Source organism: Equus asinus, chromosome 9 (genome assembly GCF_041296235.1).
Source record: "Equus asinus isolate D_3611 breed Donkey chromosome 9, EquAss-T2T_v2, whole genome shotgun sequence".
Taxonomy (NCBI): Eukaryota; Metazoa; Chordata; class Mammalia; order Perissodactyla; family Equidae; genus Equus; species Equus asinus.
The window spans coordinates 91,620,938-91,909,295 of NC_091798.1; the positions used below are offsets into that span (position 1 = coordinate 91,620,938).

A 288,358-nucleotide genomic window follows, 5' to 3' on the forward strand; every position below is an offset into this window, starting at 1 on the left:
TTCGCTGTTCCTGCTCTAGGACAAAAGAACTCGAGCATCTGCTTTGCCACAAACACCCTCACAAACGTTTTCTTCCCAATGGTCCTGGCTAACAATTGGAAAGTGTTCCTGCAATATCAACGATACCTCAATGCCCATGACACGCCAGCCCACAGAAACAATTCACATAAGTCTGAGTCAAGGGAAACAGGTTTTCTTTATGTCCGAGGACATAAAGAAAGGACTTATTTTTTAAGGATCCATTCGTGCTTGGAAGGGAAGTCAGTCACACGGCAGTCTTTATTTGAATATAATGGAGCAAAAAATGCTCTTTTATTAATCTGATGTACATTAAATATCTTTGCAGCTGTTACATGAATATTAGGTATCTGGCGTATAAATGTGTACACACTTCCACATTTGATAGCTTTCCACTGCACACAGGGCGTCCTGCACGGTGCATGCCCTTTCACAAGGAGACGCATGGCTGTCTCGCGACATTTGTTAAAACACGCTTGGTCAAACATTTTGGCAATCGGGAATCAGACACAGAGGAGCATACCAGAAAGATGAGTTCACAACAGGACCAGTTGTACTTAGGATGAAAACTCCAGAAACCTGAAACAGAACTTATTGGAGTTCACACATGCAGCACACAGATACGGTACAATCGGGGTAACTGGAACATTCACAGCAGGAGGTCTTACAGAGCAGTAAAAACAGAAAAGAAACAAGACAAAATAAAGCAAAACGCCCAAACGTCAAAACTAAGGACAGGCCCACTGCCAAGCTCTCAGTGCAAAGAAGAGGATTGCGGGTTAGCGTGGGTCCAAATGGAGCTTCACCGGAAACAAAAGCTCTTCTAGGACCTTGTCCACAATATCTAGACATTGGTGAAGGACACAGGATCTGTTCAACACGGTCCTGATCAGGGCGAGGCTGCATTACAGCATTCTGGACGCTATGAGAGACAGATCAAGAAAGAACACTTCTTCTTTCTTCTGTTTGATTTAGGACACAGACTCAGTACAATAAACCCATCACAATAGTGGTGGAAACGAGATGAAGCCAATCTGTCCGGTTCCATCCAGGCAGGCCTGGGGACTGTCAAAGGCAAGGAAGGAGTTTCCCTCCTGGACGCCTACTTGGGGTGAGAGGGGAGACACTTCGTGACTTCAAACGAGTTTATTTTTGTTTACATAGCCTAACGGGCAATTTACTGCACATTCTCCCTGAAGGTGGGTCCTATGCTGAGTGGATACAAAGGGAGAAAGAAAGCCTTTGTGTTCTGATGTGAGGTTGAGCTTGCTAAGTCTTTCCTTTCCTCGGGCTTATGGGCAACGCTGACTGCAAACCCACCGGACTTAACTGGGTTTGGCCTAGGTCTTTGCAGTGGGAGCCAAGTACTGGTCAGGGTTTTAGGCGGCCGTGTGCAGGCAAACGATGAACAGCCGTCTGGGGGGAGGAGCCTGATTTGTAGAGCTTGTGGATTGCCATGGTACAAATACTCCCATCATGGCCGATTTCAAGCTACAGATGTGATGTCACCGAACCCAAAGTTTGGAAGATGTGCACACCAGCACACCATTGTACAGCATTTCTACCATACAGACCCAGCAGGCATACATTAACTCCAAGGCATCGATAATACTAAAAGGGAGTAAGTAATCAGAAAGGGATGAGTTTTGAATATTTATTATCTTTGTTTTTAAATGTATTTAATTCTAAGTTTACACAATTTAATTTTTATAGCGGCTGTGTTTCTCAACTGGCTCACAAAATTCCTGAAACAGTTGGCCCTGATGAACTGGTGTGAGCTTGCTCCAGCACATCGCTGGCGTTCGATGGCTTTGGCCCCTGTGAGCAGCCTCGGCCAGTCACTCTCCAAGCTGCTTAGGACCCCACATCCCTGCTTCTAGGGTAGGCCACTGGCTTGCTGTGAAACCCTGTCTGAGTCCGAACAGAGGGCTGAGAGCTGCTTTCTCCTCCTCATTCTGGGCACTCTGGGCTCTAAGGGGACATGGAATGTGGTAAGGTAGGCGGAGAGGGGACAACCTCTGCAATTACAGCATTTAAATCTGAATGGACAGCACCCAGCCTTCAGCACCAAGGAGGACCCTCTGTAGGCCTGGGGGAGTGGGTCCACCTCCCACAGTCGATGACTTCCAAGAACCTCGCTGCAGCTTCCTCATGTTTCAGGAGTCAAATGCTCTCAGACTTCTGCCCCAGAAAGGAGCCTCTCTGATTTCACGCCAGTGGTGCCCATCCCATCCCCCACCAGAGTTGAGAAGCAGCTGGAAACCTAGCCCAGCACAGGGAGCTGTGTCAAAGCCACCAGTCTAGAGCTCACAGCCCTGCACCCCCTCCCGTCCAACGTGTCCTCCGCCCTCTGGGCCTCCACTGCAGGCAGGGGCGGCACATTCTTGACTCCCAAATGCCCCAGCAAAGTTCGGCCTTGCTTTTGCACACTGCTAGAGTCAAGAGGTGATGAGAGGAGGAGAGGAGGAAGAAGAATAGAGGGGAGAGGATGGGAGTGTGTACCGCCCGGAGGAGGTAAGGAGGAGAGCGCCGTGGGCTCTCAGAGGGGACCGTGGAGGGTCAGTGCCAAGCGCCCTCTCTCTGTTCTGCCTCCCCTCAGGCCCCAGAACCCCGAAGGTCTTTTGCAGCTTCCAGACACCTTGTGACAACCATGCACTGGTTTTAAACTGAAATCTGAAAATCTCCTGCTACTGACTGTCAGAACCTGTTTTCCGGGTGGCTTATCTGCTGAGGGTCGAGGGGACAAGCTGCCTGAGGAGATCGGCAGAGACAGTGGACTCGGTCACACGTCTCTGCAATCAGAGAGGGAACCCCAGCAAGCTGGGGCCGGGGGAAAGGGCAGCAGCAGAGGGACCAGGGAAGTGCTGACTCCACTCAGGAGGGAGGGAGGGGAAGTGCCAGGGCTGCCGGCTTGGGAACAGACCCGCCAGCCACCCACCTTGAGTTTCAGGCCATAAAAAGAACATCTCGGAAGAAACGGGGACTTTAAAAATGAAAATCTGTATAAAACTGGGGCTGTCTTTATAGGGCTGCTGATTCTCCTCCTTGAATCGTACCTTCGTGGGATTTCCTGTTGAGACTTTTACAGAAATTGCACACGTGTGGCTCCATTTTTCTCAGTTTCCAAGGACTGGCTAGCTGTCCCTCCAACAGAGGCCAAGCAGTTTGGGGGCTTTCTCCTCCTGTCAAAGATTTCCCAATTTCTGAGTAGCTCCTGCACTGCCCATCACAGGCTATTACTTCTCTTAAATTTGGAAAAATAACACTTTGTGTTTGTGGGGAGGGGGTTTCAATATGTAATGGGGTCAGCATGAGGCCCCCATCATGGAGGGTTTCTCTTTCACTTCCTGTTTCTCCTGCCCCCATTTAAGGGTGGAGGACCTGCTGACAGCACAGAGCCTCAGCCCAGCGCAGGGAGGCGCTCCTCAAATGCTTCTGGAAGAATTCCACAAGCCGACAGGAGATGGGGGAAGCCTCTGCCCAGCTGCCTCCCTGGCCCCGCCCTGACAGCCGTAAACAACGGCCTAAACAGACCATGAACGGCATCCTCATAACTCCAAATCCCGGATGACTGAACTGGCTCTAGGTAATGTTCGAGAAAGACTGAGGAAACCCCGGCCGTGGTGAGACTGTCGATGCAGGAATGGTCAGGAGTTGGAGGAAGAGAACGTGCCATGGAGAGCTGTCCTCCTTGCCTGGAATGATGAGGGACACACAACACATCCAGGAGACACCGACAGTTTTCTTTGACTACATTACACAGAATACGGGAGAAGCTTTACTCAAAATACACTTCGCTTGGCAGACACAAAAACTGTAAGAAATGTACAGTCCACTTCAGAGTGCCCTCCTGTGCCAAGTGCTTTTTGTTGTTGCAAGGTGATAGGTGTTTTTGTAGGTCTGGTAAGTGGACTAAGGTCAGCATGTCATGGGGTTAAAGGAAACCCAAATACAGCCAATATACACCTTAACCACTAACCAGTTGTCTTTCTGTGATACCAGGTGAAGGCCGAATTCAGACATTCTGGCTTCAGAGCCTGTAATGCATATACAGGTGAGTTGTTTTATTGAAAAAATAGGTAAAGGCCATTTCGATATTAAACAAAAAAAAATGGAGAATATCATATTCTATTTTTGTTGGCAGAGGCAATCAGAAGGTGTTCCCGTGGAATGCTTTTAAAATGATCCCAGGGCTTAGAAAGTCTCGCTGTGCCTGAATCTCTTCTCTGGAACCTTCTCAATGATGTCTTAGACCCTCTCTTCTGTCACTACCTTTCCCATCTCTCCCTTGATATCTCAAGACACTCAGAGAAGTGGCTAAGCAGTTTTTGGTGCAAACCTGAACTCTGATTTCGTGAGATTTGTAAATAAAGGTGAATTTGCCAACTTTGGTGAAATCACTTAAAGACTGTTTCTGACGGCCTCAGTGTACTAAAGACCACGTTTCAAGAGCAAAACGGGGTAGAGAGTCCGGGGAGCTCCAAGACACGGCCTTTGCAATAGTACCGTGATCAGAGAGTCTTCTAACCGTGTGTATCTGCTGGCGGGGGGTGGGAGGGGGTCCCTTTCCTGGGCAGGCAATGATAACTGTCAAGCCAGTGTGGAACGGAGATGATGCTCAGGATCCTAAAAAGCTGGCAGCACAAACATCACAGGAACTGTGTTCTCTGGACTACTCCACAGGGGCTTCCCAAACCACTTCCTGAGCTCCTGCATGCTTGCCTATTTCCTAATTTTTCAGTTTCTAAACTAAACCTACTTGGCCCTTGTAAAGATGAGGTTAGCATCAGAAGAAGGTAGTTAATAAGATGAAGCCATTTTCATGAAGATCCTCTGGAATCTTGCACTAGCTGCAAGTCTATGCTCAACAGACGGGGAAACTGAGGACCAGAGATGTTCAGTGCCCTCCATTCTCCCCAGCAAGATCTGGGTCTCTGTTGGCTGGTGGTGGAGCTTGGCCTAGGACCCTTCCATCTTCTCTCTGGGTGTGACATGATCCCTGGCTGCTGGGTTTGGCTTCCAAGGCAGCAGGGTTGAAGGCGAGCTGGGTGCTGTAAGACCCATTACTTGGGGTGTAACGTGGTACAGGATTTACAGTTTAGAGCAGCTGAGTTTTTTTTCCTACTGAGAGGACCCAGCGATAATAAAAGGATTCAGGAGCATTCTGGATGGATTCCAAAGAGCTGTGAGGAAATTTTAGACAGAAAGGGAGTTAGAGATATCGGAGCAAGTGGGACTGTCCCCTAGGCTCTCTCTTTGCACGTACTCGCGTTTTCCTTCCACTGTGGATGAAACGGGAGGCTGGTTGCATGTCCTGTGCCAGTTGCCATTCGGATAGAACTGAGAGTTTCTGTTTACTCGCACGGCTGTGTCTTACTCCAGCCAACCCAGGACAAGCCAGACAGGCCACACCACATATCTGAGCTCTCTCGTAGGGAATCAGGGTGATGGGAGCAACATGGGGGAGGCAGAGAAAACTGCACGGAAGGTGGAAGAGGTGGTGACCAAGAAGGTTTGTGACCACAGACTGTCCAGGAAATTAGAATAGACCCCTCTTGGGCCACCTGGGGGGCTCGGATTAGGTGACAAGAAGGCCAAGAAAAGCCCTTCTGGAGAGGCACGCTGGCAGGTCTCAGGAGGTGGGGTTCTGCTGGTTCCTCCTATTCTGACCCAACTCAGCGTGCGAGCAAAATTCCGTGTACACTGCGCTCTGCAGCTTGGGAGATATTTTATGCATTTAGAGCCACAACAGACATTTCTCAAAGTAAGGTGGCCCAGGGAGCAAAGTTAACCATCATGGAAGGCTCAAGAGCGGCCTCCGTGCCCATTTCTATCTTCTTTTGAATGGCTTGATGGGGACACACATCCCACATCTGCGGTTATCACTGCGCGTGCTACGTTCAACTAGAAAAACCTGCTCAGGTCCCCAGATAGGTCTTTTTTAACAAGATAAATCAAGGGGTAGGTAGGTGGGGAACAAATACCTATGGAAGAGGAGTAACAGAAGGGTACCTTCTTGGGTTGTCTGACTGCCATCTTTGTCCTCCAATAAATCACAGGAGGGGGCAGGCGGGGCAGGGCAGGGGAGGAGGGCAGGTTCTGTTTCTTCCCTGCTTTGCTGATATCAGTCTCATAGATCTCATCTAGTTTTTATTGAGTTTCCTTCTTCCTGCCACCTTTGTAGCTTTTGGCTTGAACTTTCCTGATGTTCTGGCTCTGAGCCTGTGTCCCCAGGGAAGCACCTTCTTCCTGCCAGCCCCCCACCCCAGGCTGCCCCCTCTACAGACTCTAGAACTACTTTAAGGGGGAGGTGATTAATGGCTTATGTTAATGAAAGCAGCTTTTCAGGGAATCTGAACCCTGCAGTCTGGAGCTCCAGGAGGATCACTGCGGGGTGGGGTGGGGGGAGCAGGGAGGCCGAGTGGCCTCTGGGGTTAAGACATCTTTGGATGTAATGACTACTGCAAACAAAGTCAGTCCCCTCCCCGAGGCCCCAGGGCTGTGGCCTGCTGGAAATGCCTATAATAAGTAATGAAGATAACCCTCTAACAGGACAGAGAGTAAAAAAGGAATGTTTTGATATGGGATTTATTCCTGGCTGCTGGTCATCACTGCAAGTCTACAAGGAGGCTGCCAATTTCAAAGAAGATGAGTAAAAAGGACAAGCTTGGAGGAGGGGCAGGCCCGAGGGGTGAGAAGGTCACGGAGCTGCCAGCCCGTGGGAATGTCCTGCTGACCTCTCTCTTCCAGGCCCGGCAGATTCAGAGGTAAAATGAGCAGCCAAAACCCACCAGGAGATGCTGACGTTGTCTGCTAGAGGGGCCCTTGGAGAATGGCAGGCTGTGATTTCACACAGAGCCAGCAGCCAGGAACACAGTGCCCAGTGCCCCAGCCCAGCAGAAACTGGAGGAACGGGACCCACTTCAGTGATGCCAGCCAGAAAGTCCAATATCAACTACCCGGGGGCACTGTTCCTCAGGAAAGTGGTACCCTCGAGGTATCATTTTGCATTTCCAAATGGCTTTAGGTGTGAATTTCTTCCTAACTTGCAATGTATAACTCAGATGACTGACAGTCTCTGGACTGGAGAGAGTCTGGATGGCCGGCGGGACCAGGTAGGCAGACCCAGGTTTTAGAAGGTGGCTTTCTTTCCTTGCACCTGCTCTCTGGCAAGACGAGTGGCAGCTGGGGGAGAGGTGGGGAGACGCGGGGTAAATGGAGGCAGAAGCTCTCTTTCTCTGATCTGATTTTCTGACATTCTGATCCACATGCCACAATCACAGACACTGACGGTCCCTTTTCCTCCTATTTTTTAGAAGTTTAATTGGGCTTTCCGGCAGAAATCTTGCTTATGCAGCTCACTCAGATCTTTGCAGCGAAGTGCACAGCCTTTATTTTTCTTGTCAGCGGAGTCACCTCAATTGTCATGCCTGAAAGAGCCCCACCCAGCTCTGTTTGGTACCACATGGTTTTCTTTGAAAGGCCCTGCTGTCACAGCAAGAATTGCTGGGTATCCTTTTCTAAGTAAACAGGAAATATCACTCTGTTTGAAAAAAAAAAAAAGGAATCCCTCTCCTCAGCACAAATACAATTATATGCCAACTTAGATTTCCTGTGGATGTTGAAACAGGAGCAGGATCTATTTCTTACGGCAGCACAGTCCTCTTCTGAGCTTCTGAAACTTCACTGAGCAGAAGCTTAGGGAGGCCCGGCTGACTAGAACATTTGAAAAAATGCTTCCATTGATTCCTGGGAGGCAGTAGCATCGCAGTTAGGAAAAATATCAATGCGTTAAAAAAAATGTGCAAAATCACATTGAAGGGGCAAGACATGCATGCATCTGAATTTTAGTCACAGCAAGAGTTAGCGTTCTGATATTTGACCACCTTTTTATAGTTGAAACATCTGAAGCCTTGAGTCAGTCGGGAGGGTTGACACAGGGCAGGAGAAAGAAACACAGGACGGATGGCTTTTTTCCCGTTACATCAAGACCTGGGTTCGTGTGTCCGGCAGGCGCAACCCCACCAGTCCTCCGCACACAAGCACGGTGGAGGCCAGCAGGATGGGGATGGCTTTGGTGATGCTGACCAGGGAGCCGAAGATTAGGTTTCCAAGGACGGTTGCTGCTTTGCATAGGGCATTCAAGAAGCCAAAGCCTGTTGCCCTGCAAAGGAGAGAGAGACAGACAAGGTTGAGAAAGTGACTTCCAAGATTCCACCTTCAGACACAAGCATCCTACATGGTGATTTTCAGTGATCTGCAAGTAGATTGTTGTGTGCATCATTAGAGTAAATAAACAAATGGTCGTGGGCACCTCTGGAGGTTGAGAACCCCAGCTTTTGGTACTTCAAAAAGCTGAAGGAAGGGTTCCTTCAGCCCTCTGTTGACTTTCTCACCACCTCAACTGATTCTTATTATGCCCATGTGTTCTGATTTATCACGAACAGAAAAGGAAAGGAAATTGCAGAGCAAAAAAAGTCTCTCTTCTCTTGCAGAGTTAAATTAAAATGTATGACAATATATTTCTTTAGATTTTTTTTATACGCCCTTATTTCCTCTTAGCTTAATTAATGTGCAAGGTTTTAAATAGCAAAAGCCCATGGGATTTTCAGAGAAAATCAAGGGTGCCTGGGCTGCATTCCGCATCTCTCTGGTACCGTGGAGGTGAACCATCTATGTCTTCCCAAACTTTTTGGCAGCAGGAAGGACCGGACACCAGCCTGGGCAGCTCACCAACGAGCTGGTGCAACATTTCTTCTCTGCTCCTCAGAGTTCTATGTGAGAAATTAAGTCCAAGAAAATCTTATGGAGAAGAATCCGACTGTAGGCCTAGAGAGATCTTGCGTACTCTGCTAGCAGTTAAGATGTGCAGGTAGGACATAAATGAGACACATCCCATTTCTGACGACAGTCTTTGGAAAAGAAATATTTTGCTATCTTCACGTGTGTTGAATGTGCCTTTCCTGTGGTCTTCTTGGTAGGGAACTTCGTCTTGTTCAGGGAGTACCTATACCACTGACATCATGAGACGATGATGTGAATTTCCTCTGCCTTTATGCCGGTTCACCGTTTTTGTCTGTCACTGGGTACACGTGTGTATTAAAGGCACACTCAATGCCAGGTAATTGCTGGATACATTCTCCCCCCTCCAGAGGGAAATGCATTTCACACATTGTAAAATGCGGCATTTCGTGCACATCTTTCTTTGATTTGTAAACTTGTAAGTGTGGTTTCTCTTGGATTGTCATAACAACGATTCACCAATACTTGTGTTGTTCCTAGTGATATCTGCTACAATTGTAGACGTTTATCGTGGTTATTATCCAGCCATGCCCCTGCCTGCACCATAGGAAAGGAATACGCATTCCTCCTGCGCTGCAGGAACTGGCCTGTGATTAGCGCAGGGCCAATGATTTCTCTGGTAAGATCAGGCCCGAAAGGGGGCAGCAAGCGCTGACTTTCTTTCTGGCCAAGACACCTAGAAGGTGGAGCCAGCAGGTTCTGCGGTGCCGCAAAGTTGCCGGCTCTTTGATTCTGGAAGGGGTGTAAGGGAACCTCTGACTGAGAAACAGGAACTTCTTGAGAAGAGGGGAAGCTAATTCTGTATTCTTCTTCTTTTTGGTTTGTTTTTAAACATGGAAACTAGTAATAACAAGGACCACCAGAAACATAAGGAGATTTCATACACCGATAACCACGCAATTGCTTGAGGCCACATGTTGGGTACCACAGAAGGACGTCACCATCCCCTCCTCCCCCGCCTCCATGGAGATGATGCCAGGAGGATGACCTGCCTTTTTTTTTTAATTAATAGACTTTGTGGAGCAGTTTTAGGTTTCCAAAAAGAATCGAGTGAAAAGTAAAGAGGGTTCCCTATACCCCCTCATCCCCACCCGTATTATTAACATCTCAGTGTGGCACATTTGTTACAATTGATGAGCCAATATTAACCAATTATCATCAACTGAAGTCCTTAGCTTACACTAGGGTTCACTCTCTGTGTTGCATATTCTATGGGCTGAGAAATGCAGTGTCTCCACCGTCACAGGATCCTACAGAAGGCCAGTTTCCCTGCCCCGCAGTCCGCAGTCCGCAGTCATCCTCCTTCTCTCCACCCTAACCTCTGGCAACCACTCATCTTTTACTGTCTCCATAGTTTTGCCTTTTCCAGAATGTCACACAATTGGAATCATACCGTTGTAGCCTTTTCAGATTGGCTTCTTTCAATTTTTTTAAACTACATTTTAGTTTCTAGATTCTAGAGTCATAAATTACCAAATACATCTTATGGTAGCAAGATAAGCTGTCTTGTTCCGGGAGAAATGGCTTGTGTGCCTGTTGCTGATAAGAGAAAGGAAAACATTCTTCTGTGTGAAGACGTCTCTCAAGGCTGAAACCGCAGAATGACCCGCACAGAATTTATACCTGGGTTAAGATAACTGTATTTTCCCGAACCATAAACCTCTGGGATAACAGAACGGTATAAAATGCCGGCGGCTATCTCTTATTACGGAAACTGTAACGGAGGAACGGACGACTGCCTGAGCTTCTGCGCAGCACTAAGACCCATCAGCAGCATCTGGGATCTGAAGCTTCTAAAAAGACCATGAAGTCCTTATTTCCTAAATCTCCGTTTTCATTTACCAAGCAGAGGCAGTTTTTCAGATGAAAATCTAGTGTGGCTGCAAAGCACATAGGCTCCTTAAATTGGTGTCGGCATTCGAGAAATTGTGACTGTCCTTTCCTTGGATAACTAAATTATTTCTTCAAATACTTGCAGCTGGAAGTTTTAGTTTTCTATGCGTTGGAGGCACAGCTGTATTAGAAAAATCATTCTCAAAGTGGCTCTCCCTTGGGGGTTATCTGTTTATAAAACAAACAAGCTTTTAGCTCCTTTATTCCCTTGCTCTTAAAGGAAGGCCATTACTTCTGCAGACACAAGAAAGCACAAGTCACCTTGTGCTCCTAAAGTCCCTGGAGGGTGGGGAGCTCAGAGCACGCAGAGGCCCCGCCTGCTGACTTCTCAGCAGCGGGACAGGGTACTGCATTCTTGTTTGGACCAAAGATGTTCCATGCCTTCTCTGAACCAACAAGCACTGAAGAGAGAGAATGACACGATCTATTGTCTTTCTATAAACTCCATCCCCGTTCCTCCGCCTCTCCAGCCAGAATCCTTTGTTTTCAGTTCTTGCTAACCCTATCTATTTAAATCTTTTCAATGCAAATTCTTTTCCCAGACAGTGCCCTGTGGCTGCAGCAGCCCTGTTCCCTTCCACCGGCCCTTCTCCCTGCACGGTTAACTCCCGTCTGAGAAGCCGATACTGGTGCAGGGAGCTGGTTTGCTCAGCGCTGTGGCTCTTTTTCCAGGGCCCTCACAATTCAGCGAGTTCTAGTTCATTTATTTAATTTTATGTTAATTGGTGGCCAGGAAAAGGAAACCGCTGGCTCCTCTCTGGATAGAGTGAAGATAGTTTTGCCCTCATGTCCAGCCTCTTATTTGCTTTTTCTGACTTTAGTACAGGATCAGCTGTGGGTTTTTTGAGGCTCCTGGGAAGAAGAGAGGGACACTGAATAATAGCAGCACTCAGCAATGCCTGGCACACGCTGGCACCACGCCAGGACTAGCCGTTGTTTTAAACATTGGCCGAAATATCTGCCTCGGTGACCGATGAAACTGTTAGGAGAAAAAAATTAAATTCTATATTTTGAAACGGACTGAAATGTGTACATCGAGACTCAGCTCATGGAATTTACCTAGTAAAGGGTAAAATGTGAGCCTTCTCTGTGTCTAGGCCCAATTTTTGGAAAGGAACTTTTTCTGGCCAACTCAGTCAAATCATGGGTAGAAACTACTCAGCATGGGGCATTTTGGAAAGTGCAGGCCGTCCTTAAATCAGGAATACACTGTGACCTAAAGATTCATCTGGAAGATGGCTATTTAAAAACAGAATGACTTTTATTTTTCTCACAGAAACAGTATTACCAATGATGGCCAGGTTCCCAGGTTAACTGAAAAAAGCTATTTTAACATAGACTCCATCTGAGCTATCGGACTGCAATGCCAAGAGCACTAAAAACCCCTTGAATATTTGTCTAATAAGCAAATTGGTCCTTAACATTGTCCTAATTAACACATTCTCCTAGGCGTGTACTCATTTAACAGTCACTCTTTAAGCATCTGTTATGTAAAGCACTGTGCTAGGCACAGGGACCCCAAAATGAGTAAGATGAAGTCCCCTTTTGCACTAAGACAGATGTGAAGAGAGCAAGATAACATGACCTGTTGGGTGCAGCGATAAAGACACCCACCTGGACTATGGCTGATGGGGGGATTGCACACAGAGGATGGGAAGTGACCTCAGGCCAGGGTTGGGGGCAGTTGAGGGATGGCTTCTCAGAGCCAGTTGAAACAGGTAAACAGTTAGCCACTGATGATTACATACTAGTAACTAAAGGTTTTTCTTTTTTGCTGTTACTGATTATCGTTTTTATTTATTTCCTCGCCCATAGTTAACTGTGCTGCTAAGGCAATATGCTATCTGACTCCTTGTAGGCTCCTATAGATAACATCTCCCTAGAGCCTGGTCACCATGGCAATGGGTGTGGGAGCTGCTTTTCAGGAATTAGGACCCCTTGTCCACTTCAGGCGGGTTGAGACCACCAACCCATCAACTGGGCCCACACCCATGCCCCGTTAGGGACCTTTTGACGTCAGGAGGCTAAAAACTCCACCCTCAGATCATGCTAATGCCGCCATTTTGTGAACATGCATCCTATGAAGAGGCATGGGGTCTGACTACGCTTGTGCAGCTCACCAATTACCTCACCTCTCCTCACCTCCAATCATCTATCTCCACACTTGAGACCACCTTGCCCCAAACCCCATAAATATGCCTGAGTCCTCATTTTCGGAGGGGTGGATTTGAGACTCGCTCTCCCGTTTCCTCACTCGGCTGCCTTGTGATTAAACCCTCTCTCTGCTGCAACCTTGTCGTCTTGGTTCTTGGCTTTCTGGGTGAGGGGCAAAAGTGAACCTTGTTCAGCAACACCATGTTATTTACGTTTTGTTTAAAATGAAACGGTTGAGCATATAACTGTTATTTCTGTAACCATACCGTTGGATAATTAGGAGCTTTCCAAATCTGGGGGAACATAAACGGTATTGCAATGAGCACCATCCTGTAGAAGACCTCCTTGGTTTGGACGTGCTCATTAGGGAGCACCAGGCAGTGCAACACAGCCACGGAGAATGGTTACGATGTGGTGGGTGAGACCGAGGGCATGAAGACGAGAGGAATCCTGTCCAAAGGCCTCACCCAGCCTCCTCCTCTCCCTGCTCCAGCTCTTAAGCACTCCTGTTAACTCTGCTTTTCCCAGCTCATTCTCACCAGAGGCAATCATTTTCTCACCTAAGCTGAATCATTTCCTTCTCTTCCAACTCTTGTTATCCAACTCTGGGCAGCCGTGGAGGCTCTCCTGCTGGAAGAGCCCCTCCCTCCTGCTCCCCTCTAAGGGATGGCTGTACCAATCTCAGGGATCTCCTGTCTGGATTTAGCCTGACTTAGGTCCCGCCACATCTCTGGATGGGCTGTGTGGCTTTTACACTCACTCACACAACCCCTTTCAGGACTGCATACGAAACTTGTGAAATGAACTAAGGAATTTCCCAATGTTTTCAAAATGTGTTAGAGGGAGACTTCTGTCATGAGCCTTTTAATGGGCATTAGTTGGGCCATGTTTGTTTATTGATGCCAGACTATCACCTTGTTTTTTCAGAGGAAAAAACCCAAATTTCACATTCTTAAGTCAGAAAAGACTGAATTCAATTGCTTTCGGATCTTCAAAGAAAGAGAAAGTTTGTCTTGTCCAAGTAGGTGGTGAGTGTATGCGTGTGGGCTGTTTATCCTCCTTAACCTGGGCAACCTACACTCCTGCAAGCAGGGCTGTCGTTACTCACACACGTGGAGAAGGACTTACCTGGGGCTGGTGGGCCAAGAGGAATCCTTGGCCAGAGCAGCCCCTCATCTCCCTCCCGCCCCCACCGCCAACAAGGGTCTTCCTGTTGCTTGTTCCTGTTGAAATGCAAATATCCACAGGCAGGTAATAATGGAAGGCTTTGTGTCTTATCATTTATCTGATAAAGCGAGCTGGGAAGTGAGCACCTGGGCCAGGGTGAGTAATCACAGAGTGAACGTGAGCACTGGGAGGCAGCCTGGAGGTCACCTGAGGCCGTGGCTCATGAACGTGGCTGCAGGTCCCAATTGCCAGGTGAGCTTTTGTAGGGAGTGGCCCGTGCAGTCACACATCTGGGTTTGAGGTTAAGCGATCGGGGCAAGTTACTGCCCCTCTCTGAGCCTCGCTATCCTCCCCTGAAAATGGAGTAAAGTTCCCTACTCTTGTAGGACTGGCAGTGAGGATTAAATAGGGTTAAGTGAGGTCACCTAAACACTCAGCACAGAGCCGGCTCACCCTTCATTTCTCAGAGGAGGAAGCCATGCCCCAGAAAGGTTATAAAGTTATACCCCCAGGGCCAGCACACGTTCCGCTTCTCGGCGGCCCGTTGTTAAGGTTCGGATCCGGGAGCAGACATGGCACCGCTTGGCAAAAGCCATGCTGTGGTAGGCATCCCACGTATAAAGTAGAGGAAGATAGGCATGGATGTTAGCTCAGGGCCATTCTTCCTCAGCAAAAAGAGGATAGGCAGTAGTTAGCTCAGGGCTAATCTTCCTCAAAAAAAAAGAAAGAAGTTACACCCCGCCCTTTTCTGGCAGAGCCAGCAGCTGAGTTCAGGTCTCCACGCTATTGATGGAGAATGGGAGGGCAGAGGAAGAGGGCTTCCAAGAGGCAGTGCTTTATGGGGAAGGGGGCGCTGACACAGGAAGGATCGCATGTCACAGGCTGGATGGCAGGAGTGGAAGAGGGACACGGAGGGCAGCGAGAGGGAGCTGAAGAGCAAGGCCTGCTCACTCATACTGGTCCCCATAGCTCACCCTGGAGAGTGGGGCTGGGCCCCACACAGAATGCAAAACTATAGCCCACAACCAGCTGAATTTTGAAAAGCATCTTTCTTTCTTTCTTTCTCATTTATTCATTCACCCATTCACCTGGACTCATGGTAGTAAATAAGGAAAACAAAGTCCTGCCCTCAAGAGCTCCCGTTCTGGTGGAGGGCAAGAGAGGAAACAAATAAATGTGCACCCTTACCTCCTACCATCACGTGGTCTGGTGGTAAATTTGCTTTAAAAGTATAAAAAGTATGAAAAGAAGTTGTCTCTATACCCATAGAATTTAAAACATGTTAATCATGAATCAACAGGCCAGAGATGGCTATGTAGGGCTTTAAATACAGTTCTAGAAGTCTGCACGAGAGGGTTTGTGAATGAACACAGAGACGATTTGTCATCAGTGACATGAGTGGTTGCTATGCAGTTGATTGGAGAGAATGTTCTGCCCTAAGCACGATGGATGGACAAGCATCCTCCAAGCCCAGCAACCTCAAACGGTACCCTTAGCATAGACTCCAGATTCTAGAGGCCACTGGTCCTGCACCCTGATACTTAAAGGTGCACTCTGCTGTCTGGCCAGCCCCAAGTCTGGTGGTCCTGCTATCAGCACTTCCATGATGTCCACGGCCCTCATGCGAGGGCTTGTTCGGTATCCAAAGGCAGGGAGCTGGAGTCTCTGGAGTCAAGAACAGGCTGGATGACTGTTTTTGTGCCCATGTGCATGTCTGGTAGGATTGGCTGCCACTGGGGTGGGGTGGTGGGCGAAGGGGACACAGGCTCCCATCCCACACTCTCCACTTCTGACGGCCAGAGACAAGAAGGATCTGACCTTTGCTGAACAGCCAGAGGGGCTCAGGTCACATGAAATACAAACATATAAAATGAAGCAGGTGAAGGGACATGGAAGGCATACAGGGTGGTTAGATAAGATAGTTAAGGAAAGATTCCTTCATCTCAAAATCTTCAAAAAATAAAATAAGTGAGGTCTTTATTTTCATGACCACAGATGTAGCATCTCCTCATTTTATATCTCAAACAACAGAGGCACAGTTATGCTGAGTGGCTCCCCCAAGGTCACACAGCTGGTCAGTGAGAGATCCAGGATTAAAGACCTTCAGGATGGAGTGTGGGGAGGGAATAGGCAACTTCTCTGTGTAAACAAAACAGTCCTGAGAGGAGGGGCTTAGCTTAGCTAATTCTGGACAGATGTTTTGACTTCAGTTCATCAAGGAAGAGGACCATCCCTCAGCGCTGGGTGACAGCAGCAGCTGCCCAGGACCAGCAGAGAATAGCAGGTGGGAACAATCAGGGCTTTACTTTCAAATCCTTTCTGAGGTCATGTCTGAAACTATGCATGTGTAAGGGGGAAGGGAAGAGGCAGCCAGTGGCCCGAGAAAGGCAGGAGCATGGTGCTGAGAGAATTCCTGAGTCAGGCCTGCCTGGCTGAGGGGTTCTGCACAGGGCAGCAGGCCAGCTTACAAGGTAGGAGCTCCTTGCCCTGAGCTCCATGGAGGAGGGGAAAATGGCTACTGGGCCCAAGGACACAGGAAGTGTGAGCAGTGGAGCTCCGCCAAGCCCACAGTGTGGCAGCAGGAAGTCACTGCCTGGATGCAGAAGGACACACAGTGTGGCAGCAGGAAGTCACTGCCTGGATGCAGAAGGACACGCAGGCCAGAACTGACAACCAAAATGAGCCAGAGCACGTGTCCTGGTACATGAGGTGGGTGATGTTTACGACTTTCAGGGGGTTTAAAATCTTGACCAAGAAGGGGAGAAAAAGAAGGGAGGTGAAGGATGGGGTCAATAAATGGTGGATAAATCCAGGTCAACCTATCATTTCACATTCTTTACTCTTTGAAGATTCCAAGAGATGAAGGAAAAATTATTATTTTTCTCCTAGTTATAATTAGGGAGTGGGACGCCAACCAGCACTGACTGAACGCAATAAACAGAACGAATCTTCTGTTGGCATCTCCGAGTTCTATTCCTAAAGGAGGCTGAAAGCAATTCACGTGGTGGCAGGGCCTGACCTGGAGAAATGATGGACAAAGGAAGCTTCCCCTGGACCAGTGGGTTAGATGGGTGGGGCTCCCTTCCAGATTTCTGGCAAGCTGGGGAATCTGTTCTATCTCTGGCACAGCGGCACATTCATACTCCCATCTAGTAGGAGAATCTCACACTTTTATCAGTTGCGCATTATCTACATTATGTATAACAGGCTCCCTGCTTATTTTATTATTTTTTTTGAGGAGGATTAGCCCTGAGCTAACATCTGCTGCCACTCCTCCTCTTTTTGCTGAGGAAGACTGGCCCTGAGCTAACATCCATGCCCATCTTCCTCTACTTTATATGTGGGATGCCTGCCACAGCATGGCTTGATGAGTGGTGTGTAGGTCCACGCCTGGGATCCGAACTGGCAAACCCCGGGCTGCCAAAGTGGAACATGTGAATTTAACCACTGTACCACCAGGCCGGCCCCGCTCCCTGCTTATTTTTGACACAGAAGAGAGGCTGCTGTGTGTAGGGCTGATGTAGAAATGATCAAAATACTATACAATGACTTGCATATTCAATAATGCCCAAACTTCAAAGATCTATCATTTTGCTCTGCTCTTCATCTCTTCCCTTATAATGCTTCTCGAAGCAATCCTGTCTTCTTAGTCTTGGTACCCGTCCCAGCCTCAAGGACAAATACCCGACTGTAACTATGTGACTTTCCTTTTTTTTTACTGAGTTAATGATAGGTTACAGTCTTGTGAAATTTCAGTTGTACATTAATGTTTGTCATTCATGTTGTAGGTGCACCACTTCACCCTTTGTGCCCACCCCCCACCCCACCTTTCCCCTGGTATCCACTAAACCATTCTTAGTCCACATTTTTAAATTCTTCATATGTGTGGAGTCATACAGAGATTATCCTTCTCTAACTGGCTTATTTCACTTAACATAATTCCCTCAAGGTCCATCTATGTTGTTGCAAATGGAATGAGTTTGTTCTGTTTTGCAGCTGAGTAGTATTCCATTGTATATATATACCACATCTTCTTTATCCATTCGTCTGTTGATGGGCACTTAGGTTGCTTCCATGTCTTGGCTATTGTAAATAACGCTGCAATGAACATTGGGGTGCATAGGACTTTTGGGATTGCTGACTTCAGGCTCTTTGGATAAATACCCAGTAGTGGGACAGCTGGATCGTATGGTAGTTCTATTTGTAATTTTTTGAGGAATCTCCATACTGTTTTCCATAGTGGGTGCACCAGTTTGCATTCCCACCAGCAGTGTATAAGGGTTCCTTTTTCTCCACAACCTCTCCAACATTTGTTACTATTAGTTTTAGATATTTTTGTCATTCTAATGGGTGTAAAGTGATATCTTAGTGTAGTTTTGATTTGCATTTCCCTGATGATCAGTGATGATGAGCATCTTTTCATGTGCCTATTGGCCATCCATATATCTTCTTTGGAGAAATGTCTGTTCATGTCTCCAGCCCATTTTGTGATTGGGTTGTTTGATTTTTTGTTGTTGAGTTGTGAGAGTTCTTTATATATTATGGATATTAACCCTTTGTCAGATATGTGACTTGCAAATATTTTTTCCCAGTTAGTAGGTTGTTTTTTTGTTTCAATCCTGTTCTCATTTGCCTTGAAGAAGCTCTTTAGTCTGATGAAGTCTCATTTGTTTATTCTTTCTATTGTTTCCCTTCTCTGAGAAGACATGGAGTCCGAAAAGATCCTTTTAATACGATGTCAAAGAGTGTACTGCCTACGTTTTCTTCTAGAAGCCTTATGGTTTTAGGTCTTACCTTTAGGTCTTTGATCCATTTTGAGTTTATTTTGGTGAATGGTGAAAAAGAATGGTCAATTTTCATTCTTTTACATGTGGCTTTCCAGTTTTCCCAGCACCATTTGTTGAAAAGATTTTCTTTTCTCCATTGTATGCCCTCAGCTCCTTTGTCGAAGATAAGCTGTCCATAGATGTGTGGTTTTATTTCTGGGCTTTCAATTTTGTTCCATTGATCTGTGCACCTGTTTTTGTACCAGTACCATGCTGTTGTGATTACTGTAGCTTCATAGTATGTTTTGAAGTCAGGGATTGTGATGCCTCCCGTTTTGTTCTTTTTTCTCAGGATTGCTTTAGAAATTCGGGGTCTTTTGTTGCCCCATATGAATTTTAGGATTCTTTGTAGTAATTCTGTAAAGAATGTCATTGGGATTCTGATTGGGATGGCGTTGAATCTGTAGATTGCTTAAGGTAGAATGGACATTTTAACTATGTTTATTCTTCCAATCCATGTACATGGAATGTCTTTCCATCTCCTTATGTCATCATCCAATTCTCTCAGAAAGGCCTTGTAACTATGTGACTTTCTGTCTTCCCACTTCACTCCACTGATCCCTGCAGAATTGCAAGTCTTTCTCACTCCTTCAAGGTCGTGTGTCAGAATTCCGAGTCCAGGGAGAAGAGCACTGCATGGACCACTCAGCTGCAATCACTGTGGTGGGCCCTTCCCATTGGGAAACTGGCCTTGGCAGGAAGCCCCAGCAGTTTCCACAGAGTTGGGAGGAAGGCAGAGGATCAAGATGGAGACGGTGGGCCAGGGTGAGTGCATGAACAGAGTCACCTTCCTCTCCCACAGTTCCCACCGTAGTTAGTTCTGCCACCTTGGCTCTGCCCCTGGGCAGAAGTCAGTCCAGTGAACACTGTTGAGGACCAACTGCAAGCTATTATCATCCTAATGTCCTAACTGTAGAGTTTACAGAGAATTCTAACTTGCAAAGCCCTTCCTCAGCATCAAGCCCCATTTTTGCAGGTCATGACACCTCCTTGTTATCCTGACCACTTGTTTATGGGCTGGCTTTTTGGTCTCTACTCTCTTGGCCTGAGTTTCCAGCCCATTGAACCCTTGTCTCCTGGCCTGGTATCCTAACCCTGCAGCCTATGCCTTCTTAGTCCAGGTCTGTGGTAACTCTGGACCTTCTTCCCTTGACGGATTCACCCCAGACTCGACTCTCGCCTTCTCAGACACATTATTCCTCTGTGGACCTCTGTTCCTATTTCCTTTGAGTTGAACTACCCCCAGGTCTCTCTAACCTACTGCCTGATCTCTGCATACTGGTACTAGCCCAGTTTCCAGGAGAGTCACGGCACAAGAGTACGAAATAACAAAGGGATGGCTGGTTGTCTTCAAACATGAAGATGCACACACTTCCTAAGGGTCCCTATGGGCCTCCTATCTTTACAGTGTGGCCATTTATCTCCTGCTTGCACATTCAGCCCTGCCTGGGGCTCAGAAGTCAATTGAACCCCAAGGGAGTCTCAAGCCCAGGCCTGCCTCAGGATCAGCTGCTGCCTTGATTGCGGGTCTGGCCACTGGGCTTTTGCCTTGATGCCCGTGAGCAGGCCCCCATCTTTACCCAGGGCCAGCAATGTAGTTGCTGTGTAACCTCCAATACTAGTAGTAAATTCCCCTCATCTTTCTGATCCATCAGCAGCATCTATCACAGCTGATCACTCCATCCTCCTTGAACTCCTTTCTCCCCTTGGCTTCTAGGACCTAACGCCTGATCTTCTTTAGCTCACTGGATGCTCCTTCCCAATCTGCTCTCCTGGGTTCTCCTCATCAACTTGACCTCTGAATTTTCTAGTATCTCAGGACTGAGTCCTCAGAACTCCCCTCTTATCTACACTTTGTCTTTTGGTGGTCTCATCCACCATCATGACTTTAAATTACATCTATATACGGTCATGAGCCACATAATGCAGTTTTGATCAATGATGGACCACATATACGACAGTGGTCCCATAAGATTAGTACCGTTCAGTATAGGTGTGTATTAGCTATACCATCTAGGTTTGTGTAAGTACACTCTTTGATGTTCGCACAATGAAAGCGCCTAATGACGCATTTCTCAGAATGTATCCCTGTGGTTGAGCGATGCAGGACTGTCCTGAAAGGGCTCAAATTTTTACCCCTGCACCTAAACCTCACCTCTGAGCTCTGGTATCACATAGCCAATTGCCTACTTGGCATCTCCACTTGGAGATTTAATAGCATCTCAAACTTGAACAAAACTAAGCTCTCAATTCCTCCTTAACTTCCTCCTCCCACAATCTTCCCCATTTCAGCAAAGGCAATTCCAGCCATTCAGTGCCTCTGGTCCAAAACCTTAAAGTCATTCTGAATATCCTTTCCCCCCTCACACCTCAGGTCCAATCTTTCAGCAATGCCTGTTGGTCTTCAACATATTTTCAGAATTGAACAAATTCTCACCATGTCCACTGGCACCATTATATCTTGCCACAATTATTTCAGTGGACTCTTAATTGGTCTCCCTGATTCCACCTAAGATCTTCTATAGAAGATTTTAAACACAAAAGCCAGTTCTTCTTTTACACACAAATCAGATCATGTCACTCCTCTGCCCCAAACCCTCCAACAGATTTTCATGTCATTCAGCACGAAGACCAAAGTCCTTTTGGTGTCCACCCTGATCCTATTACGTCTTACGTCTACTTGCTTATGCTGCTCCAGTCTGCCAGGCTTCTTTCCCCTCCTCCAACTGGCCTCCTGCACTCAAACCTCAGGCTCTTTGCAGTTGCTGTTGCCTCTACTATGAATGTTCTCTTCCCAAGTATCTTCCTGGGTCTTTGCTCAAATGTCACCTTTGCAGGTGCACATTCTTAGACAATCCTATTAAAAATGACAACTCCCATGGCCCCAGTACTCTCTATGCCCCCATGTACCTTTATTCTTCTGTAGCACTTAGCACCATCTGATACATTATAGCTACTTTACTTATCTAATTGTTACTGACTGTCTTCTCCAAACTAGAATGCAAGCTGCATCAAGCCAGGGCTTTCTGTTCTGTTCACCGCTGTATCCCAGGGACCAGAACAGTTCTTGCCACATGATACATAGTCCAGAATCACTTGTTTAATGCATTAGATAATGAACGCTCTATTCTCACCTCAGGTGTCTTTCTGCATCCAAACGTAAATATTCAAATGCCTATCAGACTGTGCCAGTTAACATGAAAACCCAACATGTCCAAAATGGAGCTCATTATCTCCCCAACCCCAGCCCAAACCCACTCCTTCTCCCGTGTCCCAGTCTCAAAACTGCCCTCACCATCCACACAATTGCACAAGTAGAAACTGGGATCACCTTTGATGATCTCTTTCCTCGCCCCAACATCTAATCAAGCACCCGGTTTTGCTTATTCTCTAAATATCTGTGAACATGTTGAATGTTCCTGCCTACATTTTCTAGTCCACATCACCATCTTCAGTGTCCTAACTAGTCTCCCTGCCCCCTTTCTGGCCACTGAGTGAGCTGTCTGGCCCATGACCTTGTCACTTCTCCCTAAAACATCTCAAGGGCTCCCCATAGCCATAGGCTAACGCAATTCACAAGATCCTTCGTGATCTGTTCCTTGCTTAATTCCAGCAACTCTTCTGCTTCCAGAGCTTTCCAGGTAGTATTTCCTCTGACTGAAATACTCTTTCTCTGTCTCTCTGCCTGGCTGTCATCTACTATTCTTCAGGTCTCAGCTTAGATGTCACGTCTTCCAAGAAGCCCTCTCTTCTGCTTTCAGAACCACGGACTTCCTTCCCAATAACCCTGACCACACCATGTTGCACTCGATGTTCACTGTCCTTAAGTTCTGTGACAAATGGTTTATTCATGGTTGTATCACAGGCACTCAAAAAAAGTTGAGGAAATAAATGAACAATGTTAAAATTCATATCGAGATGGAGTAGACAGACTTTCTTATTCATCCCACTAAGTAGAGGTAAAAATTCTGAACATTACAAAAGAAACATAAGGAGACTCTGAAAGACAGAGAAAAAAGGCAGAGCAGCTAGGGATCATGGGAATGGTGAGCTCCCTGTGTTTTCTTATAGATCTCAGACTTGGACCTGAAGAAGCTGGCAGCGTGGAAATAGCAACAGGTACGGATTTTTTAAAGCCCCAACAAAAGCTTGCTCTCTGTAGCCAAAGGACCAGGATAGGGGCAGCCTAGCAAGACAGAAAATGTTTAGACAATAATGTCTCTCCTCCAAACACTAGAAAAAACTAGAGTCCAACTGCCAGCCACACCAGTAAAGGCCAAGTGGAGAGCCTAGACTTCCACCCTCATGAAACCGTAAGGAGGGGCCTCAGCATCACCCTTGGGGTGGTGTCAGGGAAGGCTGAGTAGGGAGCTGGGACTTGCATCCTGGCTGGCCAGTAATGAGCTCTCCTGCATGGTATCTGTGATCATGAGGGGAGCCTGGACTCCCACCCCTGCCCAGCAGTAACAAGGATACCCCCTCTCAGGTGTCAATGGAGGCCCAGTGGGGAAGTGGACATCTACCTCCACCTGGCAATAACAAGGCAATGCACCCCCTTCTCCTCCCAGAGAGGAGTCTGGGAAAGCCAACCAAAACTAAAGGCTTAAATGAGATCCAAAACCTCATAACATAAGAAAATGACTGCTTTCAAATAAATATCACTCATCACATGAAGATCTCAAACGGAACGAGAAAAGACAATTAATAGATGCCAACACTGAGAAAACAGAGATGTTAGCATTATCTGACAAAGATTTAAGTAGTAGTCATGATGATAACGTTCCAATGAGCAATTATGAATGCATTTGAAACATATGAAATATAGAAAGCATCATGAAAAAACAGAAGGCCTCAGTAAAGAAATAGAAAACATAAAGAAGAACCAAATGGAAATTTTAGAACTGGAAAATACAACAACCAAATAAAAAGTTCAGTGATTGGGCTCAACAGCAGAAAGGAGGAGTCAGTGGAAGGAATCAGTGAATTGGAAGACAGAAGATAGAAATTTTCCAGTCTGAAAAACATAGAGCAGATAGACTGAGAACAAATTAACAGAGCATCAGGGACCTGTGGGACTGTAACAAAAGATCTAATACTTATGTGACTGGAGTTCACGCAGGAGAAAAGTATTCAAATAAATAATGGCTGAAAACCTCCCCAATTTAGCAAGAGACATAAACCTACAGATTCAAGAAGCCAACGAGTCCAAAATATGATAATCCAAAGAAATCCACACCAAGAAATCCTCTGAAAGCAGCTAGGGAAAAACACTGAGATTGCTAGATTCACTTCTAAAAAATGTTGTACCTGTTTTTAGAATTCCCACAACAGTCTCTGAGCAGTAATTCCATCCTCACCCACTGCACTTAACACTGAATTCTATCAATCTTTAAAATCTTGGCTTTTCTGCATAATAACAGAAAACTACATATTATCATTGCTTTAATTTGAAGGGCTCCTAGAGAGCTTCTGGATGGGGGCTGGTTTCCACAAAAACCAGCCACATCATTACAGGGTTGGGACTTTAAGTGACCACCCCCCCCCCCCCCCACCTCTGCGGAGGGGACAGGAGGAGACTGAGTTCAATCACCAATGGCCAATGATTTAATCAATCACGCCCATGTAATGAAACCTCCATAGATCTAGAGAGCTTCCGGACTGGTGAATCCATCCACATGCTGAGGGTGGTGCACCCTCACTCCATGGGGACAGAGGCTCCTGTACTCAGGACTCTTCCAGACCATGCCCTATGTACTTCTTCATCTGGCCTGTTCATTTATATCTTTTATAAGAAACTTTAATAGTAAGTGTAGCATTTTCCTGCATTCTACGAGTCTTTCTTGTAAATTATCAAACCTGTTGGGGGGCTGTGGGAATTCCTGAATTTGCAGCTGGCTGCCAGAAGTGTGAGTAGCCTGGGCACCCCATTTGCAGTTGGCATCTAAAGCAGGGGAAGTCTTGCAGGACTAGGCCCTCTAACTTGTGGGATCTGATGCTAACTCCAGGTAGATAGCATTAGAATTGGAGAATTGATTGGTGAATTGATTGGAGAATTGAAAAGACACCACATATTTGGTGTCAGAGAGTATCACAGAATACACTACAAATCTTCCCTAAGCTTCCATTCCAAGGAACTGATTCCCCCACCTCTCCATAAACAAGTTGCACCTTACAAGGACCCCACTAAAATAATCCATGGGGATGTACTCCCAGCCCAGAGTTCTCACAACAAGTCTTCGAAGTAGGTAAAGCTGCTTCGTAGGGTCCTTCTACTCCCTTCTGTGCCCCTCAAACGATCATGTGCCAGTCACTAACCATGATCTTTCTAAACTGGAGGAAATGCTGAAATGTCACTGGGCACCTGTTTAAGACTCTACCATTGGGGCTGGCCCCGTGACCGAGTGGTTAAGTTCGCACGCTCCGCTGCAGGCAGTCCAGAGTTTCGTTGGTTCGAGTCCTGGGTGCGGACATGGCACTGCTCATCAAACCACGCTGAGGCAGCATCCCACATACCACAGCTAGAAGGACCCACAACGAAGAATATACAACTATGTACCAGGGGGCTTTGGGGAGAAAAAGGAAAAATTAAATCTTTAAAAAAAAAGACTCTACCTTCGTTATGTTATGCTTAATCTTTGACGCCGAGGGTTTGAGGATAGAAGAATGGTAGTGACATTCACACAATGGAAAAGTGTGGTCTAAGAAACATATTTGGTCTTTGTCCCTGGTTCCCAGCACAGAGCTCCTAAAACCTGAGTGATAGGAATGTGTTGAGGTATTCAGAAGGAGCCCCTTTCGGTCACACCTGAGTTTATGCTATTGAGGCGACTTGAGCAGATCCCCTAGAAAGCCTCAGGCTGAGGCTGGTCACTAGAAACAGCAAGTGATAGAGAATTGGAAGCAGGCAGCGCTGGGTAGGGCTGGAGATTAAGCTCTATAAAAACTCTCAAACAACAAGATTCGATGAGCTCCAGGTTGGTGAACATGCAGAAGTGTTGGGAGGGCACTATACCATACCATACCCAGCCCTGTGCTTCTCTTCTCTTCCATCTGGCTGTTCCTGAGTTGCATCCTTTTATAATAAGTTGGTAAACATAAGTAAATGTTTCCCTGAGTTCTGTGAGCTGTTCTAGCAAATTGTTGAACCCAAGGAGGGAGTCAGGGGAACTCCAGTTCATAGCTCGTTGGTCAGAAGTACAGGTGAGAACTGACTTGCGTTTGGCATCTAAAGTGGGGGCAGTCTTGTGGACTGAGTCCTTCCCCTGCGGGATGTAATGCCATCTCCAGGGAGTCAGTGTCAGAATTGAGCTAAATTGTTGTGTCTGCTATGAATTAGAGAATTCTTTGGCACGGCAAAATCCCGCACATTTGGCAGCCAGAAGTGAAGTGTCGAGAGCAGAGGGAGAAAACAGAGCTTTCCCCTACAAAAAGTGTTTATGGTTGTAGTTTTGTTTCATATTTTAGGCACAGAAAAGTGCTGCTCAATGAGTAAGTACATGTAACTTTAATTTCAAAATTTCCTGCCTCTTTATGAAACGATTTAGGGTAGCTTATAAAAGACACAAAATTAATAAAATAGGAATAACAGGGGGCAGATGATGAGGAGGAGGAGTGGAGCAGTAACCTGGACCGTGCGGGTTTGGCACAGACATAGGCCCTCCGCCTCTGGACTGCACAACAGAGAAGGAACAGGGAAGGGTGATCCGTTCTCATCGGAGAAATGGAGGGACAGAGCAGCTCCTCGGGGGGCCCTGGCACTCCCCGCACACTCGGTGGTGGACTCTGCAGACGGGGAAAGGGGCACCATAATGGGCAGTGTCCCGTCCTCACTGGTGTTTCTACAGTGAATGCAAACGTAACCCCTAGTAAAAGTCAAAGGTGTGACATTAAAGGTAAAATCCATAATGTGGTTGACAAGGGTGGCTTTCCAGTGTCATAACTCTCATGGTGCTTGGACTATACTCAAATGATGTTCCCCAAAGATAATCAGTGGACTGGGATCTTGATAAGAGCCGGCTGCTAAATGGCTCAGGAGGCCACGTTTTAGCTTGAGGCCTGGAATCAGAGTGTCCTCTTCTGATCATTAAGGACAGATTCTAGAAACTGGGCAGGGAGCTGGCAGTGCTGAAGTTCAATCATGAAAAGTCACAGCCTCTAACCAGAATTCTTGTCAACACGTATTCTGGTCTGCCTCCACGGGGAGAAGAGGCGGTGGGGCCCCTGCCCACGAAACAGCTGGGGATTTCCTCCGACAGCTGAGCCAGAGGGCAGCGGAGACTTCCTCAGTGACCCAGAGGAACACGGCAGAGATGGAGGAGAGGGCCTGAGCCTGGAACAGAGTGGGGTACTCGCTAATTCACCAGGGCCCTGGCAACGCTGCTCCGGACGACACGTCCTCTCTCCATGACGGAAGGAAGTGACCTCCTGCACGTTGTCCGAAGACGTCTGCTTATGCACTTGAGAACGTCGCCAGCAACAGCGTGGCTGCAGTGGGAACGCATCTTATGGACCTCCAAGTCATGGCCCCCCGCTGCACCTGAAATTCATTACCGTGTTTTGCTGCCCCGGTAACTGAACGTGGCAGGAATACTACGGCATCCTGGTTCCCGGGACAGGCAGGACTCCTCTGAAGCTGACACTGTCAGCCCCCACCAGCCTTGCCAAACCTCCTTAGACTGCTGGTGGGCTGGGGCCCTTCTGCCCCTTCATGGGGCTCAGGCTCGGCTTGCGCTGGCTCTCCAGACTCCACCTCCCTCTCGTCTTCTCTCATGCAGGCACCTCCTCTGATAAAACCTGGGCGTGTTTAATCCCATCTGGTCCTCTGCCTCTCGGAAGACCTGAACCAACACAAACAGCGGCTCCTGTGTTTCTCTTAGTTGATGTTTAACTTTCCCAACAACAGAAACAGCGGGTCCATGTTTCTCAGAGGACGGACCTGCGCAATCTGTGCTGTGTTTTGTTTTGTGTTGTTTTTAAGCCAGGTTTTTCCATAGGAGAATACTCCTCCTTCCATTCCTTATGGCAGAGGGATAAGTAGCCGATTCATCTAAAATAGCATCAAACTCTCAAATGTCAAACAAAAAGGTAGCAGCCTGTGACATAGCCTTGCTTTAACACGAGAGGTTTATCTTAAATGTAGAGTTTAATCCACATCTGGGCGCTGTTTACAGAAGAGGTTGAGGAAAGGAAGCTCAATGAAAGCTGCAGAGTCTTAGTCTTGTTTTGGGGAGCACCCTCGTCCCAAGGCCCATGGCATCCACCCTAGGAGCTTGCCCACAAAAGAGAACTAATGCTTGTTGAACGAATGAAGGAGATTCTGTACACGGGGTGTCTGGTTCCTTTCAGTGCCTAAGTGTTCAACAGGAGGTTACTGAGGTCTGGATTAGAACGTTCGATAGCAGGCATCCATAAGAGTTTCAGACGTTCTGCAGACAGATGGATACGGGAGAACCGACAGACTCCTGTAAGCTCAGTAAGAGATGTTCGTGAAGAAGAAACAGAAGTTAGAGCGTCTGGATAGGCAGAGAAGGTTCTCCACTGGGGCCAATAAGCAAGAGGAGAGACGCAGGATCAGTCGAAAATGGATGTCCCCAAAGTCGCTGCCCAGTCCTAGAAAAAAACCCTCCTCCATTCAAAGTGCAGAGAACACTGAGCCCATCCTCATCGGAGGGCTTCCATGGAGACAGAGCACACGCAAAACAAAAGAGGGCAAGACCATTCGTCTTCACTCAGGGCTTCTATTCTTTTAATGATTCAGCTGCTGCAGCTCCACCCCAAAACCCTACCTTCCAGCCCTTTCTCTGATATAAGGTGCAAAGTCTCTTGTGTCTCCATTTTGGGACCAGATGCATAATTTTCGTCTAGTAGAAATCTTTTTTAGGTACCTGGAGAAGTTTTGGGCTTTCCTCCAACAGACCAGGAAGGTCAAGAGGTAGGTTCTAGAGACCTCTTTGTGGTTGCTGAATGCAGAGCTCATGCAGACACTTGCAAACATAAGGTAGGGAGCTTCTCAGGGCTGGTGAGTGGCTCAAAGTGAGAGCCAAGGGAGGCTGTTAAACCCACCCCTTACAGCCTCGTTACAGCTTCCTCATGTTGTCACCCAACATATTAAGCCATGGACACAATTAGATTCCTTCATTGGTTCAGTGCCCTATTCACTCCTGCTAGCAAATATATTCCCCTACATTTTCTTTTTAAAATATATGAGTGGAACCTACAACTTCATAAGCCAGATATTTTTTGGATTTTTACTTTCTTGGGGAAATGATAGTTTGGCTTATTTTCTGTGACTTCTCAGTGGTGTTATGGGGCTCAGAGCTCCTATTCCTGGGGGCCCATTTCAACATACCTCCGGTCCGTGGGGTACAGTTCCACTGTGACCACATCGAGAGAGTTCCAGGCTGAGATGGTCAAGCCGTTGTACAGACACAGCATGCCTATCATCATGGATTCGCTGGTGCCGAACCAAAGGAAGAAACAGCTGATCCCAGAAAGTACCATAGAGCCACCTGCCAACGAAGCCGACAAAGGCTGCAATGATTCCCGCCATCTCGGCAGAGCAAGCAGCCTTGCATCTTTGAGATCTCCCAGCAAACCTCAATCTCAAGGGGAAGCTGCAGCCCGGGCTCCATAAAGCTCAGGGACAGGTGTGCTCACCTATTTGAAGGTTGTCTCTCTGACTGCCTTCTGAACACAGCAAGCATGACATGCATATCATTAATTATTCAGCTACTTAAGTGGGAAAATATCCATCAGTTGCACATAATTAGTTTTTCACTCTGCTCACTCATGGAAGCTGCTCAAATGAAATGCAATTAGACATAATTTTCACTAAAGTTTAGTCCTAATGAAAGGTCTTAAGGGATTTCTCCTCATCTCCAGGGGATGCAAATCCCTAAGGAGGCAGGGAGTACAGTGGGAAACAGGCTCCCGCTAGACTGCAGGGGCAGCTCTTTTCTTTTACGTGGAAGCAGGCACATACCTAGCATTGTTAAGCGCCCAATTCTGTCCATCAGGAGAGCAGACACAATGTTCCCTGGCAACACCGCCAGTGTCCCCAGGAAGTTGACAAAATAAATCCAGTAGGCACTATAGTCATCATCAAAGGTAATCTGGCATCCCGTCTTGTTGCGAAAAAATGAGCAGTTGTGAAATTTGCTATCAATGAATTTATATGGCTCAAAATCTGTGGACACAAAGAAGGACAATTCGTCAAGCTCTTCACAGTTGTGCACTAGTGTAAGAAAGCGTGCCCAGAATTCAGAGAAGCATCATGGTATCATAGACTCCTTCAGGGCTTCAGGGCCTGGCCAAAGCATGGGGTCTGGTCCAGGACCTCATGTTACAAAGAAGCTGAATGAAGGCACACCTTTGTCAAATAAAGGAATAAACTAGAGAGCCCAGTTACCTTCTGATTTCTTACAGTTGGCCATTGCTCATCATATTACTTGCTTACTCCTTTACGATGCTACTTTGTTCTAAGTATCATGTTACGTAAGGACCACCATTATAATATTAATGGCTTCCACACTACAATTCCAAAGTGTGCATGAATCAGTCTTATTATTGCCATTTTATGGGACTCTGAGGCACAGAGAAGGAACAGGACTTTCCTTAGGTCCTTGAGACTGAAACTGTAAGTTAAGGTCTAAGTGGAGGAACCTCCAGAGGAACAAGAGTCAGTCTCACTGGAAGGTCACCTGCATTCACTGCTGCTATTTCTCTTGAACTTGGATCTAATTCAAGAAAGGCCCGCAGACGATGACGGGTTCTGCTAAAAGGCAGTGAGAATCAAAACTGTTATTGTCAAGATCCGCCTCAAGAGTTGGTCTTCTGAGGCTGAATGGGTTAGAAGTCAGTGATAGCACCGTTTGAAAAAAGCCAAAGACGCCTGGCTCCATTCTCATCTGAAGCTGGGCTGAGTGGGCTCCTGTCTGAGCACAAACATGGCAGGGCTGGCATCAGGATAGGCTGATACTCCTATGAGTGTCAGGCTGTTATTCTGGACTCACAGGACAGACAGACCAACGTGTGGGGGTGGGGAAGCAGGGGGCTTTGCAATCAGATAAACCTGGTTCAAATATCCGCTGTTACTAGTTCTATGAATGTGGCCAAATTGCTTACTTTTCCAAGCCCCAGCTCTTGTGAAAACTCAACGAGATAATGAATGTCTACTGACCTAGAGTTGGAACCAGCTTACAGAAGGTGTTCAATGTTTGTTTCCCTTCCTTTTTTCCCCTGGTGAGTTTTCCAGACTCCACTAAATGGGCTGGACGGAAAACCTGTATCTGACTGAGCCTGGCCACATGTTGTCCATCTCGGGTAACTGTGGTTCAGGCATGCTCACTTAAGCAAACACCAGATTTTGAAACCAGGATTATCAAAATAAACAAACTATAGGCTAATTCTTTGCTTTAAAAATTATTCACCAAAGGATTTTTTTTTCAACTTTGAACTTCAGCAAGTTCCATTTGCAGTAAACCTGACAAAGATAAATAATACAAGTTTCACTTTGATCCACCCTGATTGAGGACTCCATTCGCGTGCGCTCCATCTGCACTCCCCACAAGCCTCTGCCCACACCATCACATGGGGCCACGGTTCTGCCAAGAACTGGGTCTTTGGGCGAGATCCCTGGCAGGGCTACATGGCACACCTACCTGTGTTGTCAAAGACAGTATCAATAAACGTGCAGTTCTTGAAGTAGGTATTAACTGAAGTCACATCCTCAAAGGTGCAGGACTTAAAAACCGAATCTTTGAAAGTTATAGATTTGAACTTGATTCCTAGGAATCTGTCCAACACACAAAAAAATTCGTATCAATGACTGTGTCCATCAGGGTTCAAAGCTAAGTCAAACAGGTTTAGAGATGTGATGCCCCACTATGGACTCTCTTAGTTATGAAGGACATTGGCTCCTGGGCTTTCTAAGCTCTTAGCTTTTCCTCATTGCTTTTGGCTCTCTCATTGCTCACCAATATTATTTTACACAGAAGGAGAGGTGGCATTCGAGATAACTTCATTCAGCTTTTTGCAATGTCGGTCAAAGCCTTTGTGGGGTGTGCAATTGGAGGGAGAGAGTTTGGAGACACTGTGGCTATTGACTCTTTACTTTCCAATCCTATCCTCTTGTTCCTTCACATACACCTTTATCTGAAAATTCTCTACCTGGGCTTAACGGCTCTAACTTGAGGACGTGCTCCCATGCTCACTTTTCATGAAAGTCTGTTTCCTAAGCTGAAAACCCAAGGCTTCTTCATTCCAGTACAGGGACTTGCAATTACGCTGAAGAGAGGATGTGAGAATTCTGCTTCATTTATGTGGGGAACGATTGACTCAGGGGCCAAGAAAACTCACAGGTCATACTCATTTCCAAGAACGTTTTTCTTCTTACAGCCTACAGGTATTCCTTGAACCAAGCAGAAGGATGAGGGCTCTGCTAATTTTTGGAAACGTGCAGAATGGTGAAACCTGCTCAGACACATTTTTGGGTGCTGCAGGGGGGTTCTAGGTGGTGAAGATGACAACAGTCACAATGATCCCAATGTCTTAGAGGAGTCTGCGATTCAGATCTGTCCGTGTTGATAGGGACTCCCAGGAGACAGGGGTAAATATTCATCAACGTGTCTCGGTAATTTATTAAGAGACTATGAATGTGTGCTTAGCCAGTCACTGAGAGGAAAATGCTTGTTCGACTGAGGAAGAAGTTATTATAGCAAATACCACTCTAATTAGGGGCAGAAAGGGACTGATCTCCCAGGTGAGTGAGCTGGCTGACTTAAAAGCAATGCCCTGTTGAGTACGTGCAAAATCGTTCTTGCCCTAACGCCTGACAGCAGTTCCAAGCGCACTGTGGCCTAACACACCAACCACCTTAAAAAATCATCTTATTTCAACCCCTACTCCTGGCCAAGAGTAGAAGCATCTGTAAATTTACCCACCAAAGGAGGGTAAATAATGGCACATTTTAAGAAGATTATCAATTTTCTGAAATGGACCTGAATTTAGAAAGGGGAAACTATTTTATTTTTTTTTAATGGATAATATATACACAGAATACATATGGTATAAAATTCAAAACGTGGAAAAGGAAAAAACAAGTCTCTTTCCACCATCCTAAAGCCATCCAGCTCTTTTGCCCAGAGATGACCACTGCTGTCAGTTTCTCATGTGCTCTTTCCAGAGCATTCTGGATCTAGGTTCTAGAGACACACTATTCTACACTTCACTATCTCCTGATAATAGCCCGCCTCTGAGGTTATTCCATATCAGCACACAAAGAGTTGCCATTTTATGATGTGGAATAGGAAAGCTATTTGTAAAAAATGAGTTAGCTACTGGTATTGCAAATTTCCCCGGAAGACAAAAAAAAAAAATTCTATCACCTTCTAAACTGAAAGTACATGTTTTACAAGGATTTTAATACTATTAAAATTATTAATCATTATATTGCTAATGTAAAAAATTTCTCGGGGCCGGCCCAGTGGTGCAGCAGCTAAGTGTGTACATTCTGCTTTGGCAGCCTGGGGTTCGCCAGTTCAGATCCTGGGTGCGGACATGGCACGGCTTGGCAAGCCATGCTGTGGTAGGCAGCCCACATAGAAAGTAGAGGAAGATGGGCACAGATGTTAGCTCAGGGCCAGTCTTCCTCAGCAAAAAGAGGAGGATTGGCAGCAAATGTTAGCTCAGGGCTAATCTTCCTCAAAAACAAAAAAATTCCTTAATGATGGCTGGCTGAATATCCAGCTTAGAACTTTAACCAATATTATTAAAAACATGACTGTCAGAGACACAAACATACATTAGAAATTTCTAATGGAGTAACAATACTTTTTTAAATAAATGAGGTAAATTTTTAGCCTAGAGTTACAGAGCACTTGACTTGACCATTTCTGTGGAAAGCAAGCACAGATTCGAGTCAGTATTTTCTGTGGGAGAGCGAAGGGGACCCTGTGTGGCTTGGATAAGGACTGGCGCCCAAGTGAACTGCAATTCAAACAATGATCTCCTGGTTGGTGACCCTCCTTTTCATTACACAAATCATAAGCATCCCACAGAACTCTTTTTCATCTTTCAAACTGGTTTTTTCCCTGGGAAACTTTGTTGAATTATTTTAGATTTTTACTTTTATCACTTCTGAAATTGGGACAGTTTCCTAAGAATGATGTAAGCTTCAGGAACTGATATCAGCAATTACTCACTCAGACAACAAGCAATGGATAGAAACAACCCCTTGTCTATCTGTTTCTCTTTCTAAAAGAATGAACCAGAACCACCTGCCTGAGCCAGTTTTCTCTCCTCGTCAAGAGGCATTCCAGATTCCACACTCAAAAAAGGCCTTTGCTAACTTATTCCATATTTTCAAAGCCCTTAACTTTGGGGGCTCATTCCTGTTCTCTAATTGAAATTCTTCCTGATACGATTTAACTCCAATTCTTGATTCTGCTTCAGGGAGAAGGAAAGAATTCTGAAAAGTAGTCCCCTTTTTCAGGAACAGAAGACAGGCATCAAATTATACCTTAGATTTCTTCTCTGAACCAAAAAACGCTATAACCCATCTTATTCTCACATACTCTTTATTCCTCTGTAACTGACTTTCATAGCAAATTTAAGTTATTTCAAGGTTTCTGGACCTGCCATTGTCGTATTCCATTCCAGTATGAATCTGATTTTGCATGGTAAAGTTAATCGTAAAATTTGCATATCTCTCTCTTGGCACATCTCTCATTGGCAAGGAGACTGCCTGCAGGTGTTTGATGACATCAGGGAACCAAACAGACAATCCATAGTACCTGCAAAGACAAAGAAACGTGAGTCTGTAAAGCTGCGAGCGCACCAGCAGCAACGCGCGGCTCCCTGCCCCTCTCAGAGCTGGCAGTTCTGGAGAAGGACTTCTGGTCCTGACTGGCCCCCTGTAACACGATGAAGCATCAGACAGCCCGGCACTGCCCCCTCACCCCACGGTTAAATTTGTAAAGATCAAGCTAGATGGATGGTCCGGGGTTACCTGCAGAGCCAGGTATGTAATTCCTGACACTTCCTGTGGGAAGGGACATCCCTAAGAATCCCATCCTAGGCCAACACATGGCACCTGGCCCCGACGTTTTTCTTATCGCCCAGGCTGCACGGGGGAACCCCGTCTCCTGGTCTGCTGGTACAAAGCCCGGGGTGGAAAAACCGTGGGGGCCCTTAAAGAACGACCTCTTTACTAATGGAGACTCCTTCTGGATTCCCACACTCCCCCGATACTGCTAGCCTGGGGGTACAGCCTCATTTCTCAAAGTGGCTCAAGGTTGGGAAAAGGGCCCTTAGGTTATTATCTGAAAATCCAGGTCATTTCCACTTTTGCCTCTTGACCTCTAATGAGTTATTGTGACAGGTGTCAGCTCAGTCACTCTCCTGTGCTCTCTAGGACAGCGGCCACCAACCACAGTGGCTCCTGAGCAGCTGAAAGGTGGCTAGTCTGAAGGAGATGTGCAATAAGTATAAAATACCAAATCTGAAGACTTACGAAAAAAAGAATGAAAAATTAAGTCAATAGAAATTAACCATTTTATACTGATTATACGTTGAAATAATATCTTGGACATAATGAGTAAAATAAAATATATTATTAAAATTAATTTCACCTGTTTCCTTTTACTTTTCTTTTTTAGTGTGGCTGCCAGAAAACTTAAAATGACACATGTGAGGGCCAGTCTGGTGGTGCAGTGGTTAAGTCTGTGCACTCCACTTCAGAGGCCTGAGGTTTGCCGGTTCAGATTCCAGGCACAGACCTACATACACACTGCTTATCAAGCCATGTTGTGGCAGGCATCCCACATACAAAGTAGAGGAAGGTAGGCAGGGATGTTAACTCAAGGCCAATCTTCCTTAGCAAAAAAAGAGGAGGAATGGTGATGGATGTTCCTCAGGGCTAATCTTCCTCAAAAAAAAAAAACCCCAGAAAGCAAAAAAAATAACATCCTTCTTTAGTGGCTGGCCCAGTGGCGTAGTGGTTAAGTTTGCATGCTCCACTTCGGCCGCCCGGGGTTTGCAGGTTTGGATCCTGGGGGTGAACCTAGCGCTGCTCATCAAGCCATGCTGTGGTAGTCTCCCACATAAAATAGAGGAATATTGGTACAGATGTTAGCTCAGTGACAATCTTCCTCAAGCAAAAAGAGGAAGAATGGCAACAGATGTTAGCTCAGAGCCAATATTCCTCACAAAAAAATTTTTAAAAAATGACATGTGGCTCACATTATATTTCTATTGACACTGCTGCTCAAAACTGGTGGTTCCCGAAGTGGGGTCCCTGGACCAGCAGCGTCAGCATCCCCTGGGACCTTGTGAGAAATGCAGACCCTCAGGTCCCACGCAGACCTGCTGAATCAGAGCCTCTGGGGGGGGTGGGTCCTGCAGGTGATCCTTCTGATGCCCACGCAAGTTTATCCCCAGTTACGTTGGGTTACACGGGGAAAGCAGTGGTCGTGAGCACAGCCTTTGCAGGTGGACACACCAGGTGCAAATCCTGGCCTGGCCGCTTACCAGCCGGGGGCATCTTGGCCTCAGTGACCACGTCTCAAACATCAGAATGATGATCGTATCCACCTTCCTGGGTGGCTGCTCGGATTAAATGGGCTGCAATGTACCTAGCACATAGTGAGTGCTCAAAAGACTCCGTAGTTTTTATCCCCATCACTGCCATCAGGATTCCTGAAACATCTCTGCCTCAGGAGTCCACAGATTCCAACCCCTTCTCTTCTGAGACCATGAATTAACTACTGCGGGAATGTGCATGGTGGCCACGGAATAAGAAATAACTCAGGGATGCAACATCCATCGCATTGCTCTCGTTACATGCATAGGACAAAATCTTTAAAAATGGCAACAATGAGGGAAGCACGCCACCCTGGAACATCCCTCTCAACGATGCGGAGGAGTGGCAGCTAATTTTCATTTATTCAGCAAACATTTCAGGCACTGTTTGAGGTTTCAGGGATGTTAGAGGGAAATCATAAAGGTTAAAATGTGGTCAATAACAGATAAGTAAACAAAATAACAAACTAGATCATCCTTAGCCTGTAACTCGTCACATCTTAGAGGAGGACTTTCGTCTCGCTCATCTCGGAACCTGGGCCAGTGTTCAGCACGTAGCAGGCACTTACACGTGTTAATTTTCAGCCCTCTCTTCCTTCACGGATTAATGGGTTTTCTAGAACCTAAGTGGGAGTTACTTTACATCTTCTAAATGAGCTGTCTCAGTTTAGAAATAGGAAACGAAAACCTGGTAGTGTCCCCAAGTCACACAGCGGAACCGGCTCTTAGGTCTCCTGCCCCCACCTTCCCATCTCCCCTTTGTCGCCCCTCCCAGCACCAGGAAAGATGGGTCATCTCTGACCACTACCTGCTTTAATTTAGGGATGGTAAGAGACGGAGTTGCTGCATCGATCTTAGGCTCTACGAGGCACCAAGAGCCTAGTGACTTGAAAGTGTGGGGTACTAGCTAACTGCCTTTTTAAATAGAAAATTAGGCAAAAATGGAGTGGTGCTCACATATTCTAAAGTGACTGCGTCAACTATTAGCAAACAAAGTTCTGAAATGTTCTCCCTACCTCCTTTATCCTTAGAGCACATATATGGTGGTTTTCTTCACCAGCTCACTATTTATCGAGCACTTATTATGTGCCAGGGATATACATTGGTGAACAAAGTTTACGATTCTTGTTCTCTCAGAGCTTCCAGACATGAGACAGAGCTCCATTCTTTCCAGAATAAATAAGCTTTTTCCTATTAGAAGATGGAAGGTGCTGAAGAGAATAATAAACTGAGAAGGGGATGGGGAGTGCTAAGAGGCTGTGATTTAAAAAAGGTGCTTCGGGAAGGTGTCACTGAGAAGGTGACATCTGAGGGACGTCTCCAAGGAGGCAAGTCAACAAGCTGGCAGTGTCAGGGGCAGCATGAGGGCCTGACAAGGGAAAGGTTCCTGCACGTTCAGGAACAGCACAGAGGCCCGTGAGGCCGGCCGAGCAGACGGGAGCAGCGGGGGAAGTCATGGAGACAAGCCACCCAGGGTCTCATGGGACTTTCCAAATACTATTGGTTTCACCCCAGCTGTATGACAAGATAAATACAATAATTGGTTTATAAAAACCATAACTATCAGCATATCTAAGCTGAAAAAAATTCTTTCCTAGAAGGTTAACTGCATCAAACCGTATAAGAAAAGAAAGCAGTGTGATTGGGAGTTAGGGTGTGGAAATTTAAAGATTTCGCTCACCAAGAATTTAAACGTCACTTACCCAAAGGACAGGGTGAACCAAACGATTGCAAGCTTTATTGTGTTTTCCCTGACTGGGTAGTTGAAACATCTCATAAACGTCAACCAAATCTGTGAAATATTGGAGAGTTAGTTTTCTTATGCTGTTATCAAGTCAACCCCACTCCCCACCCTCCCTCCAACAAATTATAAAAAAGTTTAATTTTCTTTGGGCTGGATTCATTTGAACTTAAAATGTAAAAGCTAAAGGCTACAGGAAACCAAATACTGGAATTTTCATTTATCGGCTTCCTGGAGGCCAATAGATAGAGTAACTCAAGACTTCAGTGCACCCGTCACTGCCAAGACTCCTTGCCTAACGCCTTCCCTTTCCCAAGACGGAATGTCTTGGCTACTGTGCTGCTCCCAAGGAGCTCCTATTACCTGGTCCTGTTCCAGGAGTCAGGTGTCCTGGGCAGAAGGGGGAAGAACCGCATTCATAGAACTGGTTCAGTCAACCCTGCTTCTGACTAACCATAAACGCAATAAGCGGGCCCGCGAGCCAGGGCGGGTTTGTTACTTACCCCATACAGTTCTGTGCGGATCCGTACAAAACACCTCCTGTACCATGTTCCTGTGTCACTCTCAATTTCAATCAGCTCATCTATTTGCTTTGGAGTTTTGATTCTGTTTACCTGTAAAGAGCAAGACAGAGAAAGTGCCGAGTTCTCTTCTCTGAAGTTGCTGAGTTTAGGCTTACCGTTTGTTTTTAAAGGAGTGGAAACTGACTCCACCAAAAAGCAAGTAGGTATTTGCTAATCACTCCCTACATATATAAGACCATTGCTGTAAATAGACAGACCCCCACAGCACCTAAAAGAACTGAATAAAGAACGGACGGATGGGGAAGCAGAGAAACGAGGAAGAGCAAAGAGTAATGGAACAAGAAGAAGCTGAAATGGCCCTCTCTGAACCATCACTACAAAGGCACACCAGCAGACAGGACATCCAGAGAGATGAGCTTCTGGATCAAGAATTACTTTGCTTGGACTAAAGTAACTGTGCACACTTCTTTGGAGCCTACTTACCTGATGGATCTGGCCCCTGAACACAGTTCTGAAAGCCCTCCCATCGAACTTTCACTCTTAGAGCATCACTCTGACTCTTGCCTCCTCCTGCCTCAGCCTAAGCACAGAGATTGCTCAGCAAACGCCCACCGGGGGCCAAGACGCAAGGCCCAGGGAATAGGCTTGGGTTGAAAGGGTCAACACTGACTCTTCAGCAATCAAAAGGGGAATAAGTGATGGAGGCTCCCCGTGAAAAGCTGCATGCTGACTTCAGCTAGCCTCCCTTGGCTAAGAAAAGAACCAAGGGCCAGGAGAAGCCATGTCTTCAACACAGAGAATGAAGCCTGAAAAGAGGAGCTGTCCCATCTTACCCTGTTAGTCAGCATTTACCTGCTTGTGATAAATCTCAGAGAGGACACAGAAGTGTGCATACGTTACCCCTGCCAGGGATCACTTTTGAACAGATTTTTCTGAAGATTCTGCCAATATGCAAAGCGGTAGTTCTATTGCAAGAATCTAGGTACCAAGGCTGGCTTTTGACAGAGGTGTTTAGGGGACCCTCGGTATCTTTCAGCTCATACCAGGTGAGCAGTAGCCTCTTCCTGGCTATCTTAACAAAGATGTCTGCATTTAATGAAAACAATGTCTGAGTTCAATATGGGATTCCAAATAGAGTGACCTCAAAATAATCCACGCAGCATTATTTTGTGACACTTCAGATATTTTTTTTAATCACAAGGGTGTTCTTATCACTCAACATCTTCCTTCTGGGAGGCTTCCCCTTCTCCACTCACCAGTGTCCGTTTGTTCCTTCATGCAGTGGCCCCTTGGGGTGCCGGACGTGGCACCGGACCCTGGAGATGCAAATGTACAACATCCCACCCTCCAAGAAAGTACCATACAAAGGAAAAGTTCCCCACTGGAAGTCTGTGTCAAGATGGGAGAGACGTGCCATTTGGAACACCCAAGCAGACCTGGGAGTGACAGAGAAGGCTTCACGGACTGCGGAATTTGAGCTGGGGCTTATGGAGAAGTGTGTCATTGGCTGTGTGTGTAAACTACTCGGAGGGCATTCCAAGCGGGAGGAATACCATGTGCCAATGGCCAGAGGTGTTAGTAAAAATAGTGTTTTGGGAAACTATAGAGAGCTTGAGATCCATGAAGAATAGTCCAAGGGCAGAGGGCAGTGAGTAATGAGGGCTGAACCAAATCGGTGGCAGTGAGGGTGGAAAGTAAGGGACAATGATGAGTGATATTCAGGATGGAGAATAATAGACACAGTGATTTCTTGGATACAATGGAGATAAAGGAAAGAAAGAAATAGGATGTTTTCAGGGCTCTGGTTCAGGTAGGGCTGGTGGGGCTTGCTGACAGAATTTAGGACAAGGAAGAGGGTTGGAGACTGTTATGGCGATAAGTTCAGATTTAGAAATTCAGAATTTGAAGGGCTCGTAGTACATAGAAGGATGGCAGCAAAGCCCTTCAACATGCATGTTTGGAGCTCAGGAGACTTGCCCATCGTGAGAGAGAGGTGCAGGAAGTAGCTGAGAGCAGCAAAGGAGAGTGTGTAAGGTTAAAAAGAAGTTAGCTGAAAACAAAGCCCTGAAAAACAAGATTTAAGGTAGGGGCATAGGACGAAGAGCTTAAAAAAAGAGACCTTGAAGGAAAGCCTACGAAATCACTGCACTGGAGATGAAACAAGGGAGAGAATAGATTTGTCCTGGTGGAGTCATGCAATGACCTTGAAAGTCACACTATAAAGGACTTTGAGATTATCCAATTCTTTTGGAGCATTCCCACCTATTCCCGCCTAACCTTTATATAATAACATTAATGTGGATGACCATGAGTGGACTTGATAACTCGAACCTTCTGGGAGAAAAAGCAGGCAAGCAGGACAATGAGGCCCTACAGAAACGCCTTCTCAGCAGTCCTTGGAAGACAGCCTATCCTCACCTGGCTGGGAAGGACAAGTGACACTGAGCATGTAGGTGAGGTCTCAAGATTCCTCCAGCCTCGTGATCCTTTAATTTAAAAACATTCTTCTCTATTGTGCATCCACTCAAAAGAAGGGCCTACTCAAAGGCTTCCAGGTCCTCAATGGAGGACGTTTATTACTGATCGTCATTTCTCCATCATGCTGCATAAAAATTTTGCCAATTAAGAATGTGATAATTTGGATAGATGCCAAAATAAAGTCTATCTTTACATTACTAAAAATTTGTTTCCTAAATAAAAATGAAATGGATAAATAAGATGTCAAGGGGACTGTTCAATCAGGGACTATTTCACATATTTTAAGAACTATAATTGATATCATTTAGAAGATACTGAAGATCTTACTTATGTCCCCATACTGCATATGCCCTTAAACCTATTTTGGACAAAACGCTTTTTGTCTAATTGTATGCTGTATATATTGAAAGATTTAAAAACCATTGTTCCTTCCAAAAAATTCCATGCATCCAATTTTCATAAATTCAGACTGGTTTTCCCATTGAGAATAAACTTTGTAACTAGAGGATGGAAGAACTTTGCACGCAGAGGGAACAGCGCAGACAACAGCAGTGGCAGCTTATGTAAAATGGCAAGTACGAGATGCTGAAAGATGAGTGCAGCGGTGCAGAGAGAGAAGAATTTACAACCTGGCCTTCCCAGAAAAAGTTTCCCCACCCCTGGCATAGAGGACGTGCTGAAGAGTGGTACTCACCGTGAAAACCTTCTCAGACTGGCCCCGTGCTCTCATGTTGGTGTCATGAATTAACTTCAGAATCATCCAAGCTTCATCGTGCTTTCCAATCTGAGAAACATGAGTAGACAGTGAAGGAAAGTGAACTGCTAGGAGGTGAAATACTCATGCCCTGATTTTCTCATAATTATCTTGTATTTTCAGATCAGCTTGGGTGTAATTGTGCAAATGCATTGAGGTAGGTCCCCCTGGAACATACTGACTACTCGAATATCTTAACTACATTAGCAGGTCAACAGATGTTCCTATAACGAGAAATAGCACCCCTGGATAGTAAAATTTCATATATAAGACAATAAGCCCTGTTCTCTTCATTGAGCAAAAAGTTACTTGCTAGAGGCGGAACAGTAGCGCTTTCTGGCCACCAGGCAGCTTTTCCACAGGCTGCTTGTTGGAAACCCGTCTCCGTGAAACCAAATCCTGCATAGTTCCAGAGGACGAAAGAAAAATGCTCCTCCCAAGGGGGTAGACACGCGTTCCTAGAATTAGCAAGGAGCTCTTTCCAATGTGTGTGGCTTCCTCAAGTGTTTGTAAGAACCAGCGTTACCTCCAACAGGAACCTCGGGCTCTCAGGCATGAACGTGAGGGCCACCACCGAGCAGACGCAGGGGAGCGCGCAGACGATCACGAACACACGCCAGCTGTGGAACTGGTAGGCCGACCCCATGCTGAAGCTCCATCCTGGAAAGGAGGACGGGCAGAGTGAGCGAGGGCGCCGCCCAGGCTGCGGCTGTGAAAGCGAGGACTCCACAGTCACCTGGGTGTCTACACTGCGAGTTTATTAGTCAAATCTTACTACCCACAGAAGAATGATCTGATCTGGGCTTAGCCACAGTGACCAGCTCTCCTTCAAGACCAGCGAGAGCAGTGCTGAGAAAGGTGCTTGGGACCAAAGGGGTCAGCGCCTAAGGATGAGGGTGCATGTACGTTTCTATACAACCAAATGCCAAAGGCCAACAGAAATTAATTGGGGAGGATATTTTTCCAGAAGGCCACTGTGCTGAGGATCTTCTGTTTGAGCCTCTGGATCAGTCCCCAGGACTCTCCACCCTGCCGTGTGCCAGGAAACAGATCTCTGTGGACCCATCAAGGGGCTCCCTCGCCCACTGGATTCTGTTGGTCTGAATAGAGGAAGTGCTGGCAGGAGAGCAGAGGGTGGGAGCAGAGCTGGGGACGTTTGTTCTCCTTGTTGTCCTCCTCCCTCCCTCTGGCTGGGTGGAGGTTTGACGGTGGGTGTGCCCATCTCCCGGAAGCTTCTCCTACAGCCACAGCTCCTGGCAGGTCCTGGCAATCCCTCCCTGCTCTTGCCCTTTGAGGCACAGGTGGGCACAGGATGCCTTCGTGGTCCTAGCTCTGAGGCGCTTTATTATTCCTTCTTGGTTTCTCTTAACTTTTCCACATAACTCTTTTGTCTGTGTGTGAGGAAGATTGGCCTTGAGCTGACATCTATCGCAAACATTCCTCTTTTTGCTTGACGAAGATTGTCCCTGAGCTAACATCTGTGCCAATCTTTCTCTATTTTATGTGGGACACCGCCGCAGCATGGCTTGAAGAGTGGTGCTAGGTCCACACCTTGGATCTGAACCTGCGAACCCTGGGCCACTGAAGTGGAGCACACGAACTTAACCACTACGCCACTGGGGCATCCCTCCACTTTTCATGACCTCTTCTGAGGATGTCACAGGTTTCCTGCCAGCATCCTGACCAGTACAATTATTAAGGATTGGCAGTTGCAGTATCTCTCTACATGCACATGTCATACAATAGATGGAGAAAATTTTAAATTTCTAAATAGTATTTCTATCATAATATAAAAAACAAGCCTAAGAGCATGCAAATAGAAATCTCTTCAAGAACTAAAAGAAAGCCAATATTTAAATGAATACAAAATGATTGAAAGCAAAATTCAAACATGATTCTAAATGAGAAATAATGAGGCATATCAAACCTAATTGAAAACAGAGAGGAGATTTACAGAGGCATAGATGAATTACGGGAGGCAAAATTTTAATTTTTGGCAATGCTTGGTATTCATCAGGCTTTTTGTAAACGAAAGTCAGGTAGTCTACACCCCATCCCCAGGAGAGCAGTAGGATTATTCCTTATGTACACAGGAGCCAAGCGAGATTCTGGAGGTGACATAACTTCCTCAAGGCAACAAGCTCAAGTTATATATCTGAATCTTCTCCACCAGGATTCGAGGCAGCATCTTATGCCACGTGTGGCCTCACGTCTATGCACACTCACTCTTGGACACAGACCTTGCTGACAAATGATGTAAACATCAATGACACGCTGTATCAATCTTAGATTAACAAACATTTTTCTGGGAATTTAATACACAAGGATTACGTGGATCACTAAAGTCGCTACATCATAAACTTTAGGAGGGGCCGTCTACTCTCAATATTTTAAGTAGCAGAAAATCAAAAGTCTCAAATATCCACTACGCAGAGAAATTTTGTGATGGAACAGAGAAAACACACCTTGTTCATTTCACATTGGATCTGAGAGCTTCATATATAGAACTTCTGTTTTAAAAGGTCTATAACCTATTATCTTACACAGTGGATGGAAAAGAAAAGCTTGAGACGGCTGAGTTAAGCAAGTGCAATGTTGTAAATTTCAGGCTACTGCACAGCACCGGGGGAAAGAGCAAAGACGAGAGAGGAGACCGGCTCCAGTGCCTCTGCTGAAACAAATTAGTTCAGACGGTGCAGTTTTATAAACAAAAATAGGATGAGTTATTTAACCAAGGAGAAAGTCACACTAGCGGACAGAGCAGGAAGTTTCTTGTGGTCGACAGGATAATGCTCCCTCCCCACCCAAAGACATCCTCATCCTAGTGCCCAGAACCTGTGACTGCGTGACCTCACACAGCAAAGGGACTTTGCAGGCATGATTAAGTTAAGGATCTTGAGATAAAGCGATTATCCCATATTATATGGTTGGGCCCAGCATAAGGATGAGAGTCTATAAAGGAAAGAGAGAGAGTCAGGAGGGTCAGAGTGAGAAAAGGAGATGTGCTGAGCAAAGCAGAGCTCAGACTGGAGAGAGATTCGAAGATGCTACGGTGCTGCCTTTGAAGATGGAGGAAGGGTCCACAAGCCAAGGTCTGTGGGCAGCTTATAGAAGCTGGAAAAGGCGAAGACATGTATTCTCCCCTCGAGCCTCCAGAACAAGCCTCCAGAGGCCCTGCCAACCCACGGAGACTTCTGACCTCCAGAATGGAAAATAATAAATTTGCATTGTTTAAACCAGTCAGTTTGCGGAGACCTGTTACAGCAGCCATAGGAAAGCAACACTCTCCTCTTTATAGTCATAGCTCTAGTGCTAACTTGACTGATAGAAATTAAATCGGAGAATGTTAGCTCTTCTCTATGAAACCGCAGGCGTTTGCTCGGACTTCCCCAGATGCCTCTCCAAGGACTTCAGGCTCCTTCTTGACAGCTGGTCTTACAAATGCTGCCCTTCACTCTTACTTCTCTGGAACATCACATCCATCAGGGAGAGACTGATGGCCATGTGATTCCTGTCTGGCGGTTTTCAGCCTACAGAGGAAACTGGATTACACGTAGAATCTAGCTGGTCCAGAGTCTCGCTCCCCCCAGCCTAGAAGGGCGTTTCTTCAGGCCTAGATTCTTCTGTGCAGCAGCTGAAGTTTAGCCTATTCAATACTGTTCACACCGTCTCTACTTCATTAGCTGTGAAGTCTGTCTTCTGGGCCCTTGCTTGGTGTGTGTGTGTGTGTCATTGTTTCTGAAATATAGCCTTTTTCTTCCCAGAGCTCCAGGAAACCTCTCTCTACCTGCCTGTTCACATCTTCACAGAGATGCCTGAGGGGCTTCTCAAAGTTTCTGTGTGTAAAACAGAACTTTTGATTTCCTGCCTAGCTACCAAAGAAAACTCTTGTTTCTCCCTCAATCGTCCCTATTTTAGCAAACAACACACTGCCAGCCACCCAGATATTCATGTCCAAAATCAAGACCTCATCCTTGATTCCTCTTTTTCCCCTCACTACCCTCAATGTCCCATCTCTCAGCAAGTTCCATTTCTAAAACACGTCTCAAAGCTGCCCACTCCTCCCCATTGCCACAGCACCGCAGAGCCTCCAGCTGGCAAAAAAAACCCTACAGTTTTGCCTTTTCCAGAATGTCAAATAAACGAAATCATACCGTACACAGCTTTTTGAATCTGGCTTCTTACGCTGAGCATAACGCATCCATGCAGATTCTTGCTCGTATTAATAGTCTGCTCCTTTTCATTGCCGAGCAGCATTCCATCGTGCAGAGATGTCACAGCTGGTTTACCAAGTCGCCAGTTGAAGGACAGTTAGATCGTTTCCAGTTTTAGGGGATTATAAATAACGCTGTCATAAACACTTCAGACAGGTTTTTGTGTGTCCCAAAGCCTTCCTTTTCTCTTGGGTAACTACCTAGGCAGTGGGTTATTTGAGTCAAATAATAAGTATAAGTTCAGCTTTATAAGAAACTGCCAAACTATTTTCCACAGTGGCTGTACCGTTTTACATTCCCACCAGTGGTGGCTGACAGTTCTAGCCGCTTCATGTCCTTCCCCCTACTCTTTGGTCAGTTCTACTTTTCAAACTTTTGGCCATTCTAATAGGTTTTCATTGCATTTCCCTAATGCCTAGTGACATCTTGATTTACTTTTCGTCCATTCAATCCTACTTTTACTGAGTGCCTATGTGCGCCAGTCACAGGGGAGTAGCATCGAACTCCCTTTTAGGATGTGCCCCCCTGGGGTGGGGGGGATGTCAAAGCCTGATGGATGATATTCTGTGGCCTGAATGAGGGGCAGACACAGGGAGGGTCTTAAGAAACGACCCTGCAGAAGCTCTGTAAAACTAAAATACCATTATTTGGATTCTAACTGAATAAAAGAATGAAGGAAGGAGACACTGACCACCATAACCACCCAGCCAAGAATTCCTGGGACCCCTCCCCAGCTCCATTTCAAGATGGCTTAAATTTGAACTTGAGAGTGACATAAAACCTTAAGCCACAAACATCAGGAAGTGGAGACATCAACATGGAGTGAAGGACGAGAATGTGAAACAAGCCACATGCAACTGGGGAAGCGGTTGTTGCTTCAGGATGCTCATCTGCACTTAGTAAAATGGATTCTCCTAAATGAGCCCTTTATGTTGGCACCACGCCTTTTGTCTTAAAAAAAAGAAAAGATGTTGTGTAGGCGGTGGTTCTAATTGTTTTTTGGACTTTGTTAAAAATATCCATTAAAAATGTCATACTGAGAGATTTGTCTACACGTAATGCAAATTCCATGCAGGGAAGGCCCTCAATTAGGGAATTACAGAAAGCAGCTCCTGCACAGCGGCCCTCAGCGTGGCACTGATCAGGGCATGCTACGGCTTGCATGACGATCAAGGCCATTGACCAGACTCACGCTGACGTGCTCTGTGCTGCAGAACCCAGCTGCCAGCCCAGGTGCCTGACGGTCTGAAATCTTTCAAGGTGCTAAGGCAGCAGTATGTGGGGCAGGCAGAAGAATGCTGGCCTTCATGGTCTCTTCTTGGCACTGTCCCGGGTGTGCTGGTGGACTAGCACCTCCCTTACTGATCAAAATTTGGTTGGCAGCTTTGTGATATTATGATCCAATGCTCTAAAACATTAATATTAAGAAATCAATATGATAGGTGAGATCAGTTTTCAATAGCTGAGAAGTAAACCACCTATTTTTATTTGTCAGTGGTCTTCACTCACAAGGCACATAGCCAACTAAAATTCTCTTTGGAAAAGTGGTTCAAAATCCATTTTTTCAAGTGGCCCACAAGCTGAGGAAGGGAACAATGATCAGATGAATTTCTGATTTTATTCCTACAGAAATAAAATTGTATCCTGTCAACAAGTCACTGGTTTGAAATACAAATGCTATCTCGTGAGCAGGAGACATTAATCCTTGGCTAGAAACTCAGGTTGTCATGCATCTTGTACCATCTGCAACTCCGTGAGACTGAACCAGGGGCAGCTGCACAGGCCCTGCTGCTGGCAACAGCAGAGAGTTTCACCTCCATCTCATTTGTGAAAAAGAGAAAAAAAGAAAGCAAGGATGAGGGGACTAGTCAAATAAACTATGGTGCAGCCATGCAATAGGAATACCATTTAACTACTGGCAAAGAATGAGGGAGATGTTTCTAAACCGATGTGGAAACTGCACAAGTTACATTGCAGTGAAAAAACCTCTTTTCAAAACAGTGTAAATAGTAGTGATTCCCTTTTTTATATGCACATAAAACATATCATTATATCTAGAAAACAAAAGGGAGGAAACACACTAAATTATTTTAAACGGTTACTCAGGTAGAGGCTGGGCAGTAACAGAGGACTTCCACTTTTTGCATATTTTCTTTAATTTCTGAGTTTTGTATCACCTTGTATTACTTTTTACTCAAAAGGGGTAAAAAAAAACTTTTCAAAGAGTTGCAAGCCTATCATTTTTCTGAAGTCAAAGATCTGATGGAAAAAGAGAGAGGATACGGAAATTGAAGTGATCATGAGACGCTACGCAGCATCCGTACAAATTTCAGAACTAAACTAACGTTAATTCTGATTGGGACGAATCTAAACATCGATGCTACAGTGCTCATTTATGGACAGCAACGAGCAAGTGCCAGAGGCTACCTCGGGTCTCTGGGTGGGAAGGAAAACAATATTCACAGAGCTGTAATCTTTAAATTCATAACTCCAGTCATACTCTGATTTCGGATTCTCGGGGCAGAGGCCAGTTGCATCCTGAGCCACAACTGTGTAAGCCTATTGCCAATAGTGATACACAGAACAATCACCATAAAACAATTGGCAGGGCTCTGCCTGCAGCACATCATCATGCCTTCAAGAAGCGAGAGCCAACTCAACTGCAATGATACATCCCTGGGAGAGGGTCCCAGGGTTACATTCCAAGTACCTGCAGTAGTCAGGCCTCTCTCTCTAAGAGCAGGTCCAAGCAACAAGCTGACCTTTCCTGCTGTTTCTCTACTTCTGTTTCCAAGCTCTGGTCCCACCATTTGGAATGCACAGAGTGAGCGGCCAACAGCAAAAGGAAGTCACATTTGGCCTCTGATTCCTGAGTCTGACTTCTGACTCCAAATATGCTTTCAAAGAAGGAAATTTCCTGGTAGATTTTCAAACTCAGAAATTCATGGGCTCATTTTTCAGGGTCATTTTTTTCTGGAATATCTTTTATGAGTATGTCAAATATAAAAAGAGTGAATGAGAGAAGGTTTCCAGAAAGAGTTCCTGGTGCAAGCATGTAAGACTCATTCAAGCATGGAACTTCTGAAGCTCCACGGAGAGAGATCACAAGTCTGAGGGTCTGAAAAAAGCTTTCAGCATAAAATGTGCATGCATGTGTGTCTGTTTCAAACAAAGGTCCTTTGGGATTTTCTTTTGTAAACAGACAACAATATAGTATTAATATTATGATAATGTAGGTCAATTAAAATTTTATCAAATATTTTTATACAAATACACACTACAATAGCCTATAGGATAGTCACATTTCAACCACACACAAATGAAGCTTATGTCATAAATGATGTAAAGGCAGCTCATTACTCTATACATACACAATGTATATATTCATATTTATTATCTTATAGCATATTTATATAGGTACACATTAACTTTCTTTCTCTTTTACTCACATAAATATTTATTTAAAATGAACTGTATAAAGGTTGGCAGAATCATATTAATATATAAACTCTCACATAAGCTGATGTCCATGGATGAATAACAAAAAACCAATTAGGTTCATTTTGTGAAAAGGTATAGTCTCAGGAAACTGAAAAGCAAACAAAACTAAATATTGGGAATTCTTATATTAGGTAGAAAGTTGGACGAACAGACTCTAAAACCCATTCCAGGGCTAAGGATCTCTCTGATTCTAAGATCTTGTGTCTGGACCAGAGGAGGCCACAAGAAACTCTCTCTTGAGTATAGATCCATGGTAAGAAATGGAATACTTTCAAAATTAAGCAAAACAAACTTGCAAACTGCAGGCAGGTTTGACACAAGTGAGCAAAATAATACTTATTCTGTATATTAGCAACACAGTTCATTGGCTTTCAGAGTAGATGTCCTTAAAATACCTTTTTTCTTAACAGGGCTCCAAACAACCTCATGGTCTCTATTATATTCCAGATCCAGATTTCTTTCTGTTCTTTGTACCTGGCCTCAACAAGTTCTTGCTCAAGATCAACAAAAGCTCTGGGTGCATTCCCAGAAGATTTTTAATGATACAGCACACAAGTGCTAACGGAATCCATTCTTAGGTGAAAGACCTTTTCCTGGGGTGGGGAGAAAGAGGGGCCTGTAATATCCCAGTGTTATGACAACAGAGGTCAGCCCGAGCGCTCTTGTTGCTGATGCCAAAGGTCACGCCCACAGGGCTCCACTAACTACTCTAACTACTCCACTAACTACTGACCTCTCTACCTGCTGTTTTTCTTGCCTTGTAGCCTCTGATCCAGAACAAATCACTTAACACTTGACAAGTGAAACAGCTGCTTAGCTCATGATTCAGGTCCCAAATGACCCTTAGAGTTTTGTCATTTATGTCAAAGAAATTCCTTCTAATGGGCTGGGAAATACACGCCAGCACAATGACCTGGAAGCGCTGGTTTCTGGGCCTTGTGCCTCAAGGGAGGGGACACCACCCCCTCCTTCCTAGTACAGGGATGGAAATACGACTTTGGAGAGGTCGGCTCTACCAGCCCGTAGCCAGATATTGCTCACTCGTATCCAGTGCAACCCCACCCAGAGAAAAGCCTTCAGGTCATCTCAAGTTCCTGATGTTTACTGTCACCAGATGCTTCCAAAAGGCCCCAGCCCAGGGGAGACACTCCACCTTCCTCATAGCCTTCCAGAAAAGTGGAAGTCAGCCTCTACTCTCTTCCTCCCCTACGTCCAGTCCATCACTGAGGAACGCAATTCTATTTTCTGTACTTCTCCCAAACCTGCTCCTTTTTCTCCATCTCTGCTTTAGTCTTGGTGCTTGTCACCCCTCCCTGGCTCGCCCTATATGGCTGATCTGCAGCAGGCATGGGTCTGGATGGAGTCCTGAAGTACGCATGTCACAGTCAGTGTCCTGAGCCCCCAGCCCTGGATCCCTCCGCCGTCCAGTGCCTGGCCCAGCAGGGGCCTCAGGGACAGGGCTCCAGCACTCCGGCCATCCTCTTCCGACTGGCAATGCCCTGTTGTTGAATAATCCTAATATCACTTCTCTTTAGTAGAGCTTCCAGCTTCCAATCCGCCTAGTCTGGTCCTTCCCACACGTACCTTTGAGAGATCTTTCCATAATAAAAACTGGATCACGTCACTCACTAGCTTAAAACCTTTCAGTCGTTCTCCATGGCCCTTCAGGATCGAGTCCAGGATCTTTAGTGTGGCCACAAGGCCCTCCGAGACCTGGCTCCTGCCTCTCTCTCCAGCCTCATTCCTCACAAGTCCCTCCTTCCACCGTTTGCTACCTGCTGTGTAACATCTTGACCACTCCCCACCCTCGTCAATTTGGAGAAGTCCTAACCTTCAGTCCTCTGTTAAGCTAGTAGAAAGGAACATTCTCTGTAGATTCTTCTGGACACATTGAAAGGTATTTCTGTCCCCGACTGAGCTATCTCAGTATCCTGTGAATTCCCACAGCCCTCAGCACAGTGCTGACGCAGAGAAAGGACACTGTAGAGAACGACCTCCAAGTCGGCTCCTGGAGGGCAGGGGCCACGTCTTATTCATCTTTAGTGCAAAACATGGCGAAGAACAGTCACTCAACAAACGCTTATGTAACTGATCAATAAAGAGCCCACTCTTGGATGCTTGTAAAACCAGACAGTTTGCCTAACACATTCAAAACGGATATTCTGGAAACATTATTATATTTCCTAATTTCCAAATTTATGGAGTTAGTCTTTCTTTCTTTTTTTTTTTGTCTTTTTGTGTGTGTGTGAGGAACATTGGCCCTGAGCTAACGTCTGTTACCAGTCTTCCTCTTTTTGCTTGAGCAAGATCAAGGCTGGCCCTGAGCTAACAGTCGTGCCCATCTTCCTCTACTTTATATGTGGGATGCTGCCACAGCGTGGCCTGATGAGTGGTGTGTAGGTCTGCACCCAGGATCTGAATTGGCCAACCCCAGGCCACTGAAGCGGAGTGCGCAAACTTAACCACTGGGCCACTGGGCCGGCCTTTTCTGTTTTTTTGGTAACTAATTTCTAGCCTAATTTCCTTGTGGTAAGAGCACATCCTTGGTAGTTTTTTGAAATATATTGGAACTTGTTTCACAACAAGCATGTGGTCCACTTTTGGGTTTTTTTTCCAGCTTTACTAAGGTATAATTGACAAATAAAACTTGTATATATCTAAGGTGTACAGTGTGATGATCTGATACAGGTACACCTTCTGAAAGATCACCACCATCAAGTTACCCCACACACACATCATCTCACTTATTTTTGGTGTGGAGAGAACACCCAAGATCTATTCTCAGTCAATTTTAAGCATACAGTACAGAATTATTAACGATAGTCACCAGGACACATACAGAACTATAGCCACAGTAGATCCTCAGAACTTATTCACCTTATAACTGAGAGTTTGTACCCTTTGACTAACATGTCCCCATTTTCCCAGCTTCTGATGTTACATCTCGCCGACAGCCAGACAGGAAAGGGCTCCCCCAGAGCAATGCATGTATCTTCTCACGGACAAGCCCCATGCTTCCCCTACACAAACTGAACTTCCTTTTGGAAAAATGAAACTCTCAAGAGTTAATAAGCTGACATGTAACTCAAAGGGGCACTCTCACACTACGTTTGTAGAGCACGTTTCATCCGGATTGTCTGAAGATGAAACGTAGGAGCTCAAGCCAGTCCAGCTGTTGGCGGAGACCCAATTCACTTTTGCCCATCCCAGATTTGTGACCCTGCGGGAGACACACAAATGCTACCCCCCACCCCTTCCCCTTTGTTGCAAAATGTCAGGCGTTTACCCAGAGTTAAATTTCCCCTTTGCTCTCGGAAAGGCTGACGGGTTGGGTCATTAATCTTGGCCTAGAAAGAAGTTCCTAGCTGCTACCGACTGAGGAAGCGATTGGTCCTGGCGCATCCGGGGGAGCGGCCATGGCGCCAGAAAAATCAAACCCAGGGTGACCGAGTCTGGGACGGATGCAGAGGTTTTCATTCACTATCACCTTCTCTCCCTGCCACTTGGGAGAAATGATTTAATAACTCAGGGAGCCCAGAGTAACAATGCCCAAGAGCACAAGCAGACGGGTGTTCCAGCAGAGGCGGCTACAGAACCAGCTTTGACTGGCGCGCTGGTTCCCAGCTCTCACAGATTCACACTGGGCTCCTGTTCTCCTCCCTCTCTGCTCACAGTTTTCGTAAAGGATGTGAAGCTCTGAGTACCAAGTGCAGCCTCCAGCAGGGACACAGGTGGCGTGGATTCAAGGCCTGTGGCAGATTGCTGGAGTATTTATAGCACGCCCACCATGCGCCAGGCACCTCACACGCATCGGCTCGTTTAATGCACCAACAATCCTGTTGCCCACTTCCCACCCCCTGGTGGGGTGGCCAGCTAAAATACAGGCCACCAGCTAAATCTGACCTAAAAAAATTTTAGTGTTAATATGTCCCAGGCAGTATTTGGGACATACTTACACTAAACGATTATTTGTCGTTTATCTGAAATTCATATTTAACGAGGCACCCTGTATTTTTATTTGCTAGATGTGATAACTACCCCCAGAAGACATGTGGCCATGTCTGGAGACATTGTTGAGTGTCATGAGCTTGGGGAAGGAGGGTGACTGCTGACATCTAGTGGGCAGAGGCCAGAGATGCTGCTAAACATCTTAGGATGCACAGCACAGCTCCTCCGCCCCCAGAGAATTAGCCAGCCCTAAATGTCAACAGTGCCAGAAGGAGAGATCCTGCTGTACACTAGTCACCGTGCACGTCTATGTCACCAGTACTCAGAGTTAACAGAGCTAGTGAGGGAACGTGGAAGCTTGTGTTCAAACAGAGGTTTGGAAACACTTTCAGAAGACTTGAGATTTCATTCCTGCATGAATGCATTTTGTTTCTGTGTTAGTTTTTCTTATTGAGTTATAAGCTCTTTTGATCTTTTTTTGCTATAAAATTGATCTATATGGGGTTGCCATTTTTCTCCTTTTTGCTTTTAAATGCATCCTAAAGAACAAGAAAGGTGGCACACAATAAGAAGAACAGGAACATTTTCCCCCGTGCTTTTGGGAGAGTGTAGCGTTCCCCACCAAACGCTTTCTGCTAACCCTCGCAGCTTATAAACAGTTATTACCACAAAAAAGGGGAATAAGCATCTATCTCCTAAAGCATTTGTGTTCTTGTTTCATAAGGACAGGGAGGTGTGCTCTTAAAATTCCCTGCCAATCCTCAGGAATGGGGACCTGGCACCCTCCGTAAAAGCACCTGCCTTCAACCCGTGTCCAATAGAGCCGTGGGAGTCAGCAGGAGGGCCCACTCTGGGCTCCCCGAGACCTGCACCTAGAAGTCTGGGAGGTGCGCATTCTCTTCTGTCCCTCCCAGCTCCTGCCTCCCGGAGGCCACCTCTCCTTTCCCATCTATCGTCGTGCACGGACCCCACGATCACCAAAGTTCACCAACTTCTCTGGGCACTCGTACCCTCCGTCCATGACAACTCACCTCGTCTTCTCTCCTTCAGATCTCTTCTCCGACCCCCTGCGAGTGACCTATCTGGTCTCCTGGAGGACGGCTCAGTGAAACCACACCAACAACGAAATGCTTCACTTCAGCCACAGCATCCCCTCCCCTCCCACCTCTCCGGAACCTGCCCTCCAGCTGCCCCCCTCGGCCTCCCCACTGAAACAGCTGCCTGGAGTACAAGGCCCTTTGCAACTGGGCCCCACACTCATCTCCAACCACATGCTCCCCGTTCTAGCTCAGTCACGCTCTCCACTGCACTTTGTGGGCAATGGAATGACAAGGGGATCCTGTTGAAAAGGCATCTTCCCAGCCCGTTACTAGAAACGCCCCTTTAGGAGGGTTGGGGTGGGGCCCAGGAATCTGCATCTTAACAAGCACCGAGGTGGTCCCCATGCAGCTGTTGTACATCCATACCGTAAGAAACCTTCATCGATTGCTTTCTCCGTGTGCATGGCCCTCGCCATGACACTGTTTATGCCTCAGCTCAGGCCCTTTTCTTCTCATCCCTATTATCCGCTTGGAAAATTCCTATGAACCCTTCAGGGCCCACATGAAAGGGTCACTTCTCTGGATCCATATCTCTCTTTCCAAGACATCTTCTTTAGCTCACTTGCAGTTCTCTCTCACCGGTGCTCTTCCTAAAAAAGGTTGAGCTAAAACCTGAGGGGACAGGAGCAGTACAACCTCCAACAGCCCTTCTCTTCTCTGACTCTCTCCTCCTCAGTGTCCTTCTCCCCCAGGTGGCTCCTCCTCCTCAGGAAGAATCCTTAGGGGCTCACTGAACAGCCTTTCAGACCTGCTCAGAAAATACACTCAGCTGATGCTCCACTGGGACCCTGCTAACCCCATTTTGTAGATTAAAAAAAGGGAAGATTTAAGAAATCAGCCTTAATATTGAGTTACCATTGTTTTACATCATTAGTCTTCAGAGAAATGTAAATTAAAACCACAACGAGGTGCCAGTCCACGCCCACCTAGTGCTGCCGAGGATGTGGGGCAACCGGAACTCTCACGCATTTCTGGTGGGAGTGTAAAATGGTACATGTTTAGAGAACTGGCAGTTTCCTATAAAGTTAAACATACACCTACCCTGTGACCCTCAAATGCTACTCCTGGGCATTTATCCAAGAGGAACGAAAACATAAGCAGAGCCGAGGCTGCTCAAAAGACTCGTGTAAGAATGATCAGAGAGCAGCCTTTCCAAAAGTGAAAAATCAGGGCCGGCCCCTTGGCAGAGTGGTTAAGTTCACACACTCCGTTTCGGCGGCCCAGGGTTTCGCTCGTTCGGATCCTGGGCGCGGACATGGCACTGCTTATCAGGCCACGCTGAGGCAGCGTCCCACATGCCACACTAGAAGAACCCACAACTAAAAATATACAACTATGTACCAGGGGGCTTTAGGGAGAAAAAGAAAAAAGAAAAAAGTGAAAAATTAACCCTTCTCCCCCAAACAAACCCACCCCAGATTGGAAGCAACCCAAATGTCGATCAATAGGAGAATGGAGGAACATATATGGTGTAGCTACATAATGGGACACTATTTTATAATAAAAGGAATGAACTACTGATACTTGCAACAACATGGATAAATTTCTAAAACATTATGCTGACTGGAAGAAGGCAGAAGGTTTTGCAGTATTCATAAATAAATACTTTACTTATACAAAGTTTAAGATTGGGCAGAACTATGGGCCGGCCCCATGGTATAGTGGTTGAGTTCTGCGTGCTCTGCTTTGGCAGCCCAGATTTGGTTCCCAGGCACAGACATACACCATCATCAACCTACATACAAAACAGAGGAAGATTGGCACAGGTGTTAGCTCAGGGCGAATCTTCCTCAGCAAAAAAAAAAAAGCATGGGCAGAACTAATCTTTGGTGATAGAAATGAGAACAGTGGTTGCCTCTGGGGTGGGGAATGGAGAGACTGACCAGTGATAGGTATGAGGGAACTTTCTGGGGAGATGGAAATATTCTATTATCTGATTTGGGTGGTGGTTACATGGGTGTATACAATAGTCAAAATCCATTGAACTGTACACTCAAGATCCTTGCATCTTTTCAGATGTAAATTATAACCCCAATTTAGAAAGAGTGGTCAGCCAACAGTAGCAGATTACATCACCAACACTATCCCAGAACTCCAGGCACAGACTAGATTCTTCACAAACTCGCCTGATTTGTATGCATTCAAGTTATATTGCTTGGGGCTTAGCACTCTTTCAGCTGGCTGCATCCGAACAGATGACATTCTTTTGCTCCTCACAGCAGAGGTGACCCAAGGCCAGGCAGGGCCCAGGTTCCATTCTGGAGCTCCCTCCACCTTCCTGGACAAGCTTTCTGGGACTAAGGTAACTCTGACGGGGGAGTTCCCAGCCCTGGAGAGCAAAGGAAGCTGGGGCCATGCCTCCTTCCAAAGGGAGACTTCCTGAGGCAGCTGCCCCTGTGATAACACGACCACGCAGCCTGGAATGGTCTCGAGCAGCCATCTAGACAACGTAAATACAAATTCCCTCTGGCTTAACCACCTTGCAGCCCACAGAAGGGTTAGGGGCGCAGTCAGTGTTTCTAAAGCTTCAAGCCCCAGAACAGGTCCTCCTGACTTTTGTGATCTCAATGAGTACTTCACCTCCTACCATATCGCTCACAGCCAAACTTCTTACACACAAACACACATGCGTGCACACACACACACGCACACACACGAGACTACTCCACCCCAGAGGCAGCAATAATTGTGAGATTAATGACTAAGATTATATGTTAATTAATAAGATTAATAAGTAAGTAGGAAAAGCAAGGAATTTCTCTGCTTAACCAGCGAAGTGTGGAGCCCACAGAAGGCTTGTGGAGGTCGGTGTGCGGTGCAGCCGGGCACCCGTCTGCAGAAACAAAGTGAGGCTGCTTTGATCCAGAGGAAGACGAGAGAAGGTGTTCAGAAGTCTAGCAGTCATTTTCACTCGGCAGGAGGCCGGTGGAAGGTCGAGAGCAATTTTAGAGACAGAAGTCTGATAACGGGGAGGAACTCGCTGGTCGAGTCTGTTTAGAAATACCTTTGCCCTCCGAGAGCACCGTGAAGAAGTGAACTGGCCGGTGTTTGCTAGTTTCATAAAGGTCTCGAAGAGATAAGTACGATGACACTTTAAAAGGGAGGCAGATTAAAAAAAGATCAGAGAGCAGCCGGGAGTCTGGCCAGGAAATGAATCTCGTGGAAAGGGCTCTCTTTCAATCAGAATCCAGTTTGCACAAAGGCAAACTAAAGTGAGTTTTTAAAAAATACCTCCCATGCCCTCTGACAGACTGAATTTCCAGAGGTGACAAAGGCAGGAGAAGCTTCTGGCAGGAAGCTAACCACCTCGCTCTGGTCCACCCCAGGGCGTTGAAGAAGCCGGGAGCCGCGACTGCCCCTCACCGACACCGGGGGGCGCCCTGGGCTCACGAGACACACGCGGGCGCCCGCGAAGCCTCTCCCCGGTGCCTTTGCCTGGAGCATCCCGGGGAAGCCGTGCCTGTCCTCAAACAGGGGCGACCGGGGCTGCTGCGCCGTCTCCTCCCTCCAGCGCTCTCACCCACTCGTGCTCTAGGTCAGCCTCTGCACCCCTAAATTCGCCCTGGCAAGGCACCCCCAGGGGAAATACCCAGCTGGAGGGCCGGGGACCTGGTCGGGCGCCCAGAGCACAGAGCAGCCTCGGGGAGCGCGACAGTGAGGTCAGGAGGTGGCTTCAGAGATGAGGGGCGGAAGGGAGGCAATCCGTCCTCCCGTGGCCCAGCAGGACTCCAGGGAGGAGCTGGAGGTGGCCTCACATGACCCCCTGATAAAGATCTCACCGGGTGAGGGCACTGGTCCCTCTGGGCATGATGCTGCAGATGGAAGGGTTACTGGAAACCAGCCCCCAATCTGGGATCTGGGTGGGCAAAGTCTGACAGAGCAAGGGAAAGCCTAGCCACATGGACACAGATCTAAGCTAGACTGTGGGCCCAGGGCAACTCCCGTCTCTCAGTAAGGACAGAAGTAGGAATCCTTGCTCTAAAACCAGGAGTGAGGAAAGGGACACCATGGCCGTGCTGGGGCAGAGGAGGCCAGGACCAGTGCAGGGGAGAAATGGATGGCCCGGGAAGATGGGCACAGACCCGCTGATCCTGGATCCAAACCACTTCCTGTAATTATAAGGGGAGTAGAGCAGAATACATTCATGAATCCTTGTCTGGGAAAACAGATTAAACAGGAGAGATGGAGCTGGAAACATATCTTAAGAGGCAAAGCATTATGCTTCTGACAATTCCTGCAGGAAAAAAGCTTTCTCGTATCAGAAAAAAATCTCTGGTCACGTTGACTTATTCAGAATTAGTGGAGAGACCCACAAAGCTTAATAATGGCCTTGAATGATACTGAGTGACAATGAGTATTATATTGAACAGCTGTTCTTTCTCGTCCCGAAGGATAGGGAAAACCTCGAAATCTTTGGTCAGCAGAGAATTTCCTGACAAGTGAGTATTACAAACTGTAGACAAACTAAAATCCACTGGGCGTGGGGAGGGGTGGCCTTACAAAATGAACAAAAATCGACCCCGAGAGTCCCATTTGTGTGGCATCAGCTGGAAAGGGGGCAATGCAAGTCACCTCACCTGCCTAGGATTCCTTTGATCATTTCCCTTTACCTCAAATAGCAGTTTTGCTGTTGTTTCCGGGCTATAAAAGCAATACATGCTTATGTGGCAAATTCAAACACTATAGAATATAATTTTGAAAAAAGCAAATCACCCCAAGCTGCATTACCCAGAGATAAACATAATTAACATTTTGGATTTAGTACCATTATTAGTATTTAATTAAGCCGGGGAAGATTTAGTGAGAGTCCTAGGAAAAGTAGGAGCTTCATTCACTAAGATTTTGGAAAATGACTCTTGCTTCACAGTACCTTCGGGCAAGCCGCATATTTCAAATTGGATATTCGGACATATCTGTGTCAGACCTGACCTTATATACCTGGAAATTTCCATAGAAAACAGCCAGTTCGTAAAGGCTGAAAGAGTGAGATGAAGACAGAGACATCATAAAGCTAAACATGGAGGTTGGAGTAATGCTGGCGTATGTCTCCCTCCAGCTGGGCTTCTCAGAACCCGCTTGCAGGACACTCTGGAGGCATGAAAGAAAGAGCAGGGTGTGCTGGTGCTGCTATGCTGCCCGCTGGCTGGAGTTGGAGCTGGAGCGGCCTCACGTTTCTCCCTCCTGCCAAAGCTGTTGAGCGAAGCAGTTCAGATGTTTTAAAAAATCAATGAGAATATTCTGTAGTAATTGTTCATCTTGAGGGAGGAAGAAAGGCATTCTTTCTTCTTATAATATACGAGAATTGTTTCTAAATTAAATTATGCCTGTAGGTAAAACATAAAGATTTCGACTTGGTGATTAAAGATTCTGACACCAATTCCAAAGAGGGGAGGTGTGTTTCCCCACATATCCAGGCCATTCTCAGCCACCAGCTGGGTGTCCTACAGTTCAACCCCATGCTGACACTATCTACCCAGAGACAGCATCAGATCCCACAGGTCAAGGGCTCAGTCCCACAAGAACGCCCTCCCCCACACACTTCAGATGCCAATCGCAGTGTCACCTGTGCTTCTGACTGACTGGTCAGCTACAGATGAGAGGTTCCGACTCCCTCCTTGGGTTAGAATAATTAATTTGCTAGAGTAGCTCACAGAACTCAGAGAAACATTCTATTTGCCAGATTACTGGTTTATTACAAAGGCTATAACTCAGGAACAGCCAGAGGGAAGAAATGCAGAGGGCAAGGTGTGGGGAAAGGGTTTGGAGCTCCTTTCGGTTTTTATGGCAGCTTCATTACTACGTAGGCAGGACTGATTAAATCATTGACTACTGGTGGTTGTACTCACTCTCTTGCCTCTTTCCCCTTCCCTGGAGAAGGGGAGGTGGAGTCTGGGGTGGAACTGAAAGTTCCAATCATAAGGTTGACCCCACTGGCAACCAGCCCCATCCTAAGGTGTTTTCCAAGTCACTTCATTAGCATAACAAAAGACACCCTTATCACTCTTGTCCCTTAGGAAATTCCAAGGATTTTAGGAGCTCTGTGCGAGGAATGGGATAGAAGACCAAATATATATTTCTAATTACAATCACATCACTGTGATAAAAACTAAGAAACATTCGTTTCACAAAGATAACTCCTCATGGTAAGAATGGTAAGACTTTTGGGGGATGGGAGGAGATGTGGTGGGGAAAGGAAGAGAACAGTCCCAGAGACATTCAACTCTCTGGGGCTGTCTGCAGCTCATTCAGTGTTAGGGGGTCAGGGATGAACGTGGAGCTGAACTTTATGCTCATCTCATTCTAAAGAATTGTGAGAAACCATGCCCCTCCCTTCTAAATTGATATTTACATTTTCCTCTTAGCTCGGGATGTATCTATTGTAAGGGTAAAATTTCTTGCATATTGTAAGTAATGGCAACCTTAAAAAAAACAGTGACGTCACTCTTTAAGATGGAGCCAGTGGAATCTAAATACCACAGCAATTTGGACCATCATTAGCCATTTAACCGCAGGGACAAACTCTTGATTAAAAGGAAATTTTACATGATCCCCTTTTCTCCTTGAACTTGAAATTCCATTCCACTTTCCCAACAGAATTCTAACCTAATGTAAGCATATTTTTATGCGTATTTATGATTTTATTGATCAACCTATTATACTTCTCTGCAAACATAGGTTCTAAATTTAAAATGCAAAACAATATCCTGTGACCACAAGCTTTCTAAGTGATAAAGAACATTACATTGATTGAGCTATTGCTACACAATTGATCAATATAACAAACTGTATTACATACTTTGTAAGTCTGTGACAATTTTTAAACTAAAAAATAAAGTTTTATTATAAAAGTTTATAAATAAACTTTTAATAACATGAAATGGAGGGGTTTTTTTCCCAATTGGTTCACGCATCCATGGGTGAATATTGCTTATTGCTAAAATGAGATAGTTTAGCATAGATAGTTTAATTCTTATTCATCTAATTAAGTGTGAATGGAGGGAGTTTTATTTTTAGCCACATCATTCAATTCTGTGAACTCCGAGTCCTCTTAGTCATCTATTATGGGGAGCAAGGTTTCCCCCCCAAAATATGTCTCTTTGGAGTGAGGAAGTTTGTCTTTTACTTCCTCCTTAACTGCCTAAAAGAATTTAGAGAAAGAGCCTGTTTCAGGAGGAAGAGCCACCACCAGAGAGATCCACAAAGCATGCCAGCTAGTGTGGAATGGTCGCCTGGGGGAACTCAGCAGGGCCTCTTGGATCAAAGCCCTTTCTGGGTCCCAGTGTCTCTGGATGGCCCAGGAAGCATCTGTTTACCAAACATTTACTCTATTCATTCTTCCTGTGAATTGTCTTCCTTCCCTTGGAAATCCCAGACCCCTGCCCCTTTCTCCTTAGCTCAGGGTGCCATAAAAACCCCAACTGCCCGACTGTCGGGGAACCTCATATCCTTGGGGTTCCTGTTCATACAAAATTCAATTTTATTTTCCCTGTTAATCTGTCTCATGTCAGCTTAATACTTAGACCTGCCAGAAGAACTCAGAAGGGTAGAGGAAAAATTCTTCCTCCCCAACACTATCAACCATTGTTAATGATCTACCAGCTTACCTGATTAGATCCTCCTTCAGGTTTGTAAAAGCAAACATTGGAAACCACCTGACTGCAAAAGCATCTATTACTTGCCCATTAGAGTCATTTACTTTTCTACCACCCACACCATCGTTTTGAATTGCCCCCTTACCCAGAGTCTCGAGGGGACCAGCTGAGGATGCTGGGGAGCCTTACACCTCCCTTTTTGAGGAGAAGGGTGTGTGCTCAGGTGGGTCAATTTGAGGAGAGAGTGCTCACGGCAGTGGAGCTTCTTAACGTCGGCTTTCTCAAAACTCTCACGTGCCCTCCTTGGACAATGAGCTGGCATACCCTATCTGAAGGCCAAGCGACTCTGGAGCGGCCTTCTGCCACCTCATGGACTCTGTGCCAGGCACTCATGCTTTCTGAACCGCAGTTTCCTCTAATAATAATAATACCCTCTAATGATAATAACAATAAGACAACGAAGAAGCTTTGGAGTTGTCTGGAGGCTTGAATGAAGTAATGGAGGTAAAAGTGCTTTGTAAACTGTAAAATTCTACGTCAATGGTAGGTACAGTTGTTAAACTTCTTCAAATATATCAAGAAAAGTCCAAACCTAACTAGTTTAGAAATTGAATGCCTAACATGCTATTATTTGATTTTTGGTTCTTACATATGCTGTTAACAAAAACCTCTTTATATTTTGAAGAGACGATGTTAAAGTCGGCCTCGCCAAGGCGCTCTGACTGAAAGCTCGCCTCTCTTCTTGAGGACACTGGTGTCACGCTGTTGCTGCCATTTCACGTCACTCCCTTTGCGCTACACAAGCATCCTGTGGAAACAGCATCCAGCCCGCCGCAGCATCCAGTACTTCTGAAGCGCCCTTCCCCACTTGTCTGGAAGAAAGGAGCGCTATGTCCACTTGGGAGAATGGCTGCATTCTCCGACATGAGTAATGGACGGGCCTCCACTGAAGACAGCCTATCCTGCAAGTGATGGACGTTTGAAGGACAGCTGGAGCCGAAACAAAGCAGCAGCCGAAAGAACACAGAGTGGAGAGTGCGGCAGAGATGGACATCTGTTGACGTCGCTTTACCACGGAGGTAACTTGAAACACGGGACACAAAGAACTAAAGTCATCAATCACTTTATCTGCACACCTGATTTCTACTTTTTGGAGGAAGTGACTTTGAAAGAGAACAGAAGCTCACTCTGCAAACCAAGTGTTTGGAATAAAGTGTTCCAATTGTGGAGCAAATGCCGCAGTCGCCCACGGAGGGTTAACACCGAGCCGACACCATGCAGGACATCTCACTGCGAGGACCGAGGCACAGAATCGAGCTGCTGTATGGTTGAGTGGGTCGAGACCCGAGAGATTCATCCACCTCACGGTTCTGCAGTGTCTTCCATCCGGTCTGGCTCAGAGCTACCTCTGACACCACACACAAACGCAGCCGTGTGCATCCGCGACACCTCTGCCTGCCATTTTCGTAACAGCAGAGTAAGCGACATTCTCACACTGTCTTATCATAGAGAAATCTGTACAAAGGGACTTCTTAATAACCAGATAAATATACTTTCATTAAAGATATAAAACTAGTCATCTTACCAATCAAAAGAAAGCAGCTTCTAGTATTAACGCAATTATTCAAAAGCCTCAGATTATACTAAAATGCTACCCAACCAGCTTTAAATTAAAATGTTACAATATTTTTCAAAGCCAACATTGAATATTTATTAGATAATAGGACTGCGTCATGCATCTTTCCAATTTACTTCCCATGGCATTTTTTTTCAACTTTGTGAATACGAGGGGAATGTAAAGTTGATAAATATTTGTCATCCGGCATAAGACATTTCCTGTGTGCGTGTTAAAAATAAGAATGGACTCTAGAGTAAACAAAATCCATTTCGGGAGCTTCCGACTTAACATTTGCATAAACTCGGAACAGCTGTTAACCGCTCCATGGCCCCCGAGTGAGGAAACATGTGGACGCGATAGTGGAGCTCTGCAGGCGCACTTTCACCTGCGTCCCTCAGAGACGGACTCCCCAGGGCCTCTCCCCTCGGCTCTTTATGGCTGATCTAGGATTTTATTTTTCTCCAGGTTTGATAGTGATATAACTATTTTTAAAAAACAGTTTGCTATTTTCTCAGCCACAGCATTGCCACACTTTTGCTCCTAATACCTGCTCTTTCTTCTTAGCGTAGAACTTCTGGTTAACACATCTTCATTTAGTCATTCAACAATTATTTACCAAACACACAGGGCTGGAAAGATGGCCGCTGTTAGTTCTGAACTGTGTCTCCCAAAAATGCCCTGAGCCCTGTCCCCCAGAATGTGACTACATTTGGAGATGGGGCTTTTAAAGAGGTAACTAAGTTAAAATGGAGACATTAGGGTGAGCCCGAATCCAGTGTGACCCGTGTTCTTAGAAGAAAGGGGAGATGTGAACACAGGCAACGCAGACAGGTTTGACCATGTGAGGACAAGCGTGGCGGTGGTCATCTATGAGACAAGGAGGGGGCCTCAGAGGAAACCAGACCTGCCAACACCTTGAACTCAGACTTCTAGCCTCCAGAATTGTGAGAAACATTTCTGTTACTTAAGCCACACAGTGCATGGTATTCTGTTATGGCAGCGCTAGCAAACCAGACAACTGCGTCACACACACGCCTGCCAGGCACTTGAGTGACTGCTGGCAGTCATCTGACAAAACGAGAGTGTGGCAGGCCGAAGGACACACGGTGTGTTCTTCCCTTAAGAATATGGGCGGTCTGTAGCATTTTTAAGGTGAACAGGACGTGAACAGAACTTTGCCATCGGTAGCTCTGAACCAAGAAATATCGAGTTTGGGTAATTAATTTTCTCCCTTCAATATGGCCTCGCTTCTCTTCTTCCAGGCACTTAATAATCACTGTCCTCGATGCCCCACTGGCGGGGAGGGGCAGGCTGAGTCCTGCTTGAATTTCATGCTTTATTACGTACTTACTTATAAAGTACCAATACACATGCAGGCTCTGATTTTCAAATTTAATCTCAGAAGCTAAGGATAATGGCACTGTGGGGACTTTGGGTGGTTTGACCATTTTCAGTTTTAATATGAAAAGAAAAACTACTTTGGGTCCACAATTTAAAAAAATTCTGACAAAATTCAAAATTCAAGGGCACAGATTGCCAACTTTTCTTCTCAGATTTTTAGAAGCGACCCAGTTCCCAGACGTTGTACCTGTCCCCTTTTTGGAATGGAACAGTGTTTAGGTCAGCTTCTGCGCTGGGGTGCACCAGTGGGAAGGAGGGAGAGGCAGTGCAGCAGCAACAACGCGCCTTTGAAACAAGCACACAGATACTAAGCAATCATCTCACCGGAGAAGATGAGCTGTGCTCAGTGTAATGTTATTGCACTTCTCTTCCACACTTCATAGTATCCACTGCTACCCCCAGACGTAGTTTTACGTGAGTGACAATTACAGATTGATAAGGAGTGAACGTGGTGGGTGAACGAGGGGCGCACAAACGACCACAGCGCACACCCACGGGACAACGTTGCTCCGTTACCGTATTTACCTGCAAAATTTCAGGGTCATATCTGTTGCACACAGCAGGTCATACGACAGATCATTGCTCTGACTGGGTTATTTCCTCTCATCTTTAGCATTTCCCTAGGTCACCCGGCACCCTGATTATTAGGGAATCCCTTTTCAAGGTGTGTCAGCATCACTGGCACCCATCTTACCAATGAGGAAATTGGGACACTGGCATTAAAAGAGTCTGAGTTTCTGATTTTTAGGATCTGGTTCTTCAATTTCCTTTCTGTAAAGGTGATCGATACACCTCTCAGCAAATAATTAATTTCTAACCATTCCTTGCTAGGTAGACTCAAAGGAAAAGTAAACCTGCCTCTTGACTCTCTCTGTAGCCTCCATCCTTCCCATCCATCCACGGGTCCCAGTTCTGCGGGTCTTTCACTAACTCAGCCTCCAATTTTTAAAAGCATTTTGCTGGCACAGGTAGGTGGCATTAGGGTGGAAAATACAAGTGCCTGTGAGTGGTCGTGTTTGTGTGTGTGTGTGTGTGTGTGTCTGTGTTGCTGTTTAGGATTTGTGGAGCACGCACCCGGAAGATACCTGTTTACACAGTCTCAACGATGAGTCAGGCAGATTTTTCTCCTGAAAGGACTGAATTTGACCAGTTGTTTTGACAGTCGGCCGCGAACTGAAAAAATATGTCTAGGTGCCTGTCAGAGGGAGGTATTCCACAATAAATAAGACAGTCACCTGGGCAGGAGAAACACAAGACTCGCTGAACCCTGATGGCACAAATCGACGATTATTCAAGGCAGATCATTGATCGTCATTGTTCTCTGTAGATAAACACCAGGAAATTGTGACTTGCATCCTGGTTTCTCAGTGCCAGTAAGTTTGGCAAAGGGAACCACAGGCCTCATGGTGCAAGGAAAGTGAGGGAATCCTCAGCAAAATAGGAAGTCTGAGACTCACACGGGGGCCTTAAGTATAAATAAAAGGAATTGCTTTTTCTGGTAGCCATTCCCCAAACACCCAGGAGCTCTCGTGATGCAAACGTGGAGTTAGGAGCCTGATATTTGCTGATGGTGGTAGACACAGTGTGAGCAAACCTAAAAGATAAATATGTACCCTTGAAAATCCCCCACCCACAATCTCTGTGTGTTGGAAAATATCCTTTTACACACTGTGTGTACATTTTATCTTGAACACACAAGCACACCCCTCCCTTGCCTCACGGATGGAACCAGAGTCCTTTTTTCAGTTTTTACACTGCAGTGTTTTAGTGGGCCATTTAGTAAATTGTCTTTTTTGATTAATCACATCTCTCTTCCTGGCTCAAATAATTCCATCCTTTAAGTATCTTTAGATCAGATGCCCATAAATCACACAGCACCCTGAGCCAGCTAGGAATTGCTCACAATTTCAATTAGCACACAGACTTTTTTTTTGTTTTTGGTGAGGAAGATTGGCATTGAGCTAAAATCTGTGCCAATCTTCCTCTATTTTGTACGTGGGACGCTGCCACAGCATGGCTTGATGAGCAGTATGTAGGTCCACACCTAGGATGTGAACCCGCAAACCCTGGGCTGCTGAAGCAGAGCTCGCAAACTTAACCACGACACCACGGGGCCAGCCACTGGATCTCTTCTTAATGTGAACTCTTTGTGAACGTGTTCACTCTCCACATTCATATACCTTACCTGTCCCACTAGACCTGTGCTGTCCAACATGGCAGCCGCTAACCACATGTGGCTACTGAGCCCTTAAAATGTGGCTAGTGTGACTGAGAAACTGAATTCGAAGTTTTAATGTTAATGAATTCAAATTAAAAAACTGACACGATCCAGTTATTAGAAAACTATTGAGTATGTTTGGAACAATGTGGGTGTGAATCTTTTTTCAGCTGTAAACTTTATGAACTCTAAATACAGAGCAAGCATCCCCAATGAAAACTTGCATCCAAGTTGAGATGCGCTGTAAACCACACCTCAGATTCGAAGACTTAGTATCAAAAAGAATGCAAAATCTCATTTTTGTATACCAGTTGCATGTTGAAATGATAATATTTTTGGACATTAGGCTAAACAAATTTTAATAAGTTATTAAAATCAATTGTATGTTTTTTACTTTTTAACGTGGCTACTGGGAAAGTGAAGACTACATACGTGGCTCACGTTGTATTTCTATGGGACAGTGCTGTGCTGGACTGGGACTCTTTTTTTTTTTCTTTTTCTTTTCTGCTTTTTCTCCCCAAATCCCCCCAGTACACAGTTGTATATTTTAGTTGTGGGTCCTTCTCATTGTGGCATGTGGGACGCTGCCTCAGCATGGTCTGATGAGCAGTGCCATGTCTGCGCCCAGGATCCGAACCAGTGAAACCCTGGGCCCCTAAAGCGGAGTGCATGAACTTAACCACTCGGCCACAGGGCCGGCCCCCGGACTTGGACTCTTTGAAAGCATGGAATAGGTCTCCCTTATCTTTGACCTTGACACTATGTTTAGTGTATAAACATTTGTCAAATGAGCAAGACATTCTACATGTGGGTAAGTCCCCCATCTACAAATACTTCACGTACATTCATTCCACATACAGTTTTGGACAGCCTACCACGCCAGTCCCATTCCAGGCCCGGGGACGGAGCAGCATGAGACACAGCTCCTGCCCTCACGGGGTTTCATTCTAGCTGGAGACGCCACGATGGAGGCACGATCTAAGTCAGTGTGAGGGGACAGAGACCCAGGCTGCGAATGGTTTTGCTAACTTAGGTCGAGTGGTCACGGAAGGCCGCGCCAAAGAGCAGAGACCTGAATGTGGTGAGAAGTCAGTCCCTACCTGAGGGAAGAACATTCCAGAGAGGGGACGGCACGTAAACACACACCGAGAGGGAAACGGGCTTGGCGTGTACACAGCAGAGCAAGGCCAGTGTGGCTGGAGCACCATGAGCGAGAGAGCGAGTGGTAGGATAGGAGGCAAGGCAGGGACCCGAGAGGAGGGCCGGGGGGGCCAAGACAAGGACGTGGACTTGCACGAGTGATGGAAGACACTGTGGTCGCGAGGAGGAAATGGCAGGATGGACCTCCATCTCTCGGATCTCTCTGGTTGCCTCGCTGAGAACAGACCAGAGGGCACAAAGAGGCATCAGAGAGCAATTAGGAGGCTTCAGCAGCAGTGAACGGCAATTTATTGACCCTCCCAGGGTGTGTGCAGCAGGAAACAAGGACGAGATAAACCTGGAACCTGCTGTGTACCTTACTACAAATTGAAAACCATCATCTTTTTAAAGAGTCTGTCTTCCCAGTCAGAAGCGCCACGGCGAGCCCAAAATGTGCTCAGGCAGGACCATCTCTTTGCTCCTAGTCCTTGTCGTGGACTCAGCCAAGGGAGCCTTAGAGGGGAGTCTTCCAGCTGCATCAGGTAATAAAACCCCTTCAGTGTTTGCTGACTGTGGAATCGACATGAGAGAGCCCTTGTGGAGTCCTTCACTGGAGGTCTGCAGGGGCCCGATGGACCAATTACAGTTTTAGAAATGTGTGTTTTCTCAATCTAGTGCATTTCTATAGTACAAACGTCTCATACCTACACACATACACTGCTCTCATTTACTGAGTGCCTGCCAGCTGCCCCACTCTGCACCAAGCACTTTACACAGGTCCTCTTATTTAATTCTAGTGAGGGCCCAACGAGCGGATGCCGCCATCTTCATTTTTTCGATGAAGAAACAAAATGCTCCAAGGTCACGGAGAGGGTCTGTGCAGAGCGTGGCCGCAAGACAGTCGCACCTGTGTTTGAATTCCAGCTCTGCAGCCGCTCTCTGCATGACCTCAGAGCCTTCTGTTTCTTCACCAAGAAAAGGAAGTGTGTCCAACTTGAAGCCCCAAGGCCAATACTTCTTAAAGTGTGGTCCACGCACCATCCTCCTCGGAATCACCAAGGTCCCTTATTGAAAGTACAAATTGGAGTGGGGTCTGGGCATCTGCATTTTTAATAAGCAGTGGAGATATTTAATATATTTATTTGGCATCTACTGGTAGGGTCATTATGAGGATTAATACAGTTTTTTAAAAATTTGGTCATTTTAGCTTTACGTATTACTTCTTTAAAGTAATTGTAGCATCTCAAAATCCTACATTTAGAAGCAATGTTATAGTTTGGTTTCCCCCAAAAAGGGCCCGAGACAAGGACTTGGGTGCAGGCAGTTTCCGTGTGAGGTGAGCCAGAACACAGGTGTGAAGGAGCAGGCAGAGAGAGGGAGGGAGGGAAAACACACATGAAGAGTGCATTACTGAACTGGCTACCTTGGGGGCAATGGGAGCTCAGTCTCACTGGGGACCCTCTAAGGAACTCTGCAGAATGTGTCACAGAAAGGTCCCTCCATAGGACGTGAGGCTAAGGCAGTTATGCGCCACATTCTGTTACCTATCAGTCGAGGGCTGACCCTGAGGAGTTACCTCCCTTGAATTTTAGGGCTGAATCTGTGCGCGGCTGAGTGGTCTTTGGAGAGAGTTCCAAGGCTAGAAGTCAGAGATCCTCAGCGGTGCCTGAGGTGGAACATGGGCGATGTGTACATCTGTCTACACTGCACTGATATCCGGCGACCGGGGATTTGGACCAGGGAACAAAATGCATCTGCTTCAGGCAGAATTCATCACACAACTGCTGCTTAATCTCACTGCTCAGTTTGGGGTGGGAGGTGCGAAGAGGAACGCTGGCTTTGGCTGGCATGGAAGCACGGCATCCTCTTCCCCACATAGGCCTCACCTTTATGCTGTGGTGGAGCTGCCCAAGCATCTCTGCTGAAAATACAGAGTCTCAGAGGAACAGACAAACGGATTCTGACAGTTAGGGGGCTTCTGATGAAAGAGACTGCCTGTTGCCAGAACATGCTCCTCTGAGCCACTCCCCGCCCACCAACTCCACCCCTGGTCAACAACCTCCTGTTATTCACAGAATTCTCAGTCAGATTTCTAGTGCTTGACTCTTAAGTATGAATAGATAGAGAGCTGAAGATCTCTAGATAGCTCAGGAAAGGGTCCAACACAAAAGACACCAAAAGAGAAAAAAGCAGCTCAGGAACAGACAACGCAGGAAAAAAACCACTGCTCACCCCACTTCCCTACCAAATGCCATAGCCACTACCCTCAGAGATGCAGGAGAACATAATAAAGCCAGGAAACAAGACAAGGTTGCATAAAAAGGGGCAAAACACACACAGATTTCTTAATAATTTAAAAAAATAGTAAGAGAAGAAATGAAAACTCCATAGAATGGTTGAAGATAGAGTTGAAGAGAGCTCCTAGAAAGCAGAACAAAAAGACAAAGAAAGGGACAGCAGGAAAGAGGAGATCAAAATATTAGTGAATCCATCCAGGTGGTTCAACACCCCACAGACTGATGGTCCAGAAAGTGAGAACAGACAGAGGTGGGAAGTAATCATTGAAAAAAACTGATACGAGGAAATTCCCCAGGACTGAGGGACATAAGCCCTCAAATTGAAAAGGCTCAGTAAGTCCCAAGAAGGTGAGAAAAAAGAGGCACATGAAGGCATATTATGATCATGACACCAAGGATAAAGAGAAGAACTCACACCAGAAATACAGGTCATATACAGAGCCAAGGGAATCAGGAGGCATCAGATTTATCAGCAACACTGGATGCTGGCCGTAGTGGAGCGATATCTTTACACATTCTGAGGCAAAATTATTTCCACCCGAGAATTCTAATCCTGGCCATACTATCAATCTACTAAATGGTACAATAAGGACCAAAAAAAAAAAAAAAAAAAACACCAAAGAGAAAAGGGTGCAAATCAAAAGGTCCATGGGTCCTGGAAAAAGGGGCTCAAACTCAGCAGTGAGGAGAGTGCGAGGACGACAAGTGCGCAGCAGACCCAAGAAACAGAAGGACGCAGGACGCCGGGAGGAACATCTTCAGCAAAAAGTAGTGGAAACGACAGGTCATCGAATACATTTCAGAGGGTTGGAAACTATACTGAGAGGCTGTAGATGTGGAAAGAATTTGTGAAACATATATGGAAAACCAGGCAAATGAAAACAATATAATTATCAATTCCAGGAAAGGCCAAAGTTACAGGAAAAATATCATGCTCACAAAACACTACTTGGCTCGGCAGGAATCAGACTGATGTAAATTCTAACTACTGATTTAACCAAACATTGTGAGTTAACTGTACTGAGAACACAGGAGAAGGAGAAATCGGAGGTCGGCTAAGGAGGTAAGAACACGTTCTCAATATCCATGCTGGTCAAGAGACAATGTCTATCATAGTTAAATCAAGGGAAAAATGGTGTATCCACAAAATTTAGGAAAAAGGAGGCAAATACAGAGGGAACAACTCTAAGCGTTGAGAGCAGTTGACCCTGAGAAGGAATGGACGAGGGGGATAACGGAGCGGCGGAGAACTATTTTTTGTTATAATCTCTTAGTGGTGTTTGATTTTTAGGACTATGGACAAATGATACTTTCATTTTAAAAACTTAACTGAAAGAGATAAAGCATTCCGAAGCTCAGAAGTAACGTGTGTGCACTATTCACTGAGCCACAGTGCCTGTTTTATTTGATAATAAGGAATTATAGTGAAAGCCTTTGGTACAAACCATGCTGCTGACGTGGTGAGTGGAGCATCTGCCACCAAGAAGGGACCTCATTTCATCCTAGAGGAAACATGGCTCAGCGGAGGCGAGTGATTTATTTCTCGGTAAGAGAACATGAGTCCCACCACTGCCCCTGAAGCATGCAGTTTCTAGATGGAGGTCATTTTGTCTTCTAAAATATACAAATGCTTTATTTGCATACAAGATGCGGGAGGGGAGGGACAGCTCATATCACCAACTGTTTCTTCCCCACTTTAATCAGTTTAGATGCAAGAGGAGACACGCTCACTGGTAGAAGACACAAAGAAATATACTAAATGTTTCTATGAGCTAAACAGAAAAGAAACAAATGGGGATTTGTAAAATCATGGTGTTTTCTCTGGATCTGAAAACGGGTCAGATGTTCTATTATGTTTATTATTTTTTCATCTTAATTCATCTTCTGCACTAGCAAATGCCATGTAAATTGATAGCTTGAAGTTTTCAAAATGAGCTCTCACAATACACCTCAATGACAAGATTTTGTGTCCTGAGTTTCTGCCACATTGCAAACACTCCCATTATAGTACTGTTTGTATTTAAATTTTTTTTTTTAAAGACTGGCACCTGAGCTAACATCTGTTGCCGATTTTCTTTTTTCTGTTTTCTTTTTTTCCTTCTTCTCCCCAAAGCCCCCCAGTACACAGCTGCATATGCTAGTTGTGAGTGCCTCTGGTTGTACTATGTGGGACGCCGGCTCAGCATGGCCTGACGAGCGGTGCCACGTCCACGCCCAGGATCCAAACCAGGGAGACCCTGGGCTGCCAAAGTGGAGCGTGTGAGCTTGGCCACAGGGCCAGTCCCTGTATTTAAAATTTTATAGTGACTAGATTTTTATTATTTTTCTTTGGAATTTCAATCTTTCCTTTCATAAATATATTTAGCATCATATTACAATTGTCCCAACTTTGAAATATTTTCTCTCAGGCCTAGAATACAGAAAGCTTTGCTGCGTTTCCCTTTATACTCTATAGTAATGTATGTCATGTCTTAGAAAAATCCATTAATATTAACAGGAAGAAAAGCTAACGAAGTCTAGTTTACTTGCCAAGACAATTTATGGCACTCTGCAGTTTCCGAAGGATGTCCATTTATTCCTTGACTTTGTGTCTTTGAAGATATCATTAAATGTCTCATCACCAATTTATTTACTTCCCCTCCCCCCCCCTTTCTCCATGGATAAATCTCCCTTTGTTTGGTCTTCTTTGTGACTCTTTTACAGAAAAATATTACTTACATCACACTTAGGTGATTTGATCCCCAAAGGCCAAATTAATAACCACAGAAAAATCTGAATGTGAGCTGGCTTTAAAAACAAAAGGAAACATGAATGCATTGCCATTTACCTATGTTAGCTCTTCCATGTAAACTGATCAAACGTCCCCATCCCAGGCAATGCGATGGATGGGTCTGCCGCAGCCTGGCCAGCGCGTGCAGCTGCTCTCGCTTTTATCTCTTGATTACAGTCACTGCAGGAGCAGCAGTGTGAAATCACGCACCCCATCACCTTTCACTATAAATCAGGTAAGCAGAGGCCGCCCTTTGGATTGGCTATAATGGCCTGCATAGAGGAAGCTTCAATTTCTCACTAAAGCCTTCACCAGAGGGAGAAGGCGGGGGGAGCAAATCAATACCCTTTTCCCTAAAATAAAACTGTGATTTATGATGCTCTTACCGAGGGCCAGGGTGCTTGTGTCTTAGGCTGGTGGCAGTGATGCTACGGGTGACCAATGAAAACAGAAGCCTGAAATCAGGCTGCTATTTGCTGCTCAAACCACAGCTTTATTGAGGAAGCAGAACAATATATCAGAATAAAACCTGCCGCTTTCGATCCCTCCAGCCTGGAAATCACAGCACCACAGACACAAAGCATTTGATTCTTTTTGAGTTAAAAACCCCAAATAACTCTTCCTCTGAAAATCTGCTGTACCTTTCATGTAAGACCATTGCAGACAAGACTTGAATATGCTGTACTGTTTGATGAAATGAGTGTGCTATTTGGAATTGTGCTTTAGAATCAGAATCATAATTTTCTTCAGAAACATGCATAAATTGGTATAATAGGGACGTTATTACTCAGTGTGAATTTTTGATAAATACGCTTAATTTTGTTGGAGGCCAAAAGAGCAAATACTAAATTACTGTGGCTAGGCAGTTCTAGAAACATATAGCAGGTGCTTCTAAATTACTGGCTCCGTTAAATTTAAATATTTGTTGGATAACACGTTACAGTCACACAATCAGATATGTCCATTTACATCGTGGCTGATAACAATGCACAGCAGCATTTGTTTAGAAGAATTGTACATACAGAAGCCTTCCCGAGAGAGCTTGTCCCTCCAGCTGTTGAATTACTGCAGTTTCATCGTTGTGACATACAAGTTATTTCAATAACAAACTTCCCAAGACCGGAAGACAGAAGACCAGCCCCGAGCTGCAGCGGCACCAGTACACGGACACCTGTGACTTTGAGGCCAGAAGAGAATGGCTGAGCTGAAGACAGGTGCTGGGAACTTGGCGGTAACGCGCCACTATCTTCACAGGTGCTAGTTAACGCCGCAGATTCCTGCATCGGAGAGAAATTTCAAGCAGGGAGCTCCTAATCCATCCCTCAGCCTTTACAAGCTACCTGCCGTAGGACCTCAGCATGTTCTGTTGGAAAGAAGGGGCAGTAAACATTTTCTCGTGCACGAGTGTTGGGGACTGAGGCTTGGAGAGCCCAAGGGCAAGGGGGCAGAAGTAAGAAAGTCAGCCTCTGACTCTTACTCCAGGATTCTTGTGTTACTTCATCTCTGCTCCTCACATATCTTATGCTCAGAAAATGCGTAGTAAATGAGTAATTAAAACAAACTCCAACAAAATCCTTGACATTTTTTTCTTTTCAACAGTAGGTGCAGAGGGCTGAATGAATGACCCTCCCACCACCACACTGTCAACAGCATCGTGCAAATAAAGCGCATCTTGATTGCCCGTTTTACCAACGTTCCCCACTCTCATGCCCTCCACCCCCACCCCCATAGTAAATGTGTTTTAATTGTAAATTTGAATTTGAATAAAACTCTTGTAAGTGGTGTCTTCTCGCTTACATAACGGCAACATAGGAGAGTCTTCACTTTTTTCTCACTCTTTTCACTCGGCGTTGTTTTATGATGGATTGAGTTGCCATTGTGGTTTCTAATTGAGGCAAAGGATCCCACTACCTTCTGCACACCCATTCCTCTAGTGATGGACAGATGGCTCCAACCGCCTCCTTTCACAGGCAACATTGCTGCGACCCCCCTTAGACATGGCCTCTATGGGTCGACACATGAATTTCTCCAGGAATTTACCAGGGATGGAGTCTGCCAGGTCAGTGTGCATATTGATACATTTGACCAGCATCATCTGATGGTTCTCCAGAATGACTGTACCAGTGTACCCTCCGTACATACTTCAGAAGAATCCCAGTTCAATCCCCAAACCTCATCCTTCTCCTCACTTTGTTTTTCTTTTTTTTTTCTTTTTGCTGAGGAAGATCTACCCTGAGCTAACATCTGTGCCAATCCTCCTCTATTTTTTTGTACGTGGGACACTGCCACAACATGTGGTAGTAGGTCCACATCCAGGATTGAACCTGGGCTGCTGAAGCTGAGTGCGTGGGACTTTAACCACTGCACCACAGGGCCGGGGCCCCACTTTCAGTCTTTAGTCATTGAGGCCCCAGCCTCAGCGTGGCTTTGAAGAGGAGGGCAGGCTTGTCTCTTGCCATTTGGCCCCCACGGGATTGTGGGCGCTGTCCACATGCATCACCGCTCAACACACCTCCCGTCTCCTCTGCTGGGCACTGTCTTGCCCTCTCTAAACAGGAAAAGGTAGGGGCTAACCACACATCAGCCTGGATCCTAGAGGCTCAGAAGAGGGGACTCGCAGGCCGGTGAGTGCGATGGGGAGAGAGTCTTAAGGGAGTGAAGGTCATCTGACATGGCTCCTAGTAACGGACCCCCTGGAGGGCTTGCATCCCAAGTCCAAGTGGAAATAAGCCGTCAAGAGCCTGTGCTGAGTGCCTGGAAGGAGCAGTTGGTCTTTGTCTATTTCACTACCCTCCTACTCATTTCTAACGTCCCGCCTGAAGGAAGGAAGGGACTTGAAAGCTGGGAGCAAAGCTTATTCGTCCTAAGAGAGCCTCAGGCTCTGAAGCAATGAATGGCACTGCAAAGTCGGAAGAGGGGCTGAGTGCCAACTGCCTTCTCCCACCAGGATGGTGGTCCTCAGCCTAGCAGACACAGGGGGTGGGGGCAGGCTGGGCAGGTATCAATGGGGTTTCCATTTTCAGCTGCAGTTTATGCAAATATTGGTTCTAGAAATTTCCCTGCTCTCCTGGCTAGGCCATTTGGAAGATCTATCCTGGAAAAGAAGGAGGAGGGAGAGGAGAGGCATTGCCACTGAATTTGGAGAGTTTTTGATGGAAAGCTGGGCATGAGCCAGAGTGGGTCCAAGTGGCTTCTTGGGTGTCAGTCTAGTAGAATGGGAAACAACACAGTGAAGCCACTAAGAGTGTGGGGTCTGAAGGCATGCTGCATGGCTCCGAATCCCTGCTCCTCCACTTTACTAGCTTGGTGACCTTGGGCAAGTCACTTAACTCCTCTGGGTGTCAGTTTCCTCACCTGTAAAATGTAGACAGTCATAGTACCTCTTCATGGGATACTCGTAAAAGTTAATATACGTTCACTTCTCAGAACGGGTATGGCACATAATATTTGCTCATGAAATGTTAGTAAAAAGACTGACACCAAATCTTTTACCGAGGAGGTGAGTGAGGGACTGTTTCCGCCCTGCTCCCACTTCTCAGTTCCTCCCATTCCCCCTGGGAGAATGACCTCAGCCTCAAATGGAAAACCACGGAAGTCTGGAGGCAAACTGATGGTTTTCTTGCCTCTACTTTCCAGCTGCTCAGTTCTGGATTTTCCGATCCTCCGCACTCTGCTGCCCAGTCCTCCGGGAGTGCAGCATGAGGCAGCCGCCTCAGCGTGACAGTCAACTCTCCGATTTCCCGAAGCCTGTCCACTGTGAGGTTCCTCTGCTGTGAGCCACAAACTCTGAGTCACAGAGGCCATCTTCTGCCCTGTCACTCTTCGAACCCTTGCCATGGTGACAGGCTTTCCTTTGAGAAATGCCCATATGGATCTGATTTAGCTGGAATCGATTCCTAATAGCAGGGAAACTCTCCCTGATGGCGCCGTGTCTAACAAACACCTGACACTTTGAATAAATGCAACAGTCTGGACCCCTTGAGCAGCCCACAAAGGCCCCGACACCACACTCTGAAATCGGAATGTGAGTCATGGGCCAGACAATAAAGGGGAGAGAGAGAGAGAAAGAACAACAACCCAAAAGCTTGAGAACCACTTTCAATTACAATAATGTAGCAGAAGCTTAGCCATGACAAAACCTCAGGTCATGTGAGAGCTACTGATAATTCTGCTATTGTAAGCAGCAGCGCCCACAGAGGTCTGATGTAAGTGGAAGGTGATGGAAGAAACGAGTTCCTCCTCTTCAAGCCCCATCAGGCACAACCACCACCAGGATGGGAACCTGTTCCTAAAAATGCTGATTCACAAAGGAAAAAAAATAACCTCACAGCACAAGCTTATTCAATAACACTGATTAGAACTGGGAGCACTTGTCTTGGATCAGATGCGTGCAGGGGTCTACCATCCCTAACCAGGTTATTCGTTACACGGCTCTGGGACTCAATTCAACAAAACGCTCATTCTGGCTAGGCTGGGTCAGGCATTGTGCTCGGCATCATGGAGGTCACAAAGATGACAAAGACTTGGCCTTAAAGAGTCCAGAAGTTGCTTCGAGCACTCAGGAAATTTTTAATTGAAGCTATGAAGAAAATTCTAAAAATCCTGGCCCCCAAATAAGGGCAGAGGCGTGCACTGGGCACAAGAAGGGCATGAGCGGATGCCTCGGCGAGCCCGGGTCAATGGTTCCTCCTAATTGGTTCCACTGGTACCACCTTTGGGTCAGAAAGGAGGAAATGCCCCCTTCCAGTCTTTCTTTCCTTTCTCTCTCTCGTGGTACTCTACCCTCTGTCCCCTACAAGAAAGAAACATCACCACTGGCCTGGGGCATCCTCAAGCACAAACCACACATGGCAGAGGGAAGACGGTCAGGAGAGGAGCTGGCCCGGTGCCTGTTCACCCTGGGTCTTCTGCCTGGCCAGCCCCTGTGCAGAACAAGTTGTCACCTAATTTGACTTTCATCTGTGTCATGAGATGATGCTTCTGAAAGTCTTCATAGCCATCAAGGGTAATTCTCATGTGAGATGATGACACCTGCCAGTTAGACATTTTGCATCCCACCACCCCCTCAGAAGGCCCCTGTGGTCCTTTCTTCCCTTCAGCAGGCCAAGCTCAGGCCCTGCCCCTCGGCTGTCACTAGCTCACTTCCAACTTCTGAGCAAAACTGAGCCCTTGCTCTCTCTAGTCACTGGGACTCTCCCCCGGGCGGCTCAGCTCCATCACCTTTGGTTTAAGGGCACAGCAGCCCTGCAGGTCCCTGATGACCAGGACTCCCACCTGCCTTTCTCCTAATTGTGAACATCTTCCTCTAGCTCGGGCTCCCAGAGAGGCACCATCTCCCTATCAGCACAGGCCAATTACCTGTCTTCTCCCCTCCAGGCCAGCTTAGCTCCTTTTGGCTTAAACTTGGCAGCTTCTGGGCCAAATTTGGCACCTGGCCTACAAGTGTGTTTTGTTTGGTCCATATAGTGTTTTGAAAACTTGTTGAAAAAATTGGGTAATTATGGTAGAACCACTTTGGAAAACAGATGAGCAGTTTCTCATCAAGTTACACACACACTTACACAGAACAATCCAGCAACCCCTCTCCTAGGTGTTTACCCAAGAGAAATGAAAACTTGGTTCACACAATGACTTGTACTCAAGTGTTCACAGAAGTATTATTCATAATAGTGGAAACTATAAACAACCAAAAAAATCCATCAAGTGGTGAATGGATCAACACACTGTGGTCCATTCACAATGTGGAATACTACTCAGCAACAAAAAGGAACAAATCGCTGAAACGCCTAACCACACAGAAGAATCTCAAAGGCTTTATGCCAAACCAGAGTCCGGACTCAAAATTACATACTGTATGATTCCACTCATATGAAATTCTACAAAATACAGAAAGCATAGCTTTGCTTACCAGGGGCCAGGCATGGTGAGAAGGAATGGCCTGTGAAGGAGCACGAATGAACATTTTAGTGATGGAAATGTTCCATATCTTGATTGAGGTGGTAATTAAATTGTATATCTTTGTCAAATCTCATCACTTAAAATTGGTGAATTTTATTGTCTGTTGTATTCATTTCCTATTGCTCTGTAACTAATCACCACATGCTTAGCGGCTTAAGAACCACACAAATTTATTATCTTACAGTTTGGAGGTTAGAAGACCAAAATGAATCTCATTGCACTAAAAGCAACGTGTCCACAGAGCTGTTCCTTATGGAGACTCGAGAGAATCTGCTTCCCTGCCTTTCCTAGCTTCTCGAGGCTGCCCACATTCCTTGGCTCACGGCCCTCTTCTTCTGTCTTTAAAGCTGGCAACACCACGCTGAGTCTCACCCATACTCCCACTTCTCTGGTTCTCTCTTCCCACTCCATCTTCTGCTTTTAAGGACGCTTGTGATTCAATTGAGCCCGCCAGATAACCCATAATATCCCTGTTTTAAGGTCAGCTTATTAGCAGCCTCAATTCTACCTGCAACCTTAATTCCCCCTTGCCATGTAACCTCACATATTCACAGGTTCTGGGGGTTAGGATGTGCACATCTTTGAGGGGGAATCATTATTCTGCCTACCACCCATGTGGATTATATCTCTATAAAGATAAAATTAAAAATTGGTAGGTTAAGAATTGGAGAGACTTCATATAAATATCCAGAATTCTGCCTTCTCTTGGTAGATCAGATCCGGCCACACGGGGCTTCAATAGCTGCATGGCTCCATCTGTGGCAGCTGAGCGGCTGCCAGTCCTCCAGAGAGGGCGCAGACTCTCTCAGCTGCTTCAGTTGTCCTTCTCACCAGCTTCACTTATTTATATCACCTGCCTGGTCACTCAGATATTTAAGTTGGCCATCTCGGTCTTAAAGTGTCAAGTCAAATGAAACCACAACTCGTCTGACTCTTCACAACTCCTCTTTCCTTCTTGCCCAACTCCTGCCAGTCCTCCACCAACCCGCCAGGCTGTGGAGCTCTCTCCATCTGGCTCAAAACACCGTTTATACGTTAAAGAACACGGTGGAATTGAAAGTGGCCCCCGCAAGGCTGCACTCCCAAATCCATCACAGGATCTGAGAAAGGGGTGCTGCCTGTAGGCTGAAACAGGGAGGATGAACAGCAAAGCTTGGATTCAGGGCTCTTCACTGCTAGCCGAGACTGGATGTTTCTCCACACTCCTACCTTAGCCTAGGAGCATCTCCGGCTTCCAGTATGGGGCCAGGCACAGAGCAGATGCCCAAAAAATGTTTGCTACACCCAAATGTTACACCTCATCAAGTAATTTAGATGAGGCTCAATTTCCATTTGCTTAGTGGTGATGTCTTTTGTAGAATTTCATATGAGTGTTAGGACAGCTCATCTCATTAAGATTGCAGTAACCATCCCACAACTAGCACACATTGTGTTCTTTTGTCAGATTTTACCCGCTTTAATTCTGCCAGATTTAGAGCCCAAGCAAGCTATGTCCCCACCACACGGTTCTCAGGCTCACTGTTTCCAATCTCTATGCAAGTGTCCTGCCCACGATCATGGCTGCCTTTTGTCTTGTACATTCCACAGCGTGATGGGCAGCACAGCTAAAGAGCTCACTGAGGGGTGAGTGTGAGGATGGGAATAAGTGGACAATGCAATTTACTCTGTCCTCAAGTGGAGACAGGCTCCAACGTTACATAAAAGATCGGGTACTTCCAAACTTGAGAAGGATGTCTTTAGGAATTACTTACTTGCATAATGAGATTCCCCCACTATGCTTTCAACCTCCAACTGTCCTGTTTAACAGTCTATTCTTCCACGGCTCTATTCTAGGCTTTAACCGTGCATCTGATGGAATTAGTGACATACGGGTCTGCAGGGTGGTCCAGCTGTGCTCAATGGCCACATCTGCTAAGATGCCACACCCTGGGTCTTTAACTGGGATTGCCTTGAGACCCTCTAAAAGCAACTCAGAGCAAATCTAAGCTCCATTTTGATAGAGAGACAGCTGCATAAAATCTAAGCACTAAATCAGCTCACAAGAGAATAGGGACTTCCAGCTCATTCCGCACCAATGCCTCTGCTGGTAGGTTATGTAAAAATTAAAGTTTGGCTTACTCTTTACAAACGAAAGAATTTTGCGACTGTGAAAAATAAATGGGCAGGAGGCTGGCACTGTGGCCTAGTGGTTAAGTTTGCCCGCTCCGCTTTGGTGGCCTGGGTTTGGATCCTGGGCACAGACCTACATACCGCTCATCAAGCCATGCTGTGGCAGTGATCCACATACAAAATAGAGGAAGATTGGCACAGATGTTAGCTCCTGGCAAATCTTCCTCAGTAAAAAAACAAACAAAAAAACAGATGAGCAGCTCTGCAACCTTTCACCTTCACAATCTGGACAAGTGAAGGGAGTATTGCTTTTGGGGCTCCCACTAGGCATATGAAAGAAAAATGACATCCAGGGTCTGTAGCCTGTGCCCTCAGATACCAGGAAGCCTTCTCTACCTTTCCACAAAACTGCCACTATCTCTCGCCCTCTAAGCCAGTTCAATATCACTGATGGAAATCTGTGGAATGGTCATATGCTCAAAAAGGAACATTTTAGAAGATGACGATTTTTATGTCCATCCAGGTGAAAGTTAATTCAGAAGCACGGCAGCTAGTCATCAAGACTTGGTGATGGTGCTAATTGTGAGCCCTGGATGAAGGATCCAATTAGGTTAATGATGAATTCAACCCAGCAGGGGTATTTTCACAACAGTTCTTTTAAAAACACACACACACACATGCATTTTGTCTAGTTCAGAATATAGAAATGGTCAGAGAAATGAGATGGGCAGTCCTTATGGAACCATAAGGACATCATAAGACCATATTTAAGAGAGAAAAAAGATCAGTGTTTCAGGGCTAGGTTTGCAGAAGGTATCTCAAGGAAAACACTAGAAAAAATAACTTCCAATGCCTTCAAAGGGTTGGGGGAGGGGGTGCTTCTGATGACTGAGGACCCTATATTTGCTAAGCCCACAGAGCGTGGTGCTATGGACTGAATTGAGTCTCCCCAAAATTCATGTTTAAGCCCTAACCCCCAGTGTGACTGTATCTGGAGACAGAATTTTTAAAAAGCAATTAAGGTTAAATTAGGTCATAAGGGTGGGTCCCTAATAGGATAGAAGAAGAAGAGAGAGAGAGAGGGAGGGAGGGAGGGAGGGCCAGGAAAAGAGCCCCAACCAGAAACCAAACTGACTGGCACCTTGATCTTGGACTTCCCAGTCTTGAGAACCAGGAGAAAATACATCTCTGTTGTTTGAGCCACCCAATTACAGCAGACTAACACAGGTGGGGTGTGCAAGTCTGGAGTTGGAAGCTGGGCAGAGCTGCACGTCTCTGCATAAGAAAGGGGAGTGGGGCGGGCAATGCAGTCAGATTCCTAGAGGAAGGCGACAGGCCAATGAGGTGGCATGCTGTGTGGGGACGGGAGAGAGACGACAGAATGTAGCCTTTGAAGAAAACACCAATGTCAAACAAGCACTTAGGAAGTTGTGAGTTATAAGGCTCGTGATGTAAAATCTCTACGGTCTCTTAGGACATTTGCAGAAAGAAAATTTTAAAAATGACAGAATTCTGGGTGCAACTGGTTTTTCTTATGGCAAATGATGGAGGCTTAGGGCTTAGACTGCTTGGCGAGGGGCTGCGACAGCATCACCCAGAGAGAGGCGGGATGGCAAGCCGCCACATGGGCCACCTACGCTTACTGTAGAGACCGCTGTGACGGTTACAAACAACCTCTGTGTCACTCTTTGAGAATGTTTCTTAGCTTTGCCATGTCTGGAGGACATTCTGAAGAAATGAGGATCAGAAGGCTGGTTCCAAGTTCTAATCTTCCATCTTCTGTGTCATTTTGGGAAATGACAAACTTTCTATGCAACAGGTTCTCCATTCAAAGAGTGGCAATAACACCTACCGTTGTCGCTTTTGCTCCCAAGATTCTTAGAATAAACAAGATGATATAAGTAAAAATGCCCTTCAAGAAAGGTATTACCAATTTTTTGTACTTTTTATTTCAAAATAATTATAGAGTCACAGAAACTTGCAAAGATAGTCTAGAGAGATCCCATGTACCCTTCACCCTGCTTCCCTCAATGGTTAGAAATGGCTAGATCTGGGACACCTGGAGGACAATACGAGAAGCAGGGAATTCACACTGATACGATGTGTGTGTATAGTTCTAAGTCATTTTATCACACGTGTGGATTTACGTAACCACCTCCACAATCGAGACAGACACGACTCCATCAACACGAAGGCCTCCCAGGGGCCATCCCACCATGGTCACACCTGCTCCCCTTCTCACCACCTCTAACCCCTGCCAACCATTCATTTGTTCCCCATCTCGATATCTGTCATTTCCAGAATGTTATGTAAGCATACCTTTTGAGACTGTTTTTTTCACTCAGCAAAATGCCCTCGAGGACGGTACAAGGTGTTGTATCAATTGTTCATCTCCTTTCATTGCTGAATAGCATTCTATGGTACTGTAGGACATTTTGGTTGTTTCCAGTTTGGGGCTATTACCAAAAAAGGTGTTAAGAATAATTATGTACAAGTTTTTATGTGGACATAAATTCTCATTTCTCTGGGATAAATGCCTAGGAGCGCAATTGTGGGTCAGACGTTAGATGTGTTTAGTTTTTTAAAGAAACTGGCAAACTATTTTCCAGAGTGGCTGCACTATTTTGCATTCCCACCAGCAATGCATGAGACATCCACTTTCTCCGCATCCTCACCAGCATTTGGTATTGTCACTAACTTTTTTAATGAAGTATCTATATTATAAAATGTATTCACAAGTTGTTCTCAAGACAAACCCTAATGTCAGCAGCTCTTGGAATGGGGACCTATATCTGTAGTAAATGAAACCAGCTTGTCTGGTTGTATTTGTTGCAGATACAGGTGCTACTATCTCTACTGGAGATCAAGATCTCTGGGATTCATGGAAGACCTGGTCTGGTAATGAGACTGGGATTCACGTTTGCTTTGGGGAGGACCCAGGGGTCCAGTCAACCGTGATCTGAGGACCAGGGATGTCCAGTTGGCTGAGATGCTGCAGAGGATTCAAATTGGCTAGGACTCTTGAGAGCCCCGTATCCACCTTATCTGAAACCAACATGAGAAGGGCACACTAGTCCACGCTGTCCCCACCTGCATAGGGGCCCAGCTTCTCCCTGTGACTCACATTAGTGTGTGCTCAGCACCTTATCTGAATGAGGGCCTGGGGCACCCTGTCTATAATGTTACCTGTTGGTAATTATGATCTTCTAACAGCAGGTGGCGCCCCAAGAATTGCAGCTTGCGTAGAAAACAACTCTGTGACCTTGGAAGAACAATGGAACCAAGACAAAAAGCTCCTTGGCGCACTGGAAACAGAAGGTGTGTAATTTGAGCTGATTTTTCTTGCACAGTAAGAGTTTTTTGGGTCTGGGTGCTAAAATTTGAGTTTGCTGATGGGCCCTGCCAGCCACCTCGGCTCCTGGCCTTTTCTGAGCATGGTTCCCGACCACTCTGTGAGCTACTCAATATGTTCCCAATAAATTCGTGTTCTGGGTAAGTTAGCCAGAGTTGCTCTCTGTTACTTGCATCCAAAACCTGACTGATACAGACTTAAACCACATGAACATTCCTAGAAGATTTTCCAGAGGAAGAATGAGATGGTGCAGCAGAGACGGCCAGTTGTCTCTCAAGATCCACTTTACCCTGATTTGCATTCTCCTTGCTGCTTGGAATAGAAGACGGCTGAACATTTCCAGGACCCTCTTGTGGCCACGTGTTGAAGTTCTGGCCAAGGAGATTTAAGTGGCTTTGTGTGGGACTTCCAGGAAGATTCTTGGGCGCACAGACATAACCTTACATAACCTTCCTGCTCTGTGCTGTCTAGAACGTGGTTGGAAGGTGCCAGGAATGGTGAGAGAAGGACCTGGGGCCTTTGATGATGACTGTGGCGCTACCATCCCAGCCCTGGACTGTCTTCCTCCAGGCTTCTTTTATGTGACATAAAACCAATTTGTATCTTGTTCATGCCTGCTAATTTGCTTTTTGCTCTTATATCCAGTCAATCCTAATCTTAATTCATACAGTGGGTGAAGATGGAATGTGGGATTCTGGGGAGATTTTTAGGGTCCAGCAGTTTCTTAGGCTTAAAAAAAAAAGTTGACTTCAGCCTCTACGCTCACATCTACTTTGAAATTACAGTAGCTACTACACCTGTCAATAGGTGTTGTTACTTAATATGCTAATACATCTTGATAACAGTATTTTGAAACAATTGGTTTCCTTTATAATCTTATTTATTTCCCTTTCTGCATTTAAAAGCATTATTCGGAATGGAGGTCTGTAGGCTCCACCTGACTACCCAAGGGATGGATTACAGATGCCAGCTCTGCAGTGTCGCCCAGCAGTGTCAGAGCACAGCAGCCTGCAGTCCCACACAGCCACACGTGAGCAGGAAAGCTGCCATATTTCTAAAGCTCATTCCTTGTCTTAAGATCATGTGTGTGAGGGAACTTGCCTGGGACAATGCCTGGGACACAGAAGGCCCCCAACAAATGACTGACACCTCTCCCTTTCTGGGGAGCCAGAAGGGAAGAGTTAAGACCTGAGCCCCAGGGTAGCTGGTTTCATGCACGACAGAAGAGGCAGCTCCTCCGCGTTCACTATTCAAACCTCAAAGGTTGGAGTGAGGATGTTGAAAAGTGCTTCGCAGACCCTGCAGAATGCTTGATCCCTTGAAGAAGGAGACACGTCTTTTGGGAGTGGTCGGGGGAGCTCTCTGCACCTTAGCTGATGAACACGCTTCCCCAGGGGACACAATTAGGATGAGGACAGAGACAGGAGGGCTGGGGGTGGGAGGGCTGGCTTGTGGCTGTGCTTAAGAACAGAGATTTCTGAAACACATGAACAGTGAGACATACTCAAAGAAGCAGCTATACGCATAGACATAATGTCTTCTTCATCTCACGTCCATTTCTTAAGCCCTTAAAGACTTTATCATCATTGCTTGTTGGGTTTTTTGGGCTGATTTATCTTATTACTGAGAGGGCAAAACTGAACCTCAGAGTGAAGGAAGTCTGAGCCAAGGGTCATTCTATTGAAATAAAAGATCAGCTGACCCTAAAATGGACAAATTATGAGATCATGCTGGCGTACATGGATGTACAAAATTGATTCCCCTTGCAGTGCCCTACTCAGACAGTCGAGCATAAAATCTTCAGGGCTGTGACATTCAGTGAAATACAGCAAGGCTGGGAGGCAGGGCTCGGGGGAACCTGGCCCCTGGCCCCTTTCTGTCCTGGCTGGGCTGGTGAGGGGACCCCAGCTCTCCCTTTAGGCCTCCCCTGGCTCCCTGGAGTGGAGGCAGAATACTCTGGCATGCCTCAAAGGTTCCTTCCCCTTTCTATCCTCTCTACAACCTTCAAAGGATAAGCTAACAGCTGAGAAAACATGGTTAGGAAAAGGTGAGTAAAGTCTTTTCATCATTCCAGTTCCTTCTTCCTCGCCTCGCCTCAACTTCAGCCCCATTTGTGGAAAGAAAAAGAGTACACTTAATGAACATTTGGCTCAGGCACTGGGCTGAGTAACCACTTTTTGTACATAGTCCTTTCACACAGCAACCCTATGGGGTATTATGCCCATTTTATAGATGAAGAAACTGAGGACCAGAGAGCCCAAGGAACTGTCCCAAAGGTGACAAAGCCAGAGAATGGCAGAGCCGGCTTGGAACTGGGCCTGTCTTTCTTCTAAGCCCATGCCGTTAAGCATGGGGCCGGCCGCCTGTGTCCAGGTGTAGGCCACCTTGCTGCTGTTGCCATAACTACAGGGTCGGCTGCGAACTCGTGCCAGCAGGCGAGGGTCATCAGGTTCCCTCCACCTGGGGAGAGAGGCAGCTGGCCTTTAGGATGGGTGTTTACACAGTATATGCCCTTCGAATATTAATTCACCCAACAAATAAACAGATGGAAGGTTCTGATTCATTGGTTCCCTGTAATCAAGGTTTTACAGTATTACTTTTTCCTTGATTCTCTCATTATCTTAACTTTTATCCTATTTTTCCTTTCCTCTGACTCCTCTGTCCTCACCCTCCAGGTGACGTTTGCACATTTTATGCACCTTAGTCAGCTACTCCCTCTTTTCCTGCAGCTCCAAGCTCACAGAATTTGGAGGGCTCATGCAGGATACGAACCTCATAGCAATAACAGCTACCATTTCTGAGCAGTAATTATGCACTGGTGCTCTCACTTGATCATTACACTCGTCCCCACCACAGTGCTGACCAGGACAGTGGGTGTGTGTGGGGGGGTGGGGGAGAATGAGAAGCTTGACAAAGCTCACCCACCCGGAAGCAGCTGGGCTGAGACTGGACATCAGCTCACACCGCCTGCCTTCCCTTGGCCACAGCACCTTCCTTCTCACTAACAAACCTACACAGCCTGCCCTGTGTCCTTCAGCCAGCCAGCCACTGGGCTCTCCCCTCCTCCACACCCCGGTTTCACCATTAGGGAGAAGAAATTCATTAGCCTCACAAGTCTCGTAACTAAAGGAAGTAGAGACATCCCAGTAATTCAGACAACCTCGGAATACGAGTATTTTTAAGCGCAGACATCTCACCGTGGCTGCAGGGGAGGGGGGATGGTCTCGGGCTGTATGGGTGCCCCACTTGGCCCGGTGGGGTCTGCAGCACAGGCGGCCCCCAGGGAGGCAGGGCACTCTAGCGCTGAGCGCAGCCCGGGTGCTGGGGGCATTCAGAGCTGAGACGGTCTTCTGAATCGAGAACCTTCCCACTTAGCTAAGTGAATGTCCTTGCTGCACACGGTCACACTCCCAGCAGGGGACAACACCTCCTCTGACGTGCATGCGGATTTAAAAGGGAAAAGGATGGCAGAGGGTTCAAGGGAGCCAACAGCGCTGCAACCTGGCAGCGGCTCCAAAGCCTGGGCCTGAATGAGCACTCTCAGCCACGGAGGGAGAGGGCCCGTGAGGCAGCTCCCTACCCACTGTCCCCTGGAGGCACCTGGGTGCCATTAAATGCTGAGGTGTCCTGATTACTAGGAGTAGGGGAGAGAGGGGGGGAGAGGCACGCCCTCTGTTCTCAGACACAGCACTGGTCCTTTTGTGAACCGGCAGCCAATGCCCACTGGGGGCTTGAGAAAGGGTGTGGGGTCAAGAAGACCCACACTTTGTCAACACCTGCTCTCTGCAGTTGCGGGCACCTGGTTTTTGAGGCCAGGGCTTTCCTTCTTTATGGGGACTGCCCCTTTGCCACAGGGGGAGAAACAGCCCAGAAACTCCTGAGTGGATGGAGCTGGTCACAAGGGAGGTGGCAGGCAGGGAAGGTGCCCGTGTGATGACCTCCCATACTCTGACTCCTCAGGTCCGTCAGAGCCGGCGAGGTGATTTTACACTGGAACCTTCACCTGCTTCCAGGGAAATTTTCAGCCCCAGAGCAGCGAGGTGAAGGTCCAGAACCTCGTTCTCCAATGCTGGTACAGAAACCAGGCCTCGGCAGGCCGGGTGGACCCCACTGTCCATCAGGAGGCGCTGGCACAGCCCATGTCTTGACTCGCCAGCCCCCGCAGCCCCCCAAACACCCCTCCTGGTGTGGCGTCTAACTTCATAAGAATCCTTCCAGGCTTCCCTCCAGCATCCTTAGTGACCAGCTCGAGGGCTGCTGTGCAGCACAAGCTTGTCTGGAGCCAGAACTCAAGTCTCACGGCATCAGGGTCAGGGCTTCAAGCACTGACTGCTCCACACAAATGCAGAAAGGCAACACCCAGGACCACGGAAAGGCACCTTCTCTCACCATGCCTCCGTGCATCATTTATCATTGGAAATACTTGCCAAGTGGAGGCCAACTATTGCTTCCTTCTCTCCAGATCGAATGCTGTTACCGGTGTGAGAAGGGCCAGGACCTGGCTACGAGTCGCTTTATTATGCCCTGAATTCTTTCCTTGCTGGGTGAAAACTCAATGCACAGGTCCGGGTGGCAGCGCTCAGAAGTCTCCTGAATGACAGAGGATGGAGGGGCAAGGACCTGCATGCTGTTGTGGTTTCTACAGGCTGCAGCATCATTTATACACGGCAGAATTTCAGAGGGAAAATAGAAAACTATTTTTTCAGAGGCTGCAGGGAAAGTGGACGGACTTTTAGTCCCTCGTCTATTTTAAGTAAAGTAAAAAGATGTGTCATGGAAAAGAAGAGCTACCCAGACGTCAAAGTTATTTTTTAAGTGTAATTCGAAACCGGATGGCAGGAAGGACTTTAGCCTGGATGAACCCAACAATACCGAAACTCAGACACTGACTGCATACGTCAACCAGGCAGGTCAGGCTCGCTCCTCTCTTGGTCCCACTCACAGCCCTCCCTGGATACACTGAGGAAATCCCAGGGGCTCCAAGATCACCCACTGGCAGAGGTAGAGAGCTGAAGAACGCCAAACCAGGCTGCACGTGAGAACCTCCCGGGGTGCTTTAGAAACTACCGACGCTGAGTCGCCAGCCCAGAGAATCTGATTTGATTGATCTGGGGTAGGACCCAAGCACGGGCGTTTTCAGGGGGTGGAGGGAGCAAAAGCCTTTATGAGAGGGGCCAGCCCTGTGGCCAAGTGGTTAAGTTTGCACACTCCGCGTCGGCAGCCCAGGGTTTTGCCAGTTCGGATCCTGGGCGCAGACATGGCACTGTTCATCAGGCCATGCTGAGGTGGCGTCCCACATAGCACAGCCAGAGGCACTCACAACTAGAATATACAACTATGTACTGGGGGGCTTTGGAGAGAAGAAGGAAGAAAAAGATTGGCAACAGATGTTAGCTCAGGTGCCAATCTTTAAAAAAAAAAATTGTTTATGAGAAAGCGTAACGACCATATAGTGATGTGTACAAATCTTAAGCACCCAGCTTAATGAATTTTTACAAATGCATACCCCTGACCACCCCCTGCCCCCCGGCTCATCAAGACACAGAACATCATCCCCCAGTGCCTCAGCACAGGACTTTTTAAATTAAACTCTTTTATTTTAAAAAAATTAAAATGCTTCGAGTTGCAACCACGAACTCAGCAAGGGTATTTAAAACTTCTTCCCCCTTGGTTTTAATACACAGAATTGATTGTAATAATTTGCTGTTTTTGCCACACCCCTGGTCATGGAAAGCCTTCAGTGAAGCATGGGCATAAGGTTTTAATATGCTGTTACTGATTTCTTAACCAGGTCCCTATTCCTTAAGGTCCCTTCAACACAGAAATTAACGTCAGCCTCAGATACATGTAATTTTGTTGTACTGTGATGGGTTTTGTAACTTGCCATGCATTGTTTATGACCCTCCCCTCTTTCCAGTTCTATATGGTTTAGGCAGCCCTTTTTGCCATAAACAAGAATATCTTATGTGTGCCTGAGAAAAATAAAGGTGGGGATCATGCTAATTTTTTGTGGGTCAGCCACCAACGGATGGGTGGCTAGGCCAGAGACAAAATCTGGAGCCGCCCGCAGCTCAAGGGTAGGGATGTGTGAAAGGCAGGAGTCTGAGGAACTGAATACCCAGTGAGGAAAACCCCCAAACAAAAGCCATCATGCCCATCATGCACGGACTGCAGAAGCCGACTGAGTTTTGAGTTTGGGAAGGCCAGGAGGAGATATTCTGAGATATATGGGAAGGTGGACCAGGAAGGGGACAGCAATACACCCAGGAGCCAAAGAACTGTGCTGTCATCAGAGGCTGAGACACAGAGCGAGGCTGGCCTCAGAAGGAATGCGGCTGCCGAGTAAAGTTGCCGGGTTGTGCCCTGTGAGTACCCGGCAGAGATGGCCAGTGAGACTGTGACTGTGCCACCTGGACAAGGCACCTTAATTTAATTTGCACACAGGATGCATATGGACTAGCGGCAGCCCCGGGAGCGATGCTGGGTAAGGCTGGACCCGGCCCAGGCTCTGCATCTCCTCTCTGTCTCCTTTCACATAGTTCCTAACAAACAATTCCTTACACAGCAGCTAAATGGCTTTTCCCTTCGGAACAGCCAGTGGAGTGGGCCGGGGGTTAGACGCCACCCTGCAGAGGAAGGTGCTGAGGGAGGCCGAGGTCCCACACGAAGGAGGCGCATCTCCTCTAATTCCTCGGATGGTGGCAGAAGACAAGCTTCATGGTGGACTTAGGTCACTGCCTGGATGAGGGCATCTCTGGCCCAGGAGTGACCAAAGAATCTAAACATGAGAAACCCATCACTTGAGCTTGGCACTCAGAACTCAACTTAAATGTCCGGCAACGAAAAGTGCTCTTCAGTCCAAATAACCAATTCCTTGTGGCTTCTTTTTGTTGTTATTGCTATATACAATTTGGTTTCCATGCAAATTTTTAGGTTTATTAAAAGAAAGTGTGACAACAAGAATTTTGTAACTCAGTATGGTAAAACAAATTACAATGCGTCTGAATACCAAAGGTTGTTCCCTAACAGAACAATGCTTTATAGTGAAAAATTGCTCTGTTCTGAAACAAAAGCAGAAAAATAGAAAATAAGCAAAAACTGAATTTTTGAAATCTAATTGTTTAGATCTATTAGATTTTGGATAGAACCAAAGAGTGAGTTTTTGAAGTCGCATGTGGTTTTAATTTATGCAGTATTCCTGTTTTGCAAACTTCAGCCTGTTTGCAGACATACACACACACACACACACACACACACACACACACACACACACACACACGAACGTGACCAGAACACCTCCCCTCCCCTTTCCTTATACAGTGAATTCAATTCCTGGATTCTATCAACCTTTCCCTGCATTTCACTAGTTGCGGGTGAAGCAATTGGGGACGTCTGGCTTTTAAGTAGCTGCTCAGAAACAGGAAACTGTCAAGTGCTCAGAGGTGGCAGGAATAGTGAGCACCTGGGAGAAACTGAGGAGGGGGTGTGGGGAGAAGAACAGCAGAGTCACCTCTTAAGTTTTGCAGATGGACGGTCCAGGACCATCAGGATTCCTCCTGGCCTCCCCCCAGTTCTGCGTTGCTTTGGGCTGATGGGGTGGGGCTGACGAGGTGGGGTGACGTGGGCTGAGCTTTGCACTGGGCCCAGAGGGGGTGAACAAAGGCACTTGTGTGTGCCTGATGCATGACAGCCCCAAGAACAACTGGAAGTCATGTTGCCTTATATGCTGATTATGACCTGTGTGTCCTCTCACCTCCACCTGCACGAGACCCCAGAGTTGATAGCACATCGAAAAACAATGAAAACAACGGCTTTCAAAACAGCAAAATGCAACAGGATTCATAAAGGACCATTGGCACAGTGCTGGCTAATACACATCTCTGTGCTGGGGGAAAAAGTCCCAGGCATTACAAAAGGGAGAAACACAGTGAGGACAGTGCTGTTCTTGCACCAGCATTTACAAAAGAGGAAAGGGATGGAATGGAGGCTGAGGTAAAACAAGGCCCCGTCCGGCTGCTGCATGGCCAGCCTCTTACCGTAGTGCGGGATGATGGCCCAGGCCATGGCAGAGGCGTAGATGCCGCCGATCATCCAGAACATGCAGAGCCAGCTCAGATGCTCGCCCCGCTTCTCTCGGGCCAGCACTTCAGCAAAGTAGGAGAACACGGTAGGAATGGCTCCTCCAATCCTGCCAAGGGGTACAGAGAACACATGAGATCAGGGCCTCTACAGCCCATGTGAGATACAAAGGCAGGAGCCAAAGCAGGCTCGAACATCACACGCTCTCTTTCTATCCCGGCATATGGAGGGACACACATTTTCTAACATCAGAGCCTCTGTGTTTAATGCAGGCTTATTATCCCTGCCAAAACTGGAACCTGCAATTAAGCTATGTCACCAACAGGTGGCAGTGGTGCCCTAGTCATGGGATTTCTAGCGCTTAGCTTAAGATTCCAATGGGCTTTCTGCTCAGGATTAAATCCTCTACATGCTATTTATCAAAATTTACAACATTTGGTATGATCTCGTGAATATTTTAATTTAACATATTTTAAAAAGAAATACTATGCTATGTCCCCCATGATGTGGCGAGTTTGGAAATAGCTTCAAACACTTCTGGGAGGCGGTCTACGACTGCACTGTGCCACTGCTACCCCACAGCAGCCGGTCCCGCAGCCCAACCAGGCTGACGTGTCGACAAAGACAGGACCAGCGGAGCTGCTCCCTAGACTGGCTCTGGCCCCAAGCCAGTAGACGTCATCCTGAATGAGGACCTGTGAAAGGGGCGCTGGGAGACTCCAATAAGGAGCTGCTAGCTTAGATCTCAGCAGAACGGGGCACAGTGCTTCCCTCAGTCAGGGTAATTATGAGAGAGGCTGGCCTAGCTCTGGAGATGACAGAGGGTCGCCTCCACTCAGGGTAAGGTTCCCCAAGGAGGGTCCATGGAATCAAAACTTTGTTCCTTCTAGGAGACGGGCCACAGATTTCATCAGGATCTCAAATAGGTCTTGACTCCCAAATTTTAAGCAGCACTGCCTAAGAAAGTCAGGTAACATGAGGAAAGATTACTTACTATCATTCCAAACAACATATCAATTCTCAAAATAAATACTTTTTGACAAGTTGTGCAACAATATAAGCAAGGTGTAGAGACAATACCCAGTGATATAGTTTTAAAAAGTACTGATTTCTGGTTTGTTTTTTTTTTAAGATTGGCCCTGAACAAACATCTGTTGCCAATCGTTTTCTTTTCTTTTCTTTCGTCTCCCTAAAGCCCCCCAGTACATAGCTGTATATTCTAGTTGTAGGTCAGTCCCTCTGGCTGTGCTCTGTGGGGTGCCACCTCAGCATGGTTTGATGAGTGGTGCCATGTCTGTGCCCGGGATCCGAACCAGCAAAACCCTGAGCCGCCGAAGCAGAGTGTGTGAACCTAACCACTCAGCCACGGGGCCGGCCGCAGTACTGATTTCTTTATGTTCAGATTTCTGTAAGGTAAACTGCTTTTGACATTTTATGTGAACTTGACGTCAAGGAGTAAAACGCGTATTTATCCATTTAGCAATAACTGATTCCCTTAGAGCCTTTGATATGATAAAGAAGCGCTGGCAGTGATCTTAGCAAACGCAATTTAGAGAAAGGACACAGCTATAGCAAACTGGTTGTTCCAAATGAACCGCAGGATTCATGATGTCACTCGGCATCAGCTGGTTGGTCAAAATACAGCTGCATTTCATGTGCTTGCGCTGCTTGAAGTGAGGCGGTCGTTATCTACTGCGGGGTACAGGTGACCACTCAGGCCAGTGTTTTCCAGTCTCTGGGCTACAAAATTAATTTAGTAGCTGTAAACAGCATTTAAAAAATTGAAACAGAGATAAAATATTTGAGTATAACTCAAATAATAAAGATAAGTATCATTTCATGAAAATTTTGTCTCCGTTAGAAACATTTTTTATAATGTATAATTATATACATATGTATGTATGTGCGTATACATATATATTTATATAAATATACTTAAAAAATATTTATATGTATATAAATGTATTATGAGTCGCAGTGTGTTTCTCAGTGAGAGTTGCTGTTCAGAGTCTAAAACCATGAAGTGAAAGCATGCGTATGTGTTCCTCTGGCTATGAAGGCAGCATTCTACCTAAAGTTTCTAGAAGATGACGCCAGACAGCTTCAGCTGCAGCACATGGCCACTTAGCGCCATGACACCAGAGGGAGCCAGCCAGGTCCAAGTCCATCAACCAGACCCCTAAACAAGAAGCAAATGAACATGGCGGGCGGTCAGAGCTGGCTCCACGCCTCACCACGTCAGACTCACACAGGCTTCTTGCGGACCCCACACCATGGACAGCTAGTCAAATAAAAAAATTCAACAAAGTTTTGACAGATTTAAAACAGCTTCATTACAACGCATAATTTTAATGGGAAATAAAATGTCTGTCATAAATCATTTAACGCTACTCTTTTTTTCTTTTGACATGAAAAGTCTGCTTCTCTGCACCATCAAGTCCCTGGGCCCTAATCTGTGCCTTTCCTTCTCAAGTCAGGTTTGACTGACTTTTCACGTCTCATTACTGTCGCATCAGGAGTCTGGCCGTTCCGTGTGTAGGAGCTGTAACTCACACTTCGTGACGGCTCAATTGCACATCAAGATATGTCAGGCCACTCGGAACCGAGATCAATGCACTCCAGGGCGGCTAAGACGGCAGGTGGAAGGCTCTAGACTTGCCTGTTAGTTTTAAACAAATCACAAATTGATCTTGTGCAAATCTCTTGCATAAGAGAATCCCAACTTTTAGGGGATTCTAAGCATCCAGCTGGTTTTTATTCAGTGCTTCTTTTTAAGGGGGTTATTTTTGCATGGATGTCTCTCACTGTTTGTAAAGCAGACTGCAATGTCAAGGGATAAATGAGTCTGAAAAGTCGGGGAGGGAATCTATTTAAATCCTTTGCAAAGTGCTTCAGACTCACAGACCTACGAAACAAGCCAAGTGTTCACATCTTATTGCGGGCTGACCATCTGTTTCCGGGAAAACATTCCTCCTCACCTAACTGTGACGTCCTTCAGGCAGAGAAAAACCACAGCAGTGTGCTGTAATGTCAACCATGACTAGTACTTCCTACCCCACGAGAGGGCTTATCCCTGTTTACGCTGACCGAAGGCTCCTTGAAGGTGAGGGCTACACTGTGTTCATCTTTGAAACCTAGTACTTGGCCCAGTGGACGAGCACTAAGTGTTCACTCAGAAGAACTGAATTTCACAGGGACTCTCCAGGGATGGAGGTGGCACTCGAGCCTCCTGGTTCATCTGTTCTGACGGCCTCAACACTTCAGTGAACAGAAACACGTCTTACGTCCTGGGTCGGTATGACCTCAAGAGAAGTCAGACGTGCTGGAATGGAATTTCTGAGAGCGGGGGAGCCCCCAAAGGGTTCTTGAACCACTCCATGTCTTAGTTGCCATCCCCCTCCCACCAAATTTTCTAAGTAAAAAAGAAAAAAGGAAGTTTCCCATTATTAGTCTACCTCAATATTTTGTATGAGGGGCTAAGACATTTCCTTATTTGTTTTATTATACTGATACAATTTCTGAGAATACAGGAAGAGATACGAAATATTTAAATGGCAGTTCTCAAATGCCCACGTGTCAGTGGTTATTCAATAGGGCTGCTGCTCTCCCCTCTCCCGGCAGACGTTTGGCAATTCTGGAGACATTTTCAGTTGTCACATCTCAGGGGGTCCTATGGGCATAGAGTGGGCAGAAGCCAGGGATGCTGCTAAAAATCCTACAGTATACGAGACAGTCCTTCACGACAAAGAATTCTCCACCCCAAATATTAGTAGTGCTGAGGCTGACGAACTCTTGCAATGGGATTTAATATGGGAAACGTAACTTGTTTCATACGAAAAGTCCATAACATAAGGCATAAAATGGTTATCTTTACATCACTGATGGGTAACAATCTCTAAATCCAGTTCACACGGAGACCTTTCTATCGTTCATTAGACATCGATCAGTTAGCTACTGCTGAGATTTGCTCAAGTTCATTTTTGATGGAATATTTACGTAAACGAAGCAATCAGATCAGGGTGGTTTATAAAGAATTTTTCTCGGGATAAGAGATTAAGCTATTTTATTAGCTGTCAAAAAGGGTCAGATCTTAATTATTCTTAGTAATAGGAGGCACAAAGGGAATCACGATTGAAATCCACTCTATGTAGGTAGAAGATTAGCTGGATTCAAAGTAATGGAGTTGACACAAATGAAAGAGAATGTTGATATGTGGAATTTCAGAGTTGGAGTTATTCCCTAAGTAGTATTAATTTTAGGTTTTTACAGCTTTAATAATAGAAATGTAGAGTAAAGGAACTGCATTCAACCCTGTTCTTGGAATAAGTTGGGACCCCGCCTCCACTCCATGGCACATGCATGTGCACATGTTGGAAAACACACTCACACACACACTCTACCTCAAAAGGTCTGACTCAATTCCAGGCATCCAGTACATATCATGAAACTTATTTATTTTCCTCAATAATCTAGGATGAATTCACAAATGAGATATGGTATAAGGCAAACAGTGTGTCAGATTTACAGACAAAATTTCTCCTCTGTTGGGCACATGAGACACGCAACCTAAATCAGGTTAGCACAGCAGGACCAAGGAGAACACCGAGTGTTAGTCTGCACAAACCTCACGGAGGCGCTGGGAGCCTGCCTGGGGTACGGCCTGCGGATTTCACAGCCCTCCTGGTATCACCCCAGTTCGATGATGACTGGCGGATCACGTGGGTCCCTGCACTCATCACACAGCTTCATGCTGGCTGAGAGGCAAAGACGGGGAGGGGGTCAGGTTTCTGCAGTGACAGAGGGAGGCTGCAGCGAAAAAGGCTAATTGTACTTAAATTCGCTTGAAGTATGACATTTTAGGGGAGAAATTACGGAATGTTTGATGGCTTCTTGTCCTGGGGAGGAATTCCACTGAGTAATTCTGTTCTGCTTTCTAACTTATTTCCCCAGGCGACTGTCAAACAGGCCTCGGCCTCTGTCTCCCACGGGAAGTGGTGCATGAGGCAAGAACAGGACTGAGGAGGAAGGTGTGTAACCATTGTGAAGCCACGTGATCCACATAGAAAACAAGCAGAGGGCAAAGTCCACCAAGAGCTGACTCTGGCAGCTTTTATTAAGACAAGTATTACAGGTTTATAAAAAGAATACTGAATGGTGTAGTCTATGCAGGAATCACAATGACTATGAACTCACACAAAAAAATATCCTTTTAATCCTCACTCAGAATCAACAAAAAAGGAAGGAAGACACTGAACCGCCAGGCAAACTGTACAGTGATTTGGAACCAATTCATTATGTTTTAAACTGGACCCAGAAATAAACAATTAAAGCAGCAGCCCCAAAGATGGATTTTTCAGTGACTTCCTTTTCATGAAACTAAATCGACTGTCACAGACTCCGAGGAGGCTGCTCAGAGGCTTAGAGGAAAGAGCACGGATCTGACGGAGTCTGAATGGGTTGGGCTGGCACAATGAGAGTGCTGTATTGATTAGAAGGCACATGTCTATTATGAGAGATCAGATGGAAACAGGAAAAGAACACTTACTGGCAACCAAATCAATCATCAAATCAAGAATGGGACTCTCCTGTCCCCAGCGACAGCACTAAGTGGGTGTGCAGGTAGCTTTAGTCTTCCAATCTCCAAAGCCAGTTTAAAAAATAACATTCTTTGATACAGGCAGTTGTTATTTTCTCAATATTATATAAACTATGAATAGAATATTTGGTAGAAAACTTGAGTATTTTAAAAATATTGAGATGGAAACATATAATTTGGCTAAAGTTGTGTTTCTAAGAAAACATAGCTTTGACCCAATTCCCATAGTCCTTGTCTGCACTTGAGTTGGTGCCCAAAGTGCCAAACCTATGGAAGTCTTTGTATCCACAGCAGCAGACCTGGCGCCCTGGGGGAAAAGGTATAGTCACAGGTCAGGATTCTAACGCTGTCTGGAAAGAAAATTAATCTAGCTATTGAGAGAGATGGAAGAATGCATTCCCACAGCACATAAGAGGTGTCATGAATAAAGATGGTGATGCTCATTATGGTGATGTGTAAGAAATGATGACAAAAGCATGCAGACTTTTCTAGGCACTTGGTGTATATATCTACTCATCCATTCCTCCACTCACCCTCCCACCAACCTGCCATTTACTCATCCATCCATCATCTCTCCATCCATCCCTTCACCCAGCCAAACTGTGGGCCAGACACATCGCCAGTTGCTGGAGGTACAGGCATGAAGAACACATGTTCCTGCCCTCAGGAGCTCAGAGAGTCAATTCTAGAGCGCCTATGGCTAATTTTCCACAATTATACATTGCAACTCTGGAAGATCTTTTGCTCTCTACCTTTGCCAAAGGGCGCACTGGGAAACAGTGTGTCTAAAAGGTCAACCTTATGTCAGAAATTCTCGTAAAGGGCACTGTCTAAGATAGTGGCTTTCCAATAGAAATAAAACGTGAGTTTCAAATATAATTTTAAATTTTCTACAAGAGCTATTAAAACAAAGCAAAAAAAGTGAAGTTAATTTTAATATATATTCTGTTAATCCAATATATCCAAATATTATCATTTTATCACATAATCAACATAAAAATTATTAATGAGGTATTTTGCCTTCTTTTATATGTGGTAAATCTTTGAAATCCAGTGCTCTGTATTGTGCATTTACAGCACATCTCAATTTGGCCACATTTCAAGTGACATGTGGCCTGTCAGACAACAGAGACCTAAGAAAACACTGACTCACTGTTTACAATTTGGTTTGCGATTATTTTTGGATTAAAGATAATTTAGTCTGTTCTCTCATTTTCCATATTGGGAAAGGTCTTTCCATTCCATTCTCTGTGTCATAAATCTTCCTGAACTGACCCATTCAAAACATTTATTTAGTGCTTATCATGTATCAGGCATTGTGTCGTATGAAATCAGAGACATTTCTCATCGAATCTGAGGCAGCACAGCCTGGTAGTTACGAGCATGGGCTCAGACTGCTTGGGTATGACTACAACATTTACTGTGTGACCTTAGACAGTTACTTAACCTCTCCATGCCTCAATTTCCTCACCTATAAAATGGGTATAATAAATAGTATCTTCCTTATAGGGTCACTACAAGGTTTAAATGAGTCAATATTTATAAAGTGTTTAACAGCATCTCTCACAGGGCAAGCACCATATAGGGGTTTGATAAAACACATTTTAAAACTTTTGAAAATTTCAAAATGAGTTTGCATTTTTCCAATATGATAAGGAAGTAAAACATCTTAAGAGAAAGACTACTTTGAAGGGAGAACCTTATAGTTCAGACTTAGACTAAAAATCAGAAGACCTGGGAGAGTCTGTTGAATACGTGGAAGTCACTTAATCGATCTGTGCCTCAATTTTCTAATTTAAAAAAGGGATAATATTTTTGCATTCCTAATAACAAAAGAGTTGTGGGAATATGAGAGATGCTACATATAAAACACTTTGAAGCATTCCAGTGAATGGTGACCATTTCTACAAAGCCAAGGCAGGCTGGTTATTGTAACAACACAGCTCATGGATGGATGTTGCAAATAGCTACGAAGTATGCATTTGCAAGGCTCCATTTGCAGAGGGACAAATGACTATTTGTTCACTTACGATACCCAGACACAGTGAAATTTCATTTTAATTTCTGCTGCTGGTACATTTTTCTCCTGACCTTCATGCTTAGCAGTGCCAGGCCCTCAGTGAGAAGCTCCCGAAGCTGACATTGCCCAGCATCCGAAGCATCATCATTCCCATAATTAACAGTGACTGGAAACAAATAATTTAATTCTGCGGCAAATGAAAACGAATCAGTGGTGTCAACTCCATTGCCCATCTTTCTAATTTTCTGTAACGAAAGAGGAGAGGGAAGTGTCTGTTCCCTGGTGTGATATCACTTAGGCAAGTGAGAGACAGATGAACAACGGGTGGTACCCTAACCCTCACTCCCACAAAACACAGTTGTCCCCGGCAGGAAAAGCATCCTTTGTAGTGGATAAATATTTAAAGTCACATGGAATATGGCAGCTGGACATATTTATGCTTCTAAGAAGATATACTCATGACTTGGTATGGTGAATTAAGAGGAAAGCACATTTAGAGGCAATGAAACCATAAACCCAGGTAGACCTCAGGCTGACACCAGAGCTCCTTCCCATCTCCCTCATACGCAGAAACAGGAGGCTACCACGGTGCTGCTAGTGGTGCTTCAGCAATGAAACGACACAGAACAACAGAAACCTGTGGCATTTGCAGTAAAATCAACAGAGGCATCTTAACCGCAGATTCCGAATGCAGTTTACAGAGTTGCTAGTTCAAAAGGACTTAATAGCAATTTAACTCCTAGCTGTGACATTCCCGGTTCCATCACTGACCCTTAATCTGCAAAATGAAGGGTTTGGACTGTGACCCAGAAATTCTCTTCCTCCTCTGAAATTCCCAGTGCATGGAACTGGTGGACAGATGCTGCACCAATGTGGGGATTCTGTCATTTGTGACATCTATTCCAATTATGCATTCCAGAACTGGGAAATAACCACAGGATGGACTCACGGACCCATTGGATCCACTGTGAGATGGACCTGAGCTAAAACTCCATTGACGGCCAGACCTCCATAAGCCCCTACTCTGACTGGTGGACGACAGTGACATTGGGGTCTCCTGGAATTCTCGTCAGTCCAGACCTAGTGCCTAGTAAGCCTCGAAAAGTCTGATTATCTCCTTTTCCTTCATGCACAATTACCCTGGTGAAAGGCCATAGGTCCCCTGGGGGAGTCTGGGAGAAAGATGAACGGTATAAATTTTCATTGGTGTACGGGGGTTCCTTCCTCAAGGGGACCTGGCCTCCATTCAGGGAGCTCTGGGTGTGTAAACTGGCTCAAGTCTGGGAATTGACTGAGGGGCCACGGCTCTCTGTTTTCATGCTTCAAGTTAAACTTTGTTCACTTGACCTGGAAGTCTTCCACTTAGATCAAGCGAGACTCCAGCAAACTTTCAATCCATTTCACTTCTAGGAACACCACGATCACATACGGCCAATGCCACAGGTCCGTGCGACTCAGACTCTCCCCACTGCCGCTGTGACGGTGTCCTGTACAGCGACTGCCTTGTCTTGGGCCATTAAGCAGTGAAGAGCAGACAGAACCGTCTGGTCAATCCCCTCTCTCTTGGAATTTACATGCTGGTGGAGGAGAGAAATAACCACATAAAAAGGAGGTATTTTCAGGCATGGATAGGTGCTCCCAAAAAACCAAAACAGGCTTCTGTGATGGGAGCCACTGGGACAGGTTGTGAGTGCTGAGGACTCTGGGAGAAGAACCTCAGAAGTGGAAAGGATGGCGAGAGCGATGCTCCTGGGAGACACGCGGAAACACATGGAGTGTTGACGGGTCTGTGCACCAGAGGCCCACGAAAGAAAAATTCCCAACATTCTGAAACCTTATCTCCTTGGTCATCTAGTTTTCTCCACCTTAAAAAGTGGATCAGACGTGGATGGAGGCAGCTGCTTAGCTAAGTAGCTATAACAAGATCTCTTATTTAAGGTCTCCAGGATGAAAGTCTTAACTCTTTGGCTTAAGTTTTAATAAAGAATGTTTAAGTTAAAAGGGACTATATCAAAACTTCAGTTGCTTGCATACTGAGTTCGTAAGTAATGGGAGTGAAAGGGTTTAAATATTATATGCCTTTAAAAACAAGACGAGCCTTTAAGTGCTCATTCACAATTGTGTCACTGCTTTCTCCTTCTTCCAGGGAGCCTTGCAGTCCCCAGCATTCTCCCTCTTCAGGGAGTGACTAGTTCTCAGCAGGTGGAGAATGGGGGAGCTGCCCGTTCTTCCCTCCATGCCCAGCCGGGAAGCATCTTGGGGCCCGGCCTCACCCACATCTGTGAACCGTCCCTCGTGGTTTCAGGGGTAGAGCAGGTGCTGAAGCGTGTTTTGAGTTGAATTGGAACAGAATTGGAGAAACAGAGTCTTGGCTGAGACTGCCCAGAGATTCAGAGACCAGGTGTGCAGATGAAGTCTAGAGCTGCTGAGAAAGCTCTCTGTCAGGGGGTGCCACCTCACACGTTAGGGGTCAGTAACGTGGCCCATAAACTCAGCCGAGGAAGAAAGATAACTGCTTATTCTCCTTAACAACTTCTTCCCTCAGGTCCCCTCAGCTGCTGGATCCCATAACACTCTGGGTTTTTTGCCACCTGGGCTCAGGTGAGCAAGCCCCCGCCGTCCCCCGGCCCCGCCCCAGCCTCAGGAGGCTCCGTCTGTTCTAGAAGCAGGGATGCTCGACTTTATCACCCTGCTTTCTCCCAGGTCTCTTCCCCATGATGAGTCCTTTCTGTCTCCCTCACGGGCAAGACTTGAAATTTCAAAGCCAGAAAGAGGCCTCCTTCTCCCTATCCCTCTGCTGTTGCCCTGAGGCAATGAGCACAGGACAGCTTAGCTCCATGAACAGGAGGAAGAACAGAGAGCAGGAAATGCCAACCATGGGGAGCATTTCTTGACGTGATCCCACATTTCCTCCACTGCCAGGCACTTTTAATCCATCATCTCACTTGATCCTCTCACTCCAAGGGAGGAATGCAAAGGACTGGACCTCCCTTTTACAAAAGACGAAGCGGGGGGGGGGGGGGGGGGGGCCCCGAGGGACTTCCCAAGGCCCCACCACGAAGGGCAGGGGCAGCTTGACTTAGATTTCTGGAGCCCAGGCCTGTGCCAACTTCCAAAGGTACTGCACGTTAGCATCTGGTATCACAGTTTACAGACTCGGGCTGGGTTAGCAACACGCAGTCTGGCTTTGCCAGGTAAATCACGTTCTTTAGAGGTCAGGGGCCCTGAGCCGCTGGCTAAAGATGATTCGTCTGCCACACGGAAGAGGATGATAGCATGAATATACCCAAGCGTCTCTCCTTCCGTCCTGCCCTTGAATTCGCTTCTGCACAGTCCATTAGTGTAGAGTATTTGGCTGCCACCACAGCAGCCCTTTCCCTGCAGTCACTTGGGTTGACCACGTCACAATCCAGACTGGCAATTAAAAGTGCCATCATAATCGGACCACAGTCAGCACTTCCGAATCTGTGGATATATCATTGAAATTTCCTGGATAAGATTGCAAATGGAAAGGACTGGAAAGTTCAGAACTTAGGCTACTGGCCTTCTCCTGACAGGCTAGGGGTGTAACACAGGTAGCAGAAAGCGGAAAGCAGCCTTGGCCTTTTCTGGTGGCAAGAATCTCTTCTCCTATAGGCACTGAGAAGGTCCTTTAACAAACAGCCCCAAATAACACCTGTTCTTCCTCAGGTATCTCAATTCACACATTAGGGGTCTGCTGCAGTTCCTGAATCCATGATCCAAATTATCCCCCCACGTCGGCAGCATATGGAGCCAATCCACACAGAGCTCTGAGCAGCGAGGTCCCCTCTTCCTCCATCATTACAAGCCAAATGATTGATTCTGAACATGTTTTTCCAAGGAAAGAATATTTTTATGCTTTCCCAAACTTTCCAACCCTCTTGGTCTCCTGGAATGGTGTACTGGAATGTCGTCACTCTGAGGAAAGCTCCTGAAATTTGTGCAACTGAGTCACATACTCGCAAAGTGCCCACTGTGTGCAGAATGTAACATATGAGGAGCTATAAGAAGATAAAAGGAAGATTAGAAAAATCTGTGGATAACCCATCAATCTCAATATGTGCACAAATTTTGTGGCAGAAGATGATATAAAAGTTTTAAAATATTTTGAACTAATTATAAAAGTGATCCATCGGTCTGCAAGGGGAAATCTTTATAGTCTTGAAGTAACCCACTTACACAGTCTTTCTCTCCGATGCCTTATATTCCTGTCCGTCCTGGCTCTGATTTTAAAGCACCACAATATGGAATTAAGAAGGACATGGTGCAGTCCTTTGACCTTCTCTTTTGGTAAAACTGCGTTTTGCTGTTTGGGTACCAATACCATCAACAACCACAACTGATACGGTTCTCAAATTCATAATCCAGCACTGTCTCCTTTCCTTTCTTCATTTATTTTATTTTATTTTATATTATTTCTATAGATTCATCTTAGGCTAGACACCTCATAAACAATGTCTCTAATGAAAATATAGTTCTCACGCATGAATCAGAAATTTTATATTTTTACTATTTTTTTTTTCCTTATCAAAGCAGAGTTTCTTGGGCTCTCCCATGAGCTATTAGGTTTTCCCAAGTTGTGGCTTCACTTGGTATAGTAATAAGTGCTTCAAGCTCTTTTTAAAAAAGTGACTATACCACTGGCTGTACTGTGCCATTGCATTTGCCTAATAGCGCATCTCCTGTTAATTCAACAAAAAGAACCTACTACATCTCAAGAGGCATGCTTCCCACCTAGTTACATATGCTGTTAACACAGATCAACAAAACAACATTTGCTTGGGACACTCTCACCCTGGACTTCAGAGCATGCTGGAATGGGCCGAATCTTTAAGGAGTTCACCATAGGGAGGACCACAGCCATTTCTTGTTTAAATTAAATTTTCAGAAGAAAAATACATTTATGAATGTGCTCTGCCATAGAAACAGCATTCCACTTAAAACAATCCTCATCTCCTAGAAGGAAAACACTGAAAGAATCATCCACGAGAACACAGAGGTGTGTTCCCTTCTGTTCTGGATTTAAAAGCTGATCATAATATCTCTAAGAACCAGAATTGTGGCTCCTAAGGGTGACATGAAGATAGGGAAGGAGACATGGTAAGGGATAATTTCTTGGTAACGAGGTCTTCTAGAGTGGAGAACATATAGAATTACGAAGAATAAACACATTACTATAAAATATGAAGGAGAAACCTTACCCGAATCCAGAAAGCAAGCGACAGAAGAGAAAGAAGCCATAACCTTGGACAAATGAAGAAAGGAAGGCAAAGAATCCGTTGACAGACATGCAAATCAGAAGAGACTGCTTCCTTCCCACTTTGTCCGCCAGGCCTCCCCAGAAGAACGCCCCCACCATCATCCCGAGGTACACTATGCTGCCTGCAACACACAGAAAACAGAGAAACAAGTCAGAGATCGGGAGCAAATGACACACGAACAGCAGATGAACAAGAGACAAAATACATTCCAGCATTTTGCATGGGAAAAACTTCCTTTAAAGACATATCCTTCAGGACACACGCGTCAGCTTCCAAGTTGGAAAGTCAGCCCTGTGGGGACCTTTGGCTGCATGACCAATGGCAAGAGCAAAAGACCAAGCGGTCACGTCCTCCCCAGCCTCGGGGGGATAGGTCCGCAGAGGGCAGGAATCAGAAGTGTCCACACAGAGCAGTCCTGTAGTGCGACTCATGGTCACATCACCTTCGGTCCAAACGCCCAGCTTAGCACTGTGACAAGGCCAAGATGGGAGACTGAGTCAAGGGCTCCCAGGTCAATGCAGATCCCCCCACCTGTTTCTAATCTCTGCCTATAGCAGATGGCCTGGGCCAAGGCCAGACCCTTAGGAACCCTCTAGAGAATTCTATGGGTTCTTTCTCTGTTGTCCCTCCTGAAAGAAAATTTGGTTTAGAGATTATGAGAGTTAATCTTAAAATAGTCTCAAACTCTGCTCCAGAGAAAACTTCTTTTTGAGTCAGGAACTTAAGGAGCCTGCAGAGAAGGGAAATAGCTGTGAGTAGTTTGAGAATTATCAACCTTATCACAGTTGGCTTTGCTTCCATAAGGGAAACAAATGGCAAATCGAGAGTTAGAGAGATGTCGCTCTTGGTGTCACTGTGAGCATGCACTCAAATTTCTTAATTCCCTTGATTCTTCTAAAAAACTAGGCCCCAAAAGCCCCATCCAGAATCTTTCTCAGGATGAAATAATATTAGGTACGGCAAACACTCCTCCAGGGAGGTGTCTGAAGGGTGGGCGATATCTAAGGGAAATGGCATAATTAGTAAATGAAAGTCGCTAGATCTGCATGTGGTGTTAAAAAAGCTGTTACTACATCTCTCATCCATTGCTGCTTTTTCACTCGCTTCACCGAAGCACCATCTGAACGGTCCCTTTCAAAGGCACATTTATGATACTGAGCGGCATCTAAGCAACAAGATAAAAAACACCGGTTCATTTCTTGCTTTTAGATTAGTTTGGGAAATACTCTATTTAAACATTCAGCCCAAATTCATTTGCTTAATATACAGTGAATGGATCAATATGAGACCCAGAAGGAGAACATCTGGCAAAGTCCAGTGACCAACACATCAATGACACACGCACGCTGCCTTGCAGATGGCCCAACACAGACAGCTACGGTGAACGGCGAATGCTGGAGCAACTGTACAGCAAGACAACACAAAGGCTGTTTACTGCAAAGAGGTGGGTGGCCATTCTTTGTCGGGGTGGGGATGGCATGTTCTCCTCTGTACTATCGGGCTGAGCATGCAAAGATTATCCACCCCAATAAAGAGATTCCTCATAGCATGAGGCCCAGTGCACATCCAGAAGAGCACTGAAAGACTGTACGAGCATGAGGCCACGGAATTCCAAAAGCAGAGAGATTCGCCCAGGAAATGCATGTGTAGCATGTCTCATTTCTAGCATGAAAGGCTCAAGTTTGCCATGCAGCTTCTCAGGAGAATAATGAGCAGCTAAGCTTCTTCATAACAATGTCTGTGTCTTTAAAGAGACCTGCAAATCAGAAAGCAAGCCCCTTAGAGCAGGAGCGGCCCGGGGCTGCTGCAATCTAAAGCTTGGGAGTCTTTCTTGTCGCTCCAGCCTAGGAACAAAGAATGGTCACCAGCACTTGCCGAACCACTCCCAGTTCTAAGCATCTGTGGGAATTAACTTATTTAATCCTCACGACAACCCTTTGGGTCAACACCGTGGAGGCCCGCTCATTGGTGAGGAACCTGGGGTACAGACATGTGAACGATCTGACCACAGAAAGGCGAGTGGGGCCTCCCTCTGTGAGCAGATCTTCGTGTGATGTGGTGATGACTCCTCCAGCCATCCCGGCTGCTCTCCCGTGAAAACATCCCAGTTTGTCCGGGCCCCCGTGTGGTGGTGCCACCTAGAATTGGGAGCAGTCCCTCAAACATCTCTGAGGTGCCTTTTCCCCGGGCACACCCTCACGGCATCAGAGCCAAGTCCGAGGTAGCAGAAAATGATAGACGGGAGCCAGGGAGCATGCTGCTTCGTCCTACCCGAGCAGCGACAAGAGTGCGCTAGTCGTTCTCAGACACTCCAAATGGGCACAGTCCCGACTCTTGGTGGGGACAGGGGGGTGAGTGTTGAAAACAGCCAGGTGGCGCCAGAGGAGAAATGAAAATCCGACCTCACTGAAAAGAACAGGCTCCCGCACCATGTTTCACAGGAGGGCGACTCTCCTGCTTTTGGGGGGCAAGAGGGACGATGCTCCTGCTGGGCTGGGCTCTGTGTCACTCCCCTTCTTCTGGGCCGTCACCGGTAGCCTCGTCTAAGCCAGATCGTCGCTGTGTGAAGCCATGTTCCAGCAGTTCCAGGGCTCACGCCCGATGCCAGATTCCCCCCGCCCCGCAGCAGTGTGAGGACGCAGCCCCACCCGGGGGCTTCGCACAGCTCAGAGGCAGTGAACGCCGAGCGAGATGAGCTCGCCCTTGCCTTCTGTGATGGTGGTGATTCGACAAGGGGCAGAAACCCTCATTTATCATCAGCACCTTGTACTTAAGCCACTTGAAAATAAAACTTCAGAATAATGCTTATTAAGGGTTTTAATATGTAAAAGAGTGAAATAAAAATGGCCTATCCTTCAATTCCCCTGGATTTCCTTACTAATATAGACATATTTTAAAAACCCAAGGATGCCTACGTGGCCAAAAATTCAACCACATAGAAACGTATAAAATGAAAAGTCTCCTTGTCTGCTACTTCCCAAAGGTAAGTGTTATCAATTTTTTTCTAATTCTTCCAGAAAGTTTATACATAGAAATATATAAAATGGATACCCTATAGGAATTTTCTGTTAAATACAGGTTTTTTTTTTCCCCCTGTGTAATGTTTATCTTTTCTCCTCCGTGTTTAGGATTTCTAAACTAAGCAAACCAGAAATAAATCTGTCAGAATTTTAATAACTACTTCAAAATACATTTCATATATTTCAGAAGAGCATTCACTATGAGCTTTTAGGGGAAAACCAAACCAGTTATTTGTCCACCTCGGATTATTTCTATGCCTAAAATAAATACACCCCAATCTCCTTAAAAGAGAGGATATGAAGTTCAACTTTAAACAATTTATTGCGCACCCACTAGGCATGACTTTTTCTGAAGTGCCAGAGATATAAAGATTTATAAGTCATGATATCATGACTTCAGAGAAGGAAAAACTTAGCAAACCTTTATCCGAGGCCTACTCGAAGCCAGGAGAGGAGGGAGGCAGCTTCACACCCATTATTTCACGCAACCCTCCCAACAACCCCATCTGATCACCGCCACTACAGAGGAAGGCATCCAGGCTGGAACCTTCCATGGCCTCCTGGGGACATACGACCAGGACAGAACAGTGCTGAATTGTGCACTCAGGAACCTGGGCTCCGAGTCCCTGAACTCTCTTTCTACTCCATCAAGATGGTGTAAGGAGCTCATAATTCAGCGAGGGAGACAAGGCATATAAGTGAATGAGCCCAACCATGAGGTGCGCGCTCTGATGGAGGCATAACTGGCAGCAGAGGGGCGCGGGGGGGCTGCTATTCTGTGGCTTCAGGGCTGGTTTCACTGAGAAGGAAACGTTTGAAAGGATTCTGAAGGACAGGAAAGATTTCAAGGTGGTATGAAAGTCCTCCACAACTGATAGGTTTAGCAAAAAAGAAATGTAGTATCAAGCTCTACCTTCACTTCTACTCTGGTTAAAAATATGTTTCAGATCTAATGGTAATAATCTCTTGTGCCTACCTTGGATTATTATTGCTAATTAGACTGTTCTATTGGGCAAGCTATGGGCAGAACTAAGCCTACCCAATAGCCTATTTGAGACAAGCAGCACAATTACAAGGTTCATTTGTTGATCGTGTGATCTAACTGAAGCCAAACCTTTGAATGTAGGCAAGGCATGATGTGAACAAAACTGGAAACGCTCTGGGATTGTCCGAATACAAACTGTATTTTATGCCTTATTTGTTTTCACATGTCCATTTGTCTTCCCTGTGTTACCGTGAGGAGTCCTGAAAAACTCAGAGCAGGAATACGCTCTTCACACGGACCAGAGTCTTCTGCTCATCTCTCCATGGTTAGAACTAAAAGGTAGTTTAGTCCAAAGTCCCTTATTTCACAGGTGGGAAAACTGAGGCTGTGGGAAGCCAGTACTTGAAATCATGTCTTCTAGATCCTTGCTCCTCAGGGTATGACCCCTAGACCAACAGTCCCGGCACCCTGGGGGAGCTTTCTAGAAATGCAGACCCTAAGGCCCCACTCCAGACCTCCTGACTCAGAATCCGCATTTGAACAAGATCCCTAGGTATCTGTGTGCACCTAGGAAAGCACTGTTAGGCTGGTGTGCTTTTTCATTAAAGCACATAACCTCTCTAATACATCTTTTTTTACTTAACGTTTGTATTTGTCTAATACACATTTGAGGGGACGAGATGCAGGCTACAGAGTATTTTAATCCCAAAGACACAGAACAAGCAAGATCTCCCTCCAGGAGCTGGAGATCTATTTCCACAGGGCAAGCCTGAGCCGTGCACTTGGAAGCTCTGCGCCTCTCCTCCAACCTGCCGTGCTCAGGACTGGAGGCAGCCCTCCAACGTTGAGGGAGGCCAGCCTCTGATTCTCCGACCCTTCCATGAATTTGATGAAGATTTTAGTTCAGCTGGGCCTCAGGAGGTTGAACCCGGCCTGAGAAATAAACACAACCAAGGCTCACTCTACTCCTCCCACCACAGCCTGGGCTCCGGCTTCTCATAAAGACCAACGAGGCCTCAGGCACGACTTTCCCTTGACGGTATTTTCTAACATGGGGCTGATTCTGTTTTATTTAATCACGCCCTCGTTTCCCCTGATAAATATCACATTTCCATTCTGTCTCTTTGCTAAGTTGCTTTTGATTCTTTCTGACAATCCCTAAGGGGCACATCTTTTCCCCCAACGCCATTTTAAATCACATTGAAACTAAACAGAACAATTTTAACAAATGGTATATAGTGTTTTCCTCACAGTAATTTTTAGGCAACAGGTTTTTAAAAATTATTTTAGGCACTATAGTTATCCATGGCTAACACATTACTCTATAATTCATTGCACCATTTATTTACAAATTGATTTTCAATGAAAAACATTCCGTGGTGGTATTCTGCATTCAGTGATAATCTCCATGGGGCGATTGTGCTCCCCTTTTACAAGGGGATTTTCTTAGGTTAAAACAGATTTTTAAGTCAAAGTTAAGTAAAAATAAACTTTTAAGAAAAATAGTAACAGTTCTGGAAATGGTTGTTGAAAGGAATAATATAAGATGATCTAGTGTATTCACAGAACTAAGAAAAAATGCTTTACTGCCTAAATTATGCTCACGATTTTTTAGATATTACTCCTTTCAAAAGAGGCAGGTGAATTTATTTTCCCAAAGGTAGGGTTTTCTCCCACAAACTTGAGTTACACCTACAGTAGAAAACCACTCAGCCAATTTTTACCTAACCAGCTCAGTGGATTAACCAACCTACCCACAAACGCACTGAGGGCTGTTCCTTGAACTCACCATCCATCTTCCTTCTGCTTCCACCAGCAGCGCCTTAGGCTTGCTGTTTGTTCCCAACCTGTTTATGTCAGTTCTGCTTGTTATTAATTATGTATTTATTAAACATCAGCCACATAAATAATGAAATATGAATGTGAAAGGAAGAAGAACTACTTCCATGAAAACTAACTTAAGAAAGACGAGTTGCGAAAGTAAATTTGTGCTATTAAATAAATGTGGGCAATACAACTCTAAAAGACTGAGAAAAATCATAAAGATGCAAGATTCTGTGCTCAGACTGAGGCATATGTGTCTTTAATTGCCCTCACTCCACTTTAAAGAAATTAAAACTGAAAATCAAAGTCACATAATGGCTGGGGTGATGCAAGAAAGATGACGGGGTACTTCAGCCTGAAGAGCTCTACTCAAAGGAAAGTCCTTGCTCCTGCAGCCAAAGATGGCCAAGCGAATGCATCCTTACATGTTAAAACACAGTGTTTCAGTCCCTATGTATATTTTGCATGTTTTCCTGCTTTTACCAACTTTTCCATTAACTGACCAATTACCAGTCTACATTTAACTAGATAATGGGGTTTCTACCTTCCCTCAGGGGACCCTGAAGACATGTTTTATGCTTAAAGAAATCAGGTTGCATGGCCGCTGGAACAGTCAGCAATGCCCACTAGCTGGTCTATCCTATTACCGACAGCAACACCGAGATGAGCACCTCCTGGGGACCAGTTCCAGCACCCACAACCTTCCTCTCCCCCATTTCCCCAAAGATTCCTTTTTCTTCACTGTATACCGGACAAACCCATGAATTGAGGGCCAAACATCCAGTCTGCCTCTAACTGGTTGTAGATGTCGGGCCAGTCTATCAGCTTCCTCCCCGGTCAGATGCTGGGGCTGGGTTAGGTGCTGTCAGCCCTGCAAAGCTGGCCCCACCTTTTCCTTCTGTCTGTCGGGGGAGGGAACCTCTATCCCTTGCTGGCCCCTCATGGAGCCTCCCCACTCACCCAGTGAGGTGGAAGCTTTCACAGCTGCTGCTCTGTGGGCGCTGCTCCAGGACTGCCAAGACAGCTGGCTTTGAGTGTGGCCATCCCTTGGCCAGACCCCCTACAGTCCATAAAGGCTGACTCCAGGGACCACTGTTCCTCCCCAGCTGCCCCTGCACCCACTCGATGCAAAGAAGGTAGCAGCATCTCCCTCTTTATCTACAATTTACTATTTCCCGTCACTACTGGTTTCAAATTCTGTGCCTGAATTAGAAAAATCTCATAAAATCTGAAGTTCAGTTCTTGTTCTGTTGGATTCTTTCATTGAATGTGCTGAGAAGTGGACCCATTATTAAAGCCATGGGGTTGTGGGGGGAGAAAGAGAAATTTTTCTCTTTCTAACGAAATGCAACATTCTTCCTCTTCATTCCCCCAGCCCTTACCACTCTGAACCTTGGGTCAGCACCACAAAGGCAGGAGCCGAGGCTCCTGAAACACATGGAGCCTTGCTCTACCATTCATAAGCTGTTTGATCCTGGGTAAGTGACTTCATTTCTTTGTGCCTCAATTTTCTTCTCTGTATAAAAGGGTTAAATGGGATAAAGCACTTAGCACTATGTGAAACACAGCTGTTCAATAAGAAACAGCAACTAACATCACCCTGGTGTGAGGGAAAGAGAGAAGAGGAGAGGACAAAATGCAATGGAAAAGAGACAACAGGAAGAAAGGGAGTGGGCTCTGGAAGGGTGGAGAAGGTGAAATTACAGCTGTGGCCTCCCTCAGCTCGAGTTCTGGAGAGAAACCACCTGAAACAGAACTGGAAGAGTAATCTAATTTTTTTAAATCTCAAAGAATTATTTTTTTGCAACTTGAAACTGTTTAAATAAATAATTAATAGGCTGCTCCTAAAACCGACCCCTCACTTTTTCCAGTCACTATTTTTAGTAGCCCCAGGGAAGGGCCATTATGTGTTCAAATGCATCCGTGGACTTCCACAAAAGTAAAATAAAGGAAAAGTAAAGGAGGTAATAATATCAAAGGCATATGCACAAATGAAAAAAAAAGCTCCTCTAATTTGCAATGGAGAACATTTGCCACAAAAGTCAGCTCACCTTTGCTAGAAAGAACTGTAAATATCAGATGCAGTCGACAGCACATCTCTGACTTTTACATTTGGAAAGTCTGACATTTAAGTCCCTCGGTCCAGGCAGAGACGGAGGGAGCCAGTCGTATAGGCGGTAATGCCACATCAAGCAACATCACTACTTGTTACCGAAGTCCACCTGGCACTAACCAGCCTCTGAAGGCTCAAAGACACTTCCACTGATCCAGTGAGCCAGATGCCGAAGGAGAGTCGTAAGAAGGAAGCCAGTCTCTTCTCCAATATCTTTCCTCCAATGACTAGTACACAGCATGCCCACTGGATAGGGGGAGAGATACTAAAATATTTTTTGCACATCCAGCTCCGCAGGCTCAAAAAGGGCAGTTGCAGCCCACTTGGTGTTCAAAGCAATAAAGGAAGGAGTCTTAGGAAGCAAGAGCGCCACAGCGAGCCACTCTGTCATGTGCCACTGATACCATGGGTCGGTTCCACACCAGTGGGCTCCCCGTCTCTGCAAACATTCCCCACTCCAAGGCCTGTGCTGAGGGCGAGAAGTGGCACCTGACTGACCCCTTCCTTCAGTAACCCCAATCACTGAGCCAACAAGCGAGGCAGGTGACCAACAACACCACAGCTCCTAGTTGAGCTCCTGCTGTGAGCCAGCATCTTGAAAGGGGTGAGGGGAGGTGGGGGTGATGGGGATTTTGGGATTTTTAGGCTGCTTAATTTTAAAACAGTTTACGATGAGGATTTTTAGGCTGGTTACTTTTCAAACTACAGATAAGAAGCAGGCTCCAAGGAGTGGAATTTGTTTGCCCTTTGATCAGAGGCAATTGCATTTGTAAAGGAAATCTTCATGCCTCCCTCTCTGGAATTTGTTTGCCCCTTGTTGGGAAAACATTTACATTTCTAAGGGAAACCTCTATCTGTGAAGATGCCTCCCTCTCTGAGCCAGGAGGAAGGGGGGATGGCCTTATCTTTGAAGACTGTTTGGCAACCTCATGTAACTGACCCCCACCCCAAAATCCTCCTTTGTCTTTAGCCGAGGATAATATTTGAGCGGTGACTTCTGCCATTTACTCAATCCGGTTTGATTCTTATCTAAAAGTTGTGGGACCGCCAAATGGCCAGACCAAACGGGCACTAATAAAGAGATAACTCACATACCTATGCCTTAAATTTGGCCCTAACCCTCAGTTCGGGGCAGCAGCAGGAGCTCTGACTGCCCGTGGGTCCTGTCCCCACGCACCAGCTCTGCCTGCCCATGGGTCCTGTCCCCATGCCAGCGGGGGCAGCAGCAGCGGCTCTGCCTGCCCATGGGCTCTGTCCCCATGCCAGCGGGGGCAGCAGCAGTGGCAGCAGCAGAAGCTCCGACTGCCCATGGGTCCTGTCCCCATGCTATTCCACACTATTCTCTAAATAAAAGAGCACTACTGCCAGATCTTGAGAGTCTAAGAAATCTTTCTTTCGACTCCTCGGCTCACCGATCCCGCATCATTTCTGGTGGCCCGTACGGGGACTTGCTTCATCGGCTTGTGAGCTCGAGTTCTGGTAAGTGCCCTTTTTCCTTTCCTTGTGCCTTTCTCTTTTTCAAGGATGGATCTAAATTCACTTCTCCATCGGGAACTTTCTTGGATGGCTGTATGAATCCACGTTTGCTGCCCATGGCTACTCTATGGGGCAAATTGTGGCATTCAGCTTGAAGAGATTCAGTACCTTAAGCCTCAGGGTGGTGGAGAATGAGTTAATCCATTCCTTCCTGCTCTTTTTCAAAGATGGATCTAGATTCACTGCTCCATCGGGAACTTTCTTGGATGGCTGTATGAATCCACGTTTGCTGCCCATGGCTACTCTATGGGGCAAATTGTGGCATTCAGCTTGAAGAGATTCAGTACCTTAAGCCTCAGGGTGATGGAAAATGAATTAATCCATTCCTTCCTGACTCTATCTCTAATAGACAAATTTTACGTGGGCGCGGGTCGGCCACTTAAGTCATTAGGACGGCCGCCAATCTCCAAGACTCCCGTGGAAGGTTTCTTTTCCTAAGGCTGGATTGGGATCCCTCCCTCTGGCACCTGAGCACGCTCTGAACTGCGAGGAAAGTCCCACTCGGGACTCCAGTTCAAGGAAAGTACCAAACTCTAACCTTTGGTGGAGTATGGGAACCCCTTCTTGGGAGAATGGCTCCAGGCTGCAGTTGGGTAGAATGTCCCCCAGACTGGCGGAAAATTCCTCACTGTCTTTCTCTTTCTCACTGTCTTTGTCCTTTTCTCTCCTGGGGACCATACGCCAGGCACCTATTACTGTCAGGCAGAATAGGGAAGATGTTCAAGGGATGCCCCATCATCCCTTGCTACAGGAACTCCATTGGGGGGATTTTCAAGGTAATGGCTCCCTTTCTCTGGGACCATACGCCAGGCACCTATTCCTGCCAGGCAGAATAGGGAAGATGTTCAAGGGATGCCCCCATCATCCCTTGCTACAGGAACCCCAATGGGGGGATTTTCAAGGTAATGGCTCCCTTTCTCTGGGACCATACGCCAGGCACCTATTACTGTCAGGCAGAATAGGGAAGATGTTCAAGGGATGCCCCATCATCCCTTGCTACAGGAACTCCATTGGGGGGATTTTCAAGGTAATGGCTCCCTTTCTCTGGGACCATACGCCAGGCACCTATTACTGTCAGGCAGAATAGGGAAGATGTTCAAGGGATGTCCCCATCATCCCTTGCTACAGGAACCCCAATGGGGGGATTTTCAAGGTAATGGCTCCTTTTCTTTCTCCTTTTCTCTCGGGGACCATTCACCAGGCCTATGCTGCAGAATAGGCACCAGGCACCTGTTACTGCCAGGCATAACAGGGAAGGTATACAAGGGATGCAATGCTGGGGGACGCCCCCATCACCCCTTGCTATAGGAACCCCACAGTAGGAACGACGGGTAGGACGCTGCCCTAGGTTCAGGGGGGATTTTTCATGGTAATGGACCCGTTTCTTTCGTCTCTCTTAAGAGTTACAACGGCCATTTTCGTCTCCGTTTGAGCTTTGTGACTGGGAAACAAAGAAATCTTTAAAGAGTAAAAGGCTCCACCCCTGGGAGCCCCAACTTTGGGTTTCTGGGCCTGATCACCCCAGCAGCCCTAAGTGGGGGTGCCCTCTCTTGACAGTTGACTCGTTGAGTATTTTAGTCACCTACTGAGTCAGTTATGAGGGTAGGAGACCTGTGATTTATTCTGTGAACTGTCGTGCTAGGGTAGTGTGTCCCAGCACGGGAACTGTTGTGTGACTCTTATCTTGATAACCCTCTGGAAGAGGCCAGGAGGGCGAGGTCTGATCTCTTCTTTTCCTTTCTTTGTCTGTCTTGTTAATCACCTTTGTTGTCACCAAGTCGAGGTTAAAGTTCAGGCTGGACCTGAGCAGAACCTTGACCTTCTGTAAAATCAAAACTTAAGCCTTTTTGCCAGGGATTTAACTCTCAAACCTGGCTCTAGGAGCCCCAGCCTCCAGCCAGTTCCAGGCCTTTGCCTCCTGCTTCCCTACCTCAACTGTGCTGGCTCGGAGACAAAGTGCCCAGGCTGAGCGGGACTTGACCAAATCTTATAACTATGTCAACACCGCAATCAGCCTCTGCACACCAGCAATCAGCCTCTGCACGCTTTCTCCAGCTGCTGTCAGTCAGACACTGGCTTTACCGCCATGGGGAAGGCTCCTAAGCATCCCCAGAGACCCACCCTGCGGATGCATTCTAACTCCATCTGGGAGAAAATTTGAGGGTTTTCTCTGTGCCTTTGTGATGCAGCTGGACAGGTAGATCTACCTGGAATGTAATTTGAGTTACAATCCAGTTTCTGGGAAATCAAGAGCAACTGTCTTTAGAAAATCCTTGCAAGACTGGAAATACAGCTCTAGAGGCAGTTCGGACTCCACCTAGTTCGTTTATCACGAAAAGGATTATCATCTCCCCTCTCCAGGAACTACTATCTAAGCCCATCACTAATTCCTAAGACTGAAGCAAAAAAAAAAAAGGAAAAAAGAGAGGAGGGGAAAGGCAAAACGGCCATAAGCGTGCCCTTGCCAAAAAATCTAGCATCTTGAGTATCTTCTCCACAAATATTGGTAAAAGAAAACAATAGCTGTGTAGTCTCTGTGTACGTGTGTCTATGTGTACGTTATATGTGTGATATTTTACCTCCGGATGGTATGGCCAAATTAAGAGCTCTGTTTAATTGGCTTAAAGTAAGCGCTTACATAAATTCTAAATGTAGTAGAAATTAATCCAATGCCTTTCAAGTTAACGTGATGTGAATTAACCTTTGGTAAATGAAAGCTTGTTTAAGTTTGTTGGTTTGATTGAAAAGGCATGCCCTCAAGAGTTGTTGGTGTTTGCATATGATGCAGGCATGCAGCCTGGGTTTACTAGTCAAATAAGTTCACATTGTCTGTTAGAAATTTGTCAGCAAAATAATAGGTTTAAATGATGACCAGTTTTGTCTAATGTCTCAAGTGATGTTTTTGTAGGTAATCTGAACATAATTGTTGGAAACAAACGGTTTAAATAGATAAAAGTGGGTATAATAACTGTTTTATGGTCTGTATACTTGGGGAAAAAAAACAGCTTTGAAATTCTTTTTGGTAACAATCTTGAGTTTTGCCAAGTTAAGTTAAATGATAAAAATCTGAGTATCTGGGTCGTTTTTAAATTGGATAGAACACTGAAACATTATTGCTAAAACGTATCTAAGTTATTTACTTTTGGCTTCTTGTTGTAAAGAGGCTAAAAGCGTTTGGGTCTATTAAAAAGCGTGCCTTGTGTTTTATTGTGAAGCGGCGTGTTTCTAGAAATTATGAAGTGTTTAGAATGCTGATATAAAAGATTGCTTACCTTTTCAGTGTTTACTAGGGTCTGTTAAGGGTTAAAAGTTATTAACTTATATAATTAAAGCTACTGGGAATTAATAAGGAAAACAGCTCTGTATTCAAGGAAAGTAAGGTGTAAGTTTTCAGTAAAGAAGGTACAAAGAATGGAAGTATTTTTGTTTGATGGGTTAAGAATGATAAGATTATGACACAAGATTCTAAACTACAGGTTTCTGATAAACTTTCAGATTGTAAAACTGAACCGTTAAGAAATTACAGAATTCTAACAGAAACTAAGCTCATAGACCTGCTAACAGAAGATTAAGCTCAAGAACTGATTATACAGGACTGTGTGAACTGATGAGGATGATTATAAATTTTTATGACTTCTGTTTGAAATATTGTTGAGTTTTAATGTTTTGTTTTGTTTTCTCAGATTTAAGGAAATCTTTTCTCTTATGCTGACTATGACTTACAGCGATTTAGTGAAGTTATACCGTTATGAGCGAAACTGAAACATTTATCTTTTTCTCCCTACCTGATCCCTCTAGAATTTGGAAACTCTTTGTGAATGAGTATGGTTATTTAGTGGCAATATAGTTATTTGCATAAGTTCAATAAGAACCTATTCTCCTTATAGCAGGACACATTGGTTATATTACCAAGGCTTTGACTGGAATGTCATATTTGAAACATACAGGCTCAGATATGACAAGACAGCTTTTCAGGAACAAAGATTGGACTTTCTGGAATACAGCCACTTGGAATCATGGGCCTGGTACCTTGTTTACAGAGATTCTGGCAATCTTACCTGGTAAGTAAGGAAGCTTGCTTATCTGGCAGGTGCAAGGAACCTCAGAATATTTTGGAGGACCTCGAGGAGAGAGGAGTCCACCCAAATCTGGAGGTACTGCAGGCAAAATCTGACAGCATGTCCTTGGCTTGGCTTTTCAGGCCTCGAGAGGCCTTTGCAGTTCAATCTGAGATTCCTCATAAAAAGTTCCAGCAAAGCAGATTTAAAAGAGCCTGTATAATCAATTGCTATTCTTGCTGCACTTATGTAAATAATTGGACCAAGTTTTATTGAAACTACACTTGTTTTGCAAACCGGTTTATCTTAATTTGACCATCTTTTGTGAAAATGAGGGTGATTTTAGAGAGAAAAAAATTATGTTTCATTAGAAACTATAGTACGCATTTATGGATATTAGATTCTAACTCTTCTCCTCTACAAGATTCATCTATTACTAATCATAATGTCTCCTTGTGGCCATCCGTCTCTGACACCTGGGAGAACCCTGGCCACAATCAAACCTTTTCCTTCAATACTACTGCTCAAATACTAACTAGATTTGCCTTGTCACAGGTGGATGATAAACAAAAAGTTCCAAAGATAAAGTCCCCAACTTATCAATACACACAGGATGGACTATATCAAATTTGGGACGAATATATTTGGCTCACTCCTACTAGTGGTCAACTCAGTCAAAAGGCCACTATATGTTGGGAACAAACCAATCACACCTATGACACATTCTTGCTTGTATTTCTTATTATAATTTGTTGTCTATTTCGTTGTTTGTCTTCCACATGTCAACAAAGTTTCACCTCCTGGACCACCTCTCATCAAATGATTCTCTCGTCTCCAGAGGCTCTGGATGCCTTGTCAGCCTTGGACACCACGGGTGCAGCCTTCCGTTCCGCTGAGCCTCCTACCTGTACCCATGGCCCCATTTAGGGACAGCTCTACGACCTTGTACAGCCGGAAGTAGTTACAGAAGACTGACCATCGTCCATATCCCCAAAAGATTTCGGGGCCAAAATGGGTTCAGGGGGGGTTTATGATGGGGATTTTGGGATTTTTAGGCTGCTTAATTTTAAAACAGTTTACGATGAGGATTTTTAGGCTGGTTACTTTTCAAACTACAGATAAGAAGCAGGCTCCAAGGAGTGGAATTTGTTTGCCCTTTGATCAGAGGCAATTGCATTTGTAAAGGAAATCTTCATGCCTCCCTCTCTGGAATTTGTTTGCCCCTTGTTGGGAAAACATTTACATTTCTAAGGGAAACCTCTATCTGTGAAGATGCCTCCCTCTCTGAGCCAGGAGGAAGGGGGGATGGCCTTATCTTTGAAGACTGTTTGGCAACCTCATGTAACTGACCCCCACCCCAAAATCCTCCTTTGTCTTTAGCCGAGGATAATATTTGAGCGGTGACTTCTGCCATTTACTCAATCCGGTTTGATTCTTATCTAAAAGTTGTGGGACCGCCAAATGGCCAGACCAAACGGGCACTAATAAAGAGATAACTCACATACCTATGCCTTAAATTTGGCCCTAACCCTCAGTTCGGGGCAGCAGCAGGAGCTCTGACTGCCCGTGGGTCCTGTCCCCACGCACCAGCTCTGCCTGCCCATGGGTCCTGTCCCCATGCCAGCGGGGGCAGCAGCAGCGGCTCTGCCTGCCCATGGGCTCTGTCCCCATGCCAGCGGGGGCAGCAGCAGTGGCAGCAGCAGAAGCTCCGACTGCCCATGGGTCCTGTCCCCATGCTATTCCACACTATTCTCTAAATAAAAGAGCACTACTGCCAGATCTTGAGAGTCTAAGAAATCTTTCTTTCGACTCCTCGGCTCACCGATCCCGCATCAGGGGGACGGAGAGTGTGGAGCAGGGAGGAGAGGTCCACAAAGGTGAAACGGACGCGGACCTTCCTCTCAAGCAGCTCACAGTCATTCCAGGGCAGTGGCTGTAGACAATGGCTGCACACTAGAAGCATCCGGGGAGCTTTAGGAAAAAGAACGGTGCTGCCAGGTCACCCCCAGAGATTCTGGTTCCGGGGGAGCTCAGGCAACAGTACTTTTAAGCTTCCCAAACGATTCTAATATGAAGCTGGAGGCTTTGAACCTTTGGTTTCCTGGGAGATTAAAAACGTGCAAAACATTAATTACCACAAAATGAAATACATATGCTATAATTAAGGTGAGCACATTATGCTTAAGGGGAAAAAAAGGAAGGAGTGACTTAATTAGTTCCAGGGAATTCTGAAAGCTTCCCACAGAAGGTAATGGTGGGTTGTGCTGAGTTTTGAACAATGAATAAGAATCCTCTAGGTAAGAGGGGAAAATCCCAAGTGAGGGAAGAAAAGATCATGCTCCAGGTTTGGGGGTGTGTCACAGCACAACACATGAAGGGGACTCTAGGTAGCTCAGGGTGGGCGGAATGTGGAGTTTGTGTGTGGGCTGGGAACAGCAAGAGATGAGGCTGGAAGGCAGGGGGGAGTCAACCTTGGACTTCATCCTGTGAGAAACTAGAAAGCAGACTGGACATCACCCACACCTGAAAAGGTCATTTCACCAACCACGCGGAGGATAAACTGCAGGGGAGTAGGACAGAGGGGCGGGCCGGGACCGGGTGAAGCAATCGAGGCCTCAGGTGCCTGGAACACACAATTTAAGGAAACACTCAGTCCCAGGGGCCAACTGTGCACTTGCACGACCCTGAGGGTGAGGGCTTCCTTAAATTCTGTGCTCCAGGCACCTGGCTCTCCTCAACCTGGTCCGCCCTGGAAGGCAGGCCAGCTGGAGGAACATCACCAGGAAGGTAACTCCAGCAGCCCAGGGAAGCGATGATGGCAGCTGACCCAGGACGGGAGCAGCAGGCCTGGAGAAGAGGGACAGGCCGGAGGTGCTCCTAGCACTCAGAGTCCGCAGGTCCTGTAAACCAAGGCGAGGCAAGGAAGTGTGGACGTGGACACTCTGGGTCACGAGGGTCACAAGGGTTCTGCCTTGGGATAGGTCACAATAAAATTAACAAGGATTGTTGAGGAATACAAGTGGAGGAAGTTCTGACAGGGCCAAGGTCTCAAACAAGTGAGGACAATGTTCTCATCAGCAACCCTCGTCCCACTGTCTGTGAACAGGGCAGAAGGGCAGCACAGGCGACGCATCCAGATCAATAAAGCAATGATCGATACAGCTGATGGTCAGGAAATGCTTCATGACGGGAGCGGGGCTTGAGCTGAGCCTCAAACAAATCAGGAGAATATGCATACGAGGACAGGCAGGGTGGCATTTTTGCTCACTCTCAGACACACAGCAGCCCCCGGAAATGTCTGGAGCAGGAATGAACCCGAGGAGGTCGGAATGTGGGAGAGCAAGGAGCCTGCGTAGCGTGGGGGGTGGGGCGTGTGGAGAAGGAGAACTAAGCTGCATAAGTAAGAGAAAATCCTTAAATATGGAGCCAAGAAAGTTTTAAATTAATTACAGAGACAACGGGGAGGCACTTCTGGGTTCCTGAGTGGGGGACTGACGCCATCAAAGCCCTGGTGAGAAAAGACCAGGACACTTGAGAACAAGAAGGGCAAACCTCCTCGGAAGGGCCGGCAATAAACACCCGAGATGCAGGCTGCGCGCTGCACGAACCGCCCGCCGCGGCCGCTGCACCGTGAAAACAGCTGGAGGACACAGAAGCCAGCGGCACGGCTGTCTTCTGTCAACTGTCTACAGGAACAGGCCGAGGGCCGGGTTTGGCCTGTGAGTTGTCGTTTCAGTCCCTGCTTCGAGGAGAAGTTGGCCTGCAGCGGTGCTGAGGGCAGGCGGGTAGTGACTGAACAGGAGAGCGGCTTGTCTGAGAGGCAGGACAGAGCTTAACACCGAGGCCGGTGGGGGGGACAAGAGGAGGACGTGCTGGGGAGGCGGCTGCACAGCAAGGCAGTGGAGAGCCTTGAGACAGAGGGGATTTCTCTGCCAGGATGAATGGAAGACGGGACAGAGACCCGAGGAGCTGCCCTTGAGGAACAGCCACATTCAGAGAAGGAAAAGAAGTCAGAGATGAGAAGTGTGGGCCAGGAGACAGGAAGAGGGTGCGGACACGGGAGAGAACACCTCAGAAGAAACGGAGAGGAGGGAAGGCTGCTCAGGTGGCCCGGAGCCCAGGGACCCGGGGAGACCTTCCCAAGGGGCACTCTGCACACAGCAGTCCTGACCAAGCAGAGACCCGAGACCCCTCAGAGCGGCCGTGGGGATGTGTGGGCCGGGGGGTAGCTATGCACCCCTGCAATTCACAGGGCCAAAGGGGCACAAGGTGCTGGGCCAGAAGAAAAACCAGAACAAACACACCAGCACGGGGGAGCAGTGAAGACAGAAGAAAAGACAGAAGAAAAACATCACGCATATGAACATGGACATGAAACCACAGCCACAAATACAATAGGGCAAAAATAAACAGGGCTCTGCTCCCAAAAGAATGGGCTATTTTGGAAGAACAGTGCTATCATGTGTCTTATTTCCAGAAAGGGCATGAAAAACAGGCTTATGAGAAATCTATTAATCTCCTCAAGTTTAAGCAGAAAAACTTTAAGCAATAAAAGGATTTTTTTCCCCCAGAGAAATCTCTTTTATGTCAGCACAAATAAAGCATAAAAATCTACAAGGGACTGGTATTTCAGAGGAACAGAACAAGAAAATAATCTTTGAACTAAGTCCATGTTACATCTTTTGATATTTTAAGCAGCAGAAGGCCTGGAGAGAAGGGCTCCTACAGCTTAACTCAGGCCGTTTCCAGACACCGGGGATGTGACCAAGCACAACAGGCAAACAGGTCTGAAGATGGACTCGAAGATCACATGGTGCTTGATCGATACTAACTGGAAAGTGACTACACAAATTCTCTCCAAGACCCCTTTCTTGGGAAATTATCTGTAAGTTTTTTTGTCGCTACTGTTTTTTTTTAAGTTTAGGTGGCAGATACCACAATAAAACCAGACTGGATCATAACAGATCCCAGTAAATGTCTGAAGAGAAAAATCAGCAGCCCATTTCGGATGCTCCAGCAATGACCTTTGGTTTCCCCAAACAGGTAGATCCCTAAGCTGGCAGCCCAGAGTACCGAGTGAATAAACATCGGGATGGGCCTCGGACTAATGCATGTTGGTCCTAACCCATCAGTGCTGGCAAAGGCAAGGTGAATTCAGGGCAGCACTTCTTGACACTTGAGATTTATTTTGTCATTAGCGATGAAGCATCAATGCAAGGGCTCCTCAACCCCAAACTGTCAGAAGTACACCGAGGTATTTCAGGGAAGGTCATCCCAATATTCAGGTGCTGACCCACAGCACTGAAGCTGGTATCTAGCGGCTGATCATTCTTATTATGATTATAAATGACTTGTGCCTAGCATGAGCAGTAGCCATCTGCTTCTCAGATTAGGAAGGAAAAAATGTGATCGCTCTGAAAGTAAGGAAAAGCAGAAATTTTAATCAATTATTATATTATGGCTCAAAACAAAACAAGAATGTTGAATCCATTTTGTTTTCACCTCTAAATCCTAAGACAAGGCATGTTAAAAATCACCCACCTCCAGATTCGTCAGTGTTCCCTAAACACAGCACAGGCATCTCTGAATCCCTATTCAATTAACTTGACCTGGAGCACCTTCTCTTGCTTTTCCTCCAAATTCTGTCCTTGAACTTTGCCTCCACACTCTTCGTGAGGACACCCCAGACTACTCTTGTTGTCACGAGTAACTTGTACACATTCTCATCCACATTCTGACTTGTATTCTTTGTTGATATTTCATATGTATCAGTCTTTTCTCTACAACCAGTTTGCAACTTGACCCCCGGTAGGCACCATGTCTTATGGCGTCTTATTCTGAAACTCCATGAGACTATATTGTTATAGGCACATTTTAAATAATCAGCAAAACATAGCTAATTTAATTTGAATTTAACCTACAAGGTTCAACTCAAACCCTAGTACCTCTCACATAAACCTACGTAATTGATGGAAGTAACGTAAATCTGAAATTCTGACCACGAGATCTTGAGTGTCCCCAGAAAGGGTGTTAAATGGCATCCTTGAGACCTCTTGTCTAGAAGAGTGATTCCCAAATGCTAATCTACAGAACAGGCTTCATGAGAAACTGTCCACAAGCCTATAGTGAAATGAGAAAAACAAGGAAAATAAGATGCCTTTTATGTAAAGATAAATTTATTCAATTTATAGGAAGTTTAAGGATACGTCCTCCCTATTATTTTGATGTGAACATGCCTTTTGTTTTGTGAAATGATAGTGAGTATAGAGTAGTGTACGTGTTGTTGCAATTATTGTTATTCTTAAATGACCTTCCTTAGTAAAATAAAAAGTTGCCTCCCCTATGTGAATCCTCCCCATTTTTTTAAATTGGACTTTAAAATCCAATAGACTGGGAACCACTAGTATAAAACTCCAAATGGTGGGAACAATATTTTGGAAATACTGCACTCTGAAAAAGGGCTAACAGAGGAATATTAATTTACTAAAACATGGCTCTTAAATGAATTTCTAACATGGAACAGAATAGAGATGTCCACAGGTTCGGATCCTGGGCACGGACCTACACACCACTCAACAAGTCACGATGTGGCGGTGTCCCACATGCAAAATAGAGGAAGACTGGCACAGATGTTAGCTCAGGGCCAATCTTTCTCACAAAAAAAAAAAAGAAAAAATTGTCCCATCAGCAAATCCAGGCACACATGATGTTGTCTAGAAAGTGGGGAAAGTTTAGCACTTCTGTGTTAGATCCGATTTTCTCTCTGCACTTTTAATTAAAACTAATATATATATATCCTCCTACTTTAAAGGACAAATTCTCTTATACCTAATCCCTGGGCCATGTGAGTAAAATCTACTCATAGTCAGATTTCCTTTTGTTTTATAACAAAGGGTAATAGGAGTTAATCTGTGTTTTGGTACCTGTCTTTAGCCAACTCTAGCCTCTAGGGGGAGCCAAAGACTCCCCCTCATTTCACCCAACAAGGAAGAACTCTTTCTGTAAAGGACAAAATGGAAACTTTGGAGGCTTAAAAATAAGGCCGGTGTAGCTGGGGTGGGACACGATCTCTTCATTTGGATCATCTCTCGTCCCATGTAGTGTTTTCTCTTGTATCATCTCCTGCCCCTACACTCCTTTCCCTTCCTCTCTCCCTCTAGCTTCTCTCAAGAGCTATGAGACTTCACCTTGCTTGAAAGCTAAGTTAGCCTGCCAGTTTCCTGGATGCACATGGAAGACGTGAGGCTCCTGGCTCTGAGACAAAGGACTTCCACACTCACAGCACAGCAATCACCAGGGTCTCAGCATTTGTGCTGATGAAGAAGGAATGGAGCAGGCAGCTGGAGCCTGCCTCTGGCCTTGGCTAGATGGAGAGGAGCCCAGCTCATCAGGGGAGGAGACCACATCCAAATTTGGAGACATATCTTAGCTGGTAACCAAGAGCGTACAGATCTATAGCAGGGGTTGACAAACTATGTTTTTGTACTGCTAAGAATGGTAAGCTAAGGATGTTTTTTACATTTTAAAAGGGTTATAAAAAGGAAGAATATGTGACAGAAACCAGAGTTGGCCCAAAAAGCCTTAAGTATTCACTATCCGTCCTTCACAGGAAAAGTCTGCTGACCCCTGGTCTACAGCATCTTCTCTACTTGGGCCCTGTGGGAGTGGAGGGTGGCAGTATGGCAAAGAGGATTCTAGATCTCTCCTTCCTGCTCCATCAGAGCCACAAATGGCAGGCCTCATGGAACAAGTGCACTATTATCTTGCTCTCTCCTTATTACCTCCCATTGCCAACATAAACGCCAGAGACAGGTAAATTTCATAAGGAGGAGTTGAGATGATGGTTGATTGTCACATCAACATTTTTGTCAGCAAGGGTTTTTTGACCAGTATCCCTCCTGTGCAGCTGATTTCTAACAGCTGCCACCCAGCCCTCCACAATTTATCTCTGACTCTCTTTTGGAAAACCACTTCTTTCCTACCAGCCACAACATTTCTCCACAAATCAACACCACTATTCCACCAGCATGATTTCATAGCCAGACAAATTATCTGACCACCTAGCAAGCTGATTCAGCTAGTGCCACCTTTCTGAAGGCCCTCAAATTCCATGTGCTGTCGTTGCTAGGACTGCTTTCCCAGCAGCATCAGCAGTGTCTGGTAGCTTTGTTAATTGGTTCCACGTAAAGGAACCAGTTAGAGACACTATTATTGCCAACCTTCAGTCGATACAGGATTCGCCCACACCTTTGCTAATCGGGTAATGGTTTGCTGCGGTTGATGGATTCCCTGGTGCTACTGAGGGACTTCCCAGTTTTGCTCTATCTTCTTTGATCCAGTCATTCTCTCAGCTTCAGAAACAGAATCCTAACTGACAAGCTTGAGATAAAACGGACCTACTTAAGTCTTTGTAATACCCCTAATTCCTACTTTTTCACCACCCTGCCACAGTTTTCAGCCCCAACCAGGAAGTTTCCTCTGAATATTATGTCATGTTTAGACGCTAAGTACAACACACTAGTCACAGAGATCTGAGCCAATCCTGTCACAGCAGTAAACTGGAATGACAGCCATCATATTGCCACAGTAATTCTGGGGATCAGAATGCTTGTAAATGGAATCACTAGCTGAATCTCACCAGCTACTGCCCATCCCATGTTCCTGGATTAATTCATTTGTAGCACACATTCAGAATCCCCCTAAAGGGTTTGATGGGATCATTGTTCATTCTTCATCTACTTTGCCCAATAAAATGTATTTTATGGTTTTATTTTGTCACACTTTTCTTTCATGCCCAGTTAGTAGAACCGCCTGACGTGGGAATGGAGTTAAGTCAGCAATACTTTAAGTAACAGTCCATTAATTAAGAGTGAAAAATAGAGGGAGCCTTGCTAGAGTACTTGCCACAGCTACATTAGCGCCAACGAGTTCCTCAAGATGAATGTTACACCGGAAGAATTGATTAAGCCGCGGCGTCTGTCGGGTGGTCATAGCGACAAAGGAGCAGAGCAGGGGGTTTTCTCTTCAGGGTTAAATTCATCCCTAGAGCGTCCCGGACATCACTTCAGAACCACTAGACCTCCCAGAGCCTATCTATTTTCAGAAAAGGGAGACTGTTTTACATTTTCTGAGAAAATTGGTGAGAACCTTTGTTCTCTGAACTTTACCGTGTACACTCATTAGAATGTAATTTAGGAGGAGAGGGGAGGGTTGACAAGGGAGGGAAGAGGCACTCACCTCAGGGCATCATGAGGGCAAAAGCATGCTGTGAGAGAGCCAGGAGGCGGCCCAGGAAAAGCCGAGGAGAGACCCGCCCGTCCCGAAGGCCAAGTGTGGACAGGGCCCCGGGTGTTTGGGGAGAGAGTGCCACCCCCCTGCCTGACACCATCTCCAAAAGGAGATGAGGAATTTAGTGAATATTTTTTCTCTTAATTACTCTTTATGGATCTGTCACACATGAACATTTCTACAATTTTATAGAATCTTCTTATACTTTCTGCTTTTTGGCTCGCCTGCTTTTGTTTTTGGCCAATGTGAATACAGACTATAAAGGAGTTTTAGCCATTATTATCTGACCCAGATCCAAGGTGAGGATGGGATCCAGGGTGAGTAGCTCCAGTGGGCAGGAGGGATCACAGCTCCTGCAGCTGGGCAAGCAGGGTGGTGAGTCAGCTAATGCAGAGAGCGACAGGTAGGGTCGTGGGGAGCAGAGGCCTGGAGTCCGGGCCACAGGGCTGCACCGGCAGGAACCCTCCAGCAAAGGAGAGTCAGGACCCGGAAGAGGTGACTCTGGGCTCATGGAGTCTGCGTCTACCTGGAAGAGGTCTGTGGTTTACGTGCAGGGTCAAGAGGTCCAGGGCATGTGGACACTTGAGCATTTATGCAGGAAACTCAGGGACCCTTTCCCCACCACATCCTATCCAGGACTTACAAACGATTGCCTTTCATCATAAGGAGAAAACAGTTAGAGGCTGTGTAACAGGCGTTCATCATGAGTCTGGATACCGTCAATGTGGATTCCATGAATTCTGCCTCAAAATTAGAAGCAGTTTTCTCTGTCCCACACACTGAGCTCCTGTCTCTCCTATGCCATTTTAGGACCAAACAGTGGTGTAAAGTACATTCTCTAGGTTGGGATTTTTAAAAAAAAGCCTAGGAATAACTCAGTTGATAAAGATTTTTATTCCGATTCCTGGGTCTGAAGACTCTTCCCCCCCAGCCACTCCACGGAGCAGGACTGCACGCCTTCCATCCAGACTGACACTTACTAGTCAGGTGACCTTGGACCGACTAATTAACCTCTCTGGGCATCTGTTTCATCATTTGTAAAATAGGGATAAGAGCACCTTCCTCTTAGGGTTGTTATTAAGATAAAAGGAGTTAAATCCTGTAAAGTGCTAAGAACTGTTTCTGGTGCGCAGTAAAACCTACAGAAGGGGTCCACGGCTTACATCCTTCACTTGCATCCATTAGTACCCCGGCTTCCCCATTTGTAAAGACAAGCTATGCTGTCTTCCTCACGGTCACAACAATAATACAAATGCACACACTCAACTCGGAGAGAGTCACGGCAACTTGGGGCTTTTCCCTTCATTCTAATCAGTCACATTCAAGGCCACCAAGACACAAAGCCTAGGAGGATACAGAGCTAGAAGGGATATGAGATATTGAGTCAAACCCCTCATTTTTCAGACGAAAAACTTAAAGTGAAAAGTTACTATGGTCCTAGAGTTAGTTTGACAACAGTACCAGGAATGGAATTCAACAAAGTGAATTTGCCAGTGTCTGAAGGGGTGGTTCACACGCTGCCATCAGGTGCCTGTCAGGCAGCATTGCCATTGTTTATTGTCAGCCCCACCTGTTTTCCTTTCAGTGGCATGATCAATGGGGAAAATGCCTCGAGCTCTGCAGAAGAGGGTCACTATATAATCAGGTAGGGGTTGGCTAAGGGTGGGGCACAACTCATTCGAATAGAATCGACCGGGCTTGACTTCCTCTCAATGTTCTACTTCTGCATCGTGTATATCAAGCAGAGAGGGGCCCTTCTGTGTTATGGAACCCCACGCCCAAGCATCCTCTCTGAGGAGAAGAACCCTTTACACTGGCAAACTTGACCTTGAATACTGGATTCTATTTAAATGGGAAAAGAGCTCTGCTGGAGAAAGTTTGGACCTGTGGTGTTGAAGAGAGTGAGGTCTGTGAATGCTAAACAGGGCTCTGTTGTCAGTCAACATAATCCGAATCATTTCTGCTGTCTTGCGGAAGGAGCATAAATGGGGGCCCACGCACTACCATATTCCCAGACTTGAAGGTGAGGGGAAAACACCACAATGAATCCTGTCCTGAGGCAGCACTTCATAGGTGCGGCTATCTATTGGTTTGACCCCAGCTCATAGATATTTGTAGGATTTATTACCGTAATATCAAATGATGACCTCTACAAAGGTGCCTTTTATTTTAATTTGTCGTGAGTCCCGTTCCTTCCATCACTTTAGAATGGATCTGGGCTAAGCAAAGATATTTAACTGCTGAAATAGGGCTTTGTTGATTCTAATTATAAACTTGGAACTAAAAAGCCCAGTTTCTTCTTCCCTCTTCTCTGCCTTTAAAAGCTTTTGGAATTCAAGCCAAATCACCTCAGACTCCATCCTGCAGGGATGTGGGCTGCTGCTCATCATTACCTGCTAAGTCAACTGAAAGGATTTCCCTCACTTTGAAAAAATGCCTAAGACTCTTGTCCATGAGGGTATCGCACCCCTACCCCTTGTCTTCATTTCTATTCTGGGCGTGATATCAACACAAGATGTCACAGGCCAGGCACAGCATCAGGAGACTCAGGGCTTGAGGTCCTGGGGTAGCCAGGGATGGGGAGGAGACGTTAGGTATTTATTAGCCCCCTACCTCCCTCTGCTAGTCTTTCTTTCTGGCCACACACAATGCTGGACTGTGAGCTTGATCCTTGGCACATCTCTGCCGCAGCTGCCACTGTCCTGGGCTGGGCTTCTCTCTCTCTGGATCTCAAGTCCATTGCCATCTTCCACCCCAGTCTGTCCTGCTGCCCCTCCCCCTTCCCCTAGCCTCACCCCATTTCCTGAAGCTACTCAGCTATTGGCTTGATCTTTCTGACTTTGGTCTTCACCTAACAAAAACCAAACAAAATCCCCCCTCCTCAGTAGGTACTACTCATACTACTCAGCAATAAATAGGAACAAATGATTAATACACACAACCACAGATGGATGTCAACGGCATTAGGGTGAGTGAAAAAAAAAAAGCCAATTTCAAAGGTTACATACTGTATGAGTCCATTTCTATAACATTCTCAAAAAGACAAAATATGGAGATGGAGAACAGATCAATGGCTGCCAGGGGTTAGGGCTGGGGAGACAGTGTGACTATAAAGCGGGAACACGAGGCAGGTTTTCCGTGGTGATGGAATAGTGCTGGACTCTGACTGCGTGATGAGGTTATACAAATCTATGTATGTGATACAACTTATTAGAACTATACCCCACCCCCAAAAAAGAGTGGATGTAAAAAAACCCTGATGAAATCTAAATAAGGTCTATATTTGAGTTAACAGAATTGTACCAATGCCAATTTCCCAGTCTGACAATATACTAAGGTTTTGTAAGATACTATCATTGGGGGAAGCCAGGTGAAGGGTAAACAGGAATTCTTCACACTATTTTTTCAACTTCCTACAAATCTTAAACTATTACAAAGAAATATATATATATGTATCTCCTCAATAGCAAGGTCATGAGTTCCATCCCTAGCAGCAGCATGCCCCAAGAAAGGTCAAAAAATGACAAGCAGAATGCCAAAACCATAACTCATTTGTGTGGAATTCTTAATGAAAATATCATATAGAATTTAGGGCCAAGTTTAAAAAGCACTGGTATTGGGGCTGGCCCCGTGGCCGAGTGGTTAAGTTCGCGCGCTCCGCTGCAGGCGGCCCAGTGTTTTGTTGGTTCGAATCCTGGGCGCGGACATGGCACTGCTCATCAGACCACGCTGAGGCAGCGTCCCACATGCCACAACTAGAAGGACCCACAACGAAGAATATACACCTATGTACCGGGGGGCTTTGGGGAGAAAAAGGAAATAATAAAAAAAAAAATAAAAATAAAAAGCACTGGTATTTAAAAAAAATATAAAAACAAAACAAACAAAACTGGATAAGTCACATGATTTAACCTGTGTTACGTCTTCAGCTGTCAGAACTCAAACAGTGGGCACATAAAACGGAGATGACATTCAATTTAAATGTGTCACATCACTCAAATCAGGCTGGCTTTTCTCGTGGCAATTGTTTTCTGTCACGTAGTTCTTATTCTACTGTGCTGAGTATTAATTTCTTCTTACATGAACAGCAGTCCCTAACCTACACGACTATCGTGCGGAATATGATCCTGAGACCATCTGGAAAAGGAACAGGGAAATTCTCTAACAATTCATGCATTCCAGAAAGGTATCAAAGAAGCCAGTAAAATAACCCTTAATATTCTCAAATAACATGAGAATATTTAAAGGAAACATGGCACCTTAAAAAAAAATAACTGTTCTCACATGACTTGAGCACTTCCAGGGCTTTAAGAAAGGAGGCGTTTGGATTTTTCTACTTTGACTTGGCAGCTGAGTTAAGGCGTAGACAATCCCCATCTTTATCTGCTGAGAAAGGGCAAATATGAGCGACCACATCTTCCCAGCTCTCCAAAGACAGCAGGGTGAAAGCACTGAGGGCATACCCACGGACTGCGAGGACGGCGGGAGGGCCCGTGCCGGCAGGAAGCTTTCCAGCATCAGCGTCTGCCCTGCTGAACCTCACTCGAGGCTCCCCAGGCGTTTTTCTTTGCATTTGTAGAGATTCCTCCCATATGCTCTGAGCGTGAGTTTACAGAAAATCAAAATGAAGATGCATTAGTTCATTCCTCCTTCCTAGGACAGGAAGGAAAGCACGAGGTTTGAGAGTCCAAAGAAGGGGCTGGCCTTGCAGCAGACACATTTATAATGATGGTTATCCTAAGTCTAACTTGGTTTTCGGCATGGAAATTCTTAGCGTTTGACCTGTATGAGAGAAAGAGCTTGAAGGGCAGAAGGATGTCTGCTTGTGAGGCTGCAACTGCGGGGCTGATGGAGAGCCAAGGCGGAGCTGGGCAGGTCAGGCCAACAACATAATCAGGTACACGGTCCCATTAGAGAGGGTTATTGACTGGCTGGGGTGACAGCACCCTTCAGATCGCAAACCTGAAACTCATGGGGAAAATCATTAACAGCAGAGCTCACTTATTTCATGCAAGCTTAATGCATAACTATTGATTAGAAGACAGAATAGCTGGGGATAGCCTTCCACGTATACCTTCATTTGTTCACTCAATCACTAATTCTACAAACATTTTTTGAATAGTAGCTTTGTGCCGGGCTGCGGTGACCCAAGGATGAATAAACACAGAGCACCCCAAAAAGGCTTCCTGGAGACGGTGAATTTTGACACTGGTGCAGAGGTGTCCAGGGCAGAGGCCTCTAAACCACGGTCCTCTGAACTCTAGGTCAGTGACGTTTTACCATGTGCTCCATGAACAAAGGGTTTTGTAGTCAAATCACTTTGGCAATGTTGTATTAATTGTCTCAATTTTGCATGTTAAAGGTGCTGAGAAGTCCTACAGTAAAGACTTCACTACCTCCCAGGATCTAGTTTGGGAAGCACTGCTCCCGGGACGACGGACTGGGAACGAGGTGGAGGGACCCCCGGCACACATGGTGAAATGACGGGGTCCAGCAGGTCAGACTTCACGTCCCTGAAACGTCCAGGGCTCAGTCCACACAAGGCAGCCACTCTCCAGAAATGGCACTGCTATCCAGTCACCTGATGGGAAGCCGTGTGATATGCAGGCAGGACACTTACCAACTCTCTTCTGCTTCAGACACAGAGAGAGAATTCCTCTTGCACAGAATCTCAGCATCACAGAGGGTGGGAGCTGAGAAGACTGCTGGGAAAGCCCCGGTACAATCCTCTCACTCCACAGGCGAGTCTGGACAAAGCTCTGAAGAAACCCTGGGCTCTGACCCCAGCCGACGCCCTAGTGACCAGCGCCTGCATTTCACGTTCTAGAGAACAGCTAGAGTAGTGTCGGTGCTAAAAGACAATTACTCAGTCGCTCACGTCAACTGCAATATTTCTAACATCACTACATAAAAATAAGAACAATGATAAAATATACAGCCATTTTCTTGGAAGCATTCATTGAACACTTCAGGGAAAATAATATAAAGTTGTATGAAGGCTAAAGAGTTAGCATGGCCTCAAGAACATCATTATCTGACAGCACCTCCTCCCACCGCTATGCCAATGAAATGTTTTTCTATCTCTGGTGTTCCTATAATCTTATTAACCTCTTGGCTCATAGCGCTTATTACTCTGGAAACAGCTTTTTTTTTTTTTTCCTTCTAAGCCCAACTTATCCAAGACTATCAGTCTAAAAACTATAAATAGCCTAAGTAAAATGATCAGTGACAGGAAAATGTAGGCTACAGCTAATGAACTGAGGAACAGGTTTAAAATAAAATGGGAGAACCAGGTGATAAGATCCCACCACTTTCTTGTTTCCGTCCTGGATTTCCTATAGTCATTAAAATGGCACTGCACAAAAGGAATATATACAAATATAGTTGGTCTGGTTTTACAAAGCAAGCCAGTCAATTTTCCAAGCAACCTGACATGTCTGCTCTTTTTTAAAAACAGCTTTATTAAGCTATAATTCACACACTATCCAATTCTCCCATTTGAGGTATAAAATTCAGTGGTTTTTAGTATATTCACAGATTTGTGCAACCATTACCACAGTCAATTTTAGAATGCTTCATCACCTCAAAAAGAAAACCCATACCCTTTAGCTATCACCCACATTCTTTCATTCCCCTTAGCTCTAAACAACCCATAATCTCCTTTTATCTCTGTAGATCTGCCTATTCTGGACATTTCATATAAACGGAATGGTATGTGGTCTTTTGTGACCAGCTTATTTCATTTTGCATAATATTTTCAAGGTTCATCCAGGTTGCAGCATAAATCAGTAATTCATCTCTTTTTATGGTCAAGTAATATTCCACTGTATGCATACACTAAATTTTATTTATCCATTCATCAGTTTACAGACATTCAGGTTGTTATACCTTTTAGTTATTATCAATAACATTGTTATAAACATTCATGTCAAGTTTTTGTATGAATTTTGATTTTCATTTCTCTTGGGTATCTACCTAGAAGTAGACTTGCTGGGTCATAAGATAACTATGACTACCCATGTGTGGAACTGCCAGACTTTTTACCAAAGTGGCTGCACCATTTTACGCTCCCATCAGCAATGTATGAGGGTTCTGGTTTCTCCAAACCCTTGTCAACATTTACTATTACCTGACTTATTGATTCTAGCCATCCTAGTGGGCATGAAATCTCTCTCATCTTGTTTTGATTTACATTTCCTTATGACTGATGATGTTGAGCATTTTTTCATGTGCTTATTGGTCATTTGGAAATCTTCTTTGGAGAAACATCTATTCAAGTGCTTTCCCCATATTTTAATTGGATTGTTTGTCTTCTTATTATTGAGTTATAAGTGTTCTTTAAATATTTGGACACAAGTCCTTTATAAGATATATGATTTGAAAACATTTTCTCCCGTTTTATGGGTTGTCTTCACATTCATGAAGGTGTACATTGAAGCACAGCTATTTTTAATGTTGATAAAGTCTAATTTACTTTTTTTCTTTTGCTGTTTGTGTTTTGGTGTCATGTCTAAGAAACCTTTGTCAAATCACAAGTCATGAAGATTTCACTTTCTCTGAAGAGTTCTACAGTTTTACTTCCTGCATTTAAGTCTTTGCTCCACTTCCAGTGAGTCTTTGTACATGGTGTGAGGCAAGGGGCCCTCTTCACTCTTTTGCATGCAGCTATCCAGTTGTCCCAGTACCCTTTGCTGAAAAGATATTCTTTCCACATTGGATGGTCTTGGCACCCTTGTCAAAAGTCAGTTAATCGTAGATGTACGTTTATTTGTGGACTCTGAATCCTATTTCACTGATACATATGTCCAAGCTCGTGCCAGCACCACGCAGTCTTCATCACTGTTGTTTTGTAGTAAGTTCTGAAATTTGGAAGTGTAAGTCCTCCTAGATTTTAAGTAATAGTTCATTAAATAATTTGCTGTTCTTTTTTGAGATTTTTTTGGCTATTCTAGGTCCCTCGAAATTCCATATGAATTTTAGATTTGGCATGTCAAGTTCTACAGGGAAGACGGCTGAGATTTCAATAGCAATTGTGTTGAATCTGTACATAATTTGAGGAATACGGCCATCTTAACAATATTGTCTTCTAATCCATGAAGGTGGGATTTTTTTTCCCACTTATTTAGGTTTTCTTTCTTTTTTTCAGCAATCTTTTTAGTTCTTAGTGTACAAGTTTTACACTTCTTTGCTTAATTTATTCCTAAGTATTTTATTCTTTTTGGTGCAATTACATAAATGGAATTGTTTCCTTAATATCATTTTCAGATTGTTCCTAGTAGTGTACAGAAATAAAATTAATTTTAGTATATTAATCTTATATCCTGCAACCTTGCTGTTATGGGTTGAATTGTGTCCCCTAAAAATATATATATTGAAAAAAGGACATGTTGAAGTCTCCCAGTAGCTCAAAATGCAACTTATTTAGAAATAGGGTCATCGCAGCTGTAATTAGTTACTATGAGGTCATACTGGAGTAGGGTAGGCCCTTGATCCAATGTGACTGGTTTCATTATAAGAAGAGGAGAGAGACGCACTGGACAGAGACGGCCGTGTGATGATGAAGGCAGAGACTGGAACGATGCATTTACAAACCAAGAAACCCCAAGGATTGCCAACGAGCACCAGAAGCTAGAAGAGGCAGGGAAGGATGCTACTCAGAGTCTCAGAGGGACTGCCAACACCTTGAGTTTGGACTTCCAGCCTCCACAACTGTGAGAAAGTAGATTTCTAGTGTTTTAAGTCACCCCGTTTGTGGCACTTTGTTACAGTAGCTTTAGGAAACTAATGTACTTGCTGAATTTTCTTATTAGTTTTAATAGTTTTTTAGTGGAGTCCTTAAGATTTTCTACATACAAGATCATATTATCTGTGAGTAATTTTACTTCTTCTTTTCAATCTGGATGCCTTTTATTTCTTTTGCTAATTTAACTGCCCTAGCTAGAAGCTCCAGTATAAAATTCTATAATGTAATAATTATAAAAATGCAATGTTGGGTTTGTTAAACATGTAATACGTACAACAATATCACCAAAAAGGGGGAAGGGAATAGAGCGATACAGGAGGAACATCTCGATATCTCACTGGCATCAAGTTAGTGTAAATCTGAAGCTAATTCTAGGACAAATTACCAAAACTGACTCAAGAAGAAATAGAAAGTATGACTAGATCCATAAAAATGAAGACAGGAATTAGTAACTAAAAAAACTACCCACAAAGCAAAGCCCAGGTCCATATGGCTTCACTGCTGAATTCTACCATTTAAAGAAGAGCTTTGTTTTTGTGAAGAACCTGTTTCGTAAAGAATTGTTTGTTTTTGTGAATTTGAGTTACCATCTGAAGTCATTTTCTTAGCCCAAGACGGCTTTGTCCCACGCACATCCCTTGTGCTGTTATTGGCAAATATGTTACATTTCTATAAGTTATAGGTCCAAAATTATATTATATATATATAGTTTTATACAATTATTTTTTAAATCAGTTTAGAGAAGAAAGGAGAAGACATATGGATTTCTACTATGTTTTAAAATTACTTTTACTGGTGCTCTTTGTGTTTCTCATGTGGGTTCAAATCACTTGCTTTCAGCCTGAAGCACTTGCCTTAGTGTTTCTTGTAAGGCAGACTGTTATCAACAAATCTTCTCTTTGCTTTGTTTATCTAGGACTATCAGTATTTTGTTTTCATTTTTGAAAGACAGCTTTGCTGGATATAAGATTTTTGGTTAACACGTTTTTCATTTATGTACTTTGAATATGTTGTTCCACTGTCTCTGGCCTCTGTCATTTCTTTTTTTTTTCTTTTTCTACTTTTTATTGTGGTAACATTGGTTTATAACATTATATAAATTTCAGGTGTACGTCATTATGTTTCCATTGCTGTGTAGATCACACTGTGTTCACCACCCGAAGACTGATTACCATCCATCACCACACACGTGTGCCCTGTCACCCCTTCCGCGCTCTTCCCTCTTCCTTTCCCCTCTGGTAACCACCACTCTAATCTCTGTCTCTGTGTGATTGTTTGTTGCTGTTTTTATCTTCTACTTATGAGTGAGATCATATACTATTTGACTTTCTCCCTCCGACTTATTTCACTCAGCATAATACCCTCAAGGTCCATCTATGTGGTCACAAATGGCTGGATTTCATCATTTCTTATGGCTGAGTAGTATTCCATTGTGTATATATATTACATCTTCTTTAACCATTCACCACTTGATGAGCACTTTGGTTGTTTTCAAGACTTGGCTATTACTAATAATGCTGCAATGAACATGGGGGTACATATATCTTTACGCATTCGTGTTTCCATGATCTTTGGATAAATACCTAGCAGTGGAATAGCTGGATCATACAGTAGTTTTATTGTTAATTTTTTGAGGAATCTCCATACTGTTTTCCATAGTGGCTGCACTATTATACATCCCCACCAACAGTGTATGAGGGTTCCCTTTTCTTCACATCCTCTCCATCACTTGTTATTTCCTGTCTTGTTAATTATAGCCATTCTGACGGGAGTGAGGTGATATCTCATTGAAGTTTTGATTTGCATTTCCCTAATAATCAGTGATGTTGAATATCTTTGTATGTGCCTCTTGACCATCTGTGTATCTTCTTTGGAAAAACGTCTCTTCAGATTTTTTGCCCATTTTTTAATTGGGTTGTTTATTTCTTTGCTGTTGAGATGCATGAGCTTTTTATATATTTTGGATATTAACCACTTATCAGATATATGGTTTCCAAATATCTTCTCCCAGTTGTTAGCTTGTTTTTTCATTTTTTTTTTTGATGGTTTCTTTGCTGTGCAGAGCTTTTTAGTCTGATGTAGTACCATTTGTTTATTTTTTCTTTTGTTTCCCTTGCCTGGTCAGACACGGTGTTTGAAAATATGCTGCTAAGACCAATGTCAAAGAGCATACTGCCTATGTTTTCTTCCAGAAGTTTTATGGTTTCAGGTCTTACATTCAAGTCTTTAATCCATTTTTGAGTTCATTTTTGTGCATGATGTAAGATAATGGTCTACCTTCATTCTTTTGCATGTGGCTGTCTAGTTTTCCCAACACCATTTATTGAAGAGACCTTCCTTTCTCCATTCTTGGCTCCCTTGTCAAAAATTAGCTGTCTGTAGACATGTGGGTTTATTTCCGGGCCTCGATTCTGTTCCATTGATCTGTGTGTGGCCTCCACTCTTTCTGATAAGAAGTCAGATGTCAATCTGGATCTTGTTTTTTCTTTTTTTTGGTGAGGAAGATTGTCCCTGAGCTAACATCTGTACCAATCTTTCTCTATTTTGTATGTGGGATGCTGCCACAGCATGGCTTGGTGAGCAGTGTGTAGGTCTGTGCCCAGGATCCAAACCCGCAAACCCAGGGCTGCCAAAGCAGAGTGCACAAACATAACCACTATGCCACGAGGCTGGCCCCTGGATCTTGTTTTTTTATTGTCTGATAATCTCTGCCTTTTGATTGGATTGTTTAATTCATAAATATTTAATGCCATTCATAGAGTTGCATTTACTTTTTTGCTATTTTGCTTTTTGCTTCCTATGTCTCTTGTATTTTCCTCCCTCTATTCCACCTTCATTCCTTTCTTTTGCATTAAGTTAATATATTCTAATGTAGCATTTAAATTTCTTTAATGACTTCTCACATTTTTTGAATTATTTCCTTAGTGATTGCTCCCTTTAAGCGGTGAGTTGCTTTTCTCTTGCTGCTTTCAAGATTTTCTCCTTGTCAAACATCTGCAAATCATGTATCTGATAAAGAGTTAATATATAAAATATATAAGGAACTCCTACAGCTCAATAGCAAAGATAAATAAACAAGTTGATTTTAAAAAAGGGCAAAAGACCCAAATAGACATTTCTCCAAAAGGACATACAAATGCCAACAGGTACCTGACACGGTGCTCACCATCACTAATCATCAGGGCAGTACAAATCAAAACCACAATGAGATACCATCTCACACCTGTTTGGATGGCTATTATGAAAGAAAAAGATAACAAATGTGGGTGAGGATGTGGAGGAAAAGGAGCCTTTGTACACTGCTTGTAGGAAAGTAAACCGATATAGCCATTATGGAAAACATAAGGGAAGTTCCTCAAAAGTTAAAAATAGAACTACTATATGACCCAGCAAACCCTCTTCTGGGTATATATCCCAAATCATTGAAATCAGTATCTCTAAGAGATGCCTGCACTCCCATGTTCATTGCAGCATTATCGACAATAGCAAAGACACGAAAACAACCTAAATGTCTCCCGACAGAGGAAAGGATTAAAAAAATGTGGTATGTACATGAAATGAGATATTATTCAGCCTTAAAAAAGACAGAAATCCTGCCATTTGCTACAACATGAGTGAACCTGAAATACATTGTGCTAAGTGAAACAAGCCAGACATGGAAGAACAAATACTACACAATCGCACTTATATCAGGAACCTGAAATAGCCAAACTCATCGAAGCAGAGAGTAAACTGGTGGTTACCAGCAGCCAGGGGAGGGATGTGAGGAGGTGTTGGGCAAAGGGCACATAGCTTCACTTACATAAGATGAGTAAGTCCTAGAGAGCAACTGCACAGCATGGTGCATATCGTTAACAACACTGTGTTGCATACTCAAAGATTTGTTAGGGCAGAGGTTGACAATGATGGGGAGATGGGTTTATTAGTACTCTTCTAGTGCTAGGTGCTTTTCATACACTGTCTCTACTCCTCACAGCGACTCTCTAAGGTGACATTTTGTAATTCCAACTGGCTGTACGCCATTTTCAGCTGGCTGGTACAAGGACAGAAGACACATTTCAAGGCACCTAACGTCAGCTTTAAGTTGTCCATGACTGCGAGAAGGTCACTAAGAGTCTGAAAGTCTTCACCACACTTATTCTTGCCTGCTTGCCGACACCCACCAGATCAGGAACCGAGAATAAGAGACTCTGGAAAAGCGATGATCACCTTTTTTTTTTTTTTTTTTTTAAAAAAACAAAACTACAAGATAAAGATACTATTTTTTTTTCCGGATTAGTTAACTGAAGCTCAGAGAGCTTAAGAAACTTGCCCAAAGTCACACAATGCCTAAATGAGAGATCTGTGATTCAAACCCAGCTTTGCCTGGAGCCTTTGTCCACCCTGTGCTTCGTTACTGCACATCCTAACAGGAATATATAACCAGACATTTGAAGCCACAGGCCTGGAAATCATCAGAAAAGCCTAGGCTGCTTCTATTAAATCTTTCCAGCCCCGAACTCAGAGCACTAATCATCCCTTCTTATGAATCTCCCTGTTGTGGCATCTGTAACAATTAGGCACCCTGATCTGTCACATGTCTGTCTCTCTCTCTGGCCTGTCAGCCTCCGAGAGCAGGGATCACATCTTTGCAACTCCAGCACCTTGTCTGGAACCTGGCACAGAGAAGGCACTAAGTACGTGTTTGCTGGAATGACTGCATGAAGAAAGGCAAGCTGAGTCACCAAATTCACACAGACAACAAATCCCCAAGGGCTTAGCGTTGGGAAGACCCTCTTTAGGGGGCAGAGAGAAGAACGCAGGAGGAGTATTGGCAGAGCTGAGAGACATCCAGAAGGATGATGAGCTGCTGAGGTCACAGGAAGATACAATTTTAGGAGGAGGGGGTGGTTAACATTTTGTGGGGCTCACCCTCCAGACTCAAGTCCATCCATTTGATATGAGGAAGCTTAGGGAAAGAGGGAACTCCTTTCTGGATCTGAGCCGGGGAAGTGCTGGGAACGGTACCAAACTGGAGCAGCTCAGGACACTCCGAGGGGCCGGAGGAAGCACCCTCCTCACTCTGAGGAGAACCTAGAAATCTCCTAGCCTCTCCTAGGCTTTCCCATGGGCTTCACAGCAGTCCATCCAGGATGCACTCTCATGTCACAGCTATAAGAATACATTTCTCCCCAAGGGAGGAAAATGGCATCTCTGGGGGATCAATGCATTGCCTTGTGACTCTGACAAAAGACGATCTGGGATCCTACACACTGTGTGGCGGGCAGTGGGAGTCTTCAGGAGCCACCACCACATGCCCAGGTCCCTGCATTATAAACATAGTGTGCCCAGTGTGGGGAAGTGGTGGGGGGGACACGAGGCTTCTTTACTGATCAGCAGAAACCCAGGGGGTAGAGTTGTAGTGTGGTCTTAGAGGACACGCTGATTGAGTCAGCTCACCCCAAGGGAGTGGTCAGCTGGGAGCTGCTTGTCCCCTCCACACCCCTGGCCTGGGCAATTCTGTGCCACTTATCATTGCTATTAGTCAGCTTAAACATGAACATTTCAACAAAGTTTATTTTATGGTTAAACCAGAGGTACCAGTCACTGACACAGTTTTCAATTTGGAGAAATAAATAAAATGAGATAGTAGCAGCTAACCCAGTCCTCTCCTGGTCTGCCAATTTATCTCCTATATGTATTCCGGATGTGATTATTGGCACATAATGACACAGAAGGATTAGATAATGGCTACAAATCTGTAATTTCTCCCTTGCAGAAGATGATGAATATTTTTTCAGCTGCTCCAATCAATGGTATAATTACCTCATTAGAAGTATTAGCCAAAACAAATATACCACACTACCTTAACACTCATTTGCTTCCTTCCCTTTAAAAATATACATTAAAACTCAGTGTCGCAGTTAATGTGACATCCGTCCTATCCACTCTCTGGAAGAGTTTTCTCATTGCCGTCCCTGAGGTCCCCTCCTCAGTCATGGCCCCCTGAAGTGCTCTCAGTAGTGACCACTCCTCCGTTCTGGGACCCTTTCTGCTTGTGGCCTCCAGGCAGCCGAGACCTCTCCCACCCTTCATCATTTATTTTCTGACTTTTCTCCTTTCACCCCCGAAGCACGCACTAAAGATCTGTCGTGGGCCATCCCCTCTTCCTCACGCTCTCCCCTCCAACGCACTATCTTCTCGTATGGGCTCGGCATCTCTATTCAAGGTCCCTCCGAGGCCCATTTCTAGGGCTGGTTCCCCATCAAGCCCCAGAACCCACATCCAAACGCCCTCCTGGACAGTTTCTCCTGAGCAGCCTGGTGGGCACCTCAAACTCCACAGAAATTCACTGGGAACCTACCACCCAGGCTCTGTGCTACCCGCTAAGGGAAGTGTGTGAATAAGACACTCAGTTCTTGTGCTCACAGTACATGTAACCAAACTCATCTTCCTTCCCACACACTGGCTCTCCCCACCTCCCCACCAATCCCAGAACTCCAATTTATATTTAAGGCACTGCCACCCAACCCAACACCTGGGCGTGAAGCCTCAGTACCATGTGATGTGTTCCTCTCCCTTGCTCCCATGGCTAGTCGGTTGCGAAGGTCCAGGAATTCACTGGAAAACACCCTCTCCTCCACAGTCCCTCTGCCCTCACCCACCTACTGGCTGGACCATTCAAATGCAAATGAACCTTAACTGACCGCCAGCTTGCTCCACTCCCATCCATTCCAAACACAGCAGTCTCCTGAATGAGAGTTCTGGAAGCATGGATTCTCTGCTACCTCCTCAAGGGCTCCCCACCCGCACCAGAATACACTCATCTAAAGCTCTCCGCGAGCAGGTAGCCAGCCCCCCACCCCTGCACCTTTCCAACTGCTCCCGTCTGTGTACGTTCCACTGCAACAACATCAACCCGCAATCTATTCCAAGACTGTCCTGCCTCTGTGCCTTCGCTCAGTCCGTTCCCTCAGAAGCGCCGTTTCTCCACCCTCATCTCTGAAAAAGTCCAAACTCTAACCACAGTTCAGAGCTTGGCTCAAACACCACCACCTCCTGAAGCCTCGGCTAAGTCCATGCCTCCCTCAGACAGAAGGAACCTCTCGGTCCTGGTTCCCAGCCGCTCTGAACACAACCGCCTCGTGTACAGGGTTCTTTCTGTCTGGCTGACCTCTGTGACCGTCACAGAGCAGAGTGCAGCGTCTCGCCGGACTCAGTAAGGAGTGGGGGAATGAATGAAGTGGATGAGCCCCTGCTGGTGCTCTTTCCGTGAGAGAACTGCTAAATTTTGAAAGGTGGCATTTCACAAAGACATCTCCAATCTATTAATTAGAAAAGTAAATAGATAATTAAATAAACAGACGGAAGGCGGTGAGAAGCCAGCCACCTCTCACATACAAAGCCTGCCTCCCTTTGGGGGTGTGTGTTACAGCTGAACTGATTCCCGCAGGACTTTCTTTTGTCTCTGTGAGCACTTTGGGTAATTCTTCCAGTTTTCAGTTCTTTTAACACAGTGGTAGTTTTAATATTTCTGATTTAACTAGTTTCTGCTGAGAAAACCAAGTTACCCTCAGAAAAGCCATTTAATTTCATGTAGATAGGAGGGGAAAAGAAACCTGACAGAGTCACACCATAATTGTATCACCACGGCTCTGGCACTGAGAAACGATTTCCACAAAGCAGAGTCACACTGTGCCCTGCACAGCTGGGGTCCATTCTGGGATGCAGGGCTGTAAATGTGGTCAGAGACTGTGAGGCCCCCCACTGCATAGGAGGAAGACTGGCGTACAGAAGTCAATACCCCTTGCAGTGGAATAAAAAACAAATGTGCGTCTCTCAGCTGTGGATGAGATTCACTTTTTGGAAAGAAAACCTTTCCTCAAAAATGGCACAGAAAGCTCCCTTTTGATGCATGTTACTGTATATTGGTGAATAAGGAAAACACTCCCACTTACATCATCGTCCCCCCTCCATTGTTTAAAATCGTAATATCATTTCTAACCTTCGTGGTCACAGTTTTTGGGGATGCTGCTGCTTCATGGATGGGGGACCTAAGACAGTGCTGATCAAAGGGGTTCAGAAGTACCAGCTTTAGCATCACCTGGGAGCTTGTTGGCATGAAGCAGCTCAGGCCCCACTCCAGGCGTGCCGTATCAAAACCTGCACCCTCAGGGGGCTTGTCTGTGCATTTCCCTCTGAGAAGCACTGGTCTAGGTCACGGTGTTTCTGAACCTGACTCTTTGAAGAAGAATCGCCTGGGATGCTTATAAAACATACACAGTTTCCCAGGGCCATTGCCTAGCATGATTCAGAAGGTCTGAGATTGGACGTGATTCGGACTAAACGAGATAGTGAAATTAATATAAGTGACATGATGCCTGACACACAGAAGGCAGAGAACAGTCTCTAATCCCCCTGCCCCTGCTGTCATCACCACTGCCAGCAGGGCTGTCAGATTAGCAAATAAAAACACATTCTGCTCAGTTAAATAGGAATTTCGGGTAAACAAATAATAGCTTAATATAAGTATATCCCAAATATTATATGAGACATTTATACAAAAATATCTCAAATTCAAATTTAACTGGGCATCCTGTATTTTAGCTGGCGGCTCTAATGACCCAGATTTTGCACTACTGCAAAAGGGGAGTGCAAAAGGGGAGTGGGTGGCAGATAAGACTGGAAAAATAGATCAGACGCAGATCGCGGAGAGCTTCAAATGCCATTCCAAGGAGTTGAAATTAGTCTATACACTGACTGGCAAGCACTGTGAGCAGAGATGCGATGCGACACAGCCCTCCACCCCTTCCCCCGGAGTGATCAGAAGAGCAATGTCAGGAAGGGACAAGAGTCTCCATCCCAAAGACCCTTTAGGAAGGGAGCCCAGAGAATGAAAGATCATAGTCATGGCCAGTGACCATGTTACACAGAAGAAAGAAGTCAAAATTTCAAAACCTTAAATTTACCTTACATTTATCCTAAACTCTTAAACCACTTATTTATACCCTGCCCTAACCCGTAACAATAATGTAAGCCGGCTCCCTGACTTCTCTTTTTCAAGGGATAACTGGTGCACAGCGGAGCCCAGCCTTATCCACAGAGAGCTGTTTGCGACTGGAAAAAAAGATACAGAGTAACAGACCAAAAGCCAAACTTCCAGTGTGCTTCCTGTGCATACTTAGCCAGAGCCCTGAATGTGGTTTCTGGACACCCCGAATATCTGGTACAAAGCCCCAGCTTTTGGACACCCCGAATATCTGGTACAAAGCCCCAGCTGTCAAGTCGAGCCACTACTTGGGGGCTCTCGGCTCCTCCTCATGGTCTGTTTGCTCATCTGTAACATGATTCTTAAGAAGCCTAGGTATCTAGCTTCCTCATCCACAGCACAGAAACCTCAGGGGATGATTAGAGGCAGGTACAATGGCAGCAGTGACAGGATGATGGAAGGGGGTAAAGAAAAAATGAAGTATTGTATAAAGAATAGAAATAGACGCCCTGAATCATCGGGAAGCATTTAAATTGTATATGATCCATTTAGAAATAACATAAAACATTTTGATTTCCACTTAAAAGATGGGCTTAGACAAGAAGAGCGCTTGACTTTTAGAGAGAAGCTTTATCCATCTAAATAAATACCTCACTTCTCAAAAAAGTTACATAAGCGAAATCATACTTACTAATCTAATGACTATTTATCAGATTCCCAGTGAACTAAAAATTGCCTACAGAATGTTCCAGGTTATATATTCGTTCCCCTCTGGATTTTAAGTAGAATCACTTGTCCACACCCAAATCTCTCCCTCTACTCTCAAACATTCCCCAAGAGGCTCAAAAGGAATTCAGCAATCCAGAACATTCTCAGTGGGAGGCCATTACAGCAAACCCATGACCAGAATTACTCTGGAATCCCTGAGGAAGCTACAGGAGCAGCTACTATTGACAAAGAACTGGAGCCCCATCAGGACCCTGATCCCTGCGGAACTGCAAGAAACGGGGCAGGAAAAGCTGCTCTGTTCTCTCTCTCTTTGCTTTTTTTTTTTTTTTGGTGAGGAAGATTGTCCCTGAGCTAACATCTGTGCCAATCTTCCTCTATTTTGTATGTGGGACGCCACCACGGCATAGCTTGATAAGCGGTGTGCAGGTCTGGGCCCAGGACCCGAAACCATGAACCCCAGGCCACGAAGCAGAGCGTGTGAACCTAACCACTATGCAACTGGGCTGGCCCCTCTGTTCTTACATTTTTATCTGTCTAGGACTCACGGCCAGTTCCAGTATCTCCTCCAACACAGGAGACAGGTGAACGCCATCCATCTCTGAAGATGGCTCGGAGCACCCAACCACCTCCAAAAGGGCTTCCTTCTAACTGTTTTCTCTCTTTTCTTTTTGTATTCTGTTAAAACTTATATAACACAAAATCTGCCATTTTAGCCATTTTTAAGTATAATTCAGTGGCATTAATTACATTCACAATGCTGTGCAACCATCACCTCCATCTCTCTTCAAACATTTTCATCACTCCAAATAGAAACTATTAAGCAGTAACTCGCCACTCTCTCTGCCTGCAGCCCTCATATTCCAACCCTATCTCTGTCTCAATGAATTGGCCTCTTCTAGATAATTCACATAAGTGGAATCATATAATCTTTTGTTCTTTTGGGTCTGGCTTATTTCACTTAGCATGTTTTCAAGGTTCACCCATGTTGTAGGAGGTATCAGAATTTTTTCTTGTTTTAAAATTTCTTTTTTGGTTTATTATTTGGTTTTTCTTGTTTTGTTTTACCTTTTGCTTTTTGCTATCCAATTTATCATCCCTCCTTCCAATTTTGAACGTCATTAACCATCACACAACTTGCTCCTGTCCGTCGATTTCCCTCCTTCACAATGGGCGAAGCATCTTCCTTACGCTTTAGCTCCGTCACTGACAGGAGGCATTTGCTGGAGCGACGGCAGCCTTGCCTTCCACACCGAGTGAACACACTGTGTTTTCCTGTTCATCCTGAATCTTCGGAGGTTTTTCCTGAGTGTGGTAGAAATCTCTTTGCTGATCCACCCTGAGTGAGCCTATAGAAGCCAAGGATGGCGACATAAAAGGATATGGTCCCAGAAGGGTTGGGGGGAAAGAACACACACAAGGCCAGAGAGGTAAACGGGATTCTTGAATCTGGAGATAACAGCCCGCTCCCTGAGCCTCTCCTAATATGCCCCCTCCTGCTCTCCCACTGACAAGGGCATCACCACCTCCCAGGAGGGCAGGAGAGGCCCCTCGGGTAGAGCTGGTTTCACTTAGTCATTGGGAGGGCAAAAGGACCCCATCCCGAAACTAGCTTGGGAGCTTAAAACGTGAGCCCTCACCCCGGCTCTCTCCTCCCTTTGGTGGCACATTATATTCATATTAACTAGTTAGGGGCGGCCTTCCCGCCACGTGGAGTCAGCCTCTTTGCAGAAAAGGGACATAGATTTCATCTCACTTTGGTTCATGCAAATCCCTCTCCAGGACAAAGATATTCTTGGTAAAGATTTTACTTAAAACAACTTATTCTCTTCTCTTTGGACACTATAAATACCCAAATTTGAATACCAAAAGCCATCAGGAATGTATAATTTATTTGCTGTATTGATCTTTGGTAATTCAAACGCAACAGAAATATTCCCAAAATGCTTGTTTCTCCGAAGAACAACAAAAAAATCTCAGTCTCTTAGAAGAAGGCTGGAAAGCACCTTATGAACACCCCGTGTCACGCAGAGCAACGCCCAGCCTTCACACCCTCTCTTCCTGACTCACGAAGTGCACACCAGCGTTAAGCAGCCCCTTTACCTTCTCTGCGAAGAGCCTGATCCTGTGCTGTGCATCTAAACAGAACTCCTCTCCCAGGCACTAACCAAGGATGCTGTGGGAGTGCAAACTGCATCCTAGCTGCTCCGAGGCCGTCTTCGCTGCAAAAGCGCCTGGTGGTTGGCTCGGTCCTTCTCTCCATGAGCAGCTCCCTGGGCTTCAGGAAAGAGGACACTCTTCTTCCTTTCCCTCCCTTTTTATGAGGTTGCTGGGGGGACGTGAGGGCACAGATGGATGCTGACCAGTCCACCACGCCCCAGCCTGGCCACATGTAGGTTGGTGGGTCTTATCTTGGGTGAGCACTCCCTCATCAGTGGCATAACCAGGACAGTCCAAGGTCCTAAAGCAGGGTCTTTTCTTTCCTTTTTTAAAAAAATGGTAATTATACTGATGTCAGTTATTAAGGACAATGATGCTAAGTTACTAGGGGAGGCAGTGTGAAAGCAAGTCTGTGAGACAAGCAGATAAAGTGGACAAAGTATGAAATCTGCACAGGCTCCATTCCCACCACCCAAGGGCACCCCGTCCTGGCCTCCCCCAAGGACCCTCCTTCAGAGACTGAAGGGAGCACTTCTTTAATATGCCCATTCCCCTAATTTTAGTTTTGGCTGCACTTCTTGCCCCTGAGATGCCAGATACAGAGGTTAGTGTTGGAAGGAAAACCCAGCTACGATCAAGATCAGATCAGATCTGGAAATTTCCTCCTGGGCTGTCCTGGGCTCTGAGCCTCGGGGCTGCCCAGCTCTCCACCCAGACTCTCCAGCGCCGGGCTGCCTCTGCGGGATAAAAAGAGGAGGCTTATCCTGTCTCTGAGGCTCAACACAGAGGGTGGGGGGTGGCTCTAGAGAAGCCAAGCGCCACCAGTCCTGCTGAGCCAAACAAGCCCCAGGTGGAAGAGACTCAATCATACTGCCTTACAGGCAACGGGGTTCCCCCTGTTCCTTAGAGAGAAAATTCCTGGTGTCGGATTTTGGAATGAGTAAAATAGGAACCTTAAGACAATGAAATTTATGACTGATGAAAGTTGTAAATGTCATTTCCTGGTAATTTTTTTTTTTTCCAAAACAAAATGCAGCAATTTCTGGGCCACAGATACATGCATGCTCCCAGGTTGGGAGTGGGACCTGAAACCCTCCCATGACACCATTTTTCATTGCCCCAGCATCCCTTCTAGATGCATTCTCTCTAATTCTATTGTTCCAAGTCATTAAAATGCAGTGCAAATATCTTCTCCCAATTGGTGGGTTGTCTTTTCATTTTGTTGATGGTTCCTTTGCTGTGCAGAAGCTTTTTAGTTTGATGTAGTCCCATTTCTTTATTTTTTCTTTTGTTTCCCTTGCCTGAGGAGACATATTCAAAAACATACTGCTAAAGCTAATGTCGAAGAGCATACTGCTTATGTTTTCTCCTAGGAGTTTTATGGTTTCAGGTCTTACATGCAAGTTTTTAGTCCCTATTGAGTTAATTTTTGTGCATGGTGTAAGATAATGGTCTACTTCCATTCTTTTGCATGTGGCTTTCCAGTTTTCCCAGCAGTTTTTTCTTATTGAAGAGACTTTCCTTTCTCCATAGCATGTTCTTGGCTCCTTTGTCAAAGATTAGCTGTCCACAGAGGCGTGGGTTTATTTCTGGGCTCTCAATTCTGTTCCATTGGTCTGTGTGTCTGTTTTTGTGCTGGTACCATGCTGTTTTGATTATTTGTAGTATATTTTGCAATCGGGGCATGTGATACCTCCAACTTCATTCTTTTTTTCTCAGGATTGCTTTGGCAAATATCTTGGGAGAAGATATTTGCAAATCATATATCTGCTAAGGGGTTAATCTCCAAAATATATAAAGAACTCATACAACTCAACAACAAAAAAACAAACAACCCAATTAAAAAATGGGCAGATGATCTGAACATACATTTTTCCAAAGAAGATATACAGATGGTCAACAGACATATGAAAAGATGCTCAACATCACAAATTATTAGGGAAATGCAAATCAAAACTACAATGAGATATCACCTCACACCTGTCAGAATGACTATTATTAAAAAGACAAGAAATAACAAGTGTTGGAGAGGATGTGGAGAAAAGGGAACCCTCATACACTGCTGGTGAGAATGCAAACTGGTGCAGCCACTGTGGAAAACAGTATGGAGATTCCTCAAAAAATTAAAAATAGAACTACCATATGATCCAGCAATTCCACTTCTGGGTATTTATCAAAAGAACACAAAAACACTAATTTGAAAAGATATCTGCACCCCTATGTTCACTGCAGCTTTATTCACAATAGCCAAGACTTGGAAACAACCTAAGTGCCCATCAACAGATGAATGCATAAAGAAGATGTGATATACATACACAATGGAATATTACTCAGCCATAAAAAAGATGAAATCTTGCCATTTGCAACAAGATGGATGGACCTTGAGGTATCATGCTAAGCAAAGTAAGTCAGAGGGAGAAAGCCAAATACTGTGTGATTTCACTCATATATGGAAGATTAAAAAAAACCAATAACAACAAACAAACACATAGACACAGAGAGCAGACTGGTGGTTACCAGAGGAGAAGAGGGCAGGGGGAGGGTGAGAGGGGGAAAGGGGCACATGTGCACAGTGACGGATGAAAACTAGACTTTTGGTGGTGAACATGATGTAGTCTGCACAGAAGTCAAAATACAATGATGTGCACTTGAAACTTATACAACGTTATAAAACAATATGACCTCAATAAAAAATAAATTAAAAAAATAAATAAAGTAAAATCCAGTGCGTTTACAAACATGAAAATCCCTCATTTCTCAACATTTCCCAAATATTTTAAGCTTGCTAGATATGCAATGTGCTAAAATAAACCTCCCTCTAATCTGACTGGACTTAATATCCAACTGTAACTGCTGAGGGGGCGCCTCCTGAGTTACATCTGCGCGTTAGTTTTGATCTTCTCTTTGATCTTCTCCCTTTTTGGAAGATTCTGAATCTGCCATAAGTTCTTGGAAGGGTAAGACCATGGTTTCTTTCTTTTTTTTTTTTTTTATTTTCGGATGTACATCATATTTCGAATTCTGTGTAAAGACCATGTTTTCTTATCTCCCTCTTCCTTTCGAATCTCCTCAGGGTCCCCACTAACTGGTGTTGATCCCAAAGTCACAGAGCCTCCTGGCATAGAAGGCATGTTCATTGGGAAAAGGTGTTCAACTGGGTAGATGACAAATGGAGCCTCCTGGAAACAGAAGAATTAGCAAAAGTCATCCCTTCCTGAAGGCAGGTGGAAACAGCCCCAAGCCAGGGGCAATGGCTTGGTGAGTAGAAGGAGGGCTGGATTCCAGTACCCCCTCACCACCAGCCAGGTGCCTTGGTGCAGGTCACAACCTGCAGAACTGCACATGGCAGCCCCACAATGCAAGCTGGCTACGGAAAGTGCTTCCATTAGGACTTTCAGCACTTCTCAGCTGTCAGCTTCTCTGTTTCCAGGCGCTGCCTTGAGAGTGAAAAGAAATTTAATGGCAGAAATAAGCAATCTTCCAATATTTAGAAGTATTTCCTCATTCCTAATATGCACAAGTAGACTGCCTTTTTTTTATTGTGGGAAACTACACATAACTTAAAATTTATCATCTTAGGCTTTGTTAGAGAGATGTGAAAATAATTTAAAGATCATTGCTTTCTCTTTTTAAGCAAATTCCTTACATAAAAAAATTTTCACTGGAAGAAGCCATTGTTTCCTCATCATTTTGTATTTGATTAGAGACCTCAGTGTTGAAATTGAAGGTAAGAACTATACTCAGAGACCTCTTTTACTCTTTCGCTCACAATCTTAAAAAGGCCAACAGGAAATTCCTAAGTTTAAGGTAAGAACGTCAGTTTGCAAATATGTGGGTTGGGAATACTTACTTCAGTAATTTATCAGACTAATTCCTCAAGATGAATGTAATCAAGCAGTTTCTCAGTTTCTGAAGCCTTCCGCAGGAAGCTGAGGTCCTCTAAAAGCTCTTGTATGTGCAAATATTGAGAGGTTAGATTTCCCAAGAAAGGGTGCAACCGTGTCTTGGTGTTTGGAATTCAAACCTACACGTCTGTATAGTTTATATTTGGCTTGAGGCACTTATTAGATGATTAACAATCCAGACCACCTTATTTAAACCAAAGTCCACAATCAACCAATTATCCAACTGACATCACATCGGTAAGTTCTCCAGTGACTCCAGGGAGAGTCCCAGACTGAATCAGGACGCGAAAGGCCAGTACTCCTGGTGAATCAGAATCCTCGTCCAGGAATGTCCCAGGATGTAGGATACAGGGATTCAGGATGCAAGAATCAGCCTTCAGGTTCAAAGCTGTACTGTGACCCCAGTGACCCTTTGGGTGGCAGAAGGACATTTACCATCACACTCTCAGTCCCAGGACGCTATTTATTGACAAGTTTCAGGAACGTAGCCTGGAGTTTCTGTTCACTCCTGTCCTGTGAAAATGGATTGCTGACTCTGTGGATGGAAAAATCTTTTCAAGCTACTGGCCCAATTCCATTCAGCTGTCATAAACTTTGCTTCTCTCAGGAGAAGGTGGAACACCAGAGGAGACAGGATCCAGGAATACAATGGCCATGAATTATTGAGTCTTCTTTTCCAATTTGGCAATAATGAATCCAAATAAGATTCTGCTAGTGTTGGTGGACAGGATGTTCTCCAGGAGCCAAGAACTTTGTAATTCCGATTAGGACCACTGTGACAGCTGAGAAGTTAAACAGGACCAGAGAGCGCACACAAAACGGAGATCAAGCCTCCCTCCAAGACGCCGAGGTAGCCGTGGATGGCCAAGGGATTGGGCAGAGGACAGACTTGCGGATCCTGAAAGGGGCAGCCCATGCTTTTAGGGTACAAGGCTATGTGTCTTAAAATTGAGAGCACACTCAGACGTCAAATGATCAAAATCTTGGAATAAAGCTAAAAGGAAAAACTGCGTCACTCTTTGTTATCAGCTGGGTTGTGCTGCTCTCCCTGGCAGCACGGGCAGGGCGGACACACACCCTACAAAGGTCGGCTCAACGCACAGTCAGCCAGTCCCTGCACTACGCCTGCAGGCTAGTGGCGAGCAACAGTCAATGGGACTAAAAAAAGGGAGATCTCAGAAACTTGAAGCTGGGTTTAAAAAAAAACAGACATTTAGAGATAAAGCAGTGAGAAACCCCACCAGCATATTTCTTCTGTTAATACCTAAAGGAATAAAGGAGCATATAGCAGGATGGAGAAAGAGAAATTAGGTTTGATGGTTCAGGTCAGATCCATCCAGCTCAGCCTTCAAGGAAACGACCCTTTCTATAAGTGGCAAAGGGAAAAAAAGAGAGAGGGAGAATTCTGCATGTTCCAAGGAATTCCCCCATCCAGGCAAAAACTACAGAAAGAGAGGTTAAAAGACATGCTTAAAGTCTACCATAGATTTTTTTTTGTTTTGCTTACTATTGTACCTCTAGAGTTTAAAATAGTGCTTGTTGTATAGTAGGCGCTCAATAAATTTTTGTTGAATGAACATTATAGTTGTCAATAAAAGATTTGGCTCCATTTCTAGCTAAAAATATGTCCTAAACTCACAAAAATACATATTTATTCTAGAATTATTTAGAAATATTTTTTAAAACTTTCAAGAGTTTCCAAAAATGAAAGAAAAATGTCAAGTAAAATTCCATTCGCATCTACAAACATCTTCATCTTAAAGCTTTGATGTTCTTGGTCTACCTCTGATTTTGCCCAATATGCCAATCACTCCAGCTAATATTGTAGATGTTTTAAAGGAAAACTGGGATGTACTGCAGATAGGATATTTCTCTGGGAATCCCGGGTGACCGCCGAGGTGGGCCTCCCAGGGTGCTAGCTACCTTGGTCCAGTCCTGGTCTGGACGTTGGTCCTACACATTCAGAAACTGAACATGTCACACACGCCCAGGACAGATCTATGGGAGAAGCAGACTCCTAATAGCCAACCTCACCATGACAGATGGAAAAAACCAGAATGCCAATAGGTTAACTAAAATGAAAAACTGAATTGCCAAGACAACTGGCGTCCTTGGCAGGCACATTCTTGACGGGCAAACTCTAGAGAAAGCTGAATTTGAAATCAACTTGCTTTGATGCATTAGAACGACAGGTCTTTGCTACGGGTTCATGTCTTCATGGACTCCAGGCCTAATGCAGCCTTCCCTACCATAGGGATCCATGTGGCCCCCAAACCACATAGGTTAAGTCCTTAGTTCGGGGCACCCCAACCCTGAGCAGCATTTAGAAGGGCACTGCCAACATCTGCATCTGTGGCTTTCCCTCTTGTGTTCCTCCACTACCGATGAATTCCCATTCGAAATAACACATTCTTACTGTAGATATACCTATATCATCAACGAGGTCTCAAAGTGTTAACGATCTCAGAGGCTGTCATTCATTCATTCAACCAATATTGGTTGAGATTCTATTACGTACCAGGCACTGATCTGGGCAGGGGGATACAGTAGTTAACAACACAGACAAAACCCGTGGTGCCATGGGGCTCACATTCCCTCTCTTTATTTTAACTTCTGCTGCTCTGCCCCTTTCAGACGACTTAGCAGTATGGCTGATTTTACAGGTTAATTCTCAGAGGCAATCAGATTTCTCATTTGTGCCTGTTGCCATTATGTACTGCCTATAAGTAAAAAGCAGGCAACATCTTCTTTTAGGGTTTTGGAAAAGGGAGAAAAATGTGTAACTTCGACAGGTAATTACAGTTTTGGAGTCCACAAAAAACGGTGAATTTCTAGGTCATTGCTTGAAATACCAGAGCAGTCTATTTTTGCCAATAATTGAGAGTCTTGTATTCTTCCAGGAGTAAACCCAATCAAGAGGACTTTAAACGGAAATGTTAGACACCCGGGAAGGAACGTGTGAGTGAGAGTTGGGAGAAGTGGCACATGTGGTCTACAGTCTCTCTCAGCCAATACCCAGCACGGACAAGGCACGTTCCCCACACTCTCCAGGTCTCCTACCCTCACTGTTAAGATGACGGGGTTTGCCTAAATCACTAAGACACCAACAGCTGGAAAATATGATTTCCCCTGACAACAGGAACCAAGCCTTATTCATCTCAATCTTCCTTACAGAGCCTTGGGCCACACCCCACACATAATGGCCACTCCATAATTACTGCTTTATCAAACACAGAAACTATTGTAAGACCAGAGTGGCAACTGAAGTCACAGATATTCCAGATAAGATTTAAAAAGTTTTTTCTTGTTATTTAGCTACAGAATCGTTTATTCACTTTGCCTTGCACATTGTCTTCCTCTTAAGAGCCACTGGCAGCACCAGTAACAACTTAAATGCAGACCTGAGAAACCCGCGCCAGCCTTTCCCGCAAGCCTAAGTTACACGGCCCTTCCTTCTCCCAGCCACTGTCCAGACCTCCCCTCTCTCCCGCCTGCGCCTCCTTCTGGCTTCTCTTTCTCCATCTTCCTTACCACCAGCCCATAAATAGAGTTCAGCAGGAAACCGCCCTCTCCCTGGTTAAGGTCCTTGGCAGTTTCATCTCAAATGAGATGGATCCCAAATGGCACAGAGCCCACTGGGCACTGCTCTTCAGACACCCCCAAGGATCTCAAAGTGAGAAGCCTAAAACTAAACCTTTCCTCTTTCTCCCTCATGCTAAAACCTGTACTCTCACATTATTTAATTTGATGAATTGCCTTCCTTTCATTAACCACTTGCTTCCTCCCCCTTCCAAACTAAATGATGGCCAAATCCTTGCCGACTTGACCCCTGGAACAGCTCTCAAGTCCATGCCTTCTCTCCACAGCCTTAGTTAGGTCCTTACCATGACGCGGTCTCCCAGCCTGAAGTCTCTATTTACATTTCTCTCACGGCTATGGGTACTTGCTTCCTTGTCCTGGTAATCTGCAGACATTTATGATTCCTCCATCCTAGACTATAACTTCCTTAGGTGCAGAATCCTTGCCTCTTTTTGTCCTGTTACCCGCTCAGGTAACACTGTGCTTCGCACATAATAAGTGTTCCATAAACAGGCTTCGGGAATAGAGAATGGAGTGTCTTAGAATGACTGCGCTCATGGCCCCAAAGAGCAGCTCATTAGATAATTATTTACCCTAATTTCTTCACAGCCCAGTTAACAAGGTTATAGATACACACAGACCACACACACACACGGTGTGCCCTGAGCCACCTTTACGTCAATCTTCTAGCAAACACAAAGAGAGGGTCTATCTCCCAAATAATTAAAACATAAATTGGTTCACATTTTTTGTTTCTGGTCTTCCTTGAGAAAAATGACACAATGCTTAGTAGCAAATGAGAAATTTTGCAAATCTATATCCCTCAAATGCCACCAAACATGGGTCACACATCTTTCCTTCTTGCATTTTGATCCCATTGCTATGACTTAGTGTGGTAATTATATTACAAAGCTATTATTCGATGAAATGAAAATGGCAAAACAATTTAAACGCTTGTCTAAAAAAGATCGCGCTAGAATGCAATTATAAGTGAAATTACAATGGCAAAATAATTGAAATGCAAGTCTGGAGGGCACAGTTATGAAACCATTAAGATGCTTCTGTTGGGGACTCACAACACTGAGTGAAACTATGCACTCCTGGGGACACATTTCTAATTCACTAAAGCAGGCAACATTTATGGAAAGATGAAAATGTCTGTGCTCCCGTTGTTCCACAGCATTATCTACACTTCTGAACGCCACCTGGGGGTTCATAACAACATCAGGGTTTACAGGTCTACAGGACAGACTGATGAGAGAACCATGTGGGATCCCGTGCTTCCATTCAGCACCAAGAAGATAAAGGCACAAGGACAAGATTAGCTTAGACTTTTCTGAAATGTTTTCAGTATAAAAGTTAGGATCATAACATGGAAAGATTTTTATTCTAAATGTAAGCCTGCAATTATTAAATATTTGTGTGGATATATTTCTAAGGATCTATCTTCTTAAAATATTCTCCTGACATAGTCCTTTAGAAAAATCTTGATAAATATTTTGATGCCTAGGCTTACAGTGGGTATACTTGCTCATTAAAGGAAAGAAACAAAAACAAAATACAGTGCTAGACACAAAACAGGTATGCTGAAAAGATCAATTTGACAAACGATTGAGGACCCTCCTGCGAATGATGTTCTGCGCTCTGATGGTTGAACACACAAATGAGGCTACCAGCAAAAACATGCAAACTATGCCTCTCCCCCTCTTCGCCCTCAGTCTGCTCTGGTGCGTTTGCATCTTTCAGTTCAGTGATGAAGGAAACATCGCTAGGAGGGGGTCATATGAAAGACACACATGTCAGACGAATAAGATGCAAATCCTTTTCTCATTCAGGATTCTCTCTCTTGTGTTGTCACAGGGCAAGTCAGGAAATGGTATTTAATTTTTTTTCACACGGAAAATTTCTCAGCATCCATGATTTTAACATTACCTAATAAAGTTACTAGGTTTCCACAAAAACAGTTGTATACTTTTGTTTTTCAAGCTTTAGTTTTAAAAAGCCCCTTGGAAATAAAGATAGTAAGTTTTCTTACTCTCTTTCACAGACTCTGAAACACATGAAGATTTAATATGCTCGTAAACACGTTCTCTGAGGTATGCTTAGCAGACGGGGTTTGGAGTGCTGGTGACTTCTGGCCCGAGTGTTTGAAGTGGACTCTTATGTTATTGGGGATATTCCACTGGGCGCATGTGTCTCGGCCTTTTTATTTTCTCTCCCACATGGGAAATAAGTGGGAGCGTTAACTACAGGTTCCTAACAATATGAACCTTGCGTGCATGGTAACTTTAAAATAAAAATCAAGTCTGCTATCTAGATATTTTACAGAGAAATCACATTATCTTTAACACATGTAATTTAAATATTAATACGATTTGAAATAGATTTTTGATTCATATGAGGAAATGAAGTTTTTCCAGTTTAGGCACAAAGGTACAAACTTTGAAAAAGACAAAAAATCATCTAGAGAAAATTCTATGAAGAAGCCTAATTGAAGAAATCAACAAGCAAACATACACATAGATGGTAGGAAAAATAAAAATAAGCAGGGTCCACAAAATATTTAAACCATAGTGTTATACATAAAATTTGAAATTTGGAATTTGAAATCACATTTGTCAGGGTTTTGTAGAATTAATCTCTGTATTTAGAAAAGTGTGAAATAAGTTACATATAATAGCCTTATTAACTTCCAAGGACATATTTCTGGAAGTTAATAAAGGAGAAAACAATGAAACATTTATAATAGTATAAGTTAAATATATTGCTCCAACTTACTTTGAAATGCATAAAAATGTAAGTTGGATTGATGGACGGATAGAAAGATAGATGGATAAGTGACAAACAAAATAACAGAAAATGTTAACTATAGAATCTATGTGGTGGATATTTATGGGCATCACTGTACAATATTTCTGATTCTTTTGCATGTGTAAAATTTTCATCATAGAGTATTGGGGGAAAAATGCAGTGCTCTAGATGAAAAGTATTTACTGCATTTGTGAACTGTGCTCAACAAATAAACCACTTTCAGAATTTGTCTACTGACATGACGCACTCACCTAGCCAGCCGGATCCTGAATCTGGTATGCATAGGTCTGTCTCAGCGCTGGGCAACACGAAGCCAACGACAAACACCTCCACGCCATCCGCCATCAGGGCCATGCCCAGGACGAAGAAAAGGGCCCACTGAAAACGACCGTGACCACACTCCTGGATTATCAGCTCATACTGCTGGGCTAGTTCCTCCTCGTCAGCTTTCCTCTCTGACTCCAGCTCCCGTCGGTCCTTGTACTCATCACCCTTGGGCTGCCCCACTGACACGATGCTGTCTTTCCCTTGGCTCATACTGGGGATGCCCTGATACTCCCCTTCGTAGATCTCATCATCTTCATCGTGACCCTCTGTAGCTTCGCTGGAGCCTTCATCATCATTGGCCTCCCCATCATAGGTTTCTCCAGGCGGGTAATAGTCATCATCCTCTTCTTCATCTTGGAACCGACTGTAGGACCTCTGGGTGTATTCGTCCTGGGCCCGGTCCACGGCTTGATTCACCTTCTTTACGGTTTGCTTCTTCACCTCTCTGGCAATGTCCTTGGCACCCTTCATCAGTGAAGTCCTATCCTTGTAAGAGTCTTCCATCTTATCTCAATGGATGGCCAACGAGAAGATGGGAATTTTTCAGACTCTGGTCAGTGGTTCAGCCCTGACAGCATCATCCACTTTGGGTTCAAAATGGAACTGCAAGAGAAGAAAAACCAGAGGAGAGATCATTCTTTTTTTCTCTGTCTTTTTCACCACACATTTCTTGGTCTCTTTTCACTGCCCCTTGGACTAAGACACAGAATTAGCCTCCCTTTCTTTGACCTCACTGTACACATGCACACTGGATGCTGGTTCTCTGCTCAAGTGTGATCAGCACATGGAGTATTTAGGGTTTTTACTGTTATTATTATTGTTTTGTTTTTAAGGAACTCTTCCCCCTAAGTAACTCTGCATAGAATGCACAGGTACTCCCCTGAGAATAAAACAGGGTGTCTGGCACCTTTAAAAGTACATCCGACACATGTTGAAAGTGCTATAAAGATATACTCTGGCTAAGAAAAATAACATTGCTCACAGGCGTATACACACACCACAAAGGTAAAACCAGAATACAGGAAAATCCTGTCTGACCTCATTTCCTTACATTGAAAGAAAACCAAAAAGCAGGCAAGCAGCCCTATGTACAATGCTATCAAATCATATATATATTTGTGAAATGCATTTCTGCTCTGTACCTCCTTCCAATAAATGGTAACAGAGACTTACATGCACCCCAAACCGCCAAAGAGTATTTCCCTATTACATCAATCACATCTGTAGGAAACTGGCAGAGTTCACCAAATGACTGCACAGACACCTTTGATCATCATTGAATTCAACTATTTGGCTTGTCCAGTCGGGGGTCTGCCCTTTCAGAAACTACCCCCTGACCAGGAGGGACAGGTAAGCCACATGCAACCACAACCCCACCCTCTAAGCGCCCCAGGCTTTGTCTCTACCTTCTTCGTCTCTGGACACACACACACACACACACACACCTGTCTTCCTCCAGTTCATTGCTGTCCTGGATATGAGTCAGCAGTCTCCCACGACCCATCTTTTGGTCTCTTTCTCACTGACGGCCCCTATGTCTTAGCTCATTATGTTCGGGGTGACCTCACAGTAACTGATCTTTCACTTGCCCACTGACCATCTCCTCTGGTGGCCCAAGGGAGCCAGTGTCAGGCCCACCCTTGTTCACAGATGATATAAAGGTGAGACAGTCATCTCCTCCATCATTCACTCCCCAAGCCCTAGGCCGTGGCCGCATTTCAAACATGGATTTATATAATAGTCATTTCTACTTTTTCCTTTTGCACCCGGTGTAAAACACTTGGTAAGTGGCTATTACAAACATATATTTAAACAGCTCATTCAGACAGCACAAACCCAGCAAGAAAGGAAAAAACTGTTTATAAATGGACTGTGCGCCATCACCACTGAATACCTACAAATGTCCAGTAGGCAAAACAGAGCAGGGCTCCGCACAGGCCCGGGTTTGGAAGACAACAAAATGAAACTGAAATAAACAGGATTACAAGGGTTTTGGCCAAATGTCTTAATAAAGGATTTTTCTGTTTGTCTTCCCTTTTCTTTCTTTTTAGAGAGCTGAGAGGCAGCAAGGGAGAGGTGGGAGGATCTTTGAGAAGAGTAAGGAAAGACAGGAAGGCAGTGAGAAAGGGGGCTGAGGATGGCGTGCTCAGAAACTCGAGGAGGCAGGAAAAAAAGAGAAGCGAAGGAGAAGGGAGGTGATGACAAACGATGTGGGAGATGGAGAGAAGTTCCGACTTTAAAAATTAAAAGCAAACTTAAAACATTTCACACAATAAATAAAGCCAACTGCTCTACCATCCCTAAATTGGAGATCCTATCAGACGCCGCACAGCCGCTCTGCCTGCCTACACCAGCGCCGTGCACACCAGCGCCGCGCCCACCGGTGCGGGAGGTCGGATGCTGGCAGCGGGGCCGCAGAGCCATCCCCGCGATGCACCCCCCTGTGTGAGTAACCGAGAGCTTCCGCGAGACATGCTGCTAATAAATGGTAAACAGGCCGACTGCATTTGGCTTTTCTGCTTTTGTTCCCGGCCACAAACATTTTTACCACATGCTCTATGGGGCTCTCAGCCCCAGAAAGGCCCTGGCGTGGGAGCCGCCTCTGGGAGAGAAAACAGGCGTGGTGTCTCCATCGTCATGGTCGCGGCTGGGAAGCGGGTAATGCTAACTCTCTAAGGAATCTAATCAGGCGAGCAAGGAAAAAGATGAAAAAGAGGTTTACAATTAAACATTTCGGTTTTGAAAAAATGCTTCTTGTAAAAGTCTTAGTTTTAATTCTGGGGTAAAACAAGGACTACGTGTATATAAGCTCTCCTTTTGAATCAAGGTTTCTCATGCCAAAAACGACGGGCTGGCTGATTCTCAGATCCTGACGGGAGAGACAGTGGGTCTTGTAGTTTGCAGTCTCACTACAGCAAACCAGATTTTTCAGTGCTTTTGCATAAATAAGGGTAGGTTTAAGTACTTACTCAAAAATTCTGCTTAAAATCAGACGTTTGTAGATATTCCCCTTGGGGGAAACTGGGTCAAGGGTATAGGGGATCTCTCTGTATTATTCCTTACAACTGTATGTGAATTTACAACGACCCCAAAATAAATTGTTAAACAAGAAACACAGCTGTACCATCTTTACTATGTAGTCTCGGAAAACGTGTGAGATGCTTGGCTAGTGGGCAGAGTATTCAGCGGGCAGAGGTGTACTGCATGGCTATTCCTCTCTCTGGTGAACGGAAAATGCAAAAAGGTTGGTTCATCCCAGAGACGGCCAGGAAAATAGCAGATTGGCGTCTGTGTAGAAGCCATGCTGCACTGACCCACGGCTCTCCAGGTGTGGCCTGCACACCAGGGGTGGCCACCAGGATGTCCACGAGCAGCTGCTTATTGCATTGTCAATGTCTGAAAATAATACACCTCTGCTTCTGGGTGAATCACTGAGTTACATCATGTAATGTGTGCCAGGCTCCGTTTTAATGAAAACCTGTTTGATTCAGTGCTTACTTTATGCCAGGCGCTGTGCTAAGAACTTTATAGCCATTCTTTTATTTAATCCTTACTTAGATCCTACAAAATAGATATTATAGTCTCCATTTTACAGGTAAGAAAATTAAGGCTTAGTGAGATTAAATAACCAGCCCAAGGTCACAAAGCTCATCCGAGGAGATGCTGGGACTCAAGCTCAGGTGTGTCTGACCCTAAAGGCGCGCCCCGCCTCCCGTCTGCCTCACATAGTCTGCCTTACCCAGCGCTCTCTCTGAAGCCTTACTAAATGCACTAGGTTCTTCCTAGTCATTCACATAACTGGTTTTATAGCCCCGTTGCTAAATCGTCTGGTAGGTTCTGAAACAAAGAGAATTGCTGTGGTATCTTTCATCAGTGATGCGCTTTTTATGGATAATAATTCGAAATATGGTCTTGTTTGTTCAGATAAACTACCCCAAGGTGGTGGCTGTACTTCAAACGATAACATAGTCGTGTTAAAGAAGATGTCTGTGGGCCAGGAGGGCAGGGAAGAAGGCAAAGCAACAACCTCTACCCACCCCCAGGGAAGGACACGCTGCCCCTCCTCCTTATTCAAGTCGGTGCACCTCTCCACGAAATAAGGGGGATGACAACCACCTCACAGCGCGGGCAGGATTCCATGAGCTGGTGCTTACACTGTGTCCAGGACAGAATTCGACATGTGTTAAGTGCTTTTCATTCAGGTTCCCCAGAGGCAGACGCTGCGATGAGGAATCAGCTGCGAATCCTTTATGAAGGAAGAACTGGTAAGGGAGTGGAGGGAGCAGGTAAGGGAGGGGGACAATGGAAGCAGGACCGCAATTTCAGGCAGTCCTGTGGGGCGAGCGCCAGCCTGATCCTCAGTTATCACTCCTGATGACTCAGGAACATAAGTTATGCCCCAGAGTTATTCCCACTTGAGGCAATGCTGGGCTTTCATACTCCAACACCTGTCCACTGTGGGCTCAGGGCCACCCAGGGCGAGGATGGAGTCCAGGCGCTTCCAGCTCTCTGCATCCAAAGGCAAAGCAGTTCTAGTCACCCAAGGCAGGCCTCTGAAGACAAGAAGCAATGGCACACTGGAGCCAGCGGAGGAGAGCTCGGTGACAACAAAAGGGACCCAAGAGGTTCTGGGCAGAGCATCAACCACAGCTCCTATAATTTGCATTTAACAAATACTTGTTTATATGCCCTGTTACTCATGCTGAGCAGTAGGTCCCACACCTGATTAGAAACTACATTTATAGAAGTGGTTGTTACAACTGAATAATATTTACAGCAAAGTTTATCTGATATATTTAATGATATGCAAACTCATTGTATATGTCAATCATTTTGCACAAATAATAAGTTATACACACAAATGAGAGTTATCCTGGCAAAATAGAGTTTTAGTTCTTTTTTTTCTTTGATGGTTTATGCCAAACAGCACGTATCCACTAGCAAACACCACACACTATTTCAAAACCATCCTACACATGTTCCCATCATGCACAACCCACATGCACACACACAGATGTTTCTCTGTTTCCCCACACTGTGTCCAACCTCCAGTCCTTCCTTCTGCTTTACCCCTCATCATCAAAAGATCTTGGATAGCTCCTCCTGCCCAAAACATTCTAGATCTTCTGGAGGCTGGGAGAGGCCATCATTTTAATAACTGTGTTTAAACTTCTTTAAGGCCATTGTGCACTCAGAGTAATGAGAACAATAATAACAGCTCACCTATTATGATGTCGGCCACGTGCTAAGCGCTTCAGAGGTCTTCTTGCCCAACAATAATCCTCACCACAGACACATGTGGTAGGTACTTTTAAAATCCCCATTTTACAGATGGGGAAACTGAAACCTGCCCAGTAAGAATTCCAGCCTAGACAATCCTTCTCCAGAGCCCAGCCATTCACCCACTACATCTGCCACCTCTTAGTAGAAATGGGAGCCTGTGCTGGGGTTGGGGGTAGGGGCTCGTCATAGAACAACCCTCTTCCCCTCCTAAATTTGGACCTAATGGAGACATTCAACAAAGAAGACAAATGGTGATCAATTGCCAGTTGATGGAAAATTGTGCCCACACTTCATCTCTGATGCCACACCTTCTTCCCAGTCCAGGCATGCTGGACCCCACAGGACTCCTTGTGTAGGCTGGCCATCCAGGGAGCTTCCAACTCTGCAGACCTGCGGGGAGCATCTCCCCCCGCGCTGAGGCCAGCAGGCCAAGGTCTTTCCCCCAATTCACCAGAGAAACCGCTCCTTCTCTCCTGGGGAGAACTGGGGCTGTGTGGGTGGGGGAGGGAGAAGCTCTAAGTGTTTTCCCCACTTTTGTCTCTCCTGGGGAGCAGGAGAAGTTCCTGTATGTGAGTGGAAGCCCGAGAAGTGGGGAATGACATTTCGCCTTAACTCAGTGCTGTATGATTTTGGTCAAGACTTTCACGGAGCACACGAGCCACCCGGAGGAGAGCCTTATCACTTTCCATCTGACCATATGTGATGACACTGTAGTAATGTCACAAAATAGGGCTTCGTTAAGATAAAAAGACAACGAAGTGAACATCTAAAATTTGCACAAAGTCCAGGAATTTTTTTTTTAAAGGTTTTTTTTTTTTAAAGATTGGCACCTGAGCTAACAACTGTTGCCAATCTTCTTTTTTTTCCTGTCTGCTTTTTCTCCCCAAATCCCCCCAGTACATAGTTGTATATTTTAGTTGTGGGTCTTTCTAGTTGTGGCATGTGGGACGCCACCTCAACATGGCCTGATGAGTGGTGCCATGTCCGTACCCAGGATCCGAACCAGCAAAACCCTGGGCTGCCAAAGTGGAGCGCAGGAACTTAACCACTCGGCCACGGGGTCACCCCCCAGAAGTGTTTTGAGGGATACTATAATGCATTATTCCAAACTAATACGCATTTTAATTTATGATTAATGTCAGGAAGAAACGCAACCTTTAATATTCGCCACCCATATTGCAAGTAGGACTGATTATAAACAACTAGATACCTTTTTATTAAGGCAATTTCATATGTCTGAAAATGGTGACTTTTTTAAAAGCTTAAAACCAATTTTATTGAGGTATAATTTGCATTCAATAAAATGCTCTGGTTTTGTATGATTATTAAAAGAACACAGTCAGAGAGATTTGGTGCAGTACACCATCTAGATTATGAATATGCTTATTCCAGAAAGAAATATTTGTTGAAAGGCTTATTTAGCACAGGTTTAAAGCCCCTTAAACTAACTGTCCACAAAAAAGATCAGCATGCTGAGATCTGGACTTTGGTGGTCTGGAGACAGGCTCTGGAGGGAGCAGAAGGGTAAGAAGATGGACAGGGTCTTGTCGGAGCTCTAAGTACCTCGTAAAAACATCCGCATTGCTACTTCATGTGGCCTAACCTTGTGAAATAGTGGCGCTATCTGACGGTGACCAGCATTAGATGCAGAACCCCAGACCTGCAGCGAGAGGGCATTCTGAAAAGAAGCTCTTGGGAGGGAGGAGAGCACATTTTGAGATGAGAAAATAGAAACTGATCTATCACCCCAGCCTGTCCAAGTCTTTGACAGCAGACTTTATCATTTAAGGATGCCTCTTGCCCTCCAAACCTCCAAACTGAGGTGTAAATATGTGTAAATCCCCATTCTTCAAGGAGCAGTTCAAAAGCCGCAGGTTTCACAAAGTGATTTCCTTTCATGATTGTTTTAACCTATTCACATGTTCCCAGTGAAGCGCAGTCGGTTTCCTCCTGACACTGAAGCATGTCCTCCTTTGTGCTTATCCCTGAATGTGATTGGTTATCCATGAATGTGATTGGTTATCCATGAATATGATTGGTTATCCATGAGTGTGACTGGTTAACCATAAACAGGATTGGTTATCCATGAATGGGATTGGTTATGCATGAATGAGACTGGTTATCCATGAACAGGATTGGTTATCCATGAATGTGATTGGCTATCCAGGATTGGGATTGGTTATCCATGAATGCGATTGGTTAACCATGAATGTGACTGGTTATCCATGAATGCGATTGGTTATCCATGAATGGGACTGGTTATCCATGAATGCAATTGGTTAACCATGAATATGATTGGTTATCCATGAGTGCGATTGGTTAACCATGAATGGGATTGGTTATCCATGAATGCGATTGGTTATCCATGAATGGGATTGGTTATCCAGGATTGGGATTGGTTATCCATGAATGCGATTGGTTATCCATGAGTACGATTGGTTATCTATGAATGGGACTGGTTATCCATGAATGTGATTGGTTAACCATGAATATGATTGGTTATCCATGAGTGGGATGATCTTCCCTATCAGAGTGTAAACTTCTTGAAACCAGGAACCCAGTAAAATAAAACACTATAGGGGCCAGCCTGGTGGTGTAGTGATTAAGTTCGAGCACTCCACTTCAGCGGCCCAGGGTTCACAGGTTCAGATCCCAGGCGTGGACCTACACACTGCTCGTCAAGCCATGCCACAGAGGTGTCCCACATACAAAATAGAGGAAGATTGGCACAGATGTTAGCTCGGGGCCAGTCTTCCTCACCGAAAAATAAAAAACAAAACACTAGAAAGCAATGTTATTAAACAAGGACACAAGCACCATAGGGGGGCCAACTCTATGATCTCTCCTTTCTTCATGAGGGAGTCGTCTGGATCAGCATTTCACCAAAGTGCAATCCACAATATGTGGTCCTGCCGGGTGCTCTGAGAGGAAAAAGTTCTACGGTCAAATAAATTTGGGAAGTTGCTATCTCATACTCCAGATGTTCTGCTCTAGGAGAGTCACAGCACAAAGCTTGTTCTCAAGAACCTTGTCTAAATGTTACCCAACCTTTCCTAACAACAGAAGATCCCCACCCTCAACATGACACCAACGAGCCATCCTCATTACATGCAATGGGAAATACTCATAATATACGCAATGCAAATACTAATAATAATAATGGGAAGTATTAAAATAAAAGCCAAGATCCTTTAAAATTCTCACATCTCTATTGGAAAATACCATGAAACTCGCTAATTAAAATTAATGAGGGAAGCAGGAGGAGAGGCAGAAAGTCTACATTAAAATAGGATTTCTAAAATGAAATACAGTATTTATTTCAAATCTATCAAAAACTGAAATTAAGTTTTCAAAATGTAATCTCCTATGATTTTTAAATAGACTTGCTGCAAAAATAAAGTGTATTTAAGTAATAAGTCATTCAAAGAGCCTGGAAATTTTGACTTTAAGTATGTGAATATTCTTTTCATGCAATTTGACACAATTAATTTGCTTTAAGAACAGGTCTCCCAAGCCAGGGTCAACTTGGCCTCAGGAATTGTCTAAATCTCTCCAATTCCAGATTAGTGAAATTCAAAGGCCTTATCCAAACAACTAACATGTTTACATTTAAGGACCTTTCAGAGGGTCCCAGACCTCTTGATGGAAGGAATATTCTCAAGTGAATCAAAGTGAGCAATGTTCTCTTGAGGAAGTATCTGAATTCAATTTAGTACCGCAGTATTCTTTCTGATTACAAAACTAAAATATGCTTAAGAAATAGCTGGAAAATACAGAAAGTCACAAGAATAAAATGAAAATCATACCTATTTCTACCACCCAGAGACCCCCACTCTTAACAATTAGCAATTATACTTCCAATCTTTAGGCGATGCAGATGGCTTGAGCCTAGGATTAATTTAGATAGTACAGCACAGCTGGATTTGAAGCCCCTGTCAGATTCCTCGATTATCTCTAACTCTTCAGGTGTGAATTTTCCCATTCACTGGGTTGGTGGACTATCTTCAAAAAGTTTCTCAGTTTTCATTTCTAATGATAAATAACAATGGATATAACCCACAACAACGAAACCTCTTTCGTCCTTAAGAATTTTTAAGAGTGAAAATCGGGTGCTGAGACCAAACCAAAAAATTCAGAACCCCTGTTCTCTAGGAATCCTCTCCTGCTTGCACCTGGAGTTGTGAGCATCCTGAGGGTTTTTTTTCCCCCAGTAGAGTTTCGAGTTTGCCCCTGCTAGAGCCCCATAAGGTTCACAGAGGTCTGAACTGGTTTTTCTATCAGTGGCTCCATTCTGGATTTAACGGATGTAACACTGTGCAGAGATACTGGGAGGCTCAGGGTTTCCATCTCAGCTGGGCAACACTTTCCCAGCCCTGTGTATGGAGGACAGTTGTGGACTGTCTTTCTTCCAGGTGGAGACATGCAGTGTGTTCCTGGCCCCTACAGTGCCGGCTGACCATGTCCTGGCCCTAACTTGGGAGGCACACTGTCAGCTCCCACCCACTGCTATGTCTTCCTGTCCTTATGCAGCAACCGAAGTCTTCTTTTGAGGTGAGCTACTTATTACCTAAAGAATATCTTGATATATCATCCATGTATGTGGAATAGGGTATATGGGGTCGGGGAGGGGGCATTTAGCTTGTGCTCAGTCCACCCTCTTGACTCAGGTTGGCAGTTTTATAACCTGCTTTAATCATACATTTTATATTGACAAATTCCTCACGCTTTTAAATATTCTCCCCCTGTTTTTATTTATAGTATACCATAATTGTCTTTAACCTGTCTCCTATCATTGGGCATTGAGGTTGTTTACACTATTTTAATATTATTAATAACATGGTGATGTACACGCTTGTAGTAGATCTTACTGAGAATTCATGAGGTCGAAAGGAGGATTTTTATATACAATTTTGATGATTTTTATATATAATATCAGATTGTCCTTCAGAAAGGTTATGGCAGTTCATAACTTCCAGAAGCATGTAAGAGAGGCCCTGTTTCGTTGTGGTCTCACCTAGACTAGAAATTAGCAGTTGCAATTCTGCCAAATTAGAGAAAAATTGTGTTTTATCATTTTAAGTTGCATTTGATTACTAGTGAAATTTAACATCTCTTTCCTTGCAAAATCTTTTATCCTCTGCCCATTTTTATATTGAGGTTTGTAGTGGGCTTAATGGTGCCCCCCAGAAAGATATGCCCATGTCCTAACCACCAGAACCTGAGAATGTGAACTTATTCAGAAAAAGGTGTAATTAAGTTAAGGATCTCGACATGAGACCATCCTAGATTATCTGGGTGGGCCCTAAATCCAACAGCAAGTATCCTTATAAGAGACAGATGAAAGAAGACACAGTGGAGAAGGCCACGTGAAGATGGAGGCAGAGATCAGAGTTTTGCAGCCACAAGCCAAGGAACACCTGGAGTGCACCAGAAACGGGAAGAGGCAAGGAAGGATTCTTCCTTGTGGAGAGAGCACAGCCCTGCAACATCTTGATTTTGCATTTCTTGCCTCCAGAATTGTGAGAGAAAAAAGTTCTGTGTTTTAAGCCACCCAGCGTGATAATTTGTTAGGCAGCCACAGGAAACTAATACAAAGTCTCTTTATTATTGAATTTTAAGAGCTCTTTATATAGTAAGGATCATATAGTAAGGATCTAAACTCTTGTTCTGTATATTACAAATACTTTTCTATGATGGTCTTGTCTATGGTGTTTTTGCCATGCAGAGCTATTAAACTATTTTTATATAGTCTATTTAAAAGGCTCTTCTTTCATATGTCTGCCTTGTATTGGTTTATTAAGGCCCTCCTGAACTTCCAAAATATTCATTTATATTTGTGCTAATTTGGGTTTCATTCTTTAATGTCTAATTCTGGAATTTATTTTGCTTTACTGTGTGACAAAGGGATTTTAAAAAAATAGATAATCAAATACTTCAGAAACATTAAAATATCCCTTTAGTGAGAGACAAAATTCCTACATGTATTAACAGCTCCTCACCTTTGAATTCGGCTCCACTGGTATGTTCATCCACTGTTGTCCTCAAACCATCAGCTTTCATTTTTATCACTTTGTTATAGGGTTAACACTTATCAGTGAATGGATCCCTCACGACTCATCCTTTGCAAATATATACTGAGTGTTCTCATCTACTTTCCAAATGAACTTGCCAAGAAAATTGTCATTAGAATTTTAACTGGAATTGTACTAAGTTTGTAAATTAATTTCAGGGGAACTAAAAGTCTTAAAATAACCATCTCATCCAAAAATATATCTTTCTATTTATTCAAGTTTTCTTTCATGTAACTCAGTGAAGTTAAGATCTTTTCTTCTCATGGTGCCAGTTATTTAATGAACAAGATTCGTACACACAATATATGAAAATATACATCTATTATTTTATTTTATTTTATTTTTTTGCTGAGGAAGATTTGCCCAGAGTTAACATCTGTACCGACTTCCTCTATTTTGTATATGGGTCGCCACCACAGCATGGCCACCAGCAAGTGGTGTAGGTCCATGCCTGGGAACCAAACCGGGACCGCCAAAGCGGAACATGCCCAACTTAACCACTAGGCCAGCCCTATGAATATATATATATATATTTAATTTTTTATTCACTTGTATATTTGTTTATCAGTTTCTCTGAACCATGATATATATTCTGGCCACAAACTTTAGTTTCTGTCAGATCCACTCAGTGGGCCAGCTAGTGTGCTCTCTCCTACAGCACAACGTGGGCCTCAGTGGGGAACAAACTCACTGGCCTTTGATGGTGGAGCAGAGCAGACGAGCTCTCAGTACTGGGTCAGCTTGCTTCAGGGGAACGCAGGAAGAGAAGGCCCTGAACCACGCTGGCCGCTCTGGCTCAGCTTTCCTCTCCAGACCCTCCTGTGGGCCTGGGCCTTTCTCTAGGAAAGTGTCTAAAGGAGCAACTTTACAGGGCAAACAGGCAAGCAGACTCAGGGTGTCCTCAGTGGAGCCCAGAAAGGGTGCTCCTGGATTCCGTCCCCAAGTGGCCACTAGGGTCTGTCACGCTCAGGAAACCAGCTGCCTAAGGAGCATCAAACCAGCTGCACCGTGAAGCATAATCAGTCAGAAACCCACCATCCACGGCCCCTGCTCTTGCACAGCAGTGGGATGTGCTCGTCCACGAAAGGACCAAAGACATCCCCGTGGTGTGACGCAGAGGCCGCCCGGTTTGAAGGGCCCATCTGGAGGGGAGGGCGCCTAGAGCCACTCAAGGTGCATGTGCTCAGCTCTGCTTCTTTCACTGGGACTTATGAACCATGTGAGGGAAACCGGAAGAGAGACAGAGCCAGGCCTCCTCCTGGGAGCACGCAGGCTAACGCAAAGGCTCTCGCGGATGAAGCAGGAGAGTGCCTGCCCTCAGCAGCTCTGCTCCTCTTCCCTGGGATTCAAGAGGCCCCCAAGATCCCGTCATCGTTCACCTAACAAGTAGTTATCAAGCACCTATGATGTGCCAGGAACTCTTCAAAGAGCTGAAAGGAAGAGATCGGACAAAACACACGAAGTCCCTGACAACATGGAGCCTTCTTTCTAGTGACAAGACAGATAACCAAACAAATAAATATATAATTTCATGTAGTGGCAAGTGTCACAAATAAAAACAAAGCAGGTAAAGGTTTACAGCAGTGCTGTCCGCGGAGCTCTCTGTGATGACGGAAAGTTCTCTGTCTATGTGTTCAATAAAAACAGGGCAAAAATTTAAATTTAAATAACCACACGTGGCCAGTAGCCACCCTACTGGACGGTGGAGAGTTAGAGAGTGCAGGCGCCGCTAGTCTAGGGGGAGCGGTCCAGATGGGAGCCTCTGAGCAGACGACAACTTCAGAATAAAGGCAACCATTTATGAAATGTCGTAAAAGACGGGTTCAGTGAAGGAGCAGGACAGTGGGAAGACAGGCTCCCCGGTACGGACAGAGCAATCAAAGAGAAAAAGCCAACCCTTCGATGTACCTGTGGGTGCTTAATAAAGATCTGTGATCATCTACTCTTCTCCTCGTTCCCTCAATCTCTCATCAGAGCTATTACAAAATGAGACGAGTTGCAGTTTCCTCTGCTTGCTCCTCACTAGAATTAGAAGAAAAAGAAGTGATGTAGGCAATTTATAAATTAGATAGTCATATCTTGCATATTTAAAAGTTGGCTATGGAGCCAAATACTGGGGTCGGGCAATTACTTAGACCCAAAGACGGAAGACTAAAGGGGCCTGTCATCCCACCACCGTCAAAGTGGAACAAACACAGGGTCATTCCTAAATTTGTGCAGAAGCTCCACGACACCCCTCGAGCAAACGGGTGTCCTAGACATGCTAAAACGACCAAAATGATTAGACCCCAACAGGGATCTTCCTGAGAGTCACACCTACTGGGTCTGATACTGCTTTTGCCACTTCCTAGCTTTGTGACAATAGACAAGTCATCGATGGTCTTCAATCTTCAACTGCATTATCTGTAAAACGGGAAATAACAGTGCTGTTGCGAGGATTAAATAAAATAACATCAAAAGGCAACACTTGGTACATGGTACCTACTCAGCAAGTGCTAGTTTAGTTGAAATTAAAGAGTAAAAGAATGTAATTTATAAATATGATTCACTGTCTGGGAGCTATAATGCTGGCAATTTCCTTTTTTGAAAGGAAAAATGACCAGTAAACACAGGCTGGCCTGCTCGTCGCCAGCCAGGAGCAGAGGCTGGGAGTCGGGAGGCGGCTCTTTCAGAAAAGGCTCAGGGTGTTTGCGTGCTGTTTACGGCTGTTGCTGAGATACACACCCTGAGGATTTGCTGCAAGGAGAGCTCCAAGAAAAATGTCTATTTGTCTTTTCTGAGCGAGTCAGGCAATGTGATTAGCATCCTTGCAGAGTTTTAATGCAATTTAAAGGCACAGCCAGATTCATTTTCTGAGTTCGTGTGCATCATTCATGTTCCACCCATAACAGCAAAACACTTGCTCCTGGACCTCAGATAACCCCCTTGGATGTCATCAGCAGGAGGGAACAGACCCCCCCCCAGGTTCACACTGTTCTCCCTGTAACCTCCAGAAATGACCTACTTTCTCTTTCTGCTTTGTCCACATGTACTGAGTAAGTGTTCCATTCGCAAGGCTTCTAGGGTGAGGGCTGCAAAAGCAGCCGCCTCTGTTTTACTTCATTCGGCACCTCAGAGCACCACGGGACAATTATCCCCAAGGGATGCTCTCCTCACTGTTCCCCTTGCTTCTGGCCGCTAGAAGGGAGGCACCACAGACTTCCTTAACGCCTCCACCAGCGCTCTGTGGCTCAGTGTGGGAACAGCTTTGAGGCCAAGGGGTTTCAGTGATGCATAAGTCCTGTGATCCGCAAAGCAAGAGAAGTGGAGTGTTCATTTGTTCACTGAGTCTGCGGTTCAGGTTCTGCCCAGGCTTTTCTTGGTACAAAATACTTCTGTGTGCTGAGAAAGCGCCTCTCAAAGTAGCTGTCTAGTGCCACAAACCCAGGGTATGTGTGTGTGTGTGTGTGTGTGTGTGTGTGTGTGAGCACGTCTGTGGGGAGGGAAGGGCCAAGGTGTACGTCCATTAGAAGGAGTAGCATTAAAGAAGAGATCAAGGTGGCCACTGGAGAATGGGTGTCCTTGTCTCCTTTCCAACAAAACCTTCTCCTTTACCTTTGCTGAGAAGAGCTGCTAGACTAATTCACACACGACACACAAACAATGGCTAAGGAGTTCCTGAAGTACCCTCCCGCCCTGAGGTATTTCTCTTTAATTCCTTAGTCCAAGGAAATGTGTAAATGGTGGAATTTCAAGCTCGGTAATTGGGTTTACAAGTTAGATGTTGGGGAACAGGAGGAACTTCTTGATTTAAATCCTCCCCAATGGGCCTACTGAATATTCCACCCACATATGAGAACAGATCTGGGCCCAAGCAATAGTCACAGGCAGGACACTCCATCCACCCCACCACACTACTAGTTCTTTAAAGGAAGAGACTGTCTGGGTTCATCTTGTATTCTCAGTGCCCAAGGCAGTCCTGGACCCCCACTCATTCACCCTTTCAACTAACAGCTATTTTCCACCTACTCAAGAGCAGGATCTAGACTGTCCCTGACTCTACGCACACAGAAAGTCAAGGCCCAGGGCCTCACCACCAAGGAATTTTCCATGTAGTGGCACATCTAACAACTAAGCAGATGATTATCTTCCAATGTGCTAAGAGCTATGTGCTGGGACATGGTATTATGATATTATGGGATACAGCAGGGTCCAAACCCAGGTGACCAGGCAAAAGGTGGACAAGGAAAGTATTCACAGACCAAGGACTTAGTTTATTTAAAAGATATAGTAGGAATTCAGCATACATTGAAATAAAATGCATGCAATGAAAGCCTTTTGCACACTTGCACCTGTGTCAGATCTGGAACAAACAGAAATAGAAACAAAAACGGATTTCCAATGTCTTCTCCAACTGGCACAGCTCTGGGGCCAAGAGTGAGACTCAATCGTGACCATACTTGCTAAAATGAAACTTGTTCAGTTCCTTCCATTAGCTTTTTGGTGTCTCACCTCTCTGACATTCTTATCCACTACGAGTTAACACCAGGGAGGAAGGTATAAAAGCATTTTCATGATTGACAGAAATACACAATCAACATCAGATTATATACAACAGTGTTTTGCAAAATGCATTCCAAGAAATATGAAAAAGCATTCCTCAAAAAGAGAGTTCATGGCCAAATAAGATGGGGAAACACCTGTCACTTTCTCACCACCTCCACTGCTGGTCATCTGGTCCCAGCCACCATCTTGTCTCACAGGGACACTGCAATGGCCCCCTCACTGGTCTTCCTGGTTCTATCTTTGTCCCTTAGAGGCTCTTCTCCACACAGTAGCCAGAGAAATCCTTTCCAAAGGTAGGGCAGACACTACCACTCTCCTGCTAAAAACCCTGCAGGGGCTTCCTTTCCATTCCCTTTGTCCCTACATGGCCTGGCCCACCTCCCCTCTGGTCTCATCTTCCACTCCACCCCTGCACTCCACCTCAGCCTGCTCCAGTATGCCCAACACTCTTCCACCTCAGGGCCTTTGCACTTGCTATTCTCTCTGCTTAGAATGCTCTCCCCTTAGATAACTGCTGGCCTCCCTCCCTCACTTCCTTCTGGTCTCTTCTCAGACGTCACCTCCACATAGAGCCCTAGACCACAATCTAAGACAGCGCCCCCACATCATCAAGCTCTGACCCTTTATGCTGTTTTATTTTTTATCATCTATCACCATTTGATAACATATTGTATATTTTTGTATTTGTTTATTGTCTGACCCTTTCCACAAACTATAAACTCCGTGAGAAAAGGAACTTTTTCCGTTTTGTTCTTGGTTACATTCCCAGCACCTAGCAGAATGCCTGACACATTCTAAAATTATTTGTTAAACAAATGACTGAATGGCACACTAATTAAGCAAAATCAAATCTTTTTGTTGACATTTTTACAGGTCTTCTCGGAGCCTTAGATGTGCGAGCGTGCATTGTGTGCACCTCTCCTCCAAGAAAAGCAAAGAACAACATCGCCCGAACTTATCTGACCCTGCGGCCCAAGATATCCTTCTGAACAAGCCTTCTCAGGATGAGCATGAAGGAGCCCTCATCACGGGTGAGATGCAGCAGGAGTGAAAACATTTTTTCTGGTGCTGCCAAGCAGGAGAAGGTTCCCGCAAGACAGACGGGACCTTTTCTTGCTGTCAAAGGCAATTCCCACAATACAGAAGTAGGATGAACACGCCTGCCTCTCAGTACGATCCCAGGCAAGCAAGTGAATTTTGACGTTTCTTCATCTATTCTTGGGAAGGCGAATTAGTTTGATGCTATCATTGGGTAGGGAACTGTTCTGTCACGGCCAGTGTGGTCCGCAGAAAGATGCTTGCCTTCATCTTCCAGTCTCCATCAGCAGCAACAGAACCTAATTATAACTGTCCCAGAGGCCGCTCAAATGGAAATACACTGCTGGAAATATTCAGGGTGGAGGGAGGACAACAGACATTTCCTTTCCGGAAAAGCGCCTTACTCAACCCTCTCCATCTTCTCACGTAATTCACACGTGGTAATTTTAAGTATTCATCATTAATAATCACCTTTGCTATAGTCATAAGCAAATCACACGTGATTCTTTAAGAAAGGTCTAGATTCTTTAAGACAGGTCTAGATATAAAAGAGGAAGAGTTAGTGAAGGAACTTATCATTCAAAGGGTCATTAAAAAAAAACCCGGACCATGGTAACAGTTAATGTAGGACACATTTATTGAGTGCTTGCAGCATGCAGGACCCGGGGGTGGGAGGATGTCGGTAGGAGAGGGATGGGTGGGAGACCAGAGAGAAGGAGTTCCCTCTGAAGGCACTCTCTGGTGAGATTCCAGCCCCACTACAACTACATGGCACACTGTGGGGTGTGCTGTACGCACAAAAAGCCAGGACAGGGGGAGGAGGAATGACACATCCTACTGGCCTGCGGGAAGGCAGAGCGCTCTTCGGGTTCAGTGTGGACTCCACCCTACAGGTGGTCCTATTTTAAAGCAAGCCAGCAGGTGTGTGAAGTGAACCAGACTTGGAAAGACTCCTTATGAAAGTGACCAGTGATCTGGGCTCTGACACAGTCTTTGGGACATCTGGGCTTTGAGGACTAACCCTACATGTCTGAAAGGAAAGGAAAACAAATGCAGTAAGTGGATTATTTTCCTCCTGGCCAGAAATGGTGTCATCGTTCTAAATTGAATTTTTCACTTAAGTGAGAGCTTTTGGTCGCAGTGATATAAAAGACCCTAAAAGGTTCTCTACATATAAGCAGAGTCAATCAGGCTCACCTGCTCCCTTCGTCTCTCTCCCCCTAGGTGTCCTCGATTGGCGTGTCACGCAGAAACTGCCACACAGCCACACTCCACGCCTAGCCTGGGGTGTCTGGGGAGGTGCGTGCATGGCGGCTCATCTGAATAGCACACTGACATTTATAAAGTAATTTCACACACGTTATCTTGTTCATTTGTACTTAAAGCAGATTTTATAGACAGAGAGGTTGAGGTTGAGAGACGCGTTGGGACTGGCCCAGAGTCAAAGAGCCAGCTCCAATGTGAAGCCAAGTCAAAAACTCTGGGCTCTGAATTCTGTTCTCTTCCAGCAGCTGAGCCATGCTGAACTTGAAACACTCACGATCTCAGCACCTTTATGGCAAGGAAGCCACGCTGTGCCTTCTTTCTGATGGGTTTCAGCCCATTCTGGCTTCCAGAATTGAGCTCCTAATTTCTCCGTGAAGTGCCCACAGGAGGCAGATTGAGAACAGCAGAGCTCCCGCGGCGCTGGAAGTCTGCCAGGCCGGCTCTGGCTCCCACCAGCCTTGCGGCCCTGCAGTCCATTAGCACAGTTCCCGCAAGTCAGAGGCCTGTGGGACTGCTTCTGACTGTCCAGTCCCAAAACGTGAACTCCACAAACTCTGGGGGTCAGCTGAATGAGATTAATAGCTCCTTCAGGAACACGCCTTTGCATGAGAGAGCGCCCTGCCTGCTAACTCTACCTGCAAACACAGCGATTCTACCCAAGTGCCCTCCTACAGATGCTGCCCTGCCAAGATGTTCATCCCCCACTTGCTGCACTCACACAGGAGGCCTAAAATGACACTCCACGCCCTTGATTTCAAGCAGGGCAGCCTCCGCGGCCTCCCTCCCACCTCCTCTGCCCCCTCTTAGTTCTTCTAGAGGTTTCGACAAACTCCCACAGCTTTTCTTCTGTTCAGCAGCGTTCTCTTCATAAGATCTCAAGGAACATAAAAGTAAGTCCTTTGTGACAAGCACGTTAGAAGACACTTCACTGTTTGGCACAGAGAGACACCAAGTACGGTTGTTAGGTGCATAAAAATACCACAGGTGGTCGTCCTCTGATGAAGAGTAGGTAACAAAACATAGGTTCTCATTCTTATTCTACTTCTATGGAATACCGGAGTTGACTTAGTCATTGTGTCTTAAAATACCATTTCCCAGGCACAAACCGTTGTGTTAGCTTCCTAATACAACATATCTTTGGCAGAGAAATCCTAAGGACACCACTAGAAAACAGTTGAAACTGACCAGCCAGGTCAGAAGTGTATCGGTTTAGGAGGACTGCCGGAACAAAGCCCCACAGACCTGGGGGGCGGGGCATGAAACAACAGAAACGGATGCTCTCACAGTTCCGAGGCTACAGAGTCTGAAATGAAAGGTCAGCGGGGCCATGCTCCTTCCTGGATCTGTAGAGGAGGCTCCATCCTGGCCTCTTCCTGGCTTCTCATGTTGGCCATCGATCCCAGCATCCTTGGTTTGCAGCTGCATCATTCTAGTCTCCACCCTGTCGTCACATGGCGTTCCCCTGTGTGTCTGGGTCCAAATTCCCCTCTTCTTAATGAGGACACCAGTCCTATTAGGGTTCACGCTAATGACCTCATCTTAACTTGGTTATATCTGCAAAAACCCCATTTCCAAATAAGGTCACATTCACAGGCACCTGGGGTCAGGAATTCAACATATCTTTCTGGGGGACGCAATGCAATCCATAACATCCATTCTATTAGGAAACTGACTGTATACGAAATTAACTCACATTTGATCATACTTAAGAATTATAACGTATTTCATTAGTGTTTTCCTGTAATCATGCCCTCTCAGATCTCCAAAACAAGGTTTGCACACGCGAGTCTCAGAGAGACACAGTCCACCCGACACAGCAAATGGTACCATTCTTATAACCTCGAGATATCTAGCCCTTTACATCTCCCCCAGTATTAGATAGAAAGAAGGTCAACAGACTATTTATGAAGACGCGTGAAACCCTCCCATCTCTCTCCTTTTGTCCTTTCTTTCATGCTTCCTCATTCACTGCAACCTCCGTGGATCTTAAAGTCATATATAATAATACAGCAAGTAATTACCACTTGGAAATTAGTTCTTGAACACAAATGCTTCTTTGGAGTCTCCACCTCCAAGTGATTGACAGCAAAAAGGTCGGTTCCATAATCATAAATTCACAAAGACCAGCAGAGGGAAGGCAAGTCAGATAGCCCGCCCGCACTTCTCAAGCTCTTCAGTTACTAGCTGGGGGACCCTGGGCGAATCACTTCACTGCTGATGTCAACAGGACAATGGTGGAAACATCACAAGCACATAGTTAATTAGTCAGCCAACCTCTTCTTTGTCTGCACAATGCTAGACAACCAAATCGATTTTTTTTTTCACCACAATCAACCAAATTAACAAGGTGTCTCTATTTCCTTTAGGACGGGAGGACTCAACTCACATTTTATTTCCATCTGGTCCCTAGGTCAAGCAGCAAAAGATGATTTAAGGCTTCAGCTTGAAACCAAAACACAGTCTTTTATGTCCTAAAAGGTTAAATGATTTTAAGCTTATCCAATGAAAAGAGATTTTTTTTTCCTCTATAGAATATAGATACATAATTTTTCCAAAACAGAAAGGTATTTTTCTAATATGGTGGGGAATAGGGTTTCAAGAACACCTGTGTTTAAAATATATATATAAATATAGGAATTAGAACATTTCTTTGGGGCAAGTCCTGCACAGGTTGCCCACGTCTCTAGGCTCTCATAAGCCCCGTGTCTGAACCGGCGACTCTCTGCTCCCATATTTCTATCACTGCCTTTCGATGTGACTCTTCCAATTTTTTCTCTCAATCCCTCTCTTTATGTCCTCCTTTATTCCTACGTAGGGGACATCACTCCCGCTTTATCTCTTTTAACTGATCACATTATAGAACAAAAGTGACTTTCGTATTTTCATATTCTTTTTAATTGTCTTTGTTATTACTTTTTAAAAAGCAAGAATTTCTTTAAATGATTTCTAAATACTTAAAAAAAAATGCTTAGGGCCAGCCCGCTGGCGCAGCGGTTAAGTTCGCACGTTCCGCTTCTCGGCAGCCCGGGGTTCGCCGGTTCGGATCCAGGGTGTGGATATGGCACTGCTTGGCACACCATGCCGTGGCAGGCGTCCCACATATAAAGTAGAGGAAGATGGGCATGATGTTAGCTCAGCACCAGGCTTCCTCAGCAAAAAGAGGAGGACTGGCAATAGTTAGCTCAGGGCTAGTCTTCCTCAAAAAAAAAAAAAAAAAGCTTAAATTGCTTTCGTATCACATGATCTTTTGTTGATTCCCTACCTTCCACCAATCATGGGTCAGTGGCCCTAAAAAAAGTTTTCCTATGCTCAGTGTAGACAAACACTTCCAAAAAAGTATCCTGAAAAACAAACATCTTCCACATTTGCCTGCTGTGTTGTGTAGACTAAATGGGAGTGACCTTTTCTTGAAATGTGGTTTGTGCATACTTAGGTATAATGTAAAGTTTAAAAGGATGTATAGATATTCTACTGATTTCAAGAATTAAACATTATTTTTAAACTGCTGATCTTAACAAAACATTGTAAAAATTAACTGTATAAGAGAAAATTGCTCCTTTATGGGTCTTCAAATACTCCTCATATATATTATGTAATCAATTCTTAACTGCCAAACATAGTATCAAATGGAAATGTAATTGAAAATAATCTGAAAACTATAGGTATTATTTGCATGCTATATCTAAATTATACATGTGCAAAATCTTGCCTTGTGCCAGTCCGTTACTCTATGGCAGTATTTCCTAAATGTGTTCAGTAGGGTGGAGAAATATTAATCGGTGTTACCATATATTAAACATTTATAATTCACAAAAGCAACAAGGTCTCGTTGCTCTCAAATTGTTGGAATTAAGCAAAAAGTTCATAATCCTCACATTTTTCAACACTCTGTTGCTCTTGAATTAGAAAACTTCAAAATTTGTTACTTATCTCATTTTTGGATCACTTACTGATTTTCTTAAGAAGCCTAATATTGGAAGTGTTTATTGTTCCATCGGATTATTTAGTCATCTCTGGCAGGATTTAATTCCTTCGTGTACTCTTTTGTGTGGTCTACTTCAACCCAAGTGTGCAGAACGCTTCTGTGAGCACATTCACCCTTTCAACATTCAGCGGGGATTTATTGCCTTTCTGCCATGTGTGGGGCACTATTCCTAGCACTCGGGATGCAACAATGACAAGCAAGATCCCTGCCTTGTAGAATTCTCATGCTCGCAAGAGGAGAGACACAAGAAATATACTAAAATAAACCACATAGTTTATTAGAAGATAATCTACGCTATGAAAAATAAGGAGGATTGAGAGCGGGGAGGGGTAGGTTGTAGTAATAATTAGGGAATTCAGGGTTATCCCAGTGAGATGACATCTGGGCAATGCCTAAAGGAGGCAAGAGTCATCCAAAAGGATATATGGAGAAACACTGTTGAGGGCAGAGAAGACAGAACAAAGTCCCTAAGTTAGGACCATGTTTCGTTTATTAGAGGAACAGTAAGGAGGCTGGTGTGTTTGGACAGAGCAATAAAGGAGAAGAGAAGGAGACGGACTCAGAAAGATAACAAAGGGTCAGACACTGTAAAGCCTTGTGGACATCTGTGAGGACTTTGGCTTTTACTGTGAGCATGATGAGGAGCCCCTGCAGGGATGTGAGCAGAGAAAGGACATGATCTGGCTTCCTTTTAAGATTTCTCTGGCTGCTATGCTGAGGATGGACTCTTGAGGACAAGAGTGGAAGCAGACACCAGGTGGGAAGCTACTTCAGCAATTCCGGTAGTTCAGACAGGGGTCAGGGGAGCAGCAGTGGAGGTGTTAAGAAATGGTCCAATTCTGGATATAATTTGAAAGTAGAGGCACAAGGACTTCCTGATGTGGAGTGTGAGAGGAAAGAGAAGGAGGGGAAGGGTGGATTTTCCATCAGCTGAGATGGGGTAGGGTGCAGAAGTAGCAGGTTTTGGTGGGAGTTGGGGAGAAGGGATCAAGAGTTCAGTTTTTGGACATACTAAATTTAATGTATTGATTAGACATCCAATGGAGATGCTGAGTATGTAGTTGAAGTTCATGGAACAGAAGTCTGGGCCAAAATTATATACATTTGGAAGTCAACAACATATATAGACGGATTTTAAAGCCATAAGAATGCATGGGATCACCAAAAGAGTGAGTGTAGGCAGAGAAGAGAGGAGAGGAGCAGGGGAGGGGAGAAGGAAAGAGAAGAGAGAAGCAGAGGGGAGAGAAGAGAGGAAAGGGGAGGAGAGGATTGCATCCTGGGTCATTGGAAGTTTAAGAGGTTGGAGAGAAGAGGATAAACCAGCAGAGTAGATTGAAGGGTGACCTATGTGGCAGAAGGAAGCCCAAGAGAATGTAATTTCATTGGAAATTAATGATAAGAGTATCAGGGAGGTGTGTATCAGTCAGGATCCAGTCAGGAGACTGAATTCAGGGAATTTAATGTAAATAATTAGTTATGTGCTGCATAATGATGTTATAATAAGACAGTGGTCCCATAAGATTAGCACCATGTAGCCTAGGTGTGTAGTAGGCTACACCATCTAGGTTTGTGTAAGTACACTCTGATGTTCGCCCAACCACAACATCACCTAATGTCACATTTCTCAGAATGTATCCCATCCGTTAAGCCACACATGACTGTATTAAGTATGAAATTGTTAACTAGGTAACAAAAAGGTGAAAAGAGAACTCTGAGGTATGACGAAGGTAGGATCTGCAAGAAAAAACGACCACCACTAGAACTGGAGAAAAAAAGGAAGGAGGTTTGAATTATTAAATAAGCTTAGAGAAAGGGCCCTGCAGAAGTGAGATCAGCCCCTGAGAAGCAGGTGCTGCTCAGCGGGTGCTGCTGTTTCTGAGCTCAAAGGAGGGACCCCAGGAGTCTGGGAACCCTTCTCTAAAAAGACGCTATCAGCCATCTGGCGCTTATGTCTCTGAGGGGGCTATGGCGAGGCAGTGTATTAGTTTCCCAGGGCTGCCATACAGTCACCATAAGCCTGGTGGTTGAAGACAGTGGAAATTTATCCTCTCACAGTCTGGAGGCTTGAAGCCTGAAATCGAGGTGTCAGCAGTGCCGTGCTTCCTCTCAAGCCTCTGAGGGGGAATCTCTTCCTTGCCTTTCTCTTAACTCCTGGAGGTTGCCAGCATCTCTTGGGATTCTTGGCTTTTGAGACACATCCCTCCAATGTCTGCCTGTCATCACGCAGCCTTCTTACAAGGACTCCAGTCATCGGGTTTAGGGCCCACTCTAATCCAGTATGACCTCATCTTAACTCAAGACATCTGCAAAAGCTCTACTTCCAAATCAGGTCACTTTCTGAGGTTCTGGGGAGACATGAATTTTGAAGGCACACTATTCAATCCAGTACAAGCAGGTTCTGCAAGAGTTGGGAAAACTGCAAACTGGAATCACGTGTGGGAACAGGAAGGAGGGTCACTTCTGGGCTGAAGAAATTTTTCTAAGCCATGACACCCCCAAGAACCACATGCAGACAGGAAGCCCATGGGAAGCAAATGGGAAGGAGCAAGCCTCTTCTTCCTCCTCCAGCCTCCCAGTCTCTCTCTAGCATCTCCTACAGGCAGAGCCCAACATGGAGCCATCTCAGAAATCTAGTGCAGTCTCATCTCCAGCATCACAAACAGAATATCCCAAGATAGGTTTGGAGCCAAGAGACAACATCTTAGTGGTTAGCACAAGGAGGCAAAGGTCAACTGTGTCAAAAGTTGATCATAGGTAAAGAAAGGTGAGAGCTGATAACTGCCCACTGGATTTAGCTTAAACTGTCCCATGATCAAATAAGTTCAGGAAGTGCCGTTCTAGGACTTTTCACTGGACTGGCCAAGCATTTCAGCACTTTGGCCAGTTCCTTGCCATAAGGGTTCAGCAGATTCTGGCTGAGGTTAGGACAGATTGTAGCCATCGCATCCACGCAGTCATCTACACAGTGCTACCCGCGGCCGCCACACATCCTGCCACTCCCCTCTGCTGAATTGCATTGTGATGTTTGCAAATGAGTTAAAGGTTCCTTGGAAATGAACATATTCCTAGGGCCGTCCGCAGACTACTCAGAGAGCCTTTCTAGTAAAATCCTGCAACAAGCCCAGGATGAAAGGAACTTTCAGTTCTCTTCCTTTTCACTCCAGCTCTGCGATTTCAGCAAGAAGCCCAGAATGACTGAAAGCAGGTGCTGACGTGCTTTAGTTTATTTCTTCAGGATGCAGCAGAAGCAAGCAAAAGTATAGAAAGAAATTGTTTTGGTAAATCTGGAGCAAACTCCATGCACATTTTAGAGACTAGGATCATCCTTAACACTTCATTTTTTTCTTGAAAACACTTTCTGCTCTTATTTAAATTAAAATTTATAAAACATGCTGATGTCCTGAATATTTACAAAATGCATCATACAAAATAAAAACAAACAGGAGACGATATAAAAACAGTGCCAAGCTACGAATGAAGAAGCTTGGATTTCAAGACTACGTCTGCTACTACCTAGTTCTATAGCTTGAGGCAAGCGTTTTCACAGCTTTGATCTGTTTTCTTCATCTATTAATTAGAAGGCTGGCATAAAAGATCTCAAAAAAGCTGTCAGCTTTTTCCACTTGTGTCACCTACCTCCTAAAGCTGGCACGTCTGGTTATTATGTGATTACCATACATTTTGATAGTGGAAATTAGTTGAGGAATTTACTTCAATATCTAAATTACTACTTTTTTTGCATTTTTTCACAGAAAAGCGACAGTAGTCAACAAATATATAAGCTAATAGGAAATTAGAACAGTGAAAGTCAAATTTTTTTTTTTTTTTTTAAGATTTTATTTTTTCCTTTTTCTCCCCAAAGCCCCCCGGTACATAGTTGTGTATTCTTCGTTGTGGGTTCCTCTAGTTGTGGCATGTGGGACGCTGCCTCAGCGTGGTCTGACGAGCAGCGCCATGTCCGCGCCCAGGATTCGAACCGACGAAACACTGGGCCGCCTGCAGCGCAGCGCGCGAACTTAACCACTCGGCCACGGGGCCAGCCCCTAGTGAAAGTCAAATTTGAGAGGAAATGCCCCAGTTGTCTATCACTCTTACTTGTTATTTATTCGACATTAATGACTTTCTCTTCTTTCTTAGAAATTAACCTGTTAATGTGTCTAAAATAAATAGCAAAACAGAACCAGAAGCACCTAGTGCATATCTGCTTGTGTCCAAAACTGACAACAGCGGGTAACAATATGGAGAAGGCACAGACTAAACCCATGTAGGACAGCCATTAAATCTAATTTAGCTCTGTGAGCAAACACAGAGTCCTGACTTCTTTGTGTTGAGTTTCTTTGTGTGCAGCAATTTCATTTTTTGCAATTTCTGATTCATCTCTCAGGGTCCAAAACCGTCCAGAAGAGCATCCTATACACTGTACTAAAGGCAGAAGGTGGGGAGAAATTCATCCAACTAGAATGCCACTAGAACATATATCTGGTCACACAAAACTGATACAGAAACAGTAACCATGGGTATTACTTAAATATTTTAATTTGGAATAGTATGTTGCTTGCTGTGTATGTTTTTAAAGTAACCATTTCTATTTAGTAATAGTTATCAACCTTCAATATAAAGTTACAACAGAATAAAGTTCATTTAATATCTGAAGCAGAAAAATATTTTCTTTAAAATTACTTTAAGAGAAACTGCTGGCAATAATCCATTAATTTTCTTTTTTGTGCAGAATATAACTATTTCCTTCAAGCTTTCTTTTTTTTTTCTTTTGTGAGGAAGATTGTTGCTGAGCTAACACCTGTTGCCCATCTTCCTCTTTTGCCTGAGGAAGATTGTCTCTGAGCTAACATCCGTGCCAATCTTCCTCTATTTCATGTGGGACACCACCACAGCATGGCTTGACAAGCGGTGCTAGGTTTGTGTCCAGGATCCAAACCTGTGAACCCCAGGCCCCCAAAGCAGAGTACATGAACTTAACCACTGTGCCACTGGGCTGGCCTCCTTCAAGCTTTCTTACACTAAAGAGAGGCAATGAATGGTCCTAGCTGCTGTGGCTGCATAGACCTCATCAAGAACTAGAGAGAGTAATTTTTCCCCACTATTTTTATTTAATTTTCCCACTATTTTAATTACTATGAACCAACAGGTCTCCATTTTAGTGTCTCCTCACTTGAGTGTCTAGCAATCAGATGAGCAATTAGGTGCTTTGTGTTACCAACAATCAAAGTTCCCAAACTGGCCAGTGACTTTCAAAGGTCTCCCCTGTCTTGCTCCTCAAAGGCTGGTCTGTGGACCAGCAACACTGGGATTATCTGGGAGCTTGTTAGAAATGCAGACTCTCAGGTCCCACCCCAGACCCACTGAATCAGAATCTGCACTTTAACAAGATCCTCAGGTGACGTGTGTGCACAGTAAGACTTGAGAAGCACTGCCCTAAAGGATCAACATTCACATTCATTTCCACCTTGATAAAGCTCCTTGAGTAGGAAAAAAAGGAGCAGAATTATAGGTATCGACTAGGAATTGTAGCTGAGTATGCCCATAGCAGTGTGCCACGCAATGCATGAACACAAATGGATGAAGAACTGTTTATATAGCCACTTTTAACATAATCATCTCAAAAGCAGCTATGGATAACTATTGGCTATCTGAATAGCATATCTGTGCCACGTGGTTAGGGTCATCACATATCCCAGATGCCTGGGACAGTCCTAGTTTACACCTGACTAGATTAATTAGTTTACACTAATTACTAGTAGTACCCCACTACTGTTTAAACTAGAAAACAACCTCATTTGGACAATAAATTATATGGTTGCCCTAATTATAATCGGCTGCAAAACTCATCCATAGCAACTTCCCAAAAAGAAGATTTAATTATAAGAATACATGGTATTTGGGCTTCACAAGTCACCAAATTCTGCTCCTGTTTAACACTAATGAGCTGGAGAGAGACATTCCACTGCTAACGACAAGGCAACCATTTCCCATTTCCCAGAACAAAAAAAGGGGTGGTGTAATCTTCTCATTTTAACTTTTGTTTATCAATTTTTTTCTTATACCACCAGTATTTGATATGGCTTATCATCACTAGAACCTGGTATAGAGTCTGACTTAGGACAAACCGACATGTCTAATTGTCTTATGCTTAATATATCAACATGTTTACAGTGTTGCAGAGAGCATCATGGCTTCCAACTATCAGAGCTGTTTGGAGAATCACAGCTGTGGTCTCCCATGAGTGAAAACACCATGCAGTAAACTCCCCATCCAGGTATGCTAAATGGACAATAGGCACACTGTGTATACTAAAAACCTAGATAAAGAACAAGAAAACTGGACACCATCATGCAGTGTCATGGGTGAGCCTGTGGAAGCAAATAAATGTCAAGGAGAAAGATGGAGGCAATCTATCCTCTTCCAGGTAGACAGGTAAAGAATAAGAAATGGCCATTCACCAGCTGCAAGGCCGAGTGTAATGAGTTTGAAAGAGGAGTTTGCTGGGGATTAGCTCTGGGGAAGTCAATTCTGCCCAACTGATGAGAGGAGGACAGTGCCTGGTGGAGTCAGGGTCAATTAGCAGGAACTAGAGTCCATCTGGAGAACAATGGGGGGAGCTGGGAGAAAAGCCAGTTACTGAAGACAAGGATCGGAGGCACCAAGGGCAGGGAAACCAAGCCAGAAACAAATCCAGATCATGTGGAAAAGCAACTTGGAGAGGCAACATGTTAAACTGTTTTAGAATCTTTTCTTAAGGTAAAATTTACATACAACAAAATTAACCCTTATGGTATATAATTTTGTGAGTTTTGATAAACACACAACACACCACAAGCAAGACACAGAACAGTTCTACCACCCCCAAAATTCCCCAAGCCCCTCTGCAGTCAACTCCTCCACAGACTCTATCCTTTGGCATCCATTTTTTTGCCATTTCCAGAATGTCATATCAATATAATCATTCAGTATGTAGGTTCTGTATCTCGCTGCTTTCACTTAGCCTAAGGCATTTGAGATTCATCCTTGCTGCATTTATCAGTAGTTCATTTATTTTTTATTAATGAGTAGTATTCCATTGTATAAATGAACCACAATTTGTTTCTTCATTCACCAGTTGAAAGATGTTTGGGTTTTCTCCAACTTTTGGACACAGGAATAAAGCCTATATAAACTTTCACATACAGGCTTTTGTGTGGACATAAGTTTCACCTGAGTAAATATCTAGCATGAGGATCAATGGATCATATGATGAATAGATGTTAAACTTTATAAGAAACTGCCAAACTGTTTTCCAAAGTACCATTTTGCACTTCCACCAGCAATGTTCCAAGTGTTTCCTATCTTTGTCAGCACTTAATACTGTCAGTTTGTTTGTTTTATTTTAGTCATTCTAGTAAGTGTAAATTTCAAACCATACCTGTTTTAATCTCCCATGAATGAAAACACCACACAATAAATTCTCATCTGTATGTGTAAAATGGGCAAACAAGCACACGTGTAAAAATTTGCATTTTCCTAATGAGAAATGATGTTGAACATCTTTTCTTGTGCTCATTTGTCATCCATATGTCTTCTTCGGCGAAGTGCTATTCAAATACCTTGCCCATTTTCTTTATCCAATAAGGGACTTGTATGCATAATATATAAGTAACTCTCAAAACTCATAAGTTAGAAAACAACCCAAAAATGGGTTCAAAAATCAATTGGTCATATATGTATAGGTCTCTTTCTAGAATCTTTATTCATTTCCATTTTTCTATATGTCTGTCCTTTTGCCAATATGACACTGTCTTGATTCCTGTAGTTTTAGCGTCAATCTTGAAGTCAAGTAACGTGAACCTTCCAACTTTGTTCTTTTTCAAAGTTGTTCCGGCGACTCTAGTTCCATTGTCCCTCCACGTACATTTTAGGTTCAGCTTGTTGATTTACATATACATTAAAAAAATCCAGCTGGGATTTTGATAGGGATGCTGTGAATCTATAGATTAGTTTGAGAGAAATTTACATCTTTACTATATTGACCGCTCCAATCCATGGATACAATATAATTCTCCATTTATTTAGATCTTTGATTTATTTCATCAGTGCTTTGTAGTTTTCACCATAAAGATATTGCACATATTTTGCTAGATTATAACTAAGTATTTCTTTTTGTGTGCTATTATAAATGGTACTGTTTTCTTAAATTTGATTTTCCACCTGTTTATTGCTAGTACATAAGAATATGACTGACTTTTGTATATTAGTTTTAGTAGCTTCTTGTGTGGATATTTTGGGATTTTCCATGTAGATAACTATATCATCTGTTAATAAAGACAGTTCCATTTCTTCCTTTCCAATGTGCATGCCTTCTATTCCTTTTTCTTACTTTATTGCATTAGCTACGGCTTTTAATACAATTTTGACAAGGAGCGGTTAAAGCAGACATCCTTGCCTAGTTCCCAGTATTAGGTGAAAAGCATTCAGCCTTTCATCATTAAGTATAATCTCAGCTGTAAGTTTTTGTAGATGCCTTTTGTAAGGAAGTTTCTATTTTTCTGAGTCTACTGAGAGTTTTTTTAAAATCATAAATAGATGTTAAATTTTTTCAAATACTTCTTTTGCATCTATTAGACTGCTGATATGATAAATTAAATTGATTTTCAAATGTTGAAACAGCTTTGCATTTGCAGGGTAAACTTGGTCAAGATGTATCATCCTTTTTATAAATTTCTGAATTCAATTTGAAAATATTTTGCTAAAGATATTTTTGTCTATGTTCATGAAGGATATTGGTCTGAAGCTTTCTTTTCTTGTAATGTCTCTGTCTAGTTTAGTAGTAGGGTAATGTTGGCCTCACAAAATGAGTTGGGAAGTGTATCTATCTTTGCTATGTTCTAGAAGAGCTTATGCAGAATCGGCATTATTTCTTCCTGAAATGTTTAGTCGAATTCATCAGAAATTAAAATTTAATTGTATCAACCTCATAGAATTGTGAGGACTAAATGAGACAGTGTATGAACCTAGCCTCAGTGCCATAACAAACAGCACCCAGGCAATAATAAGTATTTGCTATTATTATTAGTCTGCTAATCCAACTTAATACAGTTAGTTATTAGCACCTTGCTAGAAGAGCATACACCCGCCCAGTGAAGAAGCTCACAGGCCACAGACTGACATGCAAACCCACCTAGTTTGGCCAGAAGTGATAATGCCAAAAATCCCAGAGATTAGTCAAGATTCAAAGGAAAAGAACTTTAGGTTCCTTTGCTACAATCATTATACATCCCTTTAAGATACGTTGTGAAAGGGCATTAATATTGAAAAAGAACTTCAGCATTATGCTATCTAAAATATTTTGTTTTACTACTGTTCTTTAAATTTCTATATGCTCAAGAAATACCTGTTACTATTCACTAGAGTCATAAAATTAGGAATAAGCTGAGATACAGGTGAATAATATAACAAAATTCCTCTCTACTTTGTCCACTTTCCATTTCAGTGACTACAAAAAGGCATGAGGACTAAATAAAGAATGGTAAATAATGAACCAAAGATGCTGTGATTTTAGAAATCCACTAAACAACATCCTGAATATTTTAGTGGTTTCAATTATACATCATTACATACTCCGCAGTTTTTTCACACGTTCTTACGTGTTTTGCAGACAGACATTATAACAGAATTGGGAGGGAGCAGTGAAGCACACCAGGTACCGTAACAAAAGCACTTGAGTAAATGTCTAACAGAATATTCATGAACTAAACTAATGAAAAACAAAATCCAGCTCTTCCAAATGCTAACGTTTCACTGGAAATGAACAGAGAGGATTAAAGCCTTGGCAGTCGTGGGCTGGTGATGGTCACAGAAGCACACCAGTGGAAGAGACCGCTCAAGTCAGGGTCTTGTGTCCTGTGTGATGAATAATGAATGTGTATTGAACACCTCTCAGCAAGGTGAACCAACTAAGCCAGATGAGCCTCTAGAATGCTCTCACCGAGCTCCACAGAACACATAGATGCCCTTGGTGTGTGGAGAAGACCTGAGTTTTTAAGCCCCACAAACATAAATCCACTATGTATTTATAGCCCTGTAACCTTGAGCAAGTAACATTTGCTCTCTGGGCATCAGCCTGCTCATTTCTAAAATGCATTTACCCTACTAATTCATCCCACAAATATTCCACGACTGCACCAGGCCCTGTGTCACCTGCTGGATCCACAAGAGTGGACCTTCAAGAACACAGACCAAGAAATGAGCATTCACAAAACAGAGCAAGGAGTGTTGTCACTGGATAAGGAGAAGGTATGCCAGCTGCATGATGGAAGGGTGTCTAAACTGGACCTGGGAAGATCAGGTTAAGACTTCCCTAAGGAAACGACCATTAGCTGAGACCTGAAGGATGAGAGGGAGTTAGCTAGGTGAGCCGTGGGCTGGAGAGGGAGATGGAGAGAGAGCCCTCAGGCAGGCAAAAAGGCTCAGAGGAGGCAGAGGGAGAGCCTGGTGCCATCAAGACTGAGGAAGTTCACTGTGACCCTGGGAAGGAACTACTAATTGATTTTAAGGCAACAGGAAGCCATTGGGGATTTCTAACACGAAAATGGACGTGGTCTTTTGTGTTTTACAAAGGTCACTCAAGTAGAAAATGGACTGAAGAGTGACGAAGTGAAGGCCCAAGGGCCTGCTGGGAAGCTGTTGCATTATTCCCGTGAGAGACAACGGCGCCTGGACGGAGTGTGATGAAAACTAAACAGCAAGGGCCAGAAGCATGGCTGGCGTGTGGGAACCCAGCAAATATTAGTTGCCTTCCTTCTTTTTTCCTTTGTAACCTGTCCCATTGTTTTAAAAGGAACTGTCTAAATGGCCCAGTAGCCACTCAAGTAAAATCCCCCTCCAATGATTACATTTACAAAGAAATAGTCTTCAGAACAGATCCTTCCACACGGCCACAGGGAAGAAATACGTTGTTTTATGTCTAGGCCGCCTAGGGGTGAGATTTCTAACAAATGTTGACGTAAACGCAATTTCACAGCAAAGAAATTGTTAGCATGTCTTAGATAATTAATGTAAGTTTTACCACTAATATTGGCAGCCTCCCTAGTCCCTCAAGTATTTTACTATCTACGCAGAGTTTAAGCACTATCTCAAAATCCTTTTGATAGTTCCGTTTTTCTTAGTCTGTTGTTTGTCTCTAGAAGGGAAGCTCCCTGAGAACAGGGACTTTGTCCTGCTGTCTGTTCTCCCTCCAGCAGCTGGAGCAGTGCCTCGCACCCAACGGAGGCGCAACAAATGCGTGTGGGCTAATCCTCTACAGAGTGGATGAAGAGTGGGGGTCATCCAGGAAGTAGCTGATACCTCTGACATCAGCTACATGAAGAAACTGACCTGGCACCTCTCCCTCAAGGCTCTCCCCTCCTAAGCCGCTGTACACTTGATTTCAAAGTCATCTTTCTAAACATGCAGTTCCAATAAAGACAACTCCCGGCCATCAAATTGAGCCCAAATGCTGCATCTGACCTTCAAGAATCCCCATCCGCCTTGCAGCTCGCTCTCTCACCACTGCCCACCTTCCCGTCCTCACATAGCCTCTCTTCCAGATCAACAGGATCACTCACCATTCCCCAGCCGCCCCCAGTACGCCCCGCTTCTGCCTCCAACACCCTGCATCTCCCTGGCTGCCTGCTAACATCCCATCTGCCCTTCAAAGTCCATCTCAAATGGGATGGCTTTGGAAGTTTTTCTTTATTCTTTAAGTCAGTGGTTCTCAACTGGGGGCGATTCTGCACGCTCTCTACTCCTACCCCGGGGACATGCAGCAATGTTTGGAGAAATTTGGGGTTGGGACAACCAAGGGGGAAAATACTACTGGCATCTAGTGAGTAGAGGCCCGGGATGCTGTTAACCACCCTACAGCGCACAGCACAGCCCCTACAACAGAGAAGTATCTGGCCAAACATGAGGAGTGCTGAGATTGAGAAGCCCTGCCGTAAGCAAGCGTCCTGCTGCCACCTTGAAGCCACCAAGGATTGCTGGACTCTCTTGCTGAGCTCCCACTCCTCGTTTACAGTGTGCAGAGCTCCCCTCCCAGTCTGTATGCTTGAGATCACAGGCTGGAGCCACCCATCTCATTTTTCCTAACGAGCACAGCATATCCTCTGCACAAGGGACATGATCAACTTGTTGACTGAAATTGAATTGAAATTTCTATTTCTTTTAAAAAAAATTTTAATTCTCTACTCTAGTCTACTTTCTTCTGTTTCCTGTTAAGAAGAAAAGAAAAGGGGACCAGCCCAGTGGCGCAGTGGTTAAGTTCACATGTTCTGCTTCAGTGGCCCGGGATTTGCCAGTTCGGATCCCGGGTGCGGACATGGCACCACTTATCAAGCCATGCTGTGGCAGGCGTCCCACATATAAAGTAGAGGAAGATGAGCACGGATGTTAGCTCAGGGCCAGTCTTCCTCAGAAAAAAGAGGAGGATTGGCAGCAGATGTTAGCTCAGGGCTAATCTTCTTCAAAAAAAAAAAGAAAAGAAAAGGTAAGCACCATCTTTTGTGCATTTAACCTTTAAATACTTAGAGACTGTTATTAAATAACTTATCTGTCTTCTTATCTCCAGATAAATTCGAGTACCTTTTATGATCTCACAGGAAAGAGTGCCCTTTAAGAGGAAAAACTGGTGCAAAACTGAATTAAATGTAGTTTTGATCATAGTTTTCATTACATACTATGAAACTGCATTTATTTCATTTAGCATATCTGTAGCTTTTGAGCTAATCAAAAAACAAATAAATAGCCAACATTGACTTCCAATTCAGTTAAAAGGGGGCTTTACACGAATCAGGACTAAATAATAAATGCTGTGATTTATCTAAAGCTTGTCCTTTTATTATTATCCTAATATTTAACAAAGCTAATAAACATTTGCTGGTTTTATAGTTAACTGACATTATAAATATTTGCTGAGCATTTTACAAATAAAATATTATGGCCAATTTGCTGATCAGGGCTGTCAATTTTGACTTTTGGCACATTTAAAAAATTCAGCTAAGAACCAGAATTCACATCTGATCACCAACTCCCAATTTTATCTTTTCTGAGACATGAGAAATCTATTAGCCTAAGAAATAAACACAGACACATGCTAGTTCTTAGAATTAAGTCTGGAATTTTGAATGGAAATTCGGCTTGGGTGAAAAGAAGGAAAATCTGATATGATCAGAAAAGGTTATCATAAATCCCTCTCGCATTCCTAGAAGGTAAGCTGAACTCTCTTGAATATAAACCCAAATGGCCTTCAGGCTGAGGACAAGCACAGTGGCCGGCCTGAGAAGCTGTTACACAGAGAAGCTGGACGTCCTGATTCCCAACGCTGTCAGTCAAAGAGAGTTTTGTGTTGTCATATGTCAGCCAGATGGAAAATCAGCAGTTAGTTATCCTGTGAGGGAAGGAGGAAACCCCTTCAGGCAGAAAAGCACAATGCAATCAGAAGACCCCAAGAAGGCACTTAACATCCTCGTGGTTTCTGGAGTGAAGATGTCACGACCCATCACTACCAGCAAGAGGAAATGCAGACATCACACACACACACTCCCCCAACAGACACACACATACCACCAAAAGAAAGCACTAATACGGCCAGCGGGAAGTGCAGAAGTAACTTCAAAAGCATCACTGGGAGCCCCAGGAGCTCAGGGACACACATTAGTGCGTTTCAATCTTAGGCAAAGATAGTTCATGATCTGATTCTTTAAACTAGGCAGTACCTAATTTCAAAATCATCTAGTAAGAGAAAAAAAACTTCTAAGCCAGCAATTGGATATAGTACGAACTGTTATTTTCCATCTATTTAGGAGCTTTATTAAACGGAATATGATGTTACAGCGAACGTTTGATGTGGTAATCAACACAACAACTGTGTCATATGGTAAGAATCAGGGAGTGCCTTATGCCAAAAAGTTGGGAGGAAATGAACTAGTTATCCATCGCTAAATATCCCTTTAATCTAGGCTCAGGCCCATCAGTGAGGGATTTAGGTGGAGCTCAAATGTGTCCAAACCTGCCGTGGCCAGTAGGTTTGGTTGGTGCCAGCCCTTAAGGAGAATCATGTCATTCTCCTGGTACAAAGTAAAGCTGCAGGTACAAGACGGCCTGGGTGCCTAAGGCTCACATTCAGTTATGTTAATCACCGGCTCTCCTCCTCGGGCTTGCTGGGAAGTAGAAACCTTTATAGGTTTGGATTTTTTTTTTTCATTCACTGCCTTTAAATATAATCAAACCCTCTTGCACACACGCATTTGTGTCCCAAAAGGCAGGCGCAATCATTACACATTCAGGTTCACAGGAATGAATGTTTGGGAAAACAATTAGCTGTAATGTATTTATCAATAAACAAGGCGAGCTCTGCCCCAGCAACGACGTCCCCTGCAAACCACAGATAAACGGTAGGATGCCCTTATCGAGACTCCACTTTAGATGAAATGGCACACAGAGTGGCATATATTACTCAGTCCTGGGTCACTCTCTCAATGTCTTCTGATTTATTCCTTCTAAACTACCCTTACGTTAGTTTCAGTTGACAGGAAAATATTCACATCCTTGAACTATGGACCAGGATAATCACCAGGCTTTCACTCCCTCTTTTGTCAGTCTCTTCTGGAAGCAATTCAGAGAGCTCCCACTCTCGCACACAGAAGACACTGGCAGGGGAATCACACAGGAATCGCTGTCTGTCAGTGACCTCAGAGAATAACAGGATTTTAAAAACAGGGTTAGAGAGAAACCACCAGATTCCTCCTGGGCACCTCCCACTGTTGTTGGAGCAGCCATCTTGGAACACATCTGTTTGTTTCTTCTCTCCTCTTCGCTTCCCCTGTTCTCACCCATCACTAAGCAGATTAGAGCAGCACAGTAAAAGCTCAGCGCCCTCACAGCCCTAGTCCCCAGACTGATCTCGTTTGGGGCGAGCCTCTGAAGTAGAACCACAGGAAAGGCTCGTGTGTTCTCCACAGACATCCCTGTGAGCTGGTCCACATCACACCCCACCCCACTCCACAACCACTGCCAGAGAGAGAGGAATGTGGCTGTCCTTACAGAAAGAGCATGGTCCCTTCCGACACAATGCTAAGACGGAAGAGCTCCCGGTGTTACAACATGCCGCTTCCCACCCCAAATGTAAATCAGCTTCCTATGCCGGGTGCTGAAGGCTAGAGAATTTAGAGCAGTCCAGTACACCTATTAATAACGCATATTTTGCAAAGCATTATTAAATGTTTTTCATAGATAAAATACCCCACCCGCACACAGAAATTTAAAATATCTATATAATACCCTAACAACAATAAGGAGAAATAGAAGAAATAATAACAAATTATGTTCTTTAAATATGTAAATGTGCCAGTGTAACAAGTCTAGAATACACGGTGAAGACATGAGACGCTTGCTTCTGAACGCAGACCCACCAGAAACGCAACCACCGCCAGTGTACACAAACACAGGTGAGCTTATTAGCAACATAAATATCACAACAAGTGGCTGTTACCACCGTGATGTGAGTTTTGGAAACGATGAACAACTCTTGGTAAGAGTTTAAACAAAATACAATCTTCCTTTGATTTATAAGAAGTTTCACTATGGGAAAATACACCATATACAAAAAATACTTGTTTACATATAAAACAGAAAAAGTTCTAGGCTTAAATTATTAGAAACAAAATTTTCCCCTAGGTGGATATGTGACAGGACACTGGAAAGCTGTGCACTTTGTGAGGCAAGGCTTGTTATGTGGAGCTGTCCTGTGCATTAGCTGTCTTTGGGCAACGGAATGTGGGCTGAAGTGACAGTACACCAGCTCTGAGCCTGGCTTAAGAGGCATCACATTTTCCCACTCAGCCACCTTGTCCTTCTGCCATCTCCATGCCAAAAATATGAACTGAGGAGTCAATTATTGCAAATAGGATTAAAAACCTAAACCTTACCTGCAACTTGGAGAAAACTTGGTAAATCTCAACCTACATCAGCCAGCCCCCAGCCAACCCATAGAGGCACGGACGAAAAGAAATGACTATTGCTTTAACTTACTAACTTTTGGAGCGGCTGGTTAGGCAGACATGATGTAGCAACAAATGTCTGACAAATGCTTGCCCACCCAGCACAGGGAAGGCAAGCACAGCTAAAGGAGGAACAGAAAAGTCAATGAGAAATTCACGATGGTGGACACAGAATAGATGGATATTAGGAAAAAGAAGGAATGGGTGGGATCCAAGGGAAGCGCGACATAAACACACAATGCTGAGTCACCAGCTGTTCCAGAACTCACAACGAAGCAGAGCAATGTGTACCTCATGAGCTCACTCCCCTACAATCACCTGGACGGACAGAGATATGCGAAGTCTGCCATAGCCTGCCAGATTTGTGTAAAGGCAGGCAGAGATGTGATAAGGACCGAATAAGGCCCAAGGTTGTCACAAAATAAAACCTTTGTCATCAAAATTCAAATCATGGTTCATTTACCCTTTCGAATTATAAACATATATAGCATCAAATAACCAGTAGACTCATAGCAAGCCCATGAGTATTTCATTTTTATCAATATTTTTGCCTTCAAAGGAATTGGTATCTTCTACAAACCTGGCTTCTATCATTTAGATATTCTTAAAATTAATTCAATATCTGTCATTCTATCTAGTTACTAATGTTCTGATTTTTTTAGGGTTGTTATTCAATGATAACTAAAAGAAATAATGAGTCTTTTAAAATATGCATACAACCTGAGGCAATGATTTCATGTTCAAATGAGATAGGAATATATTTTAAATAATTCATATATATTTTTAAAGATCTTCTGATAACACTACATGACGCTGTAAAGTTCTAGAATCTATACAAAAAATTGACTGAGCTTCTAAATAGCCAAAGCAATGAAGAAAATATAATTAGATACAAGAATCACAGAGTTCACAAAATAAACACAAAGCAGTGATTATAAGTAACTATGCAATAAATTTGACAAACTGGATAAAATTGACAAACTTCTTTTTTTAAAATGTAGCTTTATCAAAACTGACACAAGAAGAAATAGAAACTCTGGAGCCTTTATCTGTTAAAAAGAAATGATTTTGTAATTAATCAGAGGCTTAAAAGCATTAGATGAAATTCTATACACACCCATCGGAAATCTTAGCAAGTTAGAAACTGAAGGAGACATCCAATTTGGTCAAAGTGGAGGTCAAATGACAGAATTGCTCATGAGGGACTCAGGGTCAAGAGCAGAGCTGCCCTGCAGCCAGAGGAGGGCCAAACAAATTGTGGACCGTTTTCTCTGCCTCTGGCATCTGTGGACTGGGAGTTTGGGCCTCTAGAGACAGCATCCTGGGCATAGTCGTGACATCCTCTCATCCATCAGCAGTGGTAAGACTCTGCCAAGCAGTTTCCCAGACTGAGGCATGAACAATGGGCATCTGAGCAGGACAGGGAGGGCTTTGAGAGGCAGAGGACTGGAGGCAGGATAGTGGAAGCGGGTTACGACTGAAAGGGACATGCAAGGGGCTTCTGGGCGCTGGGAATAATCTCCTTCATGATCCGGGTGTTGGTTCAAGAGATGTGCTCAGTTTGTGAAAATCAATTCAGCTATACTCTTTTAACATGTGCACTTTTATCTTTGTATGTTATCCTTCAATTAAAAAGGTTTAAAAATCACTTAAAATATTTACAGCCCCTGTGTGTCCAGCACTGAGAGTTACAAGGGTCTCAATGACCAGGTCTCTTCCCTTGAAGTTCAAGGGGCTCAGAAAACTAGCAGGAAAACCCGTATAGAGAGGTCAGGATGATAATGTGGAAGAAGCGCTCCTACAGTGGCGGCTGCAAGGGGACTGAGAGAAACAGAGACAGGGCCTGAATCCTGCTGTGGAGGGTCATGAAATTGTAAGCTGAGGCTTGAAGGGCAGGCAGGAGCCTTTCCTGTAGACAAATGAGCACATGATAGGAGTTGTGAGGAGGATAAATGATGGGAGCGAGGACACTCAGGCGCATGAGAAGAGAAGATAAAAAATTGTCGATCTCCAATTCCATCAAATACATAGTCCTAGTAAAATGAAAAATGTCCCTAAAGTATTCCAAGCATGGGCTTTTGACAGCTATTTGACACGTAAGATTTATTGAGAATGGGGGTAGGGGAAGGGAGAGGTTCTCAGCTTTAAAAACCTACGTCAGTCCTCAAGGGCCATGGTGTTGAATGTTTACAGGTGGGTTCCTTTTTACATTCAGAATGAAAATAGCTTCATTGAGCACCAAAATAATTTATGTTCTCACGACTTTGATTACCTTACCTATATTATGGACTGGAAAGTATCCACGGGAAAAACTGACACTGCTTTTTAGCCACTAAAACATTAATATTTAGATATATTTGAGAAATGGCATCAGAGGGGCATCTCGAAATTAATTTTTACCACCTTTACAGATGCCTTAATTACAAAAGTAGTATGCGCTTATTGTTGAAAACTCAAACAATTCAGAAATATATAAAGTAGAAAGTGTAAGGTCCTCTCCATCTAATTCCCAAAAGACAATCATTTGGTCTTTATCCTTCCAGACTTCTTAATGTATCCAAATTTTTTTTAAATGTTCAGGTCAATAAATCCCTACATTTATTGTAGGGGTTTTTACATTTAAACTAATAACATATCTTCAAAATATTTCCATGTTAGTACATATAGGTCTATGGCTATGCAGTATTTCATTATTTATTTGAACCATAATTGATCTGATCATTCTCTTGTGGACATTCAAGTTTTTCCAATTTTTCACTACTGCAAAGAATGATGCCGTGAACATCCTGTACCAAATTCTGATGATTTCTCTAAATATTCTGATACCTCTGAGCATGTCTGGAAGGGAGGGACTGAGAAGTCTCAAAGGAAAGCGCTCAGCCCAAGCAAAAGGAAACTTGAGGACTATAGTCCTCCGACAATGGGCTGGTGCTGGGGGACAAGTGATTGTGAACACAGGACACCGTGTCACCTGAAGCGTCCTCTCACCAGCCCCCAAGCATTCACACATTCTCTAAAGTCTCCAGGGACATTCAGAGCACATGCAGCCTCCGCAGCTTCTACAGTGCTAGAGCCAGGGAGTTCCGGGCAGCGGAGGCAGGTGCGGCAACACGGTAGCTCCAGGGAACTGGGAGCAAGGACCGCAGGAGTGAGCCCTGAGAAAGAAACTGTGAGGAGTCACTATTTCCTCAAAGAAATAGTAATGAATCTTTGAAGAAAGCTGGGAATCCACAATTGGGGTAGGACTAGAAGAAGAGATTGTGGATACTACTATGGGTCTGTATTTCTACCTCCACTTTGATGTGACCAATAGGAAACCCAGGCTGCAGATTGAATTGAACACTTAAAAAAATAATAATCTGGGTTGGCCCTGTGGCCAAGTGGTTGAGTTTGCATGCTCTGCTTCGGCGTCCCGGGGTTTCACTGGTTCGGATCCTGGGCACAGACATTGCACCGCTCAGTTAGGCCATGCTGAGGTGGTATCCCACATGCCACAACCAGAGGCATCTCACAACTAGAACATACAACTATGCACTCAGGGGCTTTAGGGAGAAGAAGAAAAGAAAAAAGAAGATTGGCAACAGTTGTTAGCTCAGGTGCCAATCTTTATAAATAAATAAAATAATAATCTTTATAATTAAATTACTCCTGTGTTCAATGCAGCTCATAATGTGCTTAATGCACATTAACTGGAGCATGCTGTCACACGTTGAAAATAACAATAGTATGAGGGCAAGCATGAGAATGGCCCCTGGAATTATGGGAACATCACTTCTTAAATATAAACACACATAAGCACGAACATGGAATAAAGACAAAATGGCATGCTTGGAACTACTAAAAGGATTATTAGAAAGAGCATATTTTAGGGGCCAGCCCCGTGGCCGAGGGGTTAAGTTCGTGCACTCCGCTTTGGCGGCCCAGGGTTTCGCTGGTTCGGATGCTGGGCGCGGACATGGCACGGCTCATCAGGTCATGCAGAGGTGGCGTCCCACATGCCACAACTAGAAGGATCCACAACTAAAAATACACAACTATGTACTGGAGGGCTTTGGGGAGAAAAAGGAAAAATAAAATCTTTTTTTAAAAAAAGAGTATATTTTAAAACAGGCTAGTCAGAGCTTGAAATGACAAACCGGGTCACCTTCTCTACCCACTGCCAAAATGCATGGCGGCTCTCTGCTGCAGAGGCTCCTGTGCCGCATGAGTCAGCTGAACCATTTAAAGCAAAGGACAAACATCTCAGAAACTTCTCTTAGAAAAATTTCAACCCTCCAAGATCGCTATTTATCTTGTGTGAATCTGCAGACTCTAAAACCTGAATATGGGAAGAGACGGCGTCTATAACAACTGCCGGAGTTCCTGATATTCCTACGAAGGCAGACCTGGAGTGTCAAGATCCAGTGGTTCAGCAACCGCAGGAGCAATGATGGGAGGGAAGGGCCACGGAGGTGACCGAAGACTAGCAGACCTAGACCTCGTCCTTGCAAAGATGAGCCTCACTCAAAGGTCTGGGCACACTGGGCGGGTGTGATCAGGTGAAGAGAGTCATGGCGTACTGGAAAAGACACTGAACTTGGTTCAATCAACTCTAAGCCATGTATCTGGGGAAAATCACAAGTTCCCTGAGTAATGAGAGGCTCAGGGTCCATTACGAAAACTATAATGCTCCCGATGCACGTGCTATATACAGATATGCACAGGTTAAGAGGACCAGCGACACAAGTAGCAGAGCCCAATACAAAAGGAAAACGTGTGGCCCCTTGTTCAAAGAATTTCAAGAGGCAAGGGCAGAGCATAAACCAAACACAGCGCCCTTCAAATGTGAGGCCCTGTGTGACTGCGCAGGTCAAAGGCCCATGAAGCCAGTTCTAGGTGTTGCCATTCCACAAATGGGAACTCCTTAGGCCAGGACCTTTGTAACCGCATAGCTGAATCTCCAGAGTACTTTGCAGTTGGTAAATATTCAGGAAGCACTTGACTGCTTATAGGCTTGCATTATAATAAAAAGGAAGTAGCATGCCATTTTTTCTTTATTCCATTTTCGTGCTTATGTGTGTTTATAGTTAAGAAGTGATGTTCCCATAATTCCAGGGGCCATTCTCATGCTTGCCCTCACACTATACATTCAGAAGGAATCCTTTCATTTTACAAGACAAACACTGAGAGAAGAGAAAGGACGTCTTTTAAAGTACAGTGCCTACAAAGTAACATGCTTGGAGCTTTAGGCGTATTTTCTCTATTTAATCTTTGCACACAATCCTAAAAAACAGATATAAAAAGCATCTTCTCACAGCTGAAGAAATTAAGGCCCCAAGAGGTTAGGAAACTCATCCATGGTGTAACGACTCATTAATTCATTTGGTAATGTTTACGGTGCTCCCACTACGCCCCAGATACTACTTTAGACACTAGGGAGAGAACGAGACTAACAACAACCTACCCCGAATCGTGTCCTTGGCCTCCTGGAGTTTACAGTTTCGTCAGGAGAAAATCTCATTTTTTAAAAAAAGGAAATCGTAAAATTAATGAGCTTTATAAACAGAGTTGCCAGATTTAGCAAATAGAAATACAGGATGCCCAGATAAATTTAAATTTCAAATAAACAACAAATAATGTTTTAATGTAAGTATGTCCCACGCAATATTAGAGACATTTATATTTAACAATGTTTTGTTGTTAATCTGAATTTAAATTTAACTGAGCATCCTGCTTTTCTCTGATAACCTTATTTATAAGGAAAAGTACATCGTGACAGGAGAGGGAACGTTAACCTCACAAGAGAGGTCTGGGGGCTTCCACAGGGAGGGAGGGCTGGACTGAAATCTGAAGGTCATAAGGAGTTAACATGGTGAAGGCAGGTTGGTGCAGGTGATGAGGCTGCCTGAGCAGAAGGAGACTGATGCTTGAAGGCTGCTAGGATGGGAGAGGTTTGGGGGTTATGCAAAATGAGGTGGCAGAAGTGAGCAGGGACCAGAGCATCCCGAGCCGTGAAGGCCTTGGAAGTTAAGGCCTCCAGCCTTTATCCCTCTGGACCGATTGGTCATATATGATGCTCCTTCTGTCTATGCCCTTCTTTTTTTGAAACCATCGACATAACTGTCTCCAGAGTCCTTTCCCACCACCTCCTCACTCACTCCACCTCTGACTCTTACCAAAGAAGTTAGTCATCTTTAAGTCTGTCTTGCCAGCAAGAACGTGATTTCTCCAAGGGCTTCAAGTAGATGCTCAATAAACGTTAAAGAGAACAACACAGCTTCGAAAGGCCACATGTTCTGGATCCCTGCCTCACTACCTAGTGCCAGTTCAAGGGCTCCTGCAAGTGTGGTGCCCTAACGATGACATCCAACCCATATTCTGGGTTGGCATATTCTGGGCCCACCTTCTGAACCGCTCACTTACAATGTCTAGGACAGGGCTCAGAATCTCCATTTGAACAAGCTCCCCAGGAAAGTATGACACACCCAAGTATCTGAGAACCACTGGTCTATTTGGCTATTTCAGGATTCTAGTTCACAGGATTTTCAAATAGTGGCAAATGACAAGAGAAAGCACTTGGCCTCATTTGTCATAAATCTCGCTGTGCTCTTGAATTGTAAGAGGGCCCAAGCGCTGTGAGAAGACTGAAGCCATCAATATAGTTCTTAGTGTTCGGTCTTAACCATTTGTATCACATACTGCCCAGGGGAAAGGATATAGCAAGCACGGCGTGCATTCGGTGGTCAACAGAAAACATGTTGTCATATTAATCGATTTGAATATCTGCTTTACATTAAGCTGAGATTATTATTTTTCAAATTTGGTCATTTAAAAATCTCTTCATATATACTATCAATGGCATAATACAAAATCTAATAGACCATTTACAAAAACAGAGTCCACAGCTCCACGTAAAATTTCAACATATTAATCAAAAACACTTCTTATATTCTACTGATAAGCAAAGTTCAAATTTGAAATATAACTCATCATATATTTCTGTATTTCATGGAGGGAAAGAGTAGAACCAGAAAGGACCAAAGCATCCAATCCACCCCTCTCCATTTATTTCACTTTGTTCAATTCTTCCCAATAGGGGAAGCCATCATGATATGCAACTATTACTGACTGTCCCTAATTACAAGGGGGAGTTTGTGATAAAACTAAATGGTGTCTTTATACCCCCTTAAGACATAGTTCCAGCAAGAATTAAAATAGTGACTTCAAACCCCATTGTTGTTTCAGCTGTGTCAAATAAAGAAAGAAGCTCCAAATTCAATCCACTGTAGCTTTTTACACTGGCTGCCCATGGGGCTGCAATTGAAAAAGCAAAGCACAAACAAAAATAAGTTTGCAATGTTGTACCAAAACTGCGCATAGCTGGGGGCTGTCTCTCCCAGGTTTACAGCCAGACTTCATCTAAATGATGAGTTTGTGTCAAATGGGCAATGACACGCATGTTGTCAACCCTGCGTCAGACAGAAACCTCAGCAACACGCAAACAAGAAGCACTGGGGAATCGTGGCTTTTCTCCTGATCCAGCGCAGAGAATAAAAATGGCATTTTAACTTTCACTGTTCACAGAACTCTATCATGGTGCATCAGTAACGCGAAAAACAACAGAGTGAGCTGGTTAGGAAGGCATTTTGGCGAATTAGATTTTTTTTATTCACGAAATATACCATCAACAAGTCCACCTCAGAGTAAGAGCTAACATCCCCAATTACAGGAAATGGATTTTCTGGTACTTGCGGTCATGTGATATACTGCACATTATGATGCCTTTGCGATAATCTCCTTGATGGCAACTGCATCCTGCTCTCCGAGGTACCTTCCACACTTAAGGAGCAGGATGGGGTTAATAATGAGTAGGATTTTAGCTAAAAGCTCCTAGGCTCGTCTGCTGCTCAGACCAAAGAAACTACTTTTACTGTCATTGGGTCCTGAAAAAGGAATTTGATTTCTTTACTACATCACTAAAAACACTCAGATGTAATCCAGAGCTTTTTTTTTCCCCTACAGACAGTCAGCAGCTAATGGCATCTGATTTTATATTAGACTGTAAGGAAAAGTCTATTGTCTGCATTTTCTGACGTTGAAGGCCAAATTTCATTAAAGGAACAGTACTGGGGGAAGTCTCCAGAATTTTGTAAAAGATAAAATTGTTTCCTTTTCCCTTAAAAGGACTTTGTTTCATAATATTTTCCATTCATAGAGAATTTGTATGTCCAAAGCTCTCTGAGACCATCTCTTTTGTCCTCAGAACAACTTTGTAATGAGAGTACTCTGAGCTATTTTTCACATTTCTCAAATGTGGAGGATGAACCCACGCGGGTAGGTCACTTGCCCAAGGTGACAAGAACACAATCCTTGGGGCCTGGGGACGAGGATCTCTGTCTCAGGGCTCTGTGGCAACTGCTTTCCTCTTTCCTTCCTCGCCTCCCTTTCCCTTCTTTCATTCCTTTTGCCAGACAGACTGCAGACTTGCGCTCATTCAGTAAAGCCAGGAGGAAAACCTTGGCTATCAGGTTTCCAGAGAGCAGGGTCTTTTTAAAAAACAAATAAAATAAATAGAATGAAACTTGGTTTGGGCTTTTTATTTTCTACCAGGGAATGCATTTGTAGCACTGTTTTAACGCACACTTTTATGTTATAAAAGAGGAACGTGACAGACTGCTTTGTAAGCCTTTCTCAAGCCCCACTTAGAGGCCGGGCCTCCGGGCAGAACTCCTGAAGAATGGTGAAGGAATGGGTTAGCACTACAGGATCTCAGGAACCTCCACATCCGAGCTTTCACGCGAAAACCCGCCATGAGCACGAGGCCCTTTGAAACTGGCCACTGAAAATGAGGGAATGCCGAAGAGAAGAACGTCAAATTCTCCTCCAGGGCTAGGGCTCGGAATTAAACCGAAACAACTTTCTCTCGCTGTCAGTCAGCTAAGAACGCAGGAAGGAGGTCCCGCGAGAAAGGAGACCCTCAGGGCATCCCTGTCTTGGCGCCTTAAAAGACGCCGCATCTCTTGAGGTGCCCCGGGAGCGCCCGGCGGCTGCGGCGCCTTCCCGGCACTGCGGCGCACTGCGGAGCCGCCCGCAGCCCCAGCCTGCCGGGCTTTCCTCGCCGCCCCGCCGCCGCCACCCCGCCAGGTCGCGGCTGTCTGCTCCGGGTGCGCAGCCGGGCATCCATCATCCCCAGAGCCTTTGACGCACACACGCGCTCTCGCAGGCAGGGACTCAGCTGCCTCCCCTGCACCTCCCACCCCCGCCTCCCCTGCACCTCCCACCCCCACCCGCCCCTCGTGGGTCTGCATTTGCATCACTCGCACACGTAGCGGGTGACGCGAGCGCCCCCCGCTCGGGCCGTCCAGGCGGCACCTCCAGCGCCTGTGACTCAGCCACACCCCCGTCCCCGCGCCGAGCGCCAGAGGTCCCAGTACGCCCACAGAGAAGCTCTGGGCTGTGCATCTGCGGGCGGGTGCCCACTGGCCCATGGCAAGTTCATCACCATATTCCGCAGTCCTCGAGGGCCCAGCCCGGGGCCGTCCCCGCGACACGCTGGAGAAGAGTCTTCCCAGTTCTAGAACCCAGGCGGAGGGGAAAGAGCTCGCCCAAAGAAAGGGCCAAAGGGTTGGGTGACGGCCTCCACAGCCCCACCGCCACCTGCAATTACCCCGGTAGTCGGTCTGCTTACGGTGATGGCCCCTCTGCCCCCGGAGCCTCGCGCCCGCCGGTCCGTTTCGCCGCGCCCGGCGCACGGTCCGCGCTCGGCGGGCTTTTGCTGAATGGAGGCGTAGTGGAGGGAGGCGCGGGCACTTGGAGACGGCCTCCGCGCCGCGGGCTCCCCGCTCTCCTCCTTCTCTTGTTCTCACGTAGACACGAGACAGGGCTCTGGGGATGTGTGTGGAAGTGTTTCTAAATTCCTCGTGTTTCTTTCCGGCGCCCGTAGCGCCCACCGCGGCTGCCTCTGCTCTCCCACCACCCGCACGTCTGCAGAGGGATCCCCGCCGAAAAGTTGAGCCTAGGCTGGGGTGGGGGTACCGGTCCGACTTCTGGCCGGGGGTCGCCGCTGCTTGTTTTGAATCAGCCTCCCCCTGCCCGTCGAACCACGCAGCAAAGGACCGTGGAGGTCCCGGCAGAAGGCGGGCGCTGCCCCCGACTCCCAGCTGCTGCCCACCCGCCTCCCCCGGGAATGCGGAATAAGTGCGCCCGCACCCCCTGACCTATCCCCGGGCAACCATCTGCCCTACCCGGACTTCTTGGGTCCTGCCCCAGCAAAGGCGCCCCGCTGGGCAGCTCCTGGCACCCGCGGCGGGCGGGGCAAAGTTGCGCTTCTACCAGGCAGCCAGAAGTTCCCCAGGCTGCCGCGGGTCCGGGAGGGAAATTAAGCAGCGACGGGAAATCCCGCCACCGCTGCCGGGGTCCCTCACTCACCGCTCCGGCCGCCGGGGACCCCCTGCCCGGGGGGTGTCAGCGCCGCAGCCGCCGCTGCCGCGCGGGCGTCGCTCCGGCTCGCTCCCCGGGGCCGCCTCCGTCTGCCGCTCTCTCCTGCAGCGCGCAGAGTGGTGACTCCTCGGAGCGTGTCGGCGGCGAGAGGAGGGGCGGGAAAGTGGCTCGGGGCTTGCCCGCTGCGGTCCTCCGGCCCCTCCTCCGCCGCGCCTCCTCCCGCGGTGCTGCAGTGCCGGGCGGCGGCGCGGCGGGAGCCACGGCGCGCGGGGGAGGCGGGAGCCGCGCACGACTCGGGCGGGGCGGGCAGGCGGGCCGGGGAAGTCCGGGCGCGCAGCGCTGCGGCGGCGGGATGCGGGGGAGGGCCGGCCCCAGGGGGCGTGTGCCTTTGGAGAAGGCAGGGCTCCGAGTTTGTCGCAGGGGGGAGGAAAGGGGCACCAGTCCTCAATGAGTCACTGAGTGTGACTCTGCGTTGCACACCTGGGGATTGCGCCCGTGTCTGGTCCAGCGAGACAACAGAAATTCCGAACGCGGGTCCCGCTGGTGCCTGCCTCCTCCTGTCTCTGGGCCTGGGACTGAGCTGTTACCTCTGACCTGGCTTCCAGGGAGCACCAGGCGGGGCTAGGGCGACTTCCATCCGCGCGCTGGCACACCAGTCCAGGGGAAGCTTGGAGCGCAGCAGGAGGAAACTTTGCCGGGTGTCTGGGTCTCCCCAGTGCCAGGAAGGACCAGACAGCCGGACTAACAAGCAGACGTTGGAAGTAGCCCTTCTGAGGGAAACTATCGATTTTTTTAAAAAGGCCACGGGAATTTTGTTTGTATTTTTGGGAACATTTCGCCCCTTGGCGTGCTGGAGACCTCAACCTGAGCTTCCCGGTGGCAAAGCCGCGAGGCTCGGCTGCTTGGGAGAAACCTGGCCCCGCGGGGCCACACCCGAAGCTGGCGCGGCCGCCCCGGGGCCACAGAGGGGGGCGACGCCTTCCGCTGGCCTCCCGCTGCCGCCCCTCCCTCGTCCCACCGTGCCTCAGCTCCACCTTCCCCGCGGCCACCTAGACCCCGCGAGGGGCTGGGCTTCCCTAAGTCGCTGGGCCCTCCTGGAACCCACGGAACCCATGCGGGATGGAGAGCGGCCGCCCAGACAGGTGCCTTCCCCGCCATCACTGCCCGAGTGATAAGTGACCCGAAGCGACACAAAGCGAAGCGCCCATGCGGGCTGCAATGGCTGGAATTCACACGCACACACACCGTGTGCTCTATTTGTGTAAATATGCCTGGATGATTGAATGGATGGGTGTGTGGATATAAATATAAATATTACAGGTCCATGTGCCCGAAAGAGGAGGTATCAGACACCTGGGGCAGCTTCCTGCCCGGAGAAGCCGATGGGGACAGGTTCACCCTGAGCGATGCTGTAACCGGAGCCCTCCGGCTTGGTTTGTGCCACTGTGCGTGGTACTGTGGAGAGAAGAACAGAGAGCCAGTCCCCGGCCTGTAAGGCCCCCTTCTCTCCACTAAGTTACGATTCCCGTGTCCCAGTGAGCTTGCGCTTGCTCCGTTGGTCTCTGAAAGCCCAGCGGAGTCTTGCTGGGTGAAAGGCTTTGCAGCTTGCAGCCACATGTGGCGCTGTAAGAGGGTCAGGCAACATGAAAATTAGGGACCATGCTTATTTGCATTCCATGGATCCTTCTCCATAAAAGGATTACCTAAATTAAGAAATTATTTAGACTAAAATTATGTTGTTACCATGAGAAGGAAAATATACCCTGATGGAGTGCCTGTAAACCCAACATTGGAAATAAAATTGTGAAATTTAAAAAATCATAAATCCAGATTGCTTACATATTGTATACAAAATTGTGAGCTCTCCATTGCAAAATGTGTGGGTAATTCATTGAGTTCCCAAATGGATATCCTCTTGAAAACCTCCCTCCCCCCAAATGTCACAGAATAATGGATTGTTTCTCCAATGATAAAAGTTCAGAAAAACATGAACAAACCTTAAAAATGATCAACGTGCTCTGTGCTATGCTATCTCTTCCTTAAAGCATTCCCCTGTGCTGTCTGTGGAAGATATTTTACAAAGTATATAAATTTTTCTAGCTACTGAATTTTCATGTCTTGATGCATTTGAAGATAACAGCTCCTGCAGGGAAATTCGTGATTGTGTGTTTGCAAAAATGTCCACTTGAAGACTAGGTTGTGTTGAAGGAGGGTATTTTGATGTTGTAGCTTTGCAGCACAGCACATGTTTTCTCAGGATGATGTTATGCACAGCTTTCTCAGGTTGCCCTCCAGACCCGCTCCCATTCCAGGGTCCACCTGGTGCACCCCTTGGCCCCAGGCCTATTGGATCCAGCACTCAGAATAGCCTTCTTCATGCTTTCATTTAAAGATATGTTTTCTCTCCTAAAAATAGTTGTCTTATAGGAGCTGATGAAGGGTAAAGGGGACACCTGCCCTGTCCCCACAAAATCCCAGCACTCTAAAGTTGTTACCCTCCTACAAATCAGGAATTTTATTCCCTGGTGCAGTGTCTGGTCATAAAGCATGTCATTAAACACGCCTAAAGAGAATCAAAGATCTGTCATCACATCTGCAAAGTGGTTGCTATAAAAATAATTCATACTAGGTACAGATGCTGCAGTGTTTAAATTTGATAACACACACAAGAAGCATAGCGCCTAGCATGTAGTGGGCAGAGAGTAAACATGAGTCCCCCCTTCCCCTGTTAGTAGCCAGAGTGAGATTTCCTAAAGGCTGTGCCATGGAGAACTAGTCCTATAAGATGCTCCTGCAAGCTCAGAGTAAGGCCTGGCTTCCAAAACAGGAGTCCAGAGAGAGCCTCATGCACTTGAACCAAGGCCACCCCTCTCCATTCCTCCTCACCTCCACCCACCATCAAGGGTCAACAGCAAAGCACAGACACCCGCCCTTCTTACGCCCGATACTCACAGCTTCCCCAACACTCCATGTCTTGAGCCTACCAATGTTAATCTCAGTAAGCCCCTAATGCCTATTTATATCAGTTACCACAATCAGCTCCAGAATCTCAAGTGCATTTCTTCTCACGTACATTCTCGTGATCATAAGGCTTAGCACGTCCTATGTTCTGTCCCATTCTCCCTATTTAACTCCTGAAATCCTTCGACTAGGCCTTCTGGAATGCGCAGCCCACCGTTAGCAAAATGTCCTGTGCCCTCAGCCTCTTCTCTGAATGTTCCCTTTCCGTCCTGCTCCAATGAAAGCCTCCCCACAAAGAGGCTGCTTTCCGCCGGCCCTCTCAAGTGGCGGCTATTTATTTCTTCTCTAACTCTTGGAGCTGGAAAGGTGGTGTCCTTGTTCCTCATTGCTGCTTCTAGAACATTTTTTTTCCCTTTTCCCTGAAACCCACAGCTTTGAATCTTGCATCATCAGGTTATCTCACCTACTACTTTTAAATGGTGCTGTCATGCTCAGACCTCCCACTCTGCACCTCTCCTGACAATCTCAGCCCTTGACGGAAGGTTACACACTTAACACCAATCCTGCCTTAATCCTTGCAAACTTAACATACACAAAGATGTTCATTCCAACCAGTACTGCCCTTAGTCCTCTGCAAGCAAGGTCCCTGCCCACTCACTGCACACCCTGTGTCTGAGGGGGCTTGTGCTTTAGAATTAGCTTGTGCATAAGGTCCCATGGCGTAGTGGTGAAGTTCAGCATGCTGTGCTTTGGCGGCCTGGGGTTCACAGGTTCGGATCCCAGGCACGGACATACACCACTTATCAGCCATGCTGTGGTAGCAACCCACATATAAAATAGAGGAAGATTGGCACAGATGTTAGCTTGGGGTTAATCTTTCTTGGCAAGAAAAAGAGAATGCCTTACTTAAAAAGTTTTAAGTTCCCTCTCTGGTGGCTGGATTTGCAGCTCCAAATTTTCATTAAACTGTGAATTCAACTTAATACTGGGCTGGTAATGTCCCAGAGCCCTGGCAGAAGGAAATGCAAATCCTTTCTGGAGAAGCTCTCCTTCAAAAAAATTCCCTCAAATAAGTTTTTAATGAAAGTTAGAAAATAACAAAGCACACAAAACAACTGAACACACAAGGAAGGATGGCACCATGAATGAGAGCCAGTAGATATAACAGAAGAGACATCAATCCTTCCTTAAGGAAAGACTTTGGATGTTGGAATTATTAGTCACAATTCTTGCTTTATTTGAGGAAAAATAAAAGACAAGCTTAAAAATATTCGCAGGCCATAGGAAGTTATAAGGAGTGACCAATCGTATTTGAAAAGGCACCAAATCAACCTTCTAGCCAACTCTGCTGGTTGCCTTACCAACATCCAATCCAATCCAATTTCCACACACATGCACACCTTCTTCCCCCCTTAGAGTACCCTGATTTTATTTAGGAATCCACCGTTTTTTTGTTACCCACATGTATTTAACAATACAGTTTTACACAGAATGCTAAGAGCACTTTTCTTCATATTTTACAGAAGGGCTCGAAACAATACGGATCTTCTGTTAATATTCACACTGTAACACAGCCAAATCTAACTCCTAAGTAGATGGATTACAATTTGTTCAGCGTTTAAAGCCTTATTGGCAATAATCAAGGAAGGAAAAGAGCATGTAAGTTTATTTTACGTAACTGACTAAAAAATAAATTCAAGAAACAGTAAATAAAATTTAATATGGTCTCTGCGCTCTGATTTGGAGGAGTTTTTGCTGCATCTGAATAACCCCCTGTTTGGCACTCCTGTGCCTGCAGCGTCATGAATCATCGGTCCCCTTTCTGCCAGACATCGTGCTGCCAATCTCCTTTACTCCAGGGCCAGGTCTTTTAAGGTCTGTAAAAAATCATTACAAAATTGAAGCATATGGCTTTCTTTCTAGCCTCTGGGTAGACTTCTTTTACTAAACTAGTCACTTCTTTCAAGGTTGCATCCATTCAAATGTAGATCTGCTGCCTGCTGGCCCTCAGGAGACCTGGTCCAGTCCATTCGACCATTGTTGGTGGTGAAGACCACCGCCGAAGCAGCCGGCATGTCTTCTCCCTGCCAGGGCGACTCCACCACCATCTTCCTCCCACCGCCAACAAGATGCTCGCTGTGAGCGCTGCAGCAGGCCACCACACACCATGTTTCACACGGCCACGTGCTTTAGGGGCTGGCCTCAGTGCATCTTGATTGGTTCAAACCAGTCATGTAATCCCATTCCCCTTTCCAGTGACTGTTTGCGCATGGACATGCTACGTAATTCTGGCCAATGACACGTCAAGGGACACTTCTAGAGGACTTTTGGGAATGGTTTCCTCACTTCTGAAAACATGAATGAAGAGCAAAAGTCCTTTTCTGTTTTTAGACATTATCATGCCTAAATGGCACACATAGGACTTCTGTGAATGTCCTGTAATCATGCAGGGGACGTAGTCTAATGATAAAACACGTGAGGGAAGTAAGAGCCAAGTGAATTTCACAAAAACGGGGCCAGAGTCCTATACCTCACCTGCAACAGCCCTACCTCAGTTGTGTGGTAATGAATTTCCTTATTTTTTAAGAAGCCACTTTAAGTTAGAATCTTTTGCTCACAGCTGAAAACAGTCTTACGCTTACACTACCCCCAAATCGGAGAGTATCTGGCACACAGTAGATTCCCCGCCAGTGCCTACTGATTTAAATTGAGCTGCGTGTCGAGTTCATTTCTATTGAGAAAACAAGAGGGATGTCTCCATCTGTCGGTCCCTGGATCGTAGAAAGTGTTTGGCAAATATTTTCTTAAAGCCAGAATGGCTTCAGGATCTTAGCAAGCAACGGGGAAACTTTGGGAGTCCAGATGGAGGGCTGAAAAGGAAAAAAATCAGCTCCATGAAAACTTAGATTCTGGAAGAATCTTTCTGCTCAAATTGCCAGGGAAGAAGCTGCCCCAAACAGGGTCAGGAAAAGAGAACATGCAGAGGTCTCTGGCCTCCTCTGGTGGCTCCGGGGGAAGGCAGCATGTCATGCAGAAGTCTGTGCTGGGGTGGAGTGGGGAAGGGGGTGGAAATGCCCACAAGAGACATTCCTTGGTAAAAAGAGGCAGAATTTGATGTCTGGAAAACTTCCTTGTTAAGAAGAAGAGAGATGAATTAAAGGAAACTCTAAGCTGTTCAGCGCTGTATCCTGGGTATACTCCATGGGCCCATAATTGTCATCCTCTGTGTAGTTTGTTCCCTGATGTATCTGCACATCTAGAATAAAGCAGATTTATCACTCAGAAAATGTCTAGGCTCAGTGCATGTGACTAGTGATAAGACACAGGGAGAGGGTGTGTTCCTGAGTCTCAGTCCCAGGAGGAGGAGCCCCAGCTCCTGAATGGTGACAGAGAAGACGGGACCCACCTCACACAACACTGTGGGGTACCAGCCCTTGGCTTGGAGGTACCCAGGAGAAGCACTGCTGTGAGGAGGCCCCTCGCCTGTGCCGCATCTCTCAGAGGCCGCACAGGGCCTCCAAATGAAGGGCAAACTCCTCGACCTGTCTACGTGTCTCATGTCAGTGCCAGCCAGAGAGCCTTTGGCACAGAGGAAGCACTGAATGACAAGGTGGCCAGGATGACTCAGCCACCCCAGTGCTTACACAATGGGCCCAGGAGCCCTCAACCAAAGAGGGATGGGAGGTGATGAACACATATTTCAGTATTCTTGCCCCACAGAGAGACAATTCTGAGGAACGTTCTATACATTCTCTCAGAAGGTTTCTGGTGGAGTACCACCCAGTTGCCCGTAGCAGTAACTAGCTCGTTAATCAACCGGTTACTGACTTCCCCGCCTTCGTTGTCTCCCTTCCCTCCTGCTCACTGTACTTCATGAGATCAGCTCTTGGGTAAACTGCACGGACTCAAACCCTCAACCCAAACGTAGACAAACTGCTTTGTAGAGCTGGCTGTAGTCTGGCGCCAGTCTTCCTTTCCAGCCCCTCCCCCAATATTCCCAGGTTGAAGCCTATGCCTCAGATATTCTGGACTAATTGCCATCCCCAAAGGATCACCAAGTTTCTCTGCCTCTGCGCGAAGATGCTCATGCTGTACCCACTCGTTGTCTGGAATTCCAAATGCCACCTTCTCTACTGTACCTCTGCCACCCATTCTAGGCAGAAGTGTCCTTCCCAGCTCCACGCTCCGATCACTCTTAGGTTCAACTGCCTGTATGGCTCTCATCACTTACCAGCTTGTTTATAAGTAATTCTGTCTCACAGCCTTTTGAAAGCACAAACTCCCCAACACAATGCCTTCTACAGAAGAGGTGCTAAATATGGCTTGAATAATTGTTCAAACATTTAACTAGTCTTTTACGTTCCTTCTTGAACTTCTCTTTCTGAAATGGGACTTATCAAGGGTCTCTCTCTATGAGGGACTTACAGCTTCAAATTTGGCGAGGCCCTCGTTGGAGGGGTATTAGCACAAGAATGCCCTGCATTCCCAGAGGAGGGTAAAAGAAACCTCCAACGTTCCTATAGTTTTAATTTGATTTAGATAAAAAAACACAGGGGCGCACTTTGTGGCAAGAGTAATCTCTCTGCATCTTTTCCTTCTCCTTTTCTTCCAGTGCCTCCTGCTGCTGCTATAGGTTCTCTAACAGGTGCAACGGATCCTCGGTACCCAAACGATGCATAGCTCAAATCTGAGTATTCCCACTGGGTCTTCCAGATTATCACTGGCTGGATTTTCCTCTTTAGCATTCTACCACAGGTTTGTTAATACATTGAATTCTATTAAATTATTTTCCTGCTCAAGGGAGAATTATCATTTCCATGTTCAGAATTTATTTTGCATAATCTTCTTGCTCCAAATTAGTGTCCTAATACTCAGCTTTTCTATTTTAAGAGTAGACATTCTGTTTTCCTCCATATGATCTAGCTATTAAAAATGCATGTAGCAAGCTCTCAGGAAGGTAAGTTCACGTCTATTTTTAGCATAATCCATAGGTATTGATGCTGACCAACTTTTGAGTCACAAGGACTTTTATTTTGAGAGGCAGCAACATCATGAATGTTAATGATGGAAACATTTGGTATTAATAGTTTGTCAAGTTCATGTTTTCTCTTTCTCTGCACTTAGACTAACGTCATTCCCGTCTGATAAAAATATTTTTTAAAACCACCCATCCCCTTGCCCTACTCCAGTCCCAAGAAGAGCTTTCTGGGTGCTTAGTAACCATTTCCTGCAGAATAATGCTTCCTACACGGACATTAGATCTCTCAGGATGCAACTTGAGCTCTTTCTGTCTTCATCGGCGCCTGGGACCATAGGTGCTTTAATTATGGGGCCTGAGGGGCCAAGTAAAGCTTAGTGCCTCTTCCTCACATACTTGCAAATTCCAGGAAGGTGGCCTACCACCTTTATGACTGAGGTAAAGTCAAATCAAGCTCCTCTTAGGCTATTGTCTGTTCCAAGAGAAGGAGCAGGAAGTCTCATTTGAGCGTTGGGTCTAAGCTGCAGTTGACCAAGAGTTCTGTGTTTGAGGCCATGCGTGCTTACCTGCTCTCTGAAGTCTGGGGAAGAAACTTCTTTCCTTCTTTCCACCCCCCTCTCGTTCATCCCACAAGAGGCAGAGGCAGGTTACTCATGGGTGCCATAAAAGTATGGTAGGCTCCATCTTGTCTCTCTGACTCACCACCTCAGATAGCACCTTGATGCTGTGAAATTTCCTGTTTCCAAAACAGGCAGCTCACCTCTGAAGGCTTTCTGGGGATGCAGACTCAGGGACCCCTTGGAAGAACAGAAGGTGGCCCAAGATTTCCATTGAAGGGATCTCAAAAGCACATTTCTTTAGATTGTCCCAGAGGCAATGCAGAAATGGTACAGTGGGTACAGTATGTTGCAGATCATTGGTTCTCAGAATGCTCAGTGAAGAGATTTCCTTGGCATCCCATCCAGGTACATTGAGACCAAGAGACAACAGAGCACTGCTTTCATAAGGTACCAGAAGGTGACCGCAACTTAACACACACCTTAGCAAACACTCACCTTAGTAAAACACAGTTTCTGAGGATGCCTTCTATGCATCAACATTGCTGAAGAAGACAAGATCCAGACAACCTGGGACAAAGAGCTCAGGGATAAGTGGGAATGGGCGGTGGTCTTAGAGGTGAGTGTGCTGAGACCTCGGAGTCTCGGAGAAGGCAGGGCCCCATGTTCTTATGTACAAAGAACATCAAGAATGTCACCAGGTAAGAAGAGACTGAAGCGCCACCATCACACGTTATTATCTGTATCCTTACAGAGGGCCTTGGCCTAAGGGACAGGGGACACTTGCCTGGTGGAACAAGGCATGGCCATGAGGCCAAAGGCACAGTTGTCTCTGTGGTGGGAGTGAGGGCTCCTTCTCTTCTTCTCACCTGGAAACATCTGTGCATAAACAGGGCACTTGCTGAGGGTCTCAGGAGTGGGGGCAGCAAGTTAGCAGAACTCTGCCGAGAACACAGGCAGGTGGGCAGCAGAGACCTGGTAAGAGTCAGGGTGGTGAAATCCCTCAGGGACTCAGGGCGCTATGCCTGATCTTCTCTGCCTGGATGAGAGAAGCCTAGCATCCTGGAGGTGGGCTGGGGCCCTGGGGATCTCTGCTGGTCTTGGGACTAGGGCAGGACAAGATTCCAAGCTGTAGAGGATGGAGGGTGATCTGAGAGACAGCTTCCAGAATGCAGCGAAAGTGACAGCCAGAAGACAGTACAAGTGAGGCAACAACCCATAGGGGCTGCACAGAGCTGGACTCCAGATACGAGGCCGTGACAGCATAGCGTCTGCCAACAACAGAAAATGAGCCTGACACTAACTTAGGCCAAAAAAGGTGAAAGAGTGGAAGAAAAGTCACAGAATCACAGGAAGTACTGAAGAGCCAGGTCTGGGAAAGACAGAAGCCAGGAGATAGCTGAACTCAGAAGTTTCTTTAGGGCTCTGTCTTTGGAAGATTCAGCTGCCTCTGCCTTTACTCCTTGTGTGACTAGTCTTGGATTCTCAAGAGAGTCTGAATGGCCCAGCCTGGGGCACATGACAAGTAGAAGGGTGAGCCAAGGGCACCCTGATGGACATGCCCACCAGGACCACAGGGAATGTGAGAAAGGCCATTTGGCAAAAGGAAAGTAGGATGTGGCTCCCAAGGAACAGAAAGAAGGAGGTTCTGTGCAAGATGAGACAAGAGATACCCACTTCAGGGCAGCTGGGTGACAACCAGGGGTGTGAGAAGCTGAGTGGCAGGTAGAGAGGGCAAGGTGGAGAGGCACCTGAAGCAACAGTCACTTACAGCACTGTCACAGCCCCCACCAGGCTGACGGGAGCCGCTCACACACACGGAGCAACCATCAAATCAGACAGATGGCCTGTGAGAAGCCGATGGCCCCTTCCTCCTTGAGGGAGTCTCAAAGCATATGGTGTCGACATAGAGAACCTGCACCCCAGATTCTTGGCAGAGAGTGATCATAACTTCAAACCTTCTACTGCTCATTTCTTATCAAAAGTTCGGTTGTGACTAGAAAAATATTTACAAAGGGCCCGAAGACTACACAGTGCATCCATTTGATAGTTTGAATGTTATTCCAGATAGTTCCCCTTTTGTTGGGCCGTACTTGCTTTTGCACTTTCCCAGTTTTGTTCACTGACTTCGATATTACGCTATCAGCCTACATATCAGGATACGATAAGAAACGGTCTCATTAGCGTGGGGAGGTAGTGAGGGCTTGGCTCACTGGTCAGTCAGCAGAGCCTCTCGGAATCCCAAGGGAACTTTCCCTTCAAGTTTTAGTATCGGTCAAAGTTGTGTCCTTCGTGAGAATGGTTTGTTTTGTCCGAGTTATAGTTTATTCTCCTGTGTAAGTTTTGGACAAACTCCCCAGTTCTTCCTGGAGTGTTTCAGGATATAAATAAATAATAATAGAGACAAAACTATTTTTTCAACCTTTTAAATCAGATAACTGCTACTACGTTAAATATTTTGAAGGGTAAAAAGAAAAAAGTGTTGGAAGCCATCCAATTAATTATCAAACTAGAAAATCATGATATAAAAATTTTAGAACCTCACAAGCAATAATACGAAAAGTATAGACCAATCTTCATCATGAATATAGATACAAAAACCCAGAATAAAATGCCAGCAAATGGAGTTTGGCACAATGAAAAAAAAAAGAGTAAACCATGAGCTCACAGGCTTTGTTAGGATGAAAGCATAGCCTAGTATTAAGAAATGTGTAAATAGTAATCGTATGCTCACATAAAATCCTATGATTTGTCTCTCAATATATGTTGAAATGCTAATCCTTAAAATTTCACATCCACTCTTGACTCATTAGAAATCTAGGTATAGGGGCTGGCCCGGTGGTGTAGAGGTTAAGTTTGTGCACTCCACCTTGCTGGCCCAGTTCCACAGGTTTGGATCCCAGGTGCAGATCTATGCACCACTTATCAAGCCATGCTGTGACAGGCGTCCCACATATAAAATAGAGGAAGATGGGCACAGATGTTAGCTCAGGGCCTATCTTCCTCAAAAAAAAAAAAAAAGAAAGAAAGAAATCTAGATATAGATAAATACATTCTTAAAAATATATTTGTATCAAACCGACAGCTATATTATTATTTGGGAAACACTGGGAGCATTCCCATTAAAATCAGGAATGAAATAAAAAAAGGTCTTTATCATCAACATCATTTATCAACATCATTTATAAACACTAGACAATGGAATAAAAATATGGACCAAAGATTTGAGACATAATCATAGGAAGAAAGTAGAAGGAGCTGTCATTACATGTAGTCATTAAGACTGTGTATCTATAAACATCAAGAAAAAAAATTTAAGCAAAATGGCTGAATATAGATAAATGTCCAAAAATCCATAGCTACTCTATGTATTGGAAATAACTGTTAGAAAGTGTAATGATCCTATTTACAAAAGCAAGAGAAAATATGAAATACCCAAGAGCAAACTTAACGAGAAAGTTGTGGGAGCTACATGAATAAAATCACAAAGTTTTATTAAAATATTTAAAAGAAAAATTGAGTACATGGAGACTGTCTTTTTTTTTTTTTCTTTGCTGAGGAAGATTAGCTCTGAGCTAACATCTGTGCCAATCTTCCTCCACTTTATTTGTGGGTTGCTGCCACAGCATGGCTGACGAGTGGTGCAGGTCTGTACTCAGAATTCAAACCCATGAATCTGGGCTGCCGAAGCAGAGCACACCGAACTTAACCACTAAGTCATGGGGCCAGCACTGTGGCACATACTCTTGACTGGAAAATCTGAAAATTGTAAGATGTCTGTTCTTCCAAAGTCAATTTATAGATTTAAACACAGATTTAAAGATTTAAAATACAAAATCCTTAAGGAATTTTGGAAGATGTTGTCAAAACGATTGTAAGTGTACCCAGACAAATAAAACAGGTAAGGACACCTTAGGTATTTCTGGTAAAAGGACATACTGAGCACTCCTTCTCCAACCATAATAAGGTGCAATGATTAATTCAGTTTGACACTGGCACTGAATATTTCGTAAATCCAATGGAGTAGAGGAGATGGCCAAAACAGACGCTATCATATAAGGGTTTTAAAGAAATCCAAATACTTCTACTACCAGTTCATTGACTGAGTGCTCCCAAAGCCTGCTGGGGAGAATTCGATTACAAACAAGTGAACAAAGGTAAAAATTGACACAAATGAAATCAGAAAGAAAACTAGTAAATATATGCAACAAACAGGAAAAAAGGATTGATAGCCTTAATACACAAAACACTCACACAGGAAAAATATAAGGCCTCGGGGCGCCAGCTCCATGGCCAAGTGGTTAAGTTCTCGCGCTCCGCTTGGGCAGCCCAGGGTTTTGCCGGTTCGGATCCTGGGCGTGGACATGGCACTGCTCATTAGGCCATGTTGAGGTGGCGTCCCACATGCCACACCTAGAAGGACCCACAACTGAAAATATACAACTATGTACTGTGGGGGGGCTTTGGGGAGAAAAAGGAAAAAAAAATCTTTAAAAAATAAGGCCTCAGTAGATAAATGGGCAAAGAAATAAATTGGAAACTTCCAAGGAGGAACCATAGATGGTTAACAAATATTCAGTTTCACTAATACTCAATAAAAAAATTTTAAGCAGCAATATATCTTTCATTATCAAAAAAATTTTTAAGTGAAAATTATTAATTAACTTAGATCACATCTATTTTCTTTAAGAATTTAAAGCAGTTTAAAAATACAGTTAATGACATCAAAATTATTTTTAAAGCAAGAAAATCAAATCAAAGCCAAAATAAGGTCAGACAATAAGCCCTCTATGACGCTGGAAAAGGAGCCACAGCCTGGCTTCTGAAGTCCCTAGTGGCCAGGTGGAGAAAGAAGCACAAGAAACACACGACTGTAGGGCTTCCCTTGACTGGGGATACCAGTTGTTTCCAAGGGCACAGTTCTCCTTGGCAGTGAAATCTGAGAGTGATTTCTCCTTGACGTTGTCCTCAGGGGTCAAGAAGTGACAGACCCCATCTTCAACAGCATCTGTTGAAAGGGAGTCGTGTGTGGTTTTTTCTCACAGCACACCTTGATGTGAATCTCAATTCTGTTATTATGTAAAAGGAGGAGGAGCATATGACAATGGGACAACACAGAACACTGGTTATGGAACATCATGAAATGTCCTTTCTGATAAACTCCTGATGGCAGTTTGGATTGGTGCCGCTATCAGAGGTCTTAAGGGAATAATTTTCAGTACATGCCAAGAGCTCTAAAACCATTCCTACCATTTGATGCTACAGTCCCCTTTCAGAGTCTGACCTAAGGTGCAACCCTAAAAACAGGAAACCCTACCCACAAAGCTGCTCAATGCAGTATTATCTATAACTATGCAAAACTGGAAACAGCCTAAATATCTAACAACAGGAGGCTGGCTTAGCACACTGTGTGTACCTGTGTACACCACACAAATGCTTACAAGATATGCAACCATTCACATGACATTAGTAAACAGTCTCCAACAATGTAGGGAAATCATTAAATTATATTAAGAGAAAAACACAGGTTATGAAACTGTATACGCAGTATGATCTCAACTCCATATACTGTATGACTAAAAGAATCACATGAAGGAAATGTTCAAAATGTTAACACTATTTTGTATTTTTCTATACTCCACAAAAAATGAGCTATTTCTTTTTAATCAGAAAAAATAAGTTTTGCAGTTCATAAAAGACAGATGACTTACTGAATAGATATAATGATTGTTCCCACTGTACCTACCTCGATATGTTCTAGTCTCTGTGCAGAGGGAGTAGGACAAATATTTTATCCTAAGTCTCTGATTTGTAAGATTTCTGGTCTGGCGTCTTCTAAGAGACGTTCAGTCCTACGGCCTGGAGGTTTTGATGCAGGATACTTAAACATTTTACTTTTGAAAAAGTATATTCCATTTAACATTTTTAGTCACAGGTTGCTGTTGGGTAATGTATTTTAAGAAAATTTCATCGGGCAAGGGATGTTGGGATACAGTATTTTAAAAACCATAAATGTTCCCACTTGTTGAAGCTACATTCAAATCAGTAGTTTGTTCTTCCTTGCAATCTTGTTTTTATATTATATGCAATAATTCTAGGAGACCAAAACATTCAAAGAATTCTTTTTTGCAGTGAAGTTTAAAGTTTGACGTTAAATAAGACTTAATTAACAACATCAAAACCAACCTTTAGCATATCAAAGACAGTAATAAATTACAAGGTTTGTTTTCCTTTTTAAGTTTCTCTTAGATCTAATACGTATGAGAAAAAGAGTCAAAAATAGCTTCCCATGTTTTTCCTTTGCCTATTCATAAGTACATCATTCTTAGAACTTTGTTGTGTTTGATCTTAAAATCACTTTAATAACAGGAAAATATTAACTGTTAATAGAGCATTTTGATATTCTCAGAATACTGATATTTAAAGGAAAAAAGGTTAGGCAAAGGCTGACCTCAGCCTTCTGACCATCTCAATCCAATTCCTGCTGAGATATGAACTGGATTTCTACTGTGAGGGACCAGGGGAAGCAGGGTAAGATGGAGGCCTTCCTTGAGATCTGAACTGTAAACGTGTGGTAGGCAGGAGCAATTTCTTCCTGATTTGTTCTGGGTAGGACCTAGCAAAATACTCCACGAAGAGGAGAATTTGATAAATGCTTTGGGGAGGGTGATGGAGAAAGTGATATGCAATATACAAAACTAAAACAGAGATCCTTAAACCAAGGGACTCACTTTTGCCAAGGTTGCACTTAAAGGAAGTCTTCTACACTGTGGGAGGAGCGCTGCTGAAAGCATGATCCCGTCTCCTCTCGTGTCCAGGGCCTAAGCTTCAGGGTTTCTCTGAAGAAGGCCTGTACCTTGAGATGTGCAGTCTGCTTTCTCCTCTAGTGCTTTCTCAGATTTCTATTCCACAGGCTCCTCCCTCGTCCTGAAATCTAGTATTAGCTTTAATCTCCCCTCCACACTGTGCAGTAGTTAAGACATATTACCAGTTGTAGGGGAAGAAGACAACTCCTCTGCCCTCTGGGTCCTTCTGGCTGGACTAAGAATTAAATTGACAGGAGACAGAATAACAGGAGAAAACCAAACAAAGTTTAACAACATGTATACATGGGAGAACCCCAGGAAAACTGGGTCACTCCAAAAATGGTGAAAGCCACCATCTTTAATACCATCTTTGGCTAAAGACAAAGGAGGATGTTGGGGGTGGTGGTTTGGGATTTCAAACGGAAGGAAGGCAATTTATGTGGAGAAGGAAAAGCAAATGTTTGATAAACAAATATTTGTTAGGTCATCTATGGACAACCTGACTCAAGAGATAGAACTTTGATAAAAAATGGGCTCAGCAAAGATCCTCCAAGTCTACCAATACCCAGAGTTGTCTATGGTGATGGCTTGTCCTGGGGACAGGCCTTCTATCTTAAATTCTTTTGGGAAGTTGGGGGAAGGTCAAAGTTTCTTTCAGAGTCTTTTGTCTTTAAAAATGATCAAGCCAAGGAGACACATTTTGGGGGGCAAATTCTGATCTCCCACAGTCCCACCTTTGGAACTTAAAGAAGTTTCACAGTCTAGAAGCTGAGTTGGTAGATTGTTCCCTTTCACTGAACATGTCTCTTGGTCCTGATAATATTTCAGTCCAATTAAATTCATTTTAGAAGGCAGTGATGTAGGTGGGCTCTGAATGTTAGGCCTATATTATGTAAGCAAGCAATCAGGTATTTAATAAGAAGCATTTCAGGGGGCCAGCCTGTGGCCAAGAGGTTAAGTTTGAGCACTCTACTTTGGTGACCCAGGGTTTCACTGGTTAGAATCCAAGGCACAGATGTGGCACTGCTCATTAGGCCACATTGAGGCGGTGTCCCACATGCCACAACTGGAAGGACACACAACTAAAATATACAACTACATACTTGGGGGATTTGGGGAGAAAAAGCAGGAAAAAAAAGAAGACTGACAACAGTTGTTAGCTCAGGTGACAATCTTTGAAAAAAAAAAAAAAGAAGAAGCATTTCCATGGAGACAAAAAGAAAAACAAGGTTAATGGTTGGAGCAAATTATAAACCAGTTTCTGATCCCAGGGGACAGCCAGTCAAGAAGATTTCCAGATGTTAGAGTCAAAGCATCTTTTGCAGTTTGAAATGTTTCTTATGACGTCATTGGGTGTTCAAGTATCTTTTTGAGTGGCTTATACAGCGACCGTCATGTTATCGTGGTGATCTCTAAAGTCCATTTCAAGTTGTCTAGCTTCAGTTTGCAGGGCTTTAGGAATAAGGGTGGTTTCAGTTCTCAATGATTCCAAATGAAAATGATGGAAAAATTAAAAACGTTAGTTTTGGAGATCTGTGGCCAGATATTTCAGGAGGCTAGAGGGGATCAAGTCCAGTTTACAGACAAAAAACAAAAACCTCAAAGACAATTAACAGAGTTAGAATCTAATATCCATGAATGTGTATTACGATGTTCTACTGAAACATAATTTTTCTCTTTAAAGTCACCCTCAATTTTACCAAAGATAGCCAAATTGAGACTCATTGGTTTGTAAAATAAGTCTGGTTTCAATAAACTTGGCCCAATTATTTCCATAAGTACAGCAAGAAGAGCAATTGATCATAAAGTCTCTTAAATCTGCTTTGCTGGAACTTTTTATAAGGAACCTCAGATTAACTTTAAAGGCCTCTTTCAGGAAAGCAAAGCCAAGGACTTGTCATCATATTCCACCTACAATACCCACAGATTTGGGTGAATTCTTCTCTTCTCGAGGTCTCCCAAATATCCTGAGGTTCTTTGCACCTGCCAAGGAAGTGACCTTCTTTACTCACCTGGTAAGGTTGTTGGGAACTCTGTAAGCAAGGTGCCCGGCCAATATTTCCATGTGGCTTTATTTGTTTAGTAACGCTAATCTTTGTCCCTCAAAACTGTTTTGGCCATATCCAAGTCTATGCATGTTTCTCTCAAATATGACATTCCAGTCAAAGCTTTGGTAATATAACCAATGTTTCCACTTTTGTTATAAGGAGAACAGATTCTTAGTGAATTTATGCAAACAACTATATTGTCATGAAAATAAGAATATTCCCTCAGTAAGAGTTTCCAGATTCTTGAGGGGTCAGGTAGAGAGAAAAAGATAAACGTTTCAATTCTGCTTAGAAAGGTATAATTTGCCAAATTGCTATGAGTAATATTAGCTTCAGAGAAAAGAGAAAAAAATTTCCCTAAATCTGGAAAAGCCAAACATTAAAAAAATTTCAAATGAAAAGTCATCAAAATTGCAGTCATCCTCATCAGTTCATTTAGTCTCATGTAGTCAACTTTTAATTTTGATCTTCTGTTAGCAGTTTCATGAAGTCATCAGTTTCCCCATTAGAGTTCTGTAATTTTTTTTTACCAAGCTCAGTTTTCTGATCTGAAAGTTTGTCAGAAACTTGTATTCTCAAGTAAATATCAGAGTCCTTTCCATGAATCTCTTGAAGATGAAATATACTTGCAAAAGCAGAGTAAAATAAAACTGTCTGTAAATGACAAAAGACTTAAAAATAGCAATTGACAAAGGAACTTGGCTATTTCTGTGACATATAGCACTGTTTAAGATAATAACTAGAATTAGACTGACAACCAAGACAGATCAGAATTTTAGGAATGTTATATAATTTTTAAAACACTTATGTCAATAACATCTACCAACATAATATCATAGGTCCCTAGGGAACAATGCTTGGTTATCCCTTTAACCATGGTGACAACTAAAGATTTTCAGGTGAATACAGAAAATTAAATAGCTGTAAGAAAAACCTTAGCAGTTAATGTTTCAATATTTTATCTTATTTGGAAATGATCTAGATACTCAATGAATTTTCTGTCATTTAATTCAACCAAGGAAAATTTCAAAATTTCAAGTTACCAAATAGATTTTGGAAGTCATTTTAAATACTCATTCCATAAAATGTAATTATGGCTAAAAAAGTTTACTGCAAAACTTTTATCTTACTTACATCTATTTAGTTTACTTGTTTCCAATAATTATGCTTAGATTTCCTACAAGAACTTCATGAGACATTAGACAACATCAGCTATCATTCTAAGCTATTATGTTTGCTGACAAAGATAACATGAGCTTATTTGATTAGTAAACCCAGGCTACGTGTCTGCATCATATCCAATGTTGATAATTCTGAGGAAATGCCTATTGCAACCAAACCAACAAACTTAAATAAGCTTTTATTTACCAAAGATTAATTTATATCATGTTAGCTTGAAAAACATTTGGGTTACTTTCTATTACATCTACATAATTCTATACACATAATTTATATAAGTGCTTACTTTAAGCCAATTAAATAGAGCTCTTAATTTTGACCATACCATCCAGAGGTAGAAAAATATCTCACATTTACAACATATACATACAGATATACATGAGCACACAGGTAGACACAGACAGAGACCTTATAGCTTCTGTTAAATTTTTGTTATGAATCAGGTGCAATACAAAACTCACTAGTTTATGAGGAACATTTGCATTTCAAAGAACGGCCCTCAGGTCCTAGAGAAGATGGGAGCAGAAAAGCTACATCACAAAGGCGCAGAGACAGCAGTCAAGTTTTCTTCAAGACGGAGTTTCTGGAGAATATTTGCCTTATCAGTTTCTAATGTCTCAATATCTAGGAGCATTTTGAGAGGAACAGGAGAGGCTTTGGGTTTGGCAGATGGACAAGTGAACTTTGAACTGCCTTCTAGAGCCACACCTCTGGCCTTGCAGAGATTTGCAGATAAAGATAGTTACTTTCAGTTCCCCCAAAGAACAGGATTACAGTCCGAATGATAAAAGAAGTTGACCCACCCTTCCAGCTACATTTTCCAATTGCTTCTTTATATCAAGGAGATTTTTAACTTAAGAGGTGAATCAAAAAATTTTTATGTTTTAAAACTTCAGGACAATGTATTGCACCTTTAAAAAGTCTGTGCAAAGTGTTTAATAAACTTCTTTCCACCTCTTTCCAGCATACAATTCAACTCTAGACCAGTTTACCCTGGAGGGGGTGGAGTTTTCATTAGCGAGTGTTAGACCATGAGAGGAAGCTGAGACCCCCCCAAATCTGATTAAGTTCTTAAGACTAGTCATTATAAGAGCTGTCTAAAAATTTTTCCAATTTAGAGATTTTTCCAATTTAAGGACCCATCCTCTGGCCATTAGCAAGTAGGATCTTAATAGTGACTCAAACCAATAAGCCTTTTATGGCTTCACCATGGATACAAGAATTGTCCCCAAAAGAGAGTGCAAAAGAAGCAGGCCTCACAAGATCCAGAAAGTTTACTCCCAAAAATAGTCCGAGAAAGCAAAGGCATTTGTTGTACAGGCAGTAGTGCACTAACAAGCAATGCAGATTGAGACAACAAAGGCCCCCATGGGCTGGGAACCCTCATGACAAACTCCCCTGGGAGCTGACACAGTCAGACAAACAGTATATCTCCGAACCCAGGTCTACTCAACTGACTGCCAAGATACAGGCCAGTACGTGCATCCTCTGGATGGTAGAGACCAGAGAGTTCACAAAGCTCAGCTCTCAAGACAAAGAACAAGACAAAAGAAAAAACCTCATCTTATATGCACATTAACAGCTTTAGCTGGGCCTTGGGCATCTCAGAGCCAAAGTAATATCTAGGCAGAAGGTGCTACCCAGTTGGGGATTGTGTGTTTTACAGAGTACCTTGCTACGTGGAAATTTCCTTAAGGTTAGCAGGGGACCTGTGTCATATTACCCTGTTCTATGAACAACTTATACTATCATGAGATCTTCTTGAGGTGGTAAGTGCCCTGATGATTCTTAACTGCTCATCCTGTGTCCACCAATATTGTGGCCCTTTGGCTTCCAAGATGCCCCTTAGCAACAGCTTTCACCTCATGTGCATATTAACCCACAGCAAAGTTTACTGAGGGCCAGCTCAGACGATAGGCTTGTAGAGATGCCTGTATCTTGTCCTATAGTTTTTTCTTTATATGACAAATGACACAAAAGACAAAAACAAGGAAAAACAGTGACCATCTCTGGAAGGAGAAGGATCAAAAAACCGATGAGTACTCAAACCAAATTTTCCAGAGTCACTGAATCCAAGAAGCTAGCTTCACCAATATTTTCTCCTGCTAATCCAAATTTAGAAAAGGAAAAAACTCACCACTCTCACTTCCACTAGACCCTGCAGGCAGAGATCTGGGAGACTGACATGGCAAGAACTCTTAACCTACTGCTGTCTCTCATCAGGGGTCCAGACTGTCTCAGCTTCAGTAGTCCAGGAGTGAGCAGTGTCCAGCCAGCAAAGTTTTATCCCATTCTCATCACCAATCTGTAGGAAAGGAAAACAATTCCTCTACGTCCTAGGCCCTTCTGGCTGGTCTAAGAATTAAACTGACTTGAGATAGAATAACAGGAGAAAATCAAACAAGGTTAATAACATGTATACATGGGAGAAGCCCAGGAAAACAGAATCACTCCCAAAATGGCCGAAGACACCAACTTAAATACCATCTTCGACTAAAGACAAAGGAGGATGCTGGGGGTAGTGGTTTGGGACCTCAAGGGGGAGGAAGGCAACTTACATGGAGATGGAAAAGCAAATGTTTTATAACCAAATATTTGCTGGGCCATCTATAGACAATATGACCTGAGAGACAGAACTTTAATAAAAAATGGGCTCATCAAGGACCCTCCCAGTCTACCAACACCCAGAGTTATCTATAGTGATGGCCTGTCCTGGGGATAGGCTTTCTATCTTAAATTCTTTTAGATAGTTAGGCTGAAGGTCAAAGTTTCTTTCAGAGTCTTTTGTCTTTAAAAATAATCAAGCCAGAGATACACATTTTGGGGGGCAAATTCCAAACCCCCACACAGTATACAAATTACTAGTCCAGTCTGAGAGTATGTTCTCATATTTATGCTGCAACACTGTTCATGTTCTTCTGTTATTTTCCTTCCTTATCTTCCCACTCCTTTATTGTCAGTATTCACTTTATTCTTTTTCTTATTGCTTATGTGTGTTTTGATTAACAACGCTCATAGGCATCCAGGGTACATCTGCCTTTCTGAATCATTCCCAGGATATCATATAAAGCTGTTTCAAAGTTGTTTATATATCTTCAAATGTGTTTTAGAAACATAGTAAAAGAAAATAAAATGAATAAGTCCTTTAAGGATTAAATATAAATCTCTGGCAGAAGCAAAGTTATAAAATTGTAGTGTTGAATAAAAAATCTTGATACAAAAAGAGAATGAGACAATTCAGTCAGAAAGGAATTTATTAAAGGATATTAAGTAGCTCACAGTACCTTTGAGAGGACCAAAAGATCAGATTCTTCAGAGTCTACACAGTGGGAGTTAATGTCCACTATGGGATTCTCCAGTGAAGATCTCGCGGCCGCCAACATTGGACACTGATACCATAACTCCGCCACTGATGGAGAGCTGGAACCCGCACCACCACTGCTCTCAAAAGTAGGACAGCTTCCCCACCGCCTCTGCCAGGAAATTGCTGTGGCTAGTGTTTGCTTTCCCACAACCTTTTCTTCCGAATCAAAGCCTTTCACAGAGATGTCCTAGGATGGGCAGAAGCTATGCCTTTGCTGCAAGAGAAGCTGGGAAAGAGTTCCTACTTTCTCCCTAGGGGAAGTGGAACACAAAATGTCGGGGATCTTGCAAACACGTGGGACAACAAAGCAAGACAATTCAATGGGGTAAACAACTCATCAGCTCCAGGAAGGAGAGGAGTCCTGTGGAGGGGCAATCTCCTTCTGATTGGATGAAGGCCATCGCGTATGATGATGCATGGGCTCATTTGTCTCCCAGTGTAAAGCAGGTCATTTTAGTGGGCTGAGGAGACTGTTCAGAGGGTTAAGGAAATTCCATAGTGTCAAGGAATTGCTTATCGTGTTGGGAGCAGGGCAACATGGTGGATAAGTGGGGGTGACTCTACCTTTCTCCATAGCATCTAAAGTCCGAATGCCTGCTTCATGGTCAGAAAAGCCCATGCAATTTAAAAGAGATATTGCTTTCTTCTCTCCACTGCTGTAAGAATTTATTTGGGTTTAATTAAAAGCAACTCCAATGACTTGGCTGTCTGCCATGGTAAGAAATGTAATATTACATTAGATATTTCATCTTCAAATTGACCCAAGCATATGACATGATCGTCAATAAAGAGCCTTTCCTGCCTCTCAGGATTTTTTGCCAAGTCACCAGAGTAAAGAGCTGAAAAGCAACAGTAGGAATCAAACATAGGAAAATTACATAGTTTTCTTTCTCAGGTACAATAAAACCCTGATACCCATGTTCACATAAGCATCCATCAGACCTCTCTCTCCTTCCCCCCTTCCCACACTCTAAAACACACCTCAAATTGAAAACCGACCCAGTTGTTATCAGAGATGATAGCAGGTTTTATAAATATTTTAGGGGCCACTAAGCTACGAGCGTCAGGGAAAAAGAAAATGCAGGAATATTTGAACTATTTCAGCTAATCATTCCTTCCTTGTTTCATATCCTAAGAGGGCAAAAAGGTGAACTAAAATATACCCAACTCCCTGTGAAGAAAATATTGTCTTTGTTCTGCATTTGACACAAACACCATTCTGTAGGTTGACCCTTTTTGCAATTTTCTTGATGTAAATTTATTTCAAAATGTCTGTTTTAGAAAGCTTCAAATGAGTGAACACACTAGCATAAAGTTTAGGGGGCAGGTTTCCGTGCCTCTGTGCATCCTATACCATCCTGCATACGGCAGGGCCTCAATATATACAGCTGAAAAAGATAATGATGTCTGATTCTGCATCCCCAAACTAAGAGTGTAAAGAGGAGAAAGTCTGGTCTATTACTCCACACATTTAGACGTAACTCATTCCCAGAAGACAATTTGGTGGGGAGGGAGGGCAGTGTTTCATCTCTTTCTTTCTGACATGGCTATCTCCTGAACCAAACCACGTTCCTTGTTGGAGTAAAGATGACGAATCTGGGGCCGGCCCGGTGGGACAGCGTTAAGTGCGCACATTCTGCTTCAGTGGCCCAGGGTTTGAGGGTTCAGATCCCAGCTGCGGACATGGCACCACTTGGCAAGCCATGCTGTGGCAGCCGTCCCACGTATAAAGTAGAGAAAGATGGGCATGGATGTTAGCTCAGGGCCAGTCTTCTTCAGCAAAAAGAGGAGGATTGGCAGTAGTTAGCTCAGGTCTAATCTTCCTCAGGGGAAAAAAAAAGATGACAAATCTAGGTGTTGAGGAGTTATTAAAAAATAATATGAGGAAATGATTTCAGTTATTTGTTTCTGGTAATACGAATAATAGTAAACACTTACATAACCTAACGTTCCATTCTTTCTCATAACTCAGAATATTTGTGATCACTTATAGAACTTTGGAAATGATTTAATACACACATACTAAGGCATTCCAAATTTGAATAGATGCACAAGATCATGGTAAACTACTATAAAAGAATATTATAATGGAGTTTTACAAAATCTACATATACTTGCCTCAGTATTCTGAAGTGATCTTGAAGTATTCTTATTTACATTTTAAACTGTGATTAAATTTGCTTTGCAATACTCATTTCAAATTTCAACTTCTAGTCACACTCATAAGCCCAATCATTTTGCAATTTATTCTGTTTCAAATTTAATTCTGTAATAATGAAAATATAGAATGTTCACTGCCTATTGGAATCTTCTCCTTCAGTTCTTAGGAAGTTCCCAGTGTCTATGTTCTAATACACATTTAAAAATATGTCTTTGCCAACATTAGTTTCTCTTCACTCTGAGCTGTTTCTCCATAGAAATCAGAATTCAGTCAGCCGTGACAACTGGAACAAATAAACGTGACTTGGTTCTGGGCTGGCTTCAGGTGTGAAAGTCAGGCCTGGACAGGACACGATCGCGTTGGAGTTGTCCTAGCAACAGACCACCCAACTCTCGCGATGAGCTGGGGTTCATAGGGGGGATTTGGTGCACCCAGGATAGGTCAAAGATCTGAAATGGGCTCCCCTGGCACAGGGCGTAACTCTCCCCTCAGACTCAGACTGCGCCTGGGTTATTCAGGCTCGCGTCAACTGAGGCAGCTCAGGCGAAGAGACACAGGTTCAGGGCCTCCCTGGGTGCCTTTCCCCTCACCCTCGCTAATTTCCTCTCTGCACCTGCATCCCTGGCGTTCATCCAGACATAGTGCCTGCCTCAGAGTAGCTGTATCAAATAAATAAATGCATACAAGAGGAGAAATCAAATATGCCATAATCGTACCTCTGTGGGCAACAAACTTTAACCATGCCTAAAAGAAATGTTCTCTCTAAAATAAAGATATGGCCATTAAATAGTCCCTAGAAAGTACTTCTCTAGTCAAATATAAGACAGAGAAAAAAAACGGTGAATAATTCAAATTACTCACAAACATTAACCCTATTTCAAGGAAAAATATTTTTTTGCTTGCTATAATTTTTCAGAATGGCCATAAACCTTGATAAAAATTATAGGAACAATTAGTGAGAGCTTAACTTAACCCAGAATAAAGATAATAATAATCGCAGCCAGTCTCATTGCTCTATACTTTTACATACATTATAGTCCCTAATATTCCCCAAAACTCTAAGTAAGGGGCACTGGTATGCATTACAAGTGAGGAAACTGAGTCTGAGAGGTTGCGTAGCTTGCCCAAGGTACTCAGCAGCAGAACTAAAATTCAAACTTACTGCATTCAGCATACAAGTGAACGACTGGAGCTCTGGTTATACCATAAAGCGATTTTATATAAAAATTGCCTCAAACTTTTTTCTTCTCATTAATTATTATTAACAGTTTCCATGTCTACAGTACCTTCGCGTGTACTGCTACATTTGGTCCTCACCACACCCTATGAGATTTTCAGGGCAGATAGAAGGCCCTTCTTTTTATGGACAAGGGAAATTGCAGCTCAGGAGGTTTGACTTGCCAGAGTCACAAAGCTGGACCCAGAATCCAGTGGTCTTTTCATATTACATGTTGCCTGCTTGAAGCACGTCTCAAAACTAACAGACAATGGGTATTAAAGCAGCACAACTGAATTGCCTAAAAACAAAATGAAACCAAACAAAAAATACTGTGGTTGTTTAACAAAACCATAGTTCCAGATCAGAGCTAGTGATGGAAACCATTTCTTTTAGACTGTAAAAGACTAAGCCGCTATAAAATTATTTCCTGCAAAATAACTTTTGACAATGGAAAGTCACACTTGGCCTCTGACTAGTTTAGCTTGATGAGAACAGATCAACCTCACAGCATCACACGCTAATTGGTTAGCTCTCTCTGGGTCCATGGCTGAAGACTGAATGATATGTAACCTCTAAATCACAGAATCAAAATACCTGCTATTTGATCTGATGGCTGGTACATTCCAGACTAAAAATATATTTCCTCTCATTTCAATTCCAGAGACTGCATTGTATCCCAGAGCTTGTGTCAATCAAGGAGCTTTGTTGAGCAATGTGACACAGATTCATGACCCGAAGTGTTGAGTTGAAGAGATAAATGACACCTGAAACAGAGAAGGTCGGCTTTCTCCAGGCGTGGATGCTTGTTTTAGACTTCAGAATGCACAATAATTATCTGAAGTTCTTGAGTGGAACTTTATTGGTTCATATTGAAAAATTAGGAATTAAAACATCTTGTGCAGCCTTCAGTCTAAGCCAGCCTCATAAGCCAACGTGATGCGGAATGTGTACAAAGTCCTGACTCCTAAAATCTCTCCCCCCATTGGTTAATAACAATGTCCGAAATTCCATTGTAATGTTTTATTTTTCTGGGACTAATATTTTAAAATTAGTACAATATTAATATATACTATTATAATAGTTCATCATAATATGAATATATACTACTGTCATATTATAGTATTATTTTATATATAATATATAATATAATTTACAATGATCTAAACCTTCCAAGATGGATTAATGAGCATTATTACAATTACACTAGCCAGAATTCATTTCTTATATTTTATTTTGAAATAATAGCTACTTTAGAATTGGACTCTGTTGGCTGACAGCAGATTTCAAAGGGGAGAAATTGCAGGATTGAGTTTTGATAAGATCCTCTGGTGGTGAGGACAGATCTTGGTTGGGACCTCACTTAGAGCGTCAGAGAAGTCAGTGGCATGATGTGCTGGGCCATCAGATGGGCTCGAAGGATAAATCACAACAGTCATGCTTTCTTCCTAGCACCAGGTCCAAGTCCCCGGTAACGTGGCACTGGGACTTCAGAACTTTAGGAGGTTTGGATGACACGTGATGATGAGCTCATCATGCCACAGAAGTCAGCCTGGAGCCTTTTATGGGTCAGTCACCAGCCTATTATAAGGTTTACTACTGCGGTACCTTCTTCATTTACCTCCCAGTGACAGCTGCCCTCGATGAGGGCGACCCACGGAACAAATGAGACAGGAGGAGAATCTCACTTCATGCCCACAGGCCTGAATGTGAATATGCTTTCTCTTTCTAAAACCTGGTGCTCTGAAAATTCAAAAGGTTTTGATCGGATTTAATGTTTTAGAAAAACGAATTTTAAAAATATCTCAGACTTGATTGGAAGAAAATAAAATTTCCCAAAAAATCAAGCACCGAAATGTTTCGAATTTCCTCTTAGTTTGTAATATGCCTCCAAATGGCTTTCAGAACGGATCTTGCAGATGAAGATGCTACAGCACGGGGCACCGTGGCAGAGGACACCTGGATTTAGCATCTATGCTCCACAAACTGACCCAGTGGGGCTGCAGTTCCGATAAAATAAATCAACAGATTACTCTGCAGACAAAAAACAAAGGGAAGGTCCCATGTTTTCTTTTCCTCACTTGTTCACTTTTCCAATTACCAAAGAAATTTTCCAATATAAGAGGTAAACATCCTTATTACAGATTATTTGGATAATTTACACAACTGTGGATAAATCAAAAACAGGAAAACCTTACTCTTAGTCCTACCACCCAGAAACAAGTGTTTGTTTGCTATTTTGATTTATCTCATTTGTCTTTTTGTATGACGCCTAGATTTTTATGGATTTTTTAAACTTAGTTTTTACCATGCTATTTACATAATTGCAATCATGCTGTATTTTATGACCTGCTTCCCCCATTAACATTATCGTAGAACTCAAGTTTTCTATTATATTGCAGATTATGTAAACATTACTTTTCATTGATGTATTGAGTGGAATACGTAATCAGTCTTCTAATTTTGGGTAATTGTAAATGTTTCCCTGTGTAAGCAATTCCGTGATGGATATCATTGTTGACCAAGCTTTGCTGGATTTGTGAACACTGACAATGGGTTTCCAGAACTGGGATGATTGGATCCAAAGGCATAAACATCTACATGACACATATTCTAAACGAAATCCTAAAGGGTTATCCCAAGTTAGTCTCTCAGCCGCAACTTTACCTCCTCCGTCTTCAACAGCTCTGGGTGTGATCATTTAAACATTTGCTGCTTTGATAAAGAGAAACGTTATTTTGTTGTTTCTCCTGGCATCGCTTTATTACTAGTGCAATTGAATATTTTCTTGCTATATTAGCTAAGTGGTTATATGGCATCTTCTGTGAATTCCTTACTCATATCGAACATTAAAGTCTACATTTTCTCTTAATGATTTTGAGATTATTTTATAAAGGTAACCTTTTATTTGTTACATTTGCTGCAGACTTCCATTGTTTATCTTTGTGTCAAGGTTTTAATTTAAAAAATTACAAACATTTTAAATTTGCATGTAGTCATATGTATTAATGCTTTACTTTGTGATCTGGTTTGCTTATTACCATTTTTTAATCCAGGGTGCTTTCTTCCCTGAGGCTTTCCCTTAGAGAAGTAACTTACCTATATTTGATGAGCAGGGAGAAGACCACATATTTCCAAACTTAAAATTCACCCTAGTTTGACTCTATTACTTGGTACAATTCCGAATTGTTACAGATCACTTTCTTTTGAGGATTTATTCCAGTGCATACAGATAAAAAGCCATCAGTGAGAACAGGGACTTATAAACAGATTTAAATGCCAGAGTTTTAAATGCTCTAGAGGGCTTTGATCAGGAATTGGAGGAGGAATATTAAGGTGGTAAATCTTTTATAGGAAATGAAAGAGGTTTAAGGGAATGGATGAATGGCTAGCCAACACATGAGTGAAGGGATGCTGCCTGACCTATGCAAACTTCAGCATCCTCCAGCTCATGGGTGAACTCCATTTTCACCTGGGACTCGTCAATTTGGGATCCCCAGGCTGTGACTCTGGAGATCCCCAAGAGATGATCCCCAGGGTTTTTCTGCACATTTTCTCTCCTGCTTTCCAGTAATGTCTTCCTGCTGGGTTTGCGTACTCCTCCTCTCTAACCTCTCCGTCTTCAAAGATAGACAGGTTTAATCATCGAAGAAAAGGAACATCACAGTATTTGCCCTGTGTCAAGACCAAATTAATAATGCCACTTACAGCATCTCTTCAACCCTAGACATTTTTATGAATATTAATTGACTAAGTTGGGCAGCATTGAACCAGTATCTACAATATGGGTGATGATCCTTATAACAAGAACAATTACTGATCAAGTGTTTACTGTATGTTAGGCATTATTTCAAGTGCTTCACCTATATTAATCTCTATGCTGTGTGAGTTTGCTACCCATTATTGGCTGCATTTTGCAGACAAGGAAACCAAAGCACAGAGAGGTTGGATAAATGGCCCAAAGTTACACAGTTCATAAATGGTGGAACTAGGCAGGATTCAACCGGACTGTCCAGCTCTCACATTTCTGCTCTTCATGGTCATGATATACTGTTTGCCTGAGAAATCTGTTCTGCCTTGAGTAGAAATGATAATATTGTCAAAGCCATGTGACATAATACTGAAGCCTTTGTCACTAAATAAACACAAAAATTAAGCAAAATAGTATAGTGAAAGCCGCTACTTACTGAAACACCAGGTTCCTCTGGGAAAGTATTTAATGTGGGAAACAGAAAACAAAAACAAATAAACAGCCCATCAAAACCATAACCCACAAACAAAAAAATAAAACAAAACAATTTGTTTCCTTATGTTCTTACCGACTTTCAACTCAAAAGGACATCACTTGTGTACTTACTTATCACGTAGAATCCCAGCACCTTAGAACTGGGCTCAGCTAGTCCTACCTGCCTCACACCTCCTGCAGAAATTCCTTTTGCAATAGTCCTGCCAATCATCACTCAGCCCTTGACGGAACACCCCCATTGACATAAGCTCATCAGTTAGTAAGATGGCCTCCTAGGTGGTGTTGAAAGATAAACTGAGGCATTCTATACATTTTAAGAGTTTATTTGAGTAAAAATCAATGCAAATCATGCAGCACTCAATCTAGCAGAAAGGAGCTCCAAAGAGCTGTACAAAATGACTTTTATAGGCAGAAAGGAGCAGGACAAGGAAGTGATGCTAGACAAAAAAGTGAGTTGGTTATCGCAAGGTTACCTTTGTTTAGGGGACGGCAGGGATCTATCAGGTAGATTACCTAACTAGTGGTGATTAGGCAATTCTTGACTGGTTTAAGATTCCGTTTCTCGAGAGCTGAAACTATAATTAAGTCTTGGTTTGGTGACATGGGGCTTTAGCATAAGTGACTCCATTTTGGGCCTGTTGTCTTGCTTTTTTTAACAGTGGGCAGTTTTCTTACCTAAAGTTGAAATTTGCGTATTTGTAAAATTCATTTATACATTCATCGAAGGTTTGCTGAACCCCTCTGCATGTCAGCCTCCACTGTGATACAGGCTCTGAGAAGCCGACGGAGACTAAGATGTGCACTTCATCTTCAAGGCACTTACATCTAGTACAATTTTTTTTAACTTAGAATTTTGCTTGTAACGATAGAGTATCCATTAATAGCATAATAATTTTTCCTTATCAATCACATGCAAGTTCCATAAATTGTTTTTAAAACAATCAGCTAAGGGGCTGGCCTGGTGGCGCAGTGGTTAAGTTCTCACGTTCCGCTTCTCGGCAGCCCAGGGTTCGCCGGTTTGGATCCCGGGTGCAGACATGGCACCGCTTGGCACGCCATGCTGTGGTAGGCATCCCACATATAAAGTAGAGGAAGATGGGCATGGATGTTAGCTCAGGGCCAGCCTTCCTCAGCAAAAAGAGGAGGATTGGCAGTAGTTAGCTCAGGCTAATCTTCCTCAAAAATAAATAAATAAATAAATAAATAAAGCAATCAGCTAAGTGCTTTAGCCTCATATTGGGAACAACCCAAATGCCATCGACAGCAGAATGGAAAGATACAATGTGGTATTCACTGTATGGATGCATTCAGACTACTGCTACTGCCTGAGAATGCACAACTTCAACCACTGGCAACCATGGGGCTGAGTCTCGCAGACATAACGTTGAGCAAAAGAAGCCCAACAAGAAAGAGTACGCACTACATGATTCCACTTATAATTATATAAAGTCCAAATGAGGCAAAACTAATCAATGCTATTAGAAAACAGATCTCGGTTACCCTTAGGGGCAGGAGACAGTGACCAGGAGAGACATGAGGGGACTTCTCGTGTGTTGGAAATGTTCTGTTTCTTAATCTGGGTGCTGGCTACTCAAGTGTGTTCACTTGGTGAAAATGCAGCAAGCTGTACACTTGAGATTTTTGTACTTCTCTATATGTGCATGAAACTTCCATCAAAAGTACACACACACACACACAAACATTATCAGAAACATTAGAAAAAAGTCCATCAGACTGAAGAAGAACAAGGTCAGATAATGGATAAAATTCAATTCACCGAATGGATTGGAAGAGAGCCAAAGCATTGCCATTAATAAATATAGTCTTGGGGAAAAAAAATAGCCCCAATTTCTGTAATGGGAAAAGTCACTGGCAGAGCTCTGTGACACAAAATGAATGAACAAGGGCGGTCACATTCAGACCTTCCCTAAGAGCTGAGGAGTTCCGGGGCTGAGAGGCCATCTGAGAGAGCTCTGCTGGGAGGCGCGGGTCCCAGTGCCCTGGCTCGGAGCCACAGCCTTTTTTATTTTAAAAACGCTGACGTGGCAGCTCCGTTCCTTATTATGGGAGAACTGCTTTCTGTTCTTTGCATTTCATGTGAATGCTGTACTACTGTGGAGTGCACATCGGCTCTTAGAAAATAAGTTCTCACTCAGGGAAACCTGCAGAGGTTTCATGTTTGAGATAGCAAAACCTTCATATAATCATGGATTTGGACGGAATAGTCAATTGAAATAGATATATTCTCATGTATTCAGAGTTCCCTCAGTGGTCATTCTCCCCTCCTCTTTTCTGCTCATTTCTTAAGACCCCTCTTGAATGTCACCTCCTCCAGGAAGCCTTTCACAGAGCCCCTTCCTGATTCACTGCTTTCACATCTTCTTCCATCAAACTTTGTGTCTTTATTTTAGCATTTCTAAAGGGAGATAATATGGTACAGCGGTATGGTGGCCTTTGGATTACAAAGATCAAACTTTCTCAATTTCTCTAAGTCAAAACTTTCTTATTTTTCCAGTTGCAGGCTTGAGTTACTTTCATGATCGAGAACATCTGTAACACATCTGGCATATAGAAGACACTTGCTTCCCCCCTCACTCTGCTCTATTTGTTTCTGCTAACGTGTATCACCTCCTAATATGCAATAGCTCTCATATACAGAACCAAGTTTATGGTTCAGTATCTGAGCATAAGCTGCATGCACTCATTGTCTGTGTTGGTCGCTGACGAATTCCAAAAGCTTTGAACAGTGCCTGCAACATTGTAGGAGCTCCAGAAATGTCTGGGGAAGGAATTCCTTCTCACCCTTCCCGCTCTCCCACCCAGGAAGCCTGATGGACTTACCGACCTTCCCTAGATTCAAACTTTTGGAGGGCAGGGTCCCCCTCAACGCAGCTTCTTTTAGCCCCACAGAGCAAGGCACAGTGCTTTGTGAACGGGAGGCTACCTAGAAGTCAACATGCTATTAACACTCACACATAAAAGCAACCTAGGATAGATTCAAACAGTAAGGTTAAGAGCAACAAAACCTTGGCATCCACAGCATAAAAGAGCATAAACACCTTAGCTGAAAGCAGCATCCTGGGTACCAATAGATTAATTTATGTGTTGTTTTGGCTCAAGATTACAGCCAACTCACTCAATACATGTCAGTACAGAAAGGTGAGAGGAGAGGAAATAAACCAAAGCCAGAAGGGAGAAGTGCTTGATGTTATTCGATGGAACTTTTTTCTGCTGTTTTTGGTTTGTCTATTTTACACTACAGCAGAAAGAATGGCTTGCAGATATACATAAAGAAATGAAACAAAATGCTTGGACAAAGCACTGGAAACTGTACAAATAAATAATTAAAGTGACTATACTCCATGCTTTTGGCCTCCACCAAAGGAAGTTTTGCAGTATAATCAATCTGGTGCTGCTTCACGTAGAAAGTGAAATATGCATTGGCTCCTGGATGGGGGTGGAGGAGGGGCGGTTGGAGATTGTTACCAAGAACTAGGAAGTACATTCTGGGCTCTCCTGAATTCTAGGAGAGGTAGGAGGAGTAGTGGTGAATCACCAGGGCTTTGAAATCCTGCAGGCTGAATTTGCATCTGGGTTCTACCACTTGCTAACTATAAGTGATTTTCACAACCTACTTAAGCTCCCTAACAGCGGGATTTCTCCAGAGCAAGTGATGGGAGAAAGAGTGAGAGAGAGAAGCTGCAGTCTTTCTTATCTTAATCTTGGAAGTGAGATACTAACTAGTACTTCTGCCGTATGTTATTGGTCACACAGACCAATCTTAGTACAATACAGAAAGACTACACAGGAGCGTGACTATCAGGATGTGGGGCTCAGCTTGGAGGGTGGCTACCACAGACAGCTAGAACAGCTGTGGGCTGGCAGGCATCCTCTCTCTCCAGATGGGCTTTCCATATAGCTACCTTGGGCATTCTTATGCATGGAAGTCTCAAGGTAATCGGGTTTCCAACAAAGCAGTTTGCCTTACCCAGAGTGAGCATTCTAAGGCATAACATGGAAGCTGCCAGTCTTCCTAAGGCCTGGGTTTGGAAATATTGGAAACCACATCTGACCACATCCTGGTGGTCAAAGCAGACACAGAGTCCACCCAGTTTCATGGGTAGGAGAAACAAACTCCACTTCTTGGCCAGGTCACATTGCAAAAGAGTGTGTTGGATCAGAGAGGTCAGTCACAGCTTTTGTTGGAAATACAACCTACTACATGTGATAAAGAGGAGAGCAGCATTGGTTCTTTGGAAGCTGTTAATACTATGCTAGGCTGTGACACAAATTGAGACCTGGGGTTGGACAGAGGAGGTCCAATGCCCAGAGCTGTTCAGGGGCTGAACGCACTGCAGCTGGAATGAAGGAGCAGAGCCATGGAGGCTAGAAAGTGTGTGTCACTTGTGGGGAGGTATGGAAATTTCCCTGGCAGGAACAGGAAAGTCACATCAGGAACAGACAAGAGATGAGGACGGAGACAATGTCAAAGAGGCCTGATGCTAAACCGAGAACCCAGACTTAGAAGGAGCCTCTATAGATTCTGGAGGAAATGATGCCCTTAGAAATACTTTTGAAGCAAGGATCTTGACATTTATGAAACATTTACCATGTGCACTTGGCTAAGTATTTTACAGCCATTAGTTCATCTAACTTTTACAGCAAGCCTACAAAGTGAATGTATCTTCATTTTTTTTTTGATGAAGAAATTAAAGCTTAGGGAGTTTGAGTAACTTGCCAAAGTTCACAAAGCTAGTAAGTGGCAGATCTGGGCTTTGAACGCAGCTCTGTTTGAAACCCCATACTCTCAATTCATTCATTTCTTGTCATTACGAAGTCCCAAGAGAAGAAGCACCTGAACTAGGTGGACCCAAGGGACTGACCTACAGTCAAGATGGCGTAACTCCCAGAGTAACAACCACACAGCAGCGCCCTGGACAGAAGCAGGCACTGGAGTGACTGGATCACACAGGGAAAGGCACAGCTCTCCACAGTCACCAGGTGGATGGAGCCTGTGTAAACGTGGGCTGAGGGAGCTGGTGGACACAGCCAGAGGAGCTGCGCTCTGGAGAAGGCAGAGCAGAGGAAGTCTTCTAGATTTGGGGGGAGTTCTCATAGGAGAAGACCCTAGTCTGCCTCCCTGTGCAAACGTTGTCTCCTTTGACTAATGGTGCAGCTTTAGGAAGAGCTTGTATAGAGCAATGAGGGAGACCAGGATCTCCACCAGAGAGCCAGGGCAGCTGAATCAACTCTGGTGCCCAACGGGGGTCAGGAGGTGGATGTTGGTGACCAATATTGCACCCAGATTGCCCTTACAACTAGTGTTCAATGACTTACCCCCACTTTTAGACCAAGGCTAGAGGGCTCTGCTATGGCCCTTCTCTGGCTGTGGCCCTCTTCATGAGACAAGGAGTCAGCCAGACCAAAGAGATGTGCCCACGTGAAACTCATTCCCCATCTTTAAATACCTGGCATCCCAGAATTTCCTGTCCAAATCTCTTGAGCTTGCTATCAGGGTCTCCACATTCCTCTTTCCTGCATCCTTCTTCCTTAGGGTGAACTCTGCCACTGCTCTGTGCACCCCTAGGGCTGAACCACAAGGCTACCAGTTAGCAGCTAAGGGGGAATGAAAGGAGCTTGGATGTGCAGGAGAGGATGTCCACGTACATGTGCATGACGCCCTTTGCAATGAGGGATAAAGCCAGAGCAGGGAAGAGAAGGGGGCTGACTGGGGACTGGTGCAGAACACACAGAATACGGAGCTTGAAATTTGAATCTAGCATTCCAGTTCATTCTGAAGGCAAATTTATGAAGGTAGGAGGATGGAGTATATTTTGTCTATCATTGGCTAGCTTATCTATAACTTTAAATATTTAGATGTACAGAGTGTGGTCCTCTATTGCATTCTTGCCCAAGCCCCACAGCAGTGGGCTGTGGATCCCTGCAGAAGCTTGAAGAGGCTGTTTGTTAGACCTGCTCTCTCCCCTCTGCTCCTCCCAGCCAGTTCAACTCGTGGGTCGCTCTGCCTGACAGTACCCCACACTCCAGTTCCCACGCTTTACCGTGGGAGTTCTTGACCACGTGCCTTGAGACAAGTAGAAAGCTGCCCATTTTGGTAAGCTGTGCTGCGACAACTTCCTCTGCTCCCTGAAGTAGGTGACTTTTAACTGTGCTGTACCCCTAGTCTCTCAATTTAAAAACATGTCAAGAAGAGTGGCATCCAAAATTGCTGCGACCTTTCAAGGCGGGCAACACTGCAAGGTTACAGAGTCGTGAGTGAGCTGTCATCTGCTGTCGTCACACCACTCCTATCTCATCAACCTACCAAGGTGGAGGGAGACTTGGCCTCCACATTTCATTCATGCAAATGTTCATAGTTAGCGCATTCACTCCAAAAGAAGCATCCAGAATTTAATCTGCTACTCCTGACCACATTGTTCTTCCTTTCCAGGGTCACTTTCTTTGTGCCAACTCCCTAAAACTGGCCTACAAACGTAATTCAAGTCTTCACAGAATTTAATATTGTACTTCCATTCAAGTGAATTATTTTGATTTGGCTCATGAAGACCATTTTTGCATCTTCTACTTGATGATATCAAAGGCATTTTCTGTTGCATTATTCAGTACCCTTTGAAGAAAATCCCATGCAATATGTTGTCCTTACAATTCAGTGCCAGGAAACAGTTTGTTTTACTGGAAGAACTGGAATGACTCCTTTAAACAGATCACAGTTGATTTTTAAGCCCATTATTTTTCTTCTTTGCACTAGCTGCTAAGAACCCCAGAGTCAAATTTAATACTCAGAGTAATTGCCTTATTCCAGTTTCCTGACTCAATATTTCCTGTGTTCCTCAGTCGATATGCTATTTTACCTTTATTTTTTAACTAGTCTGTTGCATATGTGTTTTATGTGTGTTTTACGGCTAAAAGTTAAAGAGTTAATTTTTTTTAGAAGCAGGTAGATGTATACAGCTTATTGTAAATAAATGAACTCATAAGTACACACATACTTATTTTATTATGCTGTCCTTTGTATAAAAGATGCTATTCTTATTACCAACTCTTCTGGGAATATATTATAGGTTGACTTTTGGTAGCAATGAGTTGAACAGTGATACCCGTTGTCGCTGTCTCAGTTTCCTTTCAATTATAAAAGCCTATGGAAGACGAGGCATATGTCCACGTGAGCTGACAGGCGTGCTGGCTTGTGCTTCTAACCACAGACATGATCCCCTCTAAGTAGTTACTCCTCAGTTTCTTATCTACACAAGGAGGCTGCATAGATAAGATCCCTTCCAGTTTTAATGTTTTCTATTCCATGCACTGAAACGTAACCAACTCGAGGTAACAAACTGCCTGCCAATGAGACGACCTCTGGTTTTCCTGTTCGATCCTCTGACGTGCTCCAGGAGGGTCAGCCTGCCCACGGAGGAGACGGGAGCTGCATCTCCAGGGTTGGGACAGCAGGGCCAAGTCAGAGGCAGCAAAACCAGTCACCACTGTTGAGGGCTAATTAGGAAGCGCAGGACAGGGCAGGGGCCCGTGCTGGCCACTCTTGGGTAGGAGGCTTAGGGCCCATCAGTGCCATTTCTTCTTCCAGGGTGTGGCCGTTTCTGCTGCTGACCTGAATGTCTAGCCCTGTGTAAAGCAACTGCTAAAAAAAAAAAAGGAGCCAATATCACTTTAGAAACACTAAAATGAGAGCCCTTGAGAACTGAAGCTTCGTATAGTATCTCGTGCTGTAGCACTATTTCTTCTGGAAAACAGGAGACCTAATTGAAGTTTCTCATGCGCTTCTCTGAGTGTTTACAAAGCAAAGCTGCACACTGACTCGATTACGAGGTCCCTCTGAGCTGTTGCAGACTTCTTCATTAGCACAAAGGGGTGGTGACAGATGCAATCAGAGCTGCCTTGCAGAAAGCTTTAATCTTCTCAGAGATGTTTCACACGCTATTCAAGAATTATGCAAAATGTAAAAGGGTTTAATTCCCAGTTTACTTTTTTGCCATCAGTTCAGAGCATATTGAGGATATTTTCTCCTTTATATACTAAGATAGGTTCAATTGCTCTTTAGGATTAAAATTTTCAGTGAGTGACCAGTACTGTGATAAAGTTTCCACATTATCACTTACTATGTGCCTGGAGCTTTATGTGCCTTATTTATAATTTATATGACAACCCTACAATATAAATATTATTACCACCACACAAGCCTCGTTTTTCAGATTTTGAAACTGGGGCCCATTGAAGTTAAGGGGCAAGCCCAAAGCTACATAACAGATAAGTGCTAGACCTGGGATTCTGGCCACAACCTGCCTGGCTCCCAATCCACGCTGCTTCCACTCTGGAGCGCTTCCCCAACCCTCAGTCCCTCACTTTGGCTTAAGGCAGAAGCTTTCGTTCATTCCTTCCTTCCTTCATTCATTCAAACACTTGGTTTGCACAGTTAGTGAACCAAGGCTTGTACACAGTGCAAGAAGAGGAATAAATAAGACATGGTCCTGGCCCCTAGAGAAATCACATTATTTTCTTCCATGCAACAGTTAATAAAAATAAAATAGCTATGGTCTTTGAATATTCACAATTAATAACATATATTTATATTCCATCTCATTCCAAAGGAAAGATTTTAGGAGACTCCTTTCAAAAACAAAAGCAAGTATATTTCGAGACCTCCCATTTCACTAGGTTTGCTTTGGGTCTTATGAACTGATGACTGAACTCCCTGTTCTCTTGCTCAGGCGAGACTGCGAGGATGACCCCATCCACACACTGCCTCAGGGAGCACAGGCAGCCAGCCAGCTTTCGGGAGGCCGAAAACCAAACAGGTGGGAGAGGCCTGGGTAAGGTGCTCAACTATTAAAATACTTCTATACCTGTTGGAAAGATTGTAACAGCAGCAGAACTAAGCAGTAGATGTAATTAATAATATAATTTATAACGTCAACTCATTAATTCAAGCTGATTATTGTGGAATGTCACACTGACCCTTAACAAGTGGGCCTCCTGTTGCAGTGTGACCTCGGTAATAATAGAGATACCGGATATACTAACATCTCAGGCAGTCTCTTAGGGGTTAGAGAATTGGGGAATGTAATTGCTATTTGATCAGCAGACGCGTGGAGAGGATTGAGGACCTCAAAAGAGAAGCGCCGCCTCTTGCTTCCTGAAACCACCACTCACCTGATGCTGCTCCCCTGCAGAGCCAGGTAACTGGACCTGGGGCAACGCCTGGCAGACACGGGGGGATCAAGGTGACAGCAGCAGTGCAGGAGAGTGCACAGCTTGCCTGCTGCTTCAGAGCCAGCCAGCATTGCCAAGGTGGCAGCCAGCTGGAGGGGTTGGTGGCCTGGGAGGTGGGGGGCCATCACTGGCAGGTGACCTGGGAGGTAGGAGTCCATCACTGGCAGACTCTGAGGCACAGACTTTCCTGAGTCCAGATCGTGTGGAAAGCACTGCCATCAGTGACGAGCGGGTAACGTGCCCGGTGACTGCAGCAGGGCCCCAGCAGGCAGGGACCCAACGGTGACCAATTTGACAGGGAAGTTGTTGGGAGACTTTGATGCAATCCCTTCACCAAGGGGTGGCTCAGAAGGGGCATCATTTAGCCTGACAGCCAGGTCAGACAAAAGACCACATCTGCAATTTTTAAAATTCAGCAAATCATTTCAAAAATATTAGAATGATTTATTTCCACAATTTATATTGCTTGGTGAATAGTTGTATGCTATATTGTTGAGTTGATTAAGAGAACAGAAGAGAATTTTTAAAGGTTAGATGTATATGTTAATTTATATTACCAAGATGATTATTCAGTACTGTTAAGAGTTTTAAGTGTCACCCATAGAAAAGCCCCAGACTGGAGCTAGCAAAACGGTCAGTGGCTATCTCCTCTCCAGCAGGAGGCACATTTTTAGCTGGGCTGCCCTGAGAGAGCCAGTCAGAATAGTGATGCCAACCACATGCATGGTGCCTCCTGGAACTGCGTAAAGTGATGACTCTGAGCCATGGATGTATCAAGAACGCATGCTTTCTTAATGCATATCACAGCATTGTTTGAGCAAATCAGTCATGCTTACTCTATGGGTCCTTTTCATTGCTAAGGTAATAATTTCCAGACAGCATTTACTTCTGTCAATTCTTGACCCATTACTTCTAGAATGCCCTGCAACCAGTGAGTCTGTGAAGCCCTCCACGGCCCCTTTCTTCCCCATAAGCTCTTGGATGGGTAGACAAACAATTCCTACTCCTTGAACACGTGAGATGGAAAATTTTCCCAAAATAGAACTTTATGGGAATAAAGAAAACCAAGCCTCTGACCAAAGCAATGTCTTGTTGAAAAATTGTTAAACCAAACCAAAATATTAAATATCCTTTCCTATATAGAGTTCCTTAACAGCTGCATATATTAAGAAATAAAGCCTTTTTAAATTGCTCGGAACTTACTGGAATTTTAAAAATTAAATAGGGAACCAGCCCAATGGTGTAGTGGCTAAGTTCCTGGGCTCCATGTTGGCAGCCCAGAGTTTCACCAGATCAGATCCTGGGTGCGGACCTACACACCGCTCATCAAGCCATGCTGTGGCCACGTCCCACACAGAAGAACTAAAGGACTTACAACTAGGATATACAACTAGGTACTGGGGCTTTGGGGAGGGAAAAAAAGAGGAAGATTGACAACAGATGTTAGCTCAGGGCCAATCTTCCTCACCAAAAAAGAAAAAATAAATAAATAAACAGGTAATCATTAAAGTCCTTCCCTTTAAAGTGATTTCTCTGACCTTTCAATCCCATGAAATAATCACCATAGAAACTGGGTCTGAGGCCACCTGAATCGAAATCTGCCTCTGCAACTGAAGGTCCCTATTCAATCAAGTTCTGAAAAGAAGTGATTGATACAGAGACTGAACCCACTTCAAGAACTTGCTCTGATTACAGACCCTGCTAGACGGGTCCATCCAGAGCTCTCTTTAAAAGGTGCCAGAATGCTTTTAAGCTGACATTCCGATTTTTATCCCAAAGAAAACATCACGTGGTAAATGCCGTTGTAATGGACAGTTGTAGGTTAAGCTGAATATTTTTAAAGCAAATTCTTCTTGGACCTGCGGAGGAGTCAAATGTGTGTTTACCCGTCCCTGAAATTACATGTGCTTATGAGGAGAGTGGATGAAAATGGTTAGAGACTGTAATTGGTGTAAGGGGAATAAGTGAGTTATTTCTAACACACAAATACTTTTTAGCATTGTAGTCGGGTTTAGGGCTTCCTCAGATTCTGGACGAGAAATCACTGTGAAGCTTGTTACGATGCAAATTTCTGTGCCCCGCCGCGTACATACGGAATGACTCTCTGGGAGTGGGGTTGGAGATCTACATTTTAACAACAACGCCAGTGATTGTTAAGAACAGTGATATTTGAGAGTACTTGTTCTATAGGAGACTGATGACGTTCATTCATTAGTGTTATTCATCCATCCATTTGTTTACTCCACAGCCGTTTATTGAGTGCCGTGTCTCAAGCGCTGGGAATATAGAAATGGATAAAATACAGTCTACGTTCTTCAGCAGCTTAAGGTCTAGATGTAATTTGCACCAGTCTTTCTCAACTGGGGGCAATATTGGCCCCCAGGGGACATTTAGCAATTTCTGGAAACATTTTTGGTTGTCACAATTGGGGGTGGGGGTGACGTCTAGTGAATAGAGGCCAGGAAGCTGCTATCCATCCTACAGCGCACAAGAGAGTTCTCTCCCCGACAGAAACAAAAATGATCCACCCTAAAATGTCGGTAGTGCTGAGGCTGAGAAATGCTGATTTGCACTGTACTGAGTCATTCAGCCCAGCCAACCATCACAATCCCCTAGCTTTCAAATAGCCACATCCTCCAAGTTACTGTCTAACTAATGTGCAGCTCTGTTCGAAAGTAGGGCTAAAACATGAATCATTAGATGCTAGAGTTAAACAAATCTTGATTTACAGTGTGAACAACGGAAGGGACTTTCATCTGTGCCATAATAAGGCCCCAGTGACATGATATCGTGACTCTGCCGACGTGATTTTATAAATAAAGACGTATTGCTAAACTGTTTTTGGATTATCTCTACATCGTTCAATTAACTAATAGTCCAGATGAGTTTAATAAACAATTTACTATCCTTAGAAGAAAAAGTGCTGTGGACTTGCACTTCCAGCCAAGATGGCATAACAGGGGTTGGATTTCCGTCCATTCCAAAACGACAATGGCAACGCCAAAAAAATCCCAGACAAAATCAATGAAAAAACAGTTTTCAAGGCACTGAATGTTAGGTAACAAAGGACAGTGATCTTGGGAGACAAAAACAAACGTGGTGAGCCCTCTGATTGCCTCCAGCTTGCTGCCTGGAGAGTTTCTAAGCTGTGATGCAGGGAGGGGACATGCAGGTGACACCCCGCAGACTTTTTGAATTGAGGGAACCTTGCTCAGAGTTCAGGCAGACCAAGGCGCCTCCATTTTGCAGGATAGGGCACCAGAGAGGAGAATGCTGCACACAGAGAGAATTCTAGAGATCTGCAAAGGACTCCCCTCCACTGTTCGGCTGAGTACAGGTCACCATGTGCATGTGAGAAACCCCCCAAGGCTGGAAAGGAACACCTAGAGGATAGAGGAGATTGTACCTGAAGCTTGCACAGGACATGGAGCCTGCCTGCCCCACCAGCCAGAGTGGAGAGCCTCGTGGTCCGTGGGACGTTGGGTACAGCATGCAGAAGATCTTGCCTCAGTAATGAAGAATAACTAACCCTTGAGGAGCACCGGACCAGTCCCACCTAACACATCTTAAAAGCAAGATCCAAAAAGGATCGAACTATTTCTAAGTAACCTAACTGCATTCCAGAACAAGGCTCGAGAACACTTACCGACAGAGGTGTGATAATTAGTAGACAAGAAAACTATAAGAGTTATTACAACTGTATCCCAAATGTTCGAGCAGTTAGTAGAGCTGTGGATGATACGAATGAAATTATACAAAGGAACTGGAAGTCTCAGACTCTGTGACTGGGATGGACAATTTTACAACCAGTTGGAAAGCACTTGGCAGGTTTTTTTAAAGTTACACACCTATCATATGATCTAGTCATTCCTCTCTTTGGTATTCATCCAAACACAATGAAAGTGTATGTCCACACAAAGACTTGAACATGAATATTTATAGCAGCTTTGTCTGTAATAGCCAAACACGGGAAACAATACAAGCATCCATCAGCAGGTGAATGGACAACCCCACTTTGGTACATCCGTGCAATCCAGCACCACCAGCAAGAAAAGGGGTGGGCTACTGATAAACAGCCCAATATAGATAAATCCTGAAACAATTATTCCGAGTGTAATAAGCCAGGCTAAAAGGCAGTGTACATACTGTATGATTCCATTTATATAAAATTTTGAAAACTGCAAACTAATCTATAGTGATCAACAGGAGACCAGGGGCTCCCAGGAGAGCGGGTGATGCAGGTAGAGGCAGAAGGAAGTGATGACAAGTGGGCACAAGGGAACTTTTGGGGATGATAGCTTTGTTCTTCACCTTGGCTGTGGTGATGGTCACGTGTGACATATGTCATAATTTATCAAATGGTATGCTTTAAATATGTTCAGTTTACTGTATGCCAATTATGCCCCAATAACAGTTTTGCCACAAGGCGGGGCTGAGGGAGAGTGTCTGCCTGCCTGCCCCCTGCCATCTGTGCCCTCCAGCCACCTGTGCTCCTCATTCACCTCTTGCCTCAGCAACTCCCACCTCCCTGGTGCCATCCGCAATCCTTCCCTTCACAGCGCCCTTGCTCTATGACCATCTCCAGGTCTCTCCTAGGCATCATCTTGATTTGTTTTCTTTATTTTAACCTTTCAAAATAAATACCTTACTTAGGCTTATTACCCCTCTTTCCTTCACCTTCTCTGACTCTTGAAATACCTATAATTCGGCTTCCTACTTCCAGCGCTCAGTGACTAATGTTTCAAAGGTTACCACCATCACTGTTCAGAGTCCCAGCTGGCCACATGGCCTTGGCTCAGTTTCATACCTTGAGAGGCCCAAGTCCACCCTTTTGTCCCCAAGTACTTGGTCCAGCCCTATCTTGAACGGAGCCCCAGCTGTCAGGGCCTTTGTCCGGGTCCAACTCCCGTCCCCAGGCAGCTGTTCCCTGCTACAGCTTCAGGTCTTTCTTCTCTTCTCCACACAAAATGTCTCTTTCTGTCTTTCGGATTCAGCCCTCTATGAAATATTTTCTTTGATGTATTTTAGCCAGTATTTCTTTGTCTGATTACTCTTTGCGTACTTGCCCGAGTGCCTCAACTAGACAGTAAGCCTCCGGGGAGGGATCACATCTTCGACTTTTTAGCACACGATCTCCCACCTAGCAGACCCTCAGCAGTTATTTGCGCAGTGAACAGTACTGTGCTGGACTCATCAGTGTTTGTTGGCTGGAGGTTCAATAAAAGTACATGAAAAAATCTTCATTTGTACGCTTCACTGCACCCAGCATGGCACCACCTACAGCCTCCTTTTAATAGCATTGGGGTGAAAGAGAGAGAGAGAGAGAGAGAGAGAGAGTGTGTGAATTTGCTGGGCTGATTCTTATTTGAAGACATATCTTTGAATTTTTAGATGGGTAGCTCTCCGTCTTGTTCCATGCCTAGCTCACCTAAAGGACATCGTCATTTCCAGCTGCAATTGGCTTACCTAATTGTCACTTTGGGTGGGGGGGGGTGGGATGGCTTCCTAAAGGATGTATCAGAATCCTGGTACTTTTAAAATTCCTTCTCCACCCACCTCCCACCATCCTGCTTGAAAATCACTGCCTTAGTCATCAGACAAACTTCTGAAGAGCATTTCTCGTCTAAGCTAAAATTTCCCAGTGCCTGTTGTTCATTTTGCATCCTCACGTGTGTGGAACAGTCAGGCATGAACAAGCATTGTCACCTTGATTGGCTTCCCAAAGCCATACCGAAGGCTAATGGAGTGAAGCAGCAGAGATGGGCCATCTGACTCCCATTTTCCTCAACATGCTATTAGATACACGAACTCTTGGTCACCATACTGCACGTCTCTGGTATCCAGCTACAGTGCTGCAAATCAGGCATGTAGAAACTAATGTGCTTAATACAGAGAATAAAGACTTGGAGGTTTTTTTTTGTTTACAAAAACATAGAATTTTTCCAGATGTGATGATACGTCAGGGAATATTTTCCTGGTACATTCATTCTCTTACAGGGAGGAGATTTCCAACATATGACGCTTAAAGTGTTAGGCAGAGCTTGTAAAAGCCCTGCTTCCCTCTGCCATGGGTAAACAGCCCGGCAGGTTGTGAAAAGGCACGAAGCCGTCTGAACATATTAGTCTCTTGGCTGTCTTGCTCAGACTGTCTATGCACCTCCTGACTGAATGTTTGCTGGCAGAATTCCCAGCCAGGAATGCCCTGCAGCCATCTGCTCTATCTCTGGTACCCGGCCTCTGTGCCAGGGGGACAGCAATCTTTCCCCTAGCACTGCGTAGGTGTTTGGACTGCTTAGGGCGACCTGGAAAAATTATTATGTGCTCAAGGCACGTGGGCTGTTTCTGTGCTATGACATTTTAATATACTTTGCTGTCCTGCATTTTCAAATTAATTCTGCTAGCTGTTGTAACCGTGCACAGATGCAGTATGGAGGGCTGAGGGCAGAGGGGGGCGAACAGCTCCCTGAAGGCAGCGCTGGGTGAGGGGAAAGCCCTGAGGGGGATCTGTGTCCAGTCTCTGTTTTACCTTTACCTAAAGGTGCAACTGGGAGCAAGTCACTCCATCTTCCACTTCCCTTGCATTAAAAAGGAAAGGCTTTCCCACAAGACCGACCACATAAAAACGGAACATCAAAAAACAAACCCACAAGATAAATGATTGACTGCAAAAGCAAACAAACAAACAAATCTTTTGCAATACTTATGGAAAGGAGTTAACATCCCTAATAAAGAGCTCCTATAAATTGGTGAAAATAAACAACAGACATAACATATAAGAATAGTCAAACGACATGACAGGTTTCATGGAACATGAAAAGCAAATGACCAATTATAAGTGATGACATGCTCACAAATGTCAGGAAAAGTAAAGGTCAAGGCAACGTTGAACACCACGTTTTTATGCATCTCACTAGCAAATAGGAAAGACAGAAAAAAAGGATGGTTACTATCCGGTGCTGGTGAGAGTGGCGGACGCGTCAGACACGGCAGGGAGGATGAACTGCAGCAAGCTCTTCGGGAAGTGATCTGACAACGCCTTCAACTTCCAGCAATCTCCTCTGAGGGGCTCTACCCTGTAGAAACAGAAGCAACGTTGTTTGAAGATACATGCATGGAGATCATTGTCACAGAGCGGGAGAGAAGAACCCGGAAAATAACCGAAATCTCCATTAATAGAGAAAGGGTTGAATGAAATACTCTATATGAGGGAGTGACTTTGCTCCCCAGGGACATTGGGCACTATGTGGAGATAGTTTCGATGGTCACAATGAGAGGCTGAGCGCTACTGGCATCTGGCGGGTGGAGGCCAGGGATGTCCCTAAGCATCTTACAATGCACAGGACAGCCGCCCCGAACAAAGAATTGTCTGGCCCAAAATACCGATATGCTGAGATTGAGAAACTTCTGCGTGTGTGTGTGTGTGCGTGTGCTGAAGCTGAGTCCTTGAGACAATATTAAGTTAAAGAAAAAGCTACAGAGTGATTTATAAGATTCTATTTTTTAAAAATCTTAGGAAAAAACTCCAAACAAGCATATATATATATGTATCTCTGCAGGAGCACGGTATAAAGTATGGAAGTATTTATACCAGACTGGTAACACTACCTACCTTGGGAAGGACTAAGGCTGCATATGAGAAGAAATACCCCCTCCACACACAAACACACACGTGCTCCTCTACTCCTGTTAGGGGTTGGCTGAATTGGAATCATACGGGATGCTTTTGAAAAAATTTTTTTTCCTGGCCATAGTCCAGATTTCTTGCATGAAATACTCTGGATCTGAACATTTCAAAAGCTTTTGACTTTTCCCAAAAAAAATTGTCCTTCGGAAAAGAGAGAGCTGCCTTCCATTTAAGTCCTTACAAAGCATCTCTTGCCATGAGAGCTCTCTCAGTTACTTTATTTTACAGCAAAGCACTGTTTTGGGAAAAATATAGTAGCCTGAAAGCCAGGACCAATGCTTATGGAGGTCATGTGACAGAATTTCGTTACGTCCTCATATGGAGGAGAAAGAGAGCCCTGGTCCCTTCATCCCCTTGTAAGGGCACCAGGCCTGTCATAGAGGCTCCACTCCCATGACCCCATCCAAACCCAATTACCCCTCAAAGGCTGCCTTCTAAAAACCATCACCTTGAGAATTAGGTCTTCAACACATGGACTTGGGAGGGACACAACATTCAGTCCATAGCAATGTCCCTACAGTGTCCAATTACTTCATGCCTTTGCCTTCTGGGGAAGATGAAGTTTCCCAGCAGAGGATTGTATTTTAGCTGGTGGAAAGGAGAGGAAGAGGAATTTCTATGGGATAGTCCTTGCAGGTGATATAGTGAAAACACTCTGCAATGCTAACTCAATTTGTTGTAATATGCAAGACGGCATGAGTGAAAGAAAACAGAGCCGTGTGGGTCAGAGGCCAGGCCTTGTGATGCTGAAGCGTGCACTGTTCTGTCCTTCTAGCACTTGTCACTCATGGGAAGTCAGGTACCTGGGAAGGTACTTTGATATTTTAAGGCCAGGAGGGCATCTGTTGATGCACCAGGCATGCTGAGAAGCGCAAATCATTTTTCAATGCATTAAATGACACTGGTGAGTTAATGCAGATGCTAGACATTGGCACCAGGGAGAGAGTGGGAGACAGAGGGGAGCTGTCTCAGTGAGCTTCAGTCTCAGCCTAGCCTGGCCACGGCTCCAAAATGGCATGGAATAAATCATTTTGACCTTGGCTCCCTGTTCTGTCCAATGGGATTGTTAGTGCCTGCCTTGAAGAATGAGGACTAGAAATGACCCAAGAATGGTTGAAGAAGACACAACATGGTATTAATAATTTCAATGATTTTCACGATGACGTTCATTTTTATTTTAAGAACAAGATCAAATAACTTTTTATTCACCTACAAGATCTTAATATAGTGAAAGGTCAGTTAAAAGCTTCTGTCATGATTCAATACCCATGCACTTTTGAATGTTGAATTATGAAACTAAAAACTTCCAGAGGATTAATGGGATGAAATGGAAGAAAGAGAAGTTTCAAATGAATCATCAGCAAAAATGTCCTTTCAATTATAAAATGACTTTTCCGGGAAAGGAATAAAGCTGATATTACCAGAACAAATAAATACCTAAGCATCTTTAGACCTGTCCTGTATCACTTGTAACTTCATATTTTTCAAATTAAATTCAGTTCTCCAAATATTAATTAGTCTCTTATTATGTATAAGGCATTTTGCCGGGTCCTGGGGATAGTGAGATGAATGTGAAACAGGACAAAGATGGGACGTTAAAATTGCCATGATGACAGCTAAAGGGGTTGATAAAATCAATCTGTATCGTGGTAACCGAATGAAACATGATGCTACTAATAAGAGAATGCAGTTTGTTTCTAGAACGGACATTCATTTGTTATGATCAAATGTTTTCTTCTTTCTGTGCTTGGAAATGTTGCTTCAAGCTCATAGAATTCACATTTTCAAGTTTCATAAAGTAGTACAAATCAAGTCATTAATTGGATATTCATGATAAATATATGAATTGAAGAATTTAACATAAGTTGTATTATTGTTTACTAGGGTAAATAAAGCTTGCAAACAAAGAAACCTAATTAATCTTCATGTTAATCTCATAAAAAACACTGCTGTCTTATGCCCTTTATGGCCAGATACCTATCAATGGCCTTGGACCATCAGGTGGAAAACCAAAACAGTCGCTGGAACAGACCAATGATTTCTTCATGTACCCACCATACTTATTGTATTAATTAGATTAACATTAGCTGCTGAGCAAATAAATCCTAAAATTTTAGCAACCCGACACAATAAAATTTTATTTCTTGCTCACTTTCCAGGCTAATGTTAGCGTTCCTGCTCGGTCGTTGCCTTCAATATGGTCATTCAGGAGCCAAGGTTCCTTCCTTCTTAGAGCTGGGCCTCTTATAGCGTCTCGGAATCTTCTGCATTCAGCAGGTAATGTGGAAAGAGAGAGGGTGGAAATAGTACAGTTGTTTTGGCCCAGAAGAGACACCTAGCACTTCCACTCACATTCCACTGGGAAGAAGCAGTCACCCGGCCACAACTAAATGCAAGGCCTAGCCCGGCGCCCAGGACGAGGAGGAGAGGAATAGGTTGGTTAACAGCCACACTCCACCCTTCGGGTCTTCCCGCAAGGGAACACGATCAGTCTCTCTGCAAGGGAGACAATCCATGTCCCATTCACAGTCTCTGATTCTAGTGCCAAATCTGGGGTCTCCAGGAGACAAACTACCCTCCCCATCAGATCTGTATGTTGCTCTTAATGATCCAATAACCTTTGAACTAAAAAGAGAGTTTTTCTGCCACTCCTTGCCCCCAACATACAACAGATGAGCAGGGACAGAATAACTATAATAAAACTCCCATCCAGAAAAGTGAAGAATGGAAAACATACAACAGTCTCTGGTCCATAGCAATGGTGAAATCCTACAGACATTTGTGAGGTATCTTTTGACTTGGGTAGGTGAATTCCCTTGATTTGACCCAGATTCTACATTCTAGAAGGAAGCCTCTTGCCCATTATCCTTCATGGCCCCTGGATCTTCCCTTTAGGAAGTTCTTCTTTATCTATCATCTTCCAAGGCCACATCTGAAATAGGCATTGGGGACTATGCCCTCTTTGAAAGCCATACAGCCCACTTTGAGCAAGTGCAGGCTTAGGGACTCAGAGGTTGTTTTAAAACCGTAATAGTTATGCCACAACCAGAAGGACCCACAGCTAACATATACAGCTATGTACTGGGGGGATTTGGGGAGAAAAAAAGCAGAAAAAGAAAAACCCTGTAATAGTCAAAGGTTTCTTATTCTGAGCTCATAGTTCTTTTGGCAATACAGTTTCTACGAAACCTTAGTAGTCTTTTGATTGTTTTATGCCACTAAGTTTTGGGCTGTTACGTTGCCTTAGTAACTGGAACGCTATCCGAGACTTCATCCAATGACATGGGTCATACATCCGTGTGTCCCAGAGTCCATCACTCAAAACCTAGAGATTTGCTGTTACTTCTGTCCATCAAAGAATTTAAAAGGACATCCAATTTGTTATCCATGGCAACATTTTTTAAAAGCCCTTTCTCTTTCCTTCACATTATACTGTGTTTTAAACTTTCTTCCTTACCCTCCCCTCTTTACCAATATTCTCTTAAGTTATCCCCATTTGTATGGCCTTCTTTTCTTCTCTTCTCCCTCTTTAACCTTTTTCTTTCATTCATGCCACAAAACACAAATCCTTCATGCCACATTTTTGGCTTTTTTTACTTAATTGGCCCAACCATAATAAGGCCCAGATATGTGGCAGTGGTAGGGAAATGAAGCAGGTAACACCCAAATTTGACATTGAAGGTGGAAGGAGGGAAAAAAAGTGAATCATACTCTTGCAGGGATAACTTTTATCCTCATTGCGCTTGCATGTTCATTATGCTTTCCCCGCTGCCTCTTTCCCTGAAGGAACGTACTCAGATTTACTCGACACAATGCTTCAGCTACTGCCCCATCATTCTTCCGTTTACTGTCATCTTCTCCAAAGGAGGGCATATGCTTATTTCTCCGTTTATCAGGCTCCATTTACTTCTCAACCCATTGCAATATGACGTCTGCTCTCACAAGTCTATCAAAATCCCTCTAGGGTCACCAAATGGTCAGAAAATTGCTACATTCAGTGGTCTCTCTGGAATATAGGACACCCTGATACCGCCTCCTGGAAACTTCTCTCCTTGACTTCCAGAACCTCCTGCTTCTCTTTCTTCTTCTTATCCCGCAGCTGAAACAGTGATCCAGCTGTTGATTAGATTCTCTATTAGTGGTTGCTTTTTTCTCTTTTTACTAGTCTCCTCTTCCTCAAGGAAATTGGGACAAATTCCCCGGGAGTAGGAGAGAGCGTGATCACGCGGTATCTCCCGATGTCACACTAAAAAGGATGCCTGCTACAGACCAGAAATCCACGAGAGCCCGCAGAATCCTCAACCTTTTCCTATTTTGGATTGAGTTTTCTATCTCTACTGCACTACACAAAGAATGGCGGTGACATATTATTGGAAAGTCAACTCTTGGACTAAAAAATGATTCATAGATTCATTCTCTGTGATTTACATGTTGTAGAATTTGGATTTAAAATTTCGAGTATCTTAGCAATATCTTACCCACATCATTGTTCAAATTAATGCCATTCCACAAACACCTTATCAAAAACACTGATTTTCTTATTACTTTTTCCCAAAAAACTTATTTACATTCATATGATCATTAAGAAGTCTACAGAGATCAGATATTTTGAAATTAGAAGGGAACCATAGGTCCTGCAATGAGGATTATATGAGAAATTTTCATTACGCTTTAAGAAAGAGATACATTTTTCTTATGTATTTTGTGGGGTTCTTTTGGTGAGGAAGATTGGCCCTGAGCTAACATCTGTTGCCAATCTGCCTCTTTTTCTTATTTCTTCCCCAAAGCCCAAGTACGTAGTTGTATATCCTAGTTGTAAGTCATTCTAGTTCTTCTATGTGGGACGCCACCAAGGCTTGGACTGATGAGCAGTGCTCGGTCTTTGCTCAGGATTCAAACTGGCAAACCCCCGGCTGCAGAAGCAGAGTGTGTGAACTTAACCACTCGGCCATGGGGCCGGCTCCCTGAAGACAAGTTTTTCATGAAATTTGAGAGTTAAGTTGCAGAGAACAGTATCCACTGCTACTAGTTTAAGCGGGGTGGGATTTATTAAGATATATTAAATGGCTTCAGAATCATGGGGATGGCCGAAGAAAGGGCCTCTTGGATGAGTTTTTAGGGACAAAACCACACTGTAGAATTGGGCCAGTGGGGGACCTGCTGCCTCTTCTACTATCAGAAAGCCACCAGCTCAAGAACAATGCTGCCACTGCCACAATCAGGACTGTGTAAAATCATGAGGCTGCCGCACGAGGACCACACATGCAAGCCAATGGACACCTCAGCCTCATCTCCCACAAAGCTTGTGACCGGACACTGGGGTCACCATCCCTCGACAAGCAGCACAAATGACACTTTTTGCCACTTCTCAAATCTTGCATGACTGCATCTGATTGGTACCTGAGTCACATCCATAAGCTTAGCTGCAGGGAAATCTGAGGAGGCAGATGTTAGTTTCCCCTTATCCTCTTATCCACCCCAGCAGGAAAAGATGTTAATGGATTCCTGAAAGCGAGTAGCTGTAGTTGAATGTTAAATGTATTTGGTATTGGCTAAATATGAAGTTTCAGAAGACACACTAATCTACACTATGAAGACTAATGAGGAAATGCTGAAGTCTTAATTTTAAAACTCAGTGCTAGAGATTACCTAACAAAAATTAACTCATTATTATCAATAAAGTACCAGGCATGGTGGAATGGCAGTTTCTGGTTAGGTCTTAGATTATGTATTCAGTAGAAAAACAAAACAATGCTGAAAGTAAAGCTGCATGCCCGGGGAGCCTCCAGTGGACTGGGGAGAGAGGCTGTGAGTGCTGTGCAGGGCTAATGTAAGTTCATTTCCTCATGATGAAATTATAGGGGGGTTGTTTATAATCAAGTAAAGTATAACTCTCCACCTCTCAATAATGAGTGAGAAATTACTCTGGAAAGGGTGGTGAATTGTGATGATAAACACAGCAGCTTTGATGTGGCTAATGCAGGTGTGCATCTTAGTAAAGCTGATGACATTCATCGCCTTCTTACTGAACCAGGAAAGGGGACTCCCTCTGTGGGTGGCGTGGGGCTGAGAGAAAGCCATGTCCTCGAGGTTCTCTACAACAATGGCAATCGGAATGTTTCATGTGGTTATTTGATACCAAGTGAACTGGATTCAGGCTGCCATTTATTGAGTAGCTTCTGCAGTCCACATTGAATAAAGTGCTTTATGTTGTTTTATTCATTGCATCATCATAAGGACCCTGGACAGTGGTATTCTTTACCATTCACACCATCTTACAAAGGAAAAACCTCAGGTTCAGAAAGGATACGTGATTTACACAAGACCTTGGAGGTAGTGAGATACTGAGAGATTTTAAACTCAAATCTGTCTATTCAGATCGGTAGTGGAAACGCCTTGGTTATGCCTGTCCAGCATTCTTTCCGCTTCTTGTGGTTTGGCTGCTCCCAGACTTGGCGTGAGACCCAGGCACTGTTGATCAGGTCACCGTGTCCTCCTGGGCACAGTGACCAGAAATGTCATGTGACACAAGCACAGCATCTCAAAGAGAATTGCATGGCTTTTTCTGGAGAAAATTTTTAAAAGGGACCTTCTCTCTTTTCTGCTGCACTAGGATTTTGAAGGTATACGCCTATAATAGCTGACAACCTCTTGCTACCAAAAGGAGAGGGTGTGCTAAGAATGGGGCCAACGCAGTGGAAAGTAGAGATGAGAGCTGGAGAAAGATTGGTCTCAACAATATCTTTTAAGCATCTAAATCCAGACATCCTGAATCCAGAGAACTCATGGAGTTTTCAAGTATCTAAGGAAATTAATTCCTTCACTTCCTAAAGTCTGTTTAGTACAAACTCTGAAGTTCATGTTCTTTCCCTTGGATCACACTATTTTAACTATCAGAGAATAAACGACCTCCAAAATAAAATAAAAATAAGACTTAATATATCAACAATCATAGGGGCCAGCCCAGTGGTGCAGCAGTTAAGTGCACACATTCTGCTTCGGTGGCCCGGGGTTCACTGGTTCAGATACTAGGTGCGGACATGGCACTGCTTGGCACGCCATGCTGTGGTAGGCGTCCCACATATAAAGTAGAGGAAGATGGGCACGGGTGTTAGCTCAGGGCCAGCCTTCCTCAGCAAAAACACCCCCAAAAACACACACACAAAGACAATTATGTATATAGTTGTGTTTATGATATATTCTCTCTCTTATCTGTAAAAGTGACTATTAAAATCATTTTAAGAGATTTTGAGTAAAAAAAAGATGATTTGAATAATTTTGCCACAAGATAAATTACTTGAACAAGTCATAAAATCTTACTGGGAAATTTCTCAAGACAGTCTTATACATTAATAACAGCTTACCCCTTAACATTGTATTCCACATGCCTTCTTCGTCACAAGCCAATAATGAGTGACATAAATTAAGAGGCTTTGTGAAACTAAGAAAAGCATAAGTCTATAAATATAAAACATATTTCTTTAAGATTATTTCTCAGAATCAAATTTATTGGTAATTGCAATGTTTCCCCATAGAATGTGTCTCAAAAGCATAGACAAGGATGGGCAACACACAGTAGTTCTATAAGTAGGAAGAGAGGGCCTAGAACACCAGCTCCTTCTTACTCATTCTAATTATTTATTTCATTTATTATTTTTTTTGCAGGGAAAGTTTCTCCCTGAGCTGACATCTCTTGCCAGTCTTCCTCTTTTTTTCCCTCCCCAGAGCCCCAGTACATGGTCGTACATCCTAGTGTAAACTATTCCAGTTCTTCTGTGTGAGCCACCGCCACAGCATGATAACTGACAGATGGGTGCTGTCGTTTGGAGACTGGGAAGTGAACCCCAGCTGCTGGAGCCGGGAGAGCACTGAACTTGAACCACTAGGCCATCAGGGCTGGCTCTCATTCTAATTATTAACCAAGGACATGTATCGGGCAGGTGAGGCCAGAGAGCTGAAAATAAAAGTCCAAATTTCAGTGGGCTTTAATTTTGTTCAGCTTTACTTTTTGCTCATGGCACATGTGCAATGTGCATCACAGACCCGGCTCCATATAATCACTCGGGGATGGGGGCTCCACCAGCCTGCAGCTGCACCATCTAGAAGATTCTGCTTCCTTCTCTGCTGTGGCAGAGGAAGAGAGAGGATGAAGAACTCAGCCCTGCTGTTGAGTACTCAAGCTGGAAGTAACACACATCATTTGTTTCCCAGCCTTAGGCAAAATGAGTCACACGGCCCCAGCTTTAACTAAAAGAGAGGCTGAAAAGCGATAGTGAACCACATGGAATCTTTGGTGGATGATAACTGTCTTCTGTGGTATCTAAGAGCAAAGAAGCCTGGAATGGAAGTCACCGTGCTCCTCTGACTAGGCTGCAACCATGTAAGTTTATAGGTCTATCTTTTATTTATTCCTTCCTTACTAAATTTTCCAAGAATGCAACTATTGTATAAATGGAGGGGAGGTTGAACTTTGTTTTGCTGAGTCTTACCAAAAATTGTTTCCTATTTCGGAAATTCATGTTACCCATAGCAACACTGCTAATGATTCATAATGATTCTCCACACACATGCGGGCACCTGATGACATTGCTATGTCTTCTAATGTGGTCATGCTTGCTTATTTAGATACCTAAATAAATGTTATTTTATTACAAAGTACTTTTTTTAATCTCTCCTTTTTATTGTACTCAGGATAAGGAGCATTTTTCAAAATTATAGCATAGTCAATAATAATATCTATGAATTTGGTTTTAGAATACTAAAAAAAACATTAAAAATATTTGCTATGAAAAGGATGGATCTGATAAGACTGAGAAGCAATGTGTCAGGCAACATGGCATGATGTTTAAAAACACGGAGGTTATAGAGTCAAACAGATCTGAACTCAAGCCCAGTTCTACTATCTAACCTCAGGCAAATAATTTAGCTTCTCCAAACCTTAGTCCTCTCATCTCTAGAATGGAGCATTACCTGTTACATTCGCTGTTTTGAGGGTTAAATGAGATAGATGGTTAGCTTGGTGCCTGACCCTTAGCAAGGAATAGATAAATTATGGCTATTATTTCAAAGTTATTATTACTAATAAAGCTTAAAACTTGACATAAAACATATAGAAACTAGAGCCTCAGAATCTTAGAGATCTTACCTGGTAATGACAAAATGGCTAACCTCTTTTTTCTCTACTTAGCTTGGGTTGGGAGAGGATCTTGTCTCCTCAAATTCTCGCTAAGCCCTGTCAAGTCAGGTGTAGGAAGCGAAAGTTTTGATTTCGTATTTAGATAGAACCCGGGTTTCTTTGTCAGTATCTTTTTGCCTTCTTTTTCCCCTTAAGAAACAGTTACTTTACCTGAGCACATGCTATCAACTAATAGTATGCCATCCACCCACACAGGCCACCATCTTGGTGGGTGGGGATGGCAGCTCTACTGTTACCTGCCTTCGAGAGCTGGTTCTTTGATGTCAGTCAGCTCTGCTCCGTGGGCTGGAAATGTGCTTCTCTTTTGTTTTAGGGTTAGACATAATACATGGTTTTAATGATCCATCAGTAAAATACCTTCACGAGCTTAGCAGTCTGGACTAAACTGGGCAATTCTCTTTAGAACCCTCTGCCTTTCGTAAGTCTAGTTTCATAATGTGTCTGCTAATTGCACAAAAGGAGAAATTTCCAACTCCTAAACTGGATCCTTGCAGAATTGAGGCAGATTGCCTGAACTCTTTTCTCTCTGGTCGCCTAAAAAATCATATGATGCCAAAGAAAATACACTGACGTTTCTAAGTTTTTACCAAATTTAAGTGTTAGAAAGAGTCCAAAGTAATTTCAACGTCATCGGAATAAGTAAAACCGATCTCTTATTTTGATTTTTTTAATTTCCTATTTTTTCCCTCAAAAGTTGAACAGAATATTAAAAGCTTAAAAAATTGAACACAGAGGGAAGATGATTTCTTAAAAGAGAATTTTGGAGTTCACTTTTCTTTCTACCTGGAAAGCTGAAAGCTGTTCTCCTATAAACTCCCATAAGATTGACATCTGAAATTTTGTAAGATTTATCCCCTTGAACACTTCCATTAACCAATTTTAAGAAAATTGCTGTATTTTACCATCGAGACCATAATTCAGCTGTCTTTTCCCTGGCTGATTGGCAGTGAGTAACCACCCGCCCTGAGCAGCAGCCATGAGGTTGCTGGAGCCCATAGCTGGGCTCCCAGTGTGGAGAACTTCTCTGCACACTGAGAAGAGCCTGGGGAGGGGGCCTGAAGCCCCCTGCTCTACAGACTGGGCTGCAACTGGATCCCTTCTGAGGAAAAAGCATGCTACTGCAACAAATACATATTTTACTCCAATGGGGTCACAGGCGCTAGTCTGGGTGCTGGGGATGTTACCCACCAAGAGGGGTTGTCTGCTCGCCGCAGACACGCCAATAGTCAGGAGGCAAGATGGTAGGAGAGAAAGAGTTTCGTTATTACAGCTTGCTAGCAAGAGGAAAGATGGCTGACTCATGTCCGAAAGAACCATCTCCCAGAACAAAGACTACACGCACTAATATACAGGGCTGGTCTCCAGGTCGGAGAGGTGGCTGGTCTCTGGGTGGGGCAGACATCTGGTCCCAGTTCCTGAAGGCCCTTTGTTTACTGGATATGCATCAGAGAATGGAGCAATGCCCTATACCCTGATCTTTCAGTTGTCATTGATGATGGCTATTAGCACAGACTCTCTGCCCAGGGTCATCACCTTCCTAAGGAACTCAGGAGAACAAAGTGATCATCTTAAAGCAGCTGAGAGGGGCCACAAAATCTACAGAACATGTCTGGCTAGTTAATCAGAAGTCACTCAAAGCTACAATATGGTTTCCTTTCTACAATATGGCTTCCCTTATGTCAACCTTGTGTTGAGCTGGTATCAGGGATACAGCAGTGAAAAACAAAACAAAATGAAAGTCTGCCTTGGTGGAGTTTTTAGTCTAGTGGGAGAAGACAGACTATAAGCAAAATAAATAAGGAAATTTGATCTTGTCTTAGAAGGCAATAAATCCTAAGAGAAAAAGCTGGGAAGGGTGTTGGGAGTTTTAGAAGGACAGACAGGGTGGGCCCCACTGGGTAGGTGATATCTGAGTCAAGACTTGATGGAGCCAGCCCAGTGGTGTAGCGGTAGCGGTTAAGTTCTCGCACTCTGCTTCAGTAGCCCCAGGTTCGCAGGTTTGGGTCCCAGGCACAGATCTACATACCACTCGTCAAGCCATGCTGTGGCAGTGTCCCATATACAAAATAGAGGAAGACTGCCACAGATGTTAGCTCAGTGACAATCTTCCTCAAGCAAAAAGAGGAAGATTGGCAACAGACATTAGCTCAGAGTCCAGTGTGGCTAAAGGGGTGAGCAATGGGGTCATAAAGATTTCAACGGGATCACTGGCTTTCTTTCTGAGTGAGATGGGGAGTCATTGCAGAGTTTCGCTTAGAGGAGTGATGTGATCCGAATTGTTTTAAAATAACCACTCTGGTTGGAGAGAGGCCTGTGTAGGGGAGCCAAAACCACTTTGTCCTCTACCTTCTTTTGGTTCAGTGGCTGGGGCCCTGCAAATTGTACTGACAAAAGACAAATTAACAGGAGAAAAGCATACAAATTTTATTTGATGTTAATTTTTACATGATACAGGGGACTTCCTAGAAAAGAAGTGAAGACCCAAAGAAGTGGATAGAGCTCATGTCCCATTTTTAACAAAGAACACAAAATTGTGGAGATGTGACAAGACAAAGGAAAAGGGTTTTTAGGCTTCCAGGGGCTGCAGACTACGGGAAGGTAAACATATGGTGGAATCTAATGGAAGATAGTGCTACCTTAGCAAGGTTTGTTTGTGCAGGCCCTTCTCATGCCAACTTTCTGTCTTCTTCATGGCCATGACACTTCCCCAGGAGAGGACATTTGGGCCAGTCCTCATTTCTCAGAGTTTCTGCCTTTAGTCAGATAAGGCAGCTCCAGGAAGTCTTCTTTCTGCATCTGCCTTTAGCTCGAAATAATCCTTCTGCCAAAGTGGCGTATTTTGGAGGGGCATCTTCTGATCCCCTGCATCCCGCATGGGGACAAGGATGGGAACAGGGAGTCTCATAGAAGGGTCCTACAATGACATAGGTGGGAGATGATGGCTTGGACAAGTGTGAGGCCAGGGGAGGAGGTGGGGGACAGTTGGGGTCCAGAGAAATCGTGATGGTAGAGCCAGCAAGACTTCCTGCACAATACAGATGGGATGCAATCCAGAAGAGTCCAGGGTGACTCCGAAATTTGAAGTCTGGAATTCTGAGTTATCTAGGCTAGTTGAGAATGAACGGTCACCAATTCCCAGCTGTGTGTGTTTTTCTCGGAATCCATTTGGCTCTGTAGATACAGGTTAAGAATGTTCCTTCATCCTCAGAGGCTTTTAACTCCCCTTATGCCCTCTCTGAGCCAAACAACAGTCCGGGTCAGCACAAAGCAATGTTCCATGCCAGCCAATATAGGATGCAGCCTGTTTGAATTCCACAGGTTTCCCTGCTGAGACAGACAAGGGCTTGCCCTCAGAAGTCTACTCTCCTTAGGACTTCATCCTAAGGGGACATTTGAGTTCAGATGTCTGTTTTTGTAAAGAAATGTAAATGAAGCCATTCAGTCTTTCTGTAAAGAAAGTGAGCAAGAGAGGACATTTTCTCTCCCTCATTGCTCTGGGAAAAATCACAAGCTCTTGAGTCTGCCAGAATCTGGAAAGAATCCAGAGAGAATCTAGAAGCTTGCCTATACAACACCGCCCCCCCCCCGCCCCCTCCCCTCCCCATGGAATGAAGCAGATGGAGAGGACAGCCTTTTTGCCACGTGTGGTAGGTTTCTTTCCTGGCCTTGACCAGGGCGGACTCCTTGAGGCCATGTTCCCAGGGATAACAGTTGTAGGGGAGGAAGACATTTCCTCTACCCAATGTGGGTTCTTCTGGCCAGAGAATGAATTAAATCCACATGAGACAGAATAACAGGAGAAAATTAAACAAAGCTTTATAACATGTATACATGGGAGAGGCTCAGGCAAGCTGAGCAACTCTCCAAAATGGCTGAAGCCACCACCTTAAATATCATATCCAGCTAAAGACAAAGGAGGATGTTGGGGGTGGGGGGAGTCAGTTACAGGAGGTTACCAGAAAGAGGAATAAGATTATTATGCAGATTTAAGTCCTTGCATTCCGTATTGATAGGAGTGTGTAGAGATAAGGTCATCCCCCTTCTCCCTGGTAGAGAGGGAGACAACTTTACAGATGGGGATTTCCTTACAAATGAAAATGTCCCCTAACAAAGGGCAAGTAATCTCTACTTTTCAGTTGCTTTCCTGTCTGCAAAGTAACCAGCCCCAAATAATCATCATGCCAAAGAGACATATCTTGGGGTGGCCAATTCCAGGCCCCCACACAGTCAGGTCTTCAGGACTCTCCTGTCAGCAGCAGGTGAAGAAAGCAAAAAGATGACTGTTCCTAATACTTATGCTTTGAACTATTGCAGCAAATTTCCAGAAGTCACATCAGATTGGAGAGCCCTCGTTAGTCTGGAGACAGAGGTGGAGAGGGCTCCTAAGAGTCCATCCGGGACAGCACTGTGGGGCCCGAGGCTCTGTCGTGGGCACCGTCAGCTCCCCAGCATCTTGCAATGTCTGGAACACAGCAAATCCTCAATAAATATTTGCTAAATGAATGAATGCGTGTCCCCAGTCTCCTCCTAATCTTGCTAATTTTCTCAAACCATAATAAGGTGAAAAGAGCTCTCCCAGGTTTACTGTCATGTAAACATAAAGGGAGGGGAGCCTGTGCTTCCTGAATATCTAGTATGTGCCACGAGGGGCCAACCTGAGAGCTTTCCACCTATTGTTTTATTTAATCCTCTTCACAGTTACACTGTAAGCTATGCATCGTTTACAGATGAAGAAACTGAGACTCAGAAAATTTCAGTCCTTTCTTCAGGCCAAGTCTGTCTGCTTTCAAATGCTATGCACATTTCACTGCACCCTGCCCTCCAGCACCTCCCAGGGGAGGGGAGGGGACAAGACATACGCAAATAATGAAAATAGAAAAGAGAATGTGAGAGGAGCCGTGAGAAGTTCAAGTACATTACAGGAAACCAGAACACAGACTCTGGAGTCAAACAGCTTAAATTCAAGTCCTTTCTCTGCCACTCGCTGGCTGTGTAGCCTTGGGAAAATTATTCAACCTTACTGTGCCTTGATTATCTCATCTAAGAAATGGGAATGATAACAGCACTTACCTTGTGGGGAGACTGTGAGAATTAAGTGAATATATATACATACACAGTAAGTGACATGCACATGTTGATGATGATGATTAAAAAGGTCAGGAGATGCTTCAAGGAAGAGATGGCATTGCAAGGAAGAGTAGAATTTGGACAGGTAACAATTCAGGAGGAACTCCAAACATACGGACCAGAATGATGGAAGGCACGGAAACTCAAGAATGTCTGAGGAACGACAGTGATAGAGTTTGGCTGGAGTGTAGACCCGTGATTCTCCGTGGGGTGGTGCGCAGAAAGGGATGAGAGTGCTTTGTCAAGCTGCAGCCCCAGGCCTGAGATGCTGTTTTGGTCCCTCCTCAGGAAAGTATCCCCCAACCCCAATCCCAGTGAAGAGGCAGGTAGGAGATGAGTCTGGGAAGGCAGACGGGTCAGATCAGATTCCCAATTGCCCGGCGAAGGGGTTGAGCCTTATTTTCCGCACACACTTTCTGCTACTGAGGAGCTGTGACAGTGAACGCTCTCATGAGAGATGTTCCTGCACGTGAAACAACGCAGAACAATTCCAAAACAACGTTATCAACTGCCCCCATATTATACACTGTAGAAGAAGTCCTGTTATTTAGTCAAAAAACATATTGCGTCTTACATAGCATCTCCCACTGAAAGCAGGGAAAAGCAGAAGATGGGCAAAAATAAATCATGGAAGCTTCACATATGGGAAGGCATGTGGCAAAGCCCAGAGCTGAGGACATGGTCACAGAACATGTGTCCATGAGGCTGGCCGCTGGGCAGAGTTTCCAGAAGCTGATGGTCACTCTTCCTACTATAAAAAGGCAAAAAACGTGCGATTGCCCCTAAACAAAAAGCATTACTGTCCTCTGGGGAGGTCAAATGCTCCATCATTAAGGCTCACTGAGAGGCCACAGATATTGAAGCAATGGCCCCTTCCTCGAGGGGCTTGCTTCTTGGTTAAGAAAACAGCTGAGGTCTATGTTTGCAATAAGTGAAGGACATTTTTTTCCCAATAGCATTATCAACATGCACAAATCACTATTGCACAAAGCCTTTGATGCCAGGGAGACAGCAGGTAAAGCAGTCAAGATCAATGGGATTAACCTTAGAAGGCATCTAGGGAAAGGTGAAATCTTAGCTCATTTAAAGGGAAAAGACCAGATATGGAAATGGCTTCAGGTCCAGCTGGATCCAGGAGCTCAAACAATGTCACCAGGATTCTGATTTTCCCTTCATTCTCTGCTTTGCTCATCCCTGAATGGTTTCATTTATCAGCTAATGCTTTTTGTTTGTTGTGGGCAAGATCACTACCAGCTTAGCCACCTCAGTGGAATGTTTCTCTGTCCCAGGGATGGTACACTGATCTACAGTAGGACTCAAATTTGTTCTGCTTCAGCCACATACCCATTCCTGGATGAATCAGTTTACCTGATCAGCCAAGGCTGGGTAATGGGCCTTCCTAGAAGCATATGGAATTATTAAAGGAAGGTTCTCCAAGGAAAGCATATTGGTCAGAGAAAAATAACATATGCTTAAAACAGAAATAATTCAGCAAATCTAGAAAACCATGAAGGGTATATAGAGCAGAAACAGACACTTAGCCATGAAATCTTAGAATGCAAGAAATGATAATAGGGCACGTTTGAGCGATTTGTTTTGAGACAAATAAATACAAGTGTTACCAACAACAGCTTAAGGCTTGGTTTTCAAACATTTATATTTTTAGTAGCAGAACTTTTTTTCCTCCAAAAAGTTGTCTTCTTGTGTGGAACCCTAAAAGATAAAACAGATTAGAGTGGAATAACTCTGGGGGGATTACAGGTGGGGCAAGGCTGGGAACCGCACCCACTGGGTCCCATTCTGGGGCCACTACAGAGAACCCTGGGGCAATTTAAGAACCTACTGGCTTATGGGAAACTTAAAAAATTTGTTAACACAAAGGCCAGTACACACTGAAAACATGAATCGCTTCCAGAAGGATTTAGAAATCACAGTGGACAAACCTATAGATCTATAACAGATCCTAAGGAAAGTGAAGGAACTTGCCAGCGCATCCCTACCCTCGCGAGACTGAGGCCACACCCCTAACACGTGCTAACAAGGTGTCCTCCGTGTCACCGTGAGCACAACTCGGGCCTCCTACCCCGTGCTTTCTTGCCTCCAAGAGGAGGCGTTGGAGCTGCAGAGAGCTAGATTCAGGCTCCGCCTCCAACCTTACTAGTTGAGCGACCGCAGGCAAGCTGCAGAATTTCCTGAGCATGTTCCTTACCGTGTAAAATGGGTTCTGTTTATTCACAGGGTCATCACGCAGATGAAAAGAGATCATCTACACAGCCACACACCGGAGGGCCTCTTGCACACCAAGCACTCAGTGGGCCAATAACTGCATTTTCTTGGTCACCAGTGTTATCAAGAAATCAGGGACACTGTGAACTGACAGACAGGAGGCTTTTTGATTCGTACCAACCCCAGGATGTGGGCCTCAATATTACTGAGAGCGACACAAATACGAACACTGACTCCGCTGCTGGAAGCAATGCATACCAGGTGCCAACAACTAATCTGGGTGCTTTATATCTCATCTCAGCCAATCCTTACAAGCTCCCTGTAAGGTGGGTCCTGTTACTACGCCCATTCACGAATGAGGAGACCAACCCTTAGACCTTGCTTGGCTTCCAACACATTCACCAGCCCAGCCCAGACGTGGCCAAGGGAAGAAATGGGTCTCACCTGCAGCAGCTGTGCAGTTTGACGTAAGGAAGAACTGTTTGTTAGGAGGGGAGTTTAGCGAGGAATCTGGCTACACTCCAGAGGTCCTTAAACATGAACACCAGTATCCTTGGGGGTTTTGCTGACTGCCTGGCTGGTGGAACTACTGGACTCCATAATTCTCTGATTTGGCCCTAAGAAGAGTTGAGGTGGAACGAGGAATGGAGAGTGAGTCTTTGAATACGAGCCATTGACAGTTCGGTCCACTTCCTTGTCCCTCCTCCGCTCTCTAAGTGCTGTCAGAGCCTGCAGCACTCCGCAAAGCCCACTGAAACGACCTCCGAGCCCCTCCTCCACCCTGTGCTTCGAGCCCTGTAGTCTCATGTTGGTTCCTTCCTGAGCCTGGGTACTTAATTCTCCCTCTCCGCGTGGCCTCTTCTGGCTGGCGACTCAGTCTGCCTGCTTTTTGCTTTGGTTTCTCCCCATAGTTCTCTCAGCTCCACACCCCACAGCCCTGGGAAACAGGATGTCCTGACCCAGATGCCCAGCCCTCATACCCTCACTGGCCCCTGCTTTTCTCTAAGGGGGTCAGATGAGGCTAGTTCCACTTTCAAGGCTTGCAAGGATGCAGGGCTCAGTCCTTGACCGTCAGGGTTTGTTGTCCTTCTGTCCCCACCCTCCCACCCCCACACCCTAAGGTGTTTTCGGTGATAGTGCTTAAAGAAAAGGCATTACTGTCCCTGAGCCCTACGAGCACAAAGACCCCAAAGCAGAGGGCTTTGAGGTCCCTGAGACATTAAGCAGCATCAGGGGATACAGGCTAGCAGTCATGGCTGCCTACCTGTGAATTTCCGTTTCTGAAAATTCAATTATTATAGTAACAGTACATGAGCGATCCCACTCGTCTCAATCCACCCACTTCACCTCAGCGCCAGCTCTTGAGACAGGCTGTATGCTTAAAAAAAGTATTATATGAAACTTTTTACTGAAATGTCACCCACACTCCCCCCTCCTCTTTATATTCTCTCTGGTTACTTCCCCGATTTAAAAAACACAGAAGTCACGGGTAGGTGATGCAAAAGAAACAGGTCTTTTAATTTTTATTTTGATCTGTGCTTCTTGAGAAGTTTCATCATTACTCTCCTCCCAAGTTGGACAACAGGTCCTGCAATTCACCCTTAGTTTTTCTCTTTTTTTTTTTTGAGGAAGATTAGCCCTGAGCTAACATCTGCTGCTAATCCCCCTCTTTTTGCTGAGGAAGACTGGCCCTGAGCTAACATCGGTGCCCATCTTTCTCTACTTTCTATGTGGGATGCCTACCACAGCATGGCTTGCCAAGCAGTGCCATGTCCGCACCCGGGATCCGAACCGGCGAACCCCAGGCCACTGAAGCAGAACGTGCTCACTTAACCGCGTCGCCACTGGGCCAGCCCTGCCCTTAGCTTTTCTGATACGTAGCTATCGATGCTCAGCCAGAGTCAGATTCTAATTCACAGAGAGGCCTCACCCTCTTCTGTTCTCAGTGCCCCTAGATATGTTCCCAGTGCTTTTTAAAAATATATATTACAGCTTTATTGAGATACAATTCACCCACTTAAAGGGTATAACTAACTATGTGGTTTTTATTCTATTCACAAAGCTGTGCAGCCACCACCACAATCACTTGTAGAACATTTCATCGGCCCTACAGAAGCCCCATCTCCCCAGCTGTCCTCCCCCCAGCGGTTCTTCACTGGTCCCAAGTGAGCAGCAGATTGTGGAAATGGCGTTGCTCCTGTGATTAGTCCTTCCTTTGGGTTTCAATCCCAAATGCTCCTGACGGGGCTGCGGGAGCGGTGCTTTCTTCCCGGAGGTCAGGAGGCACTGCATTAAGAGGAGCTCCAGCGCAGATGACTAAGGGCGATAGTTTAGGGTCCACAACCAAGAATTCTCCACAAGGACCCAATTACTTGTAGGCAGAGTATTAAAAACTTTCCTCTTTTCCAGGAACCATTCCTGAACTGGAAGAGAGGTTTTTAAAATTCCCTGCCAAAATTCCATTTGCAAAGTTATTTTCCCGTGGCTTCTGGCCCACCCTTGGCACCCCTTCCTCTCTCTTAGCCCTCTCAAAACTCTGGGCGCTCGCATGGCCCCAGCTGATGAGGGTCCCCAACTTTGGTGCACCACCAGGCTCAGGCATAATTCCACACTTCCAGTATATTCTTTCTGCCTGTCCATTCCTTGTGCCCCATCAAAGCTTAACTGCCCCATATTTTCTTTCCTGTGGGCACTAGTTTTGTTGATGGCAGTGGATGATACTAGGTGAATATGTCCTCTTCCTGGTTAACATAAAATCTTAACCCAATGTGAAGAAATCACTCTGAAAGCTGTTGTTCTATTTAAACGTGACAATCAATGTTCTGATGATTATGTGGGGGAAGGAGAGAGGGGAGAGAAGAAAACTGTGATGTTTTTAGGAATTAAGTGCATCTGAGTCAGAGGACTGTGTCAAAGGCCAAACTACAAATCTGGCGGAACAGCGGTGGGTGAGGCATCTCCCTCATCAAGGAGCGTTACCTCTCCTGATGTGCTGTCATATTGTTCTCTGAATGTCTTATTTTTTAAATTCTAGTGTAACCTGCTAAAAATAATTTTCGGCGCTCAGTAATGTTCATATTAAATGCCTGCTAGGGGTGGGTTTGGTGGTGTTAAGTGTGGAGTCAGATGCCAGAGCAAGGCTGCTCAAACGTGAGTGTGCGGAAGAATCACAAGACTTGCTAAAATTCCGATTCTCGGGCCCGACCTCCAGAGCTCCAGCAGGTCTGGGCGGGCCCGGTGTTACGCGGGCTCACAAGCGGTTCACAGGCCACACTGTGAGAAACGTCGTGCCAGAGACACTGCAGACGGGCACCACGGCTGTGATGTGAACTGGGCCCCTGCAGACAGCATGAGCGCCCCTCTTGTCCTTCTCCCGTCTGCTTGCCATGGGGAGGGTAAAGTTCTGTAGGGATGGGTACCTGGGAAATGTTAGCGGAAAGTTTGCACTAGGCAGCTAAATGTCTCAAAGGCTTGAGGAAAGATGCCTGAAGTTTTCTTTTTCTTTTGAAAAACTTAAATCTGCAGAAAGGTTGATACAACAGTGTATCCAGCACCAGATTCACCAGCTGCTAGTATCTTGTCACATGCACTCCTTCTCTGACGGTCTACAGACATGATTCCCTTCTGCCAAACCATCTGAAAGTAGACTCCAGACTTTATGGCAGTTCACCCCTAAATTCTCCAATCCGCATCCGTCATGAACGAGGTCATTCTCCTACACGACCCCATCACCACTGCCGCGTCTAAAACACCAGCAGTGATTCAGCATCTCACAACACACAGCTGTACTAAAATTGCCCTCACCTTCCGCCACATGGCCTTCATGGCTGTGCCATCCCACATCTGGATTCTTCTGCCTCTTTCCTGGAATCGAACTGAGGTCAAATATTTACAGCGAGGATGCCGCAGAGCTGGTGTTGAATACCTTCAACTGCGTGACTTCAGAGGGCGTATAATGAAAGGTGATTACATGAAAGGTGGCGGCATAGGTCTAGTGTTCTTGTTACCACCCAAGTGGGCTCGTCTGCCCACTGCAAGACATGCCAATAGTCAAGAGGCAAGGTGGCAGGAGAGAAAGGACTTTATTACAGCTTGCTAGCTAGAGGGAAGATGGCTGACTCTTGTCCAAAAGAACCATCTCCCAGAACAAAGACTACAGACCGGTTATACATGAGGCTGGCCTCCAGGTCGGGGAGACGGCTGGTCTCTGGGTGGGGCAGACATCTGGTCCCAGTTCCTGAAGGTCCTTTGTTTTACTGGATGCACATCGGAGAATAGAGCAACCCTCTATACCCTGATCTTTCAGTTGTCATTGATGATGGTTATTAGTACAGACTCTCTGCCCGGGGTCATCACATTCCTCTGGAACTCAGGAGAACAAAGTGATCATCTTAAAGCAGCTGAGAGGGGCCACAAAATCTACAGAGCATGTCTGGCTAGTTAATCAGAAGTCACTCAAAGTTACAATATGGTTTCCTTTCTACAATATGGCTTCCCTTATGTCAACCTTGTGTCGAGCCGGTACCATTTTCAGTGTTGCTCCCTCACTGTGCGACCTTCCTTTTATGGGGGAGACTCCCCTTCAGTCCTCTGCTGCCAGTATCTGCCTGATTCTCCACTCAGGCATCACTTGCAGGTTGGCCTTGCTGTTTTCATTTCTCCACTATCTACAAACTGAAGAGAACTGTCCTACTTTCTGTCTCCTAGTTATGTTGTAGGCTTGAATTCTAGACTATTTACTCTCCTTGTTGATATACATGCTTTTGGGAAGATGTGTGGAAAATTAGGACTTAGAAGTCCTGTCATTATTGTATGAGAACTTGGAAGTCCTGAACAAACTTTTAGTGTTGTTTTCTTTTTTTTATTTCAAGATTTTATTTTTCCTTCTTCTCCCCCAAACTCCTTGGTACATAGTTGTAGATATTTTAAGTTATGGGTCCTTCTAGCTGTGCTACGTGGAACGCTGCCTCAGCATGGCTTGATGAGCGGTGCCACGTCTATGCCCAGGATCCGAACCAGCAAAACCCTGGGCAGCCGAAGCAGAGCGAGTGATCTTAAGCACTCGGCCATGGGGCCGGCCCCAATGTCAAGTTTTCTTAAATCCTCTAAGAGTTTGAGCCAGACGTGATCTATGAATATAACCAATTGACTTTGATTCTGAAAACATATTTATGGTGAGTCAAAGCTTGTTTCTTACCTCCGTCTGAGATGAAAATAAAGGGTAGCTGGGCAGTGATTGATAGTTCTTAAAATGAGGACAAAGGTAGTTATTTTGTTTGTGTTCATATTTCATATTTTGTTCCAAATTATTTGATAGTGTTTCTAACTGGCTATTACATGAATGATGTTTTATTTTTCATATAGTTTATTTCTATAGGGAAATCTTAATTGCCTGCAGTCATGTGCTAATCTGTGCTGCCAATCAATCTAGGAAGCAATATAAAATATCCTTGAAAACCTCCGAAATCCCAGACATGTCTCAGTTTAGTTGAAGGTAACCATGGTGCAAGGCTGGGGAAAAAAAAGAAGCTTTCTCGTTCTTGCAAGCCAGAGGCATGAAGGGAGGGCAAGTCACCTTAAATCTTGTCTGGAACGAGGTTGGGTTTTTACTTCATTTTTTAAAATTAATTTGTTGACACCAAATGTTCCTCCAGCTAAAGAACTCTCATGAAGAACTTTAGAGAGTCACAAAGCCATGGATCTGAAAGACACTTTAGACTCTTTAGAAGCCGGGGGTGGAAAAGATAAGGAACTTGTTCAAGGTCACACTGCTGGTCAAAGGCAGATCCAGAAAGACTCTGAAGAAGTCAGGATAAAGGCAGGAAGTGCAGGAACTTAGCAAGGACGCATATGCAATGAGACAGGTCTTTGAGCTCCTCCGATTACACCTGAGGGCATGAGGCAGAACGTCCATAAATACACTGGCTCTGTCCTTTGTGTAGCTAGACCCGGGGACGTGGGACTGTTGTGCGCTTTGTCTAGGGTTACATCTCACATCTCACTGTTGGACTGGCTTTCTTCCAGGACTGTCTTCCCCTAAATTGATCACATTATAAACATGATTTACCTTTTTACATTTGCTCATGTGTACCACTGCAGACTCCTTTATTAGGCCAAAAATAGCAGCAATCCCATCATCGGAGCATTAAAATCAAATGACCCCAGTAAGCACAGCCAGTCCTTGCGGGTCTCATAAATCACCTTCACAACATCGTAGAGCATCATTGGGATTTTAAGGAAAAATCCTCACTTAGAGCCATTGACAGAACTGTGTTTCTTTCTTTCTTTTGTTTCTTCCTTGGCTTGAAAAATTCTTTGTGCTTTCCTTCTCCTTTTATATCAGCACATCAATCCATTTCTGGCTCTTGGCCCAGGAAAGATGTGCCTGAACCCATTAGGCTGAGAGGGTTTCATTGTGTCACTGCTCTGGAAGATTAAGTGGCCAGGATGACTTCACACGAAAGAACAGGAATAAGAACGCTCACCCTCCTGACACAGCAAGACAGGGGGCATTTTTGACCTAGACAATCTCATCTCCTGAAGGATGGAAAGGATGCACATTCAGGGAACCAGGGCCAGAAATTCCTTCTACCCTTATGAGCAAAAACTTCAGAGAAACACATTATATTTAAATAAACTAATGATGGGGAAAGAACTTTCTTTTTCCTTTTAGTTTTATTGAGATATAATTGACATACAGCACAGCATAAGTTTAAGGTACACAATGTAATGATTTGACTTGAATATATGGTGGAATGATACCACAATAAGTGTAGTTAGCATCCATCATCTCATGTGGATACAAAAGAAGAAAAAAGTTGTTTTCCTTGTGATGAGACTGTTTAGGATCTATTCTCTTAGCAACTTTCAAATATACCATGCAGCAGTGTTAACTATAGCCATCATGTTGTACATTACATTCCCAAGACTTATTTATCTTATAACTAGAAATTTCTACCTTCTGCCCGTCTCCATCCAATTGCCTCATCCTCCACCCCTCACTCTGGTTACCACAAGTCTGGTCTCTTTTTCTATGAGTTTGATTTTTTCAGATTTCACATATAAGTGAGACTACGCAGTATTTGTCTTTGTCTGACTTGTTTCACTCAGCATAATGCCCTCAGTGTCCATCCATATTGTCATAAATGGCAGGATTCCCTCCTTTTTGATGGCTGAATAGTATTCCATTGTATTTACATACCACATTTTCTTTATCTATTCATCCATCAATGGACACTTAGTTTGTTTCCAAGTCTTGGCTATTGTAAACAATGCCGCAGTGAACAAGGGGGTGCAGACATCTCTTCAACATAGGAATTTTGTTGTGGGAAGGACTTTCTTGAGTGGCAGTGTCCCCATGCAACGCTGTAGTAGCACATTCATCTTCTAGGACAGTGGCAGTCTTGTGGGCATTTTCTTACTGAGGTGAATGGTCTTTCCTTTTTCCGCCATTTGCTCTGAGCTGGGAGACTGTCACTCAGCTTGTCGGTCTTGCTCACCCTGCCTCCTTGCTTTCCTTCAGGCAGCACTCACCTTGCACAGTAGTTCACGATCACAGAAAAGGACCATACAAGCTGAAACCATGTAATGGAAAAATGTACAGTTCTGTGATCTTTACAAATTGTTGTCCAAACATTAAAAACTCTTGCTGTTGGTAATAAATGTATAAAGAAAGGGAAAAAATAGTACAGTTTTGTACACTGTACTTTAAAATGTTAGAAACATTGAGGATTGAATTGCTCTGTTTTGTTTTTGTTTCTCGGAAATACTCTGTTTCTCAAGAGTACTGTCAACAGTAATGGCCGTCTTCCTCTTACATAATTTATGATCCGGAGCACGCATCTTTCCAAGGCCTTGGCAAACCAGACTCTTTAAGTTTGGATCAGCTTCCAGTGTGTTATCCTTTGCATTTTCAGTGTCTTGAAGTGTCTGAGCATTCCTTTCAGGTGAAGTGTTTTGCCAGCGTCACGTACTCTGGAGCATCTTTATTCTTTTTGTCACTACCACTTTTTGAAGTGATGTCAATAAGTTTGATTGTCCCTCTGGCTGCAGATCTAGAGTCTGCTGAACGGCAGCAGCGTCAACAGTCCCACAGCCACTGTTTCTTCTATGATTCCATTTACATTCGCCTCAAATTACATTCAACTCAACTTCCATTCAACTACACTTTGGTCTTTGTTGGCCGTTCCCCTCTTTCAATGATCCATTTTTGTAAAATGTCACTTGGGTTTATCACTGGAAGACAAGGAGGGAACAGAACTACCCATCTTGCTGTCTGTGGTTGGACGGAATAACTGTGACCAAGCACTGACAGATGCTGAGAGAAGAGATATGATTGGTCACTGATTAATTCATTGATTTGTTAGTCACATAGTGATTTGTAGACTGAAGAGCTAGCCGTAAAATTTCCACTGTATGCAATTACTCATAGTTAATATACTATGGTAATTAAAATTTGAACTGTATTTTTGGGGACTAACGTTAATAACTAAACCATGGTAGCTGAAATTCATGTAAATTATAACGATGCAAAGTTAGGGGTGCATATATGTGTGTGTATAGAGATATGTATGCCATATTTTATGATTTTTATGGTCCTGATGTGAAAGGTCTTGTCCTACTTCCACTTAGGGAAAATGGAAAAACTACATCAACAGAATCTTCTTGCTTTTTCTCAACCAAGGAAGCTATTTTCACCCCTATCTCATTAAAAACTAGTCCAAACTAATTGGACATATAGACCGTGATCAGAATAGGAAAGCTCAATGTTATAAACATGTCGGTCAGCTCTTCACAGAGTCGTCTGGTAATGTCACACACGCAACTGAAATCCCAACGGAATGTTAGAGGCTTGATTAAATGATTCTAAAGTTCGTCTGGAAAATAAATACATGTGAAGAAGCAAGAAAAAAATTACAAAACAGGAGTAATGGGACAGGTTCTGCCCAACTAGATAGTAAAGTCTAAAGCTATAACAATTAAAAAGATATGGAACTTGCACCAGGATAAATAAATTTAGTATATGATAGAGCTGCCATTTCCAATCAGTAGGAAAGAGATAGACTGTTCAATAATTGCTCCATTTAAAGCAGTCGTGGAAAGGAGTTCCATTTCCCTGGTAACCAGTGCATAGAAACTGAAACAATGAGAAACCGTGTTCAACTACCACATGTCAAATATTTAAAAGAACAATAATTCCCAATGTTGGTGATGCTGTGGTAAGAGTGCAAATGGTCACATTCCCAAAGGATATTATGTGTAGAAGCCTTTAAAAGGTGCACATGCTTTGACCGGCATTTATGAGGAGTCCGGCTCCTGATTAAAACCTGGGTGATCTCTCAGGCCCGACCACAGGCAATCACAAAGGCCTTGCGGGCAAGCTGCCCTCCCCACCGCACAGAGCTCGTGCATGGCCGTCTCGGAGGGGAGACGCAGTTGAGGACTCAGGCCCTCCTCGGTGGTCCAGCTCCTCGCATATTCACATTCCGAGCCCCAGCCTTTACCCCTAGGCCTCTCCATCCCTCTCTCTGAGGCCGTGGGCGGAGACGTCTTCTTCAGGTGGCTCTTTATGAGGGGAGAAGGGAAACCTGAAGACCCTGGCTCCGTACCCAGTACTTCTCCACTCCCAGCCCCCCTCCAACCCCCACACCCCCACGCTCCCCCCTGCACGCCCCACAGTCCCAGGGTCTATAAACCTTTTGTTTGACAGTGAGACAGTCTCCATGTCTGCCCCGATCCACCTGACCCTCCGCCAGTGTACTGTTCCATGGGGGCATGGAAGAAGGGGATGGAATCTCTCTCCAGCTCCAGCCTCTTACTTGTTCTATCTCAGAAAGTGAGTAAAGCCTTGACTGTTACTTTAATTTTGGCTCTTTGTTGCTGTCATTGACTCCAACACGTTGACAGCTCAGCTCTCTCTCAAGGTTTGCTGAGCTCTTCACAATTTATATTTCTGAGAAATGATCCCAGGAAAATACCAAAAAATTGTGAAAAGTAATAAAGATGTTCAACACAGCATTGTTTATGATAGAGGGGAAGCTTTTAAAAAACCAAATTGATCAATAGGGGAACAGTAAAGTAAATTAAAGTGTATTTATATATTGAAATATTAGACAACCACTAAAGGTGACTATTGATTTATATTTATTGGTGTGGAAATATCCCTTCAAAATAATGTTACATAGAAAAAGTGAGACCATGGCATGAATAGTAAAGCTCCATCTTGATTTAAATGTGTGTGTGCATGTGCACATTCAGGTGAGCTCACAGATCAAAGTCTGCAAGGATCACATCACCGCATTTTATGTGTGCTTTCTCTGCATAAAGCATATTTCTGAATATTTTATGTATATTATCTAATATGATTCTCAAAAGGCAGCTGCTATTATTATGCTCATCTTACAGACTAGAAATCTGATGCACAGACTATTTAAACAACTTACCTGAGGTCACCGCTAATAAGTGATGGAGCTGAGATTCTAACACACGCACCCTGACCCCAGAACCAGCCCCTCCCGAGCGTTTAATAAAGCAGCCTCACCAAGCCAGGATTAGTGGTGGTTGCTGCGAGTGGGGTTGCAGGTGTGACTGCTTTGTTTTCATGCTTTTCAATATTGTTTGAATTTTTCAAAAATATATTAATTTTTTCACTTAAGACAATAACAAATTTATTTTTACTTTGAGAAAGAAATGAATACAGCCAGAGTAAAATATTTCGCTTAGAACTAAATCTTTTTTCACCTTTAATCAGAGACGACTTCGGCTGCAAGTGACAGAACGTCTGCTCAACATCATAGTCAACACACTGCAGTTTCATTTTTTCACAAAATAAGAAATCTGGAGGCAGCTAGTCCAGGGTTGGTTTTCTTGCTAAAAGTTGCCATTGGGCATCTAGACTCTAACTTTCTGCTCTATCATCTTTAATGTCTTTTGGCCTCATGGTTGCAAGATGGGCAGCTCAGACATCAGGTCTCAGCTACATGAAGGAGGATACTGATGGAGTAATCAAGAAAGTGTCTTCTGATGCACCCTCAGCAGACTTGTGTTTACAGCTCACAAGCCAAAACTATGGTGCCTGGCCACCCCCAGCTGGAAGACCATCAAGCCTCGGGAGCCTCTGAGATTTGACTTGACTTGCAAGCTAACAGATCAGCCTGCCACAGTTTCATGGGTGCTGGCAGAAGGCATCACTCACAGCACAGCAGACAGTGTGAGCTTCGTGTTTGCATTGACTCCCCTCTCTGTCTCTCCCCGCAAGTCCTATGAGGACATTGTGGAAGCACATCCATTAGATGCTGAGAACACGGTGGGTTTGTGTCACAATGAGAAACCCTGAGTTTAGTCAGCCCCCATCTTTTAAAGGGGTTGCTGGCATCACGCCCAACGTATGCTCCAAGGGAAGGCATCATCTTTCTTATTCTGGTGGCATTGGATGAGATGATATCCTGCAGAGGGCACTGGTTTCGGAGTTAGGCTGACCTGCTTTCAAAACTCAATTCCGCCACTTGGAGACAGGATGATTACACATGGGATGGTCACTTTGGTGTGTCAGCTTGGCTAGACAGTAGTCCCCAGTTAGTCAATCAAGCACGAATCTAGGTGTTGCTGTGAAGGTATATTGTAGGTGTGATTGAAGTCTATAATCAGTTGACTTTAAGAAAGGAAGATTATCCTGGATAATTTGGGTGGGCCTGAGTCACTCATTTGAAAAGGGTGAAGGGGCAGCTAAGGCTTGCCTGAAGAAGGAATTCCACCCGTGGATTGAGACTTCCAGCCAAGCCCGAGAGCTCCAGCCTGCCCTTCCTACCAGCCTGCCCTGTGGAGTTCGGATTTGCCTGGCCAGCTCCCGCAGCTGCACACACCAGTTCTTTGCCAGATCTCTCTCTCTCCCGCTCTCTCTCTCCTACTTCTGCTGGAACCCTCACTGATGTACTGGGTAATTTACTGCCTCTCTGATAATGTGATAACTGAGGCGAAGCGCCCAGCATAGTGACTGGCATATAGTGGGCCCATGAGAAATGAGGAGCCCGCCTGTCCCCCCTCCTTTAGCTCATTAGATGATTGCCCCTCACCTGGAACTTGAAGCTGCTTTTCCGTAACATATCCACCAATCTTAATCCTGCCTCTGCAGCCAAAAGCAGTGCGTCTATCCCATTGTTCTCATGGGTCCTGTCAGAGTGTTTGAACCCAGCCATTTTGCATTTATGGAGCTCTATGTGGGTGGGCAATTTAGGAGGGGCTCAGCTGGACACTTTCATTTGGCTGGCTTCCCTCGCATGGCTGTAGGCTGGGTTAGAGCCTCAGCTGGGGTAGCCAAGCTGGCCGGGATGGCTGGGACAACAGGTATTTTAGCACTCCTCTGCTGCCTTGCATATTCCTCCTTGAGACTGACCCAGGAATGTTCTAATAGCTGGAGGAGAGAATTAGTGTGAACAAGCCAGTCACGCAAAAAAGAAAGTAGGAGCACAAGTGCTTTTCCATCCTCTGCTTGGATCACCTTTGCTAACGTTCTGTTGACCAAGCAAGTCACGAGGCCAGGCTCAGAGGCAGGGAAGGGACTATTCTGTTCTAAGGCACAGGGCACGGATATAGGGAAGCCATTAGATGAGGCTATGAACAAAACCAATCTACCAGTATGCTCTCCAGCCACGCTGTTCACAATCCCGCCTACTCATCACCTATAAAGACCTCCGAAACCTTATCCAAGCATGGCATCTGGCTCAAAGCCCGTGATGTTCTGATCTGCATCAGATTAGATGTGGCTCTTCTTTATCTTGAGACTTATGGACAGTAAGAATATATATGCACCACATCTATCATCCTCTGCCATCAAGAGAATTGGTAACTGCAGCATTTCTTTAAAAAGTGCCACCTGGGGCCGGCCCTGTGGCATAGTGTTTGAGTTCGATACACTCCTCTTCAGAGGCTTTGGTTCATAGGTTCGGATCCCGGGTGCAGACATACACCACTCTCAGCCATGCTGTGGTGGCAACTCAAGTGTGAAATGGAGGAAGATTGGCACGGATGTTAGTTCGGGGCGAATCTTCCTCAGCAAAAAGAAAAAAGAAAAGTGCCACTGTTGTCTCCAGGGTTTTCCTCCAAGTCATGACAACCATTCTTCAAGTGTTGATGCTATTTTTTCTAAACTCATACAATTTTTCCTCTCTGAAATCACATGGTGCTGAAAATTAAGCATTTGTATTCAAAGTTTCTGACAAAGTGATGCTTGGCCACTTAATGATGTTCCTATGACACATGGATTGGTCACATCACACTCTCATTACTTAAAAATCTTTCATTTATGCCAAGGTCTTTGACAATATCTCTCCATTCCATTGTATTGTTTGGTGTGTGGTGCCCACATGGGTAATAGCAACTATGTGCATAACTCAACTGGATTATTGATAATAGAAATAAACGTGACCAAATTCTCACGTGTGAAGGCAAGAACAACCACTTCATGACCCCTGTCTTGATGGCAAGAAATTATAAGATGGCATCAGCTGTAAGACACAGCCCAATTTCAGCTACAATAAAACATGGAAAAAGTGTCTTAGAAATGAGAGAATATGGTAAGTTTGAGAGTCATCCTTAGAAATGATAGAATGTGGTAAGTTTGAAGTCATCAGCACGTGGAAAGTATTGGATGCCCTGGGACTATCTGATACTGTCTAGGTAGCGAGTGTATGTAGAAAAGAGTTCTTAGAACTAAGCCCCAAGACACTCTAATGTTTAGAAAATAGGAAAGTGAGGACTATCTAGCAAAGAAGAGCTACAACGCACAGCTACTGAGGTAGGAGGAGAACCAAGGAAATGGCGTCTCGTAGCCTGAGTGAGGAGGAGGTCATTTCACGAGGAAAGAGTGGCCAGCTGTCAGACGCTGTTGACCGCTGGAGTGAGAATGGGACTGAGAACCGAGCCCTGGCTCGGAGCAGCAGGGGCTCATTGGTGAGCTCACTAAGAGCTGTTTAGTGAAGTGGTGGGGCAAAATCTTGATAGGCCTGGGTTCAAGAAAGAATGGGAGGTCAAGAAGTGCAAAAGGTGAGTAAGGAGAACTTTTAAAAGGAGTTTCACTGGAAAGGGGAGCTAATCAATAGGGCAGTAGCTGGACGGTGATATCAGGCTGGTGAAGGGATGGCTTTGTAAGATGGAAGATACCGCAGAATGTTTGGATGCTAATGGGAATGATCCAGCAAAGAGGGCAAATGTGATAATGTGAGAGAGAGGGGATAAGTGCAAGAGTGATGTCCTTAACTAGACGAGAAGACAGGAGCCAGTGAAGGGATTGGCTGTGGGTGAGGCAAGGGCAGGACACCCGTTACAACAGGCCTGGAGCTCCTGCACGTGGTCCTAGATGTCCTGCTGGGCGTGTACAAAAGTCCGCTTTCAATGCCTCTGTTTTCTGACAGAGGCCCCTGCAGTCCTGCTGAGGGGATATGGGGGCTGTTCTTTGACGGGAACAGAAGACACTGACTAGAGCCTCTAATAAATTTGTGGTAGATTTTCTTGGGATTGGTAAATAATCTATATTTGTTATTTATGCAAAACATGTTTAGACTATAAATAACAATTTCCTTCTTCATTCCAATACCCATTCTATCATTTCTGTTTCATTTTTGGTGCATTGTCCAGAACCACTGTGATAAGGTTAAATGAGAATGACTTCCGGTGAGCATCCTGGATTTGTTCCTAAAATTCCTGGAGAAGCTTCTACTGTTTCCCCACTGAATGTGATGGAGCTGCTGTTTCGGAAGAGAGCTACTTTTGCAAATTAAGAAAGGATTCTATTTCTAAAGTTTGAAATTGGAAACATACATGGGATTTTTATCTAATACTTTCTGGTTATCTATTGATCATGTAATTTTTCTTATTTAAGTTCCCAATATACTGTGTTAACATATTTTTTCTTCCACAGAAAACTTACTGGACTTTATCTCAAATATTAAAAATGCCCATTGAATGGGGTCTGGGAATGATATTCTCCAACTGGTCGTGATGTTTTTTGTTGTGCGCTCTCTGGGTAGACCCTAGGAGGAAGGAACGAAACCACCGAGGGTGGACTCTGTCTGAGGGCCTGTTGTTGTTAAGTGGGCTGCAGCCTCTCTGACAGCTTCTTCCAGTCTCATTACGTAGAGAATTATGAATGAACAGCAGTTGAGGAAGAGTTGAAATCCCACTTTTTCCTTTGCTGGCCCTAAGGCGTGAAATAACTGTAGGTCTTTCTCTGTACTCAGCAAATGGTGTGCACATTTCTTAGTTTGTGATTAGTCCCACTCCTTCAGCAGAGAGAGGAAAAAACCTGACAACATCTTCTTAAAGAAAAATTGGTGTTATAGAGAGAGGAAATGAAGAGCAACTTGGCATCGATCCACAGCTTTTAAGCAAGTCAATATTAAACAAACATATCAATTCTATTTTCCTTTTTGCATACAATTCTCAATTAACCTATACCTGCCATTCAAAAGTGCTCTTCAAATGAGCCATTGCACTATTATTCCTGTGCTGGCTCAGTAAGTACTTTTGCATCCTTGCTTTTTTGCAGTGTTGATTTAAAGTTCATGACTTGACGTTACAGCTACTGACATAAAACCCTTCTCCCTCAGAACAGGACAGCATGATTTAAGCTTCTCCCTTCTTTGTCTATCACACAGGACAGTTTAACGCCGGGCTGTGAGGGAGGAGAGACTGATGCTGGCTGGGCCTCGCTGCTCTTCTGAGTTGATTGTGTCACTGTGCGGAGACAGCTGTGCTCTGAGGCTTTCCCTAGAGCCTCACCGACCCAGTTCTCCCTCTGTTTTCCAGGCCCTGTGATGCGCGCATCCCAAGGCTCTGCACAGAAAGCGTGATTAAAGCAGGCTTTCCTCCTGGAAGCCAGAATGTCCTTTCCATTGCGAGTTCTTAGAACCAGAGAGAGGTTTCAGGATGCCAGCCCTTCTCTGAAAGGTCTAGCCTGCTCTGTGGAGCTTGAGGACATTGAGAGATTCACACCGAGCTCACAACATTATCATATTCAACGTGAGACACAGGAAAGGGTCAAGAATAGGTCTGAGGCATCCTCTAACTTTTAAATAAATTCTTACATGAATTGGAAGTAAAATACATCCATAGACATTTAGCTAGGATTTTGACACATGAGATGTGGTCCTTTATATCTAAGTTCAGTTGATGAATTCAGGAGTCCACTCTTTCCTTTAATTTTAGGCAGACATCAAATTGACCTCAAGAGTAACAGTTGCAGCTGTCATTTAATAAATATTCCAAACCACCAAAATGCACATGAACAGTGTTTCCCCAGGTGCATGCCTGTGATCTTACCTGAATTTACGCTCTAACAAGCCCTGTGTATCTGTATTTGAAAATCACCAACCCTGCAGTACTGTGGAAGTGCTGTGGTTTTCTTGACATGGCTCTTTAGTGGCACCAACTCAGGGTCAGGTAATGCATACTTTGTAGTGGAATGACCCTTACAATGGCTGTTGAAAGTAACGGAGTCCCCTGCCACGGACGTTCTATCAGTTTCTAGGAGCCAGAAGCGTGCTATGGGGGTCAAGAGCAGGGGCTCT

The 288,358-nt window shown here is 44.5% G+C and overlaps 1 protein-coding gene across 4 annotated transcripts; it reads right to left on the bottom strand.

Moving 5' to 3' along the window:
• Positions 1–278: 278 nt before the first annotated feature.
• SV2C (synaptic vesicle glycoprotein 2C) lies at positions 279–209,084 on the bottom strand. Of its 4 annotated transcripts, none has more exons than XM_070517923.1 (14): positions 208,793–209,084; positions 208,053–208,249; positions 160,097–160,775; positions 106,070–106,250; positions 93,189–93,340; positions 42,461–42,594; positions 41,875–41,964; positions 38,682–38,792; positions 38,141–38,229; positions 34,493–34,651; positions 31,520–31,653; positions 29,842–30,045; positions 29,209–29,368; positions 279–8,182 (listed from the first exon to the last, which is right to left on the bottom strand). In XM_070517923.1, exons 3-14 carry the CDS (start codon positions 160,674–160,676, stop codon positions 7,999–8,001), a joined length of 2,178 nt encoding a protein of 725 aa, XP_070374024.1. In that variant the 5' UTR covers positions 160,677–160,775; positions 208,053–208,249; positions 208,793–209,084; the 3' UTR covers positions 279–7,998. The 4 variants fall into 4 exon arrangements, with proteins under 4 accessions (XP_070374024.1, XP_070374023.1, XP_014685608.2 ...); XM_070517922.1 differs by having other exon boundaries at positions 208,032–208,249; XM_014830122.3 differs by lacking the exon at positions 208,053–208,249 and having other exon boundaries at positions 208,793–209,083.
• Between the last annotated feature and the right edge of the window lie 79,274 nt (positions 209,085–288,358).

What these genes read in the sequence shown, in the direction of transcription:
- SV2C (XM_070517923.1), bottom strand. Translation starts at nt 160,676, where the DNA reads ATGGAAGACTCTTACAAGGATAGGACTTCACTGATGAAGGGTGCCAAG. An exon ending in TTCAGGATCCGGCTGGCTAG is followed by an intron (nt 106,251 to 160,096) that starts GTGAGTGCGTCA and finishes TGTGTGTTGCAG; the next exon opens with GCAGCATAGTGTACCTCGGG. An exon ending in TCCGCACAGAACTGTATGGG is followed by an intron (nt 38,230 to 38,681) that starts GTAAGTAACAAA and finishes AATATTTCACAG; the next exon opens with ATTTGGTTGACGTTTATGAG.